General features: G+C 52.8%; 1 protein-coding gene and 1 long non-coding RNA gene across 11 annotated transcripts; one reads left to right on the top strand and one right to left on the bottom strand.

Moving 5' to 3' along the window:
• Nucleotides 1–5,551: 5,551 nt before the first annotated feature.
• On the bottom strand, nucleotides 5,552–165,188 carry CAMK2D (calcium/calmodulin dependent protein kinase II delta). Of its 10 annotated transcripts, none has more exons than XM_080674065.1 (20): nucleotides 164,304–165,188; nucleotides 162,898–162,992; nucleotides 86,122–86,181; nucleotides 64,381–64,435; nucleotides 48,956–49,021; nucleotides 46,291–46,363; nucleotides 41,477–41,579; nucleotides 38,214–38,297; nucleotides 36,397–36,491; nucleotides 34,807–34,929; nucleotides 34,047–34,130; nucleotides 33,626–33,668; nucleotides 31,030–31,067; nucleotides 27,411–27,470; nucleotides 25,754–25,795; nucleotides 23,178–23,226; nucleotides 17,618–17,693; nucleotides 13,783–13,877; nucleotides 11,968–12,196; nucleotides 5,552–6,913 (listed from the first exon to the last, which is right to left on the bottom strand). In XM_080674065.1, exons 1-20 carry the CDS (start codon nucleotides 164,366–164,368, stop codon nucleotides 6,910–6,912), a joined length of 1,539 nt encoding a protein of 512 aa, XP_080530191.1. In that variant the 5' UTR covers nucleotides 164,369–165,188; the 3' UTR covers nucleotides 5,552–6,909. The 10 variants fall into 10 exon arrangements, with proteins under 10 accessions (XP_080530191.1, XP_080530193.1, XP_080530194.1 ...); XM_080674067.1 differs by having other exon boundaries at nucleotides 27,450–27,470; XM_080674068.1 differs by lacking the exon at nucleotides 25,754–25,795.
• Nucleotides 165,189–165,225: 37 nt separating this feature from the next.
• On the top strand, nucleotides 165,226–188,776 carry LOC308251078. Its single transcript, XR_013960900.1, has 3 exons — nucleotides 165,226–165,327; nucleotides 183,523–183,635; nucleotides 188,108–188,776. It is a non-coding gene; the product is annotated as an uncharacterized lncRNA (long non-coding RNA).
• The last annotated feature ends 60,347 nt before the right edge of the window (nucleotides 188,777–249,123 follow it).

Raw genomic sequence — 249,123 nt, 5'->3', positions numbered from 1 at the left:
TGCTCATCCCCCTGGGGCTGTCGCCATCTGCAGTGACGGAGCTCGGGGAGGGGAGGGGAGAGGAAAGCAGGGGAGGGGAGGGGAGGGCGGGAGGCACTCGGGACATTCACTGGCAGCAGAGTCCTCCAGGTGCTTGCATGGCAAAGGGAGGCTGAACCTGTCAGTGGGCTGTCCCCTCCACACCCTCTGTGGACATGCGTCCCGGGGTGCGGGTCCAGCTGGCAGGGCTTCCAGAGGTGCTGGGTGCTGAGGGCAGGTCCCCCCACCCAGGCCTGAGGCCCACCCAGGCCTGAGGCCCAGCCCATGGGACTGCCCTGAAGACACCAGGAAATGCCTGGCTGGTTTGCAAGAACAAAACTGTGAAGAAATGTCAAAGAATTTGAGCTAAAATGGCCATGTTTATACAAAAAGATGCAAATGTTTTATTTTTAAAAATATATATTTTTTTATTGATTTCAGAGAGGAAGGGAGAGGGAGAGAGAGATAGAACCATCCTTGATGAGAATCATGGATCGGCTGCCTCCTGCCCGCCCCCTACTGGCGATCGGGCCCACAACCCAGGCATGTGAACTTGACCAGAATCGAACCTGGGACCCTTCAGTCCACAGGCAGATACTCTACCCACTGAGCCAAACCAGCCAGGGTGCGAATGTTTTATTTTAAAGCACTGTTGAATTCAGACAAAAGAAAAACTAGTTTTCAATTAATGAATGTACTTGCCTTTGAAACGGCCATTTTCATGGCTAGTGACAGCGAAGGTTCTCTGTGCAGTGAGGTGGGAGGGAAGGTCAACACCTTCAGGTGAGTCTGTCTCCCAGGCCAGCCCCGTCTGCTCCATCCAGGATGCGGTGGAGCCCGGCAGGACCCACTGTGAGTCCCCTGAGGGTGGAGACTCCCCATGACCTGCTTGTTGTGAAATGGAGAATCTGGTGGCCCCTCTCCCTCCCTTTCCTGCTGCCTGGGAATGCCTGGGGCCTGTGATGGGAGGGCGGGGGGAGGGGACCGGGAGCCAGCAGGCTGGTGACACTGTCCCCAGGGCCTGTCTGGCATCCGAGGGCCCCTCTGCCCTGGGGGCGCACCCCCCTCATTCCCTGCAGGTGGAGGTTTCTGCCCTCATCCTAAGTCAGCAGACCCACTGGTCTGGATGCAGCGAGGCAGTCAGCCCACAGCCTGAGGCTGGCCCTGCTCTCCGCAAGCCCGCACAGGGAGCACAGGGGGGCGGAGGCTCCAGCGGGCCAGTCAGCCAGGGCTGGGCACTGGGGTCAGGCCTGGCCCAAGGGCAGAGCCACCAGGCAGCCTCGACCTCTTGCGGAGCCTCCAGCTTCCCCTTCTGGCTCCTGGAAAAGCACCTGTTTGCCACTGGTTGGGGAGTGACCTTGGTGTGGCCTCTCTGCAGAGGCTCGGGCTCCCGCTCCGCAGAGGTGGGCTTGGGCTGTTTCTGGGTTTGATTTCCCCCTAAGCACCACGTGCCCACTGATGGACCGACAGGGAGCTGTTCTGCTGCCCTTGGGCTCTGGTCCCCAGAACCTAACTCCTAACAGTGAGTCACTGTTTCCAGGCCCGTCTGCCCTGCGGACTGGGCTGGGGTAGTCTGTGGCCCAGGCGGCGTCTATTTTCCGAAACCGCAGGCTGTGTTGGTTTCTGGTTTCATGGATGGTAAAAGAGAAAGCAGTTTGGGATTATTTGTAGCGAAGCTGTCTTTACACTCGTGTCGGGTGATTTCCTGTGAGTCACAGGGTGAGATGGTAGAGCCTTTTAATGGGCGTGGCCAGAGCTGCGTGAATGTGGTGAACGTGGAGCTGGTGGCAGAGATGTTGCAGCTCAACCCCACCCCCAGGCCATGCGCTCCAAGTTCAGTCTGTGGAGAACAATTTCCCCAAACTTTAAAAAGTCTCTAACAACGGACAAGGATTGTCAACCGATAGACAGATGTTGGGTTGGACCCTATGACATGGCCTTTTTTTGCAGGTCAAAACGGTGGGTCTGGCTTAATGACGTGTGTGAAATGCTAGAAGTTAAATGAAGGTGAGTGTGGAAGGGGGGCGGGTACTTGCGTATTATCATGTTTTAACACTTGCTGGTTCTAATTTTGAAAATGTTCCATCAGTGAACATAACCTCCATGGATACCTTTATGAGGTGGCCCATTATTTAAATTTTTTTTTTTAAATTGACTTCAGAGAGGAAGGGAGAGGGAGAGATAGAAACATCAATGATGAGAAACATCAATGATCAGCTGCCCCTGCACGCCCCACACTGGGGATCAAGCCCACAACCCGGGCGTGTGCCCTACCAGGAATCCAACCCTGACCTCCTGGTTCATAGGTCAATGCTCAACCACTGAGCCACAGCGGCTGGGCCGTTGCCAATTATGTTGGAGTGGAATGTGTCCCGAGACTGAACTGAGAAATGGCACTGTTTTATGAATTCCTCCCTTTTTCATTCCAGTTTTACAGTCACAGGAGGGGTTCTATTTCTTGGGATTTCCTTCTCCTGAGATTGGCTACTGGCGTGGATGCCATCAACATGCTGCTCCTCCCTCTGGGCTTGAACAGGAGACAGATGCTGTTTTTCTCTCTCTCTGTTACTGCCAATACTAGTGTGAGGGCTGTGTGTGGTCGCCTGGCCTGGGCCAGGGACACGTGGATTTTGGCCGGGCATCCCTCTAGCTATATGAGGTGCTTGAGCGTGAGAGTAGCATTGAGTTGGTGGAGTGAGCAGCACAGAGCACCCTCCCCTAATGCTGGTGGGCCTCATCCAATCAGTCAACGATGTGACTAGAACACAGAGCTGCCCCTCCCCGGCAAGAGGAGGGCTCCGTCTGCCGGCTTCCCCAGTCTTCAGCCCTGAACTGAAACCCGGGCTCCCGGGGTCTCCACTTGGCCAACTGCAGGTCTTGGGACTGCTCGGCCTCCACAAGCATGAGCCAAACCTTTATCATAAGTCTCTGTCTGAAATAGATCCACCGGTCTATTTCTCCCGGAAACCCTGACGAACACGCCAATAGAAAACAAGAAACAAGAGGGAGCTGCAAAGGGTCCTGGGTCCTTTTGAGTTCAGCCACTTTGGCAGGCCCCACAGGTCATCCTGCAGAGTCCCACCCAGGCTGTCAGGCTCAGCCCGTGGGGTGACGCCCAGGAGAGCAGGCATGCCAGTGAGGAAGGCAAGACAAAGGGAAGAGCCACCCGACCCCAACGGGAGCCTCAGCGTGGACATCTGGAGAGTGACCACGGACGGCTCTTCAAGGCTAAAGCCATAGCAGCAGGTCCCGGATTGCCCCCCGGTGGTGCCTGCCCTCCCGGGTGGGGACGGAGTCCACACAAACCATCGTCGCCAGGACATGTGGCCCTTGTTGTCCACGGCATACACCTCGGTCACAGGCGAGAGGTGAGACCGAGGCCTCCGAGAGCGACACTAGGGGAGCACATTTCTGAAATGAAATGTATTTTGTGCTGGGAAGGCAGGTGGTGGTGGAAGAGGAGGGAGGGTCAGGCCTCCTGTTCACGGTGTGTGAGATCGGGGACCGGGCACCCCTCCTGCAGACGAGGAAGGAGGCAGTGTCCCCAGCATTCACCCGCTGGTGTGTAACCACCCAGGGTGGGGCTCCTCAGGGTCCTTGTGAGCTTGGGGCCAGCGGTGAGGAGCCAGACACCCTCCGAGTGGGAAGCACAGGCTCCTGAGGCCGCTAGCAAGCAGCTTCTTCCTGTGCTTGGCAGGGGATGGGGAGCACAAAGGTGAGACAAGCCCCAAAGAGAAGCCTGGGGTTCCACGCTGGGCAGAGGCACCTGGAGGGAGGGACCAGTTCTGGCTTCATGGGCCCTCGTGGGGATGGGGTGATATGACAGCTGTCTCGGCCTGAGCTCCAGCCCCACCTGCCTGGGGCGCGTGGGGACCAGCGCAGGGGCCCTGGGGGGGTGGGGGTGGGGCCGGGCTTCCAGCTCTCCTGGCCCGCAGCGAAGTGCAGGCGCTCTGGATGCTCCTGACACAGAGTTGGTTTTGAATTCTTTATGGAAAGAGCACGACCCCCGGTGCGGGCAGGTACCCCACCCTGAGTGCCTGGCCTGAAGGAAAGTGGGGTCTCAGCGAGGTGAGGAGGGGGAGGGGCGTGGGGCGCAGAGGGGAAGCCTGCCTGGCTGCGAGAAGCCAGCGATGGTGGTGGAGCCCCAGGTCTGGCAGGTGAAGGCAGAGAGAAGTGTCCGTGCCCCCCGCGGAGCAGAGCCCACTGCAGTGGAGCCCGACCTCTGCGCGTAGCAGCAGCCAGTGTGGCCTTTCGGTGAGTCCCCTGCATGCCTGCACGCCGGCCGCGACACCTGTGGGAGCGACACCTGTGCAGGTGGAGCGGCCAGGAGCAGTGCAGGCTGACTGTCACCATGGAGATCAGTAACAGCCCTGACAGGTCTTGGCCACTCAGGACTCGCACTGGGGAGAAGTCTCGTGAGGTAGACACGGCCCTGAGCCGCCTTCAACAAGCCAGACGGACCCTCACAATCAGGCTGTGCTTTGCGTTCGTTTCTGTGGCTTTCGATTTTGTCAGAATTTAGTCAAAATGATCCCGGCCCTTTGGAGGGCCCTCAGGGAGCAGCGGCTGAGCCGGGGCCTCTGCCCGTCCGGCCCGGCACCACCTTGCTTGGTCTGCAGAAGCTGAGGGGCGGCGAGACCTCAGGGCTGTGCGCCCAGGTCCCCGAGTGTCATCCAGGCCGCAGGCCGCAGCCCTCGGAGGCCCCACAGACCTTCCCTAGACTCTGGTTTTCTCCCGCTCATGGTCCGTCTGTGGGAGGACCTCCTGGGTCCCTCCTGCTGACGGACCGGCTGCCCTGGTCTCAGCGCAGGGCGGTCACAGCACCCCTTCAACACCTCCCAGAGCACCCGGACCCGCGCCCACGCCCACGCCCAGAGCCTCACGCTCAGACCTGTTCTCTTCTCACTCGTGGGACCCGAGGCAGAGGAGGTGCTGCTCAAGTCAGCGCTGGACGGCCTGGCCTCTTGCAGCTCCAGTTCCCCACGGGAACCACGAGGGTGCGGCCGCCCTCCCCCTCCCCCCTCCACCCCTGCCCCTCTCGGCTGCACTCCCCTCCCCCTCCCCCCTCAGCAGCACTTCTCCCTCCCCCCTCTCGGTCTCTCCCCTTCCCCCAGTTGCCCTCCCTGTGGGCCACATGCAGCTCCAGCCCTGACTCCCCATGCTCCCGGGGAGGGGACACGGAGAACGAGGCTGGTGGAGGGGATGGAGACCCATGAGGACTGTGAGCTCAAGGTGGTGGTGGTGGTGGGGGGGGCCTGGAGTCCACAGGAGGGGAGCCCTGGGCTGAAGGGGAGAATGGTCTGGAACACACAGGTGTGCCCCTCAGTAACCTGCTGGAAGTGGTGCAGCTGCCGCACCGAGGGTTCGGGTCAGGCCTGGTTAAAAGGGAGCCACGGCCCTGAGCGGGGCGGGGTGAACCCTCTGCTCCTAGCACCTTGTGCTCAGGACAAATTCACGCTGCCTGCCCCGCGCGGTGGGAACACAGTACCATGGCGCAAGAGCCCATTCCTAAGAAGGGAGTCGGACACGCCGCCAGCAGAAATCACAGATTTATTAACTCTTAAATATATCAGCCGCCCTCACCGTCACGGCGAGTCAAGTGCAGGGCCTGTGGCAGCTGCGGTGCTTCCCAACAGCACGGAGTGCCACACGTGCTGAGTGTAGCCCACGTGCTCCTGTAAGCACACATGTCCATGTGCAGCCGCGTCACAGGAGGAAGGGAACACAAGGAGAAGGAGCTGCCACTTCACAGGCTCGATGCGTTCACTGTCGTTCACTTTGAATATATACACGGAGTAGGCGTGTGGTAGGGCCGGAGAGCGGTGCCTCCCGCACACCCAGGAGGACACGGCAGGAGTCTGGGCTTAGGAGGAGCGGCTGCTGGTTCTGCTCCTGCTGGGAGGGGTGTGGGCGGTGCAGGGAGCCACACGGGGGCATGCACGCAGGCAGCACAGACACTAGTACAGCGGGACAGCAGGGCGGTACCCACACCAGCCCTGCCCTTGCCCCGGGAGGGAGGCCTCCTCCTCACAAGAGTGTGACTGAGACCCTGAGAAGCGCAGTCACCCCCCCGCCCCCAAGTTCAAAGCGCTGTGAGGACGGAAACCTCTGGGCTCCAACGTCAGGGACGCGGTTGGGCGGCCCTGCCTGGGGCTTCCAGCCACAGACCTGGCCCGGGCCGCCTCCCGGTCCCCACTCCAAGCTAAATCACAACCCTTAACCCCTGACCACACCCTGTGGGCCCTGAAGGTGGTGAAGCTGCAGGCGGGGCCTTGAGGCCTGGGCTCGATTTTCCTTTGTTTACACACATCCCACTTCTCACACACCAGACAGAAAAAGCTAAGAGGAGGATGGGAAAAAGTTAGAAATGGGGAAAATGAGAGAAACCAGAGCAGATCTGAGGGACAAAAAGGTCAGCCCAGCGGTCCCGGCAGGGTCTGCCACCTCCATGATCACACTCGGACCCACGTGGCCTTTCCGTTACATCCGACCCTCAGGAGGGGAGCGCAGGGACTCCGCCCACCCAATGGCACAGTGCCGCACCCTTGGGGCAGCTGCCACTTCACCGGGACCACACGTGGTCTTGCCCTTTTTGTTAAACAAGCAAAACAGAGGACAGCAAAGTTTAAAAATGTACATTTTGCGTGCATGCTGTCCTGGGGACAGCGGGGGCCGCTGCGTCTTGGCAGGAACAGACACGAGGAGCAGGCGGTCCTCGGGGACTGGATGGCGGCCTTCATGTGGTGCAGCTGTCCGTGCGGGGTACACATGGACAGCAGGGGGCGATGACAAAACGCGGCACAGGCACAGGCCACCTTCTCGTCTCACGCAGGCACCAGGGGCCAGGTCCCGTCCAGTGCCTGAGACACGAGGCCGACATGGCACGGGTGCTTAGCTGCCAGGAGGAAGGGGAGAAGTTAGACCACAGCCTCCAACTGCTGTGCGGTGAGCCGAGCTCCGTGAGCTGAACCCCGGGCTGAGGTGCTGTCTAGAGGGGCAGCCGGCCATCGCGAGATCAACACCGTGTTCCCAGAGACCACACTCATGGGAGTCCATCAGTCATCTGTCCGTTTGTCCACACGGTGCTGAGCTGCGAAGTGACGGGCCAGGCTTCAAGCACGTATTAGTCTACACACACAGGAAGCAGCAAGTGAGGAAGGAGCAGGCCACCTGGGGAAACAGACAGCGATGCAGTCCACCTCGGCTCCTGTTACACTCTTACACCCTGGGGGCCACGCCAACAGGGAGGCACACCTGAGCCCTTCCCGTCCGGGTTAAGAGAAGGATCAACAGCAGCAGCTGAGGCATGGATTTAATAGCAGCCGGCTCTCCAGTTCAGGGGGGGCTGAGGCGCGCCCACCCAGCAGGGCATGGGTGGAGCGAGCTCAGTCTCTTGGAGCCAGGAGGGCACGAAGGCCCCAGAGCGGGCGGGAGGCCTGTCTGCATGACTGAGTGACTCCCGCCTGAGGCCCCCGGCGCTAGAAGCCCAGGCAGCCAGGCCTGCAGGAGGCTGTGCTGCTACCGATGCCCAAAGACCGGCTCGCTTCCCACTGCGTGTCATGCGGAGAAAACCTCGGAGCAGCCACGCAGCTCTGGGCGCCCTGGTCCGGCCGAGGCAGGTGCTGCTCACAGTCACGGGGGAGGTGTGAGCCTGAGATGGCTGGCCACCGGGAAGCGCTTCCCGAGGGACAGGAGTGCTGGTGAGAGAGGCCACGCTCAGCCTCCTGGCCATGAGCACAGCGGCTCCCTGGGACACCAGGACTGGGAGCCTTGGCCTGCGCGACGCTGCCCCCTGCACGTGGACGGGCCATCTGTCCTGTCCCTCTTTGGGGTAAAAAACACCCAAAATGGGTTTTTCATGATTGTTACATTCCTCATGCACAGCATGGTCTTTAGAATGAATGTCCGCTTCTCGTTTCTCCCTGTGGACGCACTTTTGACAAGCCCAGCTCCAGCCCCATGCACCTGGCGAGGTCTGGACGGGGCCTGGCCACCTGTGGCTCCGAGCCAAGAGCTCTGGACGAGTCTCTGGGGTGAGGTGAATGTCCGCTGTGTGACCTTCACTCTCCACCTACTTCCTAGACATTAAGGGGTGAACCTGGCAAGAGAACTGGCTAAGATCAGGAGGGGCCACACCTGCACAGAGAGACACCCTCTCGCTTCTCATCAGCCCTGTTCCCACCAGTCCCTCCACTGCAGGGGGAGCTGCACCCCCTCCACCCACAGCCAGTGTCAAAGCATTGCATGGCCTCCTCCGTGTCCCCGAGCTCCGCCCACTGCCTTTTTGCGGACGACATGATGCTGTACAGAGAAAACCGTAAAGACTCCACAAAAAACTAGAAAAAATAAACACAGTCAAGTTGCAGGATACAAAATCAATGTGCAAAACCCATTGCCTTCCTATACACTAATAACAAAACTTCAGAAAAAGAAATGAAACAAAAACAAATCAAAACAATTTCTTTTGCAATTGCAACCAAAAGAATACCTAGGAATAAACTTAATAAAGAACATGAAAGACTTATATAGCGAAAATTACAAAGCATTATTAAAAGAGATTGAAAAAGACACAACACAATGGAAAAATATTCTGTGCTCAAGGGATGAAAGAATCAACTAGGTAAAATGGCCATATTACCCAAAGCAATATGCAGATTTAGTGCATTACCCATCAAAATCCCAATGTCATTTTTTAAAGAAATAGAACAAGAAATCATCAGATTTGTATGGAACCACAAAAGACTCTGAACAGCCAAAGCAACCCTGAGAACAAAAGAAAGGAGCTGGAGGTATCAGCTACCTGACTTCAAATTATACTACAGAGCTGCATAATCAAAACAGCACGGTATTGGCTGAGAAACAGACACATAGACCAATGGAACAGAATAGCTAACCCCAGTATAAAACCATAGGTATATGGGCAGATAATTTTCAACAAAGCAGCCAGAAACACAATGGAGTAAAGATGGTCTCTTCAATAAATGGTGCTGGGAAAACTGGAAAGCCACATGCTAACAAATGAAACTGGATTGCAATTTGTCCCCATGTACAAAAGTTAATTCAAGCCCGGCTAGTCTGGCTCAGGTTGACCCATGAACCAGGAAGTCATGCCTGGTTCAACCCCCAGTCAGGGCACATGCCAGAGTTGCAGGCTCATTCCCTGGTGGGGGGTGTGTGTGAGGCAGCCGATCAATGATTCTCTCTCATCATTGTGGTTTCTATCTCTCTCTCCCTCTCCCTTCTTTTCTCTGAAATAAGTAAAAACATTAAAAAATTAATTCAAAATGGATCAAAGACCTAAGTATAAAACCCGAAACAATAAGTTACACAGACGAAAATATAGGTACCAAATGTATGGACCTTGATTGTAGAGAACATTTTATGAACTTGACCCCAAAGGCCAGGGAAGTAAAGGCAAAAACAAATGAATGGGACTATATCAACCTAAAAAGCTGCACAGAAGAAGTAACTGACGACAAAACAAAGAGGCAGCCAACCAGATGGGAGATGATATTTGCAAACAGTAGTTCCCACAAAGGTTTGATCAAAATATGAAGAACGCATAAAACTCAACACCAAACAAACTACCCAGTCAAAAAGTGGGCAGAGGACCTGAAAACACACCACCCCCAAGAAGACATATGAATATCCAATCCTAATATATAAAAACCCAGGATCCGTAACATAACGACCGAAGGCTCCACCGACCGGAAGTCAGTCCTGTAGTCAGTGCTGGGTTGCTGTGGCGACCCAGCACTGACTGTAGAGGGGGCTGCGGATCAGGCCCGGAGAGAGGCCCGGGGAGAGAAGCAGGGTCTGATCTGTAGCCTCAGTGGCAGCTGTTGATCAGCCCTTGCCTCTCTCTTTCTCTCTGGGCCTCCACAGGGGCTGCTGATCAGCCCTGCCTCTCTGATCAGGCCTGGAGATAGGCCCGGAGACACTGACGGGCATAGAAACCAACCAATCAGAACCAAATCTGGGTGAACTGTGAGGAGCCAATGGCTGCCTAGGAGGCGGAGCTTTCAATGCTGACTGGCATAGAAACTGACCAATCAGAACCAAATCTGGGTGAACTGCAAAGGCAGAACCTAAGGTGGGGGCTGAGGAGGGGTTTTAAGGGCAATAGCTGTTCGGTGTAAGGTGTAAGAAAGTGGTTCAATTTTTTAATGACCGGTTTGGCAGCATAATGCATATGGCTGGCTATTAGTCCAGATATAGGGATTATGTATTTTTGTCTGCCAAGAGCATCTCCTCCTGCTGAAAAAGGCTGCCCCTCCCCACCCCCATTTAAGCAATCCTATATAATCTAGCTATACTAATAAAAGGGTAATATGCTAATTAGACTGGGTCGACTGGACATCTTCCAGACGTCTGACTTCCTTCTGGACAAAGCCATGGTGGTGGGGGCCGAGGCAGAGAGGGCAGTTGGGGGTGAGATCAGGCCGGCAGGGAAGGGCCATTGGGGGCGAGATCAGGTCGGCAGGGGAGGGCAGTTAGGGGCGAGATCAGGCCGGCAGGGGAGGTCAGTTGGGGGTGAGATCAGGCAGGCAGAGGCAGTTGGGGGCGAGATCAGGCTGCAGAGGAGAGTAGTTGGAGGTGAGATCAGGCCGGCAGGGGAGGGCAGTTAGGGGCGATCAGGCAGGCAGGCAGAGGCAGTTAGGGGCGATCAGGCAGGCAGGCAGAGAGGTTAGGGGCGATCAGGCAGGCAGGCAGGCAGAGAGGTTAGGGGCAATCAGGCAGGCAGGCAGAGGCAGTTAGGGGCGATCAGGCAGGCAGGCAGGTGAGCGGTTAGGAGCCAGCGGTCCCAGATTGCAAGAGGGATGTCCGACTGCCGGTTTCGGCCTGTGGGATCGGGCCTAAACCGGCAGTTGGATATCCCCCAAGGGGTCCCCAATGGGAGAGGGTGCAGGCTGGGCTGGGGGAACCCCTCCCCTCCTGTGCACGAATTTTGTGCACCAGGCCACTAGTATATAAAAAGATATTCAACCTCATTGGCAATTAGAGAAACGCAAATCAAAACTACAATGAGATACCACCTCACACCTGTTAGAGTGGCCATTATCAACAAGACAAGCAATGACAAGTGTTGGAGAGGTTGTGGAGAAAAGGGAACCCTCACTCCCTGCTGGTGGGAATGTAGACGGTACAGCCACTATGGAAAGCAGTCTAGCGATTCCTCAGAAAATTAAGAATAGAGCTACCATACCACCCAGCAATCCCTCTCTGGGTATATACCCAAAAAAACTCGAAATCATGTATCACAAAGGTATATGCCCCCGTGTTCCTTGCAGCATTACTCACGTGGCCAAGACATGGAAACAACCAAAGTGTCCCGCGATAGAGGACTGGGTAAAGAAGAGGCTGGGGAGAAGGGGCCCTAATATGAGGTGACAGGAGAAATGTGACTCTGGGTGGTGAGCGCACAGTGCAATGCACCGATCTTGTCACACAGAAACCCACACCTGAAACCTGTATGTTCATGTTGAATGTCACCCCAATCAACTTAATAAAAAAAAAAAGATAATAAAGTAAGAAGTGAGTGAGTGATATCTGTGACCAGCTGGTGGGTGGCTGGTGGGCTGAGGCACCTGAGGGTACACTGACACTTTAGAAAGCCCCAAATATTCCCCCACTGCCCGTTTGTCAGTGCAGTCAGACAGGCCGTCCTCTCACACGGACCCTGATTGGTGCTGACAGCCCAGCCTGAGAGGCGCCCTAGTTCCCACCTGGCCCTACAGGGAGACGCTGCAGCCGGTCAGCCCACACCGGACACATGGGTCCGCCTCCAGAGAACTGGAGACTGTCTTCGGGTTACGCCCATTCCCACGTGTGACGTCGACTCCCACGTGTTATGCCCACTCCCATGTGTGATGCCCTCTAGGAGCAGTGGCTGAGTGACAGCCTGGCGGCCGGGACACTTACTTGGTGGGCACCGCAGGGGACACTTACTTGGTGGGCACCGTGGGGGACCCCGAGCGATGGAAGTGCACATTCTGCCACTTCCCATCCCGGCGGTGCCACACGCGCGTCTCCTCTGACTGCATGGTCCTGGGCCTCCCGCCGCCATCCGTGTACTGGGTGAGCCGGATGTAGGCGATGCAGGCCGCGTCCTCGCCCAGCAGGTGCACGTGCGGGTTCAGGAGGATTGTGTGGACGGGCTTGCTGCTTTTGGAGAGAGCTGCAGAGGAGAGGAAAGAGCACTCAGTTCCCACGTAAAGACACCAAACCAGGACCTTCAGCGGGATCAGCAAGCGAAAGCCACTCATTCCTCCGATTCAGCGGATGCTTCATAGAGAGAAGCAGGGCCAGTACTATTCCTCTTGACCCCCGTCAGGTAGTGCTGCCGGGAAACATGGGTCGGTGGGGAGAACGGAGACGTGTCTGTGACGGGAAGTGGTCACAGACAAAGACACAGGCAGGGCAGGCTCCGTCTTTGCCGTGACGGGACCCAGGGCCTTGTGTGTCCTGGTGGTGCCGTGTGTGGGGCAGGGAGCTGTGGAACAGGCATGGAGGCCGCTGTCTCTGACGAAGAGGCCTGTCCCCCATCCTGAGGCCCTTCGCTCAGCACGCCCACCCATGCCAGGCCAGCTGCCCACCCAGTGAGAAGCCCAGGCCTGAGCTGGCGGTGCAGCCCGCCGGCTGCAGCCTCGGTGCTGACAAGAGGACTAAGGGGTGGAGGTCCATTCAGAGGGCGCAGGTCCTCGTAGGCCCCCGGCAGCTTGAGCCATCTGACTCTTGGGCAAACCTGCTCCCGCACTCGGAGGGGATGCGTGAGCTAGCGCCAGGCCAGCGGTGCCACCATGGAGGTTGGTGGGCATGGAGGGCACTGTGCGGAGCGTGCTGGTCAGGCAGGTGTCGCCGGGCCAGCCCCCGCTCCCTCCCCTGGAGCTGGGGCAGAGGTGAGGCTACCTCGGAAGCTTGGCGAAGACAGTGACCACACAATCATTTTGTCTGCTCGCAAATGTGTTCCCTCCACAGCACTGAAAGCCACCGGGGCTGAGGCCCCTGCGGACGGGCCTGTCCTCCTCACTCACAGCTCCACACAGAGCCTGCCCACGTCCAGGGAGGCGGGGAGGGCACGAGCTCTTCTGCAGGCGTTTCTTCGTTACTTGCTCTGAAACGTGGTCTCCTCGGAGACCATAAAACCTTCACCTGAATGCGGGCCTGCGGCCTCATGGTCACTTGCCTTCGCTCTGACGGGAGCACCGGGTGGGCTGGGCCGCTCTCGGACTGTTGGCTTCTTTGCTTTTTCATATGAACAATGTTTTATGAAAACTTGAAATAATGCATTTTTGGGGAACTCACTTTGCTGCCTATATCACACCTTTACTGGGGCTTGTATGGGTGTATTAAATCAGCATTATACAAAACCTGGTATTTTTCAAAACACACTAACACTTTTAACCCTGTCTATTTTTTAATGTTTTTATTGATTTTGAGAGAGGGGGAGAGAGAGAGAGGGGAAGGGAGAAGGAGAGAGAAACATTGATGAGAGAGAAACATCAATATCCACTGGCTGCCTCCACACTGGGGATTGAGCCTGGAACTCGAGCATGTGCCCTGACCAGGAGTCAAACCATGACTTCTTGGTACATGGGATGACTCTCAATCTGCTGAGCCACACCAGCCGGGCAACCCTGTCAATTTTTTCAATTTGAAATATTGAAAATACTCATTGCATAAAAGAGCCAAAGAATCTGTAAATTGGGGAGAAATTCCACGAGCAGCTGGAAAAGGCATGCCATGGATGTAGGATGACTGTACCATTTTCAAAGTAGAACCGATGGAAGTCCATCCCTTCCACCAAGTTGCCCAGAGCTTCTGGCTCAAAAGCAGTGAGGCCCGGGTCACAGATTTTTCTGTAAGAAAAAAACAATGAAAATAATCAACGAAAGAATTCCTGTATCTTGTTGTTTCACACATATCCATTCTGGTCCACCCAAGTCCATGACGAAGAGTCTAAAAGACACAACTATAACCCCTGCCCAGGCCTTGCCTGGGTAGGTGGGGGAGGGAGAAGGGGAGAGGGAGGGGTAGACCCCATGTGACGGGCAGGCTGGCACCCCAGGTCCAGCAGGCAACAGCTTTTACAAGTTCCTATTGTGTTAGCGTCAGGTGCATTCCCGAGGCCTCCCCAGTTGCTCTAGCTCTCTCTAAGTTTATTGTGTTTAAATGCTGTCCAAGCCCACTCTGGCTCTGAAAGGAACCACGTTTGGGCTACTTTTTATACCTCCATCGCGACACACTTCTATGTTCTGATCGCCGTGAAAGCAGTTGTCATATCCCACACTTCCTGGCAATGTTCACAAGCTTAGTCATCTTCTGCTTAAAGTTTATTTAACTTTCAACATGAAGTTAATGAGCGGTTCAAATGCACACACAGTTTTCTTTTTAATCCTAGAAATCCGATTCAACAAAGCGCTGCACCATTTTAAATATGTCTTCAGAGAAAGCCAATGGGTTTTCTTTTAACACCTAATTATGTGGCAGATATTCTCCGAAACAAGCAATTATAACACAACAATGAACCTGAAAGAGTAGTAAGAAGAGTCTCAATAACCAGGTCACTTGTACACAAGATGGAAAGACTTAGGAGAGGAAGGAGTTGGAGCTGGGCTTTTATGTCTGGGCAGTTTTCTTGGAGTGTGTGTGTTGGGGGGCAGGCGGTGAGCACCCAGCACAGGGCTATGAAACGCAGTGAGTCTGGGGACGATGATGGTCTGACAGGAGCATCACTGGGTGTGCAGAAGTCCCCAGGGGCACACGGGGAGGCAGTTCCCGGATCAGAGTGGGCATCCTAGGGAGTGACATAAACTCTGGGCGTGAAGAATTAGTGGACGTTCACACGGGAGACGGAAGCCGCCACGGGAGGGTTCTGGACTAAGTCGTGTTCTGCTGGGTCGGCACCCAGATTTCATAGGGCAAGTCCCCAGTGGAGAGGGAGGACGTTTTCACTGCCCAACAGAAATACAAGTTTCACGAGGCAAACTCACTATGGTTCTGAAAGCTCCGTTCGTAGGACGCGGGACTGAGTGTAAGAACAGCCATGGACGTAGTTTTAAAATGAAACATCACAGTGGTTGCTCTGCGGTCAGAAAGCCTGGAAGGGGCATGGGAGGGGGTTTGGGCTTTGCCTGAGACTCCAGTGGGCTGGTGTTGTCAAGCTCAACGCCAAACACATACAGCCTCTTTCTAAGGAGCCATGGGAAGCACAGTGTTCCCATGGTAACCACAGGCTTGTGCAGGGCTAGGGCTCCTCCAGAGATGATGTGGCTGTCAGCACCGGGGAACCAAGCTTTTCCTCTCCCACCGGCATGGACTCACTGAGATCACTCGCTATAACAACTCCTCAGCCAGCCATTAAGACTCAATCCATCCGAAAACCTGTTCATCTGTTCTCTCATGCACGTATATACATATGTGTCCCTCCTGTAACCACTTTGCGTTAAAACACGGCTCACGAAGCTGCACATGGCCTGTGGGTGTGTGCTCTGGACAGGGTCTCGGGCAGGCGGCTCGCGAGAGAGGGCATGGGGCTGTCCCTGGGCCTGCCGCGCAGTCAGGCCAACTATAGACAAGGGCACCAGGACCTGAGGGGATTCCAAGGAAGCGCATCGCTTAAAACACCCTTTAAACGGAGAACCAGGGAGCCCTGTTTGCCACTTCTGCCTGGCTATGCCCCAAGAGAGCATACTTCTCCTGTTCCACAGTGGACATGCGTGCACACAGAGCCTGAGCAGGAAGCGGCTCTGTCTGGAGGGTCACCTGGTGTGACAGTCCTACCAGCAGAAGAGAGCGGGCAGGTGTCCGACCAAGCACTGTTTATCCCACGTCTCCCCGTCCCTTCTTCCAAGGTCACTCTGAGGTCACATGCCGGAGCTGATGCCGCAAACTCATATGCGCATGCCTGCACTAGCACACACATGTAATCTGGGGAACAGTCTAAACAAACACACATGTGCATGTCTGCACTAGCACACATGTAACCTGGGGAGTGGTCCATGCAAACACATATGTGCGTTGTCTGCATTGCCACATATGTAACCTGGAGAGCAATCCACGCAAACACATATGTGCGTGTCTACACTAGCACACATAAGTAACCTGGGGAGCAGTCCACACAAACATACGTGCGTGTCTGCACTAGCACACATGTAACCTGGAGAGCAATCCACACAAACACATATGTACATGTCTGCACTAGCACACATGTAACCTGGGGAGCAGTGCTGGCCTTGATTCAGACTCACGCTGTCACTCTCGTCTGTCTACACGTGCCGCCCATTGTAGCCGATGATGAAGGAAATAACTTCTCATCACATCAAATGTGGGAAGAAGTGGGAATCCCCAATTTGTTCTCCCAAAAGCAACATAGTTTTCCTTTTTAAAAACAATCTTGTGTTTTCTCTCCATTATGCTGATGTCGCTGGAATTGTCTGGAAACACACTCACATCCCTCTTGACTTTCAGTGACTGCGTGCGCTGTAAGCGCCACCATCTTTCTGCCATGTCTGCAGCGTCCAGATGCACCACGGACCCTCTTGGCGCCCATAACGTTGGACACAGAGGGTGTTTCCAACATTGCTTCAATACACATCTTGGTTCGTGGTCTTGTCCATGTTTCAGATTCAAAGCCCAGGGCCATGTGACATGTTCGTCGGTAGAATCCTAGGCCTGAAGTGATGGGACTTCCTAACCCTTTCCTCCAACCCACACGCACGCCACGGCCAATGCGCTTCAGCCAATGGCTGCTCTCACTCTCAGCACCGCCAGGGAGCTTCTGACTCGCTATGCCCTCCTGTTGCTGCCTGCCTCAGTTTCCTGTTCAGACAGCCGGGCCATTCATCTCCTCATGGCGGCCACTCCCTCTGCTTTACCAAGGCCGTCCCAACCACAGTCAGACCCTCTCTCCTGCGAGGAACCAGCTGGGGCAGAGGGATCAGCTGGGGCAGAGGGACCAGCTGGGGCAGAGGGACCAGCTGGGGCGGAGGGAGCTGAGACCAATTTTCACCTCACAGTCAAGCGGGGCTGCTGAAGGTGGAGGCTGCCTGATATCACCGACACCCCTCTCCTCACGCCCCTCTGCCCTGCACCCCTCGGTCCCATGCCCCTCTCCCTGCACCCCTCTCCCTGCGCCCCTCTGCCCCGCGCCCTCTCCCTGCACCCCTCTCCCCGCGCCCCTCAGCCCTGTATCCCTCTTCCTGCACCCCTCGGTCCCACGCCCCTCTCCCTGCACCCCTCTCCCTGCGCCCCTCTGCCCCGCGCCCCTCTCCCTGCACCCCTCTCCCCCGCGCCCCTGTGGAACTGCAAGGACATTTTGAACACCCTTGTCCTCTCTCTGTGCTTCCTGCCCTGTTTTGCCTGTAGGGGTGGAGCTTACTGCTTCCGCCCCCCCACAGAGAAACCCCCATTCCTCTCAGAAGTCCTCCTCTCCTGAAATCCTGACACACCTACTGATTCTTGGGCACGGAAGTCCTTTACCCCTTGAAATACTAGGAAGGCTGCTGCTGACACGGGAGCCTGTGTTACATGCACATGAACCCGGCTCTGAGGACGCACTCCCACAGACTGCCCCGGCCACGCAGCTCCCCGCACTCACGTGTACGCCTCGAAGTCCCCGTTGTTGATGGCCTCGATCAGCTGCTCTGTGACCTTGATGATTTCCTGCTTCCGAGCTAAAGGCAAAGGGACAAGTTGGTGAGAACGAGGACCAAGCACCCCTCTCCCACCCCCACGACAAGGCCTTTCCTCCCTCAGGTGCCGTATTGGACAAAGCCTCCGGCAGCCTGCTGTCTCCCCTCCACCCTGCTCAGCAGCGGCCACCGACCTGGCTCCTCCCCACCAGTGGGGCCTTCTCGGCCTCTCAGGACCACAGGTCAGGGCTGCGCTGCTCAGGGCCCCCATGACCCAGGGCGCATCCCCAGGAGGCCACGCCCTGCTGCTTGCTGCACAGCGCCCGAAGGCCTGGGCTCTGTTCTTATTTTTTATTAAAATAAACGTAGTTTAGTACCATGGTTTATTTCAATTTTTAGGCTTAAAAATGCTTTTATTTCAGAGAGAGGAAGGGAAAGAGAGGGACAGAGAGAAATATCAATGATGAGAAACATTGATTGGCTGCCCCCTGCATGCCCCACACTGGGGATGGAGCCCACAACCCGGGCATGTGCCCTGACCGGGGATCGAACCATGACCTCCTGGTTCATAGGTCAATGCTCAGCCCAAGCCACAGCGCTACGACCCGCGTTTAACCTGAGGAACTGCGCTCCCGCTCTGCTCCTGCACGAGGAAGCCACCAGAGCCGCCGTGCACTGAGGGGCCTTCAGGGAACTGACCACAGGGCTCAAGGCTGGGGCCGCTGCTCAGATGGTCGTCAGTGGGCGTCCACGCCGACCCACGCAGGACTTGCTGCCCCAGCCCATGCCTGCACGTTAACAGCTGGCTTGGCTCGAATCCCACCTGGGAGACTCTTTCCTGCTCACACCGCCGCAGGTCCTGTCTGAGGCCGCATGTGCGCTCACTCACATCGCAGCCGGTGCCTCCCGGGACCCTTCTCTGTCCCACGTGACCCGTGCATAGTGACCCTCTGTGGCTGAGTCGGCTCTGGCCCTGACTGTACCCTAAAGGCCGCCGCTCTCTGTTGCCCTGAAACCCTGGACCTCACCGTCTTCACGGCTACAGAACCTTTGCTGGAGCAGGGGCCCCACCCCCTCAAGGCCCCAAGGCCAGGGTCCTCCTCCACGTGGACTCCACCCTTGGGGTCTCCCAGGCTCCATTCCACCCACCTTGTGTCCTGGTTGACACCCCTCACGTCCCTCTCCTGAGCCCTGCAGCTCCCCCTCCCCCATCCTCATAGTCCTCTGGTGACAGACAAGGCCGAGCTGTCCCACACTGACCCCAGCAGCCGCAGGGGAGCAGAAGTCAGCCCACTGCAGCCTCCCTTGGACCCTGGCGGGAGCAGTCACCTCCATGAGATCCTTTGTGATTATCCAGAGGAACCAGCCACCAGGCTCTAGCGCCTCCTGCTCACATCCGACTCTGCAGATGTCACCCACACCATCCAGGGTCAGCACAGCTCTCCTTCCTGCAGACTCTGCACGTCCCAGCACCTCCTTGCTCATCCCCACCCCCCATTTTCCATGGACCCTGGGAGTTCTCCCACAGTAGCTCACAGCTGTCTCTCCAGACCACATGGGAATGTGCCAGCACAGCAGGCCCAGGACGGACCGGCTCCCACCGCCCTGCTGCTGGCGGTCAAGGTGGCGCCCAGGACTGTCCTCTCTGGCCAGCACATGGCGATAAGCCCTTTCATTAGGACGTCGTTGGCCTCCAAGGTCCTGGTTTAACAACAGGTGTTCACAGGTCTGACTGGGACTGGCCCATTTCCTACCTCCCACCCCAGGAAGGAGCACTTGTCCACGTCTGCGCATGAGCAAACAGCCGGCAGAGACCCCCGTCTGTGAACACGGGTACCTCTGAGGACATCACATGCCAGCACACAGTGATGCCATCCCATCTGTGGTCTGGGGATGGCCGGGCCACCCTAGGAGTCACCCGCGGCTGTCGCAGCCTCAGGTCAGCAGGACCACCACGTGCGAGGCCACAGGGTCTCTGCCGCCGGAGGCCCAGTGAGCAGCCGAGGCCCAGCGAGCAGCCAGCACAGGTGCAGTGAGATAAACCATGTGGTGAGTCAGTCCTTTTCCAGGGAGTGGAGGGCAGAGAAAGGACCGGGTGTCACGAGGCTGCAGCGGACTCTGGAGCCACCCGTCTGTGGAGTGAGCTCCTTGCTAGTGCACCTGATGCAGGAGCCAGCTGGTCTGCAATGAACTCGGCCAGGAAGTAAGCCAGCCTCACGCCTGCAGGTGGACTCTCATCCAACGTTAGCAGGTGTCTCACACTGAACACGTGAGCTCTGCCTGAAGGTGTGCCTATTCAGTGGGCAAGCCGCACAGGGCGTTGCCCGCCTGTCTGAGGTGCATCATCGTAGCTAGCAGTTCTGTTTATTCGCTGTCTGCCCACATGGAGCTCTGTTTAAGGCAGCCTCTCCATCTCAGAGCCTGGGTGGGAGCTGCGAGGCGTGGGGCGCCAGAGGCTGGGCCAGGGCAGAGCTTTACGTGGCTTGAGGTGCCTGCCGCTCAGTAGCTCATCAGCTCCTCTCCAGCCCCTGGTGCCCAGCTCAGTATTTTGAAATCGTAAACTTAAATGAAGCACCTAAAATGCCTCTGACCTTGCCAAGCGCGGACTGACACTTAATGACTGGGTCAGGACTGTGACTAATCACTACACAATTCCCAGGAGCAGGTGCCTGTGGCTTCACCGTCTTCCAGGCCACCGTCAGCAAAAGCAAGTACAAATCAGGGCCGTTCTCACGCTTTGGTGCTTTAACAGGAGCCCAGCCTCGCGGGGAGTTCCCACCAACTAGTGGCTGCTTCTTAGTGGCCTGACTCCTCACAAGTCGACCTGTTAGTTAACATGCAGTGTCATTGCCATTATTTTGGCCCCTGGAGGTGGTTTAATAACTGTAACATTCTACTTAACTATAAGGCCTGGAAACCACCACCTTTCTACTCGAGATGCTTTCAGGAAATACCCACAAGTCACCTGCTCAGTGAGCCCTCAAGATAAAAAAGTTAAGTTACTGAAGCCACTTTTTACTTTGCTTGACCAGAGGCTGGGGCAGACTGTCCAGGGGCTGGGCCGGGGCAGGTGGGTCAGGAGGCCTCAGGCCCGTCCTGGGGCTTTGCAGCCACTGCAGACCCAGGGCAGCAATGTCACCTGACCTGGCCTACTCCCGGTGTCTCCCTGACCACTGCCCGTGCACACGCTCCATCCAGGCAGGTGACGTGGCCTGGCCTACTCCCGGTGTCACCCTGACCACTGCCTATGCACACGCTCCGGGCAGGTGATGTAGGAGAGATCGACGGCAGAAATCTCACTTTAGAAATGGAGGGAAGAGATGGCGGTACCTTGGAGCAGACTCCTGCAAGGACGGGTGGGAGCTGTGTATTTTGAAGGAAAAGCAGGAGGATTTGCTGATAGACTGGCTGTAGGTGGAGGCGAAGCTGAGGAGACATGTTGTTCGATGGGGACAGGAGTGTTGAAGACACGAGGCCGTACCCCGTCCTGTTAGACTCACTCGTCTGTGAGGCGCGGGAACACGGATGCAGGAGAGCAGAGACCTGACACTGGGGGCAGTGCAGCTGGACAGACGCCGTGCACAGCACAGACAGGACAGGAGGGGAGGGAACGGAGGCACGTGTCTTGGAGGTGTCAGCATGAACTGGCATTCGGGATGTAAACTACAACCTAAGCAACATGGCATTGTTTTACAGTGAGTTTTTATATTTGTTTTTAAAGAAAACACAACTGAAGTCCGAGAGTGGTCAAACCTCAGCACAGTGTTTATATCTCCTGCTCTGCTCTGAAGGTCACATAGCCACCAGAGGCACCTGCCCTCGAGGACCAGCCACAGGCCAGGGCGCCACCACGCAGTCAGCCTGTTGTACCAAACATGATGTGACTGTCTGTCACGAGGGCAAACCCTGCTCCACAGCCCCGGCCAGGGGAGCTGCCCCCATAACCATCGGAGCAAGGAGAGGAGCCACCTCCTCCACCATCCAGGGCAGACCTTCATTCACGCGCTGCAGGAACTGTCCTGACAGGTGGCACTCCTGGGGAGGGGCCCCCCAGGTGAGCCTCACAGCCTCTACCGGCTGCTCCACACCCAGCACACAGTAGTCTTCTCTACAAATGGAGTGCACCCCAGTATTTCACACAGTGCTGTCTTGTTAGGAATTCCACGTCCTGAGTGCCATGGAAACCTTGTAGAATGGCTCACAGAGGACTGTTTCAATGGACGTGTACATTACTCCTTGTTTTAGAATTATCTGGACACCAGAAACCAAGAAGGTCATTCTCAGCACTGTCTTGTCTCTTCCAGACTTGCTCACGGGCAGGAAGCGTGGCTGCTCTCTGCATGGCGCAGCTGCAGGCCCCAGAGGACATGGGCTGCACGGGATGGACAATGGAGATACTGCTGCTCTGGATGCCAACGGTGAAATCTCTCACTTCTAGGGGCCCCTCTGCTGAGCGCCTTGCCTCAGCCACGCCCCTCTGCTTCCTGCGACACCTTGAGTCTCCAGGACACGGGTCTGGCAGTGAGACCTGTAACCTGGAGAGTGGGCTGACAAGGCACAGGGCTGAGACTTACTTTTACTCCTCTCACCTCAACTGCTCCTGCGCAAATCCAAGGGCTACAGCGGGAGCCTGTCCGCGGGGAAGGCCGCTGCCCTGATGCCTCAGCGATGCCACCTCTGGCATCCCAGCCCCTGGTTCACCATCAGGAAAGCGACCTCTCCGGGAAGGTTAACCAAGTGATGCCCACTCCCCTGGGTTTACACTCTTCCTGTCACACTTCTGCTCGAAAACATCCCTACTGTTACCACGGTGCCTGGGACCCGCTTGCAGACACTGGCCTGTGGAAACTGCAGTTACGTAGACTGAATTACAAAACGAGAACACAAATGCAAACCAGGTTACCCAGGGGAACGCTCTAAGACAGCCACGGACCAGAAAGCAGGCGTGGCAGTGGCTGATTCTGGGGGTGCACACACGTGACATTGTGCATAGGTGTGGTGAAGACACCTGCTCAGCTAAGGGGCCTGGGCAGCTGCCCCTGCAGAGTCAAGACTATGTCGGGAAGGACAGGAAGCCCAGCATGAGAAGGCCACCAGACGCAAATCCCACCGACGCCCACTCAACACCACGACGTCATCGTCAGACCCCTCCTTGCCTCGAAATGGTTTCCTGGGAGGTTTCCTGAGTGCACGCAATACATGCACATTGTGTGTTTCCTTCTGACCGGTCCATTCACAACTTGGTATGACGTTTCTAAACTGTCACTACTAGTTTAACATCACCACAATGTGCTAAAGATCCCACCTGTTGTCTATAGTGTAAAAACACAGAAAAGAATATAGCGTGGGAAAACCTGACAAAATCTGTACATATAATCAAAATTCTAATAGAATACTAATACAGAGGAGATTATTTTTGTGTCTTCGGATAGGGCCCGTTCCTAACAGCATTGGTTATTTGAAACGAACATGTTTTCTGACACACATGGAGCTCGGAGTTGGGCGCCCACTCCTGCTTCCTCATACCTTTCACATCTTCATCCTCGATCGTCGTATTGGAACTCTCTGTGGACTCCTGCGGAGAGGAAAACACACACGTTGCAAACAATGAACAGCCTGGCTTATTTTCTTCCTAGGAAACGGGCGAGTGATGCTCACATCATGCAAACCCCTCAGCAGGCTTGTGCATATCTGACATGCAAATGGACAGACACACCCTATGGCGTTAACAGAAATGAAATGCCAAATGCTGCAAACACTGGGGAAGGGCGCACCTGCGGCCTCACCTCGGAGCAGGACGAGCGGCGCACACAGCCTAAGGCTGTACCTTTCAGGACTGAGGACGGGTCTGGGGCACAGTGCCCCCAGGTGTGCTCTTTCTATGTATCTGTGAGAAACTGGCTCTATTAGCCTAACGAGCCGGAACCTACAACAGAACAATTTGTATTCTCCATCTAGTATCATGAAGCAGCCCTTCTCCGGCTAGGGTGGCCCATAAGCACAGCCGCACAACCTGTCTGTCTGTGGTCTCACCCCTGCAGAGAGCAAGCCTCTCCGGGCCCCATGAGGGGAGGAGGCACTGAGATGCGGACGTGCTTCCAGGAGCGTCCGCGCGGGCAGCACCGTGGATGACAGCGAGTCACTGACTCTCAGGACAGTTAGGTTCTCTCACCTCTGAGGCAGCACTGGCTGTCATGACAATGAAAGACAAGAGCTGCTCTGTGAGCCCCCAGTGCAGCTGAGCTGGGGAGCATACCCGAGGGGCCCATGCCTGCCCGAGGCCACTCCTCACAGTGTCTGATACACTTTCTGTCAAGGCAGTTCCAGCAAAGAAACTTACATTCCTAAGACACAACTTTCTACTTCCAATGACCGAAGGCCAGAAACAAAACAACTGGACACAAACTTCCACTCAGCAGCTGTGTGCTCAGGGACAAAGAACGGCTTTTGCAAACACCAGCCAGCATCCCTTTGGAGATTCAATATTCAAAAAAGTGGTCAATTTATACAATGATCACAGCGAGTATGTAAACCAAAGGGACAGACCAATCAGCTGTGCAGGGTCTCCGTCCACCCAGAGCCAGGGTCCGCCTGGCCTGGAGCACCCTTCAGCTCACGAGGAGGTGCAGGCACCTACCCACAGACATCCACAGAGCCAGGCAGCCATGCAGCAGCCCCACCCGCAGAGCCACCGAGTGGCTCTGGCTGTGCGCCTGGCTGACGACCCTGCAAACCTCGGGCTCACGTGGGACACTCCTCAGTAGCTCCAGGTGTTAGGGACCGAGGGCAGCGATTTCCCACCCACGCACCGCAAAGATGTTGAAAACATACAACGCCTGACTGTTCAGTCAGGGGCACTGACTGCTTTCCCCTTAGACTATGAAACAGAAAATGACAACAGCCAGCACAACAGCCGGTGGTGTGAGTGAATCCAAACATAGTGTGCGCAGATTTAGTAACCAGCATAGGTGCCAAGAGATGGAAAAGGTGGGAAATCGCTGCCTTACCAGGGGTCCTCAAACTTTTTAAACAGGGGGCAGTTCACTGTCCCTCAGGCAGTTGGAGGGCCAGACTATAGTTTAAAAAAAAAACTATGAACAAATTCCTATGCGCACTGCGGGCCCAGGACGAGTCGGCTGCTAAGCAGGACAGGCAGCGGCACCCGGTGGGCCAGATAAATGTCCTCAGCAGGCCACATGTGGCCCGCGGGCCGTAGTTTGAGGACCCCTGCCTTAGACCATTTTAAGTGTCATGACTACAAATATACCTCATAACAGAGAATGAAGCACCTTATGGTATTTACTCTAATGATTTTAATATTGACCCACTCGATGTTAAACCAGAGACAGTGTGTTCTGACTCCAATGTTGCTGCTAACAGTGAGCAGACAGACCAGGCCTCGCCTGTGAAAGTGAGAGGAAGCGTTGCTCCCTCTGCAGAAACACAGCCGTGCGTGAGGATGCTAGCTGGTCCCAGTGCATGCTCAGAAAGTCTCCTTCCCCAGGCGTGCACATAGCCCGCCACGCAGCGAGGACGCTGTGCGGACGGACACGCACAGGCTCCTCTCAGCACAACCAGTCACACGTCTGCTGCTGACATGCATGTATTTCTACAAAAACATGTTTCCCAAGTGAACTCCCTTATTCTCTGCAAATTCATGCCAAACAACAAAAACACCACCAACCGGGAATTCAAAGAAAAACCACTATAACAACAGAATAAATGAACTCAAAGCAATATTAAACCTGAACCCAAGCTCTGAAGACAGAGGAATGACACAGCAAGAAATTCTAACTTCCATGCAGACACATGTCAGTGCAATGAGACAGGCGGGGGTGGCAGAAAGAGTGACGGACTCGCGGAGGACACAGTCGTCTGGACAGAAGGACGCTGCTGACCAACTTTTAGTGACTAATGGCACCCGCGTCTCTCAGAGTGTCATTCTTTGCCTGTTCTGAGAGAGGGTGAAGCATTCGGTCCGTCAGGCCACAGGAAGTGTGGTGGGAGCGGGCGGGCTACCCCCATTCTGGCAGCTAAGTCGCTTTGTGCGGGATGAGGTGTGTGATGGGAGCAAGAGGCTGCCCTGCCCTCTCTCTGCGTACCTTGTTTCCATCAGGGCTGTGGATCACAGTGGTTTGGGGTTCCTGAGTGAGAGCAAAATGGAGAGAGAGCAGTTCGCATGGTAAGTATACTCTGGCGGTGCAGGAGAGCACTGAGCCAGCCCGCAGAACCCCGGGGCAGCGGAAGCGATGGAGCTACCTCAGGGCTGCGGAGGCAGGGCTGAATGGAAGGCCTCCAGGGTCTGGGCCCTGCCTGGCAGCAGCGTGCAAAGGCCTGACTCATTGGCACACAGACGGGCTCTGACGCGGGAGACCTCAGAGGCGGCCACTGTTCCAGCTCGCACCAGGCCCTCTCTGGCACGAGGCCTGCCCACGTCTGCCCCACGCTGGCCAAGGGCGCCGGCCGCCAGGACTCTGAGGACGTACTATTTTCTCTGAAGATACTTTTGAGCTGCAGTGTTTTCAGGATTGATTATGGTGCTGACACTATAATTAATACACAAATACATACCCTTGGAAAGTCTCCATTGGACTACACTTAAAGAAGTACTATCGTAAAGAACGTTTTTCAAATGTCCATGAAAAATTCTAAGGGACACTAAAAAGGTTTATTTAAAGGGTTCTTTCTAGAACCAACCATAAAATCACAGTAATTTGAGACACAAGGCTGTTGAGTCCTGTGTTAATTCATTAACACATTTACTTTTCTGTTTTATGGACTACATATAACATGTGCACAGAAGGCGTGCTTCAATGTAAATCCAGCTTTCTCCATAAGGGAAGTATTATTTTTACTTTCCCTCTTTCAAAATGGTATTGTTTTTCCTATTGCTTCCAACCAGAAAAGGGGAGACACGTTCTCAAGTGGAGACTATGAACGGCACCTGGTCAGCGGGAGTCCCTGCCGTGCACGCCCTCCCAGCCTGGCTGCAGGGAGCCTCAGAGCCCCTGTGGCCGCCCTCTCCCTGTGGGACCTTTGTGTGCACTGAGGTCAGGGAGGGAAGCCGCCATCTCCACATGTCAGTCCTTTAAATGTACTAGTAAGTGGAGTACTTTTGGATTCATTTAAAATAGCACAGAGGACAGTAAAAAATCAGGAACATTTCTGAAAATCATCAATCCAAACACAAAACAGTTCAGGGGATATAGTGTGGAACTCAGAGCATGAACTCCAGTTTCCAAATCACACTGCTGGGAAGTGGAGACTGCGGGGGCAGAAATGGGCAGGCCGGTGCTGTGCTGTGGGCTTCCTTCTCTGGGTTGAAGTGAAAGTGACCTTTCAGTGAAAGTCGACAAAGCGCAGACTGGAAATCCAGCGCCTCTTCATCTGGCAGGGGAGGCCGCCACGCCGCCGTCTGCAGCAAGCGGCCCTGCCCTGCGCTGGGCTCCAGCGCTGCCTCTGAGTCTCCAGCAGCCACGCCGCGAGCAGCGAAGCGCATTCTCCTGCCCCTGTGGGCACATGCAAATGTCACCACGAGACAAAGCGGCCACGCTTAGCCATGGAATGAAGGCGTCATGTTAGCCACACGCTGCCTGACAACCACCTTAACAAAAAGAAAAGGAAACAATGAACGTGCCCGTATCTCAGAAAACAAAACCAAAACCAACACCAAAGCCCAACAAAACGTGTGTATACGTCTGTATACAGGGCACACGAGAGCAATGGCAGAGCAGTGAGCACGCAGGGGAGTCGCTGTACCAGCGCCGGGGCGGGGGCGTTCTCTTTGGGGCTAGTTACCACGTTGGCTCTGTTGTTTATCTGTGGGTCGCAGAAAACAGAGAGAGATGCCTTAGAGCCCTGGTAGCAAAGGCTCTCCCTGCAGCGTCTACGTGGAGATACCGACACGGGAATAAAGGGTGTTGCCTCAGCGTGAAAGACGCTGGTGACCACAGGAGAGGAGCCCAGCCTTGTCCCTGATGGTCCCCGCAGGCTGGGCCCAGACCTGGAGGGCGCCAGGACCCGGCTGCTCTGGCTGTGCCCGCGGCGGACACAAAGCAGGTGCGGGTGAGTGCCCCATCCATGCTCTCCACGCGGCACTGCTGCTGGCTCCGTGGGGATGCCCTGCAGGGATCACGCTCCCGGTTCACTCACTCTGGGGCCAAGCTCGCCACAGACCACCGTCCTGAGCCCCCATCCCTTTGCTCCAATAAAACTCATCTGATGAAACCCAGGCTTTACAACACATTTCTGACAATGAGAAATCTGGGTCTCCTTCATAAACGATGTCTTCATCATAAATGGGCAACTGCACTCTTGCGACTGTAACATCCTTCCCTCTTCACAGGGAGAGGAGAGCCTGCTGCTGTCACTGGGTATAGCAGGCCTGCTCCCTCCACGCCCACCTGCAGAGGCCGCTGTCCCCGCGGGAGGCACTGAGCGCGACCATCAGGGCTGCAGCCCCCAGGGAGGCCTGCAGACCGAGGCCACGTGAGGCTGCAGCTGAGCTTGGACCTAAACGGTCACAGACTAAGGTCGCAATCAGCCGTCATCTAAACTCTTCACCTAAACTCACACCTGACAACTTAGTGTGGTCATCAGCCAACAGAAGCAATGCTCATTTCTTCGCACTACATTCTCTACGCGTTTTCTTTACATGTTATTACCTAAAGGAGCACATCCCACAAGTGCAGTCTAAACGCACACAAGGCGTAAAGACAAGCACACGCTGCAGAAAGATGATGCTGAAGAGCAGCTATAAGCAGTCACAACCAGGTACTGTGTGGGCTTCCTGGGAAGCCTCCTGCTGTTACACCAGAGGTCACGCCACATCCAGCTCCGAGGAAGATGGGGGTTCAGCATGGACCCAGGTCCGTACGTGTCTTCTCTAGCCGCCACACCTGCGTGCCCAGTGGGCAAGTGGGACCTGCTGGGGACACGGGGGAGCGGAGCCGGGCCTCACTGGAGAAGCTTGAGACATCCGTCTGTCTTTGGCAGATAGTTTGTTGGGAACTTTTCTTTTAATAGAAGGGCACAGAATTTAACATGAATGTTGTGCAACATCCCAAAAGAGACCAGAGAAAATGGGGTCCACAGAGGACGGCGCACAGAATGCACAGCAAAGGGGCAGGCACCCCCAGCAGTGCCACTCCTGGGAGCTGTGCCGGCCACGCAGTGCCTCTGCCTTCCCCAGACAGAGGGCTCTGTGCACGTGGGTGCCCAGAACCGGTTCATCTCAGTGACGATGTCCCCCACGCACACCTCTGCACGGCATCTGCACAGACGGGCACGCTGCGCACACAGCACACACTCCACCTCCTCCCCATCTCGCATCCTGGGTCAGGCACAGCCAGTGTGTCGACTGTGTTTAAAAAATCTCTGTCGCGGTAGATCAGCCGATGAGATTTCACTACAGGAAATCTTTGAAGGTAAGTGTGATATTGACTAGTTGAAAAATAAGAGGAGAATTTCTGAATCACGCTGGAGGCCTGCCTTGCGGAGGGTCCAGCACCAGGTGGGGAGCCGCAGTGCCCATGAGCCGATGGGAGCCCTGGTTGTCAGGAAATGCAGCCCTTTTATATGTGGAAGCCCAGTATTTTCCTCTTAAAAGAGCCACATCAAACCAGATATTTAAAGGTTGGACTGAATTATCATCTGAGACACAGCCAAGATACTCCTATTTCTCGGGCGGTCATTTACTCAGCTTCCAGGTTCATAAACGTTTCCTCGGCCAGGACGGCCGCATGGTCCACCCTGCACTGTACGTGATCTGTACCGCAGTCTCCCTATTTTAACATCACAGTCGTCATTTAAAAATAATCCCAGTCTTGCCCTGGCTGGTTTTGCTCAGTGGATAGAGCGTTGGCCTGCGGACTGAAGGGTTCCCTTCGGTTCCCGGTCAGGGCACTTGCCGGAGTTGTGGGCTTGATCCCCAGTAGGGGACTTGCAGGAGGTAGCCGATCAATGATTCTCTCTCATCATTTATGTTTCTCTCTCTCTCCCCCTCTCCCTTCCTCTATGAAATCAATAAAAATATAAAAAAAATAGAAAAGTAACAAGCATGCTAAGAATATTAAGAAAAAACAAACCTGTCTTTTTTACATCAGTAAACAGACAATAGTTGCCTCCCTCCTCCCTTCAGCTTCAGAGGAAGCTGGGCCTTGTCCCGGTGCAGACCCTTCGTAGCGCCTGGAGGAGTAGGGGCTGCTACTTAACCAGCCACCTTCAGAGGTACCTAGCGTGGACCTGCACTCCCCCAACTTAGTGGGCAGGGCTGTGTCCTATCCTCACCACCCTCTGAACACTTGAGCTGGACCTCCTCTGAACTAACTGGCCAGAGAGAAAGGAAAGAGAAACGTGGCTGGCAGAATTTGTAAGTATCGCAGCACGGAGCGCAGCATAACATAGGCCTTAGGAAGAGCTGTAAGTCGACTGAAGAAAAATGCTCTGGAAGCGTCTCTACATGAGGAGCCGTGAGCGCCGAGTCTCTGAACCCTCAGGGAAACGCGGAGAATAAACCACGCAGGAGACGTGCAGCCACCACATTCCACCCATGCTGACAGGAAAGGCCGACGATCACCGTGACCTGGAGCTGAGGCGAGAGCATGGGCCATGAGCAGAGGGAGGCGCTGTCCTCCTGGGCAGGCAGGAGTGTCTGCCACGGCTCAGAGCCCCTGCCACAGACAGTGAGGCAAGGATGGGCACGGGCACACGTGACTGGCCCTTTTCCATGTTACGCTTTCAAATGACTTTGAGTCAAGGTCAAACGGTAGGACAGTAACAAGTTCCCGCGAATGCTGCCGTGCTGGTGAGGCACGCGTGCGTCTGCCGCAGGAAGAGTGAAAGACATCGGGAAACACTGGAAGGATCAACACGGTCACAACAAAGGAGGATCCCGTGAAGCAAATGGAATCAGTGGAGAGTCAGTGGTGGGGTTTTGTTTAGAAACCCGCGAACGTGGCAATGACCTACTCTCTTTCCTAGAAAACGTCTAACATCTGTCCCAAATGTCCCCATGAGCTCCTCTGGGCTGCACGGCAGCACAAGGACCGTGGCCTCCGGGGGAGGACCTGGCAGACGCCTGGGAGGTAGCACTCGGCACCCAGGGCCGCAGGCCGCCCACTCCACAGCCTCCAGGAACCCAGCACAAATACTGGGAAAGGTCTGGTTTCCACGATTTTCAGGTCACCACGACAATTGGAAATGTAGAAACAGAGAGGAATCAAACGCTCTGTTTCCATAGTAGCTCCTATGGCATAAGTGCTCATCACCGTGTGTGTGACAGTATGTTACACAGCAGCCTGCGTTCTGCTCAGGAACCAAACCAACGAGCTGGAGACGCGCGCTGCAGTGGGCACCCCAGTCAGCAGTAGTAACTCACCTTCACTCCATCCGGCTTCTTCAGCAGACTCTTAGCCGCTGCAAAATGAGAGAGACCGTGTTAGCCAGTCCTGCACAGACGGTCGCTGTCTCCCAGCACCACTGAGCCACGCCACACGCCCAGCCGCGAGGCCCGCAAGCCCAGCTCCTGGGATAGACACACGGTCTGGCTCCAAGTTGCTTCAGAGCTTTCTGTGGCCAGTCCTGCCACTGGACCCCTGTCCCTGCCGGCTGGAGGCCCGGAGGCCTCTGTCTGCGGACAGTACCTGTGCAGTGTTCATGTCATGCCAGCCCTGTGCCTGAGTCCTGCTCCACAGGCTCAAACTCACTGGTGAAAATTTTCTCTGGCAAAATAACATCTTTTAAAAATATATATTTTTGAAATCAGATCATTTCACTTTTACAAAAATGTTAAAATAAAACTTAAAATAAAATGGTATATTATTGACCTACTTTAAACCCTTAGCATGTTAAGAAGAGAAATTATGTATTCTTCTCTACTTCAAAGTCAGAATAACAAGACTTCAAAATCAAAAGCCATTTACACCAAAAAATTAAAAATCACAAAACCTGAGGTCAGACATGAAACAAAATAAAACCTTCAACTCAACGAGAGAGCTCCTGAGGACGCGGTTCCACAGCAAGGTTGCCTCTCGCGGGGCGCCAGCGTCCCTTCAGTTGCTGAGCCTCAGCACTGACGATGGGCAGCGGGCCAGGTGCAGAAGACAGGACAGCGGGACAAAGCGTACTGGCATGGGAATGGTCAGTGTGTGGCCGAGAACTTGGTGTCGGGAGTGAACCGCCTGGCTGTACCAGAACTGCATGCACACCCAATTCCCTGACATCTCTTTTCCTTGGGACAGTACTTTGGCAAAATTTTAAACTTATTTAAGACACAAAGCCTGATTTTATGTAGTCCTTAGCAACACGGCTCCGATTTACTAGTAACTGGGAGTGTGAGAAATCCTTGTCTTGGTGACAATACTACTCGCCTGGAGCTAAAGAGCAACACTGAGCAAATCCTGGGCCTCCAGGTGGGAGAGCAGCGTGTGGGTGGAAATGTGCTGCGGGCAGAGGGGGCTGAGTGGGCAGAGGGGCCGAGTGGGCAGAGGGGGCCTGTGGGCAGAGGGGGCCTGTGGGCAGAGGGGACCCAGCGGGCAGAGGGGGCCTGTGGGCAGAGGGGACCCAGCGGGCAGAGGGGTCCTGTGGGCAGAGGAGGCTGCAGGGCGGGTGCATTGTCAAAAGGCCCAATTATGACCTAGAACCGTTTAAGCCTTTAACAAAACACATAGCCTGTTCTGAATGTTTCCTCGAGCGAGTCTGCCATTCACAGCAGACTGCATAGACCTCCCTAACGCAGAGTGACTTGCTCCGTATTGGGCCCCTGTGCGATACGGCATGAATTTATTTGAATACAGTGCACGTTAGATAACCTTTACAAGAGGAACTGAGCTCACCCCTAGATGGGCCAATGACATGAGTCAGTTGTTCACAAAGGAGGGAACTGGCAGAGCGACCCGCAGAGTAGACAGTTCTCACAGCTGACTCCAGGCCTGAGCTCCTGGCTGCTCTCACTGCTGCTGGCTTCCCTGCTGACACACGGTGGGACAGCCCCCTCCCCGCGGTGCCAGGCCATGCGGAGCGGACTAGAGGGCGAGACTCTGATAGTCCTGCTGACACTGCAGACCCTCTCCTGGTCCCGTTTCTGACAATCGTTTGACAGCGGTTCCAAGGGTCAAAGGCCAAACAGAAGATTGACTAAGAGCAGCTTCCTTGCTCTGCCGGCCTCCTGTACTTCAGACTGACCAGCTGGTGCCAAAATTTGACTTGGAAACTAGGTCCTTTGAGATAATCTGTCAAGAAGGGGCCCTAAAATGCAAGCATTTCTGCAGGCAACAGACACTGTACCACTCTGCAGGTGACTCTCGGGACTTTAAAGCACCAGAGGCTCAGCCTCTCACTCACATTCCCTGTGCCCACGGGCTCACTGAGGCCTGCCCCCATCCTGCAGGGATCCCGTGGGCAGCTGCTCTACCAAGCCCACACCCACCAGCGGGCTCCCGCCTGCACCCAGGGACCTACCTACCGAGCTGACACCCACCAGTGGGCTCCCTCCCACCTGCACACAGGGACCTACCTATCGAGCCAACACCCATCAGCGGCTGCCGCCTGCACCCAGAGATACTGTGCTTTCGGGAGGAGGCAGGCCTCAGAGAGCCTTTTAAAAATCTTGCTTATTGGAATTCCCTATGGAATGTGCTACCAACTCCTTCATTGTGAACTTCATGGAACATCAACTGACATATCCGAGGTGCAGGTGCTGAGCCAGGAAGACAGGGACACACGCAGGGTTGGCGGCCGGGGCTTGTGTCCTGCACTGGCTGATGGGTGGTGGGGCGGCTGCACCCTTTGCGGGGGCTCACCTGCCTGAATCCCGACACACCACAGTGTGGGGAGCCTGTGGGCCCGTGAGGTTGAGTCCACGCCACATCACTATCCCCAAATAACAGCGTGTTCCTAATTATTATTATTTTTCAATTCCAAAGAGACAACTGAAGAGGCTAATAGAAGACAAAGACCACATCCTCCCCACGCACCTGAGAAGTTCCTTGTGGCCAGCATGGTGGTCAGGATGGCACCCTGCCAGGGAGAGAAGACAGGTAAATGGCGCTCTGCAACCTCTGACCCAACACACAGGCCCGACAGCCTCCCAGCCCGACTGGTCGGGGCAATGGCCGGTTAGTCCCTGTCGGCTTCCCAGGCAGCAGGCCTCTGGGCTGAGGCCGTGTGTGCGGCATACCAGGCTCCCTGACAGACGCTTCCTTGGCCAGGAGGGGCAGGCACACGCGGTCACAGCCCTAGTGCTCCACCATTGTCCCTTCCTGCGTGCCCCCAGCGCCCCAAAACCTTGAGACAAGTCCCAAGGGAGACCCGTAGCGCTCTGCTCAGGTCAGAGCCGCCCCCCCCACCCCCCGCAACACCCTACCCCCGGCCAGCCCCCAGGAGCGCCCCTCTCACCTTGAGCTTCCTCCGTGCGTTGAACTTCTTCAGGCAGTCCACCGTCTCCTGCCTGTGCATCATGGAGGCCACCGTGGAGCGTTGCTGTGGAAGGGAGGGACGTCACCCAGGGCTCCCACTGAGCACCCCACCACCTGGCCAGGCCACACACCCACTGCATGCACGCCAGCTGTGTGCACGAGCCAGCCCCTCCTGTTAACTCCCTTCAACACAAGGCTCATCAGACCCCCACAGACGGGCCTCTTCTTGACTCAGCAACGCAGTTAGCACCCTGACGTCTGACCCACATCCCTAGGCGTGACAGCAATTCACCCGCAGCGCTCAGGCTGTGTTCTTGGCACGTGTACAGTTCTGCCTGGCCTCCGGCGGCCTCTCTCCTGCGTGGACAACCTCTCAGTTGCCAGACCTGGCGTCCCCTAAAGCTGGCTACCGCAGTCATGGACTTGGGCCCCCTTCTTCCTAGAATGTAGTGAGGCCTGTTGTCATTTCCTAACTCCTGCTCGTGAATATTACTAGTAATGGGGAGGCGGACGCTCGCCCCGTGTGACAGTAGACAATGTGGATTTGGCCATGTATGTAAACCAGATTCTGCTACCCCAAAATGCATTTTTAGCCATGAAATTAACTTCCTTAAATACTTGGAGTCAAAATTCAATCCCTCATATCCTCTTTTCCTGCAAAAAGTACTTTAAGCCCCAGAGAACTAAGGCAGCCCTTTCCTTCCAGCCACTGGGGCGGGCGGGCAGGGGGCCCCACTCACGCAGATCCATGGGTGCTTCAGCGCCTCGGACGCGGTGATGCGCTTGGCGGGGTTGATGGTCAGCATTCGGTTGATGAGGTCTTTGGCTTCGGGAGTCACTGTGTCCCACTCTGGTGATGGAAACTTCAAGGCATAAACTCAGAGTTAGAAGCAGATCCCCTCCGTGGAACAGGCAGCAGCAAATGCAGAATCATTCCCACAGGCAGTGACCTTCCCATCGAGTCATGCTGTCTGAGCAGAATCGTCCAGATATGCTGACCGAGATGGAAGCTGCCCGTGCACCGAGTTACACCCTATCAGAGAAGAGGCGCTGCTGGGGGCAAACACACACTCTCGGCTGCATGTTACATCTGGTCCACACATCCTCAAGCTTAGAAAATTCTGCGAATCTGTTAGTCCTCTCATAGGAGCTTTGCTTTGATCTGAAAATGAAATTCTATGCAATCCTCCTAATTATTTACAAAAATCACTAACGCATAGAGCGGAGAGCTGCCCTAGGTATGGACGCCCTCGTGCCACTGTGCTGTGCCGATCCTGGAGCATCTCCCGACCCGAGCAGGGACAGCAGGGCTGCTGGCACTTGCGGGCTGTGTGGGCCGCAAGCCTCGGCCTGCATGCCAGCCCTTCCGAAGGCTAGTCCCTCGCCAGGAACCTCCCCAGAGCCGGTCCTGGAAGGATTGCCTCCCTGACTTCCCTCAGGAATCTGCTTCACCAGGGACTTCACAGCGAAGCATTTACCCTGTTTCTTTAAGTGAAATTGTTATTGATAGTTATGCAACCTCACTCACATAATTAGCACATTCAGCAGAAATACCCTCAGTGAAGGGTTAAGAGTTTACATCCTGCCCGGCTGGCGTGGCTCAGTGGCTGAGCGTCGACCTACGAACCAGAAGGTCACGGTTCCATTCCCAGTGAGGGCACATGCCCGGGTTGTGGGCTCGATCCCCAGTGCGGAGCATGAAGGAGGCAGCCAATCAATGATTTTCTCTCATCATTGATGTTTCTATCCTACCCTCTCCTTTCCTCTCTGAAATCAATAAAAACATATTTTAAAAAAAAGAAAGGAAAACAGATGTGGCCTTATTCTTCTGATTCGGAACTAATCCATGGGTGTGGGTGCACATACAAACTTCTAATCGTCAACAGCCTTTCAAATGCCTTTCACTGCGCAGCCCCTTCTTCAAATGGAAGGAAGCCTGCCTGGGCCCAGGAGGCATAGAGCCCAGGAGAGGTGCAGGAGAGGGGGCGGTGTGGCCCGTGCCATTGCCGACCGCTGCCATATAGCGGAAGGTGATGACAGGCACTGGGGACTGTATTAAAACCAACAGGTGGAATCCTTTCTAAAGCAAACATGTTTCCATCTTTAGGTGTTAAAATGCACCGAGAGCAAACATTTTGACAAGATGTCCTTCCTCAGAGACTTGGAGCTACTTTCCTCTCGCTCTTAGCAGATGTGGGCTGAGGACACGCAAGATGTGCCGCGTTTCCCTGTGAGGATGACCACAGAGCCTGTGGGTGACCTGCATGCGGTGGAGAGGAGGCGGGCGCTGCCCTCCGAGAGCGCCCCATGAAGCCCCAGCCCCCACGTACGTCGTAAGCTCCGGCCTTGATCTGCTGGTAGAGTCTGTGCTGGTCCTCGTCCCAGAATGGGGGGTACCCCACCAGCAGGATGTAGAGAATGACGCCTGCAGGTACGAGCGGGAACAGCATTAGGTCGCAGCCACGGAGAGCTCCCGTGGCCGGCCCTGGACACAGCCCTCCCCAACCCGCCCTTCACAGGCAGAAGGGACGGGCTGCTGGGTCCCCACAGGCTGGGGGTGTGCTTGGGGGCACTGGGGGAGGGGGATCTCGCGAGCATGGTCCCAGCGTCCAGCACTGGGACTATGGCCATGGCAGAGGCCGGCAGGCCCCTGAGATGAGGTCTCCCGAGCTTCCCGCACTCGCCTCTGCTCGCTCTTGTGCAGTTTCAGTATTTGTGTGTCTGTCTCTTCTAGTCATTTTGCCTCTAGTTAGGCTATGTGTTGAGCGATGGGACCGGGTATAAACTCACACCCTGAACAGCAGGGCCTGGGAGTGTGGACAACCTGCGAGGAGAGGAAGCCCTTGCTCCTGCAGTCTCGGTCTCAATACAGAGTGCCAGTGGCCCACAGAGGCCCAGGTTCCCAGAGAGCATGCGTTACAGGAGGGACATGAGGGAGAGGAGGGGAGGCCTGGCCCCGGGTCCCCGCCCAGTCTGCACCACCGGCCCTCCCGCCAGCGTTTAGGGTTTGAGGGCAGCCACACACCCGCTTCCCCTATAACACCCCTCAGTGCCCGCCTGTTAAATTCAGCAGCAGAAGCAGAGCTGGTGGGGCTGACTTATTGCAAAGCCAGGATCGCCATTAGCACGTAGAAGGGAGCAAGGGTGTTGGACAGTGCCCACCCCAGGGCCCTGGGGGCCAGGCTGAGGAGCCGCTCAGTGAGGGGAAGGCAGGCCGGGGAGCACACCTAGGATCTCACCAAGTCAGTGGACATCCCAACCTTTTAGAGTAACCGCTATTTGCATGTCAGTTGCTTTGCAAACTATAAACTACCTGAATTTAAAGTGCGCCCTACTTGACCTGCACATAATTCCACGAGGGCAATCCCTCCTGTTCACAGTAGGGAAGCCACTCAGAGGCAGGACGGGCAGGGCGGCAGGCGCCCAGCAAAGACTGACCAGCGTGGGACCTCCCAGTGGCCGCCCTGGGCGAGGAGAGCCCAGAGCCGGGCGCTCCCAGGTTAAATGACAGGCACCTAGTGCTGCCGCCAACGAGGCCACAGGAAGTGGAGCATGGGACAGCCCACTTTACAAATCCTTAGGGAAGGGCTTGTTTTTAAGTAAAACCAAGTTACTTTAAGAATCGAAGCTGTGCCAGCCCGTCCAGGCTGAGAGAGGAGTAGCAAAGGCAGTGGGAGCCGTGCGCAGCCCAGAGGGGACTATGTCCATGGTCCCTCAGGACCGGGCCCAAAGTGCCTGTCCCGCCTTCTTTCATCTTCTCCCAGGGCAGTGAGCTCCTGGAGTGACTGCTGCAGACACGGCGCTGCCCAGACCCACAGGACAGCCAGCTCCTTCTCTCCAAGCGGCACCCCTGCCCTCCTTCCCACACATGAGCACTCTATGCAAACCCAGGCTCCGCAAGACTACTGAGGGGACAGAGGCCCAGCAGGCTCGTGGGCCGCCACACCCCTCACCTCAAAGTGCCACTCAGACCAGCATCCTAGGCCTCTCCTGGGAACTGGGAACGGGCTCCTGAGTCAGAGACGGCAAGCAGGGCCTGCCCGCCCTCTCGGTGACCTCGCTCCAGGGTCCCTTGGTGCAGATGGAGAAGGTCCTATTCTAAGCCTATCAGCTCTGCTGCACCCAAACCTGCCGGGAGAGTGCTTACCGCAGGCCCACATGTCCACCGGCTTTCCGTAGGGGTCCTTCCGCAGCACTTCTGGAGACAGGTACCCAGGCGTGCCAGCGAAACCTGCGGGGCAGAGCCAGGGAGTCGGCAGGTGGACAGCAGCAATGGGAGGTGGAGGCGGCGAGGGAACTTTTCTGCTCTCTGTCAGCTGTTTGTCCAGGTGAGCTGGCCTCAGGCAGGAAGACAGTGTCTTTCCCAGGCTGTGCACACTGATCTGCCCCCTGGTGGCTTGGGACCACCCAGCTCGTCCCGACACGAGCCGCCCCGCGGCGCCGGCCGGCTCCTGCAGCACCCGAGCAGCCCCTCCTGTGTGTGGGGCTGATGCTCCCTGTGAGGGGGAGGATGCACCACCCACACGGTGAGGGCCCCGGAGCGTTTCAATGCAGGCAGGACCCCTGACTTGCCCTGGGCACCAACAAGCAGGCCGCCAGTTCCTGTGCATAGGGCCCCCTGCACCAGGAGGAGGGGCACCCATGGCACCAGGAATGCGGAGCGATGCTGAGGAGTCTGTGAAACAAACCCACTAACCACGCCTGTGTTCCCGCATCTTCCGCACCTGTCACTTCCCACGGCTTCCCCCAGCCCAGACCCTTTCTCTTTTCAAGTAAAAATATGCAAAAGCCTGAAACCCTGGCATTATACATGACAGAGAAAGTTCTGTTCTTCTCTCACAAAGGTGAAAAGCCCACCCCACCGACACCACCTTTTACCAGATGACACGGGTCAGATACGTGAGCACTGAAGGCAGACGACACTGAGTAGACACAGGAGCTGTGGGCACTAGCCAGGCCCTGCCTCAAGGGCCCAGGACCCAGGGACCCAGGCGCCCAGCCACCCCGTGCCTCCTCCGCAGGCTGCACGAGAACTCACATGTACCTCAAACTTAGCAACAAGGGGTCCCACACATTAGAAATGCGCACGTTTCTGAAAAGGCACTTCTCTAATGGGCACCTTAGCAAGAGCTGCACATGGGCAGTGCGTGCTGGGGAGACGGGAGCTTCCCGCCCCCCCGCATCCCGGCTGCCGGGGACCAGCTGCTGCCAGCAATGAGTGATTGCAGCTCACAGCGAGACGCACTGACCTTGCCTGTGGACTTGCCTTCTGTGCGCCCAAGTGAGCGAGTGAGTGGTGTCCACCCCAAGGGTGAGGCTCGCTCACAGCTCCGGGCTCAGCATGCTTGCGGCCCTGCCCGGAACGCCACCTCCTCACGCAGACACTGCCTGGGAGTTGGAGCGACTGCCCAGGACACGGCTCCAGGAGTCAGCCAGGGTGAGGCTGGGGTCCTGATTCAGAAGAGCCAGCCCCGCCCACACAGCCCGCCTGCCTCCCCGGCCATGGAGATGACACAGGAGGGTCAGGAGCACAGATGGCCCCTGGCACTCAGGCCAGACGCTGGTGCCAACTTTGCCGTGGCTCTGGCCACGAGGCTCCGTCCATCCTCCTGCTCCCGGTCATCCTCCTCCGATCCTGCCACCCCCTCTCCCCCCCGAGCTCTGGAGGGTCCCGCTCTGTTCTCGACAGAACCCGCCAGGCCCCGGCAAGATTCCTGGAGCTCAGAGCCGTGTGCTACCCGAGGAAGGGAACCTGATTGCGCCCCCTCCCACCCCCATTCACACTGTCCTCACACCGGCATGCCTGCATGACCCAGTGTCCTCCCTGGCAGGCGGCTGTCGGCACCCCCACCCCACTGCCACACTGCCACACTGCCTGGGGCATAGCCTAGCACGCCCCGCTCTACTTGCAACTTCTCATCACATCCCTGAACTTCCATGGCAACAGCAGCCCCTTCACTAGGACAGGCTCCCTCCTGCCTCCACCGACCCGCCGGGCGTTGCACTTCAGCTGCACACTCCTCAGGCCTGAGGCCCTCCGGGGCCAAGCCTGTGCCAGGACACCCTTAGTGCCTTGCCAGCCGGAACAAAGCACCCTCCTTCAGGATGGCTGAGTGTGCCCAGCGCTGAGGCCGCCCCGTCAGCTCCTCTCCTTGCCCTGTGCACAGACAGGGGCCATGGGCACAGGCCTGCCAGCACCTCCAGGCACAGGCCCTGCTGTGTGTGCCCAGCCTCCTGCCAGACCCGCCAGGCTGTGTGCTCTCCATCCCCATCAGCCACGCTCTCAACCAGCACGCAGGCATCAGTCTCACGCTTACAAAACGAGTCCCAGGCTCCACCTTTGTTTGTTCTACAGGTACAAGCACGGCAGGCTGAGGGCATGCCTCATGGTGGGCGGGAGGGACTGCATGGGGAGGCATATGGAATGGGAGTGGGCCACAGATAAGAACCAGTCTGGTCCCACGGACACAGGACAAGGACAAGGACAAGGACAAGGACAGCAGTAGAAAGTGAGGACCCCAATCGCTGGGAGGCCGCCACGCCATCCACCATCACCTGGCAGGCAGGCGAGGGGCGGACAGCAGGCTCTGGGCACGACCAGGAGATGGGCGTGTTTCAGGCACAGGCGTGTCTGTGTGGACAGCGGGGAAGGGAGACCTGCAGGGTGTTCCCGCTGACAGCTGTTCAGAGGAAAAGGATTAGAAGCAAAAGGCATTTGAAATGCTCTCTCATCACAGCCGCTGAGCGTCAGGAAGGGAAGGAGACCGAGGCTGGGGAGAGGCTGCCTCAGGGTGCCCTAGGAAATGGGCGACTCGGGCGCCCAGCAGACGCGGATGTCAGTGCAAAGGAGCTATGCAGGCCGGTCGCCGAGGTGGTCCCCGCTGGCAGAAATGCTGCAGTCTATTCTGGTTTAGCACCATCTCCTCCTTCATTGGAGGTAAACAGAGGCTTCATCGTATAGAAATGTCACAATTATCACAATTTTAGAGAGGAAACTGGCCTTTTAGAGAAAGGATATTTAAGATGGAACTCAATATATATCTATGCACATGTTCTTGTAACTATTTTTTAAAAAATTTCACTTACTAATCACAGATCTGGGAGCACTCTGCAAGATTCCCTGAGTCCTGCTCTTTGCATCGTCTCAGCATCAAGTGAGGCTGCACGTGGCACCCCTTTCCTCACGAGGGAAGCTCAGGAGCTCCAAGTGGTGTCTGTCACACTGTGGGCCCCTCTCCGCACAGCCGAGTCCCTGCTGCTCCCGTCACATCCCCTCCCGTCCCTTCTGACTGATGCCCTGTAGTGCCAGGAGGGCTCAGTGCTGGCAGCCCATGTTTCCAAGCTGGAGCTGGGGGAACCCGTCCCCACAGTCCTCATCAGGAGTGGGGTGGTGACAGGGGGGCTACTCACCGAACCACGCCTGCTGGTCCCCTTGAACTTCGATGGCGAGGCCAAAGTCTGCCAGCTTCACGGCTGCACCCTTGGACTTGCTGGCCAACAGCAAATTCTCCGGCTTGGTTTAGGAAGGAGAAGGAGAAAGAGCGGAGCCCATCGTGAGTGACTGAATTAACGTTTTCTGTGATCGGGGAGCAACCAGCACGCACTGTCCTCTCAAGGCGGCCGTTCCTGACCCAGAGCAATGCTGCTAGAAAGGATGACCTGCCATGGTGTGGGTCAGACAGACGCATGGACGTACAGGACAGACCCTGGGCAGGAGGGAGAGTGCTGCCCGCTCCCAGGGCATGCGTGGTCCAGCCGGGCCACAGACAGTGGCTCAAAGCCTGCAGAGCAGACACTCAGCAGAAGAGAACGTGGCAAATGATACCAAGAGTTGGACCAGTTTACACAGGCGATTTTTGGGGTATCCCAGGCACGTGGCACAGATAATTTTTGGGGTCTCCCATGTACATAGTACACGAGTTTTGTTTTCATTTTCCAGGGAATGGGTGCGTGTGTTTGTATACTCAGCGCAGGGAGCTTCCAGCAGAAGCCCGTGACGACAGCGTGCAATCAGAGGTCTGCTTCCATCAGCACATGCGGGTGAGGCCAGCATTGCTGTTCCCTGACTGCCGTGGCCGTCAGCACATGCTCAGGCAGCCGCCTGCGCCAACACCCAGTGCTGCCCCTGGCCTGGCACACATAGGCACTCAATGGCAAAAAGCAGAGTGACTAAATGAATTATGGGGATTTATCACACACACAGCTTGTTCCTAAAATACCTAGACAAACATAATGCACAAATACGTTCTTTAAAGTTTTATCTACGTGTGGTTCTCAGAAAAATGGAATTGTGATTTTAGATTTGTTCAAAGTGTAGAATTCGTAACTTGATATATGTACTACCATGTGAGCAAGAAATTACTGACTATGTCTCACATTCCCCCCAAAGGATGAATTTCTTTCTTTTCTGCTCATAACTTTAATTTTTTCCCCATGAAATAGTATTTAAAAATCCTCACAAATCTCCAGAATTACTACCTTCATTAACATCTCTTTGTCTCTCTATATCATCTATCAATCCACCCACCCATCCCACCCATCCATCTCACATCCACCCACCATCCACCCATCCATCCATCCACTCACCACCCATCCACCCACCCACCATCCACCCATCCATCCATCCACCCACCATCCACCCATCCATCCATCCACCCACCCACCATCCATCCATCCACTCACCACCCATCCACCCACCATCCACCCATCCACTCACCACCCATCCACCCACCATCCATCCACCCACTATCCACTCATCCATCCATCCACCCACCATCCACCCATCCATCATCCATCCATCCATCCACCCACCATCCACCCATCCATCCACCCACCCACCATCCATCCACCCACCCACCCCACACCCACCATCCATCCACCCACCCATCCGCCCACCCTGCCAGGGCAGTGACGTGTGCCCCTGCTCTAATTCACACCCCCCCACCTGCCCCTCCTGCTCACTGCTGGATGCCTCTGCTCGCCCGGCTGCGCTCAGCATTGTCTGCAGTCCTGGGGCTCTGCACCTGCCCATCGTCTAGCAGCCCCCGTGAGTGTCCTGCAGGTGTGACTGTATCAGAGACACTCGTCTTCTCTATTCAGTACCCAGTGACGTGTGGAACAATCACCTTCGCTTAGCGTTGCTTTTGCTAGGCACCTGCCACACCTTCGTGAGGTGCGCTCAGCTCTGCACCAGGCCCTGCGGCCCCCCAGTCCCCTGAGCGCTCAGCTCTGCAGCCCCCCGAGCCACAGCAGTGCTCCCCGAGGGGCTACAGACAGCACCCCACACACACCCAGCTGGGCCTTTTTGATGATGAACAGCAACACTCGGGCTTCTCTCTAACACACGTCTGCATGGTCCCTGAACTAGCACAGGAACCAGGGCCTGAGAACAGTCAGGGCAACATTCAGTGTAGAGCCAGGTAGGAAGAATCCAGCTGTCCCCTTTCCCATTCTCAGGTGTGGCACATGGCCGCTGCCCCAGGGCTATGGCAAGCCCAGGAACACGGAGGGACCAGGGCTGAGTGGGCCTAAGGGCCTACAGGGGAGCAGTCTGGCAGAAACAGGAGCAAGCTCCCTGAAGCTCACCCAGTCCCCTAATGTCAGAGGAGGACAGAGCAGAAACTTTTCCCCAAAAGAGCCATGTGAGGCGATGCTGCACCTCACCGCTTGGCGGGAAGCGGTACTGCTTGGCAGTGAGCTTTCCCGAAGTCCCTGCCTGAGTTTCTAACTACTGACTTCAGCTCACAGGTCAGAAAGCAGCTTAGCGCACAGCTCACTTGCTGGGCCGGCCGCCAGCGCTGATGCACGCTCCCACCGCAAAAGGCTCAGCTGAGCTTGGACATCGACAAACATCCACGTCACGATCCCAGAAAACGCAGGACAAAGGTCCTGTGAGAGAAGTCACACTTTCCATCCTTGGCTCTTAGGCCCTTGGCTTTCCACACATAAAGTCAGATTCCAAATGACCGGTTTATTACACAGAGCAGCCGACCCCATCACATTAAAACGTGCACGTCCTGTATGTTCGCTTGAAAAAAGGCAGTTCTGAGTTCTGACAAGGAACAAAAAGGGCTCTGTCTGTGCACGGTATGGAAGGAATAAGCTCACCAAAAAAAATGAATTTTCAAAGGAATGTGCTGTTCCCCTTATTCCAATGGGGAGGGGAAACCTGCTAAGGGCTAGTGGAGGTGCAGTCCAAGCATGCCGTCCGAAGGAAACACCACTGACCACGCCTTTGCTTTCGACACTGAATGCTCTCAGATGCAAACTGAGGTCAGAGGAAGATTCTGGAAATGAAGGCAATGTTTTGCTTACAAATCTCATCTTCAAGTAAGGCGCTGTGGATCTTTCAAGACATATTCTTCCAGGACATACAAGGGATTTATAGTCAGTTATAACTAGAGAGGCCTGCCCATGAGAAACCCCAGGGGCCCACCGGACACACAGCCGCTCGAGCCGCTGCCCCAGGTGCAAACGCCTGGCCAGGTCGAGGTTTCAAATGAAGACCCACAACTGAACACACGGCGCTCACACGCACAGATGCTTCTGCCCACGGTTTTCCTTCATTTTCATTTCTTGGCCATCACTCCTCTGAACAGCACAGGTACAGCTGGGATGCTGAGGACTCTCCTCCCGTTCACTTTCCAAATCTACATTTCTCGTCGTCCGTGATATGGGGTGGTATGAGGAGAAGAGTGACATCCTAACGCGTCAGCATGTGCGTATGCTCCATAAACCTTACTGGATCAGAACACGTGCATTACTGTCTTTGCCTCACTGAGAGGCACCAGCGTGCCCCCGGGAGGCACGTAAGGAAGGAACAGGATTCATGGCGCCCTCAGCCTCCATGGGCTGATGTCCAGGGAAGGAGACTCCACGTCCCTCACGTGGGCCACAGCTACTTGTGACTCTGCCTCCAGCTCTGTCACCTGGGAACCGTCTACTCACTAGTGGGGCCCCAGGGCCTGGCTGCAGTGTCTGGCCTGTGTCCGCAGACAAGTCCAGAATGAGGGAGTGCATCGTGCTGCTCGCCGGCCCACTGGAGGCTCTCCTGCTCCAATTCAGGAAGTCATTTCTCTGAGAGACATGGAACTGAAGTCTCAGCTGGCGAGGAACGTGTTTTGTCCCGAGCGGGAATGAGCCCACGGCTCTCCAGTGGATCTACCGCAGACAGGACTGCGGTCAACAGTCTGGGCACCACTAACCTTCATGCCCGGTGGCCCACACCCATCTGAGGCAGGGGGGCGGCCGGGCTGCTGAGTGCAGTGACTGTGTGCCAACAGCAGGGGCAGTGTCAGTCCCCAGCACACTCAGGAGCTGGTCCTGCCTGGCAGATAGCTGGCGGTGTCACACCTTCCCGGAAGCACAGACACATTGCTCCAGCACAGTGACCACTGCTTCGGGACAAGCAGGATCCTGCCAGACGTGTGCCCAATGGTGGGCCCACGTGTTCTAGAAAAATCCACCTTAAAGATGCTTCATTTAATCCAGGAAATAGATTAGGACACAAATAAAATCTTACAGCTGTTGTGCTCCCCCAAGTGGTTCCCCATTCTTTCCATTTCCTGGTACTGCTTGGAGGCTGTCAAAGCACAGGGCACATGGGGTGAAACTCGGACACCAATGCATTCTGAAAAAGCCTGGCTCTGCTTGCCCATGGGATTACCTCCCGCGGAGGGCTGAGGGCCTGGAGGAGCCACGTGCCGCCAGCTTCCCCACCACGGCCTCTGGGTCTCAGGACAGTGGTGGTGTTCAGTCCGAGGATGGCACACATCATAGACCGAGGCCTCCAGGCAAGCGCTGGGTTAGGGAAAGGCACTCCTTCCCACCCATGCTGCCCCGCCCCCTGGTGCTGCCCCGCCCCCCTGGCGCTGCCCCGCCCCCTGGCGCTGCCCTGCCCCCTGGCGCTGCCCCACCCCCTGGTGCTGCCCTGCCCCATGGTACAGCACTGCCCCCTGGTGCTGCCTTGCCCCATGGTGCAGCCCCGCCCCCTGGTGTACCGCCTGAACCGGAGCAGGCATGTCCAGCACCATCCTGCCCTGTCGCTGTGATGCACGTTGAGCCTGCAGACAAGCAGCTGGGAGGCATGGAGCATCATTTCACAGCAGTCAGTTTGGGCAGAAAGCTGGGAGCAACCAGGGAACCATGTTAAGTGCCTGCCCTCGGCTCCTTCCCGGAAACAACACACACTCCTTCAACCAGACGCAGGGACGCCGCACACTGACCTTCAGGTCCCTGTGCACGATGCCGTTGAGGTGGCAGTGGCTCACGCTCTCCAGGATCTGCTGGATGCAGTGGCTGTGGAGACACAAGGCAGAGGGGTGCTGGAGGACCAAGTGCCGATGGCAGGACAGTTCCAGCACACACACACAAAACCACACTCTTTCCCAATTTCCAACTTGACACTGGAATTGAATGATGCTGAATTAAGGTGATTCTGGTCGCAGCACGGACTCTGTGGCATGTTCGGACAAAACCACTTGAGCTGCGTTCTGTGGACCCCCGCCTGCAAACGAGGTCACTGCTACACAGAAGGGAAGGTTTCCTGGGAGAAGAATGTGTCCCCGCTTCCCATTATGTCCTGGGAACCTCTTCAGGGACAACAACGGGTGGGTGTTTCTCACACACCTGAACTGTGCGCACCTGGTCACCATGAGGCACGGGGGGGAAGCAGGAAGGAGCGGCAGGTTAGAGGGTCGGACCTGGGGCACAACTACCATCTGACTCGGCAGCGCTGCTTCGTGCCTGACATTTCGGAGGAAAACTAATGGGGTCCCCAGAAAAGGAGAACCGAAAGTCCGCCCACAACGTGAATCCCCACGGCAGTCAGGCTGCTTCTGGGGAAGGGCTAAGAGCTGAGGCATAAACAATACAACTGAAGCCCTGGAACAGGTTAAACGCGTTTCCATGCCAGTTTGCTGTCACCTGTGGAGATGCACCAGTCGTGCCCTCTCTCTCAGGCCCTTCTTCCTGCTGGCAAACGCTGTTCAGTTAGAAGGACCCCCCACTGCGGCTCTTCATCCCTGTCACCCAACAGTGACATGGGCTACCGCCCGGCAGTGTCCAAGTTCAGGCACACACCACGACCAGAGGAAGCAAGAGCTCAGGGAGGACACGCTCAATCACTAGGGTACAGAGCAGCGCTCCAAGGTGAGCCCTGGGTAGACAGCAACCATGTGGTATATCCCAGGGCAGTGCCAACACGCCGGTCAGGGCTGGGCGCCTGCAGAGACCCCCAAGCCCTCAGGCCGGCTACCTATACCAAGGCTCGTCTGAGTGCTGGCAACTTTTCCTAAATCCTAGGACTTGTTTTCCTTCTATAATAACGTTCACTTCATACTACTTTTTGGGAAATTCACTTTCTCTCCTCAAACTACGGTACAGGTTCCAGGGCCTGAAGAGTCACAGAAAAGAAGGAAGCAAACAGTAACCCACACTGAACGGCCCTCACCGTGTTTCCTGGTGAGCATGGGCGGAACCCTGAGCTTCCTGAGGACCAGCAAACACGCCGCCAATGATTTGCAGAACAAGCTCTTGATGCTTGTGGCTCGGAAGAGAGTGTCTTCTCCTCGACTTTGTGTGGACTCCCCTAAAAATGCCCCTGGGAGCTCCAATGCCACAGGAGCATGCGCACGGGTGACCCGCCCATGGGGCTGCCCATTACCTGGGGCCCTTTGATGGTGACACAACCTTTATTTAATTTCACCAGCATTTTTCAATCGTACATCGGCTGCTCACATAGCACGTGAGCACTCGAGTAAGCCGCCAGCTTGCTGGCCACCCTGAGTACCCACCCTCCCTGGCGCGGGTTCCCCCAGCTGTGCAGGAGCCGCAGGGGCCTCGCAGAGGGTCTGGGTCTGGGTCCAGGAACCACTGGTGAGTCACTCAGCAGAACAGACGTGACAGAGCTTTCCCGTTGACTCTGGCAATGGAAACCCCGTTAAAAAACAGAGCCAGCCATGCCAAGTGAGACCACAGAAAGCCTTGAGCAGCGGCGCTAAGCACAGGGCATTCGCAGGGCCTAGGAGCTGCGCAGCCTGGCTTCTGGAGAGACAGGCCACTGTGGCTGGACCAGCCGGACGGCATCGCAGTGCTGTTCACATGCTCACAGGGAGCCCGTGCTCCTGGCTGGGCTGCTTGCGGGAAGTGCCAGCTGCGGCCACCACTGGCTTAAGCAAGCGGCTGCTGCTCACTGCGTCACCTCTGTGCAGCCTGGCACTTTCAAGTGAGACAAAATGGGAGCCACTTTTAACTTCTGTAAAAATTTGTCAGTGACAAGATCGGAAAGTCCTCTTGAACACTGAAATACCTGGACGAGTATTTTCCAAATGAGGGTTCCCAGGGCTGTAAGGACACTCCCAGCTGACTCTGGGTGACTCTGTGGGCCGCTCCGAGGCCTGGAGGCCGGTGCTCGGACCTGCTGCCAATCGTAGCCCCTGACCCCTGAGATGTGTTCAGTGCGACCCAAGAACTGAGCTTTCAATTTTACTTAATTTTAATGAACTGAAACAGAAATCGAAGGGTCCTATGTAAATAGGCACACTGGGCAGCCGGGACCTGGAGACCAGAGGGTGTCAATCTTCCATCTCTCATATCTGCTAAAAAAGTATATTTCTTTAGCAGAAGCCATTCTAGTGAGGTTTTAAAAAATAAAATGCCTTAGTCAATAAAGAAAATAAAAAAATAAAATGCACACTCTAACTACAGACACTAGATAAAAATAAAGTTTACACCAGATTCATAGGTTTTTTTTCCAGAGAATCATCCTGGAAATCCCGCAGAGAAAAACCACCAATGAGGAGAGCGTCATCACAGGAGTCCAGGTGGAAATGTGAGTCCCGGGCCGCGTGGGCATGTGCGGAGCGGGATGTGCAGGTGGCGGTCACTCACCTGGCATCAGCCTCGCTGTAGTACTCTCTCGCCACAATGTCTTCAAACAGTTCACCACCAGTCACTCTGTGAGAGAGGAAAAATGAGGTGGCTATGGATGTGCACCTCACTCATGTAGAATTTTGTTTTATTTAAAAATTATTATAATAAAGTGTTTTAAAACTGTAAGAACTGCCACTTCCTAGCGGTCAGTCTATATAATCTAAATGTTCCTCTCTTGCCTACACGCCTTTGTGTCACCAGACCCTGAGGACATCACGCCTTCACACCATCACTCATTCAGGACTCATCTACGGAAAGCGGCTGCTGTGACCCTCTCTGATTCAGTTCCTCAAAGAGTGAGTGTGGAGAAGAGTGTAGGGACTTTTTCTCAGCTCGTGGAGGATGGCCTGTCGAGGCCGCAGAGGGATGTGCACCCAGCCTGCCTGAGGGCTCCTCGCAGTCTGGGATGGACACACCTGTGGCCAGAGGCGGCCTTGCAAGCCCAGGGCCGGCTGGGAGTCGGGCTGTGCTGACAGCCGGTTCCCTCAGACCCCAGGTTTACCAGGGATCGAAGACGGCTTTGAGCCATGTCCCGGGAGGCGGTGGTGACCGGCCAGCCAGGAGTGGGCCTGTGCCCCCACAAGGACTCACCCTCCTCCCAGCTGGACTCAGTTCCTCAGAGATCTCACTCACACCCTGGGTTCCGGGCCTCCCAACAGGATGGGTGGTACCCTGGAGGTGCTGCTTCTCCAGGGCCCACAGGCAACTGGTTTGGAGTAGAATCCTCCAAATTCTCTGGCTTAGGTATCTTTCTTTCTCCTAAAATAGCATGGTTTTAAATTTCAAAGTTATAGTGTTGTAGGAAAATTTTAAAACTATGGAAGTGCACCAAGTACTCCTCTCCAACGCCACCCTCTGGAATAAATGTACTTTATGAGCATCCCTTCAACTTGCTAATCTTTAAATATGTATTCTTTCTTCCTTGCAAAGACACAAAGAAAATGCTTTCTCACCAAGTGGGTGGGGCAATAGGTAAGTCATTAGGCCACTGTGACTTGTTCATTCCATAGGAGTCATGGGCACTGCTTCCTGTCGGAAGTAGTTTTCCATTTAAAATAAGTAACGGAAGTCCACGTGTGTGTGTGCATACTTCAGAGTATTTGCAGAATACTCCTTCTTATAAGTAAAACTGCTGGGTTAAGAGTACCCACATTTAAAATTTGGAGGCAAACAAACCTCCCACATTGCCACGGGGCCACATCATCATAATAGTGGTTACGGCACCCAACCAAATGTGGGTCCCCTGGGAAGAAGCCCCTCCCATTCGGGTGAATTCCTGCTGCCAGTGCCGTGGAACCTTGCTCATCACTGAGCAGCCATTCCCTCCGACTGTGACCTGGAGTGAGTCCTGAGCCACGACTGCTGTCACCCTCTGGCCGCCCTTTCCGTGGCGAGGAGACGGAGCTGTGCCGAGCTGCCGTGTGACAGTGCTCTCAGTGCACTCAGCAAGCACCCAGCTCACATCCAGAACGCGAGTGTCCCCTGCTCTTGGCATGACTGACAGGCAGCCAGCAGGAACAGAGATTGGCAATAAAGAGTCCAGGTGTGAACTGAAGGGAATACATTTGCTTTAAGGAAAGATTTCAAATCAATATCATACCTTGTTCTAAATAAAAATACAGAGAACCATACATTTTTAGAGCTTTCATCCAAAATGTAATTCATTCTAAAGGCCTGATTGAGCCAGAGACACCACGGAGGGAAGCAGGGTCACAATCAGCACAGTTAAACCCCACTCACAGACCCCGCGTTGGAGCCGGAGGCTCCGCTTCCTCACCACACGCACAGGTGTGCAGGCTGACTTCCAGCCAAGACGCTGCCCCACAGCCCACATGAAGCAATCACTAGGTGCCCCTCCTGTCCCCTGCCTCCCGCCCCCCGCCCATGGGCCTGCCTGTAAGGACACTGTGCAGCAAAGCATGCTCCCAGTCCCAGAGGTTCTGCTGGGCTGTGGGGGGCAGACTCCCGGGAATGAGTCTTTCTGCTGAGGTCAGAGGAAAACCGCAGGACTATTGGCCCGCCCACTGACCTGATGTCGAACACGCACTCACAAATGCAGAGCACTGTGAGAACACAAATCCAGTCATCCACTCACCAAGATGGATGTGAGAATTCCAGAAGGTTCTTAGCCCCTTCCGCCAGGAAATCCTCCATCAACAGCACATGGCGTGATCCACAGGTGGGACAGGCTGCCATCAATCCTCTTAGACTCACTACTCCAGGTTAGAACAACCAGGTTTCGTACAACAGCACCAACAGCTCCGCAAGCTGCGGGACGTCCTCACTCCCTCCTGCAGGCGCCTCTCTGGGCCGTCTGTCAGTCCTCTCTGGGCCGTCTGTCTGTGTCAGTCCTCTCTGGGCCGTCTGTCTGTCAGTCCTCTCTGGGCCGTCTGTCTGTCAGTCCTCTCTGGGCCGTCTGTCAGTCAGTCCTCTCTGGCCGTCTGTCAGTCAGTCCTCTCTGGGCCGTCTGTCAGTCAGTCCTCTCTGGGCCGTCTGTCTGTCAGTCCTCTCTGGGCCGTCTGTCTGTGTCAGTCCTCTCTGGGCCGTCTGTCAGTCAGTCCTCTCTGGGCCGTCTGTCTGTGTCAGTCCTCTCTGGGCCGTCTGTCTGTCAGTCCTCTCTGGGCCGTCTGTCAGTCAGTCCTCTCTGGGCCGTCTGTCTGTGTCAGTCCTCTCTGGGCCGTCTGTCTGTCAGTCCTCTCTGGGCCGTCTGTCTGTGTCAGTCCTCTCTGGGCCGTCTGTCTGTCAGTCCTCTCTGGGCCGTCTGTCAGTCCTCTCTGGGCCGTCTGTCTGTCAGTCCTCTCTGGGCCGTCTGTCAGTCAGTCCTCTCTGGGCCGTCTGTCTGTGTCAGTCCTCTCTGGGCCGTCTGTCAGTCAGTCCTCTCTGGGCCGTCTGTCTGTGTCAGTCCTCTCTGGGCCGTCTGTCTGTCAGTCCTCTCTGGGCCGTCTGTCTGTCAGTCCTCTCTGGGCCGTCTGTCTGTGTCAGTCCTCTCTGGGCCGTCTGTCTGTGTCAGTCCTCTCTGGGCCGTCTGTCTGTGTCAGTCCTCTCTGGGCCGTCTGTCTGTGTCAGTCCTCTCTGGACCGTCTGTCTGTGTCAGTCCTCTCTGGGCCGTCTGTCTGTGTCAGTCCTCTCTGGGCCGTCTGTCTGTGTCAGTCCTCTCTGGGCCGTCTGTCTGTGTCAGTCCTCTCTGGGCCGTCTGTCTGTGTCAGTCCTCTCTGGGCCGTCTGTCTGTCAGTCCTCTCTGGGCCGTCTGTCTGTGTCAGTCCTCTCTGGGCCGTCTGTCTGTGTCAGTCCTCTCTGGGCCGTCTGTCTGTCAGTCCTCTCTGGGCCGTCTGTCAGTCCTCTCTGGGCCGTCTGTCAGTCCTCTCTGGGCCGTCTGTCTGTCAGTCCTCTCTGGGCCGTCTGTCTGTCAGTCCTCTCTGGGCCGTCTGTCAGTCCTCTCTGGGCCGTCTGTCTGTGTCAGTCCTCTCTGGGCCGTCTGTCAGTCAGTCCTCTCTGGGCCGTCTGTCTGTGTCAGTCCTCTCTGGGCCGTCTGTCTGTCAGTCCTCTCTGGGCCGTCTGTCTGTGTCAGTCCTCTCTGGGCCGTCTGTCTGTCAGTCCTCTCTGGGCCGTCTGTCTGTCAGTCCTCTCTGGGCCGTCTGTCTGTCAGTCCTCTCTGGGCCGTCTGTCAGTCAGTCCTCTCTGGGCCGTCTGTCTGTCAGTCCTCTCTGGGCCGTCTGTCTGTGTCAGTCCTCTCTGGGCCGTCTGTCTGTGTCAGTCCTCTCTGGGCCGTCTGTCAGTCAGTCCTCTCTGGGCCGTCTGTCTGTCAGTCCTCTCTGGGCCGTCTGTCTGTGTCAGTCCTCTCTGGGCCGTCTGTCTGTGTCAGTCCTCTCTGGGCCATCTGTGTAAGTGGTATGCTCTGCCCAGTCCTTACTTGGTTCATGCTAATTTAACAAAATTAAAACCTCGGCTGGCCTTGCCTCGTTCACAGGTCCTGAGGGGTAAGGGGCAGTTGGACTTTATGGTGCAGTTTCCGTGTGAAATCTTACACCAGAAACCTGCATGTTTTTAAAGAAGTAGTTTTTCATGGAGCGAAATGGAGCTGGCGCAGCTGCTTCAACCCCTGCACGTCTCCTCCCTGACCCAGGACCCTGGTGAGAGATACCATCTTATATTCCAAAACAAGGAGTGATTGCCTTTTCATTTGTTCTATTTGAAGACCAGATACCACGACCGAGTCATTCAACAGGTTTTCACTCTTATTTCTTGGTCAGATTTCGCCACTTAAGCAGTGGCAGAGAATGGCGACTCTGACACTTGGTGACCCCCGCGCCTGGGTTTGGTTCTTTAACTCTTGGGAGGGCCAGTCCACCCAGCAGGGAGTCTGAGCAGAAGTGGTCTTCACAGTGTGTCATTCCATCACTAACACGCGCCAACCTGGTGCCCACACCGTCAAGTCGGGCTGCCCTAAGACGACGCATATTTCCTTAACCTGGAGAGAACTGTCTCTCTAGTTAGACAAGAGTCAAAACCCAAGTCAAGTGCAAAAATGGTGATGACACCTTCCTCAGCCCTCACAGGCTGACAGCTGTGCAGCCTCAGAAGCAGGTCTATCTGGGCTCGCGCTCCGGTACGAACGCTCACTACTTGGCGCTGAGGTGACAGCTGTGCGAGGCAAGCATCCGAAAGGTGACGCCCCAGCCTGTTTCTGCTGGGGGGCTGGGTGGAATGGCCGCGGGTACACACGCACGTCCTCAGGTTGACGACAGCTGACTTTAAAGGTATCCCACTCTGCAGGAGGGCTGCCTTCCATCTTCCTTTAGGAAAAGGTGTCCGTTTATCAGCCGCTCAGAGTGCAAGGAGAGGCAACCTGCTTTCCTCACGAGGAGACTTTCTTTAACAGACTCTGGGCACCCACATTGGGCTCTCGTGTCCATGGAGCAGCAGCAGAAAGGCCTTCTTGCTGCCCACGAACACATCCCCTGGGCCAGCATTTCTGGAAAGTGCTGAAGCGTGTTCACATTCCAAAACAGGAGATTCAACAGCACACAGAGGCGTTCTTCCCTCGACACCACGAAGCACGTGGCCACGCACCCACTGCGGGAGCCCAGACGCCCAGGGTCTGAGGAGACGGAGCCGGTCCTCAGCGCCTGGCTCCGGGGAGGCAGACCTGCTCAGCTCACTGCCGAGAAGCAGTGACCCCATGTCCCAGGAGGAAGCCCAGGTGGGCGGTGCATGTAACAGTGGAGGGAAGTCAGAGCTCGGCTCTCGCGCCAGGGACCATGCGTGACCTCACACTTTGTGAAAGGCGTGCCTGACCCCACAGTGTGCTCCGCAGCAGACGTCTGGCTAAACCAGTGGTCGGCAAACTGCAGCTCGCGAGCCACATGCGGCTCTTTGGCCCCTTGAGTTTTTAGCAAAGGCCAGCTTAGGAGTACCCTAATTAAGTTAATAACAATGTACCTACCTATATAGTTTAAGTTTAAAAATTTGGCTCTCAAAAGGAATTTCAATCGTTGTACTGTTGATATTTGGCTCTGTTGACTAATGAGTTTGCCGACCACTGGGCTAAACTAACAAAGCCATGTCGATGCTCTGAGCAGCTAACTAGCATGTAGACAGCCGGATCCTCAAAGAGCCAGCACCGTGGTAGCGCAGGGACCCAGAGGAGCAGACCAAAGACCTAAAACGGTCGCGCCAGTCCCTGCACACCCCTCACAGAGCAACGTGTCTTCCGCAGGTGGCCGAGAGCCTGTAGGTGAGGCAGCTCCAGGCACGGCCTCCATCCAGCGGGCGACAGAATCACCCACATAAATGCAGTGTCATGCATGCGGTCAGGCGGTGATGAGTGTTGAGCAGGAAAGAAACCAGACATGGAGAAGCTGGGAGAGCTGGGGAGCAGGTGGACTTCCAGGCCGGGTGCACAGGGCAGGCGGCCTGGAGGGGTGAGCTGTGAGCCAAGCCAGAAGGGACGGCAGGACAAGGACACCTAGGGCCAGGGGCAGGCGACGAGGACTGCAGTGTGGTTGGAGCTGGGCCGCGGTCTCCCCTCACTGCACTGCTTGTCCCAGACACGGCACTACCCACCAGGATGCAGGGCCCACAGCAGTGGAGGATGCCCTATTCCCTCTCCCTGCAGCCGGGGTTTAGCACAGGAAGGTGTGGGAACCCCTTTCACGTCCCGCGTGGTTCAGAGCATTTAAGGTTGACCAGCCTTCTGGATTCCCTTTCCACATCTCTCTATTAGTGGGACAATGATAGGTTTCCGGCAGGAAGGGGCAGAGGGAGGCGCTGAGGCTGCCCTGCCTCCTCCTCAGGCTCATGGCCTCCCATGCTCCCCTCTCCCTCAAACCCATCGGCCTTCCCCAGGAGGTCCTGGGCCTGGCACTGCCCTCGCCTCAGGGAGCTGCAGGCAGGAGCAGGAACTCCTCCCTGGCACCTTGCCCGCTCCCCTCCCTGCCGCCTGGCTCACAGAGCCCCTCAGTACATGCTGGAAGTGCCCGTGGGCAGCAGGGTGCCTGCTCTGGGTCTCACCTCCAGTATTCAGCGAAGGGCGTGGCATATAGTTAGCCCCAGTCATATGCTAGCCATCGGATGAATGTTCGTAACAACGATTCTATTCACGGAGAAGTTCCAAAGCACAAAGCTTGGGACACTGACACGCAGGTGAGCAGCCTGCCAAGCCCATCTCCAGCCAGAGGGGACATCAGCGGGGCCTGGTCCAGGCGGAGACATGGCCGAGGGCCCGGCGGGATGTCACCACCCAAAGAGCTGCTGCTAAACTTAGCCCCACATCCTCACATGTGAGGCCTGCAGCTTCTCCTTCACAGCAGTGTCACCAAGGGCAGACCCTGCCATCGCCCCAGTGACAAGGTGTCCAGGACAGCACTCCGCCTTCTCCCAGGACCTGCCCACCCAGGGGCTGCAGGCACCTGCTTAGGAAGCAGCTTTCCCAAACTTCGCGATTTCATAGGTAACTTTCTGAGAAAACTGGGCTTTCGAAGTCACCTTGAGCAAAACAGGCAGGAAACTCTCTAATGATTCTGGACACCAGCTCCAGGGCAGCAAGGTCACCAAGGCCCAGCCACTTTCTGAGCAGGTGCCACAGGCACCCGGGTCCTCAGGCCACAGTGGGCCTCACGGGCCCCACCATGCTCATCTGAAAACAGGCCTTAAAATGTACATGTCCAGCCTTGAGTTCTGGCCTTCGGCTAATAAATGACTATGGCTTGTCTTTTTAATTCTAAACTATTTAGGAGCTTTCAATCGAGTTTATAAAATTCAAGATGAGAACAAAGCCCCTCGTGGGACCTCTGGCTTCTGGTCAGCATGCGAGGAGTGTCGCTGTCCTAACAGGAAAAGCTGAACTGAAAAACCCACAGTTCTTCACAGATCTGCCCAATCAGGTCCCAAGCAGACCATCCTCCTTCCCAAGCCCCACACAGGCCCATGCGGAGAATCCCGTGCCCCCTGCAGCCCAGAGGCCGGCAGGCAGTCACAGCCCGGGGGCTGTGACTGATCACCCACTGCAGGGTCAGCGAGGACAAGGCCTGAGACAGACCCGGGCCCACGGCGGGGACCCAGGATGGTCACAGCTCACAGGCAAGGGCCACCGAAGCTTACTCAGGACCACAGAGCGCTTGCCCAGCCCCGTGCCCACGTGACTAACAACCTCTGACCACGTTCTACCCAGCACGTCATGTCCACGCTCAACAAAATTGCAAGACACACTGAAAGGCAAAAGCCCACTTTGAAGAAACTTAACAAGCATCAGAGCCAGAGTCAGATATGGCAGGAAAGTTGGAATTATCAGAACAGAAATTTTTTAAAAACTATGATTAATATGTGAAGGAAATTAACAGAAAGAGTAGACAATGTGCAATAACAGATGGGTAAAGTAAGGGCAGAGACAGAAATTCAAAGGAAGAATAAAGGGGAAACTCCAGAATAAAAAAGAACCCACTGTGACAAATGCGCAGTGACGCCGAAGGGCTCGCCAGCAGATGGGACACCATCACACCCTCCGTCAGAAATGGACTGGTTCAGGAGGCAAGAAACCGTGAGGACACAGGGGCACGTAGGAGCACAAGTCAGCGGAGAGACTGACTCCTGTCGCCCAGGTCACTGCACACGCAAGACGCACATTCCTCTCCAGCTCACCTGGACATGCACCTGACAGAACGCATTCTGGGCCAGAAAACACACCTTCCTTCATCAGAACAGAAACTACATGACGTCTGCTCTCAGACCACATGGAATTAAACTAGGAATCAATAACAAGACAACAGCTAAAAAATCAAAAATACTTGGAGATTAAACAACATGCTTCTACATCACACGTGGGTTACAGATGAAATCGCAACAGAAGTCTAAAAATACTTTGAATTAATATCAGAAAAGATGGAAGATATAAAATCAGTAATCTAAGTTTCCACAAGGAAACAAAAAATGGGGCAAATTCAATACAAAGCAAGAAGGAGAAATAAAAATTAAAACAGAGGTCAACAGAATTGAAAACAGAAAATCAATAGAGAAAATCAACAAAAGCAAAAAAAAAAAAAAAAAAAAAAAGCCAGTTCTTTGAGTAGATCAATAAAATGGATATGCTTATAGACAGGCTAAAGAAAAAAGAAGACACAGCCCGATAGGCCTGGCTCCGTGGTTGAGGGTCGACCTATGAACCAGGAGGTCCCAGTTCCATTCTTGGTCAGGGCACACGCCTGGGTTGTGGGCTCGATCCCCAGGCAGGAGGCAGCTGATCAATGACTCTCTCATCACTGATGTTTCTATTTCTTTCTTCCTCTCCCTTCCTCTCAGAAATCAATACAAAGTAACTTTTTTAAAAAAAGAAGACACAAGTTACTAATATCAGAAATTGAAAAGGAGACATCACTACAGATACCATGGACATTAAAAGGATAAGAAAGAGATATTATGAATAATCAATGCTCACGTTTGATGACCTAAATGAAATGGGCCAATTCCTTGAAAGGCACAATCTGACAAAACTCACTCAAGAGGGAATAGACAATAAGTAGGCCTACCTATTAAAGAACCTGAATCCATAATTAATAACCTTCCAATCAGAAAGCACCACACCCGGATGAATTCACTGATGAGTTACACCAAACACTTGAGGAAGAATTTACTTATTGTTCACAATTTCTTCCAGAAGTAGAAGCAGAGTGAATACACCCCAAAACACTCCACGAGGCAGCAACACTCTAATACTAAAACCAGATAAAACACTACAAGAAAGGAAAATTATAGACCAACATCCTTCATGAATACACACACAAAAATCCTCAACAAGATACCAGCAAATCGAAGTAAACAATGTACACAACCGATATGCACTATGAACAGGAGGGGTTTATTGTAGGTGGGCAAGGCCGGTTCAACATTTGAGTATCAATAAATGTTACCCCTCATTACCAACAGGCAACAATAGGAAAACCACAAGGTCATATCAACTGATGTAGAAAAAACATCTGACAAAATTCAATACACATTCATGATAATAACGCTCAGCAAACTAGAAACAGAAGTGACCCTCCTCAACTCGATTTAAAAAATCTATGAAATACGCTAATATTACATGTCATAGTGAGAAAGTGGATGCTGCCCCACCAAGATCAGAAAAGGCAAGGGTGGGGTGTCCTCTCGCACCCCTGGGAGTCCTAGACAATAAATGAAATAAAGTATACACACTGGCAGGAAAGAATAAAGTGGTCTTTGTGCATAGATGACATGATTCTCTGTGCAGGAAATCCTAAAATATCGACAATAAAACTTCCGGAGCTAAGCAATCATAAGTTACAGGATACCAGGTTAATATCTAAAAGTCTATTGATTTCTTATATACTACAAATAACCAAATGAAATTAAAAACACTTTGCCCATTAACATCCCACTTCCCAGAAATGAGATACTTAGGTATGTCTTTCATAGAAGAGCCACATGAAAAAACTACACAGCGCTGATGAAAGATCTCGAAGAAGAACTACATAAATGGAGAGATTTCCATGTCAATCATTAGGAAGACTTGTTATTGTCCAGATGCCAGTTCTTAACAACTCAATCTATAAATTCAATGCAATTCCAATCAAGATCTCAGCAAGTCACCTGTGGAGACTGACAAACTCACCCTAAAGTTTATATGTAAGGGGCAAAGACCCAGAAGAGCCAGCACAGACCAGAAGGAGAACAGAGTGGAGGACTGACTGCAAAGCTACAGTAATGGAGTGTGGTGTTGGTGAGAGAACGGACACAGAGACCATGGGACAGAACAGAGCCCAGGAACACAGCCAACCGACCTCTGACACAGGAGCGAAGACCATGTGCTCAACCAACGGTGCTGGAGCCACTGGCCATCCACGTGCAAAACATGAAGCTAGACACAGACCTCACACCTGTCACAACAATGAACTCAAAGTGGATCAGAGCCAATGCAAAACCATAAAACTGCTAGACACAGACCTCACACCTGTCACAACAATGAACTCAAAGTGGATCAGAGCCCGAAATGCAAAACTATAAAACTGCTAGAAGACAGCGTAAGAGAATAGAGAGAAGACCCTGGGGTTTGGCAATGACTTTTTATTTTATTTTATTTTATTTTATTTTTTTTTAAAAATATATTTTATTGATTTTTTTTACAGAGAGGAAGGAAGAGGGATAGATAGTCAGAAACATCGATGAGAGAGAAACATCGATCAGCTGCCTCTTGCACACCTCCTACTGGGAATGTGCCCGCAACCAAGTTACATGCCCTTGACCAGAATCGAACCTGGGACCTTTCAGTCCGCAGGCTGACGCTCTATCCACTGAGCCAAACCGGTTTTGGCGGCAATGACTTTTTAGATACAACATCAAAGGCACAATCCATGAAAGAAATCACTGAAAAGCTGGACTTGGTTAAAAGTAAAAACTTTCGCTCTACCAAAGACAATGTCAAGAGAACGAAAAGGGAAGTCATGGACTGGGAGAAAGGATTTGCAGAGATCTCATGAAGTGTGATCCGCAGAGTACAAAGAATGTTTAAAGCTCCACACAAAAAAATAAACAGTCTGATTAAAAAATGGGCAACAGACCTGAAGAGATGCCTCACCAAAGGAGATACACCGGAGGCAAGTGAGCTGCCCATGCTGGCAAATGGAGGCAATGAGCGGCACCATGCCTGTCAGACGCACAGGCTGGAACCAGCCCCCAGTGCAGGGGGTGGGGGGCAGAGTAGCAGGACATACACACGGCGCAGCCCCTGGGAAGATGGTGCGGTGCCTTCTTACAAAACTAAACATACTCATAAGATCCAGCAACCATGCTCCTTAGTATTTACCCAAAGGAGTTGAAAACTTATGTCGACACAAAAAACTGCACACAGATATTTATATGCAGCTTTATTCATAACTGCCAAATTTGAAAGCAACTAAGATTCACTAGGCAGTTTTAAGAGGAATGAAATTTGCTATGAATAGTAGGCAAAGGATACTGAGAAGACCACACTAGCCCTTGACTTGTTACAACCGGGGAGTGTGGTGGAGTATGTGCACCATGAGGCCCAGGAGGCATCACCAGCACAAGAGAAGAGCTGTATTAACCAGCATGGGGTGACCAGCGCCTGGGCACGCCTCGAGGTGCTCGCAGACACATGAGGCCTGTTCCGCCGTGTCTGTGTGTGGTGAGCTTGCTGACTGTGGCTGTGCACCCAGTGCTCCAGCAGGTGGAAGGAAGCAGGCACTTGGCACAGGTGGGCTCCCTTGCTGTCCTCCAGAGAGCTTGCCTGCAGGCTGGACACAGAGTGTGTGCTCTCGGGATGAAGGGACAGCCCCAAGATGTCACTCTGTCTGCCGCAACCACGGGCCCTGACACCCTGGTAACTGTGGTCACGCTTTTCCGCGCAGGTCTGCACCTTGATGTTTTCCAAGCTGCCCTGTACCTTTCTGAATGTGAGATCTTTGAAAAAGGGAAGGTGTCTGACTTCCCTTCAGTCCTGACATCACCAATGCAACTATCAGCTCCCGGCCAAAGGGTGTGGTTTGAAAAAGCATTTTTAGTATTATGACATAATTTCAAAATTTGTGGAAATGAAAAATATACATGGTAAGTACAAAGCATGCCCAGCCTTCCAGCGGCACAACTGCGCTCAGAGGGGCGGGCAGCACGGCCGCGTGCTCTCTCCTGGACCCGTGGCACTGAGACACGTTCAGAACCACGGTGTCCCGAGCGTCAGGCACAGTGCCGTCCGCATGTAGGCACCACTGTGCACTATGAACAGGATTTCTTACCTGGAAAACACGAACATTCAGAACAGAGGGAGAGAGAAGCACTTCATGTACCCGGATGTGCTTTTGCTAGGGGGTAAGGGGGAGAGGGAAGTTCTTTTGAAGATGTAATAACAGCATTTTTCTCTAACAGTTTAAAATCCTGACAGTTTCTAATATTTAAACATGACACCAGGAGCCCCACTAATTCTACCGGAAATCTCCAATTGACGAGAGTGGTCCCGTGGCCCCTGGGACAGGACAGGACAGGATGCGCGAGACAGCTACAGCTTCCACCTGCACCACCGTGCGCTGTGCAGAGAAAGATCAGGCTCAGAGACAAGAGCGAGTTCAATGGTTGGCCCTGGGGTGCGTGTGCCGGAGACGCAAGCCTCGCTCTGGGTCAGCCTCCTCTCCAATGAACCGACCCTAATCGCCCCCTCCATTCCCGTGGAGATGGTCAACGTCGCCCGTTGTCCAGTGCTGTCTCACCAGTGTGAGAGCTCCACGTGGGTGGTCCCTCCCTTGCAGGGGCCACACCTTCTCTGACACATCAGTCAGAGGACTCCTGGCGAGGCCCTGCCCCTGGGACTTCAGGCCTCGCTCCATGGAGCTCAGAGAGCCCAGGCGCTGGCCCTCACAGGCTGTGGTGGAACCCCGCCAGCCCCTGGAGGCTGCTCTGCGCGAATCCCCCTCCTTGCTGGTGGCGAGGACACCTCCGCTCTGCTGCAGGCCTTTCCCCTGTCCCCAGGTCCACCTGCAGAGCGGCTACTAGTGCTGCGTAGCTGGAAATGGTCGAGAGACACCCAATCACACCTGCCAATTAAACAGGCAAGACGCTGTTATTTCCCATAGAGCCCACCACCTCTCGGGCTGCTTTTCAGAAAGGGAAAGGTGTCCACCAGGAAGACTCAGCGCACCTACAAACCAGACCTCCCACTCGGTCCGGAATGGCTGCTGGGCCCGGGAGTGTGGGAGCCCCGGCCAGCCCCCCGAGAGGAGGCCACAGGGCCCTCCTGGAGGGAGGCGAGCCGCTACCTCACCTTGAAACTGACCTGCGAGGTAGCTCCAGCTTTCCCAGAAGAGCATTTCACAGATATGCTGAAGACCATATTTTTCTTACTGACGTTTAAAACATGTTCTCATGAAGTACTTACTCCCCTCTTCACAGGACGCCACTGCCATCCTTAGATGATTTAGAGGAATTACACATTTGTTTTTTATATGTTTTTTTAAAAACTGATTTCAGGGAGGAAGGGAGAGGGAGAGAGAGAGAGAGAGAAAAACATCAATGATCAGAGAGAATCATTGAATGGCTGCCTCTTGCATGCCCGCAACCTGGGCATGGGCCCTGACCAGGAATCGAACTGTGACCTCCTGGTTCATAGGTTGACGCTCAACCATTGAGCCATGCTGGCCGGGCTGAAGCAAGTTCTTAAAAGAGAAAGGACATCGTAAGAGAAGGGACCCTGGAGCAGCAGGAAGGGAGGAAGGATCATGGGAAAAGCAAACAGGAGCTCTGAGAAAGGACCGTGCAGGTGGGATTGGTGCAATGGAGTGACATGGCGCCGGTGCCTGCACACACTGGGGTTTCGGCCTCTGTCTCCTTCACACACACGTGTCACCCACATGCCGGCCGCCCACCCAACAGGCAAGACTCCCCTTCCTTCCCGGTGACAGGCCATGCTGTCGCTCTGAACTGAGCATCGTGTGATGATCAGGGGCCAGCTCCCAGGCCTACAGACCAGCCTCACATTCGGTCAGAGTCCTGGGGTAGGTATCCCTTTGCCAGTCTCGGCTCAGACATGGGCATGGCAAGAAGGGCTAGCCAAGGACTAACACAGCTTCTCAGGACTGGGGAGGAGCGCGGGTAAACACATGCCATGAGCTAACACTCCCATTTCTCCATAAGGGGCGCCTGAGCCAGAGGACATGCCCACCTGCGATAGAGGACAGACAGACAGACAGACCTGGATTCCTCAGTGACAGCACTGAAGGGCTGCATGAACCAAATCTACACCAACTGACCTTTAGACTCATTACATGAAAGTTTTTTCTTTTCTGTTCCCCAAACGTCACGTTAACATGCTGGAGACTACCCATGCTGTGAATTTACTGTAACTGCACAGCTGTTCCTCTGTTGTTAGATTCTCAGGTTGGTTTGCTTTCTTTTCTCTGTGTCTCATTATAAAAGAGGATGCAATGGACATCTCTCAGCATGAAGCTTTGTCTGAACTTAGGACATATTTTCCAAGGAGTGAAATTGTGATGTCAAGTGACAGGAGCATGTCTGATGTGAAGTGTCAAACTGACTTCTATTCTTGTGAAGCCCCTCCCCACCATGTGACGGTCTGTCTCAACACATCCCACCCAGCCAGAGCTGACTGCTCCCAGGCCACTACTTCCCTCAGTTATGGCCACAGAGCCTCGGCCTACAAACCCTGGTCGTCTGTCAACGTTGGCAAACCCCTTCCTCTTGCAGTGACCAATCCTGGCCAATGACAACTGGGGGTTTTCTCGGTAGAAGTGGGGGTTTTCAGCTTTGATTCCATAGAAGAACGCAAGGCAGTGTCCTGCACTGGGCAGCCCCGCGTGTGGGGACAGGGAGGGCAGCCCCGCATGTGGGGAAGGGGAGGGCAGCCCCGCGTGTGGGTGACAGGGGAGGGCAGCCCCGCGTGTGGGTGACAGGGGAGGGCAGCCCCGCGTGTGGGTGACAGGGGAGGGCAGCCCCGCGTGTGGGGACGGGACCTGTGTGTCTGTGAGCACAGCCAGGAGCAGAGCTAGCAGCTGAGTCTGAGGTGCTGTGAAACCCCCACTGAACCAGCCCCAGGGCCCTTCCCTGACGCTCCTTTTTAGACAAAATGACAAGTGTGGGCACTCAGAGCCTTCGATGGCAACTGGCGCTGGTGGCCACTTCGAACCCCGGGAAGCTGACTGGGGATGGTGTCACAGTGCACAAACCCAGCAAACAGCTTGTCACTGAGGGCCACTCTGCTGTAAATACGCCCTGCGGAGCGCCCCCCCCTCCTTCCCAGGGGAGCTGGGCTGACTGCTACTGAAGGACATTTGAAAACCTGAGGGGTCACTGATGGGGAGGGTAACCTGGAACAGTGGCCGTCAGACCGGCGCGGGGAGGGTACTCACAGGTCGAACACCAGGTAGTGGAAGCCCTCCTCCGAGATGCTGTCGTGCAGCCGCACTGGGGAGAGAAAGAAGGCAGTGTTACAGGTGTGGGCAGCCTCCAGCTCCTCACTGACCAGCACCCTGCGCAGCCGCGGGGCTCACACACACCAGGCGGGAGGCTCTGGTTCTTTAGGTGCTGTGTGGTCACAGTCAAACGAACTAACTTGTAATGACATGGTACCTGCCCTGACGGAACGGCTGTGAAGATTAAGGAGTGGAGTGATCCCAGGTTGCTGGTGAGGACCAACTAGTGTGAAGGAGTTATGTCTGCCTATGGATGCAGAGTGCCCACCCCAAGCCACGCTGTCCTCACCAGCCAGGGCCTCCCCCTTCACCTGCATCCCCTTCAGGCCAACAGGACCCCTGTGAGAGCTCTCTGTTTTTAATTCTCCCCCGAAAATATGTTTCTTTTTCATTGATTCTATAGAGGAAAGGAGGGGGAGAGAGAGAAACATCCATCGGCTGCCTCCCATGTGCACCCCGACCAGGGTCACACCCACAACCTGGGTAGGGGCCTCGCCCGGGAACGGGCCCGAGCCCCTTGTGCGCAGGATGATGCTCTGACCACTGAGTGCCAGCCAGGGCTGTGAGAGTCTGGTCGGGGTCTCTGCCTCTGCTGGCCCCTTTTCCTGGGAAATTCCTACATAGCACTCCCTGGCCGACCTGTCAACAGTTTTCATTATGACGTTGCTTCTAAACTCACGTCACTTACCAAGTTAGAAGCCAAAACTGTGCAGCTAGAACTTCTCATAAAATCATCGACTAGTTCCTCACACTAACACTGCTTAAAAGTTTCCAGGGGGCTAGGCTTTTACTGATAACTAGCCGAAGCAAACATTTCTCTTCTGAACTAAAACTCTCGGCATCTACCCTAGCCTCTGAAGTTAACACACGTGCAGAACTCATACACTGCTTGTTCTGTTTATTTCACATAAGCCTCCCCCAACTCGCCACACAGATGATCAACCCCCTGATTATACAACTGCCTGTGTGGTGAGGCCGTCGCTGGAGGCTGCAGGGGGCAGGAGAAGCGGCCACCTTGTGGGACCTGCTTCTGAGCAGTCAGGACCAGACACGATGCACCACGGCCTGTCCTAGCGTGTTCTCCATGCGGTGATGACTGCCACGTGGAAAGGTGGACTCAAGAGAACCGTGAACTGTCACACCAACTACAACCACCGTGAGGGACTTTGCAGCACCATGCCCCTCCCAGGCTCAGACCCAATGCAAGTCCATTCTTTAATTCTTTTTGTTGGTTTGTTTTGTTAATCCTCAAAGAGAATTTTTCCCCATTGCTTTTCAGAGAGTGGGACAGAAGGAAGAGGGTTGGGGTGTAGAGATAGAGAAAAAGAAACATTTATGTGAGGGAAACACATTGACTGGTTGCCTCCTGCACGTGCTCCGACCAGGGGCGCGAGTGAACCTGCAACCCAGGAAGGTGCCCTTGACTGGGAATCAAACCTGCGACCCTTCGGTGTGTGGCTGACACTAACCACTTGCTCACACTGGCCAGGGCCTAAGTCCATTCCTGAAATCCAATGCCAAGCCCTTCGGACGTCATCCTGGCCAGCTACTGAAACCTTTCCGACTCCCTCCCCAGGAATTTCCAAGGCAGAGACCCCCCCCCCCCCCCCCGCTTCCCCCCACCCCCCGCCGTGGCCAGATGATCACTTGGCAAGTGGGCGTTCTGTCCTAGCTGGGGGATGGCTCAGAACGTAGGGGATGGGGTAGCTACGCTGTACCCTCCTTCCCGCCTCAGCGCCACCTGGACATCTAGGCAGCATCGCTTACTTGCACTAACTAACGGCTGAGCTTTCTTCAGTTCCTGGAATTTCTTCTCACCAACAGACCAAACGGGAACCATGTTTCAAAAACCCGTTTTCATGCATTTCCCACCCGGGATGCTCAGCGCTCTTCCAGGTCCAGGGACGTCCCCCACATCTCTGCGCACCTACTACCCACATGGCAGGTACAGCCTCCTGGAGCTGGATGGTGGGGACCCTCTCTCTCATCTGCATGTGAGACGTCTGCTGCCGTCATCTACACCGGGGGTGGGGAACCTGGTTTCTGCCTAGGGCCATCTGGATATTTATAACATCATTTGCGGGCCATACACTTATAAATTTAAACATTAGCCTGCTACACGTGGTCAAACATTTAATTAACTCGCCCCTAATGCCTCAGCAGGGCCAGACCGAATGATTTTGGTAACCTCCCACAGCCTGTGGGCCGACGTTCCCACCCCGGTCTGGTCTGCCTGCTCCCAGGCTCAGCCACGGGGTGAACCAGGTGAGCCGGGCACTGCCTTTCCTGAGAGCCTCTCAGTCCTCAAGGGCGGACGAGTGGCTGGAGCAGTGTCTGTGTTTCAGTGAGCTCAGTGGTGCGGCTACTTAGAGCCCGCAGTTGTTGTGTGAGAGTGAGGTGGACATCTAGGCCAGTGGTCGGCAAACTCCTTAGTCAACAGAGCGGCAAACCGCGGCTCGCGAGCCACATGTGGTTCGCGAGCTGCAGTTTCCCGACCACTGTTCTAGGCTATAAAACCACGAGGAGTAAAAGTCTTACTATGCGCCTGGGGTAGGAGCTGCCAGTGGGTGGCTCCCAGCTGCCAGGCCCAAGGTGCAGAGCGAGCAGGGGCAGCCAGCACCGCTGGGGACTGGGACTCACATCTGCTTGTGTTGGGGACACACGTTCCTTAGTCCAACAACCACTGCCGCCCTAACACTTGGAACAGTCGTCCTTTGGGGGTGAATGATTCTGAACAAGTCAAGTTGCTCAGGTGCAATGCATCCTGATGATCAGACCCTCTGTTTCCAGTTAAAACCAGTCTCAGGAAGGCATCCCACCAGGCAGCGCAGGACAGTAGAGACAAACCATTTGGCCGGGTCCACTGCTCCTGCATCATACAATTCCAGATCGTCCCCATATGCCTGCTGGGCAGGCGAGGCCAATACGAGAAAATGTCAGGGCAGCAGAAACCCAGCAGCATCTTTACGGGAAAATATGTGCACATTTCTCCCTGCGCCTCCTTCCAGAAACTGTGAAGTGTTTCATGTGTTAATCCAACAAGGAAACCCAGTCTCCACACAGGGGCTCCACCATCCAGCTGAAACTCCAGCCAGGCCCTGACCCCCTCAATAGCCTTCCACTGGACGGGCGTGGCCCTGCCCATCCTGAGACCAGGGCTGGGGGCGGGGTCTCTACTGGACAGGCGTGGCCCCGCCCCTCCTGAGACCAGGGCTGGGGGCGGGGTCTGGGCTGGACAGAGCACCAGCAGCACTCCTCACAGTGAGCTTGCAGAGGAAGCGTTAAGCTCTTTCATGGGAATTTGTAAGCACGTTTTAAAGACTGGGCTTCAGTTCTACCCATGAATGGACAGCAAATCGTCACTGGAGACATCCCCATTTCTCTTCAATCACTGCACGGCTGCTCTCGCCCAGGCTAAGACAGTGGAGAACAAGCCCCCCAGGTAATCATGCCAGTAATTCCAAGTAGAAACGTGTTTTCTGTCGCTATAACAACTTTTGGTGGCCTCCCCGTCAGACCTCCCTGTCAGCAGCAGCTCTGTCCATGGAGTTGCAGGGCACTGGGCCATGGACACAGCCAGTGCTCGGGGACAGGCCAGCCCCTGTGGCCTCCACTCGTCCGCCGGCTACAGTCCCTGTCCCACTCTAGTGCCCTGTTCTGGATCCCTGGTCACTGCGTGACGCTGACTCACAGCCCTGCGCTGAAGCACAGCGCAGCGCCAGGACTCACCCGCAGGATGTCTCCACCAGCTCAGCTCACATGCCTGTCCCTGCTGTCTCACAGGCCCCCGCAGCCTCTGTGTGTTTAGAGACAGCATGTCCACATTGTGCTGTGGGGTCACGTTAGCCAGCCGCTCACCACAAAGGCAGAAACGTGGGCTAAACAGATGGTGGGTCTGAGAGCTGGCACGCAAGTGTCACGGCCATAGAGCTCAGCTGGCCGCCCAGGCCGCCAGGGCTGCCCCGAGTCTGATCCCGGACCCCACTTGGAAGTGGCCCGAGGGCTGATGGGCTCACAGACAAACGTGAGAGAACAGCAAACGCCTGGACATGTGTCTGCAAATCCTGAGGACTGTGTGCATCCCTTTCCGCTTCACGGGTCCTGGCTCCAGCTCTCTGTCATCTGGACTCAGTACCATCGCGACGTTATTAACACACACAGTGCTGCAGGGTGAGGAGGCGGGCCTTGTGGGGGCCATCTAGGACATGAAGCTTTCTGATACGCAAGTTTCATCAGGTCAGTCCACCTGAGGCTACGTTTTCTGGAGCCCACACCAGCACACACGGCAGGACTCATGTTGGAGCCCACACCAGCACACAAAGGGCCGGCAACCTTGGTGGGACCATCTGCACCATCGTCAACTGTAAAAACCAAACACGACTCAAAGCAACTGTAAGAATTTAGTTTTACAGGGAAAGACAGATGGCATTAACTGACTAAAAGGTAGTTTTTAGCCTTTTAAACTTTTTAGTAAGAAACGACTCAGTGAAAGCACATTCTGTGTAGCACACACCTGAGCAACGTCCACACATGCAGCGGACAATCACCCAGGCCCACACGTAACCGCCATGCACTCCTCTCCCATCACCCGCCATGTGTCCAGTTCTCTGTACAGTGCCTGCGACTGGCCACGGAGTCCTGTCCACACACACAGCACCAGCCTGTTCTCACCCACAGGGCTGCAGCGCTGGGGCACTTAGTGAGCAAGAGCTTCCCTCCCCCATGCTCCTTCACTGGTAATACATGTCCTATAGGTTCCCTCTTGTCAACATCACATTTGTAATGAAAACAAAGGACTGAAAAGCAAACTCTCTGCCTGCCACTGTCCCCGCCCTTTTAAGCCAGCCTCCTTGCCCCTCATGGGAGGCTGCACGGCTTCGAGGCCTGGACAGGAGAGCACGTGACAGGAGCGCGTGGGAGCCTGGCCGCCAGGGTGCACATGCAGCACGTGACCATCCCTCCCTCATCTCCCCGCCCATCCATCCCACTCAAATCACTGCCCAGAGCATCGCTTGCTGGTAACAAAAATGACGCTTCTTTCCAGGGACCAATGCTCCCATGGAGGGGACGGAGGGGAGAGAAGGGAGTGCAGACAGACCAGCGTCTTGCTCATCAGTGTGTGTCTGCAAGGCTGCTGTCCAGAGCCTCACCAATACATAGCTGTCTCCTGTCCTGGTCTCCTGGGGTCCGTTCCCCCTCACTGCGTCTGTGCAGTGAGTTCCCGGCTGTGGGCACGGGACTGCCAACAGGACGCCGGGCACCGAGCCTACGACATCATGCAGGGCATCATTAGACATTTGCTCAGTCAGGCTCTCAGGGTTAGAACTGGAAGCGCCGAGTCCACGCCACCTGTGCTAAGGCCTTCATCAAACTGGCATGAGGCAGCTCTGGGATTGGCTGGGAAGGCTCATGGTGAAGCTTCCAGGGAAAAATCCCCATACCAGGGTCCAGAACCAGCCTGAGGAGAGAACTGCCCTGTGCCCACACTGTCACACCAACTGGAGAGCCTGGACGAGGGGCCCTGCCCTGTGAGAGAGGACGTGGGTCTGGGTGCCATCCACCAGCTGGACCCTCGGTAGATCAAAGCCTGGACACTGAGCAACACATTTAGGAAAATACAGAAAAGCAGTTGAGCAACGCCAGATCCAAAGTCCTGGGTCCTTCCCAGCTTGATCTGGAAGGCGACAGGCGTGGCAGAGCCAAGGTTCCGCAGAGCCGGCCAAGTCCAGGCTGCGCCTGTCCTGGGTTCAGGAGGGATCCATCCCCAGGCGCGGGCCGGTCGCGGCTCCTGCAGCCTTCTGCGCTAGAGGAAGAACAGCTGCTCTCCCTGCAGAGACCGGTCAGGAAACCCAGCCATACAGCTACAGAGTGGGTGCCACTGAAGAACACACGAGGGAGTGTGCCAGCAAGTCAGTATGAAGATGTTCAACATGGGCATTAAAGGTTCCATTAAGAGAGTGTTCAGAGGCTGCAAAGCTCTGTTTGTAGAAAATACATTTAGAAAGTGACCTGCTTCCTGTTTGTCTGTCTGCCAGTTTCCTGGGCACCAGCCGAGGACATCCCCCCACACAGGTGGGGTGTCTCCACACCAAGGCTGTCACCAGAGTGGCCACAATCACGTAGCTCTTAGGACATGGCCTTTCAAAGGACATGACTGAAACAGCCTGACACGGACACAAGTGGGAGAGAACAGAAGCGTGGATGACAGGCCCAGTGCCCTGGGTGTCACCTGAAGCTGCATTTGTGGGAATCGGATATGCATTCAATTTACCAGACACAACAAGTCGCACTTCCTGTCATTACTGTGGTGGCGTCTCCAACATGGCAGCCATCAAGCTGTAAGCTGTCCCTGAGAGAGGAGCCATGCGAGTCAGCACAGGCAGGAGCGGTGCGGCCCCCTCACTGCGTCTGTGCAGTGAGTTCCCGGCTGTGGGCACGGGACTGCCAACAGGACGCCGCGCACCGAGCCTACGGCATCACGCCTGCACAGAGGACACCCTCCCAACCTTGAGCAGTTGTTGTCATGTTAAGAACCAGGTTAAAGGGGCAGTCACGGAACAGCTGGGAAGAGCAGGGGACCACACTTGTGTCAGAACTATTTCTGGAGTGTGGGGAAGCACGGGACTTGGTTGGAATGTCTGTAAGGAGGATTCTCTGAAAGGTCGGGGGCCTCTGGGGGGCCCTTGCTGAAGGCGGCAGCCCCTTCCTTGACTTTTCCAAACTATTCCGAGCCCCAGTGTGTTCTGCTAGGATCTCTATGTTTAGTCTTTTAGACCCGACCTTGTAGAAGCATGTGCTTTCTCAAGGATGCTTACCTTGCTAATCTATAATAATACTAGTAAAGGTGTAATATGCTAATTAGACCGGAGGTCCTTCTGGACAACTTTCCAGATGAAGCCAGGGCTGAGAGGGAAGCCCGGGTCCCAGGTGTTAGAGGGAAGCAGGTGCCGGCAGTCGGGGGAAGGAAGGCCTACTCTTGCATAAATTTCGTGCATCGGGCCTCTAGTATTTCTATAAATCTAGATATTCTATAGAGTTCTATAAATGACATGGAATCTTGTCCTTTTTGCAAAACACAATATTCCACAATATTATAACACTAGAGGCCCAGTGCACAAAATTCATGCATGGATAGGGTCCCTAGGCCTGGCCAGCGATCAGGGCTGATCAGGGCCTTCTGGCTGCCAGCCAGAGCCTTCCTTCCCTAGCTGCCAGCTGCCAACTAGGGCCTTCCTTCCCTGGCTGCAGCCTTCCTTTGTTCTGCACCACCCCTTGGTGGTCAGCACACGTCATAGCGAGTGATCGAACTCCCGAGGGGACAATTTGCATACTAGGGTTTTATATAGATAGACAACCTATCTATATAAAACCCTAATATGCAAATCAACCCAACAGCGGAATGACCGGCCACTATGACGCACATTGACCACCAGGGAGCAGATGCTCAACGCAGGAACTGCCCCCAGCCCGCAGGCCCCGACCAGTGGTGGTGGCAGGGGACGGGGCTGGTGAGCGGGAGGCGCCAGGCCAGCCAAGGTGCGTGTGAGCAGGGGCCCTGATCACCCCGCCGGTCGCCCTATAAATCAGCCCTGATTGCTGGCCAGGTCTAGGGACCCTACCTATGCACCAATTTCGTGCACTGGGCCTCTAGTTAGTTATAAATGAAAGCATATTAGAATTTATTTAATATGCATATGTAAATAGAATTATTATTCCTTTATTTGATAGAGCTTCCCATATACCTTAAGTATAAATTTTGCCTTCATCAGAAGAGAAAACAAATCTTAAAATCCAAACCCTGGGAAGGTAGACAAATATGTTATTACTTATTATTATTATTAAACAGTATTAAATAATCTATACATTTAAAGTAATCAAATTCCTGACTAACATAACACAATCATTTTATATAATTGTGTTATTATATATTTGCTTCCTAGGCAAACACAAGAAAAAACATTCCCAAGTGGGCTCCAATGACTTCCTGCGCACTTTGATTTTCTTACTCTTAGTTTTCGAGGGTTCCGTCGCGTTTCGTTGCATTCCTGGCTCCTCACACAGGGTACCACTTTGCCGGGGCTGACTGGCAGACCCTGAGCGAAAGGTGAATGGATGACTTTGACACACGTTTCTGTGAAAGAGAGGCTAAGGGACTATTTGGCTATCACCGCCAAGGAGCCCCGTTCACCTGCCTCCTTAGGCTTTTATTGTAACAACAGCTTGAACTAAAATTAACCTCTAGATACAATCAGCAGGTAAGCATCCTTGAGAAAGCACATGCTTCTACAAAGTCGGATCTAAAAGACTAAACATAGAGATTCCAGCAAAACACCCCAGGGGATCGGACTTGTTTGGAAAAGTCAAGGTAGGGGCTGCCGCCTTCAGCAAGCTCCCCCCCCCACACACACACACAGAGGTCCCCCCAGAGGTCCTCGACCTTTCGGAGAATCCTCCTTACAGACTTTCCAACCAAGTCCCATGCTTCCCCACACTGGAGAAAGTCTTTGCTTTTTAAAGACAGAGAGCACAAGCAGAAAGCAGAGAGCGATGTGGGCGGAGTCCTGCAGACCCAGCATCCCGCCCAGGACCCTGCCTCCCACAGAGGACATGGCTTCCCACTGCGGACACAGCCTCTTGCAGCAGACATGGCTTCCCACTGTGGATCGGGCCTCCCACTGTGGACACAGCCTCCCACCCTGGACACGGCCCCCTGCAGCGGACATGGCATCCCATCCTGGACACGGCCTTCCACCGCAGACACGGCCCTTCCACCGCAGACACGGCCCCCTCACAGCGGACACAGCCCCCCGCAGCAGACATGGAATCCCATCCTGGACATGGCCTTCCACTGCAGACACAGCATCCTGCAGCAGACATGGCGTCCCAACCTGGACACAGCCCCCCACAGTGGACACGGCCTCCCACTGCAGACACGGCCTCCCACCGCAGACATGGCCTCCCACCGCAGACACGGCCTCCCACCGCAGACATGGCCTCCCACCACAGACACGGCCTCCCACTGCAGACACGGCCTCCTCCCGCAGTGGACATGGACTCCTGCAGTGGACATGGTGTCCTACCCCGGACACGGCCTCCCGCCGTGGACACAGCCTCCCAGCCGCCTTTGGGAGCTGTGTGTGGAGCAGCGGCCCAGGCGCCCGTCTTCCCTCCCTGTTCTGACCCTCGGCAGTGTCCAGTAGGCTCTGGGCTGTGCCCACTGCCTGTCTAGCTGCCACCAGGCATCTGAGAGGCTGGAGAAGGGATCTGAGGTTCCTCCAGGAGGTGATGGAAGGGCATCCGTGTGGACCAGAAGTGGGTGAGAGGGTGAGTCAACGCATCACTTCAACAGGAGAGGTAAAACCACCACAGTGTCCATGAAAGGACACCCGCCCGACACCAGCAGTGCCCGTCCCAGTCCTGCCACTTGTCAGTCGGTCAACGCTGCCCTCAGAGGCAGCACTGGGAGTCCTGGCTTCCCTGGGACTTTCAGGGGTGCGTCGTTCAAGAGCCCACATGGCCTGTGTCCACAGACTCACTGAACACACTCCGAGCACCAAGGTGTGCCAGGGCACTTTCTAGACCAGCCGTGGGCAAACTACGGCCCGCGGGCCGGATCTGGCCCGTTCGGCTGTTCTATCCGGCCCGCGGAGCCGAAAGAGTGGAGGGTTCTCTTGCTCTCCCCTCCGCTCCTTCACCAGCAGCAGTGTTAATATGGCAACGTCGGGAAACACGGCCGCAGCTCCTTCTTCTGAGTGGGCGTATTTATATCCGCCCATTCAGTAGAAGGAACAACCTCTCAATCTTCCAGAGGCTCCTTGTAATGCCCGCGGACGCGTCCCCTGACATCACCCTGGGAATGCGTAGACACGTTATCGTGGTGATGTAGGGAGACACGCCCCTGGAGAGCACAGTATCAGAGCATTAACTAAAAAGGAGACCAACAACACCGTTCCCACTGAAGTTGATGTTTTAAAGACCAAAAACCTTTCAACCCAGTCTACATTGCCATCTACATCTACGTCCCGGGCATAATTTGGAAGTTGCACTAAAGAAAATGTTTAATTTACTGTTTACACATTTTATTCTTTTCTATTTGTTTTAGTTTTAAATTATTTTATTATATTTAAGTTTAATTTGAAAGGCTTTTGTACCTTTCCTTTGTTAGGCAATTTTATTTTGCCTTTGCCATCTTCAATATAAGGTATGTTATTGTGCTATGATTCCTCCATTTTTTGAAGTTTCAAATTATAATAATTAGTGTTTACATTCTTCTTGTTAAAATGTTTGAAATGAATAAAACTATTGAAATAAAAAAAAAAAGACCGTACGCTTTTATGTAATGATGTTTACTTTGAATTTATATTAGTTCACACAAACACTCCATCCATGCTTTTGTTCCGGCCCTCCGGTACAGTTTAAGAACCCATTGTGGCCCTTGAGTCAAAAAGTTTGCCCACCCTTGTTCTAGACAGTCTGACCCCACTCCCTCCTGTGCCCCGAGCAGAGACATGCTGAGGCCTGGGGTGTAGGGTCCGTCTTCTGGGGTTCAGAGCCCAGACCGTCCTCTTCCTGACACACACTGGGCCCTGTCTTTGCCCTCACATAGGGTGCACAGCATGGGCCCCAGGCCGCAGAGCCACGAGTGGGGTCCTAGTCCTCACAGGCGCCTCAGCAGAGGGCGTCCAGCCCCGCGGTGGCGCTCCAAGCACACGGATACGCCAGGCAGCTTGCGCAGCCCGAAGCGGCACCGCCTGCATCTCCCAGGCCTGAGGTGAGGAAGGGGGTCCAGCCCAGGGCCCCGACACCTCCCTGGCCACGTCGGCCTCTCGCTCCGGAATGCAGCCCAGACCCAAACCCAACGTGTGCGCAAGACTGTCCTGGTGCCGCCTGGACTACGTACTGCTGAGAAGGCGAGCAGGCAGGTCCCTCGAGCGCCAAGAACAGCCACGCGGGAAATGGTGCATTAGGCGCGCAGCTGTGATGGGGCTCCACACAGAGCCCAAGCCCCAGCCATCAGGTGGTCTTGGTGTTTGCTTTACAGACTTCGTTCTCAAGAAGCCAGGTGGCTGCTGGTTGGAGCACTGTCCCGACACTGAAAGGTTGCGGGTTTGGTTGGTCCTGGGTCGGGGCGTGTACCGGAGGCAACCAATCCATGTTTCTTTTTCTCCCTTCCTCTCTCTTCTAAAATCAATTAAGAAAACGATTAAGAAACATTTTTCTAAAGGAAAAGGAACTTTTTCTGCAAAGGTGGGTGGGCTGTGGCCAAGTTGGGCTCCGAGGCAGGCGGTGCTCTCCAAGGCCAGCGCTCACCCTCTTCGGAGCGTGTGCTGAGCCCCCAGCTCGGGTGGCGAAGACAGAAAGCGACGCACCCTCCTCTGCCTTCTCCTTCCTGCCCTCACGTCGTGGGTCCGAGTGTGAGAGTGAGAACCCCAAAGGGGAGGGAAGCCTGCAGCAGGGGCCCATGGGGACAAGGCTCCGCTCCTCCGTCCTGACCACTGGCCTGGCCCACAGGCTGCTCTAGATGCCGAGCCTCTCCCGGCTACGCTGGCAGCTCCCACGGTCTCACCAGACGGCCCACCCAATGTCAGGCTCCTGTCCGACCGCCTTCCTGCTCTCTCCAACGTGGAAGTCTGACTGGCATTTTGAAATCCACGTGCCAAGGGGGAACCCTCGCCTTGTGTCACAATACCAGCCCACCATGCCTGTTTCCCCGCCAGCTCCATCCTTGCAGCTCCTCGGACTTCTCCTGGGCCCTGTGACAGTGGGACCATACACTGGCTCCGCCTGCAAACATCCAACCTGACCACGGCCGCCAGCAGGCCTCCAACACAGCGGCCAGAGGGACCCTCTCAAAGCACAGGCCCCCTGGGCTCCCCGCCCAGAAGGCCTGCAGCCCCCAGCCTATCTGTCTGCGTGGCCACCACAACCACATGACAGACTCGGGCTCACACAGCCACACCCCTCAGTCTGGGGGATGGAGTCCCAGTCCAGGGGTTGGGGCATCAGTTCTGGGGAGGGCTCTCTTCCTGGCTTGAGAGGGCTACCCTCTCACCGCATCCTCGGAGGAAGAGGACCTCAGGTCTCCTCCTCTTACAAGGGCTCAAGCCCACCATGGGCCTCACCCTCATGACCTCAAAAAGGCCCTGCCCCAAAGACCACCCTCGAAGTAGGGTTTCAGTGTGAATGCAGCACCGTCTCCCCAGGAGGGAAGCAAGGCCCTTCCACCATCAACCCCACTCTGCTCTGGTGGCCTCACCCACAGCCTCCAGGCCTGCACGGCACACCTGCCACCCCGCAGGCCTGTGCCCTCACTCCGTGCGGGCGTGGCTCACTTCCAGGTGGGAACCGCAGAGTGCAGGCAGGTCGAGGCCAGGGGAGTGCATCCACTGCTGTGTCTGGAGGGCCCGGCATGGCAGGGACTAACAAGCCTTTGCTAACATGAAGGAATGAGCACGCTATAGCTGAGGCCGCAGTAAGTTTAGCTCTGCCATGATTTCCCTACAACCTTGAAACAGTTCTATATCCAAACTGGAGCAGATCCTCAGTATTGTGCCTTGTTTCTCAAAATAACATAACAAAACCTATCCAGTGGAAAGAAAGCTGAGCGAGAGTGAGCTATAAAAGGGAGTTATTTAAAGTCGGCTGGCAAGTCATAACCCCGCGTGCGCCCTTATCTTCCTCCCTTGGTTTCGCTCGGGTTTGGTTTCAGAACCCTCCCAGGAAGCTCAGTGCGTCCTTTTGTTTTGGTGTGGGCACCAAAGGAAGCCTCCGGGAGGCTCAGGGACAGAGTGCCCGCCAGGGTCAGGCAGGGCTCTAAGCGGATGCCTCCCCCGCCAGGTGGCTCTGACCCAGGCCTCCTGCTCACCTGGGGCCTATGGAGTCCATGGCACAGTGTGTGAGCAGGCATGACTACCAAGCCACCGCCTGTGCTCTATTCCATGACCACTGGGCACTAGTCTTGAAGATAAACTGTGAGGGAGGTCCCCAAGGCTGAGGAGCTCGGCGTAGGGGAGTCTGGGACATAAATGGGTCACGTGGTGCCCTATGCAGAGAGCGAGGCAGCAGCCCTGCAGACAAGCCCCGTGCCCTACATGCTGGGCTGGTGGAACCAGGTAAGAGCAAGGCCCCCTTATCAGAGCGTCACCGCTGCGCAGGGGCTGATCCAGCAAATGCGGCGAATGCAAGGAAGGTGACTGTAAAGCAACAGGTGGGATGCGCATTACCGAGATGCCCGGGCAGATTGGAGAGGGCAGGCGCCCAGGAGGGTGTCTCTGAGATAAAGGAAGAACCCAGGCGCCAGTCACAGCAGCCAGGCAGGTGACTCACACTCTCACCGCAGAGACAGGGGCGAGGCCGAGAGCGAGGTTCCTGTGACCCAAGTCAGCAGGAGGGACTGGTCCTGGACAGGCCAGTATCACTGGGAGCCTAAGGGCGGAGGCGGGGACTGGGAACCGTGCCCCGTCTTGGAGCTCCATGACCTGCGGGGGGAGCGGGAGCTGCTTACAGGCTTACCTAAAAGGTTCAGGGCCTTGACAATGTGGAGAGGACCGCCCACTGTGCCGGAACCGACATGTTTCAGCTCCCAGGATTTGGGGGCAGCACTGTCCCCCCCAAATGTGGTCCTTGAGATAGGTGACTCTGCCCTGTATCTGCAGGAGCACCCACAGGCGGCACGAGCCTCTCCCTGACCCCACTCTGCTGCATAGCCAGGTGCTGGCTTGGAGCGGATGTCCTCACTCCTGCACAAGTGGGCTGGGGCGATGGTGAGATCAGAGCTTCACTTAGACCAGGGCTGGGATCGGAAGGTCTGGCCCTGCCAAGGCCACTGCAGGCGGGACTGACATCCAGGTGTTTCCTTCCTGCGATATACGTTCACATTAGGTGAGTTCTACTGAGCAAACGATGTGATAAACATCCGAGGCCCTGGCGGGACAAAGGCTCCCACCCCAAGGGGCAGCTGCCCGGCGAGCCTGGCTCCCAGCCGGCAGGAAGGGGAGGACAGGGCCCACAGGGACAGACCTGGACTTTGGAATCAAACAAAGGGCTCTGAAACCGGCCCCACCCTCGGTAAACTGTCCCCACCCTGAGCCGCTTCCTGCGTGCAAGGCACAGGGCGGCACAGGGCAGGCTCAGTGCTTATCACACTGACTCCGAAACAGGACATTCATGCCTAGAGTTCCTGGGAAGTAAAGCAGATAACCAGGGCAAATGTGTGGACACATGGTCAGTAGGTTATCACTACCTCAGCCTCCACCTGTCCTTAGTGCGTTCCTGCTCTGGACCTCGCCTGGAAAGGATGAAGGGGACAGGAGGCAGGTGATCGGCCCGAGTGGAATAAAAGGCTTTGCCCAGGTTTATAACATCACCCCGAGCACAAGGCCTCTGTAACCGTGGTCCTTGAAACCTGTATCAGAACCACCTAGGGTGCGTGACTTAATGAATTAATGAACAGCAAAGCAAGAAAACAAACGAACGGGCACCAACTCCTGGAGCCTGTGGCTGCAGTGGCGGCACGTGGGCTGTGCACTTGGTCAGGGAACGCGCACACGAGCGTGTCGGCCGCCCTGGGCTCCAGGACACCCGCGAGACAAGCCCCTGGAGCACTGGTTCCTCGTGGCCACCAGGCTGCACCGCCCCTTTGCTCTGGAAGGTGAGGGATGGCGGGAAGAGCCCAGAACGACAGGAAACTCAAGGCATGTGGCCACTATCTGCCTCCCACGTTCCTCCCACCTGCAAATGCCACCAAGAGGGGACATCTGCACAGCTCAGGCTGATACCCAGTGTCCACGAGAGGGGCTGCGAGAACGCCCAGCTCAGGTGACCCTCATCTGTGCATGCTCACCACGCAGCCTCAAGGCCATGCCGCTGCGAGCACCGGAGACGGTCCCCTCCTCCTTCATAGGCCCACACAGCTGGCCCTCCTGAGCCTGTGAACACGGCTCCACACAGCTGGCAGGCCCCCGCACATGGAGGGAAGACTACACTCGCGGCAGGAGGACTTGTGGCTGACAGGGACTGGGAGATTGGTTTAATAAAATATTACGTATTGGAATCGATACTTTCCACCGCCTGTTTCTTCAGTTCCTCATTCAGAAAGCCACGAAGCCCTTCAGTTGTGAGGGTACCAGGTCCCTCAGGAATTGGCATCTGAGTGTCACGTGATACTCACACACGATCTGAACTGTTTCCACACCTTCTCACGGTGCTTTTTAGGAAGAATGTTCTTTTTAAGAATAAAACATTGTCAGGAGTCTCTAACACGGGCAGAAAGACACTAAGGCGGCAAACCCACAATGGGCAACTTACAGCCATGACAGTTGTGTGGGGCCAGGGTACACATGCGCGGTCAGGAATCCTGCACACAAGGCTGACGTGCACCTGAGGCCGGGGCGCTGCAGAAGAGTCCCAAAGAAGAGGGCCCTGAGCAGCAGCAGCGAGTCAAACACAGATCTGCACCACATTCTTTAACTTCATAATAGTACACAGCAGGAGTTATCTCTGTGCACAGAACTCAAGGATTAGAAATTAACAACCCAAGTTCCAATAAGTGAGCCCACGAGGGTGAGAGGCTGCACCTTCCTTGCAGAGCAGTCGAGTCTGCGTCTGCGTGACACAGCCAGCTGTCTGGCTCTCGGAGGTCCTCAGGGCCTGGTGGGAGGGATCAAGGTCAGCAGCCACTATAGGCCCAGGTCACAGAGCCGCCTGGGCTCAGGAGCACAGATTCCAAGCAGAACACGGGTGGGCCCAGGAAGAGCAGGAAACATGAGCCCTGCAGCAACACTGGGCAGCAGGTTCAGGGTGTGGGGCAGGGCTGGGGCGCAAGAAGACAGGTTGGGGTTAGCGCTATGCCTCCCCAGGGACCCTGACAGCCATGGGAGTGACACTCAGCGTAGCTGCAGCTCGGGGCGCGTCCACACCTGCCTGTACCTCACACCTGCCCACTGGCCCATGCCTCCCCAGGGACATCCCTCTGACACCTGCAGGGCCAGCACAGAGGCTGTGGACCCCTCAGGGGCTCGCCCACAGGGTCTCAGGACACTGGGCAGGGTCAGGAGCCACACGGCTATTCTCAGGACTGGGCAGGGTCAGGACCGGGGGCCTACAGGGAGGATGTTTCCTTGGGAGAGATTAGACACCCACATTCATCCGCCTCGCCACCTGTCATGGTCAAAAAGAAGCTCTCACTCAAGGCCACGCTTCTTGAGCTTCCTGAGCCCACAGACCCGGTCTCGGGTGTTTGGGGAGGACGGGCAAAGAGGAGGCTCGGGAAACAGGCCCCACACAGCAGAACATGCAGAAGAGACCACACCTGGCAGGCCCCTGACTCCGAATACAGCACGCGCTGGCCCAGGAGTTTGGAAGTGAGGAACAGCCAGGGGTCGTGTGTACATTAATTTCAGAGAGGAAGGGAGAGGGAGAGAAAGATAGAAACATCAATGATGAGAGATAATCATGTATTGGCTGCTTCCTGCATGCCCCCTTACTTGGGATCGAGCCCGTAATCCGGGCATGTGCCCCAACCAGCAATCGAACTGTGACCTCCTGGTTCCTAGGTCAACACTCAACCACTGAGCCACACCGCCGAGGTGGATTTAACTTTTAAACAAAAATTATGAAGACTACACCACTGTTACTATCCTATATAATAAAAGTGTGATATGCAAATCAACCAAACAGCGGAATGACTGGCCGCTATGACGTGCACTGACCACCAGGGGGCAGACACTCAATGCAGGAGCTTCCCCCTGGTGGTCAGTGCACTCCCACAGGGAGAGCGCTGCTCAGCCAGAAGCCAGGCTCATGGCTGGCAAGTGCAGTGGCCGTGGTGGGAGCCTCCTGCCTCCGTTGCGGGCAGGCAGTAAGGAGCGAGTGGTCCCCAGATTGCAAGAGGGTGCAGTCTGGGTTGAGGGACACCCGCCCCTCCGTGCACAAATCTCGTGCACCGGGCCTCTAGTATTAAAGAACAAAAGAAGAGAAAGCTGAAGGAGACAATGAGAATTCTTGAAAATACGTATTTGCTGGGAAAACTCTGTGCCGTTTCCCAGATTTGTTGAAAGAGGACAATCAGCTCCGCAGCAGGCAGGGTATTCTGAGCACTGAGGCCTTCACACCAAACAGTCAAGATAAGGAGGTGAGATTTAATCAAACTGCAGGTGAGCTTTTTACCACTGCGCAGTGTTAAATTACCTTATCTGCCCAGTGGCTATAGTTGGGCAGCAATAAGCCTGCCTGTTCTCTCTCGTGTGATTACAGACTGCAAGGCGTCGGCATAACCACCGACAGGAGGTCACAGAGGACAGCGCCGCTCGAGAGATGCTGCTGGGTTTCTCACAGCCGCTGCTCACAGGGAAGTAACGTGCAAGATCATTCCCACGCTCCTCCAGGTTGACATTTTAGGAAATGAAAGTTACATAAACCGCAGATGGCGTGAGCTGTCACTCACAGGTCCGGACCACGTGTGCGGAGAGCGGGGGCTCTGTCTCCAGCCCAGCCAGCAGCTCCCGCAGCCTCATCCCTCCACTGTCCAACCAGGGGCATCTGCAGTGCACCTTCTGCAGCACGCACCCCTCGGGGGAGCGGACAAGGCCACGGCACCTCTGACGCTCTCTCCACAACTAAGTCTTGGGTTTTGTGTTAGAACTGGAAGTTTTTAACTTGATGTCTATCCTGAGGAGGGGAGACTCCAAGTTCTCCTGGGACGGGAGTGGAACAGCCACGTCTGCACCTCGCTGCTGCCACGCAGGCCCCCTGGCCCCCGGCTCACTAGAGCAGCAGTCGCCAACCTTCCGGACCTCATGGACCACCAGTTGGCAACCGCTGCACTAGAGGGTCTCCTGGCCCAGGCTGGCATGTCACGACCAATGGTGACTGTGGAGAAGTCATATAGATTCAAAAATTTTAGTTTCTTCAATTATTAAAGCAAAAAAAAAATTAGTTTGTATAGATATCCTATAGACCCTGTTATGGTACTATTACTTATCACGGACAGCATGCGTGGTACAGAAAGCTCTTGCCACAGGCTTCCCGCCAGGGCATCTGTCCCAGAAGAACCACTAAGCCCTGACAGATGCACCCCAGCTGTCTGTCTCCATCAGACGTCTTCCCGGAGAGTGAGCTAATCCCCTGGGGTAATTCTCAGGGAGTAAGTGGTAAATTTGTGTCTGCAGAAAAGAGCGCAAGTAAGAGTGCCTGGGCAGATGGGAGGCCTCGAGCTCAGACAGAGCCATCAGCAGGGAACACGGTCTGCTGAGGCGGGCGCTCCTTTCCATTCATTTCCACCACCCTGACCAGGCGCACGGGCGCGTGCCTGTCTGGGGTAGCGGGCGGGGAGTGGGGGGCAACTGCAAGGAAGGAGGTTGTCGTGAGATGTGATGATGTGGCCCACAGGTCACCGCACTGCACGGGCCGCAGCACTGACCAGGCAGGGTGAAAAGGACCTTGAGGCCTATCAGTGAGCTGCCGTCCAGGGCTGGGGTGGATACTGAGATGTAAATGCTTCTTCAAACTTTCAAGACTAGGTATTGCCTTTCTAAAGTCTACAGTGTCAATTAAGGTCTCTAGAGATTGGGATAGCCCACAGCAAACCCATCCTGCCTCCAGCAGCGAGGTCGCCTGCATCCTGTCCTCGCACATCAGGCCCGGTGTCCGCTCCACATGGGACCCGCAAGTTGCTGGTTCCCTCTTCCTCCCGGGCCCACCCTTTTCACACCAGGTGGGGGAGACGACTATTCTGCCTGCCTTCCTCATTTCTCCCAACTGTCTGAGCTATTTGGGCTTCACCACAGGTTTCAATACATTTCTCAACAGTGATGCTTCCCAGAGATCAAGCACAAAATCAATGGAAACACGGAGTAATTGAAAACAATGTGGCTACTGCCTCAAATGTGTTAACCCATTACCTTAAAGGTATTCTTTCCCTGAGGTAGGGCATATGTTGATGTAGCTCAACAATTTGGTTTAACAAACATCAAGAAAAAACAAGTTATTTTGTGAAAATAAAGGATACATAATGATAAAAAGGGAGCGAACCAGAGAAGCACGCGTGAGGTACGAGTTCCCTCCAACTGTTTGGCCCCTTTGTGCTGAGGCTGAGTCACCATCACCTCCCCAGCGGGACGCAGACACTGTTGCTCACTGCGCAGCCTGACTGCAAGGGGCTGCCCACCCTGTCCCGTCTGCAGGGCCTCAGGGAGCTGGGAGGATACCGCAGAGAGCCCGGCTGCAGCACCGACATCTCCCGGAGCAAAGGGAGGCCTGGGGTGCGCACACTGGGTCGTGAGGACACAGCACTTTCACGCGCAGCGGTGGCACCCTCTTGCTGAGCTAAGGCCTGCCCTGGCTTCCCACCGGCTGAGCAGCCCCCCACCCCAGCCATCCCAGCCACCCCCTTCCATAGGGAAGGTCCCGCCAGGCCCCTCTCCCCCTAAGGAGGGAAGCCCAGCCCGCGGACTGTAACCTTCTCCTGCGCTTTTTCCTGACTGACCTTCCTGTCACCTGGAGGTCACAGAGACATGACTCCTCAGACACATCTCTCTGCGCGCGACAGACTCTCCGCAACCACACTGCACGCAGGCTCCCTGAGCCCTTTCCCGGGCCTTGTCCTGTAGGGCCCTGTCCCCACCCTGCAAGACGTCTGAGCCGAGAATCCTGCTGGGTCATCCCCTCTCTGACATGTGACCTCACCCACCCGTGGGGTCTCAGTCCTTGGCCTACCTCTAACAGAATCGTTCCCAGTCAGTTTAGTAAGACCCACCCCCAACCCCCATATCTCCTCGTGGTCATTTCCACCACTCATACCGCATGCTGCTCCCTGCTCCCCAGGGCCCCAGTCTCAGGGGCTCCCAATCCCCAGGGCTCCCCGTTCTAGGGGGGCCATGTCCCAGGGGGGTTCCCAGTTCCAGGGTCTCCCAATTCTAGGGGGAGCCATGACCCAGAGGGATTCCCAGTTCCAGGGGCTCCCAGTTCTAGGGGGAGCCATGTCCCAGGGGGATTCCCAGTTCCAGGGGCTCCCAGTTCTAGGGGGAGCCATGTCCCAGAGGGGTTCCCAGTCCCAGGGGTTCCCAGTCCTGGGGGCTCTGTTGCACTGAGCCTGAGCTAGCTCCCCTGCGCCCAGGACACTGAATGACACCTCTGGCTTTAGCTCAGGCACGACTGCTTCTTTGACAGCAGCCACACAGTCTACCGGCACCAAATTGCCTGTCTAGTCCTCTCATGAAAGCGATCCCTGCAATGCCATGGGGGAAGGGGGGCGGGAAAGCAGGGATGCTGTCTCCCTTGACCGCTGCTTCATCATCACAGCGACACGTTCATTTTGTTGATTTCGAGACAATTAAAAATTACATTTCCATGGTTTATCTAAAGGGCTATGAAAATGCTCACAAGAAATTCTGGAAGTTAACGTACATAAGATGTGTTATAAAAAGGCAGAAATAAATACAAGTATTAAAAGTTGTTCCCTCTGGTTTCTTCATGCATGATTGTTTCCCGCACTTTCCACTAAGTGTGTGCATTATTGTGAAAATCAGACAAACATCAAAACAGCCCTTGTGAAACAGTGCTCCAGTGAGCCCCCCCTCTCAGTGAGCCCCCCTTTCAAATGTTTCTCCTCTGGGAGAAACCGTCTCCAGGCCGCAAGTTCTCAGATTATGGATCCTGTGCCGAGAGAAAGGCACACAGAAATAAAAATGAACAAATTTCCAGGGGAAACCTGTCCAGTGCAGCATCACCTGCCTGTAAGCTCTAAAGCCTGGCAGACGGAAGGAAACTGAGCATGTAATAAAGTGGAGGAAGGCGAGGAGGGGGAAGAAAAGGACCAGAGTCCCCAGCCTCTCAGCCATCGCATTGTCTGTTCCAGGGAGAAGAGCCAGGCTGTTCCCTGTGTGACTCTCAGGAACGCAGCACACGTGCACAGGACCTGCTTGCTGGTCGATGCTTCAGGTTACTATGTAGAGCCTGCTCATTCATGTCAGAACCTAAGAAACACCCACGAAGTGGGGGATCATGGAACTCCCAGGCAGGAACAGACACTGTGAGGGCCTCTACGTCACAAGAGAACTACAGGCTCCTCCGTGAGTGACTGCAAGTCCTGCTGCCCAGCCTCTGGCTTCCACAGCAGAAGGCTCTGCGGACAGTGACACTGCAGAGCTGGGCCCAACATTCCCCAAAGGAGACCGACTCCTCGCAGAATCTAGCAGTAGAGTTGTTCTTCCTTTTCTTTCTCTGTGTCTTATGTTCATCGATGTTTCATTTTGAACATTACTGTGCTGTTGTAAAATTCATGAGAGATGCTATTCTACACTAGTTTCACTTGTTTCTGGAACAGGATCAGGGATGGTAAAGACGACTTTCTACAGGGCTGGGGAAAGCAATTAGGTGCTGAGCTCACGACACAAACATCCTCCGCCTTCATCAGCTGCCGCTGCATAACCCTTGGAGACATACAAAGGCATTTCCAACTAATAATACCTTACATTGGTTTTTAAATGTTAGTATATATAGAACTGCTATTTCGGGGAAAACTTAAAAAACTTAAAAGAATCAAATGTAACCAAGACTAAAAGTTAGGAGCCTATTTGTTAATAGTTACAAATACTAGATTAAAAAAACATTTTATTGTGGTAAGCATACACACCATAACACTTTAAATTAGTACTTAAATGCACTGGGCACATTCCTTACCAATGTTGGGGTGCTTGAGAAGACGGCAGATTCTGGCTTCCCTTTCCAGTTTCTGATGATCTGTAAAAAAAAAAAAAAAAAACACAAAAAATACCCCACAAAAGTAAATCACAACTTTAGCAAAAAAGATTAAAGGATAAACAGTGTACCCAAACAACAGAAAGCCTGTACGTTTACTTATCCTTTGATGTCTTTTAAAAAACAGATCATTTGGCCCGGCCAGTGTGACTCAGTGGTTAAGAATCAGCCTTAAGAACCAGGAGGGCCGAAACCAGTTTGGCTCAGTGGATAGAGCGTCGGCCTGCGGACTGAAGGGTCCCAGGTTCGATTCTGGTCAAGGGCATGTACCTTGGTTGCGGGCACATCCCCAGTGGGGGGTGTGCAGGAGGCAGCTGATCGATGTTTCTAACTCTCTATCCCTTCTCCCTTCCTCTCTGTAAAAAATCAATAAAATATATTTAAAAAAAAAAAAAAAAAAAAAGAACCAGGAGGTCCTGGTTTGATTCCCGGTCAGGGCACATGCCTAGGTTGTGGGCTTGATCCTCAGTAGGGGGCATGCAGGAGGCAGCCCAACAATGATTCTCTCTCATCATTGATGTTTCTATCTCTATCCCTCTACCTTCCTCTCTCTTTCTAAAATCAATAAAAAGATATATATTTTTAAGAACTGATCACTTGAATTTGGAGCTACGTGACACAACAGTGTTTACCAGCCTAACTGCCTTCCCTGTCACTGGCTTCATGCTGGAAAACAGGGACATGGCAGGCAGTGGTGTCCTCCTCTCTAAGTATGTGTTGCTGCAACAACTTAAATAGCAACAGGCACCCATGGAAGAGAGGGGCACATATGGAACCCCGATGCCCCGGAGCCAGGTGAGGGGGCTCCTGCAGCCTGTCCCGGCACGGTTCCTGTCTCTTCACACAGCTGTCCTCTCCGCCTTCCTAGGTGGCCAGGCTCTCCCTTGCAGCACGGACGCCCCAAAGCCCCCACTGCTCGCTCTTCACGCTTCCCTGACCCAGCCATCTGTGAAGGGGCAGGAACACTGCAAACCTGCACTTTACGAACCACCTGATGCCCTTCTTTGGTGTCTCTGTCACGGTCATGTGCATCCTATCTAATAAAGAGGGAATATGCTAATTGACCATCACTCCGTCACAAAGATGGCTGCACCAACAGCTAAGGCCAAGTTCCCTTAAGGAGCCTTAACGAGCAATCAGCAGGGACCTGAGGCTACGCCCTCCCCTGCCCCCCCATGCGGCTTGACAGGGGACCTCAGGCTGCACCCCCCAACTGGCAGGGCTTGACAGGGGACCTCAGGCCGTGCCTCCCACCCTGGCGTCAGGCTGGGGACCCTCAGGCCGCGCCTCCTGCCTTGGCACCAGGCCGGGGGACCTCAGGCCTCGCCCCCTGCTCCGGCGCCATGCTGGGGGACCTCAGGCCTGGATCCCTGCCCTGGCGCCAGGCCAGGGGACCTGAGGCCATGCCCCCTGCCCAGCAGGGCTTGACGGGGGAGCTCAAGGTGCACTTCCCGTCCTGGTGCTGGGCTAGGGACCTCAGGCTGCTCCCCCTGCCCGAGTGCAAGGCCAGGGGGCCTGAGGCCATGTCCCCCACCAGGTGGGGCTTGACAGGGGACCTCAGGCTGCACGCCCCCCCCCCCCAAGCAGTGGGCCAGGGTACCTGAGGCTGCACCCCCCTGCCTGGCAGGGATTGACAGGGGACCTCAAGGTGTACCCCCAGTGCTGGGTTGGGGGAACTCAGGCTGTGCCCCCCACAAAGCGGGGCTTGATGGGGGACCTGAGGCTGCGCCCCCATCCCAGTGCCGGGCCAGGGGACCTGAGGCTGCGCCCCCCCCCCCCTCCTGGCGGGGCTTGACAGGGGACCTCAGGCCATGACCCCACCCAGCGGGGGCTTGACAGGGGATCTAAGGCCGTGTCCCCCACCTGGCGGGGCTTGACGGGGGACCTCAAGGCACACCCCCCGCCCCATCTGGGGGACCTCAGGCCACGCCCCCCGTTCTGGCACCGGGCCTGGGAAACTGAGGCTACGCTCCCTGCCTGGCGGTGCTTGACAAGGGTGGGACTGGCTGGGTCTGGATCTAGCCCAATTGGGGGGGCGGCGCCCGATTTTGGGTCTCACATGATTTTGAGGTGCATGTGGGTGGGCAGGGAATTGACACTGGGTCCCGCTTTTAATATGCATGAATTTCGTGCACCAGGCCACTAGTATGATTATAACAAAATCACCAGCCAAAACACACAGCAAATGCAGACAGAGGCACGAGCACAGTGGACACCCACATGCCACAGCAGCCCGTGGAGGCCAGTATGAGGGCTTTCCCGAGTGAGGGCACCCGACTCGCCCTCACAGCCTGAGACAGAATGTGCCTACCCCTCGCTTACCGATGTGACCCCAGCACAAAGAGGCTGTTTCCTGGGCTCACAGAACCAGCAAGGGGCACCTACCAGGCAGCTCTGAGCTAAAGGCATAACCCGCCAAAGAGAATGTGGGACACCACCCAGACCCCAGAGAGCCTCGCACAGGGCCTCAGCACCGTGCTCTCAGGCCTCATGCTCCTAAAAGCATTGAGAACCCACAGAGCTTTGTTTATGTGGCTTAGATCTGTTAATATCCACTCTATTACAATACAACTGAGGAAACCATAAATAAATACTTAATTCATTTAAAAACAATAATGAACCCATTACATATTAACATAAGTGCCTGCATTTAAATTTTAAACTTTTACTTGGAAATAATTAAAACACAAGAAATTTGGAGAATAAGAATAGTATAAAAACACATGTGTACAATTTATCCAGATACAGCTCTTAACACTTCACCCATTTTTAACCATTTACCTCTCTCTGGCATGTACACCTGTGTGTGTGTACACATACATTTACCTAATTGACACCTATGTATAACTATACAAACATATAAAGATACTAGAGGCCCGGTGCACAAAAATCTCTCAGCCTGGCCTGCCCCCTCTCACTGTCCGGGAGCCCTCAGGGGATGTCCTACTGACGGCTTAGGCCCACTCCCCACGGCTGATCAGGGGAAGGCACCACCCCCATCACCCCCTCACTGCTGCTGCCTCTGGCCTCCCTCTGCAAGAGGTGACCTGGCAATCAGGGGAAGGTGACTCCCCCATCATGCCTCTGCTGCTGCCACTGCCAGCCGCGCAGCTGCCTGAGCCTCAGCCCTTGCAGCCACCGCTGTTTGCCTGAGCCTCGGGCCCTGGGCAGCAGCAGCCGCCATCCACGGCTTGCCTGTGCCTCGGGAAGCTGCTGTGCTTTGTCCAGAAGGACACAACATCAAGTCCCTGCCCACCTGTGTGCACCTCGCCGAGCACGCAGCCCTGCCCTGCTGCGCGTGCAGCTTGCTGATCGGTCATTACAGCTTGATGGCGTGACGACTGTTAGCATGTTAGCTCTTTATTATATAGGATATTTACACCTAAAGTAACTTTCTCTGATCCTCCTGCAGGTAAGTAATTTAGGAAATGACTTTATATGTCTGTACTGCTGTGAACAGCCCACAGAGAAGTGTTCAAAGGAGCCGGTGCAGCGCGGGGCGGTCTGGCAGTGCACCCACCACCTCCAAATTACCAAATGCAAAGGCTGACATGCTCTGGCCACACCACTCTCTAACACTACCTATCCTTCTTCAACCCCCCATCTCCTTCTGAAGACAAGCTACTTCTAGAATATTCTTACTTAGAAATAGACAACTAAACACAAAACTCAGGTTCTGAAAGTGTGCCTAACCATCAGTGCCGTAAAGGGTCACCCGCGAGCCCATGACAAAATGTGCTCACAGGAACTATAATTCTGTTATGGATGGAGATATGCAAATACATATGCAAAACCATGAGGAACAGGATAGAACCATTCACATAGATGGATATACACAGTAACCATCCGACTCATGTACAACTGAAAAACAAGGTATGAAGACCTTTATGGTAAAAGTGTGCAGAGTCTCAGCTGTGGGGAGGGCATCAGCCTGGCCGGTCCCTCGGCCACAGTCCCAGGGAAACCTGCACTCATGTCCTAACCCTCCTCATGATGGCCCTGTATTTGGGGGGCGGGGTTTTAAAGGGGCAGGTAAGTTAGAACAAGATCACGAGGGTAGCCCTACTCCAATGTGGCCGGAGGCCTTAGAAGAGAAGATGAGGAAAGGGATGGCAGAGGGGCCCTGAGGACACAGGCAGGAGGAGGCCCCCTGCCGGCCAGGGAAGAGGCCTCTGGAGGAAGTCCTGCTGGGATCACCTGGCCCTGCTGGCATGACAGCGCCAGCTACCCAACGCATCCGCCTGGGCATCAGCTTCCTGCTGTCAGAGATGAGCTCACGCATGCAGATGCCTAGAACAGTGTCTGTGGTTGGACCTGGGCACTGTTTAAGGGTGCCCTTTGGGGGTCTCAGGCTGCAGGAGGGCATCCCCAGGACTCAGGGTTCAGGTGTCTCTGGTCTACACTGGAAGGATGTGCTCTGGGCCCAGAGCAATGGAGGCGTCCTTGGTCCTTGGAGACGCTGAGCGGAGGTCTTGGTCCCCACCGGGTGCTGGGGGCTGCCGGGGTCCCCAGATGCTTCCTTCCACTCACCAGGGAGTCTGCCTTCCCACCCGGCGCAGCACCGGTGACACCACCACCACAGTCAGTCAGTGGCCGGAAGTCACCAGACGGCCCACACTTGGGGCAGGATGACACAAGGACAGGAACACCAGGAGGCCAGAGCCGCGGGGCCACCTCCGAGGCTCCCAGGGCTGTGTCTCCAGGAACCTTTCCTCCGACAGGAGCTCTGACCTGCGCCATCCCGCACGGCCCCCCAAGCCCGGCCCTCCCGTGGCCACGACAGTCTACCAGGCGATAGCCTTGGGCAGTGGTGCAGTGCTCCTGACCCACAGGGGCTCCAGCTCTGCTCAGGGGTGGAGCTGTGGCTGCCTGCCACCACCGTGCATTTCTGCAGCCACCCTGACAAGGAGCTGTGTGTCTCCCTTCGTATGGCTCCCTGTGCCCTCCTGCAGCCTCCTGCCTCCCACCTCCCTCCTCCCTCCCGCTCTCCCTGCTACCTGGGAGGAGCAGGTGGTCACACTGGAGCCGCCTGGGAAGGTCCTGCCCTCTCCACATCCTGAAGCTCGTAGACCGCTTTACCATCAGCTCACTTACTATGGGACCCAAACTGCGCCCGCTCATTGGCTCTTGCTCTAGCGCAAGCCCATCTCAGGCCCCTGGTGGCCCAGGAGGAGGCCTGCAGGGAACAGTGTCTAGGGAACAGCGTCCCAGCACGCAGAGCTCTGGACCTTAACATGGTTCCTGGGAATTTTGAGAAATATGCTTAGTCCCAGCTTTAAGATACCTCTTTTTAACATGAAAAGATTTTATTTCAAATGAGGAGAAAAACAGGAACTCAGACCTAATGAGCTAAATCCCTCACTTCTGTTGCAAATCCAAGTTCAGTCTTGGATTATGTCCCTCAGAGCAGGGGGTGTCACCGAAGCTCCAGGCAGGACAACCACACCTGCTGGGTGGGGACGAGCTTGCATCAGCAGGGAAGCCCCAGCAGACAACCCCTCGATGCCTGGGCCCCAGAGGGCTGCAGGGAACTGCACAGTGCCTCTTGGAGTGGCTCAAGGGAACCTTCACCGCAGCCATCCCCACGGTTTTGACCAGGGAGGCCTGGAGGCCAGAGGGTGTCCCCACCTGCTCCCTGACCGCCCCACGGAGTAGCCTTGTCAGCACAGCCAGTGCCAGGAAGGTTTGGGCAGAGCGGGGCTTGCCTCCTGCCGTGACTGGTCAGGCAGTGCCCCGGACACACACAGGAGCACAAGTACAGCCTAAGGAGGACCCGATGCCTCCCCATGGGCAGATCCCTACCCTGGGAGCCATGCAGCAGCTGGGAGGAGGCAAAGTCCCTGTCCCCCGGCCCGCCCCCCGCCCCCCGCCCCCCGCCCTGAGGCCCAGCCCCGTGCTGGGCTCAGATCAGCCCTCAGATCCCCCGGTTTCGAGGGCGGCTCACCCTGCTCCTCTGGCTGCAGAACAACCAGCCCAACTTGATCCTCAACTTGTTCATATTTGCTCAGTTTCTGAGAAACTCAAGTCCAAGTGAGAGACCTCCCTGCCCAGGACCTCACCCAGCTGGCCCCCACCCTCAGCAGAGGAGACGAGGTGCAGCTGAGGCCACCCCTGTGCACCGCACCTTCTCCCCACATGCATGCCAGCGCTTCTCCAGGAGGGGAGGGGACATATGCACACTGATACCTGGGCGCCAAGTGGTAAGTGGATAAGGGCTGCCTTCCTTCCACCGCATGGCTGTGAACAGCACGAGGGACCCAAAACCATGAACACCACCCCCCGTCCCTGCCACACACACACACTGGTGGGAGGACCTGCCAGGTGTCTCCCCTGCAGGCCGGAGCATGGCCCTGGCTACTCGAGGCCTCTGCCTGGGCTGTGGGGACCTGCCTTCTATACAGTGTCTTGTTGGAGAATGACTCCCAGCCTAGGGGGGCGGTCCTTGGGGGACACAGGTAGTCCTCGGGGGGGACACGCTGTCTGGCTCAGCAGGTCACATTTAAAACTTTGCTGTCCATTAGGCACGATGGAAAGTTACTTTGTTATAGTCAAAGCATGATGTAGACGGGTTTAAAGCCGTCATCTTTAAATTCATAATTAAACTAGAGGCCTAGTGCACAAAATCGTGCATGGTAGGATCCCTAGGCCTAGCCTGTGATCAGGAACATCTTCTGCCCGCTTGCCAGTCTCCAGTCCCGCCCCGCCGCCGACACCCACCCCGGTTCCCCGTTTGCCATCTGGTGATCTATCGGAGCCTGTGGGCTGGGGGCAGGGACCAAGAAGTCTGCTTTCTGCCCTCTCGCCAGTCCCCAGTCCCGCCCCGCCACTGACACTCATCCAGGTTCCCCGTGGTTCCTACTGGCCATCCAGCGATCGGAGCCTGTGGGCTGGGGGGAGGGACTGAGAGGTGGTCAATGCACCTCATAGAGACTGGTCGATGGGTCGTTCTGGTCGTGATGCCGTTATGGTCGCTGGCCTTTTATTATATAGGATACTGTACTTCCATTTTATACTTTTATTCTAAACTTGCAGCTCTGTCCTGGGGCCGCAACACCCCCAGTGAGGGTGACAAGAGGACCGCACCCCACCCCCCGGGTTGACCCAACACAGGCCTGACCTGGAGGGAGAGTGTCAGGTGCTATTGCACTGTCCAGGGCTGGTCAGCTCTGATGCGAGGCTGTGCTTGCGGCTCAAAGAGGTAGCAAGGCTGAGACTGGCGGGCTTGCGGGTGCAGCAAGGACGTGAGTGAGGGTCTGCAGTGCTGAGGATGCCTGTCCCGTCCAGGACCTGGGCTTACTGCTCACTGCCATTTCCTTCCCATCTGACCCTCACTTGCGAGTCCCTGGTCAATCCCTCCAGAAGCAGAGTCCAGAGGCCCAGGCCGCTGCTGGGAGCCTGGGAAAGGCTGTGAGCTGCCCCATCCCATGTCCTCTGATACTCCTGCAGGGGCACCTCTACCCCTGCTCCTGGCCCTGTGGGGCCTCAGGCCACAGCGGGAACCCCTGCACAGGCTTCTTGTGACATGCATGCTCTCCCTCGCCCCCTCTGCACAGCCGGGCACTGGGGGCTTCACACCTGGGCCCACTCCACGACCACGGCTGCCACCCCGCCCAGACCAGCGCCCACATATCCAGTGCCACCACACTGACTGGTGCCTCCTAGACTTGAGGAGGACGACGCTTGCCTCTAAGTGGCAACTTTAAGGTTGCCAAGCACTCTGTCCTGGGCACCATGACATCGCCACCACTCCCCTATGAAATCCACCTCCAGTGTCGGTCTGCAGCACGGCCTGAAAATACCTTCTGATCTGTGTTAGTCCACAGGTACGTTCAGATTCACAACTGGCTCCCTGACAGCTGGAGGGCAAGGAAGTCCTGGGTTCCTGGTTTTTGTGTCACAGTAAAGCCAGTGGCTGCCTCTCCTCGGGGAATAGAACACCGGCACTGGGAGAAACCCATCCATTTGCTCCTGAAAAACTCGAGACTTGGAACTCTGCCAAGTGACCTGGAGACGGGGACTGTGACAGACCCTGTGACGAGCATCCCGCCATCCAATCAAACATGTGCCCAGTGCACGGCGCCCTCCCCCACAACTGTCCCAGCACCGGCACAAGTCCATGCCCCTTCACACAGCCATTCTTGACAGAGTCCCCATCCTCGCTTTACCTTTTCTTTTCACCCCAATAATACTTTTATTTTTTAAAAAACTTATTGCAAAATGATAGTTTTCAATTGGAAAATACATGTGACATTTTTCAAGTGAATGCTTGGTACAGAGGCGGCCGGACCAATGAATGGTAAGAGCTTGCACACCTGACGGGCTGAGAGAACCTCCCAGCAGATATGCCCCATCACAGCAGAGACCCCTGCAGTGTTCGTCCAAAGCATGGAATTGACAGTGCCTCCCGCACTCCCACACATGGGATGGGAGGAGAAATTGATTATTCTGATTAAAAGTTCACTTTTGGAAGGGAACACATGAGACTACTGTGTAAACAATGCCATGCTGCCGAAACCGGTTTGGCTCAGTGGATAGAGCCTCGGCCTGCGGACTGAAGGGTCCCGGGTTCGATTCCGGTCAAGGGCATGTACCTTGGTTGCGGGCACATCCCCAGTGGGGGGTGTGCAGGAGGCAGCTGATCGATGTTTCTCTCTCATCGATGTTTCTGGCTCTCTATCCCTCTCCCTTCCTCTCTGTAAAATATCAATAAAATATATTTAAAAAAAAAAACAAACAAACAATGCCATGCAAATGTGACTGTGGTCCCAGGTGAGCAGCCATGTGCCATTGATGCAACGCAGGCTCCATGCTGCTCGCTCCACACCCGTGGTCGTTGAGCTTTACTAGCCTTGCCGCCTGGGCCTGGGCATGGACTCAGGCTCTGGAGACCCCGTCGCTCTGATTCCCTCTATGTGATAATGCAGAGACAGAATAAAATATGGACGAAACAGCATTAAAAATCCAGGCTATGGCTGTCCTACAAACCACTCCACCTCAGGAAACGCTTCCTGAGCTGGAGTGAACATGCCCCATCCCAGGACTCTAACCCACTCTGTCAGCCTTGCTTCCCCTGCTGCCAACTGGGTGCCCAGCAGTCCCTGGCCTCCTCTCCCAGTGACCTTCACGCCACTCCCCAAAGTCCCCGCCCTCACAGCCACTCCCTGGAGCTTGTTGTCCTCCAGAATCAGAGGGTTCAAATCCCCACCTTCAAGCACCAATGGCTCACTTTCCACAGTGTGTTCATGGTCTCCTAGGTAATTACCTTCCTCCAAACTATCAGGATCAGCAGCCACAGGCTCCTTTGCCGCCCGGCCCAGGGTCCCTTCACTCTCCACGTTCCTCCACGTCCCACACCCTCTCCCCTCCAGCCACATGGCCTCCCTTAACTCCCTAAAGGTGTGAGCCCTCCAACCTCAGAGCCCTGTGCACACAGCCCCTGCAGATAGCCCCTCTGTCTGACCATCTCTCTGATGCTAGACCTGCTTCCAGGATTCTCCAAGATCTGGGGGAGGCAACATGCACCAGCCCCAGGGCATGTTCCCAGCCTGATGTCCTGAAAGCACGAGGCAGAGACACACAGACACCTGCACAAGCCACCGCACACTGTAAAGTGATCCTCCCCCACATGCATGCTCTGTGACCAGAACCCAGAGGCCCCTTGCTCCAGCCTGGCCTCCCACACCACAGCAACACTTTCCTGTGGCTTCTAGCTCTGCTTTGTGTGAAAGGAATCGCTCAGCAGGCGCTGTACCTTGGTTCTATGTTGTCCCTGGATGCGCTCCAACCACATAGCACTGCTCTAGGGTCTGGTGTGGCACCAGTGCTAACAGCTGAAAATGAGCGAAGATGCGTAATGGACAGACAAAAAAACAAAGTATAGGAAGTTGTTAATTATGAGAAGGGACCCTAGGCCAGGTGGCAGAGGAGCCTGTGGCTGCTGGTCCTCATTAAACCTACACTGTCTTCCTGCCCAGGACTGACCATGTTGGCTCCACACCATCAGCTGGCCCTCGCCTCTGCTCACATGTGCCCTTGTGTTGAGATGTGAGCTCCTCCCAAGTCCTTCCTTTCCTCTAATGCTGCTTAGATGCCTGCCCTCAGGCTAGTCCAGGGGTGGGCAAACTTTTTGACTCGAGGGCCACAATGGGTTCTTAAACTGGACCGGAGAGCCGGAACAAAAGCATGGATGGAGTATTTGTGTGAACTAATATAAATTCAAAGTAAAGGAGTGGAGGGGAGAGCAAGAGAACCAGATAGAACAGCCGGATCCGGCCCACGGGCCGTAGTTTGCCCACGGCTGGGCTAGTCATATGTTCCTGTCTCTGCTCCTCTGACCTTGGCTAAGAAATGAATAATAGCCCTAGCCGGTTTGGCTCAGTGGATAGAGCGTGGGCCTGCGGACCAAAGGGTCCCGGGTTCGATTCTAGTCAAGGGCACATACAATGGTTGTAGGCTCCTCCCTGGCCCGGGCCCTAGTCAATGTGTGTTTCTCTCACATTGATGTTTCTCTCTGTCTTTCCCTCTCTCTTCCACTCTCTCTAAAGTCAACGGAAAAATATCCTCAGGTGAGAATTAAAAAAAAAAAAAAGAAGAACAGTAACATCCCTTTACCATGGATAGGGAGAAATCAAAGTTTTAAAAAGTTACCTAATTCAGTTTTGACCACTCTCATTTCAAAATATTAGAAAAATGTAAGCTACGTCTCTAAATGAAAATGGGAAATTAAGGCAGAACAAGGGAACAGTAGGCCATCTATATATATAAAAGGCTAAGTGAATGACCATCTGTCCGTCTGACTGGCCAGTACATATGACGTGCACTGGCAATCTATATATATATAAAAAGCCAGCGACCAGAACGCTGGGGAATGACCGGAATGACCGGTCGCTATGACACCCACTGTGGCCAGCCAACTGGCCTAATCAGGGCTAGGGCCGGCTGGCCAACCGCCTGCAGCCCCTCCCCCCAGTAGGTCCTGCCCCCGATCCACCCTCACACCCCGATTGGGGGCGGGGTCGGCCAGCCAACCTCCTGCGTTGCCTCCCCCCTGCCGACCCAGCTCCCATCGGCCCCCATCATGGCGGGCTGGCCAGGCCCCACCCTTGCACAAATTCATGCACTGGACCTCTAGTCCTATATAATAAAAAGCTAATATGCAAATCAACTGAACAATGGAATGACCGGTCACTATGGCACGCATTGACCATCAGGGGGCAGACACGCAAGAGCTGCCCCATGGTGGTCAGTGCACTCCCACAGGAGAAGTGCCACTCAGCCAGAAGCCCTAAGCCGGGCTCACAGCTGGCGAGCATAGTGGTGGTGGCAGGAGCCTCTCCCACCTCCGTGGCAGTCAGACATCCCCCAAGGGCTCCCGGACTGCAAGAAGGTGCAGACCGGGCTGAGGGACCTGCCCCCACCACCCGCAATGCACAAATTTCATGCACTGGGTCTCTAGTCTATATATATATATATAAAAGCCTAAGTGACCATTATGACTTAATGACCGGAACAACCAGACAACCCGCCAGTAGCTATGACACGCACTGACCCAGACCTTGCTGCTAGGGCCCTGACAACCCTGAATCTGGTTCACCCGCACCCCAGACCCAGACGGGAGGGAGGAGGAAGCCTGATTCCTCATGGAATCGGCTGTTGGTTAGCTTGCTGCTGGGGCCAACCTCCCGTGGTCCCTCCCCCTGGCTGGCCAACCTCCTGGGGTCCCTCCCCCTGGCCGGCCAACCTCCTGCGGTTCCTCCCCTCAGGGGGTTGATTCCTCCTATTGGCTCCGATCGCCAGCCAGGCCAAGAGACTCCATCTGTGCACGAATTCGTGCACCAGGCCTCTAGTCTATATGTTCTATAATAATAAAGTGTAATATACTAATTAGACCGGACGTCCTTCCAAATGAAGGTGGGGCTGTGAGGGAAGCCTGGGTTCCGGGTGCCTGCCAGTAGCAGGAGGGAAGCCTGGGTCCCAGGTGCCTGCCAGCAGCAGGAGGGAAGCCTGGGTCCCAGGTGCCTGCTGGTGACCGGACAGAAGCCTGGGTCCCGGATGCCAGAGGGAAACCAGTGCCGGCAGCTGGGGGAAGGCAGGCCTACTCTTGCATGAAGTTCGTGCATCGGGCCTCTGGTATATATATAAAAGGCTAATATGCTAAGTGTCTTTCCCTCCGTCTGGGTAATGACGTCACGTAGCAACACCCGGCTTCCTCTCCCTAGCAACTAGCGTCGTTGGAGTTTCTTCAGCCCAGGAACATGACTTGCTTTATAGCCAGGTGGAAACATTTTACACTGCAACCAAATGTCTGTGAAGTGTTTTCCCGTGCCTCATCTCATTTGATCCTCACAGAAGTCCTGCAGTAGGTAGATAGGAGACTTGGTGGAACCCTATTTTCATTAGCCAGAAAACGGAGATTTAGACAGTTTAGCAACTTGATCCAACTGAAAAGAAGTAAGAAATGTTGGACCTTGAAAATGACTTCAAGTTTTCTCACTGCGCAGAATATAGTCAAACACTGATACAGTCAAAATATTTTACCCTTTGTTCTCCCTGCGTGATCTACAGTAATAATCTGATGGCAAAGATGACCAAGTGCAGACCATTGAGGAAAATAAAGGAGAGAGAGGGCGAAGAGGAGTCCTCGCTGGGACACAACCCCATGCACTCAGGACAGAGCACCCCCTTAGGGCGTGGCTCAGGTGCAGCCCCGGGACTAAAGAAAGCCACTAAGCAAAAACGCGGAGAAATGTTGTTCAGGAATGAAGAATGGAGATTAAACACAATCACAAACTTATACAAACCACAGTAAGCAGAACTGACACTTTCCCTGCCAAAGGCTCCTTCCAGTGGAAAAGTCTGACACAACGACCCATACAAAACTCCTCCCGCAGTCCTGCCCAGGGCTGAGAGGTCCCTTCTGGGTGTGCTCTGTTTTACTAGGGACTACTGCTGCCTGCTCTCTGGAGGCAACCACCCCCTCTCCCGGGTCCTGGCTTCCCTGGTTCAGCTCTTGCCACTGTCCAGGCCCGTGGAGGCAGACGCTGACAGAACGTGACAAGACCAACACCTGGAAAAAAGGAAGAGGGGTGATTGGGCCACGTGAGAGACAACTGTGACACTCACTCCCCCTCCCACTGCTGCTGAGTCTGCCTTGCTCCCTCTTCCCCCCAGCAGCAGGGCCCCCCTGGGCACAGGGTCAGTCCAGTGCACGAGGCTCAAGACACCAGGTGGCACAAGGGCAGCAAGGTTAGGGCTCCTCCAGGGTCACGGAGGTGGCCCCTGACTGGTCACACAGAACTAGAGGAAAACTGCTCTGGGTGCCATGTAAAACCTGTCTTTGGCCTGAGCACAGTGACCGTGGGACATGGAGTGATGGCGCTGTCCTGTGGGGCCTGGGACAAGCCAGGCCCGAGGACAGTCTGACTGATAGGCAACCTTCTCTTGGGCAGCGCGGGCCCCTGGCCAGCAGGGCATAACTGACCTGCACTATCTCCCTGAGACCGGCAGGTCACAGAGGGCATCACCTGAAACTGAGCACCAGAGAGAACAAAGCACGAAAGGAACCTGTGTGGCTTTCCTACAATCATTCATAAGTCAGGGCGGAGCCGGCAGAAGCCAGCTGCAGCACCCGGGACTGTGTTTGCTGAGGCAAATACTGGACGTTACTGCCAGCTATGTTTAACCTCGGGACTAGCTCTTTCCTTTCCGCCCTCTGTCCTCCTGGGTGGTCCTCCTATGCTAATAAAACGACACTCACTGTGTGCTCTTTATCTCAGGGCGAAGAGTGAGCGACATGGCCCGAGTCACAGAGAACTCCAACTATCAGAGGAACATTTCAAATTTTATCCTGAGTTCATGTCAAGCTACAGATACACATGATCATATACTGAGGGGCACAAATCACAGATAAACACCCAGTTAGCCCACCCTTAAACCGGACCCGCTATTGAGATTTAACTGACAAATGAAATATGGGTAAATCTTTTATTCAGATAACTTCTGCTTAAAATATGCCAAATAATATGCCCGGCATAAAAACCAGCCCTCTTCAGCATCAACATGTGGTCTGGTTAGTTCTGCGATTCCAGTCTGACTGTCCTAGCTTGGGGTCACCAAGACCACCCCGCTGCTCTCCCAGCGCTGAGGCCGGAGTCTGGGAGCAAGGTCACAGGGAGTCGAAGTGGGCACACGTGCTCCCCGTGGAGGCACGGGCACCTTCTCTCGTCCATACCTGTCCATGACCATGCAAGGTTACAAGTGGTCAACATAATCCTCATCCCTACAGACACCCTGGGGCATCGCATGGATGAGTGTGTCTAGGATGAGAACTTGGAAAGCAACCACTGACACGAATAGCGTCTTGTCTGTGTCAGGCACGCTGCAAAACATGGGGCAAGGAGGGGAACCTCACAACCCTGCAGCCAGCGCGACTCAGGACAGGAGAAACCCTCCCACCCCTTCAGCCCGGAGTCCTGTTTACTGGAAAAGCTGCAGAAATCTTTATCAAAAATCCATTTAAAATTCTCTCTCTCAGAAAAACAGTATTACTCTTCAGTCCAGAAATAACATCTGGGCCTCAGAGAGCTAAACTGTCATTACTCCTAAAAATAAACAGATCAAGTCTTGAGGTTAGTTCCAAACGCTGTGCGGAGCAGCGGTGCGGGCGGCTCCCCGCGGTGGCCAGGCTCCCCGCAATGCCAGGCACGGAGTGGCTCCCACCCCCCAGATGGCCGCCCAGGCGGACATGGCCCAGCAAGGCCTGGCCCTGGTGGCTGCCCGCAGGGGCTCCAGGAAAGCAGGCCCAGGAAGGGAGATTCCCCCAGACCAGCCTGGCAGCCCTTCACAGGGGCAGTTCAGCGCCCCCAAACCCTGCGGACTTCCTGGGCGGAGCCCCTGACGTCACCTCAGCATCTGTCATCACAGTCCAGACTTCAGAGAGGAAGCCAGGAAAGTACACAGAAAGCACAGTGTCTGTGAATGTGAAACAAGCAGAAGTTGGTGATACTATAGAAAGTGTTGAATCGGGACAGGCTAATTTGATGTCAATAAAGTCATGAAAATTGTCCGTTTTTTAGACTAAATAACAGATATCTTTGGGAACCAAGAGGTAAACATTTAAGTAATATATCCCCATTATTTTCTTCGAAAATTACAATTTAAAAAGATGTATCAATAAAGAATGAAAGAAAGCCAGTCCTCAAAATGCACTTGATGCTGAACAATGTCTTTGACACTAAAATTTAAATTCATTTTCACCTTGAAGGCAACAGCAAATATTCATCAAACTCTTTCCAAGTGACCAAGTCCAAATAACAGATACCCATCTGCCTACAAAGCCCCCAGCAGACCTCTGCGATGCCAGGTGCCAGCTCCCTGGGGAACACCCACAGGAATGCTTCTAAAGAGAGCATGCGACTTCTCCCTTTTGTGCGAACCACTGAGCAGTCACACCTGCGGCTGCTTTTCTACCTGCCATCAGCGACCCAACGTTCCCCTGGGGTCTCTATCTTCTCAGAAGAGGGTTCTATACCGAGGGAGCATCCCTCTTTAAAGCAAGAAGGAGTGTGAAGCTCACATCTGGAATCACTTCCTGGAGTAGGTAAGACTTTTGGAAATGAAACCTACAGGAAGTCTGAGCCACACTCCAAGACTCTTGAGTCTGGGAGGCTCTGGTACATGTTAAAAGACCACTGAGAACGGAGCCTTGGCCTGACTCTGCCTGAGAAGAGAACCTTTCTCATCCACGCTGCTGAGCGTCAGACTTTTTGCCACATGAAATGCAACATATTAAGCCCCTTTCTTGTTTTCATGCATACGTGTGTACACCCACACCCTGAATTGCTCAAATAGTGATTATGCCGTACACGAAAGGCACCTTAAAAATCACAAGTGGAAGAATAAGAGAGTCTCGCACCACCACATTGCAAGGTTGAGGGAGACGCTCTGAGAAGAAATACCGATTCTGTGTATATCGCGACGCGTGCGGAAGTTCCTGGGAGCAAGCAGGAACACCCAGGAACCTGGGTCCTCTTCCGATCCACTGGCCTCTCCTCCCTGCGCACAGGGAACAGACCCCCCTCCCGGCTTCCCTCGCTGAGAGAGTCCCTACCTGGTCCCCAGGCTGCACCCAGCCACGTGTCACACAGCGATGCTGGCAGCTGGATGTTTCCTGACTGAATCACCATCGATGGTCATTTCATGTGGCCTGTGGTCACAAATTATCTTTTATTTTTTTAAGGTTTTTATTTTTATTTTTATTGCTTTTTAGAGAGATAGGAAGGGAGAGAGAGAGAGAGAGAGAGAGAGAGAGAGAGAGAGAGAGAGAGAGAAACATTGACGGGCTGCCTCCTGAACAGCTCCCACCAGGGAATGAGCTTACAACCTGGGCATGTGCCCTGATGGGGAGTGGAACCAGTGGCCTCAGTGCACGGATCAACACTCAACCACTGAGCCACGCCAGCCTGGCACAAACCACCTTCTTAGGGGCAAGCCAGGTCATCCACCCAGTCCAGCTCAAATGGCTCAGCACCCCAGGGGGAGGCAGGGCAGCCGCAGGTCGCCAGCCCTCCCCAGGAGCACCGAGACCACAGACCGGGATGCTGTGTCCAGCTCAGAATGCACAACCCAGCAGACTGCGGGGCTGAGCCAGCGCCACGCCAGCAGTGCCCTATCCAGGGCGAACGCGAAATCTGCGCTCTCTAAGGCTTGTTAGCTGGATGCGCTTTGTAAGAAACAAGTGCCTCGAGAACCCTTGGACACACCACCAGCTGAAATGGGTAGCTCCTGCCTGCTCCTTTAGTAACATAACAGTGGCCGAGGTAAGTGGAATGTCTGCGCCCACCGTGACCCTGACCCTGAGCTGCGCACCATCAGCGCTCTCCAGAGCTGCTCCCGCAACCCTGCCGGTCCAGGCAGCACAGACGCTCACAGGTGCAGTGTTTCTGTGTTCAAATGGGTACAGGTAAATCACCTGTTCAGATGATTCTGTTACAAATGATATACAAAGTAACACTCCACTGGGGAGGTCCAGGATGCTGAAGGAGGTGCCTTGTGAATCAAGGGAACAGGCTCCCAGGGGAGGACGGTCCCTAAGCAGACATGTGCCTATGCTGACCTCTAATTGAGGTCTCCACAGTGTGACCTGAGAAGCGTTACTGTGATCGCCATCTATAACCCAAGCTGTGTTTCTCAAACTGTACACTGAACGATTCCCAGTGTTGGGCATTCCCTGCTGCCTGTCCAGCATCGTCTGAGGGTGACAAAGCTCTCCCCAACTTTACAACAGCCCTGAACTGGCCTCAATTCATTCACAACACGTTCACTGGCTCCCTTATGCGCTGGGTACTGTGCCAGACCTCAAGCCACCGGGAAACCGAGAGTCAAGCACGCGGTCTGCGCGTGACGAGTTCCCCAGTCTCGGGAATACTTCCCTGTCTCTAATACTTCCCTCTGGAAGCTGTGCCAGGGAGTGCTGCGAATGCCCTGAGACCCCAAAACCCTAGACATAACCAAAGTCGTTACTGCAGCCCCACAGTTCTTAGCGCCAGCAGGGCATTCACGGAGGCTCCTACTATACTGGGACGTACAGCAGACTCATCTTCACAGGGAGCTGCTCTGCAGCCACAGCAGCAGCTCATTCCCAGAAAGAGGCCTCTGAAGACTGTCCCTCCCCAGAGTGGAGACACACAGGTTACCATCACGGCACTTTCCAGGACCGAACACTGAAACCCCGCCTGCGGCCTGCCTGCCTCCTAGATGAGGACCCTCCGCGCTGCCCACAGCTCACAACAGGAGACACGCTTCACTGAAGACCACAGCCGCCCATGCCTCCTCACTGGGCAGCGGGGCAGAGGCACAGTGTGGCACGGGACGAAGGCAACGCCGTCGGGCGGGCAGGCCTTCCTGGGCCAGTCCCTCTCAGGCTGCATCTGTGTCTAAGCAGGTGAATAACTGACCCTCAGGGCTGGGGACCCCGTCACACAGGCGCACGGCTGAAAGGGGAGGCGGGGCACTGGCCCCTCTGTGAAGCGTGCCAATAACAGAGCCTGTTCTGTGCTTTAACGACATGTTCTTCCTACTCCTGAGAAAAAGACAGAGAAAGCAGATGCGGGAGAAGAATAAAGCCAACCATGAAGCAATCACATCGGCAAGGCCTCAGACGCCGCCGAGAAAAGCCTCTGAGTCCTTGCCAAGTGTCAGCCTTCCGCCTCGTCTCTGAGTTCTTGGTGAGTTCCAAGCCACGCCTCTGCCTGGGGTCCCCACTGCCCACACTGTTCCCCTTCCTAAACCAGGCGCACTCAGCCCCTCTGAACAGGCGAGAGTGTCCTCAGTCCCCAGACAAAATATACTGAAAAGAAGTGAAATCAACTTGGTATTCTCACTCATAAATAAAAACATGTCCATAACCTTCAGTCTATGAAATTTTTTTGAGAAATATTAAATTTGGATGCTTTGTATTTACAGTGTTAATTCCGGTTGCACTAAATATTTATAGAGACCGTGCATGCACAGAATGTCTGTGCATATGCTAACATTCTCCATGAATACAAGCATGTGTAAGAAATGTGCACTGCACGCAGCAATACTCTCTACTGCACCTTCTGGAAGGACCCTTGTTGTAAGTTGCACTGACACCGTCTGCAGCTGCCCAGGGCTTCATCAAGTCACAGGCCATGAGAACTGCCACCTCCTTGTCAGGTAGGAACCACAGGCACCCGTCCGCAGGCCTTTGACCATGGTGGCGCCTCTGACCACGGTGGCACCTCTGACCACAGTGGCAGTGAGCCGCTCTGAGCTGACCTTCCTGACAATAGTCTACCAAGCAGGATGGGCCAGGAGGAATTCTAAGGAAGGATCAGATGAGTAAACCCGCCCCACACCATGTCCCAGGTGGCAGGCCTACCCCAGCGGTTTCGTTATGTTGTCAGAAGCAACATGCTTATGGGGCCCACAGCTCCATAAAAACTCCGAGGCGACCAGCCTGATGCCAAGAAAGCCAAAGGGAGACTTAGCGAGTCTGGGTAAGTTCCAGAATGTTAATGGCTGTTATTGGTGTACAGCATTTGGCGACGACCCAGCAGCTCCTGCCTTTTCTTGCAGCTTCAGTCAGACCCTTGTGAAGAGCACCTGCTGTGGCCCCAGCTCCTCAGGCCCCAGCGCACAGAGCAACTGGAGCGCCAGCCAAGGGCGCCCGGCCCAGGAGGAAGAACGAGCGGCCATCTCCCTCCCCCTCGGCTCTCCGTTGCACATGCCCCGTGCACTCCACCTGGGATGGAAATGTTTGGTTCTGAAAGGTTAAGGGGCTCTAGTGGAAACTTCTGCTCAGGACCTAAGAATCTGAAAGTGTGTTCTGTGACTTGTGAGGTCAGATATGGCTAGAACCAAATATAAACACAGAAATAAAACATTACCTATTATCAATAAAAATGTTTTCACTTGTCTAGATTAAAGCTATTTGGGGATTATCCAAAGGAAATGTTTTAGACATTCTTACACTATCCACATAATGTTTTCTAATTTTAAGATCCACTACAGCGATTTCCAACTAGTGTGATGCAGAACATCTAAAACATGCCATCCTGGCTAGATGGAGTCAGGGGTACTGACCTCTCTCCCCTTAGATTGTCAGATTAAAAAAAAAATGACAACAGCCAGCACATCAATAGCTGTTGGTGTGAATGAATCAGAACGATACCTATATTTTTGTAAGATCAGCACAAAGCATTTTTTGGTGTGTCGTAGAGTTTTAGTAATTAGTTTGTGTGGATGAGATGAAAAAGGTTGAAAATCGCTGATCTACTAAAATGAACCCAGTTCGGAAGACATTACCTGCTACAGAGCCATTCCACTCACACGCCAAGGCTCATGGGTGTTTTCCCAGTCACTTTCTCTCACTCACTGCTGGTAGAGTAGGATTTCTGAGCCAAAGCCAGAGCTCTGCCTCTACAGACAAACCTCTCCTATTTGTTAGTCTTGGGCCCCTATGTGAGGGTACAGGTGCACTCACGACCCACGCCAGCTAGCTCGCCATTAGGCACAGGTGGGTGAGTCCAGAGAATGGAAACACCACCTGATACTGTCTGACCTCAAACTTCAGTGGTTCCTGACCCTAGAGCATGGAGACGCACTGAGTCTTCAGGAAAAGAAGATCCCGTTTCTGGGCTGCTCTCATTATTCATGAAGCACTGACACAGCTTTCTTCGTGCTCTCGGCTCTGCAAGGAAGGCCCGGTGCTTCTATGTGGAGAGCTAATAGTGAAGAACCAGAGGCAGCCTGCAGTCCACTAAAAAGTGTTCATTTTCCAAGAAATAGGCGTTTCACCTGGCCAGTGGCTCAGCTGGTGCGAGTGTTGTCCGGGGCACCAAAAGGTTTCGGGTTCAATTCCTGGTCAGGGCACATACTCCAGCTGCCGGTTCGATCCCCGGCTGGAGGTGTACAGAAGACAACTAATCAATGTTTCTTCCTCATATTGATGTGTTTTTTTCTCTCTCTCTAAAAAAAAAAAAAAAAAAAAAAAAAATCAATAAAAACATATCCTTGAGGGAGGATAAAAAAAGAAGAGCAGGTGTTTCTACAAATGAGGCTCTTCCTTTGAGAGGTGGGTCCTCCTTCATCAACCTCAGTGAGAAGGAGCAAGCAGCTCTGACCTGAATGCCTGTCACTGTGTCACCAAGGCCAGTGGGCAGTGGACAGATGGAGAGCACTGCCCAAGGCAGTCAAAGGTTAATGTCCATCCGCTTTTCCTCATGCTGCTCTCCTACACAGCCCACGGCACACGGAACAGCGCCTGGCTCCGGCTCTCAGGGCTCCTGTCCCGCAGCCGCCTGGCTTGGGCTCTCCTTGAGGCCTGCACTCTGTGCAGCATCTCTGTCCCCCACGTGTGCACAGACTGAGCCCTGGATGGGCAGACCTGCACCGCACACATTGACACACAGATAAACACCACCAACAAGGGCGAGGACAGGTTTCCCACACTCTGCCTGGAGCTGAGCGGGCCACCCGGCAAAGGCCGGGAGAAGATGCTTCGTCTCGCTGAGCAGTTGTCTGGTTCTGGTCAAACAAGGACAGCAAAGCAGGAAGCTGATGACCCTGTCAGCACCAGGGCCACGTGGCTTTGCGGGGTGGGAAGGGGTGGGGAGGAGCGAGGGAAATAAAGGAGTGAGATGCAGGAGGTCCCGACTTGCTCACCTCCCATTCCGCCACCTCCTCACTCACTGTCAGGAAGCGACTTGCTCACCTCCCATTCCGCCACCTCCTCACTCACTGTCAGGAAGCGGGGCTGATGGCCTCCCCGAGGGCGGGGGTGGCCAGGACCTGGTGAGTGGCTGGGAACTCCCTCTAGTTCTGAGTGGTCTCCTGACTCACTAGACAAACGGCAAATGGCCCTGCTTGCCAGCAGGTGCCAGGCACCAGTCTAGGTCCCGGCGGCACAGCAGGGCCCAATTCAAGAAGATGGCTGCCTTCCTGGAGCTGACATTTCAGTCGTAAGGAAATGTAGTGGTTACTGAGATGACAATAGGGCTGGGAGAGAGGACACCGGGGAAGGGGTGTGTGAGTGTGTGTGCACCTGGGGAGGGGTGTGTGTGTGTGTGTGCGCCTGGGGAGGGGTGTGTGTGTGTGTGTGCGTGCGCCTGGGGAGGGGTGTGTGAGTGTGTGTGCGCCTGGGGAGGGGTGTGTGTGTGCGTGTGCCTGGGGAGGGGTGTGAGTGTGTGTGCATGTGCCTGGAGAGGGATGTGTGAGTGTGTGTGCGCGCTTAGGGAGGGGTGTGTGAGTGTGTGTGTGTGTGTGTGCCTGGGGAGGGGTGTGTGTGTGTGTGTGTGTGTGTGCGCGCGCGCCTAGGGAGGGATGTGTGAATGTGTGTATATGTGTGTGCACGCGTGTGCCTGGGGAGGGGTGTGTGTGTGTGTGTGTGTGTGTGCGCGCCAAGGGAGGGATGTGTGAATGTGTGTATATGTGTGTGCACGCGTGTGCCTGGGGAGGGGTGTGTGTGTGTGTGTGTGTGCGCGCCTAGGGAGGGACGTGTGAATGTGTGTGTGTGTGTGTGTGTGCGCGTGCACATGCGTGCCTGGGGAGGGTGTGAGTGTGTGTGTGTGCCTGGGGAGGTGTGTGTGTGTGTGTGTGTGTGTGTGCGCACGCACGCGTGAGCATGAGCCTGGGGAGGGGTGTGGGCTGCAATTGTGAAGGTGGTGGTGAGGAAGGCCTTGCTTCAGGGCACACCCGGTGGGGTGGTCCTGGGAGGAGGGGAAAGGCTGCAGGCACCTGTGAGGAGCTTTCGGGCTGAGGTTCAGGAGGTGCCTAGGCCCTTGGGGGAGTACACCTGGCCTGAGCAGGGGACACAAGGGGCTCACACAGTGGAGCAGAGTGAGGCTGAGAGAGAAACAGTGGGTGGGGGCGGCCGGGTCCCACAGGACAGCAGCCACAGCAGGACTGGGCGTCTCGGAATGGTGTGGGCAGGTGCTGATGCCTGACTGGATGTGATGGGGCGCGCAGACGAGAGGCGGAGGCGCGGGAGGCACGGGGAGGCTGCTGAGATATCCAGGTGCGCCCATGTGGGCCTGGGACAGGGGCTGCCTGGAGGTGGTGACAAGTTCTAGACACTGGTTCCATGTTGAAAGCAGAGCCATTAGAACTGCTGAGACAGGGTAGGAGGGAAAGAGGTGTGGGAGGGTAAGGGAAACAGAGGGACCACGCGTGTGGCTGGCGGACAGGAGCTAAGCCAGAGCCTCAAGGACACTCAGAGACGGAGGGCTGAGCCTGGGCACTGCCTGACGTTCAGGAGAGTCAGGGTTGGACACGCACACCTGAGCTTGTAAATGCACACGTCTGTTCACGCCAGGGCCCCGGAGCACCTGCCTGCCCACCTTCGTGGCAGGTGAGACCGCGCACAGATGCGGCCCAGGCACACAGTCTGCCTTCTGGGAGCTCACAGTACACCTGGCTCCACAGACCACCCGCACCCACAGCCCTGAGGGGGCAGGTTCCCTCATTTCTCCCTTTCTAAAACAAGGCACTGAGCTTCAGAGACTTGCAGAGATTTCAGCTCAGGCAGAACGCACGAAATCGGGATGTGAGTTCAGGCCGCTGTCGAGGGCCACGTTCTTCACTCCAGCATCCCTGAGAGACGGTCCCTCGGGGGTCAGAGCAGGGGGTGTGCAGGTGCCAGAATGTCTGAGGTCGTTGGAAAACAGCCTGTTGAGTGAGGCTAGACCTGGTGCAGGAGGCAGGAGGCAGGGACACTGACCCAGGGTCTCTCCAGAAGTTCACGGACTCCAGTCAAAAGTTCTGAGAAGGTCAAGGAGAAAAGGAAGGCAAAAACCCACATATGGAAACACGCACGTGCAGGCACGTGGAGACATGTGAGTACATTCACTCACCACCTGTTTCGCACCTGCGCGCCAGGCCCGGACCCTGGAACCAACAGCCTCCTGTGCTGGGAGCTCGCCTGCCCACAAAGGCGGTTACGGGGCAAGGCAGAGCCGTGCAGACCAGGTGCGCAGCCAGCTCCTGAACCACAGCCTGGAGGAGCGCAGAGAAAGGGCCGCCATGTAGGGCTTTGAGGGGAGGAGCAGGCAACGTTGGTGGGAGAGGTGTACAGGTGTAGGTTTCTGGGCTAAACAAGGAATGCTGTGGAGTGAGAATCACTGTTCTAAGTGCCTGGAAGCTGTTTTTCTCCCTCCTAGCCATGGGACTACTGCAGGAGAGGAAATCGGAGGTGAGCATCGCTCAGTCCTGTGATAATCCTGGAAAATGTGAGAAGGATCGTCTACTGCCCTGGGCCAGTCTTGAGAGAATGACTCATGCAATGCCTCTCTGATTTGAAATTCCTACAGAAAATTCCAAAGCAGAGCTGATTTTTCCCCCTGGAAAGGACTCCCTCAAATACAAGTCCTTAGAATTCCTCAAAGAACCATGTTCTCCTTGAATTAAACTCCTAAGAACTACTGGGGGTCACAGGGTCAAAGGCCCCGGGCACCTGCCCTGTGCTTCCTGCTCACAGCACAGAGAGCCATGGCGCAGAGTCCCGGTTCCATGGAGGCCACACACACGTGGCAGTGTGCTCAGCACCGGCCCGGGCTTTCCAGGGCTCCCCTCACAGGACTGGGACACAGCCACAGTTTCTGTACCTCCACGCCACACTGACAAAACTGGGACCTCCAGAGCCTGGTCTGGCGGGGTGTCTGTGGCAGCTCGGTGTGCAGGTGCCCAGCCCATCCAGCATGCAACAAACCTCGGCTCTCCCCGCTGGGACTGCCGCATGCCTTTAGCTTCCTGCCAGCGCTGTATGTGCGCATTCACCATATGTTACACATATTAGGTGTACCGGTTAATAATGCTGATTTTTTTCAATAGATGGAGTTACACATATGTTGATATATATGCGATTTGATATGTATGCTATTTTGTTGTATTGACAACAAGCTTCAAAACTTCATATGTCAAATTTGCTGAAGGTGTTAACATCATAGATATTTTTACACTTAAAAATGTCGAATTTCATGCCAAAAAAAGAGCATTTGCGGGAAGTTATAATTCATTACTTTATTTTGAAGAAAAGTGCTGCTGAATACTTCGGGAAGCTTATGGTGAACATGCTCCATCTCAAGATACTTGTGAACGCTGGTTTAAACCCTTTAAAAGTGATGATTTCTATGTGAAAGACAAAGAACACCAGGTCAACCAAAAAAGTTTGAAGACCAACAATTACACGCATTACTAGATAAAGATGCATGTCAAACTCAAAAACATCTTGCAGAAAGATTAAACGTTGCTCAGCAAACAATTTCCGATCGTTTACAAGCAATGGGAAAGATTTTAAAGGAAGGAAAATGGGTGCCACATCAACTGAACGAAAGACAAATGGAAAACCGAAAAGTCATCAGTAAAATGTTGCTTCAACGGCATGAAAGAAAGTCTTTTTTGCATCGAATTGTGACTGGAGATGAAAAATGGATTTATTTTGAGAATCCCAAATGCACAAAATCATGGATTGATCCAGGTCAACCACCAACATCGACTGCAAGGCCGAATAGCTTCTGAAAGAAGACAATGCTCTGCGTTTGGTGGGATCAGGAAGGTGTGGTGTATTATGAGCTTCTAAAACCAGGTGAAACCGTTAATACTGATCGCTACTGACAACAAATAATCAATGTGAAACATGCTTTGATCGTGAAATGACCAGAATGTTCCAGAAGACACGGCAAAGTAATTTTGCTTCATGATGACACACTGTCACACACTTCAAAACCAGTTAAAGACACGTTAAAAGATCTTGCCTGGGAACTATTATCCCACCCGCCGTATTCACCAGACATTGCTCCTTCAGATGACCACTTGTTGCGATCGATGGCACACGCACTTTCTGAGCAGCACTTCAAAACGTACGAAGAAGTGGAAAATTGGGTCTCTGAATGGTTTGCCTCAAAACAAGAAAAGTTCTATTGGGACGGTATCCACAAATTACCTAAAGATGGGGGAAATGTGTAGCTAGTGATGGACATTACTTTGAATAAAGCATTTTTGATGTTTTTCTTGAAATTATCGTGTTTCCTTAGATTACAAGATCTGCTATTATTAACCGGTACACTTAGTACACTCACTGTAAACCCAACCCCACAGTCCAGAGAGAGGAACCCGAGTTCCTCTTCGTCCCCTTCGCCCCACGCTCAGCCTTCCGCAGACGTGCGCAGCCTGTGTGTCCTCCCAGACACACCCCGAGAAAGGACACCCAGGACACCACTACCCCAGACAGTCTCTTTCCTATTCACAGAAAGGCGTCCTCACTAACTAACTGCTGTGCATTCTGCCCTCCTTCCCTGAGATGCCGCACAGCTTCCAGGCGTGTTTCCATGTCTCCCGCCGGCAGCCGTGCTGGCACTGCCGGTGCGCCCGCGCTTAGTCTCCCGCTAGTGGGCGTGGAGGGTGCGGACAACAGTGCTTCAGGGAGCGTCTGCTAGAAAGGTGCCCACACGACCAATGGCTGTGTATACACGCACCTCAGGGAGACCGAGACCACCAAACTGCTCCAGGCAATGGCGCACACCAGCGAGACCGAGACCGAGACTGCCAAACTGCTCCAGGGAATGGGCACCTCAGCGGCATGTTTTAAGTCCTGATGGTCACACTAACCTAGTGAGACAGACATGCAGGGACCCCACACTGAGAACCATGGGGTCTGGCCGTGTGCTCACTGGGTGCAGGTGGGCGCAGGAGGCTGTGCAGGGAACCGCTGCACAGAGCTCCCTCTCCTGCTCCGCGAAGTGCGAGTGAAGACCCGTGAACCCCCTTCTCTTTTGCTCACCTGACACCTCTCCTCCACGTCAGCCACTCCACCACACACATGCGCTCTACTGAGCTGTACTTTCCAGATGTCACATTCGGAAAACACTGACGCCCAAGCCTTGGGGCCCCTGTCCATGGCCTATGCTTTATCAGGGGGTGAACACCGCCTGCCTCCGTCTGCTCCTCCAGAGAACGGTGACGCCACTGCACTCGGCCGGCTTGGTCCCTCCAGTGCCTCCATGCTTGCTCCAATACCAACAAAGAGAGTAAGATTAATGGGAAATAAGAAACTAGCCCTATATATAGAAGGAAACACACTCCAGGAACTCCGATGTAGTTATAGAGAGAGTACACACAAAATATTTTGCATGTAGAGACCAAATCGTTGTGACAAAAACTTAAGAAACTCACTTCTATGAAGCTGTGCTCACTAAATGTGTCCATGACTCACTTTGTGTTTTGATAAACCAAAGGCAGTAACTTTTAGGAACAGCCATTCTTGTAAGAAAACTCCCAGACACTGCGAAGCAAATGCTGCTGGGAATCAGGAGTCAGGGCGAGAAGCTCCTTCTGTGTGTTTCATGGCGCAGCCCACATCCCGCCTGTCCTCATCTCCATCTGGTCCTGGCGTTCACAGAGCCATTCCCATGGAAGCACAAGCAGGCGATCTCGGCAGCTGAGGTGGGAGCCACTCGAGAGAGGCTGACCCAGGCAGGCAGATGGCCTCGTTTTCATAAAACACACGATGAAACTGCAGCACTGCCTGCCCAAGGGTTATTTTTAATAAGCTCATAATTATAGGTGCCATCATTGCTTTTGTCAGTGAAATTTAAGTAAAGTGCATTCCACGAATTCATAGCGAGGCCCAGCAGGGTCAGTCCTGCCAGGCAGGGTCACGGACTACAGCGCTCTGTGGGCAGGTCCAGGAGGGAGCAGGCTCGCCAGCCCCGCAGGCCCGCCTGCCCGGTGTGCCCCCTCCTCCCAAAGCCCAGCCCTGCACACAGCCCCTGGGCTTGGGGACAAAGGCCTCCCCGTTTCAGCTGAGAGCCATGCCAGCTACCAGCTCCTTCTGATCCAGAAACAGCAGCAAAACTCGCAGCACCTCCCTCCACACCAGACAGATCCGTGGAGGATTCCGGAGGAAACACAGGGCCAGGCTACCCTGCTGTCTGCCACCTCCCCAGAAAGACCATTGTCCAGGCTTTTCCCGATCTCTCCGGAGTGGCCACTCTCTTTTTCTGGCAGAGGAGGAGGAAGCGGTCCCATGGTCACCCTTCAAGCGGAGGCTCAGCTGGGCGCTGGTGGAGAATGGAGTGGGGATGCTGCAGCCTCTAGCCACACCCAGCCCCCCAGGGGCGCTCTTCCTCCCCTCAGGACAGACGGAAGGCAGGGCCTGACCAGCCTTCAGCGAAGGGGGAGCACAGAAGCAGGTCAAGTCCTCAAATCTCAACCAAACCATCGCTAACCATCACCCAGGACGGGTTAAGTTTTGTCCCACAATTAATTCACTTTGCCTCCCAGAAGGACTGTCCTTAGGGCCCATCCCTGCTCAGACCTGTTCCCTCCAGGGAGTTTGCCTGTCATTGCACACACACTGTAGTGTCCAGGCCATGCATGTCCCTGCACCCAGCCAAGCGTCCATTTACTTCTGCCTCTGCCCCTTCCTGTCCACAGCTCCCACAGGAGAAGACCTCCCTTCTCCTGCCAGGTGCGATGGGGTCTCTGGAGACCAACCAAGGGAAAGGACAGGGAGGAGGCACAGTGGCTACAGAGACAGCTGGGCTCTGAAGAGGATCAAGCCCAGCCCAGCCTGTCTTCAGTCAGCTCGGCAGGGCCTCTCCACTAGCCCTGCTTATCACAGAGTGCTGGCTGCCCTGGGAGGGTGTGACCTGGGAGGGGTGTGACCTGGGCCAGGTGACACAAGTGCCAGGGCAGAGGGTAAGACCTGTTTTGAAGGGGGAGGTGAGCAGCAGGTCACATGCCCAGCAGTCTTCACAGTCACTGCCCTAGTCCACCTCGGTCAAGCACTGAGCACTCCTAACCATCACTTAATGAAGCATAATGCGCTGCAGAACCACGCAGGACTGGTTCCCACTGCAGGAGACGCTGCTGCAGGCTAGGGGCAGGACTCAGCCCTCAGAACCCGTTAGAACAGGGACAGGCTATCATTTTATAATGAGGCCAGATGGAAAAATTCTAAGCTCTGATGACCACAGGCAGTCTCAGTTGCCTATTTCCCCCCACTAACAATCCTTTAAAAAAGGTAACCATTCTTATCTTATCGGCCTTGAAACCAGGGCTGACAGGCCATGGCCATCACCTGCCAGCTTCTGCTTGGAGCAGCCCTGTCCCGTGGGAATGCTACTCGGCCCTAGTGCAACCACATGTGTAAGTCTGAGCTGTCTCGCAGCCATGTCAGAAAGCAAAAGGAACCGTGCGGCTCAACCTGAAATGCAATCAGAAACCCAGAAATTGCTCTCTCATGAGACATGAATAAGCCGCTTTACAATCTGCGTGTCTGAAGGCTGTGTGCATGTATGTCTACATTCAATCTCACCTGGGACCTGGCCAGTTCCAGGCTCATTAGCCACCCGCAGCCGCTGCCAGCACCGAGCGCCGCTGAAGGATGCAGGCGGGGCACCGCTTCCACAGACGCACCATCCATTAAACAGCGTTTACTGAGGGCCAGCTCAACACGAGGTGGTGGCCTAACAGGGCTCAGCGTTTCTCACACTGTAGTGGGGGCACTGACAGGTGACAATGAGGTGCCTGGGTGTCTGGAGAAAGGGTGAAGGACAAGAACAGGAGGGAGTTCTTAGCTGATCACCTTGTTGGTGAGAGCGTCCATGCGCTATGGGGCCTTCAAACGTTCTTACCACTGTTCCTCTACTGCCACCCTCTGCGCGAGAGGCACTGCGGTGTGGGACGTGGCGATGACACCCTACAGCTGGCAAGGGCATGCCCTCCTGGCGAAGCGCCTCCCTATTTATAGAAGGCACACAGCCTAGTACAGAAGGACGGCTACTTCCTCCAGACAGAGTTCACCTCCTGCCACAGGTGCAGCTTCCCATCTCTTACAGAAGAGCCAGGAGCTCCCTGTGACAAATGATGCTTTCTGAAACCTCAAGTGGTCGATAAGTTTTTTCTTGCTTTTGTGCAATCAAATTATATGATTCCCAGAAAATGTAATTGACATAAAACAGTCTCAGAAACACAGTAGTATTGTGAGAGAAGACAACCCAGCGCTGACTGCAGGACTGACTTCCGGTTCGTCGAGCCTCGGTCGTTACTGGTTATTATGACCCAGGGTTTTTATATATTAGGATAGGATGTGTGTTCTAACACGTAGGAACAGAGAACTGACACCCTTGGCTGTGAACAGCGCCTCGCCCCTGGCATTCGCTGTGCCTCCCCCGGGGGCGGGGGCTACAGTTGGGGCTGCCAGCAGCCCTGCCTGTGGAGTTCTAGCTCAGAACCACATGGTGGGTATGAGGACAGTCTAATAGCTTTGCAACTCTCATAAATGCAGAATTATTTCAAGATAAACAGTTCCAACAAAGGTGCGTTTTGAAACTATTCAGTGATAGTTTTTGTTTTTTCTATAAACCTGCCCAGACTGGAGACTGAATTTTCTTTAAAACTGATGGGGAAGAGAACCTAAGGGAAGAACTAGTGCATCTGTCTTGCTAGGAAGTGGGAATTCTGCATGCAGCACTCAAAGAGGAGGCCCTCAGAGTGCAGGGCCCTGCGCAGGTGCCGGACCTCGCACACCTGACGGGGTGGTGCCAGGGTGGCCACTCACCTCACAGCAAGTCTCCATAAAGGACAGGCTAAAGAGAGAACTCTGCTATTTTTGAAAACTGTTCAACAGTCATTCATAGTAAGGAAGGTGCTAATCGACTGGTAAGAAGAGATTTTGAAATGATTTTCCAGTAACTCGCTGAGTCACACATTTTCTATATAGAATGCTGACTTCAGGGATCCATTCTAGAGAGAGAAGCGATCGATCTCATATCAGGGATTGATCCAGTGATGAACAGTTATGAGCATCCTCTCAAGTACTTCAAGTGGCACTTACCGAGTGACCATTAAGCTTTAATTAAACGGGAAAAGCGTGTGTGAAGAACTCCAATTCTAAATGTGCAAATGTGTAAGACTGTGACAGAATGAAAACTCAGGTTCAGTAACCAACTACCCGACTCAGGCTGGATGAAAACAAGGTATTCCTTGCCTAAATAAAAGTGGTAACTACGACCTCTTCCCTATAACAAAGAGGGTAGTTTTGGCATGAAATCAATTAATAAAATAAGCAAATCTGAAACTGAAAAGAAATGACAACAATGACACCTTCCAGGAAACTGCTTTTGTGAACTACAATGGTTCTGGAATGGGAGGAGAGCGCGCTGGGAGCTTGGCTGAGAATGCGCAGTGGAGTACAGGACGGGCGGCAGAACATGCATGGTGCCCAGCACTTCAGTGGCAGCTGATGTAACAGAGAGAGCTCCTGGACTGTGCTAACGAAGCTGGGTAGGTCTGAACAGCACCGCAGCAGGCTGGTGTGTGAGAAAACCCACATGACTAAGGAATTAAACGATGAGGCAAAGTCGCACTGTGGCCTGACGCTTGGTGCAGATGAAGTGACTCCACGAGGAGCAGAGCGTTTTTAACGATCATTGTGTGTACAGTAAAATCTTTTAGAAGCTCTTCCCCCATCAAGATATTCTTCATACTTAGAGCAGGTCTTCTCTGTCATTTGGCAGAATCATGTGTTTAGGGATATGAGTGGCAGCGCACGTGGGGAGGCTGCCGCGGGAAACACAAGACAAGCCTTGTACCGGCAGGCCTGTGAGTGAAACAGGAGACAGCCACACTCGTGTGCTCTAAGCAAGCGTCACCGGTTATAAATAGAGATTAGTCTGGAAGCTGAGGTCAGCCTTCTTCTTTACTCATACTGCGCGACTGATCCTGGACACCCACACCCAGCTATGCTGGCCACATCCGAGGGTGCAGCGCAGCGAGGAGGAAGGCAGCCCCAGGTGATGAAAGGAGGAAGATAAAAGGATGGGAGTGTTCCAGCGGCGACCACACGTCTGATGTTCCTGCGATCTACTGGCGTGTGGCACTGAGAATGGTCACCAGCTGTCCTCTCCATTTAGGACAAACCAGGGAGAAGGGCTTGAATCAAAGCAGTGACACATTTAGGTGACTAAGGAAAATGTGGGGTCTTTTCCAGTTATGTAAAACTAGATACTGAATTTCCACATCCTTCATCAAGACAGGTATAAAATGCAGAAAGAACCATTGGACATTTTTTAAAGCAGTTTTTAAATTTTTTTTTTCTTGACTTTGAGAGAGAGAGAGGACGGGAGAGAGAGCGAGACATTGATGTGTTGTTCACCTACTCACGCATTCATTGGTTGCTTCTTGTATGTGCCCTCACGGGGGGTCGGACATGCAACCTTGGTGTATAGGGACGATGCTCTAACCAACTGAGCTCCCGGCCAGGATCCCGTTAGACATTATTGAACATATCAATTACTCAGAGGCAATGGAAGGCAGATGGTTCTGGGTGAAACTACCATTGGACACATGGGAAAGACTGTCAACCTCAGGATGCTCCAGCCCCCAGCCCCGAGGGCACCTTCATCTCCGCGGGCACCAGGACAGAATTCACCCAAGGCTGAGGAGGTGACCTGAGATGCTTCATGTCTGCGCAGGAGCTGACCCAGCTCCTCAGATGCATTAGCTGCAGGCTGAGGAGCCCGCCCGCCCGCCCGCGCCACGGATGCAGCACGCCATGCTTCCCAGCTGCAGGAGCAGGTACAACACCAGGAAGCCGCCCCGAACCTCTGCTCCCATCATTCACAGAACTGAGAGCAGAAAAGCAGAAGCACCAGCCACCAAGAAAGACCTCGGGTCCCGGGTCCCGGCCCCAGTCCCGCCCTCCCCCTGGCGCTCACAGGCCTGGGCCTGACTTTGAATATCACCAGGTTCCTGCCTCACAGACAAATTATAGAGGAAAGGACTCCGCGCGCTGATGCCTGGTCCTCGCAGGTCACTAGTTGAGAGGGCCAATGTCAACGCTGCATTTGAAGCTTCCGAAGTGCTTCCACAGAATGTGGGGGGACACAGAATGTGGGGGACGGGTGCTCCAGCGGAACACGCTCCATCAGCAGCCTCTGGGAAGGGGGCTGGCTCAGAGCTCTACTGCGGAGGCAAGAGCACCCAGCCCTGTGTCCAGGCTCACCCCCAGCGGCTGTGCTGCTGGCACAGGGCTCCCTCTGCCCAGGACCACCTCACAGGCACCACATCGCCAGTCACCTTCACAGGCAGATGGGAAAGCTTCTGTCACAGCTCTAGAGATGATCTTTTGAAAAAGCGAACCCTTTCTGACAGTCTGTAACCTATCCATAAGAAGTGTTATCAAATTGAGCCTGTTTTATTCCCTTCAAAATAAAAGGGTTTCTGGTTTTTGTGTTGTTTCTAATGGAACTGAACAATGTAAAATTTTAAGTACAGAAAAATATTGATACAGCAAGCTGATCCAGCTACAAGAACAGGAAATTATTTTCATGTTTATTGTTTAAGAATAAATCACCCCATCATCTCTAAAACAAATTACATTCTCTTAACATCATCTTGTTTCTCTAGGCCAGTGGTCGGCAAACTCATTAGTCAACAGAGCCAACTATCAACAGTACAACGATTGAAATTTCTTTTGAGAGCCAAATTTTTTAAACTTAAACTTCTTCTAACGCCACTTCTTCAAAACAGACTCACCCAGGCCATGGTATTTTGTGGAAGAGCCATACTCAAGGGGCCAAAGAACCGCATGTGGCTCGCGAGCCGCAGTTTGCCGACCACGGCTCTAGGCAGCTATATTTTAACCCAGTGGTCGCCAACTGGTGGTCCGTGAAGTCCAAAAGGTTGGCGACTGCTGTTATAACCTAATCTTTCTTTCAGAGAAATGTTAATGTAATTAAAATAGTTTTTTTAAAATCCAGAGAAATAAAGATAAGTGATCATCTGCTATTAAGATTACATATTTTTAATTTCAATACATGAACAGTCACTGAATTATACCAGGTTCAGAACTGAAGGAAGTCCTGGACTTTCTAAACAAATTAGGACATGGGACAGGCAGCCAACTTGCAGAGAGGATGTCTATAAATACTGCAATGCGCCTGCAAGTGAAAGGTGGAGGGGGAGGGGAAGCACTGACATCTGGGGAGCGGGTACCTGCACCCAGCCAGTGTCCTGGAGTCACTCTGGGCTGACAGTTCTCCAGAGGCCATGGGGCCTGGACCCAGTGCCCCACAGCACCGACACCGCAAGACACGGGCAAATCTAAGAGCGCTTTCAGAACCGAAAACCAATGTCCAGAAAACAAATGGTACTGCCCGGGCAGAGAGGGCTGCTGGTTCCTCAATCTCCTCCCTGTGCAGACCCAGCCTCTGGCTCCATGGCTCTCCTTTCGCTCGAATGCCATGTTGGGGGGCGGGGGGGGGGGGGGGGCCGCTAAATGCACTAGTATCTGTGCCTATTTCCACAGTCTGGTGCTGATCTGGGAAGTGGAATATAGAAAGAGCTTGGGATATTTGGAAGGCAACAGCATAAAACTCCAACCATGCTGACTACACCAGACCCCATAACTGCAGATGGTCAGACACTCAGATTTCAGGGCATTTGCAAACTAGGACTTTGACAAGACTTATGCACATAGTTGTGAGTACATTCCTGCATTTCTAACAAGTCAGAGGTAGTGATGGCATCTGTAGATGACAGCAGGAGGACAGCCGTTTACTTACGAGGCCCCAGGACATAGCTGAGACCAGCCCTGGGCAGCCCAATGCAGGAGGCAGCTCTGGGACTAGAGACGGAGACCGCACCAGACCTGTGGCACAACCCAGCACATGCAGGTGGCCCTTCAAGCTGCAGGGCTCATGCAGTAAACAGACTTCTGAGCTCCCAGCCACCTGAGGCCACGTGTCTGCCCCAGAAGACAATAAACACCTTGCTCTTTGGTATCCATCAATTATGCCTTTGCCTCAGTTATTCAGGAAAGGTGAACACAGAGGGATGCTAATGGAGGGATAAACATTCCCACTGACCCAGCAAAGCAGGCCTGGTGGGCTGTGCCTGCATTACTCAAGCCTCACATCCCCACCCCAGCTCGGCCACAGCTCAGCCCGGGACCTTTCCACCGACAAGGCCACTGTCTCAGCTGCGGCCACTATGACCAGTGCAGTGAGGGAGGCCAGGCCAGCCTGGAACACACAGGGTTACAGACTGCTGCCTGAAGGGGCACTGGATTCACACCGAGAAGTGGGAAACTGCCTTAGTAAGCTCTCGGGCACCGACCGAGGGCCCTCTCACAGCACGGGCCCACGTATCCCTGACATGCGCCTCCCCCGAGATCTCTGCAGCGTGTCCACAAAATCAACACTATTTAGCTCACACTCTCTGAGACCTGAGTCTTGCGGAATCGTCAGAAAGTTTTGTTTAGAGTAGTTTTAGCTTCTAATACCTATTTGGAATTTTAGACTTTAATGAGTTTATTCAAAAATATAATTTCTCTCTTATTTAACATAAACATGTAATATATAGGTACTGCTACTAGTATATCTAAACGTACTTATAAACAAAAACATTATATACACATCTATTATTATTATCAATTTTGTCATATATGTTCAAAGTTGAATATATGTGTAAGTATATATTAGGATTTCCCAACTTATCCTTTGTAATAAATACTAAAATTACTAACACAGCCATGGATAATGCCATTAAATCTCTCATTTTTTACACAAACTGTCTCAAGGGAAACTGTAGCAAGCTTAAAAGAGAAAATATTTAATACTGAGAAATTAAAAATCTATACTGAAGCTAAAATATCTACTTGTGAAGCTGTGAACATATTTCCACTTACGGGTTTGTGCCTATTTGGACTAAAATAAAAATGTAAATGAGCTCATGAAGTTTGACACCGAGGCTACTGCATAACTCAATTGAAATAATAATATTGATTCACAATGAAATGGTTATTCCCTAGAGATTTGTATCGCAAGGAACTAGCCTTTACTCCGACCTAGGAAAACAAACGCCCTGGAAATTCACTTACAGCAGCCCTCGTAGTGAAGAGGACCCGCCCTGGCCACAGCTAACTCCATCATCAGCTCCTAGTTCATGCTATGTACTAGCATATCAAGAACACCTGAATATTAAATATTTTTCAGGGTGAAAGGCTGTGCGATTCCTAATCTGTCTCCAATTTGCAATTTTAAAAAATACAGCTATCATTTCCACTGAATATACTTTTTCCTCATTCCAGTTAGTGTTCACTTGCCTCCCAGGTATAGCATGTGCTCTCCAGGCGACAGATTTCATAGTCACATGAAGGTCACTGTCCAACATCATCCCCCAGTCCACTGGAGGAACCCTAACTTCCACTTTCAGAAAGTCACTATTTTGGTGTAAGTCTCTGAACTTCCTTAAAATGCAAGTAGCATTTGGAAATGAAACTCATCATTCATCCTCAGACACGCACACTTGACTGCGTGTGAATTTCTCGCTCCAGCGTGGATCTCTGCAGGAGAGAACAGGGCCACCAGCTGAGGGATGGAGGGGAGCTGAGGGAGCTGGGCCAGCCCCCACTGAGCTCTGCCCTACCTGACAGTGTCCAGGAAGGACCCAGTGAAGGATGGCTGGTTGTATGATTTAAATTACCCATCACTTGCAGAGTTAGGTTCAAGTTAGGTAATTGAGAATGTGGGAAAGCGCGCCTCCCACCTGGGTGCTGACCTGGACCCGCACACACGTCCTCCTGCACGTACCCCTCCTAGAGCACTTACGTGTGAGCACCAGCAGTGACGTGCCTGACCGCTCTCACCGCAAATCAGACACCTGAGAGTTTCTGGGTGCATCGACCATCAAGGCACTAGTGGCTTCACTGTACCTCCTCTGCGTTTCTCTACTTCTAAGACTGCAAAAAACGTAACTCACTGAGTACTTTTTAATTTGTAATTCTGTGATAGCTTCATTTTATAGGAAACCATGTAACAAAAACTTTTACCCATCACATTTAAACCAAAATTAACACTTCACCGTATCTCCCCAGTCTCTTTCCTCCCAAGAAAAGAGGCTGTGTTTCAGGAACATTCTCCGCTCGTCTCCAGGGAGCTCCCTCACCTCCTGGGGCCACAGGTGGTCCCCACGCCCAGAGAACACTGAGTGCCACACACTGCAGCAGTGACTACGCTGGTGGCCCTTCACTGTCATGGTTGTCCTTGAGCTTCCATTTGCTTTTTTCAAAACAGCCTCCATATAATTAAAGTTGTTAGGGGCATAACTTGGAGAGGACTTTAAAAAGGCCAGTGAAGACTTAAAGTAATGGATAACAAATTAAGATGTGCTAACCTTTATTCTCAAGTACAAATGGTGTGATCAAGTTACACAGGACGAACACACTAAGGGGCAATCACAGCGACTGACCAGCCTCCTGGCCTGTCCTCCTGGGACCCCCAGCACCCCTACCCCACCCACCGGCCCCCAACACCCCTACCCCACCCACTGGTCCCCCAGCACCCCTACCCCACCCACCGGTCCCCAGCACCCCTACCCACCCACCACTCCCCAGCACCCCTACCCCACCCACCAGCCCCCAGCACCCCTACCCACCCACCAGCCTCCAGCACTGCTGTGCTACAGAGGAGAGAGGGTCACGCCCTGGCTGAATCAGCAGCACAGCCCACCATACCTGGGCCGAGGGAAGAGCAGGAAGGCCCTGTTCTCTCGGCATCTAGTCCAGCTCCTGATCCAGGCAGCACCACGCCAGCTCTTCTGCAACAACTCTGGTCAATACCCCTGTTCTAAATTCCACTGGTTTCAAAACTTACTGTTTATTTTTACCAATGCCATTTGCTTTTCAGACTTTGACTTGCTAAACCTGTGTTTCCACTCATTTTATTTGCATTTAAAGACTAGGTTTTCCTCCTCAGGGTTTCTAACCTCCTCAAGATCCATTTCTGAGAAAATGTAACAGTAGGAATGAATTAAAATCCTCTTTAATAAGCTTAAGATGTGGGTTAAGAAATACTAACTGAAAATAAGCCAAGCCATAATTTTGAAGATAGAGAACGGGAGCAGACTGAGTAGCCTCAAGACACTGTGCTCCGTTGGGAAGCACAGCTGCAGCAGGCCGGGCAGCGCCTCCTGGGAAGATGCGGGCACCAGGAGCACACAGTGATGGCTGGAGCCAGGCGGAAGCGAGGCTGGACGAAGGGCTGTTTTCACTCAGTAACTCCAGCCTCCTGACCTTTCTTTGTAAAGATGAATCCCTCTTAAGGACATAAAATACGTTTCAATGTGGATATGCCAACCTTTTGCTGGGCATCAGATCTACTGGGAAGGAACGAGTCCTTTCTAAGCCACGGGTGGGAAGTAAAGCTCTGCCCCAAATAGCTCGAAAGTAGCTGCCAGCAGCTAGGAACAGGTTTAATCTGCTTAGAACTAATCACTTTAAAGTATTCTCAACAAACCTTTCTGGAGTGGCTAAGGACACATTGGGAACAGTGTTTTGGCCCTTGTGTAGCCAATAACTTAATTCTTTTATAATGGCCCTAAAAACTCTTAAATAACTAAGGATGATCTCCTTACATCCTACAACACTTATTCACACTGATGTTTCCTAACTCTAGAGAAGACAATTTAGAATAATATCCTATCTAATAAAAGAGTAATATGCAGATTGACCATCACTCCAACACACAAGATGGCTGCCCCCAGGTGGTCAAAGATCCTGCCCCCATGTGGACACAAGATGGCCACCACAAGATGGCCAGCAGGGGAGGGCAGTTGGGAGGGACCAGGCCTGCAAGGGAGGGCAGTTGGGGGCGATCAAGCCTGCAGGGGAGGGCAGTTAGGGGTGACCAAACCGGCAGAGGAGGGAAGTTGAGGGTGACCAGGCCTGCAGGGGAGGGCAGTTAGGGGCAAAGAGGCTGGCAGGGAAGCAGTTAGGCATCAATCAGGCTAGCAGGGGAGTGGTTAGGGGGTGATCAGGCTGGCAGGCAGAAGCGGTTAGGGGCAATCAGGAAGGCAGGCAGGCAAGCAGTTGGGAGCCAGCAGTCCTGGATTGTGATAGGGATGTCCGACTGCCCATTTAGGCCTGATCCCCGGGCAGTCGGACATCCCTCGAGGGGTCCCAGATTGGAGAGGGTGCAGGCTGGGCTGAGGGACAACCCCTCCCCCCCGTGCACAAATTTCGTGCACCGGGCCTCTAGTGATATGATAATAATGGTCCAGTAATTCCTCCATCCTTGGTTTTACTTTCCACAGTTTCAGTTAATCATGGTCAACAGTGGCCTGAAAATAATATATGGAAAATTCCAGAAAGAAACAATTCACAGGTTTTCAACTGCACACCGTTCCAAGTGGCATGAAGCACTCTCGAGCCGTGGTGCTCAGTCCCACCCGGGACAGAAATCACCTTTGTCCCGGTACCCAGGCCGCAAACCCTACCCTCCTGCCCGCCAGCCATTTGGCAGGCACCTCAGTCAGATGTCAGTGCTCATGTGCAGGCGGCCCACCTCACTTCATCGTGTTCTCACGGCCATTCACTTAACTTTAATTGCAGTACATTGCCGTAATTGGGCCATTTCATCACTCGTTATTGGGACTGTGCCTGATTTATAAATTAAATGTTATCACAGGCATGTATGCATAGGGAAATAGGGCATATGTGTAGTGTGGTACCACCCAGGGTTTCAGACATCCACTGTGGGTCTCCATGGATAAGGGGGACCACTGTACAGTTAAAAATTCAACTGGTTGGAGAAGCATGAACTCCTCTCTTTCCCTAAGATTCCCACGGCTTCTGTCTTCAAAATATATCAAAATTCTTCAAAATGTATCAAAATCCAACTGTTTCTCTCTATTGAATGACTGCCCTAATATAAAACCATTATATTTTGGATTTTTTATAGCCGCCTAACTGTGCTCTTGGTTATGTCCTTGCTCAGCAGAGTAGTGAGAGAGATCTTTTAAAGATCAGTCATTTCAACTCGGACAATTTCCACAAGTAATGTGGGGCATGGGGCAGCATGTAACTGACATGTAATCCACGGAATCTACAAAAAAAAAGCAAGGGCACAGGATGCACTACCAACACACAAAATAAGTCATACCTCCTATGCTAGCCATGAAGATGTGGAAACAGACATTAAAACACAATACCATTCACAGTTGCTAAAAAAGATAGATTACTTAATATAAATGTAACTAACATGCACAGATCTGTGCGCCGAAATTATAAGCATTAATGAAAGAAATCACAAATCTAAACAAAAGGAAAACTCTACACATTTAATACAGTTTCTATCAAAATCCCAGGGAGTTTTTTGTAGATATGGACACAAATATTCTAAAACTTACATGCAAATGCAATGTAACTAGAATAGTGACAAAGGACTGTGAGGAAGGAGGAAGAGACTCACTGTGTGGTGTTATCAAGACCTACAGCGTTCAGCAATCCAGGCGCCGCAGCCCTGGGGAAGGTGGATTCAGAGTGGCTGGACAGGACGGAGAACAGAAGCACACACACAACCTGCTCTCGGTGGGAGGACAGAAGGCCTCGTCAGCAAGTGGTGCTGGGTGTGAGGTGCACACGGCCCCAGTGAGCCACCACCTGAACCTTACTTTATACAAAAAAGTTAACTCAAAGCAAAAACTTCTTTAAAAATGAGAAAAATTTCAGGATCTAGGGCTACACACAGAGTTTAGCCTTGACACCAAAAGCACAGCATGTGAAGGGAAAACTGATACACTGAGCCTCCTCAGCATTAGAAACGGTTACTCTAAAATCCCTGCTAAGAGGAGGCACAGCTACAGCGGGGAGAACAGATCTGCACACCATGTACCAAAGGAAGACTAGGGGCTGCAAGCTAGAAATAACGCCCACCCTCAGGAGGAACCCAACGAGCACATTAGGAAAGGGGCAGGAAGACAGAGCAGAATTCCGCTGAAGAGGAACTAGCACAGGAAAATTGACACTGCTAGCCGTTAAGGAGGCAAAGATGAGATCACAGTGGGCACCACTGCACACTCCTCAGAATGGCTAAACGAAAGTGGCACACCTGGTACCGAGGGGAACATCACTCATGCCCGGCTGGGATTTAAATGGTTCCGTCCCTCGGAACAGGCTGGCAGTTTCTTAAAAACTGAACATGCAACTGCCGTGCCCCCAGCAATTACTCTCCGGGGCACTGACCCTGGAGGAGTGAAAACATATGCCCACACACAACCTACAGTGTTCACAGCAGCTGTACATTCATAGCCAAACCTGGGGACAGGGATGCCCTTCGACAGAGAGTGATTAAAGAAACTGGCTAAAGAAAAAAAAGGAACACATACTGATATATGCAACAAACTGGATGAGTCGGAAGGGAATTATGCTGAGTTTTAAAAACCCAATTCAAAGGTCACATACTGTATGATTCCATTTACATAACATTCTTCAAAAGACAAAATTACAGAGATGGAAAGTCAGGTGGTTGCCAGAGGTAGGCCTGGGCCTTGGGCAGTGGGAACTCAATGCGGGGTGGGGGAGTGTTATAAAAGAACAATAGGAGACCTTTGCTGTTCAGTGCTGGCGGTGGGGCTGGACATGGGACCCACACAAGTGATCTGCTGCAGAGACACACACACACACCAGTGAGTGTAAAGCTGCCAAAATAAGATGATCGATCCTATTAGTGTTAATTTCTTGGTTGTGATATTATTATTCTAAAGTTTTGCTAGATGCTACCCTGGAAGAAACTGGGTAAAAGGTACGTGGGATCTTTCAATATTAATTCTTACCACTGCATGTGAATCTATAATTTTCTCAAAAGAAACAATAATTGTTAAAAGTATGTGGGTTCAAGTAACTCACTGTTAAGAGAGAAACTGATGTCTTTAAATGCTAATATTAAAAAAGCTTTAAAAACAACAATCTAAGCTTTGCCTAAAGAAGTTAGAAAGATATGATCATATCAATCCTAAAACAAGTAAAAAGAAGGAACAGTGATGAACAAAAGTCAATGAAATAGGAAAATGAAAAGAACTAAGAAAAACCAATGAAACTAAAAACTGGTTCTTTGATAGATTAAGAAAACTGATAAATCTGCTTGCTAGACTAAGTAAGAAAAAAAACAACAGGAGACAAAATACTAATATCAGGACTTAAAAATGACATTATAATATATCACAAAGGTACTTAAAATATAATAAGAAAATATTAACAACTTTATTCCAACAAATTCAATGATACAAACAAAACAGATATATTTCTTGAAAGAAGAATCATAAAAAGTGACACAAAAAAGAGCAGAAAGTATAAATAGCCCCTCATCTATTGAGAAATTTAACTCGAAATCAAAATCCTCATGTATCACAGACTCCAGGCCAGATGGCTTCACTGGTGAAATATAGCAAATATTGACAGAAAAACACACACAATCCCCATGGAGAAGAGGAGGAGGGGAGGGAGGGGGAGCGGAACAGGAGCTCCAGAAAACTGGGGACAGAGGGGATTTCTCAATCTGATAAAGGACACTTACGAAAAACTAGAGTGGACATCAGAGTCCATGGGAAAAGGCTGAGTGCTTCTCCTTTAACCAAGAAACAAGCCAAAGATGTCCACTCTTCATTCCTACCACTTTTATTCTCTACTAGAGGCCCGGTGCACGAAATTCGTGCATGAGGGGGTGTGTCACTCAGCCCAGCCTGCACCCTCTCCAATCTGGGACCCCTCGAGGGATGTCTGACTGCCTGTTTAGGCCCGATCCCAACACAATCCAGGACTGCTGGCTCCCAACTGCTCGCCTACCTGCCTGCCTGATTGCCCCTAACCACTTCTGCCTGCCAGCCTGATCACCCCCTAACCACTCCCCTGCCAGCCTGATTGATGCCTAACTGCTCCCCTGCCAACCTGATTGCCCCTAACTGTCCTCCCCTGCAGGCCTGGTCACCCCCAACTGCTCTCCCCTGCAGGCCTGGTCCCCCCACCTGCTCTCCCCTACAGGCCTGGTCACCCCTAACTGTCCTCCCCTGCAGGCCTGGTCACCCCCAACTTCCCTCCTCTGCCAGCCTGGTCACCCCTAACTGCCCTCCCCTGCAGGCTTGATCCCTCCCAACTGCCCTCCCCTTCTGGCCATCTTGTGGCGGCCATCTTGTGTCCACATGGGGCGGCCATCTTTGACCACATGGGGGCAGCCATCTAGTGTGTGAGTGATGGTCAATTTGCATATTACTCTTTTATTAGATAGGATAGAGGCCTGGTGCATGGGTGAGGGCCAGCTGGTTTGCCCTGAAGGGTGTCCTGGATCAGGGTAGGGGTTCCCTTGGGGCGTGGGGAGGCCTGGGCGAGGGGCCTGCGGTGGTTAGCAGGCCGGCCATGCCCCCCAGCAACCTAAGCATAGGTCCTGGGATCTGGGATTTATTTATCTTCTATAATTGAAACTTTGTAGCCTTGAGCGGAGGCCAGGGCCAGCCAGGAAGTTTGGCTTCCTCCATCGCCGGGGAAACCCAAGCCTCCTGTTTGCTCCGTGGCCGCAGCCATTTTTGTTGGATTTATTTATCTTCTATAACTGAAACTTTGTAGCCTTGAGCAGAAGCCTGGGCCAGCCAGGGTGTGCAGGAAGCTTGGCTTCCTCCATTGCCGGGGAAACCCAAGCCTCCTGCTTGCTCCGTGGCCGCAGCCATCGTGGCTGGGTTAATTTGCATACTCGCTCCTGATTGGCTGGTGGGCATGGCTTGTGGGTGTAGCGGAGGTACAGTCAATTTGAATATTACTCTTTTATTAGATAGGATTGAACTGGAGGCCCTAGCCAGTGCAATACAGCAAGAAAAAGAAATAAAAGGCATAATGTTGGGAAAGGAAGAAGTAAAAAAAGATTTTTATTCATAGACAACTTTATTGAGATATAGAAAACATTATAATATCTACAGAAATGGTGTAACTGAATTTAGCAAGTTTACAAGATAAAAAAGCAGCATACAAAACTCAAATAAGTTTCTATTTTATATATTAAAAATGAACATCTACACTAATAAAAGAGAAAGATGCTAATTGATCGTACCTCCGCTACGCCCACAGCCAATCAGGAGTGATATGCAAATTAACCCAACGAAGATGGCGGGTAAATTTGCACACGCAGGCGGCGCAGGCTGGTTCCAAGCTGCGATTGGGTACCCTGGCAGGTGGCGGGGGCAGCGCCCAATCGCTGTGGCTTGGACCCGGGCAGGCAGTGATCACGGCTTGGACCCGGGCAGGCAGCGATTGTGGCTTGGACCTGGGCAGGTGGTGATCGCGGCTTGGATCCTGGCAGGCGGCGATCGCGGCTTGGACCCGGGCCGGCGGCATCCGGGTCCAAGCCTCAGTGACCCGGGCAGCCCCTGCCAAGGCCCGCCTGTGGGGTCCAGCAGAGCAAGAAAGATGGCGGCTTAGAGGGCATCGCTCCCTCTGGAGCCCCAGCTTCCTCATCCCAGCTGTGGAAACTGACAACAGGTAGGAGGAAGTCCCACCCCCACAGAATCAGCCGTTGGTCACACAGCTCTCAAAGGCCTGACAGCCAGGACTCTCATTCACCTGTATCTCAGACCGTGGCAGTAGAGAGGTGGGACTATGTCCAAAGAAAAACTGTTGATACAACGTAGCTCTGCAGCAGAAAGATGCCAACGCTATCGACAGAAAATGTCTGAAGAGCAACGTGCGTCTGATCTTGAAAGAAGGCGACGCCTGCGACAGAATGTACCTGAAGAGCAGCTATTGGAAAAACGTCGCTCTGAAGCCAAAAAACACCGGCATCATCGACAGAAAAATGTCTAAAGACCAACGTGCCTTTGAAGTTGAAAGAAGGCGGTGGCGAAGACAGAATATGTCTAGAGTACAGTCGTCAACATGTACTAGCAATACTGGTAGGAACTGCCTTCTCAGCGAAAATGGAGTACATGAGGATGCAATTCTCGAACATAGTTGTGGTGGAATGACTGTTAGATGTGAATTTTGCCTATCACTAAATTTCTCTGATGAAAAACCATCCGATGGGAAATTTACTTGATGTTGTAGCAAAGGGAAAGTCTGTCTAAATGATACACATTTTCCAGATTACCCGGCATATTTAAAAAGATTAATGACAAAGGAAGATTCTGACAGTAAAAATTTCATGTAAAATATTCGATCCATAATTAGTTCTTTTGCTTTTGCTTCCATGGGTGCAAATATTGCCTCACCATCAGGGTATGGGCCATACTGTTTTAGAATACATGGACAAGTTTATGACAGTACTGGAACTTTACAGCCTTTGGATGGTGTTTCTCAGAGTTTGCTCAACTCAATATTTTGGATACAGCCAAAGCTACAAGTAAAAAATTAGCAATGCCAGAAAACCAGGGCTGCTCAGAAAGACTCATGATCAACATCCACAACCTCATGCATGAAATAAATGAATTAACAAAATCGTACAAGATGTTACATGGGGTAGAAAATGAAGCCCAATCTGAAGCAGCAGCAAAAGGTATAGCTCCCACGGAAGTAACTATGGCAATTAAATATGATCGTAACAGTGACCCAGGTAGATATAATTTTCCCCGTGTAACCGAGGTTGCTGTCATATTCAGAAATGAAGATGGAGAACCTTCTTTTGAAAGGGACTTGCTCATTCATTGTAAACCAGATCCCAATAATCCAAGTGCCACTAAAATGAAACAAATCAGTATCCTGTTTCCTACATTAGATGCAATGACATATCCTATTCTTTTTCCACATGGTGAAAAAGGCTGGGGAACAGATATTGCATTAAGACTCAGAGACAACAGTGTACTCAACAATAATACTAGACAAAATGTAAGGAGATGAGTCACACAAATGCAGTATTATGGATTTCATCTCTCTGTGAGGGACACGTTCAATCCTATTTTAAATGCAGGAAAATTAACTCAACAGTTTATTGTGGATTCATATTCAAAAATGGAGGCCAATCGGATAAATTTCATTAAAGCAAACCAATCTAAGTTGAGAGTTGAAAAATATAGTGGTTTCATGGATTATCTCAAATCTAGATCTGAAAATGACAATGTGCCCATTGGTAAAATGGTAATACTTCCATCATCTTTTGAGGGTAGTCCCAGAAATATGCAGCAGCGATATCAGGATGCTATGGCAATTGTAACGAAGTATGGCAAGACCGATTTATTTATAACCATGACATGCAACCCCAAATGGGCAGATATTACAAACAATTTACAATGCTGACAAAAAGTTGAAAACAGACCTGACTTGGTAGCCAGAGTTTTTAATATTAAGCTGAACGCTCTTTTAAATGATGTATGTAAATTCCATTTATTTGGCAAATAATAGCTAAGATTCATGTCACTAAATTTCAGAAACGCAGACTGCCTCACGCTCACTTATTATTGATTATTAGATAGTGAATCCAAATTACGTTCAGAAGATGACATTGACTGTATAGTTAAGGCAGAAATTCCATATGAGGACCAGTATCCTTGACTTTTTCAAATTGTAAAATCAAATATGGTACATGGACCATGTAGAATACAAAATCCAAATAGTCCATGTATGGAAAATGGAAAATGTTCAAAGGGATATCCAAAAGAATTTCAAAATGTGGCCATTGGAAATATTGATGGATATCCCAAATACAAACGAAGATCTGGTAGTACCATTTTTATTGGAAATAAAATTGTCGATAATACTTGGATTGTCCCTTATAACCCATATTTGGGCCTCAAATATAACTGTCATATAAATGTTGAAGTCTGTGCATCAATTAGAAGTGTCAAATATCTATTAAATACATCTATAAAGGGCATGATTGTGCAAATATTCAAATTTCTGAAAAAAATATCAATCATGACAAAGTACAGGACTTCATTGACTCCAGGTATGTGAGCGCTCCTGAGGCTGTTTGGAGACTTTTTGGAACACGAATGCATGACCAATCTCATGCAATCATAAGATTAGCAATTCATTTGCCAAATGATCAGAATTTGTATTTTCATGCCGATGATTTTGCTGAAGTTTTAGATAGGGCTAAAAGATATAAGTCAACTTTGATGGCTTGGTTCTTATTGAATAGAGAAGACTCTGATGCACGTAATTATTATTATTGGGAGATTCCACAGCATTATGTGTTTAATAATTCTTTGTGGACAAAACGCTGAAAGGGTGGGAATAAAGTATTAGGTAGACTGTTCACTGTGAGCTTTAGAGAACCAGAACAATATTACCTTAGACTTTTGCTCCTGCATGTAAAAGGTGCGATAAGTTTTGAGGATCTGCGAACTGTAGGAGGTGTAACTTATGATACATTTCATGAAGCTGCTAAACACCGAGGATTGTTACTTGACAACATTATCTGGAAAGATACGATTGACGATGCAATCATCCTTAATATGTCCAAACAACTACGGCAACTTTTTGCATACATGTGTGTGTTTGGATGTCCTTCTGCTGCAGACAAATCATGGGATGAGAATAAATCTCATTTTATTGAAGATTTCTGTTGGAAATTGCACCGAAGAGAAGGTGCCTGTGTGAACTGTGAAATCCATGCCCTTAAACGAAATTCAGGAGGTATTCACATTGCATGGAATGAAATGTTCACATTTCAAACTTCCAGACTATCCTTTATTAATGAATGCAAATACATGTGATGAATTGTACGAGCAACAACAGGCAGAGGTTTTGATCAATTCTCTGAATGATGAACAGTTGGCAGCCTTTCAGACTATAACTTCAGCCATCGAAGATCAAACTGTACACCCCAAATGCTTTTTCTTGGATGGTCCAGGTGGTAGTGGAAAAACATATCTGTATAAAGCTTTAATACATTATATTATAGGTTGTGGTGGTACTGTTTTACCCACAGCATCTAATTGCTGCTAATTTACTTGTTGGTGGAAGAAGCTTTCATTCCCAATATAAATTACCAATTCCATTAAATGAAACTTCAATTTCTAGACTGGATATAAAGAGCGAAGTTGCTAAAACCATTAAAAAGGCCCAACTTCTTATTATTGATGAAGGCACCATGGCATGCAGTCATGCTATAAACACCATAGACAGATTACTAAGAGAAATTATGAATTTGAATGTTGCATTTGGTGGGAAAGTTCTCCTTCTCGGAGGGGATTTTCGACAATGTCTCAGTATTGTGCCGCATGCTGTGCGATTGGCCATAGTACAAACGAGTTTAAAATACTGTAATGTTTGGGGATGTTTCAGAAAGTTGTCTCTTAAATATGAGATCAGAGGATTCTGCTTATAGTGAATGGTTAGTGAAACTTGGAGATGCCAAAATTGATAGCAGTTTTCATTTAGGAATGGGTATTATTGAAATCCCCCATGAAATGATTTGTAATGGATCTATTATTGAAGCCACCTTTGGAAATAGTATATCTATAGATAATATTAAAAATATATCTAAACATGCAATTCTTTGTCCAAAAATAAGCATGTTCAAAAATTAAATGAAGAAATTTTGGATATACTTGATGGAGATTTTCACACCTATTTGAGTGATGATTCCATTGACTCAACAGATGATACTGAAAAGGAAAATTTGCCCATCGAATTTCTTAATAGTATTACTCCTTCGGGAATGCCATGTCATAAATTAAAATTGAAAGTGGGTGCAATCATCATGCTATTGAGAAATCTTAATAGTAAATGGGGTCTTTGTAATGGTACCAGATTTATTATCAAAAGATTATGACCTAACATTATCGAAAGGTGAAGTATTAACAGGATCTGCAGAGGGAGAGGTTGTTCTGATTCCAAGAATTGATTTGTCCCCATCTGACACTGGCCTCCCATTTAAATTAATTCGACGACAGTTTCCCATGATGCCAGCATTTGCATTAATTAATAAATTACAAGGACAAACTCTAGACAGAGTAGGAATATTCCTACCTGAACCCGTTTTCGCACATGGTCAGTTATATGTTGCTTTCTCTTGAGTTTGAAGAGCATGTGACGTTAAAGTTAAAGTTGTAAATACTTTATCCCAAGGGAAATTAGTCAAGCACTTGAAAGTGTTTTCACTCTTAATGTGGTATACAGGGAGATATTAGAATAAGTTTAATCACTTTATCAGTCATTATTTGCATCAATGTTGTTTTTATATCATGAGTTTGTTATTGCTGTTATATCATTTTGCTATTGTTTATTTATTAATAAAATTATGTATTATTTTCATATACATTGTACTCATTTCCTTTTATCTCTCACACTTTTATTATAGAGAAAGGGCAAATAGCAATATTAAAATATTTCCTCTAATTAATTCCCTTTCAATGTGCACGGATTTCGTGCACCAGGCCACTAGTTTAGAAAATAAAATTTAAAACACAATATCATTTACATAAAAGTAAAATACCTTGAAATGTACCAATGAAAATTAGCAAAACTTCTATAATGAAAACGAATAAGACACTGCTCAGATAAATTAAAGAAGACCTGAAAAAAATCATGTCATGTTCATGGATTAGAAAACAGAATATTCTTAAGAGGTTACTTTCTGCCATTTTAATATAGATTAACTGCTATGCCAAATAAATTCCTAGCAAACTTTGTTGTGCAAACTTACTGGTACAAGCAAATTCTGACATGTACAATGAAATACAAAGGACCCAGACAAGCTTAAGCAACCTTGAATAGGAAGAACAAACTCGGAAGACTGTGACTTAAAGACTTGCCAGGTAGCTACAGTTACAGACAGTATGGAGTTAGCATAGGACAGACAGACAGTTTACAAATGACATGTCGGAGTCCTGTGATCATCCCATATGTGTGACTGATTCATTTCAACAAAGAAGTAATTCAATGACGAAAAAGCATTTCCAAAACCAGTGGCAGTCACTGAAAACATGCCCATGGTATGAACTGCCCCCGAACTTTACTTCACACCACAAACACTGCTGATAAACCTAAACGCAAGAGCTAAATCTATAAACTTTCTAGAGGAAAACAGGAGAAAACCTTTGTGCTACTGAAGTAAGCAAACACTTCGCAGGACACAGAAAGTACTGACAATGAGAGAAAACTCACTGGATTAAATTTTACCAAAGTTGACGCTTCTGCTCATCAAAACACAAAAGTGAACAAGTAATGCACAGACTAGGAGAAAATATTCACATGTACCTGATCAAGAACTTGCATCCAGGATATATAGAGCATTCCTACATGTCAAGAGCAAAAGTGGAACAACCCAGAAACTGACCCACACCCACATATTCCTCAGTTGACTTGACAAAGGCACCGCAACAATTCAATAGGGAGAGGAAGTATTCTCAAAAAAGGTGTTGGAACAACAAAATAAACGTGAAAAATGAACTTTGCCCTTTCCCTGATACCATATACAAAAATAAAGTTTAAATACATCAAAGACTGAATTCTAAAACTGAAATAAATCTTTCAAAAGAAAACACAAGAGAAAGACTTTGTGACGGTGAAGCAGGCAGGCTGCCCAGGACACTGACAATAACAGTGGAGACAAAGCTGGGAAGCGTGACTCCATCCATATTAAACACTAGAGGCCTGATGCACGAAATTCATGAAAGGGGCTCGGTCCTCACAGCCCCCAGCCCTGGCTGCCACCTCGGCCCTCACAGCCGCCCCGAGGCCCCGCCCGCTGGTCATCCAGGAAGGTCATTCTGCCATCTGGTCTAATTAGCAGACTAACTCTTCCTATATAATTAAGAGGTAATATGCAAATTGACCATCACGCCAACACACAAGATGGCTGCCCCCATGTGGTCAAAGATGGCCGCCACAAGATGGCTGGCAGGGGAAGGCAGTTGTGGGCAATCAGGCCAGCAGGGGAGGGCAGTTGGGAGGGCCCAGGCCTACAAGGGAGGGCAGTTGGAGGCGATCAGGCCTGCAGGGGAGGGCAGTTGGGGGGACCCAGGCCTGCAGAGGAGGGCACTTGGGGGTGACCAGGCCTGCAGAGGAGGGCTGTTGAGGGGGACCAGACCTGCAGGGGAGGGCAGTTGGGGGCAACCAGGCCCGTAGGGCAGGGCAGTTAGGGGCGACCAGGCTCGCAAGGGAGGGCAGTTAGGGGTGACCAGGCCTGCAGAGGAGGGAGGTTGGGGGCAACCAGGCCCGTAGGGGAGGGCAGTTAGGGGCGACCAGGCTCGCAAGGGAGGGCAGCTAGGGGTGACCAGGCCTGCAGGGGAGGGCAGTTAGGGGTGACCAGGCCAGCAGGGGAGGGCAGTTAGGGATAATTGGGCCAGCAGCGGAGGGCAGTTAGGCGTCGATCAGGCTGGCAAGGGAGTGGTTAGGGGGTGATCAGGCTGGCAGGCAGAAGTGGTTAGGGGCAATCAGACAGGCAGGCAGGCGAGCGGTTGGGAACCAGGAGTCCTGGATTGTGAGAGGGATGTCCCAGATTAGAGAGGGTGCAGGCTGGGCTAAGGGACACCCCCCCCCCCACCGTGCACTAATTTCATTCTCCGGGCCTCTAGTTATAAGACTAGAGGCCTGGTGCATGAAAATTCATGCACTGGAAGGGGTGTTCCTCAGCCCAGCCTGCCCCCTCTCACAGTCCAAGAGCCCTCAGGGGTGGGAGGTGACCCAGCGATCAGGGGAAGGCAACACCCCCATCACACCTCTGCTGCTGCCACTGCCGGCAGCGCAAGCCTCAGCCGGCCCTGGTTACCTGAGCCTCGAGTGGCCCTGGGTGGCTGGGAAGCCACCATCTGAGGCTTGCCTGTGCCTCTGGCCGGCCCTGGGTGGCTGGGAGGCTGAAGGGACTGGGGGACTCCAGAGGCGGGCAGGCCCAACCTTGCTGCACACCTGCCACCCCAGCGGGGCTGAGGGGACTGGGTGCCACTATCTTGTGGCTGTGGGCGCCACCATCTTTGAGGGCGTGGCAGTCAATTAGCATATTCCCTCCTTATTGGCTGTGGGTGCCACCATCTTTGGAGGTGAGGCAGTCAATTAGCATATTCCCTCCTTATTGGCTGTGGATGCCGCTATCTTTGCGACGGTGTGAGGGTCAATTAGCATATTCCCTCTTTATTAGGTAGTATTATTAGATAGGATAGGATTCCGCTCCCAAAGGACACTGGGAAGGAACAGGCAACGTACAGTTGGGGAGAACATTTCCACAAGATATATATCTGACAAAGATATGTGCACCTTAGAAACCTGCAATAAAAGTACAAGTAATCCAAAATTTTGTAAAGGATAGAAGACTTAAACACTCATAAAAGATGACATACAAATGGCCAATAAACACATTAGAAGCTGCTCGACACTGTTAGTCATTAAGGAAATGCAAATTAAAACTACAATGAGATACTGCTTCACACCCACCTCAATGGCTAAGTAAAAACTCGGATAATACCAAATGCTGGCATGGATGGCACACCACTCTACAGTGTGTGTGGCAGCCTTTTAGAAGTCAGGAGACATCTTGCCTGTAGTCCAGCAATGTACCCTGCACAAATGCTCCCAGAAGTTTTATTCATAAAGTAGCAAAGAACTGGAAACCATCTGAATGTCCCTAAACAGTAAGTGGGTTGATAAGTTATGATATATTCATATATGGGAATAAGAATGAATGAGCAATAATCCACAACACAGATGAGTCTCCAAAATGTTGTGTTGGGTGAAGGAAGCCAGACACAAAAGAATATACAGTGTTTGTTTCCACTCCACTAAAGTCTGGGGGTGGGAGGAGTGGAGCGGGAGGGGGGGGGGCGAGGGGAATCTGACTGGCGTGACAAAGGAACACTGTGCAGTGAAAGAAATACCCCTGTTTTGTTTGGGGAGGTGGCCACGTGGGTGGATACATCTGCAAAATTCATCAAATGACACTTTAGATCTGTGCATGTTATGACCTGTAAATTACCTCAATAAAAGATATGTTGTTTTTTTTTTTTTTTAAAAAAGGAAGTGTTTTAGGTGGTGTATCAGAAAGAACCAGGTCAAATTCTTCTCTGTCTGTGCGACCTTGGGAAATGTCCTTCACTTCTTAGCCCCAGGTTTTCTTATTTTCCAAATGGAGATACCAAAAGCGCCCACCTCACAGGATTATTGTGGAGATTAAGTGAGATAATAGATTAGAAAGCCCTGCAGTGCATGAAATAAGAGTCGGCTCAAATACCTCCACTATTATTAATTCCTTCTAATCAACGCTTCCTAAGAACATGTCTAATACAATCGCAGGCAAGGGTATACGCAATTCTCCACCAAAAACTAATTTCTCGCCACAGTGGGTTACAACAAAAAGGCTCTTATGGTATTGTATTTATGATAAAAAAAAAAAAACATGATTATTATAAAATTGCTTTACAGTGGACAATGGGAAACACAGGATTAAATCTGCAGCCATGAAAACTGTAGATTATGGGGGAAAACAAAACCAAATCCTCCACCCTGCATGGAGCCCCCGCCCCTCCCTGCAGGAGTCATTGGTCTGCAGACTCCCCTCACAGCTCAGCTCCTGCACTTTTCTCAATCTAAACCAGACTGTTTCTGAACCCAATCCAGGGCCCTGCTGGAGTCAGCTCACTGCGAACACCGTCTCAAGGTAAAGTCCACATGCCCACCTGCCCAGGAGACAGACCCCTGCCACAGCTGCCCCTGTGCACCTGGCTGGGTGCCCTCACTCCCTCCCTGCGCCCCACCTGCTCTGCATGGACTTGCCTGTGCCCACGTGCTCGGCCTCTCCTCCCCCTCGGCCTCCCTCAGGTCTGCCTTCAGGGAACCCTCGGCTGGCTGCCTGCCTTGCGCTGGCTCTCAGTGACGTCGCCTTGGGCACCTGTCAACCCTGCACCCGCTGTCCAGCTCCAGCCCGAGACGAGCCTCAGGAGGACGGATGTCTCCCGTTCGCTCAGCTGCAAGGCCTGAGAGTCAGTGAGCGCAGAGCTGTCATTCACCGCCGAATAGCTGGTGCCCACAGCACTCCTTCCAGCCACGTCCACTGCGCACTTCTGCCTCTGAGCCCATCATTTCACTGACTCTCACATCTTTTGTTTGGGCAGCGGTTTCTTCTCAGTGACGCAGTGGGTCTCAGGGATAGGGCGGCAGTGAGAGTCTCCGTAGAAGAGAGAATTCCGTAGAAATGGCAGAAAGTCCTTCCAGTGTCTGGAGCTATTTTGTGGAGGTGCTCCTGGGAGCACTGACCACACACTGTTATTCCATTGGCTGCAAAGACCTCTGTGCTGAGCACGCAGAGGAGCAGGGCCTGAACGGCCTCCCAGGACCACTACAGACGGGACGACAGCCTCGCCCTGCGCACATCTCCTCACTCCAGCCCAGGGACTCTGTTCCTTCGCTTTTCAATCACTAGTCCCCTGGCCCCGCTCCCTGGGGGACCCCTGCAGACAGACGCAGCACTGAGCCCTCCCTCCGGGTTCACCGCTGCTCACTGCACACAGCAAGCAAGGCGATCACGCCTTCCCTGCCATCTGCACCGCTGTCAGATGCCCCACTGAACCTGGGAAGTCCGACACCGTCATCGCACACAGGAAGGCACTTGTTAGCAGGTGCTGGGGCATCAAATATTTCAATCGCAGACTTAAAAAATGCAACACATATAACCCTTAGATTCTAAGTCTTCAATTTCAATATAGTCACTGGCTGTCTCTTTTCAAGAATTGCTAGTGAAAAGCCAACTGACTTCCTAGCGTTCCAACCTCTCTCCCATCAACCTGCCTCTCTCTAAGGAACAAAGAAAAGCGAAGTTAAAACATAGGCAATGGGCCTGGCCAGTGTGGCTCAGTGACTGAGCATGGACCCAGGAACCAGGAGGTCAAAGTTCAACTGCTGGTCAGGACACATGCCTGGGTTGCGGGCTTGATCCACAGTGGGGGTTCGAGTAAGAGGCAGCAGATCGATGACCTCTCTCATCGATGTTTCTCTCTCTCTCTCCCTCTCCCTTCTTCTCTCTCTAAAAACCAATAAAAACATATTTTAAAAAACACACATATAGGTAATGGGCATAAAGTAGAGTGAAGGCTGAGACCTGGATCTCACGGCCCCTGGCCACGCAGGGGCCTCTCTGTGATCAATGCTCTCGGTGAAACCAGGGTCACTGACCCTCCCTACTTATTCTCGGACTTTATAAAGCAATAAAATTGTAACTGCAAGAATGGCTCCACAAAGTCTGAGGACTATCAAAATAATGAGTCTGCTATTACCAAGTTTCCAAGGAGTCAGAGGTTCACAGTGCAACAGATAAAACCATTTCATAAGCACATAAAACACGACCTTCACCTATCAAGTTACTCCTTGCCTCAGAGTCCCTCACGGTGAATCGCGAGCCCTGAAAATACTAAGGCAGGCCTGCTGCTCTCTGCGACCATTGCATCCCATTTCCGGTCCACAGCTCCACAGAGAAGTGACCCCACAGTGGAGCCGGGCTCTGCACTGCCCTCTCCGGGTGGGGTCAGATGGGTCACTCCGCGGCCTTGAGCCCAGTTTCCTCCTCTTTAAAGTCAGGCAGCTGGACTCAGCAGGGAGGCCAAGACTCTCGGGGCATCAGCACCCTCTCAATGTCTAAGCACTCAGTAGTGGTGTTTCTAGTACTATTGTCTGAGCTTTCATGAATTCAGTAAAACTTTTACATGAACCGCCTTCCATCAAAACGGCCTTAATTCATAGTGGTGTCAGTTACATGTTGCCCACGTGTCCCACGTTAACCAGTGCACATGACATGGGCCTCATCACTGGAGAAGCTGTGGAACGCCCCATCCTGCCCTGCGCCTGGGACAGCGACACAGACCCGTCCGGAACCAGGGACACAGCTAAAGGCAGCAATGTCAGTCTTCACAGCACGTGCAGCAGCCCCGGGGTGCTGGCTCTCTGGAGCTGCTGGGAAGCACACCCTTCTGAGAGACTGACATTTTTCTTTCTAGAGCCACCTTTCTTCGGCCATCTTTGAAATGAGACTTTCACGCATTCATCAGAAGGAGTGTGATCTGAGTTTCCATCAGCAGCTCTGACCCCTGGAAAAGACTGTGTCCTCCATGTGGAACCTGGAGGCGTCATCTCTGGGGAGCAGCACACCAGAGTGCATGCTGGGAGTCACGCCTGCACAGAGATGCATGTGAGGTCACTTCACAGCCTCCAGGGAACTTTCAATGAACATAGGGCAACATTAATTTCCAGCCGTAATGGATGTAAAAGAAGAGACCACGCGGGAAAGAGGCACTGAGTGGCCACCCACTGAAGACGCTGGTCAAGGTTTGCGGGAAGAGTGAGGCGGTGCTACAGGCCAACAGCCGGGCACAGAGGCAGACAAGTGTGAGCAACGCGTGGCTGCTGCCACTCAGTACCCAGCACCCAGATGGCCACTCTGGCAGGTCCCAGCCGCTGGGAGGAGCTCCCGGTATGCTTAGGGAGGAGTGCCCTCCTCCTCACTCAGGCAGGGGTGGAGGTGTGAGCCCGCAAGTGCAGGGTCAGGCACAAGGCCTGCTCTGCTAGCCTGCTGTTAGCAGTGCTAACCTCTAACTGCTAAGATAACGCCTGTTCTAGTCCTGCTTTTTTTTTCAGCCACTCTTGTTTTAAATGAGTTAAAAATCCCCACATAAAGAGAAGAAAATGCAAGTGATCAGGCTCAGGCATAAATTCAGGTAAAACGCCAATAATGTTGAAATTCTCAAAGATGGACCTGCCGCTCTACTGAAGGCTTGGCCACCATCCTGGCAGCAGAGCTCCGGGGAAGAGCTGCCGCCCAGTTCACATCAAGGGAAGGGCCACTTCCCTTTCCACATCCAGAAGGACAGGCTGCTCGCACAGGTGGTGTCACGGTGGGAACCCTCAGAGTGGCATTCTCCTGGGGAGCGAGTGGGAGGCACACGGCACCATAATGGGCCTCTTCATCAGGTGATGCTTGACATCGGACTTTGAAAATAAACACGCAAGTAACTGTTTATGACTCACCCACTGGCGAGCCAAACGGAGGCCAAATATGTGCAAATGAGAGCAAGTTTCCACTCCGCCTTTGACAGAATGGACAGGAAAATGGCTCTTAAGGAAAAATAACACCCATGCTAACTGTCAGAAAGGCTCTCACCTGACTTCTGTGGGAGAAGGAAGGAGCAGGAACTTTGTTTTAATAAGGGTATTGTGTTTTAGGTTTCAGCTGTGGGTATAAAAATCAAATCTTTGCTAACAAAATCTCCAAGAAACACAGAAGATTGAGAGTAATGCAAACACCTTATTCCAGATGTTGGTTACAAGAGAGTAGTTCAGTAGTTTGAACTTCCTTTAGTTGTTTCTTAGCTCTTTCTAAAATATGGTATGTTGTGGGCACAGAGGGCGCTGGGGTGGTTTCCATGCGACCGACCTAACTCAGAGCTGGTGACCGGGAGGGAAGTCACAGACCCACTCCCTGAGTCTGACTAACACATTTACAGAATGATGCCACTCTATTCTAGTGTGGAAGCGTTTAGGTGGTTCTTTCTCATTGCTGTAGTAATCTCTTGGATTTAACCTTTCAAAAATAATTTTCCAAACAGATGGCATCTATCCAAACCACAAATGAGCATGCAAACCAAACAGGGCAAATAGCTCAGTATCACCCCGGACAGAAGAGTGGGAGGTCTGAGCATCAACACCAAAGCAGCCTGGCCATCGTGAGAACAACTGACAGCCTAGAAAGACTGGTTATGAAAATGACAAGGCTTTCATAATCGACAAGACACAACCAATCAGAAAAGCTGATGGGGAAACACACTTGCCTGTGAACATGTTTCTATTTCTCTAAATGCCCTATATGCGTGCACGCTAGCATAAAGGGTGCACTGAAGGAAAATAAGAATAAAATGTGATACTCCACTCAATTTTTTTAAATGCCACAAAAAATTTAACCAATTTTACTCCTAACAGCTTTAGGAAAATTAAAAAAGAGTCAGAAAAAAATCAAATGAAATGAGTCAGGATTTTTAAATTGTTTTAAATGATAAACTTCTTAGGCTTTAATGTATAATCACCAAATTAATACTGCAGATTCAAAAAGGATCCAAGACACACGAGAATGAAAACAGTGACAAAACAAAACACAAAGAAACTGCCCATAAGAGAAACGGGAATGCCCACAGCAGACAGGAGCCGGACAGAGCGCCCTCGGGAGCCTGGCCTATAAATCCAGCCTAAAGAGAAAGAATAGGGCGAACACTCCATCCTAACAATGAAGAAGTGAAGCTGTGACAGCTGAAAGGAGACTTGCATTAACTTCATATACAGCAATTTCCTAAGAAGCAACAAGGTAGCTGAGATGTTTTGTATTTAACATAAAACAATTAGAAAGGAAAAACAAAAAGGAGACTCAAGTAGAGATAAAAGCCAAATAACAGTAGAGAAGGTGTATATATATAAATATGTCAGCACCATAGCCTCTGCAAATGGCAGCAGAAAATGATCTCCCATAATTTTCCAAGAAAGCTAATATTTTGAACATCAGAAAAAATAAAAATGAAAAATGTCCTTTTATCATCTTTGTTAGAACATCAGAAAGACTTAAAAGGGCCCCATCCCTTTATGTGACTAGGCAGCGAGGACACACAGAGGATTACTTCGGAAGAAGGGTCTCCTGGCACAGCCCTACTAGTCAGAAGCCTCCAAGTCATGACAAGGGTGAAGAGGACCTGCCACCACCAGCCGGCAATCCTTGTGCATGAGCCTATGTGCGGCACCACCACCTCTGAATAACAGCCTATCACTTAGAGGCAGCGGGAGCTACCATCTAATTAGCTGATCAAATAAATCCTTAAAAAATACAAGAACAAAAATTAACAAACAAAACGCAGACCTCAAGAAGTGGGCTTTTCAAAAAGGCTTTCTTTCCCACTCCTAACTATACTTTCACTTTGACATATTCACATGCGATCAGATCTTGCAAGTCCAACTATTCCCAAGGCTGTTAGATGCTCTTCCTCAGCGCGGCTCTGTCGTGTAGCTCTGCTGCACACACGCGTCTTAGCCACTAAGTGTGCATGGGAGCACATCAGCCCTAAGAAACCTAGTGAACCCTCTTCACCTAGATGGACCCCGAAGTCAGACGTGTGCACACCACCTTCATACTTTTAAACGAAACTGACTTCTAAAGGCAACTCACTGCTAACATTTCTCAACTGGATTCCATTCAAGTTCATACCAGTTGTTGCACTTGCTTGCTCTGAAGCAGATGAAACGGAGGAGCAGGTGCACCCTCCCTCCTGGTTCTTCCTGCGTCAGCACCTGCAGAGGCTGAGGGCGTCTGGGGCCCGGGCCACACACAGGCCCTGCAAGGAGGTTCTCAACAAGCCAACACACCTTCAACACCGCCCAAGGGATTTAGATTTGAAAACATAAACAATGACCCTTCATTCAGATTAAAATTAATATGATCACACTAGTCAAATGGAAAGTCACTAGGAAAGCCAGACCCAGGACAAAAGAAAAACACACACTGCTAAGCTGAGGATTTTAAAAAGGTCCAAACACCCCTCTTGCTCCTCTTGACTTATTAAATCACATTACAATGCACTAAAGAAGCCAGATGCCAAGGACAGTTTGGGGCAGACCCCAAAATAATAAAAGTATCTTGGGGTAAATGCCACCACAAGTTTATGTACAGCAGAGAAGTCAAAATTATAAAATATATTATTTTCCTTCCTCCCTTCCTTCCCTCCTTGCTTTATTTCCACCCATTAGAAAGTTCAATGTAACGACCATAAAGAACTTTTAGATAAAACACTTAAACCCCTATGATTCACAATAGCCAGAAGGTGAAAGCAACCCAAGTGTACATCAATGGGATGATGGAGACACAACAGGTGGTCCACACACACAATGGAACATTGTTCAGCCTTAAACAGGAAGGAACACAATGCAAATACACAGATGATATATCAGAGAACTGTACACCTGAAACCTAAATAATTTTATTAACCAATGTTACCCCAATACGTTTATTTTTTTTTTCAAGGAAGGAAATTTTGACACAGGCTACAAGATGGATGAGCTTTGAGGATGTTATGCTCAGTGAAATAAGTCAGTCTCAAAAGACAAACACTGTGTGACTGCATTTCCATGAAGTTACCAAGAGTAGTCACAGCTATAGTGATAGCATGCATGATGGTGGGCGCCAGGGGCTGAGGAGCGGAGAGTAGGAGGCTTGGGGTTTGATGAGTACGGAGTTTCAGTTTGGGAAGAGGGAAGTTCTAGGTTTGGGTGGTGGTGATGGCCACACAACAATGTAACTGCATCTACTGCCCCACAGGTGCACACATGAACATGGTGACATGGTGGGTATTAGGACCACATGCCTTGCAGGTTCCCAAAGTTCTCACAACTCTAAATTAACCTCCAAATAACAAAACATCAACCAAGTTGCCTAAAGTCATCCCTCGATGTTAGAAACCAAAGTTTCCAACTCATATAAAAGAATTGCTAAATCACAGCTTTTATATTTTGCAGAACAAGAATGAATAAAGAATCAAACTATGTCTTTGAAAAACAAATTAAATTCCTGCTTATGAAAGTATCCTCCTTTGCTCCCTGACAGTCGTCCCTCCAGTGGTCCGAACATTACCCAGGATGGTCTGTGCACGTTCACGCTCCCTCCAGTCCAGGCCCAGAGGTTCCCAAGGCTGAGCCGACAGACCCACAGAACCACCGGGGAGGGATGTGTGGGAAAGTTAGCCAGTTCCAGATTTCCAGCTCACCAACCTGATTTTTAAAACTGAAAATAGGATACTGCATAATCAGTACAATATTTTTAATGTGTTGTCATCCTGTTTGGACTTTGGCAGAACATAAATGGTACTTTTCATAATTCCTATGTCTTCTTAGGAACTCTGTCTGTGCGTGTGTGTGTTCACAGAAGACAACATAATGTACCATTTCATATATTTAATTGAATTATATTTTCATGTATTCTATTTGGAATGAAAATATAATAAAATAACATATTCACTATTTCAAATATTAAGGCAAACTTTTCCAATATGGATTTCTCCTTGTTACCAAAAGTCAGCCAACTCTGAAAGGCTTAAAAGACTATTAATCCAACCTAGTCGTTAAAGCTAATTGCTATATTTTATGCTAGATGTAATGAGGAAACAATACTTAATTCGCCTAGAAATATAAATATACATCAAAGTGTACATACATTTGACAACACAGAACCCATCCAGAACAGGTCTGCAAAGTAGGGTTTCAATGCTGGATGAGTAAACAATGAGGTGCTTGGACAGCCCTTCAGCAAAGCAGCCCCTCCCCTCCCCTCCCCAGCGTTCTGGGCAGGAGAGCACAGGACCAGCGGCCACACGGCTGGGCTCATCCTAAGCATGTCCACGTGGCAGAGAGAGCGAGTCCACCCTGAGCTCACGGGAAGGAAGGAGGGAGTTGCACACAGGCCTCAGGGAATCTCATGTTCACTCTTCTCTTTAGAAGAGGAAGAGGGAAGCTTCTCACTAGTTATCAAGCTAATCCAGGGTTTGAGTGAAAGACACTCCCGCCTGCTTCCTCCTCAGACCCTCTCCATCACTCCCAAAGCAGCTCTGCACCCAAAAGCCAGGAGCTAGCAAACTCTACCACAGTGTGGACAGACTGCTGGCTGCTTACGGCCACGCAGGATAGGCCTGGCTCCAGTGGGGGACAGGAGGGTGGGCCTCACACGAGAGCATGACCACACCTGCCATCAAACACAAAAATCCCCATGGCACCAATATTCTAACAAAATCCTGGTGCAAACAAAGACCCCCATGCCAAAGTCCTTCTAGAACAGTCCACATGAGTGAGGAGGTTGCAGCGGAGAGAGGCAGGTTGGATTGATGGTTCTTTGGCTTGGAACGGATAGATGTTCAACTGTGGACACAGCTAATTTAAACCATGACTAAATCAAGACTTCCCTACTGGGTGTGTATCTCTCTTCCCTGTTCACAAAGGGAAAATGGCCATAATTCACTTTCTTGCGTTGAAACTCTACTTCCATTTCTCTTATAGCCACCAGCATCTCTAAGTCCCAATGCTTTCTGAGCTACTGGTTACACGCACATGTGCTATGATGCACTTAACCAGGTCAGTAACCAATACTTCCTACACTCCACTACATGGCACTGTCTCCACGGTAAACTCTGTACTTTGTATCTTCAATGTGTGTGTGTATGTGTGAATAATATTTCCTCTCCCTTAAGTATATATACAAAAGAAATAAAAACATAGGTCTAGACAAAAATCTTGGACACAAATGTTCATAGCAGCATTACCTATGATACCAAAAAGTGGGTACACCCAAATGCCCATCAGCCAACGAAAGGATGAACAAAATGTGACCCAGCCACACAATGGAACTTTATTGACCTACAGCACGTGATTTAGCAGGGCCGAGCCTGGAAAATATGCAAAATGAGAGAAGCCACACCAATACCACATGATACTCAATGTCCAGAATAAACACAGCCATCCGAGCAAGTAGACCAGGGGTTTCCTGGCGCCAGGAGAGCAGGGGTGGGGAGTAGCTGTTCATAAGCAGGCAGGCAGTTCCTTTCGGGATGATGCCTTTATAGTTAACAGGTCACAACCTGAACTCCTGACCCCCCCACAGTCCCATCCCAGGTCCCAGGTAACGTCACCACCACGAGAGAGTGCCTTTGGCCATAAACGAGGAGCTACGCCTCTGGCCCCCTGCACACCTGGCCTCCTCCTTCCTGTCCGCAAGGTCTATGCTTCTTCCTTCTGAGACACAGTCTCCCCTCCGCTGCCATCTTCGCCTCTCCCGGAGACCTGCGTTCCCAGAGCAGCCTGACGGCATGGCTCCCCTACATGCCCTCACAAGGGTGCACCCCTCCTTTGAAAACCGCCCCGAGGCTCGGTGTCCTCTGCCCCTGCCAGGATCACGTGCTTCTCTCCTCCTTGCCCATCACACCCGAGCTACGAGGATGTTCTTTCTACTCCTGTGCAATCTGGAGTCCCTGTGCCTCTGGCCTGAATTTTCTTCCCCTGGTTTGCTGTTCCTCATCACCCACTGGCGAGCACTACTTCAGAGCCCTTCTCCCTTGCTTCACGCACCGCGTAGCACTGATCCATCAATGACCCGTCCAGCCGCTCCCACACCACCTTTCTCTTTACTGCATCCCCAGAACCAAGAACTGGGCCTGCACATAGTAGCTGCTCAATAAATACTTGTTGAAGGAGAGCTGATGGTGAGATAAGGGAAAGATAAGACATGGACCACTTGGCAACTGGAGAAGCAAAGTCCACAGCCACAAAACTTCAGCATCAATACATCAAATACATCCACGCACTAAAGACAAAAGTTCCTCACTGGGGAAGGCGGGAAGAAGGTGGCTCCTTTTCTGGAGCTGAGAAGTCTGAACTCAAGACACAATCTTGGTTGTGCAACTGGACTGGAGGAGGGAAAGCAGGAGTAGTCAGATGTCGGACACGGACACCAGCAGTAATAATGCGCAGGGAGGGAGCGAGTGGGAGGTGAGCACGGAGCAGAAACAGTGACGTGAGGGGACACAAAGCTCCCTCTGTTCACAGCAGCCTCGGCAGCAGCCTTCGGCTTCACGCTTTTTTCAGGGAGCAAAGTAACCCTTAGCAGCTAAGAAAAGCAAACTGAAAAATGACACAGATTCAAGAAAACTATGAATACCAGTGCTTTCGGGAAAATTAACCAACCACAAGACCTAATCATTAGCCAACGAACCAGAGGTGCGGAGAGAGGAATCAAGGCACATGGAATAGAGCGTTCGTGACGCTAACCCTACTAAGGTGTGGGAGGAAACACCCGGGATCGGTGTGCTCACGTCTTCACAGTATTTACTTCACATTCCTGAGCTGCAGTCATTGCTCCCCATCAGCTTTCCTACTGAGGAGGTTCCTGCAGCTCCGAACCAGTGCAGCTGCCAGCAGAGCCTCTGTTTATGCAGAGAAATGGAATGAGGGTCCACAGAAACAGGGAAACAGCCCGTCCAGACTGTGAGCGCAGACCCTAGGCTTCCCGTCTGGGTGGGCGGAAAAGGAATCCACCACCAGCATTCCCAAGTGCTAGCACTCTGGCTGTCCTTCTGTGCTCCCAGGCCCCCTGGGCCCTCCACTGGGGACTTGCCTGCACCCCAGGAAAAGCGCCTACAAGGACAGGGCAGGGCTCTGCTGGTACCTGGGGCGCTCTGTTCAGGTCCCAGCTGCTCTGTTCTGACTGGCTGCACAATCTAGGGAAAATAAATGTAAACAAACCAAACAATTAGAGCCATTCTCCGTAAACATTTACAAAGTGGCAGAGTCCCTGCGGTCTCACCTGGTCCAGGCCAGGTCCTGGCCTCCTGGCAAGGCAGGCCCTCTGGGGCTAGAGTCTCACCAAGTCCCTGCTTGCTCATGACCCCTGCGGTGCCCACTCCTCTCTGCAGCCCTAAGACCAGAGCACCCCTGCCCGCCCCCCCCCCCCCGCCCATCCCCACCCCCTCCCAGGCTGGTCTCCCCCCACCCCCAGGCTGGTCTCTCCTCTCTCACCCCCAGACTGGCCTCCCGCTCCCAGTGGACCTGGAACTGGATTCTCACCCAGATGTCTGGGCACCTGGGCCGCTTGTCTCCTCACTGCCCTGCAGCCCGGGGAGGAGAAATGTCTTCCCCATACTGATCTCTGGTTCTCTCACACCAAGTCCAGGGCTCTGCCCCATAACCGTGCCCGCTTACCTTCCTGCTCCTACCGACTCTTTTCTCCTCCATATAAGCTGCGGTTTTATCTATCACCCACCTGGCGGATCCCTGAAATTAGTCCTGAGTGTGTCTCTATTTTTCTATTTTGTTAAAAAAGCAAGATTTTACATAGTGTCTCCATTTATTCTTTAATTCTAAGAAACAGTTGTTTTTCTTCACTCACTCAGCAAACATTCATTAAGTAGCAGCTAGACTTCACGTCATCTACTTGCTCGGGTTGGGATGAGCCTGCCTCCCGCCAGCCCTCCCCCTCCCTCCTGCAATCTAGGTGTGGGGGCCAGGCCCTCCCTGTTAGGGTCCTGCGCACAGTGCCACGCCCCTCTGCGACCCCGCAGGGAGCACTCACCTGCTCGGGGCTGGCCCCTTCCTGAAGGAGTCCCACTCCCCCACCCAAGGCTCTCCGCTTTCTACATTATCCCCCTCGTGCTCTCGCCATCCCTCGTGGGGACTAGTCACCAATATGCTAGATTGACTGCCCGCCTCACAGGGGAGGAGGGGCAGGCTTGCAGCGGTCAGGGAGTCGGCGAGGCCCCGAGGACGAGCAAGCAGTGTGGACAGGTCTTGAACCCAGGCCACTGGGTTTCAGGGCCCACACTGCACTGTCTCTGGGTCCCTTTCTCAAGAACCACACCCAGTTTTCAATGGCTTTGTAGATCCTTCTGTCTGAATATACTGCTTACACCCTATCAAGCACTTCAATGCGTCATCTCCCCCATCAAAGCAGTTCTTGATTCTGACCTCTCAATTTGTTACATGAGAATTACCATCTCCCCTCACTGACCCTGGAAGCCCCCTCATCTGCCATCCCCTCAAGGGTCAGATCACTCAGTATGTCCACTCTGTGCCCGCCCACCGCCTCCTCAGGCTGCGCCCTTCCTAATGTGTCCCTGCCACGGGGCAGACCTTTACATGGCTGTAAGCTTTCCTTTCTGATTTTCCACAGCTTCTCTATCTTTTGCCCAAACAGGGATCTTGGTTCTTCCCCGACTGTGCCCTGTCCTCCTTCCTTCTATCCACGTCTCCTTCCTCTGCCGCACACTGCTTCACGCACCTCCACACCAGATGTCAGGACTCGGTGCCTGAGCACCCCCCTGGTCCCTCCGCGCCTCTCCTTCACCACTGGGCAATGCTGAGTCTCCTACCCTCCAGTCCAGGCCCTAAGTCTTGTTGTTGGAACTGACCACATTTTACTTTATTTTATTTACTTAATCCTCACCTCAGGATATGTCTTTATTGATTTTTAGAGACAGAGAAAGAGAGAGAAACATCAATGTGAGAAACATTGATTAGGTGCCTCCTGCATGCACCAGAGCTAGGCATCAAACCCACAACTCAGATATGCGCCCCGACTGGGAATGAACCAAAACTTCTGGGTGTACAGGATGCCATTCCACACCTGAGCCGCGGGGCCTGAGCGTCCTTTCTGCTGCGTGCCCTGCAGCCTGCTGGGGCGGGAGTGCTACATGGCTCCCTCCTGGAGCTCTTCCTGGCAGCTCTCGCAGCACCTGCCAGGCTGCTGCGCCCTCGCCCTACCTGAGGCAGCCATCATGCAAGTCCCGCTGCTGGACACCAAGCTGCAAAGGTACAGCTCACACAGGTGAACAGGGAGATGGAGTGCATGTCCATGGGGATAAAGCAGCAGATAAAATGGTTGAAAGACCATTCAGGAATAGGATTACTAACCCAGAGACCTAGCCCAATCCCACCCAGGCAATCTGCTCCGTGCTCCGAAACCCCCAGCCCCCCACCCCCGCTCCCCCAATGCTGCCTCGCCCACTGCCAGGCCCTGGGGGAATGTCAGGGCACCACTGCAAAGGGCACCCTGCCCACACCCACCGTGGGACTCAGACAGGTGTCTCAGATCCTGCAAGAAAGGCTAAGGAAGCACCTATGCGGCCTCACAGACGCTCTATGACACTCACACTCCCTCCCTATCCCCCAGCGGCTGCAGAGGCCTGAGGACACAGGGGCGCGGGGTGGAAAGGGTTACCCTCTCAAAGCCACAAACTATTTTTAACCTGACCCTGTGCACCTTCACTGCATATTTCCAACACTGGTATCTCTCAATTTGGGCTTTTTGTTTGCTTCAGATCTTTCCAAAATGTATTTCTACCTTAAAGTCTCCTACCTAAAATAATTTCTTAAAGTTTATAAACAAGTAACAAATATTTAGTGAAATAAAGTAGTATTATTCTAAAGGATAAACACTCAGCCATCCTTTACCATTCCTGCTTGTGTCTTAGGGACTTCTCTTTGCTAAGTCATTGGCAGAATACCAACATCAGCAGGAAAAGGAAGATACGGGGCTATAGGTAACTCAGGAATAGGTTCTGTTAACATAAAACATGCTACGTATATATTTTTCTTTCAAACAGACTTAAGGTTAACAATTCAATGGTGTTTTCCCTTTTCCTGATCATAAAGATGCATAAGACACAGGGGGAAAAGTCAATCAAAAGAATGTTTTTTCCCAAAAATAATTTCCAAAGCACGTAAATGTTAGAGAGAAGTAGGCCTCAATCCCATTTACGGGAGACAAATAGTTCTCTTTGACAGTGTTTTCTTCTCGGTTCTGCTAGAACTGCCCTGACATCAGGAGATGTACACTCAGAACAGCAGTGGCCCTGGACTCTGAAGTTTGCTCAATATCTGGAAGAGCGTTCCCCCCAGCCGGCTTCCCACAGAAGGTACTACCCGAGTCACCGCTTCTAAAGCAGCAGAAGGCTTCTGCTCCGCAGACGCAACTCCCACCTCAGCTCAAGAACACGCCGCTGTAAATACAGGCACACTGAGTATCTCCCCTTTAAAACCACAGGCACCCAGTCCTTCATATCAATAAAACTAGGAAGGAGCTTGCAAATTAGCTTTTTATAGCTGCTAAGATCTTTTTAAAAATAGGGGATATTGCATGGCAGAGCCGACTGGGGAGGTCATACACTACTTACATGGAAGAACCTTCTAAGTGAACGATATTTTTTTCATTATTTAATAAATGATTATTTCCAACCACCAGCTCGTGCTAAATTATAAATTATATCACACAATTCATCTATTAAATTTTGAGCTTTTCTTAAAAAATATTTTTAAGGCAAAAACTGGGAAGAGTATACAAATCTTACTGCTAAAAGCTCTAGGTCCTCCATGTGCTCATGTAGCATCATAACATGAAGTCTGGGAGTAATTTATTCATTCACTTATTCAATAAAAATCTGTGAAGGGTGCCAGGCAGTATTCCAGACACTGGGAATCCAGGAACTCCCGTGAGCGAGGTTGAAAGCATTTTTAGATTTCCTTCTTACCTGGGGTTTGAACAGAGCCCTATGTCCTCTGCAAGTCATTATCCAACAGGGCGCTGAGGGACTGCCCAGCTCGCTGGTCATCCACAAACACGTTCCCTCGAGCACTGGACTGTTGGTTGATTTGAAAAAATCTCTGATTATCCCCCTCCTTTATCTTCCACTTAGTCACTCGATTCTTGTTTAGACTGCCCCAGAGCTAAATGAAACAACACATGGGGACGATAAGAAGTTGCTCTCCCTCCCTTATCGGCTGTTTATCCCAGTGAGTCAGGCTGTACCCACAGCCCATCTACCGCCTCTCTCCAGTGGGCCTGGCTGCGCAGGACTCACCAGGGAAAAGTGTGCATGCTCTCCTGAACCTCTCTGCTCAGGGCTGAGTATCTCCATCAATCTGGTCTGGATTGGCACTTTTTACTTCCTTGTTTCTCACATTTTTTATAATGCCCTCTTAATTTGTGTCTTTTCTACGAGCTTTAAATTCAAAACTGGCTATTTTCAACCTCCATTCAGACAACTCCCCCAGAAGTCTTCCTCACCCCTCAGCAACCTGTGCTTCGCCCACACCTCCAGGCAAGCACTTCCACTCTGACCCACCCCCCATGCGCCATCCAGGGCCCCATGGCTCCTCCCCATGTGAGGAAGGACCACATCTTGGGGCCCTTATTTGTCATGCACCAGGTCTGCAAGCAGGTCTGCAAGCAAGGTGAGGACATGGGGCATTTTGTTTGTTTTTAAATTGAAATTGAAATTCAGAATCACTGCCCCCCCCAAATGGTTTCACTGATTACATAAATGTCACGGGTGGAAATGGACACAACTTTCAGGATGAAACCTGGCAACATTTATCAAGAATTCTAGAAACTCAACCCTCTAAACTATTAACTCTCTTTACGAGTATTTCCTAAGAATCAGAAATCTGAAGAAAAATTTTACTATTATGTCATTTATCATAGCAAAGAACAATTTAAAAAAAAACAGTAATACTAATGTTTTACTCACTGATGTATAATTCGTAAAAAATTCAAAGAAGAGAAATTTTACATTATTAAGCAGTACACAAAATTGTATATTTTAGTCCAGTATTCTGAGAATTATTTTTAAAAAGAAAGAAGACAAAACATTAAGAGTGACTGGGGAAATTAAACTATAAATATGTCTTCTATTTTCCTATATTTCCCCAGATTCTATATCTTTATGATATAATTTTTAATGTTTTTATACAAATTAGTAACGAATAATTAAGAACATATTTCAGAGGTGTGTCCAGATTGTATAATTCTCTCTGTACCTAACCAATATTTATGTACAATCTTTAATATAAAAAAGCATATACAATTTGCTTAATTAAAATAAAACATTCATAATGGCTAAAGTTTCTACTAAATGGCCAAAATGTTCAGCTGAGCTAATTTTCACATACCACTTCTGCCACTATGACTACAACCTTAAGTTGCCTTTTAAAAATATGAATGGCATTTTGGAATATGAAAAGAATAGCTTATTTTCTAAAAATATGTGTGTGTGTCTGTGTCCACTGAAAGCTGTAGAATCACAAAACGCCTGATTTCCGGTAACACATCCCACAAGGAAAGTCTGCGGGTGTTGGGGGGGCACTACACGGCAGGCGCTGCAGATGTGCCATCGACCCAGGGCCTCCAGCTCGGAGGCAGCCGTCCCAGGCCTCCTACCGGCTCTGGGATGACAGACACAGCAGCTGTGACAGTGGCCACACCTGCCTTTATTAAACCATCAAATCATCTCCATAAGCAAATAATAGCCATCCACTGTGTATCAAAACTCCATAAAGTATCACCAAAACCCTTTTTAAAACGAGCTTCTTTGAAACGTAAGTGTCAAAGCAAGCACCTGGAGAGCGGATCACACAGGGAAGGAAAGTGAGCTGACGCTTCATGGCTAGCAAACACCGGGTCCAGCGATTAATTTCTAATTCCCAAATTATTTCATTCTTCCCTGATGATCGATGAATCTTTGTTGCAACTCAGAGCCTCAGGTTCCTCTATTTAAAAATGGAGAAAGCACTGTCTACCCAGAGGGCACGGTGTGGATTAAATAAGACAAAGTGTTTTTAAGTATATACCTGTTGCTTAGAAGGTTCTCTTTAAATAATGACTAGTAACACTTATATTTTATTATTATTATTACTATTACGATTATTATTATTGATTTGGTAGTAATAAAGTCCCAAGAAGTTAGAAGGAGACTGTAGTGTCAGAAAAGAGCTAATAAACTAAAAGAATCAGAAATGTTGTTGCTCTGTGTATAACTAACAATGATACTTAAGATAGTAAGAATCAAAAGCAAACAAACAACAAATAAAGCTGACTTTTCTCCCCCTCAAACCTCCCAGTTTCCCCATCCTGGAGAGAGACAGGTTCTGGCAGACGAAAGGTCTATGAATTCACCTTAAGAAGTATTGTTATATCTACCTTAATGGAATCATAGAATTCTGTCACCTAAAAATGTTCAACTTCATTTAAAATTATTTAATTCTAAAAATAACTTCATATTGATAGTTGCAATAAATTTACCATATGAATAAAATAACATTTTCATTACAAGCAGATATTAAAGCTATTTTGAACAATCTCTCCAAATTGTTTATTTGCATTTGGGTACTTGAACAACAGCTGTGTTGTGGTTTAAATTTGTATTTCAGTCCATATGAGATGAGAGCCTTCCTCCGTCTCTCTGGGCAGAAAGAATCTCACCTCCTTTGAAAACCCACAGCACCTGATTCAGGCCAGACTCTAGCACCGTTAAGTCTTCCATAACATCTATTTGGTAGGTAAGCCTTGTTTTTCCTAACACTTTGCCCTTGTAACCATTCAATATCTATATATATACTAGAGGCCCGGTGCACAAAATTCGTGCACGGGGCAGGTGGGGTCTCCCTCAGCCCAGCCTGCACCCTCTCCAATCTGGGACCCCTCGAGGAATGTCCGACTGCCCGTTTAGGCAGTCGGACACCCCTCTCACAATCCAGGACTGCTGGCTCCCAACTGCTTGCCTGCCTGATTGCCCTAACTGCTTCTGCCTGCCAGCCTGATCACCCCCTAACCACTCCCCTGCCAGCCTGACCGACACCTAACTGCTGCCCTGCCAGCCCAATTTCCCTCAACTGCCTTCCCCTGCTGGCCCAGTCACCCCTAACTGCCCTCCCTTGCCAGCCTGGTTGCCCCTAACTGCCCTCCCCTGCTGGCCTGGTCTCCCCCAACAGCCCTCCCCTGCAGGCCTGGGTCCCAACTGTCCTCCCCTGCCGGCCCAGTCACCCCTAACTGTCCTCCCCTGCTGGCCATCTTGTGGCGGCCATCTTGTGTCCACATGGGGGCAACCATCTTTGACCACATGGGGGCAGCCATCTTGTGTGTTGGAGTGATGGTCAATTTGCATATTACTCTTTTATTTGATAGGATAAAGAGGTAATATGCTAATTGGTCCTAACAGTGTCCCAGTCAAGACCGGTCAATCAGCAAAGCAGGAGCTGGTGCACGGGGACTTCCACCCCCAGCGCAGGCCTGCCCAGCGCTAATGTCACGCTAACTCGGAGGCGGAGACCGCTCCCGACACAGGCACGCGCAGGCAGGAGCTGCTGGGCGGGGACAGGGGCAAGGACTTGCACCACCAGGACATGAGGCTGCCGCCGGGGGCGGCCTTCCTGGTGGAGACGCGCGCAGGCCCATGGCGCCGCCCGGCCCAGAGGGTGGTGTCAGGACAGGTCATGGCGGCCCCCCACCCCCCTGGCAGAAGCGCGCTCAGGCCCACGGCACTGCCCGGCCGGGAGGGGGGCATCAGGACAGGGGCAGGGCCTCGGCAGAGAGCTCTCAGCACTCCTGTGCCAGGCTCTGAAGGTGCGGAGAGTAAGGGAGAGCACATAGGCAGTTAGGGGGTTTAGGCCAGGAGAGGAGAGCAGTTAGGGCCATCAGGCAGGCAGAAGAGCAGTTAGGGGCATCAGGGAGGCAGGCAGGTAAGTGCTTAGGAGCCAGTGGTTCTGGATTGCGAGAGAGATCCCAGATTGGAGATGGTGCAGGCCAGGCTGAGGAACCCCTCCCACCCCCCGTGCATGAATTTCGTGCACCTGGCCACTAGTTTATTAAATAAAAACACTTAAAGTAAGGTCACATATGTGAATGTGATTAGTAATCTATAAAGTAGTATGAAATATATGTTACTATTAAAAAGGTATTACATTTTAGACTAAAAATATTGCTGGATACTCCATTTAATGTATCAGTTAAGTGAAACTATCTTAAAAATTTTAACATACCTCTTATGTAAACAATCAATTCATTGCCAATAATTTTTTTAAAACCTTGTACATATTATACTCTAATAAATGGAGAGAGAAAGATGTTTTAAAAAAATACCAACCCAGTCCTAGAGACACTAGCAGGGTGGCTGCCTCAATATCAGCCAAGGAAGACTGTCAAAAATTAATTAAAATTCCATTTAACAAAAGAAATTAAATGCCCAAGAAAATACTACTATGTGTTTCATAGCAACTCACAGTTAACATTAAAAGAACTATAAAAAGTAATTACTAAATTTTACATTTTACATTGGGTTGATTCCGTGTGTCAAAGGGAACGACAAGTACTGATCTCACTGTGTAACAATGAGGTTCCCAGGGCGCTCAACTCTCACCACAGAATCTGCCAGACAGAAGCTGACCCTGGTTATTAGGGTCACAGCCAGGTACCTGACAACCACAGCTTTGTTAAGTTTGCCTTATTTAATTGATGCTGGAACACAGAAAGGATTTTTATTATTTCCTAGAAATGTAGATACACACTTTCATTTTTATTTCCTAACTGGTTTTGAATATCAATAATATTCTCATTCACCAAAAGAGGAAAATAAATGTCTAATGTCAGGGCCTATGTGAGAATGGAAATACAATTAAACATAAATAAAGAACACAACATGATAAGGATGATACATGCCATTTTGGGGACCAATAATTGAAGAGTTGTAGAGATTCTATGGACAAAAATAAAAATGATTTACTAATTTTTCTTAAAACACTGTTGGAGCCAAGAAACTTTAAAAATATTAATTTGTTTAATGAGTTCTAAATAATCAAATCAATAACTTATATTCAGAACAAGTTGACTCATCTATCATCTCATCTATTTGTACTTCAAGACAAGTAACCACGGGCTGAGAAATTACATAATTTCTGGACTATCTATATGCCAAAATAAGGAAAAAGTAATAGGAGTTAGTTATTGACATACCTATTATAGCATAACAAAGAAACTTCAGAACATATAGTCAACCTTCAGATTTCATAACTGAGACCTAATTTTGTGTACATGGTCAAGTAGTTTTATAAAGGCATCAATATGTAGGAATTAACAAAAGTAGCAACATCAAAGACTACCAACATGATTTAATTGCATTAGGTCTGAAGATTATAGAAAAATAAAATTTGAAACCCTTTTCTAACTTCCATAGCAGAGTAAAGGTAACTACTCTTATCATAGCATAATTATTTTAAGCTTCCATTAGAATTCATTATATTTAACAAAAACAGGGATTTCTGCACATCACACTCTGTCATAAGTGGTTTCTAATGATAAAAAAACACAACGGGAGACGCACATCAAGTCACCAAGACCATAAAAACCTTTCAGCCCGGGAGACTTTACAGTGCAAACCCACTCCTTGTCTCGTTTCTAAAGACACCCGTCATCAGGGCCACCAGCCACCGGCTCTGACCTCAGCACTGCCCTGCGGGATCTTCCAGAGCCTGACAGCACCTCACAGTAACAATCATGTCAAAACAGACAAAAAATCAAGATGGCAAGCCACATTAGCACTACCTAAGTACTAACCTAATTGTTTGGGATCAACTGATCAAATGATCTAATTTCTAATTCTCATGGTAAAAATATGAGATAAAATCCAAGTACCACTACCTAGCATTTACCAAGCATGCTTTCTATTCCTATCTAACACAAAAGTTCTTAGAATACAGAAATTACATATAAAATATCAGATGCTTGAGACGTTTCTACATTATTTATTTTTATTTTTTTTAAGATATTTTTATTGATTTCAGAGAAGGGAGAGGGAAAGGGAGAAACATCAATAATGAGAGAGAATCATGGATCAGCTGCCTCCCCACACTGGGGATCGAGCCCACCACCTGGGCATGTGCCCTGATAGGGAATCGAACCGTGACCTCCTGGTTCAAAGGTCGACACTCAACCACTGAGCCACACCAGCCGGGCTACATTATTTATTTTTAAAGCAAGCCAAATTATATTAGTGTACTTAGCTATCTGATCAGAATTGCATGAGGAAGCCCTGTGCTCTGGTGTTAACGCAAAAGAAATGAAATTCTTCAAGACTCTTGAGTCTCCCAAATATGGTGTGTGTGACCAGCAGCTGAGAGGAAGCGTAGCTGAGGTCTGCTGGAAACCCACCAAGACCCACGGAAGAATGCCGGGGTGACGGGGGCTGGGTGTGCAAATCTGTGCAGGAATGCAGCCACATTTTTGGAAATTCCCTTATGGTCTTGGATGACAATCACTGACAATGGCCTTCTTCTTCAGTTGTAATGTTATATTTAAAGAACATTATTTTGGTTGAAGGACCTGTCTGGTTGGTCTTTAAAACTAATAGGTTTAAAACTCGGATTTACAAAGGTATGTGGCATTTCAAATAAAACATAAATTTTTACCAAAAAAAATTATGTTCCACAAAAAAACACCATATGCACCCCCCCAAAAAACAAAAAATTTAGCATGCTATTTTGCGTTTCATCCTACATTTCCCTTTACATAAAATTTTTGTAATAGTAGTGTTTTAGGATCATTATATTCTGGGAATGGAGTGTTTTTAAAGGAGAACTCATCTTTTAAAGCATATGCTCTGATACACTCTTTACAGACGACTTCACACCCCGATGTGCTTGTTCTGAATAAACAAGGTACCTCCCTCCTTTCCACTCGATTTAAGAGCCATGTCTGATCCTGGTTACTCTACTAAGCCATCCTGTGTCTTCCAGGCTGTGGCATGTTACACTATAAAACAAAAGCATGGTATTTCTCCTCCCAACATTTATAATTTAATATGGGTATAGATTAAACAAATGTATACATTCAAAGGCACAAGTAATTTATAACCAGTTCAATTGTTTTGACAATATAAAATAAATTAAACTTCTTGAAGGAAAAGTACTGTAATATTTTCAGGTGAGCAATAATAATAGATAAAGTTGACACAGCACTTTGCAATTTAAGAAGTGACTCTCATACAATTCAATGAATCCTCACAACAACCCATGATACTGTCTGGGCATCCTCCTCTCCAATTTTATTGATGAAGAACCTGCAATCAAAATAATATAGAAACTGACGCAATTTTACCTATTAAGTAGTAGAGCCTAGAAGCAAATTGGGTTCCCACAGTCAATCAGGGCTGCCACTGCCTCTCTGATTGACCTTCCTCCAGATAAGTCACCTCACTTGCTGCTTACCACAACCCACAGAGATAACAGCAGCTAACCGCCACTCCCAGCATGGAGCAGTCAGGGTAACTCGTCACTCCTCACATGCCCCACAACAGCAAGTGTTCTAGTCTTACCCTGTTTTCAAGGTGAGGAAACTGAGGCTCACTGGAAGTAAGTAAGTGCCAAAGAGCAGCTAGCAGGCAGGGGAGTGAGAATTTACAAATGCAGCGGGTTAAGGCCAAGCAAGTGAGGAGCTGTCCGCAGTCCAAGGAGGGGGGAGGAGAGCAGGAGGCTGGTCTTCCCATCCTGCACCCACCACCTCTCCGGAATGAAGAATGAACGTAACTGGGATAGTGGGGAGCGTGCCTCCAGGAGAGCAAGGTGGCTTGGGGTGCAGACTGCTCTTTAAACAGAGAATGGGCAGGAAGGGGGCAGGAGCTGGGGAGGAGGAAGTGGGAGAGGCAGAGGAGAGTGCAGTCAGTGCATATGAGTGGACATGGCACCTGCCTCTCAGCATGGGTCAGGTGGATGAAGAGGGACGGCTCCAATTCAAGAAACAGTTAAGTGAAGCACAGTGTGTCTGCTCTGAGAGAAAAGTCAGCCACTGGAACTCTGGGAGGGGTTGAGGTGCCTGGGAAAGAAGTGCATTCCACTGGTGCCCAGGCGCCTGGCACCCGCGCAGGAGGAGATGGCACCAGCACTGAGAGGTTGGGACCCTCCACATTTTTTAACAACTAAAATGTCATTTACAGTTTAGCAGCTCCCCCTCCCTGTAGAAAACCTTCCTGTGGGAGAAGCAGCATAAAGGGAGCATCACTGAGCCACGTGCTCCCCCACCCTCCGCTGCCTCTGCCCTGTGGCCTGGGCCTGCTTAGCACAGAGGCTCCTCAGAATCACAACAAACCCCATCCGAACCAATACCCTGAAATGCCAGCCTACACCTACAGTCCACGTTAATGTGGGATTTGCAACAAATAAAGAAAATCTTGACAGAGACCAAACACAATGATACCAGAGGCAGCAGCACTTTTTTGAAGACAGATTAAACCCTAATGGAATTTCTTTTCTTATTACTTAAAATAAAATAAACCAGGTCACTGAAATGGGCTTACACTATGGCATTTTGTTCATTTTCATTTCATGTTTCTTTCGTTAAGCCATAAATTCCCATGGCAATACCTTAGCCACATTCTCACAATAACTAGGGTGCCTCACATTTCAGTAGAAGTACTTTCATATGAGTTCAAATAAGTAACACGAGTGCAGGGAGGGCGCTCCAAGTTTCTTGCTTATGTCAACAGCTATTCACGAGCATGAATTATCTCTGTGGCTACTAAGCATGTGCAAAATACATTCCGGGTCTGTGAGCAATCTCAGTGTGAAGGCCAAGGGAAGGTCTGAACTGCACATGGAAATGTCAAAACCGGCTGAACTTCCTAGAATACAGCAGTCAAATTTTTTCCTCCCAAAGCAATGAGTGTTAAATATACCTTGATGAATTAAGTTCAACTGTAACTACAATTGAAATATATGAACAACTGAGCTCTGACCTATTTTTCCTCTCAAAAGCAAAAGGAAACAATGATAGTTGTGAGACTTACATTTTTCCATTCCAGCAGTTTTTGAAAGTTATTTCACAGTAGAGCTAAAGGCAAAATACACTTCATGACATTTATTTGCTTTTAAATATAGTTATTTGTGTTATTGCTCATAGGACAGTAGAATTTTTATAAAAACTTGTTAAAATATATTTGTTCATTTATTTTTAAACTATATAGACCAAGAGGCATTCAGAAAAGAACTAATCTCAGTACATGACACACTACCTAAGTCTATAATTCAGCTGCAAGGATGTGATGTACTTGCAAGAGAACCCACACTGGGCACGAGAAACACAAAGGTAACAGACACGCACAGTGGAAAACACCTACCCCTGGCAGATAGCTTCTTGGTGTTGATGATTTTGGCAGCATATTCTTGACCAGTAGGGATTTTCATACATCTTCTCACCACTGAGAAAGCCCCCCTGAAAATAAAAAAATTACCAGGTCATCTCTATAATCAGCTCTGAGAGTTACTTAAAAATTACAACATTTTGTTGAATGTAGTGAATTTTCAAATATCAGTGCACTACGGTAATATCCAGAAAATGACCCACTCTTCCAGGAAACCCAGACCAGTCTTGATGCTGAGAACAAAGTAAATCTCATTTAACTAGGAGCACACATTATTAATCAACAAAATGACAGGGACTGCCAATTACAAGGCTCCTGTCCGCACATGAAATAGGAAAACCTTTTATAGTTCACACTCACGCCCCACCAAATGCTCCAGAAAAAAAACCTGCAGAGAGCAGAGCTGAGGAAGAGCAGCAAAAATCTGCTGCCTATTTATCCTGGTAAGAAAAAAAATAATGTGGCTCCAAGTGAGCAAAGATGGCGATGGTTTTCATTAAAATATAAATCTTGGGAACATTTGTGTGGTTTAAAACACCCTGATATGGTGATTTCTCTGTGCCTGTTTTGGGTTGGGGGAGGGAAGAGATTTGAATTAAGCTGCTCTTCCGACACATTCTCCATGTTTTAACAACAAACAATGCATAAACATATAAGGATAGAAAGTTCATTCAATTTAAAAGATATTTCCATTTCCTTTAATTCAGCTGCACGAACATCATCATACACCGCACCCTTTCATCGGTAATAGTGACAACAGAGGCAGAGGATTGGGTTTGGGTCAGATGTTGCATAAATCATAAATCAGCATCCGTGTCGCCCCTGGGTCCCTGCGCACAACCCGGCCCTCAGCAAATCCCGTGCCTCCCTGCACACCTCCAACCCCTGGGTCCCCGCGCACGGGCCTGGGCAGGTCCCTGTTCTCTCCCTGCACATCTCCAGCGGTCCCGCAGGTCCACGCACCGCTAGGCCACCCTGGGGACACCACGACGTCCAAAGGGCTCTCCGGCCGCGTGTAAGTCCTCTGAGGAAGGCGGGGATGCGCGCGAGCCTGGGAGGGGGCGGTGAGGGTCACCGGGGACAAGGGTGACAGTGGCGCGGGGCAGGGTCTGCCTTACCCGAGCCCCTCTCTGGACGTGGAACTCCGGGCGTCAGTAACAGGGTACTGCGGGGACAGCGCGTCCCCGTTCGCGCGTGGTCGCCCCACGGGCTCCGGAGGCATCTCCGCTTACAGAGAACGGTCTACGACTACGGGTTCTACGACTGCGGGGACCGCCGGCTCCGGTGCGGACGGGAGGGCGGGGGCGTAGGGAGGGCAGGGCGCCTGGTCCAACCCGTCCCCACGGAGAGCACCCTCCCGGCCTCCCCGGCACCGCGCTTACTTTCCGAGCTCTTCGAAGAGCTGGTACTCGTCCGTGAACCGGGTGCAGGTGGTGGTGGAGGCCATCGTGGGGCCGGGCTGTCCCCGGGCCCGCTCGCTGCCCGCGTCCGAGAGTGGCTGCCCGCCGGATCACGCGGGGCGGGGGCGACCTCAACGGGCTCCTACTCCTCCGCACGGTCCTGCGGCCCCTCAGTACGCCGCACCGCCCTTTTCCCGCCGCCTTCCCCGCCTCAGAGGCACAGTGTTCAGTAACCGGGGCCGGGAAATGGAAAACAGCCGGCGCGGGGCGAGACGCTAGCAGCCAGCAGCTGCGAATGATCCTGCGCCCGCAGGCGGGGCGGAGGCGCGCGGCCCGGGGAGGAGCCTGGGCAGGGTTCCATCGCGGGAGGGGAGGGGCCATGGGCGGGATCCAGCGGTAAGGGGCGGGGCCAATGCAGAGGTTCGGGCTGTGGGCGGGGCACGACACAGGGCGGGGGGAGGCAGGAGGGGCACGTGCGGGGCGGGACGGCGCCCCTGGAACGACTGCCTCCCGCCTCGCGGTCCCAAAGGCCCTCGGCGACCCCAGCCCGCCCTTTCTGCTGTCAGTCGCGCCCGCGTGGGGAGAGGCGGGGATGGGCCGACAGGCCTCAGGAATGGGCGGCACGTGACCGCGGGGGCGGGGCTCCTCCGCGAGTGAGACCTCGTCGGACTGGGCCTCCCTTCCAGGACTGCCCCGGCTTCCACCTTCCCGCCTCCGCCAGGTCGGGGTGCTCACACTCGGGCAGCCCCCAGAGAGGTCGCCTTCGGCCATCACGGTAGCGGAATGAAGGCAAAAACACCGCCCCAGGCCACACCTTCGCTTCTAAAAGGGACGCTCCATCAGTTCCCAGAGGAAGGCGGTTCTCGCGAGATTTTCGCGCTACTGGAGGGGCGGGGCCTCTGGGGGGAGCGGTTACGCAGCCTGTAGGCTGGCGTCATCCGCACACGTGAGCTCGCCTCTCCCGCCTCCCTGCTAAGAAGCAGAGGGGAGGTCGCGGGCCTCCCAGGTACGTTCCGGGCTCTGTCGGGTGGTACACGCGTGTCCTGCGTGAATGCTGATCGTGAGCTCCCAGCAGTTCAACCCCCGGCTACTCCTTAGCATGCGTGTCATTGTTTACAGTAAAAGGCGAGAAAAATAATCGTGCGCTACGTGGAAAACAGTGGATAAGTTAGGACTGCGAAAGCACCCCTCGGCCTTCCCTCAAGCCCTGTGCCCTTAATAAGCTATAACGTTGAAAGGTTGTCCAGACATGGAGCAAAAGCTACAGCGTTAGGAGCGGTGGTCTATTCCTTTTGTTTTACTGCCTTTTGCTTTGCAGCACCCACAGGGAAACCTTGTGACTCCATCGCTCATTTGTTCACCCTTAGCATTACATCATGGACTCAGAATTTCACAGCTGGGAGAGGAAAGGTAACTGAGAGGGAGAATCTAGGATTGAAAGGCAGTGTGGCTTGCACCCAGGGACTGCTATTGTCCATGTCACACCTAATTCCGTTATGCCCCCATCTTGGACATGTTAGACTGCCAATAACTTGAGTTCTCAAAATGTTCGCAATTTTTAACGCTTACTGTAACAAAATTGAACTTTATGCATATTTTGATTACCAGCCTTAAAAAGTAAATATTACACTGGTATGAAAGAGGTTGATACCAAAAACTATGTAAAGGGAAGAGACAGGGTGTCTAAGCATTAATAGTGGGGCTATAACGTGGGAGAAACCCCTACCAATTCCGTCTAGATTAAAGATGTTTAATATATGGCGTAAATATTTAGCAAGATGGTTCCAAGTTACAATGCAATGATTTCATATTCTCTGAATCTAAAAATGAAACAAAAAGTAAAATTAAAACAATAAATCAAGTTATAACATTTTACAACTCTGGGGAAGAAAATTGTTTTTTAAATATATAATGAGGTCTACATAATTACAGTATTTATCTCAGTTCCTTAAATTACTGGTAATTGTAAATGGTTACGACAATAAAGGAAACAACTGAGTTTTAATAGTGATGTATTAGTAGACAACAAATGTGTACTTTTTTAAAGCAAGCACTGTCTACTCAGTCTGTGTTTGCTCTGGTCCTTGATCTACTGTATAGACTCTATATTAGTACATATAGAGCAAGAGCGGAGGGGACTTTCGGAACAACTCAATCCGAAAATCAATCAATCAATATGGAGTCACTGTCAGCCATGACTGCTTATGCCAAGTGCTATGTCAAGACTGAGGCAACGGGGTGTAAAGGGGATGTCCTTAGGAGGGGCCAGGAATGCCCCAAACCATAAGTCTGAATGCTTGGATAGGGAATCCATCTGGACACTGATATAGGTAGGGGCAGAAAAGGAATGTGGGGACCAGCGATAATTGTAAGAAATATTAATTATGCTCTGTTAGCCGTGACTGTGTTGTTCTGGTTAAAGAAGGCACATTCTAACCTGGCTGGGAGTTGCCTATTATCATGAAAAGATCAACAACCTTATTGCAGAAACCATAGCCACCAGCCCTTTGAAGAACCCCAGCCTTTGCATACCCACAGGCCTTTGCAAATCTCCAGCCCCCATTACCTGTAAACTGCTCCTTTGGTGTACCCTTTTGCCTACTTCCCCAAGTAATCTTTGTCCTACCCCATATAAGCAGCCGGCTTATGGTGGGGGGCAGAGCAGATGTCTGTGGATGACCTGCTGCTCCCCCATGCTGCCGGCAATATTGGAATAAGCGCTCACATAGGATTCAACCCTGTCTCTGCTGAATTGGCTCAAGTAGTGGCAGGCAGCCGGGACTGCTTGGTTGTCTGGTTACACCATGGGTGGGATTCCAGCCCTGGTGGCTGTAAGAACTCAGCTCCAAGACTCCACACTAGACGCTCGCTCTGCTCGCTTCTGTGGCATACCCTTCCCTCTCTGTGTGTGACCTATGTGTGACTGTCAGCTTCTTGGGAAGGGCTCCCCTCAGAAGCCTGGCATTGGGGAAAGACACGAATGTGTGTGAGTGACTCTCTTTGGGGATGCTCCCTGGTTCATGACATCTATGTCTTGAACTAATTAAAACATTTCTCTTATTTAAACAAATATTGACAATTCTTGCTGAAGTTGGACTCCTCAAGACAGAGGTCCTAAAGTTACTAAGAAGTTATTCCATTTGGATCATAGCCCTGGCCTCCTCGCTGACCTTCTGCTCTGCCCTTGCCCCCTTCCCTCGAGTCGCAGCCCAACAGCCAGAAATAGCCCCTTAAAAACTCAGAACAAGGATCTCTTTGCTCAAAACCTTCCGAAGGCTTTCCATCTCAGTTAGACTAAAACCCCAAATCCTAAAATGGCTCCCAGGGCCCAGGGCATCTGCCCACCACCCAGACTCCTTTAGACTTCCTCACTCAGGCTGGGCCTGGCTCCTTTGCACTGGCCACACTGGCCGCTGCTGGCCCCGGCATGACTGGCACTCCAAGCTAGAGGCTTTGTATGTGCCTTCCCTCCTCCCAAGAATGGTCCCCTGTTGGTTATCCTCCTATCTCCTCTCTTCACCTCCTCTCAGCATATTCTCAGCTATCACTCATAGGCACGGCCTTCCCTGGAGACTTAGCAATTACTGCTTCTCTTTCTATCCCTGCTCCTGCTTCCTTTCCCCTGAATACCTATTGCCCGCTACTCTAGCGTACATTTTACTTGTTCCTTGTAAATCATTTACACTTCACAGCGAGAAAACAGGCTCCCACCCGCATGTGTTATTGTCTGTTTTGTTTGCTGCTCTATTTCCAGCGACTAGAATGGTGCTGGGCACATCACAGCGGCTCAATGGTGTTGAACAGGCAGATTAATTATTGGGGGCTTAGACAATCTAATCTCAATTTTCATATTACAGTTGGCAGCAGATAACGTACCAATAAGACTTGTTACTATAAAGTGTGATCATTTTTAATTAGGACGGTAATGGTAGCCCATTACTAAAAGTACTTATGCAGAAAAATGGATTTTTAAAATACACTAATAATTGGCATCAGGGGAAAAGGATCTAGTACTAATTTTCTTGCCATTGAAGTCTTTAAAGAAACAAGAAATTTCTGGTTTTGAGATATATGGGCCTTACTAAATTTTCCATTGTAATGCAAGATACCAAGGTTTCAACGAGGTCTCGTTGTGGAAACACAAGTCAGTGTAAGGAAGTGAAAAATGTGGTTGTGTGTTTCCAATCGTTGGGGCTGAAGCCATCTTTTGGTTTTTCGTTTTTTAAATTAAATGTATTGGAGTAACATTGGTTAGTAACATATAAAGCTCAGGTGTATAGTTTTAAACATGACGCCTATGTGTTCTTGGGTTCAGGTATGCAGTCCCTCCTGGGTGCCTCTCCTGGGGTAGGCACCGCCCTTGGTCACCATGCATCCTCAGGGGAAAGCCCACACAGCCAGGTACCTCCTGGTCTGGCCCTTTTAGTGCCAGACTCATCTCCTTGTCCCCCCACCCATACCGTGACCCCTAGATGTCTAGGATCATCTGTCCCCTTATCATCACTGCCTTTCAGACCAAACTTGTCTTCTCTCAGCCAGTCTGTGGGAACACTGCATGGCTTGCACCCGTCTTCCGCCTCCCACAGATCCTTTCTGCATTTGAGAAAGCCCTGCGTGCTCCGTGGCTGTCTCTTATATCTGGTTTAAGAGCCTTTTCTAATCCTCAAGTTATTTTCTCCTTATATTGTTATTCTTAGATGATTAGTGTTTTAAGCCATCTGCAATGGATAGTGAGCCTGGTCCTTGAGCGTCGACCTATGAACCAGAAGGTCAGGGTTAGATTCCCAGTCAGAGCACATGCCCTGGTTGGGGGCTCGATCCGTAGTAGAGGGCATGTAGGAGGCGGCTGATCAATGATTCTCTCTCATCATGGATGTTTCTCTCTCTCTCTCTCTCTGTCTCCCTTCCTCTCTGAAATCAATACAAATGTATTTTAAAAAAATAAAATGGCTGGTGAACAGCATGAGTCAGGGTCTACTTTCATTTTCTCCCTGAAACAGGTGGCTAGTTTTGCCAATGAATTAACTGTATAGTTCATATTTTCCCACTTATTTAAAAGACCTTTTTTTTAAAATATCATATCCATTTACATGTGGGTTGGCCTGTTCCTGTGACAATTCTTTTCTCTTAATTCATGGAATTTTAATGCTCTTCTCTTTCATTTCTCATACCTGGGGGGTGGGGGGGCACGGGCTTCAATGAGTCGCATATTTATGAGCAACACTTCTTTTTCACAACTACTTGGTTGATTTAACAAAGAATGTGTGCCCTCCAATTAAGAGTGAAAAGTTGTTTCTGAAGGTGAAAGCAATTAAACCGGGTGGATTATCAACATGGGCAGAAAAAAAAACAGAGAACCCCTGTGGCTTAAACGTGGAGAATCGTGCAATTAATTTTGCAATATTTATTCTGTAAATTGCATTTCTGTATGAGGCCAGGCACTCTGAGGATGCACAGTAGAACAACATGATAGTGTCCCCACTTTCATATGTTCGAGTGGGAGAGACAGACATGAAATCAGTTATCCCTAAAAATGTCAGTGCGACAAAGGCAGACTGTAGGGAGCTATGACAACATATTCTCTTTGTCTTGGTGGAGTAGGCAAAGGTTTCTCCTGAGAAAAGAGGAGCAAACTGAGCTCTGAAGGACAAGTGGGAGTTAACGAGATATGAGAGAGGCCAGGGAACAGCATTCTAGGGGATGAGAGGTGGCCATTCAAGGAACCAAGAGGCCCACTGTGGCAGGTGCAGGGAGCAACACCAGGCTGTCACCTGGGGACTTGAAGGCTTAAGTATGGGTGTGACATTTGGGCCGCACAGGCCAGGAGGCTGCCTCCTAGAAAGTGGAGGTTAGCCATCTAGACTGTCAGCTCACAGGCAAGGTGAGGAAAGGGATGGTGTGAAAACAGATAAAGGCAGAGTTAAAATATATTTGGGGAAATTAATATCAAAATAATGAAACATTGACAATTGAGGCCATCTGTGTTAATATGAATTAGATAAAACTGTAGACTGTCTATGACTTAGATTAGCGTGACTTAGATTCCATTTTTTAATTTTGTTTTTAAGCAAAACAGTAGTATTCAACAAGTTTCTTTTTTAAAATATATTTTTATTGCTTTCAGAGAGGAAGGGAGAGGGAAAGAGAGAGAGAGAAACATGAATAAGGAGAGAGAATCATTGATCGGCTGCCTCCTGCACGCCCCACACCCAGGCATGTGCCCTTGTCCTGAATTGAACCCAAGACCCTTCAGTCCGCAGGCTGACGCTCAACCACTGAGCCAAACTGGCCAGGGCAACTAGTTTGTACATGTAGCAAATTATTCAGCTTCCACTGTGGCAGCTGTGCAGGGGACATGGGAATGGAGCTGTCATCTTTCGTTGGAAATACTTTGATGGGTTGCAGTAATGTTTCATTGCTGAAGAGTCCTGTGGGCCCTGGAAACTGGGCAGCGTGGCGTTGACCACTAGGGGGCTAGAAGCTGGCCATCCCTGTAGTCCTGTGGTCATCTCCTTCAGGGCCCCTGGTAAATTTTGAAGAGGGATGTGTACACATGGACTCCGTGGCTCTCCTCTGACTGGCACACGCTCTAAGGAAAATCCTTTTTAGTATGTGTTGGCATCTTCATTTCTGAGCAGTCGTACCATGTGGGTGGTTACTTTACTATTATCAGCCGATGACTCTTCCCGGGAAGGAAGCAGAATGAATCTGGAGTGTGATGCAAGTGACGTACTGGGATTAACAACAGGGAGAGGCGCTTAGAAAGTCTATGGGGAGAAGCAGCCAACAGGAGCCTGGATGAGATCCCAGGAGAGAAGAGAAGGGAGGATGGCAAAGGACAGAGAACACCCCCCCCCCCCACCCCAATGGAGTATTGCTGCCTTGGAGTGATTGGCACGCTTGACAACATGAAGTCAGGGCTGAGAGACTGGCTGGAAGTCAGGGACCAGGGGCCTGCATGGCTGGGTTCTGAGGGGCCCCTTCCAGGTGCACAGGGGAAGAGCAGAGAGAGGGACAGTCCTTCGTGCTGTCTCCTTTCAGGGCTCTCATCCGTTGTGAGGGCTCCCCCGTCACGGCCCCATCACCCCAGGAGCCTGCCTCGGGATGATCACAGTAGAAATGAGGACTTTATGGGCAAACCCTGGGGAGACACGTTTCATTCCCAGCGGAGGATGCTGTTGTCATCGCACAGACAAGAAAGCTGGAACTCAGCCTCGAAGGCTGCACAGTCGGGAGGGTGGAAACCAGGCACCGGCCCAGTTTACCTGACACTAAGGCAGGGGTGGGCAAACTTTTTGACTCGAGGGCCACAATGGGTTCTTAAACTGGACCAGAGGGCCGGAACAAAAGCATGGATGGAGTGTTTGTGTGAACTAATATAAATTCAAAGTAAAGGAGCCGAGGGGAGAGCAAGAGAACCGGATAGAACAGCCGGATCCGGCCCGCGGGCCGTAGTTTGCCCAAGGCTGCACTAAGGCCTTTCAATTCTATCATATTGTCTCCTGACCCTACGATATAGGAGTTTAATTATTGCCAGTGCAGAGTTAATGCTGCAGTGATGAAAATAGAGCAAAGGAAAGTCATTAATTTTATTGTGAGATTTATTATTTACAAATGTGACTCTAGGAAAAAAAACAACAACCCTAAATATCTTTCTGGAGAGTAAATTGATGCAAAAAAAATGGTTTAAAATGGCTAAAAAAAAGGAAAAACTGGCTTATATAATTCAGACTTGATCAAAACTTGCTTTAGTTTACAGGACAAACTCTGCAAATCATGTTGCTTGAGAGTCGGTTCGTCTAGGAGTAAATGCAGACTCTCACGCATGCATTCCACCCAGACGGGAAGAAACACAGAATGGCCCGGAGTCTCCAGATGTCCACAGGAATTCTGACATCGTACTGAAACAGGAAGCGCTCTTTTGCACTTAAAGCATTTAAATTACAGCACACTTTTCAGACCTGAGCAGCCCAGTAGCCTCCCACGCCTTCACCTCTGAGCACTGCCCTTCCCTGAGCCCAATGCTGTGCAGTATCCGGGCCGGGCCGGGCTCTTCCAGCCAGAGTCCCAGGACCCATCCTTGGTTCTAAGCTGCACCAGGGAATCAGAGTAACCGCCTCCGCTGGTCAAAACGTGGGTGTGTGAGGCCAGAGCGGGGCTTCCCTGCTGACAGGAACATGTGAGCACCCACAGGCCATGGTGGAATTCTATCCCTTCATTCTTATCTTCTGGGCATTCGTGGGCGCAACATGGTCAGTCGGGACAAACGAAAGGGTTCCCCAGTGGCTCCGGGGTTGAAATATACGGTTGGTGCTGTGCTCGAGGCAGGAACTATGCTGTACCTGGGAGACCAGGAGAGGCAGCATCAGCCTGTAAGGGCCATTGACTCTGAATTACCCTCTGTATTGGTTAGCTGTTGCTTAATAACAAAACAACCTCCAAATTCCATGGTGTGAGCCAGCGACATTTATCATCTGCTCCTTTCTGTGGGCCAGGCATCCTGGGTGGCTTAGCTGGGTGCTTCTGCCACAAAGTCTCTAACATGACTGTGAGTACAGTGGAGCTGTGGCTGTGATCACATCTGCAGGGCTGACCAGGGAGTATGCAACTTCAAGTTCACTGGTGTGTGGTTGGCAAGTTTCTGTCCTCATCGGTGTCACACTGAGGTCTCAGTTTCTCACTGGCTGGTGGCAGGGGCCTCCCCCAGTTCGTTGCCACATGAGCCTGTCCACAGGGCAGCTCGCAGCCCAGTGGTGCTTCCATCAGATGAGTGAGCAGGTGAGCACGACAGGGCGTTGAGATGGAAGCCAGTCTCCTGTCATGGAACCTTGAACACACCACTGGCACCATTGTTTTTGCCATATTCTATGCATTAGAGGTGAGTCTCAGGCCCAGCCCATACTCGAAGGTGGACCCTCGCCAGTTTTTCTCAGTGGCTAGAGCATCAGCCCACGGACTGAAGGGCTGTGGTCTTGATACCTCAGTTGCAGGCTCGATCCCCGGCCCCAGTTGGAGCACGTGTGGGAGCAACCAATCAATTTATCTCCCACATCGATGTTTCTCTCTGTCGCTGTCCCTCTCTTCCACTCTCTCTAAAATCAAGGAAAAAATATTCTCAGGTGAAAACTAAGAAAACGCACACAAACCAAGGCGGGAGTTTATAGGAGAGCTTTGGGGCCATCTAGAGGTGCCTTACCACGTGCCCTTCATGGCTGAGGAACCACTCGGAGTTTAGGGACATTTTCGAGCAAAACAGACCATAAATTTAGGAGCTAGAATCCAAACTGAGGTCTGACGTGGGGCAGCACTGGGATGAGTCAAAGCATCAATATTAATAATTTTCAAAGGAGCGAGGCTATGAGGGAAAGTGGTCAGCTGAGGGAAAGTGGGCTATTTTTATCTGCAGAAGATAAGGAAACCAAGTGGACCATGATGGCATGGCTGTGCATATAAATATTTCAAGTGAACCCTAGGGACAAGTATTAGAGTTTATTTTGAAAGTTTGTTCAGAAGTTTAAAAAAACAAATGAATTTTCATTCCCAGCAATTAAATGTTAATAAAATAAAATAAAAATGCAGTACTACTGACAGAGGCAAAGAAATCAAACATCTAGAGAGTTAATGAAACATACAAGACTTACACTCTGGAAAATACCAAATTGTTGAAATTCCCGAGGACCGACATAATTGGAGTGATAAGACATGCTCATGGTTCAGAAGCAGCTGTTATCCATGTTGTAAAGAAGTTAATTCTTGCCCGGCTGGCATGGCTCAGTGGTTGAGCATTAACCTATGAATCAGGAGGTCAACAGTTCCATTCCCAGTCAGGGTACATGCCTGTGTTGTGGGCTTGATCCCCAGTGGGGGTCGTGCAGGAGGCAGCCAATCAGTGATTCTCTCTCATCATTGATTTTTCTATCTATCTCTCCCTTTCCCTTCCTCTCTGAAATCAATAAAAAAATATTTAAAAAAAAAAGAAGTGAATTCTTCCCAAATTGATGTGTAGATTAAATGCATTCCAAGTCATACCTCCAATGCTGTGTGAATGGTGAGTGTGTGCACACTGACCAACCCTTGTAAAACTTACATGGAAAGACAAAGGGCCAAAAATGATCTTGACCACCTGCAGGAAAGAGAATCTTCTGGGGGATTTACTCTTGAGATGAAGCTCGTAAAACTCTGGTGGCACTGGTCCAAGATCAGACAAGGGGATACACATGTCTGACCACAGACTGCAAACTGCAGCGCTGACTGCGTGTTTCCAGACTCAGACACAAATCATTTCCCGCTCTGCTCTTCCTCGGCTGGCCCACACCTGCCGGTAGTGAGCGTGCTTTCTCATTTAGCTCAGTTCATTGTGGAAGAAACTGAGTTAATCTCAGTCTTTAAAATCGTGTTTTTTCTATAGGACTTATAATTTTGAAAAAGTGTAAAGCACTTGGAAATAAAAAAAGACACCACTAAAATGAAGGTAAATTAAACATCCTATATACTAAAAGCCTAGGTGGCACAATGCCCTCGTGTAACATCATCACAAGATGGCTGCCACAAGATGGCCACCCTCACATCGTCAAAAGATGGCCACCACAAGATGGCTGTCACAAGATGGTTGGCAGGGGAGGGCAGTTGTGGGTGATCAGGCCAGTAGGGGAGGGCAGTTGGGGGCGATCAGGCTGGCAGGGGAGCAGTTAAGCATCAATCAGCTGGCAGGAGAGCGGTTAGGGGGCAATCAGGCTGGCAGGCAGAAGTGGTTAGGGGCAATCAGGCAGGTAGGCAGGCAAGCGGTTAGGAGCCAGCAGTCCTGGATTGTGAGAGGAATGTCTGACTGTCAGTTTAAACTGGCAGTCGGTAAAAAAAAAAAAAAAATAATAATAATAATAATAATAATAAACTGGCAGTCGGACATCCCTCGAGAGGTCCCATATTGGAGAGGGTGCAGGCCGGGCTGAGGGACAACCCCCCTGTGAACGAATTACATGCACCGGGCCTCTATAATAAAAGCCTAATATGCTAAGTGTCCAGTCTCCATTCAACCAATCGAAGCATAATATGCTAATGACTAGAGGCCCAGTGTATGAAAATTCATGCACTGGAGGGGGGGTTCTTCAGCCCAGCCTGCCCCCTCTCACAGTCCGGAAGCCCTCAGGGGTGGGAGGCGACCCAGCGATCAGGGGAAGGCGATGTCCCCATCACACGTCTGCTGCTGCCACTGCCAGCAGTGCAAACCTTGGCTGGACCTGGTTACCTGAGCCTCGGGTGGCCCTGGGTGGCTGGGCAGCTGCCATCTGAGGCTTGCCTGTGCCTTGGGCTGGCCCTGGGCAGCTAGGGGGCTGAGGGGACTGGGGAACTCCAGAGGCAGGTACACCGGTGGGTCTGAAGGGACTGGGTGCTGCCATCTTGTGGCTGTGGGCACCACCATCTTTGAGGGCATGGCAGTCAATTAGCATATTCCCTCTTTATTACCTGTGTTTTCCCGAAAATAAGACAGTATCTTATATTAATTGTTGCCCTCAAAGACACGCTAGGTCTTATTTTCAGGGGATGTCTTATTTTTCCATGAAGAATACGGTACACATTTATTGTTAAATGAAAATAAAGGAAATTTATTACCTGTATACGGTACGGTAGTACGGTAGCTGTCAACACAAACCAGACAAACTGTGAATCCTACAGTATCAAGAATTTACTCATTTATTCAATGACAATCATGTCATCATCTTCTGGAACAGCATCATAACAATCCAATTCCTGAATTTCCTGGTGAATTTCTTGTGACTCCATTTCTTTCAGAATCAGTGGACCAAATCTCTCATGTTTAGCAACAGCACTGTCTTTAAATGAGTACTTCTTGTCAAGGTAGTCTGCTCACAGTGCATTTGCAATGCAACTGTCAGTGATTTTCTCCCATGAATTCTTCACCCAAGTCACAACTTCTTGCAGTTTAGGTTTCACAAAGTTTCCATGCTGATTTCTCTCCATTCTATTTTCAACGTAGTCATTAATTTCCATGCGCAAATTGTCTTTGAATGGCTTGTTTATTGCAATATCAAGAGTCTGGAGATAGGCCGTCATTCCTCGGGAATCATTATCTGATCTATTTTTCTTTCGTGAAGGAATGTCTTCATGTCTTTAGCGTGGTGAGTGCTGGCTGCATCCCAGACTAGCAGACCTCTTTGGCTCCCTCGCATAACAAGCGGCAGCATTAAATCGACCCACTTCCTTATAACTGCTTGTGTGGCCCAGGCTTTTTCAGTTTCAAGAATAAAAACGCCCAAAACACGTTCAATCTTTTCCTTCTTGCCCTTAGAAATGATTAAAGGTGGGATTTTAGTGCCATCCAGACGAATTGCCAAAATACAGGAAACACGTGCACTTTCGTAAGCAGTGGAGGGAATGTACGCTAAGGAGGCACCCCGCTGTTCAATTGTTGTTTGAGATGATTGGCCCATAAACACTGCAGTTTCATCCATAGCAATCATGTTGGAAAGACTGTATTTAGAGAAGTCAGCATCATCAATAAAGGACTTGAATGCAAGTGCTCGCTTAATAACTTGAGTATCTTCCAACCTAAACAATGTTGTAGATCTTCTTAAAGACAGTTCACTTCGCTGAAGGAAATTATCCAGCCAGTGTTGTGATGCTTTGAAGTCTTCGGGGGCTATGTCAAACTGTGGTGCCATTGCAAGGGCAAATTCTTGAATCTGAGCCCTATTCACAACCAAAGGCTTTGCTCTCCTGTCAACAACCCATTCACAGATCAGGTCTTCCAGCTCGGAAAACAATGGTTGCCGACCTGATCCACACTTGCGCTTTGTAGCATTTCCCTTGTCCACTTGTTCAATGAGGTTACCATACTCTGCTCGCCATTTTCGGACCAATCGGATACTCAACATCTCTTTGCAGAAAGCAGTAAGATTTTGGCCCCAAGAGTCTTCCACGATTCCTTTCTTGTACTCCACGGAGTAGCTTTTTCTTTTTGTGCTCATTTCTAGGGTTAAAAAAAAAGGAATTGGGGTATCAAGGTGGGGGGAGGGGGATCACTCAAAATGACACAGGGGGGATCAAAATGGCACAGGAGAATCAGAGGGGGGATTACCATTTTAGTAACCCCTTTTGATCCTCCTGTGTCATTTTGATTGTCCCCTCTGATCCTCCTGTGTCATTTTGATTGCCCCCTCTGATCCTCCTGTGTCATTTTAAGTGATCCCCCTCCCCCCACCCCTGTGCCACTGAACACCTTCACCAGACATCCCCCCTACCCCTTTATCAGCCATTTACCCCCTGCGGCCTGCCTGGGGACTGTCACTGGGCTTGCTGGGGCCTGGATCTGGGCTGGAGCAGGGTTTGCCACTGACTGAGAACCTTCAGTCATCATGAAGGCGGCCACGAGCATCAGGTAGTATCACCAGAGACAGACCAGCACTCACCACCTTCGCCGTGTCCAGTCCGCTCTAATCCTCCTGTTCTACACGCATCTGCAAAAGTCTCCTCCTCTCTCCCGCCCCGCGCTCACCGCTCACTCCGACCTCCGCTCCGCCTCCACACAGCAGTGACGTCAGGACTCGGCGTAACGTCACTGGTTGCTAGACGCCAGTTGGGGCGGCCCTAGCGACCAGTTTACGGTAAATTAATTTTCATTCTGAGACAGAGCCTGGGCCTTATTTTCGGGGGATGCCTTATATTTCACTTTGAAGGAAACCTGTAAGTAGGTCTTATTTTCAGAGGATGTTTTATTTTTGGGGAACACGGTAGATAAGATATGGTAAAACCACTCAACTGCTCACTATGATGTGCACTGACCACCAGGGGGCAGACGCTCTGACTGGTAGGTTAGCTTGCTGTTGGGGTCTGGCCAATCAGGACTGAGTGAGATGGGCCGGACACATCCTGGATCCTGGAGCCCTCCTGCTGTCCCTCCCCAGCTGGCCAACCTCCTGCATCCCTCCCAGGTCCCGATCCTGCACCGGTGGGGTCCCTCAGCCTGGCCTGCACCCTCTCGCAATCCGGGACCCCTCAGGGGATGTTGGAGAGCTGGTTTCGGCCCCACCCTGCAGGCCAGGCCGAGGGACTCCACTGGTGCATGAGTTCATGCACCAGGCCTCTAGTATCTAATGATTTCTAAACCGAAGCCCGGTTGCTGAGGTGGCCTAGGGAAGGTGTTAATGCTGTGGTAACTTGGCTGGTGTTCCTAGATGTGCTATTAGGGCACCTGCTTGATTTTGAAACCTGGGGAATGAAAGGAAAGAGACTTTGCGCTGGAGGCTGCATAACAATGAACCACAGGTGGTATCTCCTGAATGCTGGCTGCCTTGATATGGATTTAGAACTGACCTAAATATATCCAATTTTAAAAAGGGGAAAGATTCTTTGCTCATAGCTCTCCGCTGCCAACCATGGCAATGTTCCCTTGCTGCTGCCTTTTAACAGAGAAGCAGAGAAAGCCTGGGAGTGGAGGCAGGAGGGATGCTGAGGGCAGGCAGGAAGAGTTCTGAGGACAGGCAGGAGGGGTACTGAGGGCAGGCAGGGGGGATGCTGAGGGCAGGGAGGGAGGTGTTGAGGGCAGGCAGGAGGGTGCTGAGGGCAGGCAGGGAGGTGTTGAGGGCAGGCAGGAGGGGTGCTGAGGGCAGGCAGGGAGGTGATGAGGGCAGACAGGAGGGATGCTGAGGGCAGGCAGGGAGGTGATGAAGGCAGGCAGGAGGGATGCTGAGGGCACGCAGGGAGGTGTTGAGGGCAGGCAGGGAGGAGCTGAGGGTAGGCAGGAGGGGTGCTGAGGGCAGGCAGGAGGGGTGCTGAGGGCAGGCAGGAGGGGTGCTGAGGGCAGGCAGGGAGAAGCTGAGGGCAGGAGGGGTGCTGAGGACAGGTAGGGAGGTGTTGAGGGCAGGATGGAGGGGTGCTGAAGGCAGGCAGGGGGGTTTTGAGGGCAGGCTGGAGGGTGCAGTGGGCAGGCAGGGAGGTGTTGAGAGCAGGTAGGAGGGGTGCTGAGGTCAGGCAGGGAGGAGCTGAAGGCAGGCAGGAGGGGTGCTGAGGGCAGGCAGGGAGGTATTGAGGGCAGTATGGAGGGGTGCTGAAGGCAGGCAGGGAGGTTTTGAGGGCAGGATGGAGGGTGCAGTGGGCAGGCAGGGAGGTGTTGAGAGCAGGTAGGAGGGGTGCTGAGGTCAGGCAGGGAGGTGTTGAGGGCAGGATGGAGGGGTGCTGAAGGCAGGCAGGGGGGTTTTGAGGGCAGGCTGGAGGGTGCAGTGGGCAGGCAGGGAGGTGTTGAGAGCAGGTAGGAGGGGTGCTGAGGGCAGGCAGGGAGGAACTGAGGGCAGGCAGGGAGGAGCTGAGGGCAGGCAGGGATGTGCTGAGGGCAGGCAGGAGGGGCGCTGAGGGCAGGCAGGGAGGTGCTGAGGGCAGGCAGAAGGGGTGCTGAGGGCAGGCAGGGAGGTGTTGAGAGCAGGTAGGAGGGGTGCTGAGGGCAGGCAGGGAGGAACTGAGGGCAGGCAGGGAGGAGCTGAGGGCAGGCAGGGAGAAGCTGAGGGCAGGAGGGGTGCTGAGGACAGGCAGGGAGGAGCTGATGGCAGGCAGGAGGGGTGCTGAGGGCAGGCAGGGAGGTGTTGAGGGCAGGATGGAGGGGTGCTGAAGGCAGGCAGGGGGGTTTTGAGGGCAGGCTGGAGGGTGCAGTGGGCAGGCAGGGAGGTGTTGAGAGCAGGTAGGAGGGGTGCTGAGGTCAGGCAGGGAGGAGCTGAAGGCAGGCAGGAGGGGTGCTGAGGGCAGGCAGGGAGGTGTTGAGGGCAGGATGGAGGGGTGCTGAAGGCAGGCAAGGGGGTTTTGAGGGCAGGCTGGAGGGTGCAGTGGGCAGGCAGGGAGGTGTTGAGGGCAGGCAGGAGGAGTGATGAGGGCAGGCAGGAGGGTGCTGAGGGTAGGTGGGTGCTTAGGGCATCAAGGGGAGGTGCTGAGGGCAGGAGGGGTGCTGAGGGCAGGCAGGTGGGGTTCTGAGGGAAGGCAGGGAGATGCTGAGGGCAGGAGGGGTGCTGAGGGCAGGCAGGCGGGGTTCTGAGGGCAGGCTGGGAGGTGCTGGGGCAGGCAGGGAGGTGCTTAGGGCATGCAGGAGTGGTGCTGAGGGCCAGCAGGAGGTGCTGAGGGCAGGCAGGGAGGTGCTGAGGGCATGCAGGGTGGGTGTAGTTCTGACCTTGGGCAGTCCTCCTGAATCCCCGCCCCAAAGTCACGCTCCCAAGCAGGGCCACTGGAAGATGCCACAATGGGAGGGACGTGGACAGTGCTTGTCTCCCTCCAGAGCCTGGGTCAGTCCCTATGTTGGTGTCATCCTGCGGGGTGTCCCTGTGCGTGGACCGTCCCACCCACCACACCAGCTCTTGTTGCAGCCCTCGTCCCTCTATCCCTCCATGCGCCTTTAAATGAGGAGAGTAGCATGGAACATCGCCAATAGGCACGTGCTCAGGGCTGAAATATTTTTTTCACTCATGTCCTTTAAAAAAAGTCTTGTGGTCGATGAATTTAGAGAAAAAAGTTCTGTTCATTAGAATAAATTGTTATATGAACCAGAGTTTACCAGTATTGTGTCTGGATTCCTACTGATTTTTATTGCTATAGATATAAAGTTTTAAAATAAACTCCAATATATTCCTTTTTTGGTTGTTTCATTTTGATAGAATTCTTAATGCCCAATTTTTTTTACTGTGTTTATGAACTCACAACTCTAACCCTACTTTTGCCCCACTCTGTAAATATAAACATATATAAATATATATGCACTTAGTTTATTTGTTTTCCAACATTATGGTACCTAATTGGAAAGCTTCACAGAACTAATTGACTTAAAAACTTCCTCAGCATAAAAGAGGCTAGTTATCAATCATTAAAACACATCATCAGAGACAAGAAAACAACAAATTTAATCCTGATTTTTACAAAACAAAAATATGCTAATGGCTGTGTATTACCCAGAGAAGGATTTACTTTTTTAAAAATTTTTATTGTTTAAAGTATTACAAATAGTAGTACATATGTCTCCTTTTTTTCCCCATTGACCTTCCTCCGGTATTCCCTACCCCCCGACACATGCCCTCTCCCCTCCCCCACAGCATCTTGCATCCATTGGTGTTGCTTATATGAATGCATACAAGTCCTTTGGTTGATCTCTTACCCACCACTCCAATCCTCCCCAGCCTTCCCGCTGTAGTTTGACAGTCTGTTTGATGCTTCTTTGCCTCTGTATCTACTTTTGTTCATCAGTTTATGTTGTTCACTATATTCCACAAATGAGTGAGATCATACGATATTTATCTTTTTCTGACTGGCTTATTTCACTTAGCATAATGCTCTCCAGGTCCATCCATGCTGCTGCAAATGGTAAGAATTCCTTCTTTTTTATGGCAGCATAGTATTCCATTGTGTAGATGTACCACAGTTTTCTAATCCACTTATCTGCTAATGGGCACTTAGGCTGTTTCCAAATCTTAGCTATGGTGAATTGTGCTGCTATGAACATAGGGGTGCACATATCCTTTCTGATTGGTGTTTCTGTTTTCTTGGGGTATATTCCTAGAAGTGGGATCACTGGGTCAAATGGCAGTTCCATTTTTAATTTTTTGGGGAAATGCCATACTGTTTTCCACAGTGGCTGCACCAGTCTGCATTCCCACCAGCAATGCAGGAGGGTTCCCTTTTCTCCGCATCTCGCATCTCGCCAGCACTTGTCATTTGTTGATTTGTTGATAGTAGCCATTCTGAGAGGTGTGAGGTGGGACCTCATTGTTGTTTTGATTTGCATCTCTCAGATGATTAGGGATTTTGAGCATGTTTTCATATGTCTCTTGGCTTTCTGAATGTCCTCTTTTGAAAAGTGTCTATTTAGGTCCTTTGCCCATTTTTTGATTAATGCCCATTTTTTTAGAAAGTGAAAGAAGCCCTGTTTTGCCCTTAGAGCTAGCAGAAGCCTTCCCATGCTTTTGGGAGGTGGCGAGTGTGGCATTCAAATGACAGCGGTGATCCTTGTGCTAGCCCCCGTCCGGCCTCCTTAGCAGTGCTTGTCTGGATGCGAACAGGAGGTTCTGGCCATGACGTGCAGCGCCGGGGGGGGGGTTGCGGGGGAGGGGGGTCGCCGCCAGCTCTCCTCACCAGGTGTGGGGGGCGGGCCCAGGGAGGGCAGGAGGCCGGGCGATGCACAGTTCATGGACGGCCAGGCTTCTGATTTCAGGAACCACACCGCTCTTGTTCCTTCTGGAACTGTTCTGTGTGCTGTATATAGCTGTGTGTGTGTGTGTGTGTGTGTGTGTGTGTGTGTGTGTGCGCGCGCGCGTGCGCTTGCGCGTGCCTGCATGTGTGGCTCTGTGTGCGTGTATGTGTGTGCATGCATGTACGTGTGTGTGTGCATGTGCGTGTGTTCATCATGTATTTCCCTGTGCTGAGCTATTATTTACTGAATCCAATGTCATGCGGAAGACATTGCAGCCTTAGGAGAAGCACAGGCTTGGGTGGTGAGTGAGCACATGCTATCCATGGTCCGTGGTGTTAATGAAGACGCTTTCCGATCTGAAAATTTAAGTTATAAAATACTCAGCCCTGGCTGGTTTGGCTCAGTGGGTAAAGTGTCGGCCTACAGGCTGAAGGGTCCCGGGTTCGATTCTGGTCAGGGCACATGCCTGGGTTGCGGGCTCAATCCCCAGTAGGGGGCGTGCAGGAGGCAGCTGCTCAATGTCTCTCATCACTGTTGTTTCCATCTCTCCCTCTCCCTTCCTCTCTGAAATCAATAAAAATATATTTTAAAAAAATAAAATACTAAGAGGCAGCATTGTTTTTCCTATCCGCTATTGCTTTTTTTTTTTTTTTTTTTTTTTTTTTAAGAAAACTGCGGGAAGCCACCCATTGTCTTCACTAGCAGAGAGGTGTGGACAAGAAACCCAGAAGGCTGGTGACCCTTGAGCTCTGGTAAAGGTCAGGGCTGTATACCCACTGTTTAGTCGAGACAATGGTAGCTGAAGCAACTTCCCTACCAGATGGTCATGTAAATCCTTACTGATAAGATAGTCTGCCTGTTACTGGAAATTGCCTGCCTAAGGGCTATAGGTGTATCCCAAATTGAATAAAAGGATGGCAAGGCCGGAGTCCAAGCAGAGTCCTTCCTCTTGAGCTGGGCTCCCACCTGGTCCCCCAATATTTCCAAATTATTGTTTCTTGTCTCGTCTCTTTCATTTGCGTGCAGCCCCTCTTCCAGAGCTGGAACCCTGAACCACGTGGGACGTGGGTCCTACACATTTGGTGCCTCAAGGACAGAAATCTAGAAGAGAAGACTTTGCCAAAGATTTCACCGGATAGGTGGGGAAAAAGATTTAACCATATAGGTAGGGAATTTCACCGCATGCAAAGCCCAGGGTCAGCTGCAGAAATTGCCATCTGGAAGTAGGGTGGGAACGCATCTTTTCTTTAACCAGCTAATGGGGCAGAATTCGGTTAAAAAGTAAGAAACTTTATTATAGACTTTTGGTTTGCATGCTTAAGGAATTAAAGTTTCAGAAGGTATTCTCACAGTTTTTGCTTGATGTTATAGAACATAACCCTTGGTTTCCTGAAGAAGGTACATTAGATCTTGAATGGTTGGCAAAGAGTGGGTCAAAATTTGAAAAAAGCTCAGCAGCAGGGAAAAAAAACTTGCCTCCAAACTGTTTCTCCTTGTGGACCATGGTATTGCATTTGCTAGAGCCTTTTAGAGAGGCTGAGGAAGAGTCTCCTCCCCTTGCACCCTCCACTCCTAAAGAGGAGCAAAAAGAAAAAAATTGGAAGAATGGCCTTCATGGCCCCCCTCCACCTCCATGTCCTAATCCTGAAATGTTTAATTTGTCATTAATAGAATCACCTGTGCAAAGAGCTATCTGAGAAGGATTACAGGAGAATTTATGAATAATATTTCTGAAGCATTCTTAGCTCCTTATGATTGGTATTCTCTGGCTTGTGCAACTCTGGATGGAGGAGATTATTTACTATGGAAGGGAGAATTTTTGGAGAAATGTCAGGAGCAAGCCCAAGCAAACCGTGGGCTGAATGCTCAAATAACTTATGATATGCTGGCAGGACTGGGACAGTATATTGATGTGCAAAATCAGCTAAATTATATGCAACAGGCATATGAGCAAATTAGACTTTGTGGAAGGAAAGCTTGGTGGGCTTTACCAGCAAGAGGGGACCCTGAGGGAGACATTTTAATTCAGCAATTAGCTGATGAAAATGCCAATGCTGACTGTAAGAAATGCCTGACGCCTCTGAGAAAAAATAGTGCCATCACAGAAATGATTTGAGCATGTCAGAATGTGGGGTCAGGCACTTTTCAAGCAAATTTACTCGCTGCCACTGTAACAGTGGGGTATAAAAGGTGTTATAATTGTGGAAAAACAGGACATCAAAAAAAAAATTACTAGGTCTTTTGGCGATCCTGTAGAATGGATGCCCACTCGAGAATGTTAAGTCTCATCTTTTCCATGTTTTTATTTCGCAATCTGTCATTTAAAATTTAGACAAATGAAACATTTCCCAGAATTTAGGGATGCATCTGGGATTTCTGTACCCGTGAATAGAAAAGCAAGCTTAAGAAAATGCGCACTCTCCGCCCGAATTTGGGTGACTTCTTGAGCCCCAATCTTTTCACGGATGCTACAAAATAAACCAGACTGTTTCTTCTTTAAAAAGATGGCAAAAATTACACAAGGAAAATATATAGGCTGTATTTAGGCAATAGGATTAATGCTTCCATAATAATGATAATTCTTGAATCATAATGTATCGCATTACAAGGTTGCCTCCCAAATCTTGGAGGCACTCCTGTTTTTATAAAATAAAATAATACTTTAGCATTGAAGCCACTAAAAGTCAATAAGTTAGCTCTGTTACAAAATTTACCAAAAGAAAATGCTTTGGACAGTAATTAGCTTTGAAATCTTAAAGCTGTTAGAACACAAATAATAAAAATAACTAAAATAAAGTATTTGTGGTAAAGCTTTTCAGTAATAATATATCAATGATAAAGGGCCAATCGCTCTTCTCCATTTAAAAGCGGAGAAGGCGCCGGCGGCAACTTGTTATCGCTTAGGAAAAATTTGGTGCTTTTAAAATTCCCCTCCCCCTGCCTTTTTGCCAGAAACATAGTTTTCCAAAGCCTTTAGTAACTTAAGACTTTAGAACATTGCTAAATTAAATAATAAAAATTATTGGACATCTGGGTATTTAAAATAACAAGATACTAAAATATTAATCTAAATTTGCCTCATATGAAAAATCTAGAGGATAGAATTTAATCTATTCATTGAATATGCCTTGTATTTTATTTGAAATATATCCTTAAAAATGTAAAAGTATTATTAATTTGAGAAATGCTAAGTATTTAACTTGCTACCTGAAATTAGAAGCTTCTAAGGAAAAGCATAGAAAATAAATTTCTTCCAATAAGATGGAAATTAATAAAACATTTTAGAGACTGTCTCAGAACTATTCTGAAATTAATAAATGTCTACACCCCGTTTTTCCCCGTAGGAAGCATGCCTCTGATTTATCTTCATAGAAGATTCCCCCAGACAAAGGGAGGTAGAGGCAACTAGAAAAGACCCCAACCCATTTTATTTTTATTTTTAAATAGTCCATTGGGAATATACTGAAATTCTAGAGAGGGACAAAAGACACTGCTTTGGTAATTTTTAATGCTGGAAATTCTCTGGTGTAAACTTTTAGTGTGTTCTGCCCTCCTGTATAAGAGTATTGATGTTTTTGTGTCTCTTTGTTGTTGTTTAATTTATTTAAATAAGAGGCAAGTCCCGCTTTGGGGAAGCCTAGTTGTGTGTGGTGGGGTTGAAAGCGTGAGAGAGATTGCAAGAACGTCCCAGCAGCTGCTGAGAAGTCTTAATCTTGGGGGCTCTTCTTGCTCTCCCTCTCAGGGTTCAGCCACCAGAAACAGCTAGTGAGATTTCTGTTTGTCTGCAATATAATTTTGACTGTCTATCTTTTAGGGATTTTGGTTTGCTCTTCCCTTGTTTATTGTGAGAATAAACAAATCAGCTTTTCTGTCAAAGAACAGTTTAGACAGCCGCCATTTTGGACTGCCTGCCTTGGCAGCCGCCATGTTGGCCACATGGTTTGCAGCTCCCCTGGGGGCCGCCATCTTGAAACAGCAAAGGCCAACCCCTCCCTTTGAATTAGCCAATCGGGAAAGACCGTGTACCTGAGCTCCAATCAAGAGCAAAGGACAGTTTATGTGCATTGTTAAGGCACTCTGCTTCAGAAAGGAACTAGGAAAAATTGAGAGCCAAGTTCAAACAGGAAACTTTCAGGGGGGTAGCATGTGTCCAGTCAGGGACACCAGGCAAGCCAAGCGTCATGATTCCCTGTGGGGGCGTCTGCCAGTGATACTCTGGGTATTTGCGTTTCACATATTGGGAATTTATGAATTATTTTCAATGCTCAATACACTGCTTGCAATAAGCCATGTGCCTCATTTTAAAATCTTACATATTATTTATTCTTTATATGCTGAAATTATAACTGAATCCAAGTAAAGTCTAGGAAAATTACTGAAACCTCCCATAACCCCTCTGTGTATGCAAATAAGCCAAAGGGGATACTCTTTTTTTTTTTTTTTTTTAAATATATTTTATTGATATTTTACAGAGAGGAAGGGAGAGGGATAGAGAGCTAGAAACATCGATGAGAGAGAAACATCGATCAGCTGCCTCCTGCACACCTCCCACCGGGGATGTGCCCGCAACCAAGGTACATGCCCTTGACCGGAATCGAACCCGGGACCCTTCAGTCCGCAAGCCGACGCTCTATCCACTGAGCCAAACCGGTTTCGGCCAAAGGGGATACTCTTTAAAAATATAATTCTAAGCTTTATAAAAAGGAGAATTTTGAAAGTTTTGAAATCTCTTCTGCTAATATTTACAGGGTAAACTAAAGATTGTTGTTAAAATATTTAATCTGACAATAATTACAGTCACCATAAATGAAAAATCACTTGAAATATATGGCTTTGCGGCAGTATTTGTTAAAATCTCAAAAAGCAACCATGTTTGTTACATTTGTTGCTTGGTGTAAAAAAGAAAGAAAAGTGTCTGGGAGGAAATAAAAAGAGGTTTCCTTCAGATATCTAACTGTAATTAAAGATCAATATATTGGGCCTCATAAGCTAAAGTAAGTAATTTGTGTTTTTGCCTCCCTAAACAAAGTTTATGTAAAGTTACCCAAAGACTAATAGCAGAAATTTAATTAATATCATTTACTATCCATAACTTAGGACAAGTAAAGTTAAAAAATAAATCTTATTTCAAATTCATTTAAATTGGCTAATTAAAATAAATAAATATTCATGAAACCTTGTTGTATTGGGCAGGAAACTGTTCCTGAAGCATTAACTAATTTTTCATTAATAGTTCATCTCATAGTAAACATGCTTAACATGCAATAAATCCAAAGCAGTCATATTTCTGTACAGAAAATTAAAATTAAAAAATTATCAAGACTGCATTGCAAAATTTCCAAAAGCCTCTTAATATTATTTAAATAAAAAAAAAGAAGGGGGATAGTGGAATAATCCCCTGTGAGTAAATTACATCAAGAAAAGTTTTTACTTTAAAAACTATTTTTCACTTGTAATGCTGAAGATAAGACACCCATGAAAACACACATGGTGTCAAAATAAGCCAAAGGAAAATGGTTTGGGCACAATGAAAAGAAAGGATCCCAAGTCTAGTTTATAAAAAAGATTCCTTTATTAACCTTTGGTTGAGAATATGTTTGTATATTTCCAGAAAACTTCTCCAAGCCTGTGTGGATTCCTGCAACAACGGAACCCAGAGAGAAACTGACCAGATTGCTCCAGCCACGAAGACAAGAGGAGAAACAGTGCAGAGATGGAAGACGCTGAAGACGCCTTGCTATGCTAGCACTCAGCAGCTGTGCGTCGCTGCAGGTTGCCCAGGACCAAGCCAGAGAAGGTTGGACCTGCATTACCACCGTTTGCCCACCATCCATAACTAGCATATCATTGCTGGAATGTACACATAAGGAACTGTTGGACATTGAAATTGGGACTCAAAAAACTTTTGGCTTGGAAAGAAACTTACTACAGACTGATTCATTTGCCTCTCAGCATAACCACTGTTGCTTGTCTCATTTTTGTGCTCATATGTTTATTTCTAGTCTGCAGATGTGGAATGAAGAGTCTTAAAAGGACTCGAACCCTTCAGGCGGCGTTCACTTTTCAAGATTTTTTTTAAGGAAAAGAAATAGCCAAAACCGGTTTGGCTCAGTGGATAGAGCGTCAGCCTGTGGACTGAGGGGTCCCGGGTTCGATTCCGGTCAAGGGCACATAACTTGGTTGCGGGCACATCCCCAGTAGGAGGTGTGCAGGAGGCAGCTGATCGATGTTTCTCTCTCATCGATGTTTCTAACTCTCTATCCCTCTTCCTTCCTCTCTGTAAAAAAAAAAAAATCAATAAAATATATTTTAAAAAAGAACAACAACAAAAAAAAAGAACCGAGTCTTAGAGGGATGTTCCAGGAAGGAGCCACGTCTGCCTGCAGGCCCCGCCAGGTGGGCAGAGAAATGCGGTACCGGGCTGCGTGCAGCAACCAGGAGGGAATGCTGGTGCCGGTTCAGGAACATGAGCAAATGTCCGACTCCTGTCGGGCCCTGTTGGCAAAGCCACGAGGCTGCAGAGACAGAGCTGCTCACAAGGACAAAGCTTGTGCAGCCCCCGCCAGCCGCGGCGGACCCGGGGACTGGCTGTGGGTCCCAGTCCACCCCTGCAGGAGGCACACTGCACCCTCGGGAGTGCGAGGCTACAGCATCTGCCACTGCTCTGCTGGGGCAGCTGCCCTGGAACCCCAGTGCTCAGGAAGTACCCCGTCTCTTCGGAGAGCAGGTTTTACTCAGGCCTGGGCCTTCTTGTCTATCTTCAGTGCTGATATATCTTGTTAATGAAAAATGAGCAAGCAGCCTGGCTGGCATGGCTCAGTGATTGAGTGTCGACCTATGAACCAGGAGGTCACGTTTCGACTCCAGTCAAGGGCACATACCTGGGTTGAGGGCTGGGTCCCCAGTGTGGGGTGTGCAGGAGGCAGCCGGTCCATGATTTTCTCTCATCACTGATGTTTCTCTCTCTCTCTCTCTCTCTCTCTCTCTCCCTTCCTCTCTGAAATCAATAAATAAATAAAATAAGTCAGTTAAAAGGGTCTACTAAGCAAATGAGCAGTGAAACTCTTTTGGAAGAAAATAAAAAGGACAAGGACTCCCATGAGCACGCAAGCGTGGGAACACGCGCGGCAGCTCTGTGGGGCAAGGAGACAGAGAACGCATACCTCTCCCAGAGCAGCAGGCGAGGCAGCTCCCGCGCAGGGATCGGTGGGCAGGAGCTGTGGTGAGATGTGCTCTGCACTGTCGGTTTTCTCTCATGGTCTCTAGTCCTCCGCTAGTCTCTTTGTGTTCTTCTGGAAACACTTACACAAACATTGAAAGCTCTCCAAGCCCTGGAAGGGGGTCAGCCCCCAGCATCGGCCAGCGCAGGTGCACTGAACCGCTCTCCATCACAGACTGGAGCGAGGGCCGCCCCCAGAGGCAGCAGCCTCATTTTGATTATCGGACGTCTTGAGGTTCTGAGATGCACGGGGTGAGTTAGGACATCAGAGAAAGTCAGTTCCCAGCCCACAGGCCTCTACACGGAGCCTCTTAGGGTGCTCAATATGCTGCTGCCATTGAACACTCATTCACTGTTTTGCAAATCGGAGCATTTGGAAAGAGAAATGAAACTGGACATGGCCTTGTTTCCTGCCTCACCAGACAAGTGCTTGTCCAGGAAGGGGAAGCTGAGATGTCACTCAAAATGCACCCAATCCAGACACTGCAGCACGTGCTAAGGGACCTCTGTCACCACAGACCGTGGGGAGACGCCCTAGTGGTACTTAGGGCTGTGAGCTTTGTACGGAGCGTGGGCAGATAAGAAGCGCTAAATAAGAACTAGTTGCTGTACTGTCTGCCACATCAGAGTGAATTCAGGACACACAGAGTCTGCTGTGTGGTGAGTTCTCCTCCCTCCCGCCCCTGCCTGTCCACGCGCCCTCCCCCCTCCACCCCCCGAGCCACAGCGACACTCTCACAGGGACAATAAACAGCGACACTGCTTGCTGTCCTGGGGCACTTGCTTTCCTGGATAAAGCCATTCTGACCTATTATCCTTTCCCTCCTCCTGGGAAGAAAACCAGCCACAAGGACACTAACTTCTCTGCTGCCTGTCACCCAGGGTCCTCACCATGGTGGCCGGGCTCCCCTGCTCCCCTGCCGGCAGCTCTGACCCCCGCTTCACGCCCCCTCATCCCTGCATCTCCCACCATGTGAGGGAGAAGTGCCCGGGGAAACCAGTCTGGTGCTGAAGGGAGACAGAGGGAGAAGGCAGTTCCAACAGGGATTGTAAGAAAGGCTTTTGGGGAGACTGCTCTGAGCAAAACTGGATGAAGAACAGAGAAGAAAGTGGACGTGGCCGGAGCAGGGAGCGGCCAGCATGCGCTGCACAGTTCCCGTGGGAGTCCTCCTGCAATCCTTAGGCAAGGCTATGGTGGCGGAGGGCTGCGGCGCTTCAGAAATGTTTGGAATTGTACAATGTAGGGCTAACTCTTGGCAAACTGAAATAGGAATAGCTCTTACTATTGATTTAATTAAGTAATTGTTACTCTGCTATTAATAGCTACACTATAAATAATTGTTCTACTTTCCAATCACACGATTGCATGTAACTTCTTATTTGAACTCAATGCCATGGGAAGTTAGGTAGCTAAGCATCATTTTTTGTTGTGATTGTTGTTAATCTTCAGCTGAGGATATTTTTCCATTCATTTTTAGAGAGAGTGAGAGGGAGCGAGGGAGGGGGAGACAGACAGGGGAGAGGGGGACAAGAGAAACATTGATTTGAGGGAGACACATTGATTGGTTGTTTCCCTGGGCCAGGGATCAAACCTGCAACCCAGGTATGGGCCCCTGACCGACCTGAGACCCTTCAGGGCATGGGCGGATACTCTATCCACGGAGCACCATGGTCCAGGGCCAGTGAAGCATCATTTTGCCATCCTATTTAATAAAAGAGCAACATGCAAATTGACCGTACCTCCACCACACCACAAAGCCACGCCCACCAGCCAATCAGGAGGGAGCATGCAAATTAACCCAACCAAGATGGCTGCAGCCACGGAGAGAGCAGGAGGCTTGGGTTTCCCTGGCAATGGAGGAAGCCAAGCTTCCCACACACCTTGGCGGGCCCAGGCCTCTGCTCAAGGCTACAAAGTTTCAATTTATAGAAGATAAATAAATCCCAACAAAAATGGCTGCGGCCATGGAGCAAGCAGGAGGCTTGGCTCCACTCAAGGCTACAAAGTTTCAATTATAGAAGATAAATAAGTCCCAGATACCAGGGCGTCCACTTGGGTCACCCCACACCCCAAGGGAACCCCCACTCTGATTTGGGACACCCTTCAGGGCAAACCAGCTGGCCCCCACCCATGCACCAGGCCTCTATCCTATCTAATAAAAGAGTAATATGCAAATTGACTGTCACTCCAACACACAAGATGGCTGCCCCCATGTGGTCAAAGATGGCCGCTACAAGATGGCCAGCAGGGGAGGGCAGTTGGGAAGGACCAGGTCTGCAAGGGAGGGCAATTGGGGGTGATCAGGCCTGCAGGCGACAGCAATTAGGGGTGACCAGGATGGCAGAGGAGAGAAGTTGGGTGCAACTGGGCCTGCAGGGAGGGGCAGTTAGGGGGGGGACCCAGGCCTGCAGGGGAGGGCAGTTAGGGGTGACCAGGCCTGCAGGGGAGGGAAGTTAGGGGCAAATAGGCTGGCAGGGGAGCAGTTAGGCATCAATCAGGCTGGCAGGGGAGTGGTTAGGGGGTGATCAGGCTGGCAGGCAGAAGCAGTTAGGAGCAATCAGGCAGGCAGGTAGGCGAGCAGTTGGGAGCCAGCAGTCCTGCATTGTAAGATGGATGTCCGACTGCCCGTTTAGGTCCGATCCCAGTAGGATCGGGCCTAAACGGGCAGTCAGACATCCCTCGAGGGGTCCCAGATTGGAGAGGGTGCAGGCTGGGCTGAGGGACACCTCCCTCCATGCACAAATTTTATGCACTGGCCCTCCAGTGTTTTATAACAAGGAAGCAGAGACTACTGATTTTAGAACACACCTGGCTTTAAGTGGCAGATCTAGGATGTAAATTCAGGCGCTGTGATTCTATCCTCTGCGCTAAGCTGGGCATGGACAGTCTCGGGAGAGCCTGGGCCAGAGCAGATTGATTCAGAAGTGTGTGCGGCACCTCTAACAGTTCCAATGTTGTATCATAAATCAGCGAGCTAGATACAAAATGCCTTAACAAGCCAATTAATTAGGAGTCTTTATTACCCGCAGGCTCAGAGCAGAATATCTCTGTCAAATTCTGAGCAACAAACATGGAGGAAGCTTTTTTTATTTATATGCTTCCAGTTCTTTGTCTCCCAAATATGGTTTTTCTGGACCTTCTGTAGACTTTACAAAGAGCTTTGTGTAAGTTATTTTTGCAGACCACTTGTAACCTTGGATACATAATGAATAAACACTTGGCATGAGAATATGGGAATATTATCAGTATTAGTCTATTACATTAGATGGCTAGCTTGCAAGGTCCGACAGTTAAGTTTATCTTCTCTATTATTTGAGCTAAAAAACAAAGTTATTTTGTAGAATAAGGGACTGTCCAAAAATGACAGTTTACAACGACAGAGTTTACAGAACAAGGGACTATATAACAATAGCGGAGAGTTTCAAACAGCAGTTTCTATACAAGATGGAGGTTACTATGCTTCACCAACACTGCACTGGCCCTGGAGTGGACGGTGCCCACGACAGAGGGGTCCCTGCTGGCCTGCAGCTATGGACCGGTGGGGAGAGCAGATGCCAGGAGCAAATGAAGGCCTGGGACAGCTGTAGGTGCTGAGTGCCTTGTGCAGGACATGCACAGCGGGGTGAGAGCACTGGAGAGGCCATCCACGAGGATGGGCAGTGACCTGACCACCCTTCACAGCTGCCGACGGATGATGCTGTCACTGCAGAGGCCAGTGGAGCTGCACGCAGGCCACTCTGACCCTGGTGGGCTTGGGGATAAGAAGAGACGTTATTAGGGACCAGATGGTAGGAGGCTAGGCCACCTCCTGGCTGGGAGGCTGCAGAACTCTACAACCACGTGGGCTGCCACCGCGGGTCACTCCGCCCACACTCTGACAAGCACCCGTGCTGCCCGCACGGCATGCACACAAGATCCTGACTGCTAAGGGTCAGGGGTGAAGCCCACGCCCCAGGGCCGTGTTCCCTTCATCTCGGCGCCTTTCCCACTTCACACGTGACACTCACCAGGAAATTTGATGCTTCACGTCCGTCTTTTAAGCACAAGGTCTGTTTGAGAACCATTGGGGTTTCAGTTACCCCACATTTTTATCACATAATTAACTGCCTATAACAAGCATGTCAAACTTGCGGCTGACGGACCGCATGCCTCGTTTATGCAGCCCGCCGGCCGGTCGCAAGTTTGACATGCTTGGCCTACAGCATGTAAAGGTGAACTTGAGCACACAGAGAGGAGAAAGGACAGCTACCTGGGAGCCAGGAACTGGGTTTGTGTACATCTCTTTCTCCAGACGCCAATAACTGTCACCTTGCACAGACTGCTAACCTCTCCGGGTTCCGTGTCTCCTCTGTAACCAGGATAATGGTCCTGTCACTTCCCTACTTCTAGGGATGTTGTCAGAATTGATGAGCCACCAGGGAGCAAAGCTTCCCTCTCCACCCTGAGAACGCTGGGATGTAAATAAAAGTGAGGTCTATGCTTTGTATACACGCTTCCTTTGGCTATTCCTTCCACCTCTGAACACCGCAGAGGAAAGCTGTGAAGCAGCTGCGCGCACTGTGGATGTTGCATGTAATAACGGAGCTGCCTCTCAGGAGAAACACAGGCAGCACGGAACCTGAGTCAGAGCCGTCAGCCTCCCAGCTAATGGGAGCCGTGGGAGGCGGGGGCGACTGCAAGTAAAATATTACTGTTCAGAGAGCAGTTGAGAGTAGGAGGAGAGACCAATTAAGTCTCCATCCTGAAAGCAGAGAGGAGAGGCTGCCGGCTGCCATGTTCTTCGCATCCTGGAGAGGGAAGACAGGGATCGGGGCGTGCTTTAGGGTCCAACCCCTCGAAGCCACAAGAACTGCACAGCTCGTTATGTGCAACTGGAAGTGAAACTTTAGTAAGAGAACAATGCTCTCAGCAATGCCTATAAAATTAAGCAATGAAGTGTCTGTCAACACAGGCAGCATGTGCCGTATGGAGTATCACTTCCATAGGACGCAATCCCCTGGTTTTGATTGATGTTATGATGTCAAAAACACAATCCTAAAAAGACTTACTCTTTTCCATTTATAGATGACGGATTTCTAAACAAAGCAATTCCTGGGGGCAGAAAGCAGCCACGCTCTCCGGTGACAATGGACTGCCCCATCTGTAGAAACACTGCTTTCTTCATTTAGGCCCTTCTCTTATGTCCCTAAGCAAGTGCCACACGAATCTACACACTTCCCTGGATGGTGCTTCACACTGCTTCCAGGAGTCACTGAGCATGATTCCGCGGGGTTTTGGAGCTGTTCCCTTAGCTTAATTTTTCCCAGGCTTGAGCATGGGAAATACACACTCCTCCAAATATCAATTCTGTTTTACAATGTTAATTTGAGAGAAAGTGTTTCATTCATGATTTAAAAATCAAGTCCATTAGGAAGAAGCAAATGAAAATTAGATGCCTGGTCTCTAATCGCAGCATGGAAGGAAGGTTCTGAGGTGGGCAGAGGGTCGGTGACTGAACTTGCCCTCAAAAGGCAGTGGGACCACGGAGGTGAGCAGAGTCCCAGAGCTCGCTTCTGCCCCTTCCTGCTGAGCAGTCGCCTGCCTCTCCCAGTAAGACTTCCTGTTTCTCCTTCATCTCCTCTTTCTCCTTCCAAATGGCACAGATGCTTCAGGTGGTTGAATGTGGATAAAGTTGGAATCACAGATGGCACAGGGACTGCGGCGGTGGACGGCAAGTGCCCATTTTAGGTTATTTCTTCCTCCCGCTCAAGCTAAGCAGAAAAACAAAAACAAAAATAAAACCCTTTAATTTTTGAAGAGGTTATGGAGCCCTAGTCGGTTTGGCTCAGTGGATAGAGTGTCAGCCTATGGACTGAAGGGTCCTGGGTTCAATTCTGGTCAAGGGCACGTACCTGGGTTGCAGGCTCAATCTCTGGCCCTGGCATGTGCAGAGGCAGCCAATTGATGTATCTCTCTCATATTGATGGTTTTCTCTCTGTCTCTCCCCCTGACTCCACTTTCTCTAAAAAAAAAAATCAATGGAAAGTATCTTCTCGTGAGGATTAACAACAACAACAACAACAGAACAATAAAGGAGAACCAACACTTAAAAAGCAAAAAGAAGCCAAAACCGGTTTGGCTCAGTGGATAGAGCGTCGACCTGCGGACTGAAGGTTTCCGGTTCGATTCCGGTCAAGGGCATGTAACTTGGTTGCAGGCACATCCCCAGTGGGAGGTGTGCAGGAGGCAGCTGATCGATGTTTCTCTCTCATCGATGTTTCTAGCTCTCTATCCCTCTCCCTTCCTCTCTGTAAAATATCAATAAAATATATTTAAAAAAAATAAAATAAAAAGCAAAAAGAAGAAGAGGTTGTCTCTCCCAAAGCATTGGGAGAGACAATACGCAGGACATACACACATTATTGCTGTGAGGTGCAATCCTGCACAGAGTAAAGCAGACAGGTAGATATCTGGCATAGAAGGACAGGTGGTGGGTGGTGGAAGATGCCTGCACTAAGCAGTAACGATGGTACGGACAGCTGCTTGGTAAGAGCAAAGTAAGTGTTTTTAAGTCCTTTCTTCTCGGACATGGATCCTGAGACTCAAGGGATGTAGCCAAGCGCTGAGCCTTTTGTCAGTGGAGAAGGAAGCAGTGTGGTAGCGAGGCTTGTGGAGAGAGGAGGAATGCCTGGCTCCCACCCAGAAGACCGCATGCTAAACACTCCTTTGTTCAAAGACATACTCACACATAATGGCCTGATTGTGCTTCAAAGGATAAAAACTGGAATGGAGTCAGCTTCACTGGTATTTTCAGTGCCCTATTACTTCAGATATTCAAACTGGATGCAAATATATCAACAAATAATAAAAATCCCGTGAGGTGTCCAAAAGTGAGCATTGGAGCAGAAGCTAGACCTGCCGGGGAGTAAGCACACGGCTTCCCCAGCTGGTCAGCTGACTGTGGAACTTGGCCTGTGCAAGCCTGGAAGCTGAGGTCACACACCACGTGCCCAGGTCCCTGCCAGGATGCCAGGGGGCAGCAGTCGCTAGTCAGGCTTGCATTGGTGGCCTCCAGGGGCTGAGTGTGTCTGCCTAGTCAAATGTGTCAGTTTACAGCACCTAAGTTCGTTATCTCATGAAGGGTTACGAAAGACAGCAACCCAGTAACTAGTGAGGAAAACCCAAATGCTTGGGAGACGGTATGCGCGTTCTAATAGTTAATTTCAGCACACACACAGCTAATTACCTGTTCTTGACTAACCTATCATCTCTCCACGTTGCCATCATTTGCTTCTCATACCTTGTCACTCAACACATATCTGTTGGATATGAAGGTAAGTGCAACCAGACAGGGCCCAGTCACCAGGGAACTATATCCTGAGTGCGGGGAGGCACAACTAATCAAATAGTTATAAAAGTGAAAATGACAATTCTTCAAAGAATGCAAAGTCAGCTCCTGGTGGCCTTCGCAGGGCACTGCTGGTGGCTCCAAATGTTCTTATGACTGCAGCCAGGCAGTACACTGCCCCGCCTGAGATTCTCCTTCTGCCTGTTCCTGACCCACTTCACCCTCAGCACCCCTCACTGACTGCCGGGCTCTGCAGGCCCGGCTCTCACCACCCCTAACTTACTCTCTGGTCTGAGTTGCCTCCCCACCTTCCCCTTCCATGGCCTCTGAATCACCTTATTTCCAGGAGCAGAGAAACATCAGCCTTCAAACTGTTTTCCAAATCTTTCTGTCTCAAACAGTGGTCAATGGCTTAATTCTTTCGGTCTTTGGCTTGTGGGGCCATGGGCTAGGAGAAATGCCCTCAGAGTACTATGTGCAAAGCATTGGGAGAGACAATACGCAGGACATACACACATTATTGCTGTGAGGTGCAATCCTGCACAGAGTAAAGCAGACAGGTAGATATCTGGCATAGAAGGACAGGTGGTGGGTGGTGGTGAGGCACAAGACATGATGAAGTTCAAAGCAACAACTCAGAAATGAGCCCGACTCTGGGAGTGATGGGTCAGGATAGCAGCAAGATGTGTCCATAATCGCATCAATGAAACTGGGTGAGTATATGAAGTTCCACTCTGCCCTCTGGGCATGCGCGGGGGTTCCTGTGCCAGGAACACATCCTATTAGACTTCCCAGACAGACCGGGCAGGGTGGGTGTTGCCAGTACATGGCAGAGGTGGGAGAGGGAGGAGATTCAGCAGAAACTCCTAAAGATTTTTCATAAGCATACGGTCCCAAATCTTCTCTAAGACTTTTGAAATGATTACATCTTTTGATGCTGGGCTAAAAGGAAGCTGTATCTTTGCCTGGAGGAGGGAAGACGTGATAGCTGTCTTCAAATAATTAAAGGATGGCAGGAGTAAGAAGCATCAGGCCTGCTGGTCAGGATTCCCAGGGCAGAGGCAGGCGCTCTCCAATGTCGAATGTCCTCACCATGGACTGGGGGACCGTGGGAGGCAGAGTTTTCGGAGGTTGCATGGCCTTTTCTCACAAATGGATGGACATCCCGGCATCAACCAGAGGCTTGAAACAAACTTTAAGTCCCTCCTGCTCCAGTTTCTAGATGAACATTTCCAATCCGAAAATCTCAAGAGCACAGTGGTTTTACAACATTTTTTTGTGTGAAAGAAAACATTTTTATAAACACAACCAAAAAACATTTAAGAAATAATAATACAACTTAAAATGGCAGGTGATGCTTTTGTTTCGATTTTTAAGTTGCTACAGGGGATTTTCCTGGCTTGACATTGAACATGCTGGTGAGCCTTCAGAAAGGATGTGGGGGCTGAATAAAAAAGCAGAGAATCTTTATTTTTAACATCTGCTGTTCCCAATAATGTTTTGATTTGCTGAAATTTGAAGTCTAGTTCTTAACTCCATTATAGCCATAAATTCAATTTACCATTTCACACAGGACTTTTTTTTTTTGGCATGAAGCATGATTATAGCAGGGAGTGGAGAGACCCAGCACATCCTATCTAATGAAAGAGTAATATGCAAATTAACCGTCACTCCATGACAAAAATGGCGGCCCCCATAGCCACAAGATGGCAGTGACCAGTCCTCTATGACCTGCCCGAGTCCCGGCAGAGTAAGCGGCCTGGCAGAATGCTGCCCAGAGGCCCTCCTGACCCTTTATAAAAAACAAATTCACTTCCCACAGAGCGATCCCGTCCCAGCCCCAGCCTGGGATCTCAGCCTGGGAGGGGTGTGCGCCCCAAGGAGCGATCCAGTCCCAGACCCAGCCTGGGGTCTCAGCCTGGGAGGGGCCCGCGTCCCCACGGAGCAATCTCCTCCCAGTCCAAGCCTGGGGTCTCAGCCACTAAGTCACAACAGCCAGGCAGATATGGAGGAATCTTAAATGTTTCTTTTTTTATATATATTTGATTGATGTTTTACAGAGAGGAAGGGAAAGGGAAAGAGAGCTAGAAACATCTATGAGAGAGAAATATCGATCAGCTGCCTTCTGCACACTCCCCACTGGGTATGTGCCCCCAACCAAGGTACATGGCCTTGACTGGAATCAAACCTGGGACCCTTGAGTCTACAGGCCATCGCTCCATCCACTGAGCCAAACCAGTTAGGGCTGTCCAATATGTTAAAGAAAAAACCCTATCTAATAAAGAGGGAATATGCAGGGGAGGGCATTTGGGGGTGACCGGGCTGTCAGGGGAGGGCAGTTGGGGATGATCAGGCCGGCAGGGGAGTGGTTAGGGGGTGATCACACTGTCAGGCAGAAGCGGTTAGGGAAAATCAGGCAGGCAGACGAGCAGTTGGGAGCCAGGAGTCCCGGATTGTGAAAAGGATGTCCGACTGCCTGTTTAGGCCCGGCAGTCGGACATCCCCCGAGGGGTCCCAGATTGGAGAGGGTGCAGGTTGGGCTGAGGGACACACACCCCCGTGCACGAATTTCGTGCACTGGGCCTCTAGTACTCTTTCATAAAGACGGGCTCTCCAGAACAAGACAGGCTCTGCGGCTTCGGGCAGATAAATACCTGAACACGGTCCCTGGGACCAAGGTGCAGCCCCCCTCCTCTCGAGGCGGAGGGTGTGGCTGGGAAAGGCGCTGCTGGGGACTTGGTCCCTGTGTGCAGAGTGCAGACACGCCGGGAGGGTGCCGCCCACGGCTGCAATGTCCGGGCTGCATTTCCACAGTGGAGCCACCGCACGGCCCTGCGAGGGCTTTCCCTTTTGCCATGCAGGAACTGACTTCAGCTTCCACGGCCCACGACGCCCTTCTGATGGGGTCTGGGATACACACTGGGTCGGACGCAAGCAGAGGCAGGGCTGGGCCGCCTCCCTGCCAGCCCTGGTTGTAGATGTGGATTGAATTTAGCACCGGCCGTGGGGGCTCCTGGTTCCGTTCCCGGACGTGACATCCCCCCTGATACGTTATAAATTCACGCAAAGAGTGAGCTGGAACCGAGGCCCTGCCCCACACATGCCGCCCAGGTTCAGCGCCTAGGCTCCCCGACTCCTGTGCCACGCGCTCTGCTTTCTTCCACGTGGGCCAGCCTGTTGCCAAAGCGCGTGTGTTGGTTGGTGAGAACCACGGCTTCGGGTCACCAGTCACACTGGCTCAACGGGCTGCCAGGGAACACAGCGCCCAGGCCCTTGTGGCCCATGGCAGCATCACTGTGGATAGATGGGACTGCTGGGCGCGGGGGCATTGCGACCGTACCGCCCACGAAGGCCGCTGACGTTGCTAGGCTCCAGCACTGGGCTCCATTACAGTCTGTTAAGATCACCGTCTTCACATGGTTCTTCATGGGAGACTCCATGGCGAGCACCATAGGCCCTTAGGCTGGGCCATGCAAAACAGTCCTGCTCCGTGCTGCGGTGTCAGATCGTCACCAAGTATGTCATGACGTCACGATGTCCCAGGTGATGGACTGCTCGAGCTAAACTGCCAGCTCCTGGGGGTCAGAGGGGAACATGGCCAGGGCTGGCGGGCAGGTCCTGTGGAGGGAACCTGAAGGCAGTCACCATGTTGAGGCGTCACTACATCACGGCATCATACGTCATGATTTCACGACGTCCCAAGTGATAGATCGCTTCAGGGAGCCTGAGGGGAACACAGCCAGGGCGGGTCCCAAAGGCAGTCACCGTGGCCATGTAAGTGGCGTGCTCTCTACCACGAGTGTGACGTGTGTCTGAGGACAGGCTCCAGATGTGCGTCCTGTCCCTGGTGTGACACGATGCCAGCCCTGAGCAGGCCCAGGTGTGTGCAGGGCTGGGCCCGGATGCAGGCCCTGAGGACATGGGCGCCGGGCTGCAGGCAGGCCGGGTGGTGGTGTGGAGAGCAGTGGCGTTTGGGACTCAGGGATGCCCTCAAGAAGACCCATGCTCCGCCACTGCGGGGAACACGCCACGAGGAATTCACCGCAGAGTTTAGTGGGCGGAGGGGAAGGGAGACCACAGGTTTGCAGAGATTCCAAGGGCTCAAGTTTGCAGGATGAGCAGGGTGTTCCCAGTTGGACAGGACGCAGGGCTGCTGGCGGGGCATTGATTTCGAGGCCTTGATTCAGAGATGCTGAGAGTGGGTCCACGAGGAAAAACTCCAGGCACAGGCATGGGCATGGGCCCAGGCACGGGCACAGCCACAGACCCAGGCCCTGTCCCTGAGACGAGACACACCTGGGCTGATGCTGCTCCACACAGATGCTTGGCCACTACTCCCTGGGCTCCCCTTTGCCCATCTGCAGAATGCGGTAACTTCTGCAGCCAGCCCTGGCTTAAGGAGAGAATCCTGTGAAACCCTCCACAGTGTGTGATGGAATGGAGCTCAGCAGCCACGACCTACTCTGTTCCTAACCGTGTCCTCAGTGTGTGGGAGGAAGTAGGTAGACGCTGTGGAAGTACCATCCTGAGTGCCATCGCTGAAGCAGGGCTGCTCGGAGCCATCCTAAGGGATGAAAGCTGATCACCAGCCCATGGGGAAGTGTCCACAGTTAGAAGATGGCAGAGAAGAGGGTTCGTAAAAAATATCGGAGAAACACAGGAGACACTGGAGGGAAAAGTCTTAAAAGTCATGCCCTAACCAGTTTGGCTCAGTGGATAGAGCGTAGGCCTGCAGACTGAAGGGTCCCACATTAGATTCTGGTCAAGGGCATGTACCTTGGTTGTGGCACATACCCAGTAGGGGGTGTGCAAGAGGCAGCTGATTGATGTTTGTAACTCTCTATCCCTCTCCCTTCCTCTCTGTAAAATATCAATAAAATATATTTGGAAAAAAATGTACTTTAAGTCTTCAAAAAAAAAAAAGTCATGCAATTACAAACAGTTGCAGGGCCAGATTTCGCTAAACTCATATATGTCTATATATATAAAAGACTAAGCGACCATCACATCCGAAACAACCAAACGGATGACTGAACGGGCTGTGTGGGGTTACCAGGCTGGCAGGGGGGACAGTTAGGGGCAATCAGGCAGGCAGGCAGGTGAGCAGTTAGGAGCCAGTGGTCCCAGATTGTGAGAGCGATGTCTGACTGCCGGTTTAGGCCCAATTGCAGATCAGGCCTAAACTGACAGTCGGACATCAACCGAGGGGTCCCAGATTGGAGAGGGTGCAGGCTGGGCTGAGGGAACCCCCCCCCCCCCCCGTGCACAAATTTCATGTACTGGGCCTCTAGTTTATATATATAAAAGCCAAGCGACCAGACCAATGGAATGACCAGAATGACTGGAACGACCTGTCGCTATGACACGCACTACTGTGGACAACTGGCCTGATCAGGCTCCGATCGGCACCCCCCAACCTCCTGCGGCCCCTCCCCTGGCCAGCCTGACCCCTGATCAGGGGCGGGCTGGCTGGCCAACCTCCTGTGTCCCCCTCTCCCTTCTGCTGGCTGGCCCTGATCGGCCTCCATCAAGGTGGGTCAGTTGGACCCTGCCTGTGCACAAATTCATGCACCGGGCCTCTAGTATATTACAGTAGCAGTCACCACCCGGTGGTCTGCGGACCACTGGTGGTCCGTGAGGTCCAAAAGGTTGACGACCACTGGTTTAAGGAAACCTTTGGAGCAGTGGTCACCAACCAGTGGTCCAAGGACCACTGGTGGTCCATGAGGTCCGAAAGGTTGGCGACCACTGTATTAGAGGCCCAGTGCATGAATTCATGCACCAGTAGGGTCCCTTGGACTAGCCTGTGGGATCAGGCTGAAATTGGCTCTCCAACATCCCCCGAGGGGTCCCAGATTGAGAGAGGGTGCAGGCCAGGCCGTGGGACCCCACTGGTGCACTATCTGGGCCAGGGAGGGATGCAGGAGTTTGGCCAGCTAGGGAGGGGCTGCGGGAGGGCTCCAGGGCGTGTCTGGCCTGTCTTGCTCAGTCCTGATCGGCTGGACCCCAGCAGCCAGCTTACCTACTGGTTGGAGGATCTGCCGCCTGGTGGTCAGTGCACGTCATAGCAAGCAGTTGAGCGGCCTTAGCATATCATTAGCATATTACACTTTGATTGGTTGAATGGCCGACCAGTTGACTGGACACTTAGCATATTAGGCTTTTATTATATAGGATATATACACTGAGTGGCCAGATTATTATGATCTCTGAACGCATAATAATCTGGCCACTCAGTAATATATATATTAGAGGCTCAATGCATGAATTCGTGCATGGGTGGGGTCCAGCCAGCCTGGCCAGGGGGAAGGGACATGGGCGGTTGGCCAGCCTGCCTGCTGGTCAAACTCCTGGTCGAGGGGACAATTTGCATATTAGCCTTTTATTATATAGGATATACACTGAGTGGCCAGATTATTATGCGTTCAGAGATCATAATAATCTGGCCACTCAGTGTATATACATCATTGATTTCAGAGAGGAAGGGAGAGGGAGAGCAAGACACATCAATGATGACAGAGAATAATTGATTGGCTGCCTCCTGCACACCCCCCACTGGAAATGAGATCACAACCCTGGGCTTGTGCCCTGAGCAGGAATTGAACCCTAAACTCCTGGTTTGGAGGCCTGGCAGATTTCTCTAAACTCTTAAGAAGGCTGTGGGTGGATGGAAGGCTATGGGATTGTTTAGGTCATCAGTCCCATTCAGAGGCATTTACCTGAGGAGTACTTTTCTGGGTTTTGGCTTTGGCTTCCTCCAAACTGTATGTAATTGGTGGCCTCCATTGCACAGCATCAATTATGCTGGTCACTCACCACCCTGTGCTTGCAAGTCTGAACATTGCGTTGAGCCATATTATGGGTTGAGTTTGCAAAGCCTCCTGCAAACCTTCCACCAGAGATGCTGTCATAGTAACCAACACCCTTTTGTCGGTTTGAAATGCATGTGATGCTAATACTTTGGAGCTGAATGACATTTTCTACTTTTCTCTTAGGTTTTTTTTTTTTTTTTTTTAGCATTTTCTACTTTTAATCCATATTTACTTAGACTAGTGAATTTTATCCTTACAACTACCTTGCTACTTAGGTAGGAGAAGTATTATATTCCCCCATTTTATATGTAAGGGTTCTGAACTTTCAAAAGGTTGAAAAGTAAATAAGCAAAGAGTTGGGGCTTGAATTTAATCACCAGTGAAGAATTTGCACCAGAACACACACTGGTCCGTTCCCTGCCTTATCCACCCTCTTTCCTTTGAAATCTTCCCCTGTGTTCCATTTAACAAAATCCTTTCTTCTTAAAGCATCTAAAAATTTTCCCATCCCTCTTTGTATTCTTCATAACTGTCTTTACTTGATAACTCACGTGAGGGATCATTACAGGGCACAGATGTGAGTTCTGGCTGCAGTTTTTTCTTTGAGGTGAAAGAGGAATGATGAACTCTGTCTGATTTTTGGCTCTGATAAAGAAAAGACAGAAAGAGAAAGAAAAAAAACATATACCCTGTGATTAGAGGTTTAGCAAAAGCACTAGATAGTTTTGGTTGTCATGGAAACCACCACTGGCAGCTGCTCTATATGCAGATAATGTGTAGGAAGGGTGGGCAGGACAACTAGTGGTAGATGTGGTTCCAGTGGTGGAATGGCCGTGCTGAAGAGGCTCCTGGCCTTGTGGGTGGGGAGCCTGAACAGGTCCCGGAAAGAGAGAATCAGCGTCGAGGCCCTTGGCATGGCAGGCGGAGTCGGAAAGCTTGCAGATAGTCATCGGTGCTGCTTTCCCAGTATCTCAAGCTCTCCTCCTCAAAGAACAGACAGGACTAGCAGGCTGCACCTGTGTCGGTGGGCGGAGCCAGGTGACTAGTCTGGCCAGTGAGCTGGAAACAGAAGTGACTGTGTCATTCTAGGCCTCACATTTAACCTCTGGTACAAGGCCCTCCAGAGCTGTGGCTGCCTCCCAGCCCAGAGAACGGCAATGACCATCAGCCCAAGGACCTAGAAGAGGGGCTCCCTGCTCCTAGGCAGCTCACAGTGTAAGGACTGAGCCTTTGTTGTTCAAAACCATTGAAATGATTGAGCTGTTTTTACTTCCGTGTCACCTGGCCTGCCCTGGCGCATCAGCTAAGGGGTGGTCAGGGTAAAATCATATTTTATGAGAGAAACCAAGATGGCAGCATAGGTAAGCACCTAAACTGCTGCCTCACACAACAATTTCAAAACTACAACTAAAAGACAGAACAGACACCACCCAGAACCACAGGAAAGCTGGCTGAGTGAAAATTCTACAACTAGAAGGAAAGAGAAAAGCTCACAGAGAATTGGAGGTACGGCAAAGGATCTTTGTGCGTGCAGAGAGGAAGGGCGGCTGAGAGCCTGGCTGACTTTCTCTGGCGGAAGGGGGAAGGAAGCCCCCGACCGCACTGAACCCCAGTTCTGACTGCACTGAACCCCAGTCCCGGGCGAAACCCCATGGACCCAGGCTCATACAGGGGGAGTCTGTACTGTCAGGTAGAGAGAAAGGCACCCGGAGACTCGGAGACCCGGGGGAGACCCAGGGGAGCCCTGGCCAGCAGGGGTCTGGAGGCACATGCGCCAGTGTGCACAAAGGCTGCGGAGACTGCCACAGGCTTTCCCTAGCAGAAGGGAGTTGGAAGCTCCTGACTGCACTGAACCCCAGTTCTGACTGCACTGAACCCCAGTTCCAGGCGAGCCCCTGGGGACCCACGCTCTTAAGGGGGGAATCTGGAATCTTGGGCGGAGACTCGGGAGCCAGGGAAGGCAGAGGTGTGGAGGCGCGCGCACGTGCAAGGGCAAGGCTGACTGGAAGCCAAGACTGTCTGCTCCGCCCTGAGACTCCACCCCATCCAAGCTGAGCACAGAGGCTATTGCAATTTGGCAAGTCTAATCCTATAAGGCTGTCTCCAGCACCGAACTTCTCCCAGTGTAGACACAGCTGATCCTTACAGCCAACTGGCCTGGAGGTCAATTTCTCCCAGTGATACCAACAACAATCAAGACTTAACTACAACAAGGCTGTACACACAGTCCACAAAGGGGTGCACCAAGAGTATCCACCTCAGGTTAACTGGGGAGGCCGACCCACTGGGCCATATAGGAAACCTAACACACAAATCTACCCTACCAACTCAGGGAAGCAGTGAAAATGCGGCGTCAAAGAAACAGATCACAAACGAAAGAAATGGAGGAAAACAAATGACTGGATATAGAACTCAAAACCACGGTTATAAGGCTTTTCAAGAATATCTTAGAAAAGACCGATAAATATAATGAGACCCTCGAAGATATGAAAAAGGACCAACTAGAAATTAAACATACACTGACTGAAATAAAAAATATTATACAGAGACCCAACAACAGACTAGAGGAACACAAGAATCGAGTCAAAGAATTGAAATACAAAGAAGCAAAAAACAACCGAAAAAGCAAAAAGCAAAAAAAATCCAAAAAGTTGAAGATAGTGTAAGAAGACTCTGGGACAACTTCAAGCATACCAACATCAGAATTATGGGGGTGCCAGAAGAAGAGAGAGAGCAAGATACTGAAAACCTATTTGAAGAAATAATGACTGAAAACTTCCCCCACCTGGTGAAAGAAATAGACTTACAAGTCCAGGAAGTGCACAGAACCCCAAACAAAAGGAATCCAAAGAGGACCACACCAAGACACATCATAATTAAAATGCCAAAAGCAAAAGACAAAGAGAGAATCTTAAAAGCAGCAGAGAAAAACAGTTAATTACCTACAAGGGAGCACCCATACGATTGTCAGCTGATTTCTCAACAGAAACTATGCAGGCCAGATGGGAGTGGCAAGAAATTTTCAATGTGATGAATAGCAAGAACCTACAACCAAGATTACTCTACCCAGCAAAGCTATCATTCAGAATTGAAGGGCAGATAAAGAGCTTCACAGATAAGAAAAAGCTAAAGGAGTTAATCACCACCAAACCGGTATTATATGAAATGCTGAAAGGTATTCTTAAAGAAGAGGAAGAAGAAAAAGGTAAAGATAAAAATTATGAACAACAAATACATATCTATCAACAAGTGAACCTAAAAATCAAGTGAATTAAAAACCTGAGGAACAGAATAATCTGGTGAATATAATAGAATCAGGGGCATAGAAAGGGAGTGGACTGATAATTCTCAGGGGGAAATGGGTATGGGGGGTTTCAGGAAGAGACTGGACAAAAATCATACACCTATGGATGAGGACAGTGGGGGGAGGTAAGGGCAGAAGGTGGGGTGGGAACCGGGTGGAGGGGAGCTATGGGAGGAAAAAGGAGAAACAATTGTAATAATCTGAATAAAGATTTATTTAAAAAAATATTTAAAAAATCATATTTTATGTGAGAGAGGTTTTTCAGTTATTTATTGCTGTGTAATGACCCAGTGCCATAAAACAGGACTTAGTGCCATAAAACAACGAGTGTTTAATTGTGCTTATGGATTCTGTGGGCCAGGAATTCAGAAAGGCAGCGTGGGGCTGGCTGTCTCTACTCCACGGTAGCTGCGGTAATGGGGACGCGGGGCCTACAGTTGTCTGGTGCTTCCTCCCTCACACGCCAGGCACGTGGGCCGGGGTTGCTGGAGGCCCTGCGAGGCTGGGTCTATCCACAGGGGCATGTGCAGGTGACCTCTCCACGTGGTGTTGGCCCTCAGCCTGTGAGCAGAGATGAGAGAGAGCGCCTGGGAATGACATTCCCGAGCCCAGTGGGCGCTCCATGCCCTGGTAGTCACACGGTGTCCCCTCCATGCATTCCATTAGTTGTGGCCGAGTCACAAGGACAACCAGGGACCCAGTGGGGGCGTGGAGAGCTAGACTTTTCCTCTCCATGGGAGGGTGTCTGAGGACATGCAGCCTTTGGAATGTTATCACTGACAAGTGAGAAAAGGGCCCATAGTCTTGGCAGGAAACTGATGTGCAGTGTGGTCAAGTCGCAGTTTGTTCGTAGAGACCAGGTCGCGCCTCTGGCTAAGCTCTGCTGCTCATGCACCGCCACAGCCCGCCTCCTGCAGACAGGCCACGGGAGCAGGGCTGTTATTTCTATCCCTAGAATACAAAAGAGGGGGAGATTCTGAGAGGACCCGGACTAACCAAACACTGCACCCCACAGTAGACAGACACGTCTACCTCCTGAGGTTTCAGACCACCCCACCCACCTCACTCTGAATGAAGTGATATTGATGCTCAGTGATGAGGCCCCCGGCGGCACGCGGGTCCATCGGAGGATGGAGGATGAGTGAGCGCCTCTATGAGCTTGGGCACACACAACACAGGCTGCCACCGAGAGCCAGAGCCATGCTGTCCAGGAGGGCACCTTGTTCAGACCATGGCACAGTGTGTAAGTCCGGCCTTAGAGAAGGAGAGCTATGCAGGAAGGTGGCAGGGGGGTGGCCAACCTCCTGTGTGAGCAAAGGCACAACCCGTGAACATGTGTTCAGAGTCTGTTCCAGAAGCAATGTGGTTGCAGTGCAGGGCGAAAGGAGCCGCAAGGGCTCCTGGCATGGTGCCTGTCAGTCCGCCTCACACCGTCTCAAGTCCAGCTCGGACGCAGCAGCTTGCTCATGGACGATCATTTCATCTCTGGAGGTGACTCCTGGTCACTCACCTCTCCCTGGCCTCAGGAGGTTCTCCTTCTCCAACACCCTGCTGCACAAGGGCCTCGCTCTCAGGCGAGGCTGACCTGCGTACAGACCGCCTTTCCTTCTAGAAGAATCTTTCTTAGTCATTGACCTAATTTAGGTGGTCTTAAAAGTATCCAAAAAAACCTTATTAAAGAAATGAGATAATTATTATTGTGACAGGTAGAGAATTAGTCACTGATTTTATAGAGTCTTGCCATGTTCTACCTCTAAAATAACATTCAAGCAATCAAGCAGCTTCTTTCTAGGCAGGTTTTCAAAAGGATCTTTTCCAATTCAATTGGGAACACCCTCCTCTAGGCAGCTCCCCTCTGCACCCCCATCCCAGCGTCCTTCTCCTCTCCACTCTCAAATTACTCAGAATGCATTACCTACTTGTCTGTTTCCTGTCACCCACGGTTAAATGCCCTTCTGATGACAACAACAGGGACTAAAAGCTTTGCAATACCAGAAAATATTATCTGACCAGGATTTTGCTATGTAACTTTTCATGAGCACCAGGAGAGAGTGAGCCTGAAATGATTACATAGAAATGACTGCACTGCTGTTGCCAGGAGTGTTTAATTGAAAGTATAATGGCCATGAGCATCTGGGTCTAATTTCACTTTACGCTCTAAACAGGAAATTACTCTCGCGCTAAAGGCACTTAAACCCTTGTGAGGTTCCAAAGTGTGGAGGACGCGGGCCTGCAGAGAGGACCCGGCAATTTAGGCGGAAGACCTGATCTGGCCCCAGAGAGCAGGTGTCCCTGCACATGGCCAGCATGTCAGAGCATGTGACAGGTGCAAACCCTTGTGCAGAAATCAGCGCTTCCGAGGAATCAGCAGGCACAGGCCTGTCATGTGCCAGCAGGTAGATAAATATCTGTTAGGAGAGAAGAAGACCAGCATTAGAAGACTCCATTTTGGACAAGTATGTAAGCATAATTAAAACTCATTTATAAGAGCCTGAAAGAAACAAACCCCAGACCAGTTTAGTATGACAGCAAATTAACGGGGATATATAGAGAAACAGAATACAGTCGGCAACGAGAATTAAGGGAAATCATCCAGTATTTAAGAATATGAACTACTGCTTGGCCGGTGTGGCTCAGTGGTTAAGCATCGACCTATGAACCAGGAGGTCATGGTTCAATTCTTGGTCAGGACACATGCCTGAGTTGCAGGCTTGATCCCCAGTGTGGGGAGTGCAAGAGGCAGCTAATCCATGATTCTCTCTCATCAATGATGTTTCTATCTCTCTCCTCTCCCTTCTTCTCTGAAATCAATAAAAATATATTTACAAAAAGAATATGAACTACTGTATTTTGTATTCATAATGTATTCAGGCTGCAGGGAAAGCGTGGTGTATTTCTCGTGGAGTGTGAGTTCAATTACATAACTGTCTTTGCTCTTCACAATGAGATAGCTTATTAATACAGATGCCTAAGTGTGGAGGCCCGGGGCCTGGCTATTGCAGATAAGTCTCTGTGCTTTGGTGGGTGAAGCCAGAAGCGAGGAAAGTCACAGAGTGAGATCTTTATGAATCTCTGCAGGCACCATGGAGCTCTGTGACCTCGGAGAGTAGCTGGAGGAGTAGCGGGCGCAGTGTCCTGACCAGTGTCACCACACGCGTGGTAAGAGAAGAACCAGTCTCCAGGCCTAGTTCCACAACACGGCTGTTTCCACCACTCGCTGTGGATTCTAGGCTCAGGACACAAGCCCTGGACCCCTGAGCCTGGCCCATGTGGGAGGCAGCCCAGCAGGGACTGTCCTCCGGGCAGAACCAGATTCCTGTGTCTACTCGTGATAACCTGGACTCTGCACATGAGCCCCATCTTACCTTTAATTGTCATGTAAATAACCCACTGTTTGTTTATACACTAATGATGAGCTACAGGAGTTTACAAAGAAAGTTGCTGAAAACAACAAATCTTCCCTTTGTGCCAAACTAGTATCTATCAGCCTCTTTCCTGCCTGGTCAAGTTTAAAGTCTTTTGCTGAATGTATGACTGAAAAGAACATTCAGTGAGTAGATTAAACATGGTGGTCAATGTCATGAATGCTACTGGGAAAAGTAATTTTGGTTCAGAGGAGAGCATCTTAGTTTATGATCCCATAACTGCCCGCATGGACCTGCAGGAACAAGCGGGCGACTATTGCTCCATCTGAGGATTATGACTTGAGCAAAACCCGATGCTCAGGGCCTCCCAGGATCCAAGGGAAATAGCTCCTTGGAGCTGCAGATGTTAATGATGCCCAGTGGAAAAGGTCTTCCTACAGCTAGCACTCTGAGAGTTGACATCAACTTCAGTGTTTTCAAGCTGTTCACATAGAAGAAAATGCATTTCAGAAGCTCAAAGCAATGCTTTCTCTTTAACAAGGGCTGGTGTGCGTTGGGGAGATAACTAGACTGAAATTAAGTACGCAGAGATAACCCACAGGTCACCTGAGGCCAGGCTGCTCTCTCCACTCTGTCAGCACCTGGTTTCCTGTGGACACCTTTAGTAGTATGCCAGCCACTCCCTCTTCCCCACAGATGTACTGAAAACTACAGGGTAAGGAGTTTTTAAAGGCACTTTTTGATCTCTTGAGCCACATTCTCCACAAACTGCCCTTATCACAGTCCCAAGAGCAACGTGAAGTGTCTGCTGTCTCCAAGGGCAGCCGGCCGATCCGTGGTAGCGCTGACATGAACAATCAGAGCATCTGTAAGTCAGCCCTGAGAAAGATGGGCACAACTGGTTGCCTTACTTACAGATAAAATATCCCTTCTGCCCTGGCCGGTGTGGCTCAGCAGATAAGAGCTTAGGACTGTGGACCGAAGGATCCCGGGTTCGATTCTGGTCAAGGGCACATACCTCGGTTGCAGGCTCCTCCTTGGCCAGGCCCTGGTTGGGGCACATGCTGGAGGCAACCAATCGATGTGCCTCTCTCACATGGATGTTTCTCTCTCTTTCCCTCTCCCACTCTCCCTAAAAATCAATGGAAAAATATCCTCGGGTGAGAGTTAACAAAAAACAAAACAAAAAAACATCCCTCTTGTTAAGCAATGCAGCTGGGCACTCATTTGACTTAAGAAGAGCAGCTGACTGACCTGGCCAGTGTGGCTCAGAGGTTGAGCATGGACCTATGAACTAGGAGGTCAGGGCACATGCCCAGGTTGCGGGCTCAATCCCCAATAGGGGGTGTGCAAGAAGCAGCCAATCAATGATTCTCATCATTAATGTTTCTCTCTCCCTCCCTCTCCCTCTTTCTGAAATCAATAAATACATATTTAAAACAAAAAAAAAAGAAGAGCATTGTTCAAGAGCAGCTGACGGGCCCAGCCAGTGTGGCTCAGTGGTTGAGCATCTTCCCATGAATCAAGATGTCACCGTTTGATTCCCGTCAGGGCACATGCCCAGTTGGGGGCTTGATCCCCAGCAGGGGGCATGCAGGAACCAGCCAATTATGTTGATGTTTCTCTCTCATGGATGCCTCTCTTATTTTCTCTCTAAAAATCAATAGAAACTTTTTTTTTAAAAGAGCAACTGGTCCGGCTGGCATGGCTCAGTGGTTGAGTGTCAACCTATGAACTAGGAGGTTATGGTTCAACTAGTGACCCAGTGCATGAAATTCGTGCACATTAAAAGGGGATTAATTAGAGGAAATAATTTAATATTGCTATTTGCCCTTTCTCTATAATAGAAGTGTCAGAGATGAAAGAAAATTAGTAAAATGTATATGAAAACCTTCCTCCTGTCAGAGTCTGGGGCTCACCACGGGACCCAGAGTCAAGTCCCCGCCCACCCACATGCACCTCAAAATCGCATGAGAACCAGACCTAGCCGGCCCCCTGCCCCCATTGGGCTAGATCCAGACCCGGCCAGTCCCACCCTTGTCAAGCCTTGTCAAGAGAGGCAGTGGGCATAGCCTCAGGTCCCCTGGCCTGGTGCCAGGATGGGGGGTGTGGCCTGAGGTCCCCCAGCCCAGACCGGTCCCCCGGTCTGGGGGCGTGCCTTTAGGTCCTCCGATCAAGCCCTGCCAGGTGGGGGACACAGCCTGAGATCCCCTGTCAAGCCCTGCTGGGTGGGGGGGCATGGCCGGAGGTCCCCTGTCAAGCCCCGCCAGGCAGGGGGGCGCAGCCTCAGGTCCCCCAGCCCAGCACTGGGAGGGGGGTGCAGCCTCAGGTCCCCTGTCAAGCCCCACTGGCAGGGGGGCACAGCCTCAGGTCCCCTGTCAAGCCCTGCTGGGTGGGGGCGTGGCCTGAGTTCCCCCAACCCAGCACTGGGGGTGCACCTTGAGGTCCCCTGTCAAACCCCGCTGGGTGGGGGGTGTGGTCTGAGGTCCCCCAGCCTGGTGCTGGGGTGGGGGGCATGGCCTGAAGTCCTCTGTCAAGACCCACCTGGTGGGGGGTGCGGCCTGAGGTCCCCTGGCCTGGTGCTGGGGCAGGGGAGCAGCCTGAGGTCCCCTAGCCCAGCACCAGGACGGGAAGTGCACCTTGAGGTCCCCTGTCAAGCCCTGCTGGGCGGGGGGCACCACCTGAGGTCCCCTGTCAAGCCCCATGGGGGTGGGGGAGGGCATAGCCTCATGTCCCTGCTAATTGCTTGTTAAGGCTCCTTATGGGAACTTGGCCTCAGCTGTGGGTGCAGCCATCTTTGTGATGGAGTGATGGTCAATGAGCATATTCCCTCTTTATTAGATAGGACTCCTGGTTAGGGTACATGCCCAGGTTGTGGGCTCAATCACCAGTGTGGGGCATGCAGGAGGCAGCCAATTGATGATTCTCTCTCATTGTTGATATTTCTATGTCTTTCTCCCTTCCTCTCTGAAATCAATAAAAGTATATTAACAAAATAAAATAAAAAAGAGCAGCTGACTGGGAATGCGGTAAGACCCTGATGAAGATTAACAAGACATTCTAAGACCAAATGTGTTGCATCACTAAACACATCACTAAATATATTTTGGTTAAAGTCTTTAAGTGACTTTATTTATTGAAATCTATAAAATGAAATACAATTTATACTAGAGGCCTGGTGCACGAAATTCATGCATGGGGAGGTGTCCCTTAGTCCCTTAGCCTGCACCCTTTCCAATCTGGGATCCCTCGAGGGATGTCTGACTGCCCACCGGGATTGGGCCAAAATGGACAGTCGGACATCCCTCTCACAATCCAGGACTGCTGGCTCCCAACTGCTCGCCTGTCTGCCTGCCTGATTGCCCCTAACCATACCCCATGCCAGCCTTATCAACTCCTAACTGCTCCCCTGCCAGCCCGATTGTCCCTAGCTGCCCTCCTCTGCTAGCCTGGTCACCCCTAACTGCTCTCCCCTGCTGGCCTGTTGCCCCTAACTGCCCTCCCCTGCCTGCCCAATTGCGCCTAACTGCCCTCCCCTTCATGCCTGGTCACCCCTAACTGCCATCCCCTGCAGGCCTGGTTTCCCACAACTACTCTCCCCTGCAGGCCTGGTTCCCCCCAACTACTCTCTCCTGCAGGCCTAGTCACCCCCACTGCCCTCCCCTGCAGGTCTGGTCACCCCTAACTGTTCTCCCCTGTAGGCCATCTTGTGGTGGCCATCTTGTGTCCACTTGGGGGCAGCCATCTTTGACCACATGAGAGCGGCCATCTTGTGTGTTGGAGTGATGGTCAATTTGCATATTACCTCTTTATTAGATAGGACACCTTAATGTATATATACACAGGAATAATTTAAAATAAAAGTGCTGATATATCGCATCCAATTGAGCTATTTAATTTAATTTTTTTTTAATCCTCACCCAAGGATATTTTTCCATTGACTTTTAGGGAGAGTAGAAGAGAGAGGGAAAGACAGAGAGGAACATCGATATGGGAGAAATACATCAATTGGTTGCCTCCTGCAGGAATCTTGACAAGGGCCCAGGCCAGGGAGGAGCCTGAAACCAAGGTACGTGCCCTTGACCAGTTGAACGCAGGACCCTTTGGTCCATAGGTGGATGCTCTACCCACTGAGCCAAACTGGGCTCCCATTGAGCTATTTTACATTGAGCCTATGGGTGACTGTGGAGATTTGAAAAATGTGGAGTGGAGGGATCCAGGTCTCAGGGCTCCAGGCCAATGGGAAGAGGAGATGAACCTGGCCCCGAGCCCGGTGCCCAGCAGAGCAGTGGTCAGCTTCCAACATGTGGTGTCTAAAGGTGGTGAACATGGCTAGAGACCCTGCTTAGTGGAGCAAGGCAGGAAGGGCTCGCGAGGAGTGGTGCGGGCCAAGTAGGTGGGACCTCCAGATGGTCTCTCCCTAAGCCAGGAAGACCGCGGGCAGGGGCAGTCCTGGAGCAGAGCCAGCCCCAGTCCTAGTGGCAGCAGGGGACAGTGCCGCTGAGGCCGGCCACGCAGGGCCCTCTGCATGGCCTGGCTGGCGTCCACAGGGCTGGGTAGTGACTCTGGCTCTCTCCATGCTCACTTGTTGGTGCTGTGATTCAGAGTTGAATCTAGTGGTTAGGAGTGTGGGCACTGAGAACAGGAGGATGCTGGGCCCCGAGTCCTTGCTGGCCTGTGACGGGTATCTGCTCATTCTCCATCTGGGTCTCTCATTTCTACCAAAGAAATGTGAAGGCTCCTATTTCTTAGGGCTTGTGTTAGCACAGTGCCTGGTATGTCCCAGTAATCAATGAAGTGAATTATGACCATAACATCACAGGGCAAAGAGAACATGTATTGTTGCCGTTATTCTTGTTGACAGGCGAGGCACACAGACAGCTGACCCTGTGGGTGCACGGGAGGAGGCAGGAGTAGCGAGGGCCCAGTTGCCTGGGCTGCTGTAGGTTAAACCCACAGCCGTGTGGGTGGAGTCTGTGTGTCCATGTGCCATTTGCTGTCATCAAGAGCGACTCAGCGTCTGAGCAGGGCGGGCCGGGCCTGAGCCAGGGGGGAACTGAGGCACAGGCGCTGATATGTTTAAGAAGAAAACCACGTGTATCTGCTGAGAATGTTATCTTTCTCAGAATTGCCGCCTCCTTTCTGGCTCGTTCTGTTGTGCTCAGAAGCCCCTGATGATGTGTCAGAGTGGGCCCTTCCTCGCGGGACCGTCACTGTAACTGCATTTCCCCCATTTCCACTGAGGAACATTCTAGACTGTTTCTCCATGTTCTTGCTTCTGGGCTATACAATGGAGGGATGGATGCAACATTCTGTCACAGCCTTTCAATTCACAAACTATGTGGCTCTGCAACACCTCCTATTGGCTGTCCCTAGAGGCCATCCTCAGAGACAGGACGTTCGAGAGAGCAGCCGCCTTCCAGCCAGTCCTGGGGATCCTCATGGAACTGGACCCCACATTCTGTGCTACAGTGCCTCCATTCTGTGGAGTTTGGGTTTATAACACGTGTGCATTAGGTAAAGTGATTCATCATGAGTGGAAGCCAGAGGGAGGCACCCTGACTGCTTTCCAGATGCTCTGTCTTACCGTCTTATATTAGGGGCAGAGTTGCCTGGAAAGGACGTGACCTTGACAGAAGGCACCAGGGGTTCCTGCTGGCAGCCTCTCCATCCGCCCTCCCTCAGCCCCATCGCTGCTCTGAGCTCTGCCTGGCAAACTCAAGCACTCTCGGCTTTGTAGACATCACATGTCTCAAGAACCATTAGTACTTCTTCAAAAGCACTTTGCTTTTTCTCCAATGACATGTTATGTCACGGTGTTGGAGAGTAGAAATTTTTGAGTATGCTTCCTCCTAGTCGACTTAGCCTTGAATCCCAGCTGCACCTCACAAAATAGCCTTGCAAGATAGAACACTGTCAGCTTTCTGAAGAACAAGATGACCCTGCAAATAACATAGTCATCAATAACATGACCCTGACATTAAAAACGGTTTTGTCTTAAATTGCTTGCTCTGCAAAAAAAAGATGTGGTAAATGTGCTTAAAAGTGGTCCTGCACAAAGGGTCGGGGCTGCTCTCTGGACTCCCTGTGTGGAGAAAGGCAGAGAAGTCGCCGGCCGGCTAATAAAGGCTCCCTAAATTTTAATTTGGTCTGGACTCCAGTGGTCGTTCACTCCCGTTCGCTCCACAACAATGGTCACACTGACTAACATCTGGGCACATAGCGTGTGCCCATGTCTGTGCTCAGGGTGTTGGGTGCATTTAAGTTTAATCTCCCAGGACCCCTGCAGGGCAGTGGGCCACTGTACCCATTTTATGAATGAGCAAAGTGAGGCTTAGAAAGGGCGAGTGTCCTGCTGAAGTCACACTCAGCTTTCTAGATAAGCATGAGGGATTGGTGGCCCTGAGGACAGCAGAGCCCTGGATTTCGACCTGTGACCTTCACTAACAACCCCTTGAGGTGGGTGGGTGGCTGCACTGGAGCCCACAGTTGTTCTGTGGGACCCGGAGGCTTTCTCGTGGCAGGTGCTTTGCTTTCTCTAAGTCTGCTCACTGTATTTTTCTCAGATGGAGCTTAAATCTATTTTTATCAAAACTCACAATTCCCACAGGCTTTCAGAAAGTTCGGGGATTATTTCTATTTGGAAGTAGCTTGTACCACTTCCCAGGAGGATCTTTGCCTTTAAGGCTCTTGAAAAATAAGTGATTTTGAGTTTCCTCTGTCCTCGAAGAGCTATTATTACCAACCAAATTCTAAGCATCACAAAGAGGCCAAAAGGTAAGAGGCTGTTATTGCTACTGCTCCTTAAAATATTCATCACCAGGGATTGAAGACGAGCTGCCTGTTGCGTGGATCAACTATACTGTGTGCCTGCCCTACGGGCTTTTTCCAAGTCCTTTTCCAGTGCAGGTCTGAGGCCTGTGAGTGGGGCTGGGAAGCCTGGTCAGGTGGAGGTGGTGGATGGGAGAGGAACGTGCAGCAGCTCCCCCTGCGGTACCATCAGTGCCTGGTCCAGGCGGGAAGCCCGGCTCCAGAGGAGCAGTGCGCAAGCACCTCCGACTGTCTGCCGGGGACAGAAGAGCCACGCTTCGTCCTGGGTCCCACTCTTGGGGATGGGGGGTTGGGGATCAGGACGTGCCTCAGGCCCTTTGGGGAATCTGGGTTTGCCTCTATGCTGGACCGGCTGCACTTCCTCCCAGCAAACCAGGTGTTGACAGACTCTGGGCAAAAGGCAGGAAACTGCTCAGTGGAGGGAGGGCTGTCAGGGGCACCGCCAGCCTCCTGTTGCCAAGGCAACAGCTGGAGCGCAATGTGGCCCCAGAGGAGGCGCTATGACCTCTGGGAGTCGTCTCCAAGTGCAGGGTGTGCATGCGCCCCGTGTTTAACCGAACAGTCAGTCAAATAGTTACTGTGCTGTTTCCAGTTTTACTTTTTGCTGCCACAGTGCTGCACTGAGCATCAAATGCACACAGTCTTATTAGCTGGGGTGCAGGTCTGTGAGGTGGTCCCAAGGCGGAACTGCTAGTCAAAGCACTTCATCTGCTAACCCTCAGTGCCCCGAGCGCCGTTATTACTTTCCTCATTGTCACAGGAGGCATCCGGCGTTGGCGTCTAGGAATGGCGGCTGTTGGAAGTTTTTAAAAAATATATATTTTTATTGATTTCAGGGAGAAAGGGAGAGTGAGATAGAAACATCAATGATGAGAGAGGATCACGGATAGGCTGCCTCTTGCACGCCCCACACTAGGGATAAAGCCCCAAACCGGGCATTTCCCCTGATGGGGAATCAATGGTGACATCCTGGTTCATAGGTTGATGCTCAACCACTGAGCCCCGCCCACTGCCTGTCTCGTTTTCGATGTCAGCATTCCCAGCAGTGAACGTAGCTGCAGTGAGCGGGTCCGGAGCTGCTCTGTGCTTGTGCCCTGGGCATGTGCTGTTCCTTTACTCAGCAGCCCGCCCCACGCTCCCACACGCCTCCACTCCGAAGCATTATAATAGGGGGACCCCCGTGCTCCATGCTGCTCTGCTTGTGCAGGCTCTGTGGTTGCATGTACTGTGCTGTATTCAACAGCATTGTTTGTGTCCCACTGTCCTGCAAGTCCTAAGGGCACCTGGAACCCGTGCCTTTCCATCTTCGTGATCACTGCACTCAGCAGGCTGCTGGGTTTGTAGTCAGAGACATTGAAAAAAATGGGTGTTGCTCAGCCAGTGTGGCTCAGTGGTTGAGTGTCGACCTATAAACCAGGAGGTCACAGTTCGATTCCCAGTCAGGGCACATGCCCAGGTTGCAGGCTCGATCCCTGTAAGGGGTGTGCAGGAGGCAACTGATCAATGATTCTCTCTCATCACTGATGTTTCTATCTCTCTCTTCCTCTCCCTTCCTCTCTGAAATCAATAAAAATATATTTTTAAAAGAAGGAAAAATGGGTAATGACATGAGTTCATCTTAAAGGCACAGAGTCCCCAAGGTCAGTGTTAAGTCAGTAACTGGTATTAGATAACGGTTTCTGCAGGATAATTCTGGCAGCTGTGCCCGATGGATGGGTGGGCGAGGGGAGAGAGGTGGCAGAGAATCTGTTTGGGAGGTTTAGTGACTGTGGAAATGAAGAAGAAAGAATGAATTTGAGAGACCGTTGCGGGCAGGATTTCGGGACCTGCTGAGTGCCTGCCAGTGGAGGTGAGGGGGGAGGAGCACAGGCCGGTGCCTCTGGGCGTGGCCACCAGGTGAGATGGATGAGTGAGGAAGCTTAGAGGAAGGCTGTGTGCGTGGGGAGGAGACAAGGCTTTTTCTGAACACGTGGAGGGAGACGTGCTGAGCAGACACATCTATGAAGGCAGTTGGAGACAGAGGTCATGTGTGTATTTTGTATGTTTTATGTATGTGTGTATTATTTATGTATTTTGGGTGTATTATATATGTGTTATGTATATTATCCATGTATTTGTATGTTTTCTATATTTGCATGTTTTATGTATGTGTGTATGATGTATTGTGTTTATGTATATATGTATATATTGTATGTAGGTTGTTATGCCCAGATTTTGTGATCCCCAAAGACCACCAGGGAGCCGAGTCCGATGCAAAAGCAAAGAGCCTTTATTCGAGCTAGCTCGAGCTCAGTCCCCCCCCCCCCCCACACACACACTGGCGCAGCGGCGAGGTGGAGAGAGAGAGAGAGAGAGCTTCAACAGGACAAAGGTTTTATAGGGGTCTGGGGCAGGGGGAGGGTCCCCTGAGTTGGCTGACCCCGATTGGTCAGTTCCAGGTCACCTGAAGAAACTAGCAAGGCTGTCCCCTACCCATACAGTTTTCCCAGGCTTGTTTGGATGGCGGTTATCAGTAGAATGAGAGCAACCTTTCATAGCTTACCAAGAAGTCTGTAACTATTTACTGAGATTTGCTGTACTGAGAATTTGTCCTTCTGCTCTGTCTCTCCCTTAGAGATTAAGAGGAACAAAGAATACATTCCTCTTGACAGACCTCCTATTCAGTGTTTTGTGCACAAAAGGCATTACGCAGTTAATAAACTTGCTGCAGTTTCTGTAGTCCTCCCGATCCCGCTCTCCTGTCTTTCTTTCTTTTCTCAATTCCCACCTCCCTACCTCAGCCCAGTTCAACCTGTCAGGCTGGCCCTGGCACCTGATGGGTGAAGGAGCATGCTACAGTATTAGCCCAATTTGGGCCTAGCTGCTTTCTTGTAGTTTTTCTCGGAAGGGAGATTATTCTGGGGACAGGATGAAGGGCCTAGCACAAAAATGGAGTCTCTGCCTTTCATAGGTATTGTGTACATTGTGTATATTTTGTACATCTTTAAGCATTTGTCTAAATATGTATGTTGATGTCAAGAGTGTTTAAACAAATCGATGGAGAACTCGTTTATTTCTACAATAGAAGCCTTTATCTCCTTCTCTGCTGTGCAGGCACTGTGCACTCCATGCCGCGGCTCAGAATGACGAACAGAAACACTCAGCTGACCAGGCATTGGCCCCTCCTCGCCCCTCCTCATCTGACGTCCTGGGAGGAGGGCACACCCGTGGTCTCCAGGGGCTCAGCAGGCACACCGGCAGGATCGGCTCAGGCTCAGGGCCTGTGGGAAACAAAGGGAACTCTCCATTTTCTTACTCCACGAATGTTTGTCTCAAGATAGCATTCGACATGTAGTCTGGCTTTCTCAGGTGACGCTGAAGGACCCATCCCCTCCCTCCCTCCCAGGATCTAACAGTGACGGGCCTGGAGGGGCTGGCTCTCTGGTGGTGCTTTGGGCTTGGGCTTTTGAAACCTGTGGCGTTAGTGGCATTAGTCCTTTAGTGCCCCTGGTGCTTGTGCCTGCAGACGAGGCATTTGGGGCCCTTGTCCCCTGTGAGGTGACCCTTCCACTGAGGATGCTCAGTGTCTCCGAATGCGGACATAACGGCACTATGACCCCTGTTCATACTCACCAGGACGTGCGGACCAGCACCAGCTCCCTCACTGGTGAGGCATCTACTCACCCCTCGCTCCTGGCTATGTAGAAACTGTACACAGCACGTCTCTCCTGACATTCATGCGGTTTCTTCTCCAAATGCAGGAAATGCAGCCTCCCGCAAGAGAGTCCAAACTCTCCCCAGGAGATTTCTCCTCAAGCTCCTTGTGCCCAAATGCAATTGGTTTCAAGTGCTCTTGAGTTTCTTAGGACTTTAATGAGTCTCATGAGTGTGTGGCTATCATTGTCCACATCAGGGTTGTCTATTCTGAAGAGCTATGAGCTTTAGGGTCTGCCAGACCTGCTCCCGCCCTGGCTGACAGGTGGACACCAGGTATTTAAAAAATTGGTTTGAGCCGGTTTGGCTCAGTGGATAGAGCATCCGCCTGCAGACTGAAGGGTCCCAGGTTTGATTCGGGTCAAGGGCACATGCCAGGTTGCAGGCTCCATCCCCAGTGGGGGGCGTGCAGGAGGCAGCCCATCAATGACTCCAGACACTCGATCACAAAGCAAAGGCAGCTCTGCAGTGACCTTGGGGGACATTTTTTTTTTTCAAAATATATTTTATTGATTTTTTACAGAGAGGAAGGGAGAGGGATAAAGAGTTAGAAACATCAATCAGCTGCCTCCTGCACACCTTCCCCTGGGGATGTGCCCGCAACCAGGGTACATGCCCTTGACCGGAATCGAACCTGGGACCTTTCAGTCCGCAGGCTGACGCTCTATCCACTGAGCCAAACCGGTTAGGGCATTGGGGGACATTTTGTTTCCACCTGGCTATGAAGAGTCATTGCTGCCATGGCAACGGTGTCCCTGGATACCCGGCAGTTGACAACAACATTCTTTACGTGCTGATTTTATGCTCAGAAACGTAGGTGGGCTAGTGGGAGAAACAAAACAACAAGCTGGAGGATAAAATTGTTGTAAGACACTGTTGTAAGCCCTTTATTTCACAACTTATAGCCTGTCCATCATCCATCACCAGATCCCATCCTCCCCCTAACTCCCACCTGGTCCCAGCCCCCAGCGCCTCTCCCCAGGATTCCTGCAGGGCCTGCCCCTCCTCCCTTTGCTGGTCTATTTCCTTCCTTGTACTCTCTAAGGGCTGTCAGCGTGGGCCTTTTATAATCTGACTAGTGGCTCAGTGCACAAAATTCGTGCACATTAAAAGGGGATTAATTAGAGGAAATAATTTAATATTGCTATTTGCCCTTTCTCTATAATAGAAGTGTCAGAGATGAAAGAAAATTAGTAAAATGTATATGAAAACCTTCCTTCTGTCAGAGTCTGGGTTGCACCACGGGACCCAGTGTCAAGTCCCTGCCCACCCACATGTGCTTCAAAATTGCACGAGACCCAGACCCGGCCGCGCCCCCCCCCTCATTAGGATAGATCCAGACCTGGCTAGTCCCACCCGTGTCAAGCCCCGCTGGGCAGGGAATGTAGCCTCAGTTCCCCTGGCCCAGAGCCAGGACAGGGGGGCATGGTCTGAGGTCCCCCGTCAAGCCCCGCCAGGTGTGGGAGATGGCCTGAGGTCCCCCGTCAAGCCCCGCCAGGTGTGGGGAGGGCGCAGCCTCAGGACCCCTGTCAAGCCCCATCGGCAGGGGGGCACAGCCTCAGGTCCCCTGGCTCAGTGCTGGGATGGGGGTCCCCTAGCCCAGCAGCAGGACGGGAAGCACACCTTGAGGTCCCCTGTCAAGCCCTGCTGGGTGGGGGACACAGCCTGAGGTCCCCTGTCAAGCCCTGCCAGGTGGAGGGCGCGGCCTGAAGTCCCCTGTCAAGCCCCATGGGGCAGGGGAGGTCGTAGCCTCAGGACCCTGCTGATTGCTCGTTAAGGCTCCTTATGGGAACTTGGCCTTAGCTGTGGGTGCAGCCATCTTTGTGATGGAGTGATGGTCAATTAGCATATTCCCTCTTTATTAGATAGGACTAGGGGCCCAGTGCACGAATCCCTGAACCTTGAAAGGAACTGTGGGCTGCGAGGCTGCAGCGGGCACAGGGGTGGGTCTCGGCCCATCCTCCTGTTACATTGTAAATCAGAGAGCTGAACATAGGACGCCTTAACAAGCCAATTAATTAGGATTCTTTATTAACTCCAGCGGGCCCAGTGAGAGATGTCCCCCAAATTTCTGAACAAAAACATGGAGGAAGTTTTCCCTATTTATTATCTTTCTAGCTCTTTGTCTATAAACTTTACAAAGAGCTCTGTGTAAGTTATTTTTGCAGACAGCTTGTAACCTTGGGCACATAACTAACAAATACCTGGCATGAGAATATGGGAATATTATCAGTATCATCCCTTTATGTTAGATTGCTGGCCTGCAAGGTCAGACAGCAAGTTTTATCTTCTCTATTATTTAAGTAAAAAACCAAAGTTATTTTACAGAATAAGGGACCATCTAAAAATAAGGGTTAGACTTACAGAACAAAGGACTATCTAAAAATAGCAGATAATTTCAAATAGTAGTTTCAAACAGCAGTTTTTCCAAAAGAGGGCTTATTATGCTTCACTCCATGCCCCCGCTCGGCCCCTCCTCCCACGGCCCCCAGTCCCCTGTCTGCTGGCAGCCCAGCTCCCCTACAAGCTGACAGCACCCACTGACAGCGTGGAGTGATTGGGGCCGGCGCCAGCAGTGGGTGCGAGCAGGGCCAGCACTGTAAGCAGGTGTGAGTGGCAACTGCTGTACTGATCGCCCCTCAGGAGCTGGGGGAGGTAGAGAAGCCCTCAGGGGAGATCAGGCCAGCAGTTGCTGCTCAAACCCACTGATGGCACTGAGCGATTGGGACCAGCACTGGGCACCAGTAGCAGGTGTGAGTGCTGGGCAGGACCATGGCACGTGGGAGCAAAGAATTTTCAGTAACCACCAGAGGCTCACCCCGATGACAGCGACCAGTGCCCCGCCTTGGTCTGGTGCCCTCACCTGGTCCACCATCCCGCCATGCTGATGCCTGCCATGTTCCACACATGCCCCCTGGTGGTTAGCGCACATCATAGCGACTGGTTGTTTGGTTGTTCCGCCATTTGGTCTATTTGCATATTAGGGTTTTATATATAGACTAGAGGCCCAGTGCATTAAATTCATGCATGGGGGCAGGAGGGGGTTCCCTCAGCTCAGACTGCACCCTCTCCAATCTGGGACCCCTTGGGGGATGTCTGACCTGGGGATCAGGTCTAAACCAGAAGTCGGACATCCCTCTCACAATCTGGGACCACTGGCTCCTAACTGCTCACCTGTCTGCCTGCCTGATTGCCCCTAACTGCGCCCCCCACTGCTGGCCTGGTTGTCCCTAACTGCCCCCCGCTGACCTGGTCGCCCCTTACTGCCCCCCTGACAATCTGGTTGCCCCCAACTTCCTCCCCCGCCAGCCTGGTCGCCCCTCACTGACCCCACCCCCCACCGGCCTGGTCACCCCAGGCAGCCTGCTGCTCAGTCATTTGGTTGCCCCTCACTAATTGCCCTGCCGGCCTGGTCGCCCCTCACTGCCCCCCCCTGCCGGTCTGGTTGCCCCACGCAACATGCTGCTCAGTTGTTTGGTTGTCCCTCACTAAACCCACTGCTGGCCTAGTCGCCCCATGCAGCCTGTTTGTTCGTCCGTTTGGTTGCGATGGTCGCTTAGGCTTTTATTATTATAGATTCTAATTGCTCCTTTGATGTAGAGCTGCGATGGAAATTCATGGGCTCTCACTTCATTAGGTGCCTTGGTGTTTACAATGCCCAGCATTCCTGTCTGCTGCCCAGGTCACCTGGGTGGCTGTGTTGCAGGCTCACGGCAGGCGGTGCTGTCTTACCAGTCTTACCCTGGGCCCTGGCAGAAGGGGCAGTGCCCGCTGTGGCCGGCTCTCAGATGGCACCCAGGGCAGCCCCAGGAGCCAGACCTCTGTGTGGGGATGTTCAGGACTCGGCCTGTGTCATTGTCACTAAAGCCTGTCCTGGTCGCTAAGAGCCCATGACCAAGGCCAGTTGCAGGTGTCCCTGGTGTGAGGGGTACACTCTCCCCTGGGGGAGGGGACTGCAAGGATGAGGCCAGGGGTGTGGAAACTGGGACCAATGATCAGATCTCCCTCCAACGGCTGCCCTGCCACTTGGATGAAGCCCAGCTCAGCCTCCTGCAGCTCACAGGCTCTGTGCCAGCTTCCGGGGGAATCCCACACTCTCCTCATCCTCTCCCTACAATGTGCTGGTCCTTTTCTGTTCCTTGAACCCTGCCAGGAGCTCCTGCCCCCCCCCCCCCCCCACAGCCCCTTCCCAGCTTCCTCTCTGTCCTCATCAGGCCTCTGGCCAAGAGTCCCTTCCTGAGAAAGCCTGGGGGCAGTACCGTCCCCCCGGCCAGGGCTCTCAGGTGGGTTCTGTGCACGCGACCTGCCTCCCCCGCGGCCGCATAGAGATGATGTCGCTCTGTCCGGGAGGGAGTGAGCTCCGAGGGCGGGAGTCAGAACAGGCTTGCGGCAGGAACAAGCGAGCAGATGGCGGGCTTCCCGGGGCCCCTGACCTGGCACACACCTTTGGAGCAGCGGCCTTGGCCTGGCATAGGGTCCCTCTCAGAGGGGAATGCTGACCTGCATGGCCAGGGGTTGGAGATGAGGCCTGAGGGTTTTGCTGTGCGCTCCGCCCATCATGCCTGTCAGTGGTGTGTTAGCATCTGTCAGGGGTGGCAGGCCTCCAGCGCTGGGTGCCCACTGCCAACCTCGCCTTCTCCTGGACCTTTTTCTGTCTGTCCGAGTAAGGCGTATGTAGACTGAGGGCACAGCTGCCATTCCGCCGCCTCCCGGGCTGCCCTGGGAGTGAGGAACCCACTGAGGCACTGAGGACGGCATTTTCGGAAACAGGGTCTCTCCAAAGAGGCACAGGGGCACCGGGGTGGGCGAAGGTCGGTCTCTCTGGGGCACGTCCAACAGTGGAGTGGGCGCCTGGGTGGTCAGCCGTCACCTGAGCACAGCTGCACCTGCTTGGAGGGCCAGACCTGCCCAGGCCAGCGGCAAGTGGGAGGCCGCAGAGGGACCGGGGTCAGTGTGTGATCTGAGACGACCTTGGGCAGGGGAGCTGGGATCAGAGGGTGGGGACAGCAGCCAAGGCCTGGGACTGGGACGACAGCCAATCAGGGCCTCCGCTGAGCAGCAAGGGGACAGGACAGTGAAGGTCAGCCAATAAAATACACTGAGAAATGACTCACAGTCCTGGTCAGCATTGAAATATGTGGCAGTCATCTTCCACTGAAGTAAAAGGAAATGACTCTCTATGATGGTAGACAATTCACTACTTATTAACCCACTGATAAGTCATCTCATAGTTAAGTAGTTTTAAGGCCATCCCTTCAACATCATTTATTAATTCATTTACTTGCCAAGTATTTATTAAATACCCTTTAGTTCTTTATAAAAGTACTCAGTTTTATGCTGACCACCACGGTAAAAGTACTAGTAGCTGGAGATTGGCAGTATCTGCAGGACTGTACTCAGAAGTTAGGGCTTTTTGTATCACAAGAATGTCCTTGTTTACAAATCAAGCAAATTCCTTTAACAAAATACACTGCTCCAAACTATCTCAAACAAAGGAGAGTGCGGGTTCTTGACCTTGCGAAGTTCCAAGGGAAAGAAGTTACTGGGCACAGAGACCCAGATCTAAACGGGAGAAGCCAAGAGAGCAGTGATTATTGCCAGTAATTATAATAAAGATTTATTCTGGACAGAGGCTCGGGGGTGCACACACAGTGCAATGTCAGACGATGTGCTGTGGGACTGTGTACCTGAAGCCTGTGTAATTTTGTTAACCAGTGTCACCCCAATACATTCAATAAGAAGTAAAAAGTCAAATATTTATTCTGTGTGCAAACCATTTTACAGCGTTCTGCAGGTTATAGGCAGAAGGAAAGAGTTTTTTTTTTTTTTTTTAATATATTTGTATTGATTTCAGAGAGGAAAGGAGAGGGAAAGAGAGAGAGAAACATCCATGATGTGAGAGAATCATTGGTCAGCTGCCTCCTGCATTCCCCACACTGGGGATTGAGCTCATAACCCAGGCATGTGCCCTGACCAGGAATCGAAGCGTGACCTCCTGCTTCCTAGGTCGATGCTCAACCACTGAGCCACGCCAGGCAGCGGTAGAGATATGCGCAGGAAATGCTTGCGTCCACGGGTAAGGTGCCCACAGTGTGTCCTACAGGGACTGAGATGGGAGTGGGGGATTGAGACACTGAAGGGCAGGGGTTTGTAAGGAAATGGAGAGGGCATACAGTCTGGGAGGAGGTGTTGAAGGGATGGAGATTGTCCCGTGGAGAGAACTGCTGAGGACACCACGGGGCTGCAGTTCCGTGAGGGCGGGAAGGAGCGTGTGTAGCGCCTCGGCTGCCTGGACAGACAGGACGCGTTTTCTTAGAAGCAATGACACACTGCAGTGTCCAGAATTCTCACGGCCACTGAGAGAGGCCGGGCACACGTGTCACCACCCAGGCAGAAGGGTGGGCATGGGCGGGGCCCTGGCCCAGCACGTGTGTGTGTGTGTGTGTGTGTGTGTGTGTGTGTGTGTGTGTGTGGTAACTGCCTACTCAAAGGTCCCCTCCTATTTAGATACAAGTGGGGCCCCCCACCGCTCACCCCCGTGTTCTCCATGCGAAGGGAGGAGAGTTGGGATGTGACTGTCCCGGCTGAACCCTGCCCACCACCTACTGCATGTGTGATTTGGGGCAGTTCCTCGGTTTTCACTTGACTAAAGTGGGGGTGACAATGGCATTATTACCCAGGGTGTTGGGAGAAGTAGTGGACACATGGAAAGTGCCTAAAATGGAGCCTGGCACACAGTGTCCTGTGCCTGTGAGCTACACAGGTGGTTACATGCAGATGGGTGAGCGTTTACATACTTAAACATATGGAATAACTACACCAGCATATACATGACAATTCCTTTAAAAATTTTAAAATATTTTTTATTGTTGATAGTATTACAAATGTCTCCCGTTCCACCCTCCTCCCTAAACCCCCTCCTCCCAGCTCCTACCCCCGCCCCAGGTCTTCCCCACCCTATGGCCCATGTCCATGGGCTGTGCCTATCCTATATAACAAAAGCCTAGGTAACATCACCCTGGCAGAACGTTGTCATAAGATGGCTGCCACAAGATGGCTGCCACAAGATGGCCACCACAAGATGGCCACCACAAGATGGCCACACGCACAGCCGAGTTGGGGCCCGGTGGCCGCTCTGCATGGTGAGGCCTGGGAGTCCTGCGGCTCTGCGCAGCACGGAGGAGGCCGGTCCCGGCATCTTCGCTGCCTCACATGGAGGAGGTGGGTCGCGGCAGGGGAGGGCAGTTGTGGGCGATCGGGCCAGCAGGGGAGGGCAGTTGTGGGCAATCAGGCTGGCAGGGTAGCAGTTAGGCATCAATTAGGCCAACAGGGGAGTAGTTAGGGGGCGATCAGGCTGGCAGGCAGGTGAGCAGTTAGGAGCCAGCAGTCCCGGATTGTGAGAGGGATGTCCAACTAAACCAGCAGTCAAACATCCCACAAGGGGTCCCAGGTGGGAGAGAGTGCAGGCCGGGTTGAAGGACACTCCCTCCCCTCCCCTCCTCTGTGCATGAACTTCATGCACTGGGCCTTTAGTAAGTATATAAGATCTTTGGTTTATCTCTTCTTGTCCCTCAGCCCCATATCCAGGTATGTCAGTCTGGTCCGTGCCTCCCTGCTTCGGGTCTTATTTCGTTGGTCAATTCATTCTATTCATTAGATTCCACATATGAGTGAGATCATGTGATATTTGTCTTTCACTGACTGACTTATTTCACTCAGCGTGATACTCTCCAGGTCCCTCCATGCTGTCCCAAAGGGTAAGAGATCCTTCTTTTTTACAGCTGCATAGTATTCCATGGTGTAACTGTACCACAGCGTCTTTATCCACTCGTCTGCTGATGGGCACTTGGGCTATTTCCAGATCTCAGCTATGGTAAATTGTGCTGCTATGAACATAGGGGAGCATATATTCTTTCTGGTTGGTGTTTCACGTTTTTTAGGATATATTCCTGGAAGTGGGATCACTGGGTCAAATGGCAGTTCCATTTTTAGTTTTTGAGGAAACTCCATACTGTTTTCCCATAGTGGCTGCACCAAACTACTTTTTTATATCTCTATATATCACAAACTCTTGTATATATATGCATATATACATGTTGCAAAAGCGTTGACAATGTGTATAGACATCGAAAGGTGCTGGCAATGGGAATGATCGTGTTTAGTGATTGAGGACCCCTGAGGAAGATGTATCAACATTTACTGAGTGGAAGAGGCGATGATGGGAACTGCTGCATTGAGACAGGGTGTGCGGACAAGGCAGCGTCGGAATCTGCTCAGAACACAGCACCGCCGTGAGCCACTGTGCACCCTCCTCCTCACTGCGGGCTCCTGACAGGCAGTGCTACATCCTCCGCGTGGAGCCAGCCTTGTTCATCCAGATGTTTTCAGGTTTCCTCTGTTTGGGTGACGTTTGCCATCTTTCAGCAATGACTTCTCTCCTGGTCACAGCTGCCTCGATGACCTGCAGCCACGACGGTTAACTCAGGTGCTGTTTTATCTGGTTTGCATGCGCCGTGCAAAGCGAAACATCACTCAAACAGGCATGGTGTGTGCGTTTGCCTACTAACGTGGGAGCGAAGGTTTTGAGTCACGTTTTATTCAGCGTTTGTTGTGATGAAAGGCCCGATTCAAAATAGGAGCCCAGCCGCCCTGCGCAGGCATAAGCTCAATGTCCCTGACAGTTGTGTCTGAAGGCGGCGGCTGCATTTAGGGAGCGTCCTTCTTCAGGCCCGGGGGCCGGGGAGAGAGCCGGTTAGTTCCGTAGTTGGCCTCAGTTACCGAGGTTCTCTCTGTGTGCCTCTGGTAGATGGTGTCACATAGAAAGTTCTGCATTTACGTCCCCTTTGTCTGCCAGGCCTTACACATCTAACCTGACAGCAGCACGCTGAGTGAGTGAGGACTCTGCCCGGGAGGGGCGTGCTCCGCTCCGCTGCCATTCAGGGTCCAGGGGGTCCAGGGCTGTGTCTATATGGAACCTCCTCCCCGCCTTCCCCCCCCCCCCGCCCCCGCCACCAAAGCTCAGTGAGTGAGAGCAGTTAGCCGCCTGCCAATTACCCATAATTAAAGAAATAACAAAGAGGCCCTTATGCTCATGAGACCATGGACATGCTGTGGACATGCCTTCTTCATGAATACTCAGGGTCAGATTGTTCTGTTTGAAAGGTAAAGTAATTGAGTTAACGTGACTTTATGCCGTTACTTCTGAGTATGTGAGGAGCACCTCGGGGGTTAAACCCTTCGTTTACTCGCACTAGTCCAGGAGGGCACATTAGCCAAGGAGGGGCACACTAGCCAGGGAGGGGCGCGCTAGTCCAGGAGGGGCGCACTAGTCCAGGAGGGGAGCGCTAGCCAGGGAGGGCACACTAGCCCGGGAGGGGCGCTCGGGCTTTTCGGGGCGACACCCTCTCTTGTATCTGCTGCTGTTGAGGTGCCTTTCACTCACTCGAAACCCCCAGGGCGGATGTTGGGGTTCCGTGCTCTGACCCTATGTGCGGCAGTGAAGTCTGGAGATGAATGGAGGGTGTGAGTGCTTGTAACACCCCATCTGCTTAGTGCTACCGAGGTCAGTTATTCCATCAGGAAACCCGAAAGCAGGCACGTCTGTGGGATGTGGAGAGAGAGAGAGCGGGGTCTCCGAGCCTCGGGGAGTTCTGTTGCTGGCGACGTGGATCGTGCGGTCCCGGGTACTGGTCGGGCGACAGACCAGTTCTTGCTCATAGACGTTCAGATTTACAGCGTCGGGGACAGTGTTCCTCAGCCGTGCCCTGGCTCCAGAGAGATCGTAATTGTCATACTGAAAGTGGTGTCGGGATTTCAATTCTGAAAGATAGGCTGTACTGTCACCTGATTGGTGAGCTCACCGCGGTCCACTTCCAGGTCCCGCTGGGAACGACCCTGCAGAGTGAGCACAGGACACGCCACGGGGCCTATGGCTTCCTCGCTGCTTCCCATGTGTCACAGCTGGTTTACCCACCATCGCATAAGCCAGCGGATGGACAGCATTGGAGGGCTGTGCCTGTCTGAGGGGAAGGAATCTTGAATCATAGACGTGCATGGAAAGGCAGGGACACAGTCAGGTCGCCTGACTCCCACGGCCCCATGGTGTCCTGCCCCGCAGCTGCCCCACAGTGAGGGCCTCCCCCTGGGCGAGGATGGGCTCCACAGAGAGCACGGCTAGGCAGATGCTTCTCGCTTTTTTGAATGGATCTACTGTTATTTATTGATTGATTTTAGAGAGGAAAGGAGAGGGAGCGCAAGAGAGAAACATCAATGATGTGCGAGAATCGTGGATCAGCTGCCTCCGCACGCCCCACACTGGGGATCGAGCCTACAACCCGGGCATGTGCCCTGACTGGGAATTGAACTGTGACCTCCTGGTTCCTAGGGAGACGCTCACCCTCTGAGCCACACGGCTGGTGGAATAGATCACTTTTCTAAAGGAGGAGATGCAGTACATATGCAGGCAGAACGTGAACTGTATCGGAGGCTGATGAGGACCATGGAGAGGGACCAAGCCAGGAGAGGGAGCAGGTCAGGTGATTTACAGCTATCTTCCTGGAGCATGCGACTCCCTGAAGGGGGACCTGGTCCCATGTCGCTGTCACCACAGCCATCCGGGTCATCCGCGTGGCACATACACATATTGTGAACTGATAGACTTGGTGCCGTCTCCTCCCCACGCCTCTGGGCGTGGGTGTGACTCACTCACTGGTTATGTGCATCCATGCTGCCTGACGGCGCGAGGTCACCCGCACAGGGTGAGAACCGCCTCTGTTTTGTTCCCTGATGTGTCTCAAGCAGACAGTAGTCTTTAAAGAACTACTGCCAGACCGGTGTGGCTCCGTGGTTGAGCATCAACCTATGAACCATGAGGTCACGGTTCGATTCCCGGTCAGGGCACATGCCTGGGTTGCAGGCTTGATCCCCAGTGTGGGGCATGCAGGAGGCAGCCGATCCATGATTCTCTCTCGTCATTGATGGTTCTCTCTCTCTCTCCCTTCCTCCCTGAAATCAATAAAAATATATTTTAAAAATATTTGTTGACTGGATTACCAAGTTATTCACAATGAGGAAACAAGTTGTGAATTTATGATGGATGGGTTTGGTTGCTGATCCTGGCAAGTGGAATTGTTCCTGCCATCAACACACATGCTGATTGCTCCCAACAAACCTGCTCCATGCCCAGGAGCCTGTGGGTGAGTGCTGAGGGTGGGCCCTCCTGCCAGGCATGCACCTGGGTGCCGGTGTAGGGGCATCGGCTGGGCGCTTGTTCCATTGCCAGTGCAACCGCAAGTCTTCTATTCTGGAGATTATTAAAAAGGGCACAGCCAGTGAAGCTGGCACAGTCCCTCCATGTGTGGATAGCGAGGACAGGGTGTGGGAGCAGGTGGATGGCAGTGAGGAGAGGGCGTGGGAGCAGGTGGATGGCAGTGAGGGGAGGGCGTGGGAGCAGGTGGATGGCAGTGAGGGGAGGGTGTGGGAGCAGGTGGATGGCAGTGAGGAGAGGGCGTGGGAGCAGGTGGATGGCAGTGAGGGGAGGGCATGGGAGCTGGTGGATGGCAGTGAGGGGAGGGCGTGGGAGCGGGTGGATGGCAGTGAGGAGAGGGCGTGGGAGCTGGTGGATGGCAGTGAGGGGAGAGCGTGGGAGCGGGTGGATGGCAGTGAGGAGAGGGCGTGGGAGCAGGTGGATGGCAGTGAGGGGAGGGCGTGGGAGCAGGTGGATGGGGGCTGGCAGTGAGGGGAGGGCGTGGGAGCGGGTGGATGGCAGTGAGGAGAGGGCGTGGGAGCAGGTGGATGGCAGTGAGGGGAGGGCATGGGAGCAGGTGGATGGGGGCTGGCAGTGAGGGGAGGGCATGGGAGCGGGTGGATGGCAGTGAGGAGAGGGCGTGGGAGCGGGTGGATGGCAGTGAGGGGAGGGCGTGGGAGCGGGTGGATGGCAGTGAGGAGAGGGCGTGGGAGCGGGTGGATGGCAGTGAGGGGAGGGCGTGGGAGCGGGTGGATGGCAGTGAGAGGAGGGCGTGGGAGCGGGTGGATGGCAGTGAGGGGAGGGCGTGGGAGCGGGTGGATGGCAGTGAGGAGAGGGCGTGGGAGCAGGTGGATGGCAGTGAGGAGAGGGCGGGGGAGCAGGAGGATTGCAGTGAGGAGAGGGCGTGGGAGCGGGTGGATGGCAGTGAGGGGAGGGCGTGGGAGCGGGTGGATGGCAGTGAGAGGAGGGCGTGGGAGCGGGTGGATGGGGGCTGGCATGAGGGGAGGGCTTGGGAGCGGGTGGATGGCAGTGAGGGGAGGGCGTGGGAGCAGGTGGATGGGGGCTGGCAGTGAGGGGAGGGCGTGGGAGCGGGTGGATGGCAGTGAGGGGAGGGCGTGGGAGCAGGTGGATGGGGGCTGGCAGTGAGGGGAGGGCGTGGGAGCAGGTGGATGGCAGTGAGGGGAGGGCATGGGAGTAGGTGGTTGGCAGTGAGGAGAGGGCGTGAGAGCGGGTGGATGGCAGTGAGGAGAGGGCGTGGAAACGGTGGATGGGGGCTGGCAGTGAGGGGAGGGCGTGGGAGCGGGTGGATGGCAGTGAGGAGAGGGCGTGGGAGCGGGTGGATGGCAGTGAGGAGAGGGCGTGGGAGCGGGTGGATGGCAGTGAGGAGAGGGCTAGGGAGCGGGTGGATGGCAGTGAGGAGAGGGCGTGGGAGCGGGTGGATGGCAGTGAGGGGAGGGCGTGGGAGCGGGTGGATGGCAGTGAGGGGAGGGCGTGGGAGCGGGTGGATGGCAGTGAGGAGAGGGCGTGGGAGCGGGTGGATGGCAGTGAGGGGAGGGCGTGGGAGCGGGTGGATGGCAGTGAGGAGTGGGCGTGGGAGCGGGTGGATGGCAGTGAGGAGAGGGCGTGGGAGCGGGTGGATGGCTTAGAGGAGAGGGCGTGGGAGCAGGAGGATGGCAGTGAGGAGAGGGCGTGGGAGCGGGTGGATGGCAGTGAGGAGAGGGCGTGGAAACGGTGGATGGGGGCTGGCAGTGAGGGGAGGGCGTGGGAGCGGGTGGATGGCAGTGAGGAGAGGGCGTGGGAGCGGGTGGATGGCAGTGAGGAGAGGGCGTGGGAGCGGGTGGATGGCAGTGAGGAGAGGGCATGGGAGCGGGTGGATGGCAGTGAGGAGAGGGCGTGGGAGCGGGTGGATGGCAGTGAGGGGAGGGCGTGGGAGCAGGTGGATGGCAGTGAGGTGAGGGCGTGGGAGCGGGTGGATGGCAGTGAGGAGAGGGCGTGGGAGCGGGTGGATGGCAGTGAGGAGAGGGCGTGGGAGCGGGTGGATGGCAGTGAGGAGAGGGCGTGGGAGCGGGTGGATGGCAGTGAAGAGAGGACGGGGGAGCGGGTGGATGGCAGTGAGGAGAGGGCGTGGGAGCGGGTGGATGGCAGTGAGGAGAGGGCATGGGAGCGGGTGGATGGCAGTGAGGGGAGGGCGTGGGAGCGGGTGGATGGCAGTGAGGAGAGGGCGTGGGAGCAGGTGGATGGCAGTGAGGGGAGGGCGTGGGAGCAGGTGGATGGGGGCAGGCAGTGAGGGGAGGGCGTGGGAGCGGGTGGATGGCAGTGAGGAGAGGGCGTGGGAGCGGGTGGATGGCAGTGAGGGGAGGGCGTGGGAGCGGGTGGATGGCAGTGAGGAGAGGGCGTGGGAGCGGGTGGATGGCAGTGAGGAGAGGGCGTGGGAGCGGGTGGATGGCTTAGAGGAGAGGGCGTGGGAGCAGGAGGATGGCAGTGAGGAGAGGGCGTGGGAGCGGGTGGATGGCAGTGAGGGGAGGGCGTGGGAGCGGGTGGATGGCAGTGAGGGGAGGGCGTAGGAGCGGGTGGATGGCAGTGAGGGGAGGGCGTGGGAGCGGGTGGATGGCAGTGAGTGGAGGGCGTGGGAGCGGGTGGATGGCAGTGAGGGGAGGGCGTGGGAGCGGGAGGATGGCAGTGAGGAGAGGGCGTGGGAGCGGGTGGATGGCTTAGAGGAGAGGGCGTGGGAGCAGGAGGATGGCAGTGAGGAGAGGGCGTGGGAGCGGGTGGATGGCAGTGAGGGGAGGGCGTGGGAGCGGGTGGATGGCAGTGAGGGGAGGGCGTGGGAGCGGGTGGATGGCAGTGAGGGGAGGGCGTGGGAGCGGGTGGATGGCAGTGAGTGGAGGGCGTGGGAGCGGGTGGATGGCAGTGAGGGGAGGGCGTGGAGCGGGAGGATGGCAGTGAGGGGAGGGCGTGGGAGCGGGTGGATGGCAGTGAGGGGAGGGCGTGGGAGCGGGTGGATGGCAGTGAGGGGAGGGCGTGGGAGCGGGTGGATGGGGGCTGGCAGTGAGGGGAGGGCGTGGGAGCAGGTGGATGGGGGCTGGCAGTGAGGGGAGGGCGTGGGAGCGGGTGGATGGGTGCTGGCAGTGAGGGGAGGGCGTGGGAGTGGGTGGATGGCATGAGGAGAGGGCGTGGAGGCGGTGGATGGGTGCTGGCAGTGAGGGGAGGGTGTGGGAGCGGGAGGATGGCAGTGAGGAGAGGGCGTGGGAGCAGGTGGATGGCAGTGAGGAGAGGGCGGGGGAGCAGGAGGATTGCAGTGAGGAGAGGGCGTGGGAGCGGGTGGATGGCAGTGAGGGGAGGGCGTGGGAGCGGGTGGATGGCAGTGAGAGGAGGGCGTGGGAGCGGGTGGATGGGGGCTGGCATGAGGGGAGGGCTTGGGAGCGGGTGGATGGCAGTGAGGGGAGGGCGTGGGAGCAGGTGGATGGGGGCTGGCAGTGAGGGGAGGGCGTGGGAGCGGGTGGATGGCAGTGAGGGGAGGGCGTGGGAGCAGGTGGATGGGGGCTGGCAGTGAGGGGAGGGCGTGGGAGCAGGTGGATGGCAGTGAGGGGAGGGCATGGGAGTAGGTGGTTGGCAGTGAGGAGAGGGCGTGAGAGCGGGTGGATGGCAGTGAGGAGAGGGCGTGGAAACGGTGGATGGGGGCTGGCAGTGAGGGGAGGGCGTGGGAGCGGGTGGATGGCAGTGAGGAGAGGGCGTGGGAGCGGGTGGATGGCAGTGAGGAGAGGGCGTGGGAGCGGGTGGATGGCAGTGAGGAGAGGGCTAGGGAGCGGGTGGATGGCAGTGAGGAGAGGGCGTGGGAGCGGGTGGATGGCAGTGAGGGGAGGGCGTGGGAGCGGGTGGATGGCAGTGAGGGGAGGGCGTGGGAGCGGGTGGATGGCAGTGAGGAGAGGGCGTGGGAGCGGGTGGATGGCAGTGAGGGGAGGGCGTGGGAGCGGGTGGATGGCAGTGAGGAGTGGGCGTGGGAGCGGGTGGATGGCAGTGAGGAGAGGGCGTGGGAGCGGGTGGATGGCTTAGAGGAGAGGGCGTGGGAGCAGGAGGATGGCAGTGAGGAGAGGGCGTGGGAGCGGGTGGATGGCAGTGAGGGGAGGGCGTGGGATTGGGTGGATGGCAGTGAGGGGAGGGCGTGGGAGCGGGTGGATGGCAGTGAGGGGAGGGCGTGGGAGCGGGTGGATGGCAGTGAGTGGAGGGCGTGGGAGCGGGTGGATGGCAGTGAGGGGAGGGCGTGGGAGCGGGAGGATGGCAGTGAGGGGAGGGCGTGGGAGCGGGTGGATGGCAGTGAGGGGAGGGCGTGGGAGCGGGTGGATGGCAGTGAGGGGAGGGCGTGGGAGCGGGTGGATGGGGGCTGGCAGTGAGGGGAGGGCTTGGGAGCGGGTGGATGGCAGTGAGGGGAGGGCGTGGGAGCGGGTGGATGACAGTGAGGGGAGGGCGTGGGAGCGGGTGGATGGCAGTGAGGAGAGGGCGTGGGAGCGGGTGGATGTCAGTGAGGAGAGGGCGTGGGAGCGGTGGATGGGGGCTGGCAGTGAGGAGAGGGCGTGGGAGCGGTGGATGGGGGCTGGCAGTGAGGAGAGGGCGTGGGAGCGGGTGGATGGCAGTGAGGAGAGGGCGTGGAAACGGTGGATGGGGGCTGGCAGTGAGGGGAGGGCGTGGGAGCGGTGGATGGCAGTGAGGAGAGGGCGTGGGAGCGGTGGATGGTGGCTGGCAGTGAGGGCAGGGCGTGGGAGTGGGTGGATGGCAGTGAGGAGAGGGCGTGGGAGCGGGTGGATGGCAGTGAGGAGAGGGCGTGGGAGCGGTGGATGGGGGCTGGCAGTGAGGAGAGGGCGTGGGAGCGGGTGGATGGCATTGAGGAGAGGCGTGGGAGCAGTGGATGGTGGCTGGCAGTGAGGAGAGGGTGTGGGAGCGGGTGGATGGCAGTGAGGAGAGGGCGTGGGAGCGGTGGATGGGGGCTGGCAGTGAGGGGAGGGCGTGGGAGTGGTGGATGGCAGTGAGCAGAGGGCGTGGTAGCGGGTTGATGGCAGTGAGGGGAGGGCGTTGGAGCGGGTGGATGGCAGTGAGGGGAAGGCGTGGGAGCAGGTGGATGCCAGTGAGGAGAGGGCGTGAGAGCGGGTGGATGGCAGTGTGGAGAGGGCGTGGGAGCGGGTGGATGGCAGTGAGAGGAGGGCGTGGGAGCGGGTGGATGGGGCCTGGCAGTGAGGGGAGGGCTTGGGAGCGGGTGGATGGCAGTGAGGGGAGGGCGTGGAAGCAGGTGGATGGGGGCTGGCAGTGAGGGGAGGGCGTGGGAGCGGGTGGATGGCAGTGAGGGGAGGGCGTGGGAGCAGGTGGATGGGGGCTGGCAGTGAGGGGAGGGCGTGGGAGCAGGTGGATGGCAGTGAGGGGAGGGCATGGGAGTAGGTGGATGGCAGTGAGGAGAGGGCGTGGGAGCGGGTGGATGGCAGTGAGGAGAGGGCGTGGGAGCGGTAGATGGGGGCTGGCAGTGAGGGGAGGGCGTGGGAGCGGTGGATGGCAGTGAGGAGAGGGCGTGGGAGCTGGTGGATGGCAGTGAGGAGAGGGCGTGGGAGCAGGTGGATGGCAGTGAGGGGAGGGCGTGGGAGCAGGTGGATGGCAGTGAGGAGAGGGCGTGGGAGCATTTGGTTGGGGGCTGGCAGTGAGGGGAGGGCGTGGGAGCGGGTGGATGGCAGTGAGGGGAGGGTGTGGGAGCAGGTGGATGGCAGTGCAGAGAGGGCGTGGGAGCTGGTGGATGGCAGTGAGGAGAGGGCGTGGGAGCGGTGGATGGGGGCTGGCAGTGAGGGGAGGGCGTGGGAGCGGGTGGATGGCAGTGAGGAGAGGGCGTGGGAGCGGTGGATGGGGGCTGGCAGTGAGGAGAGGGCGTGGGAGCCGGTGAATGGCAGTGAGGAGAGGGCGTGGGAATGGTGGATGGGGGCTGGCAGTGAGGGGAGGGCGTGGGAGCGGGTGGATGGCAGTGAGGGGAGGGTGTGGGAGCGGGTGGAAGGCAGTGAGGAGAGGGCGTGGGAGCGGGTGGATGGCAGTGAGGAGAGATCGTGGGAGCGGGTGGATGGCAGTTAGGGGAGGGCGTGGGAGCAGGTGGATGGCAGTGAGGAGAGGGCGTGGGAGCGGGTGGATGGCAGTGAGGAGAGGGCGTGGGAGCGGGTGGATGGCAGTGAGGAGAGGGCGTGGGAGCGGGTGGATGGCTGTGAGGAGAGGGCGTGGGAGCAGGTGGATGGCAGTGAGGAGAGGGCGTGGGAGCGGGTGGATGGCAGTGAGGAGAGGGCGTGGGAGCGGGTGGATGGCAGTGAGGGGAGGGCGTGGGAGTGGGTGGATGGCAGTGAGGGGAGGGCGTAGGAGCGGGTGGATGGCAGTGAGGGGAGGGCGTGGGAGCAGGTGGATGGCAGTGAGGAGAGGGCGTGGGAGCGGGTGGATGGCAGTGAGGAGAGGGCGTGGGAGCGGTGGATGGGGGCTGGCAGTGAGGGGAGGGCGTTGGAGCGGTGGATGGCAGTGAGGAGAGGGCGTGGGAGCAGGTGGATGGCAGTGAGGAGAGGGCGTGGGATCGGGTGGATGGCATTGAGGAGAGGGCGTGGGAGCGGTGGATGGGGGCTGGCAGTGAGGAGAGGGCGTGGGAGTGGGTGGATGGCAGTGAGGAGAGGGCGTGGGAGCGGTGTATGGGGGCTGGCAGTGAGGAGAGGGCGTGGGAGCCGGTTGAGGGCAGTGAGGAGAGGGCGTGGGAACGGTGGATGGGGGCTGGCAGTGAGGGGAGGGCGTGGGAGCGGGTGGATGGCAGTGAGGGGAGGGCGTGGGAGCGGGTGGATGGCAGTGAGGGGAGGGCGTGGGAGCAGGTGGATGGCAGTGAGGAGAGGGCGTGGGATCGGGTGGATGGCATTGAGGAGAGGGCGTGGGAGCGGTGGATGGGGGCTGGCAGTGAGGAGAGGGCGTGGGAGTGGGTGGATGGCAGTGAGGAGAGGGCGTGGGAGCGGTGGATGGGGGCTGGCAGTGAGGAGAGGGCGTGGGAGCCGGTTGATGGCAGTGAGGAGAGGGCGTGGGAACGGTGGATGGGGGCTGGCAGTGAGGGGAGGGCGTGGGAGCGGGTGGATGGCAGTGAGGGGAGGGTGTGGGAGCGGGTGGAAGGCAGTGAGGAGAGGGCGTGGGAGCGGGTGGATGGCAGTGAGGAGAGGTCGTGGGAGCGGGTGGATGGCAGTGAGGGGAGGGCGTGGGAGCAGGTGGATGGCAGTGAGGAGAGGGCGTGGGAGCGGGTGGATGGCAGTGAGGAGAGGGCGTGGGAGCGGGTGGATGGCAGTGAGGAGAGGGCGTGGGAGCAGGTGGATGGCAGTGAGGAGAGGGCGTGGGAGTGGGTGGATGGCAGTGAGGAGAGGGCGTGGGAGCGGTGGATGGGGGCTGGCAGTGAGGGGAGGGCGTGGGAGCGGTGGATGGCAGTGAGGAGGGGGCGTTGGAGCTGGTGGATGGCAGTGAGGAGAGGGCGTGGGAGCAGGTGGATGGCAGTGAGGGGAGGGCGTGGGAGCAGGTGGATGGCAGTGAGGAGAGGGCGTGGGAGCATTTGGTTGGGGGCTGGCAGTGAGGGGAGGGCGTGGGAGCGGGTGGATGGCAGTGAGGGGAGGGTGTGGGAGCAGGTGGATGGCAGTGCGGAGAGGGCGTGGGAGCTGGTGGATGGCAGTGAGGAGAGGGCGTGGGAGCGGGTGGATGGCAGTGAGGAGAGGGCGTGGGAACGGTGGATGGGGGCTGGCAGCGAGGGGAGGGCGTGGGAGCGGGTGGATGGCAGTGAGGAGAGGGCGTGGGAGCGGTGGATGGGGGCTGGCAGTGAGGAGAGGGCGTGGGAGCCGGTGGATGGCAGTGAGGAGAGGGCGTGGGAACGGTGGATGGGGGCTGGCAGTGAGGGGAGGGCGTGGGAGCGGGTGGATGGCATTGAGTGGAGGGTGTGGGAGCGGGTGGAAAGCAGTGTGGAGAGGGCGTGGGAGCGGGTGGATGGCAGTGAGGAGAGGTCGTGGGAGCGGGTGGATGGCAGTTAGGGGAGGGCGTGGGAGCAGGTGGATGGCAGTGAGGAGAGGGTGTGGGAGCGGGTGGATGGCAGTGAGGACAGGGAGTGGGAGCGGGTGGATGGCAGTGAGGAGAGGGCGTGGGAGCAGGTGGATGGCTGTGAGGAGAGGGCTTGGGAGCAGGTGGATGGCAGTGAGGAGAGGGCGTGGGAGCGGGTGGATGGCAGTGAGGAGAGGGCGTGGGAGCGGGTGGATGGCAGTGAGGGGAGGGCGTGGGAGCAGGTGGATGGCAGTGAGGGTAGGGCGTTGGAGCGGGTGGATGGCAGTGAGGAGAGGGCGGGGGAGCAGGAGGATTGCAGTGAGGAGAGGGCGTGGGAGCGGGTGGATGGCAGTGAGGGGAGGGCGTGGGAGCGGGTGGATGGCAGTGAGAGGAGGGCGTGGGAGCAGGTGGATGGGGGCTGGCAGTGAGGGGAGGGCGTTGGAGCTGTGGATGGCAGTGAGGAGAGGGCGTGGGAGCAGGTGGATGGCAGTGAGGGGAGGGCGTGGGAGCAGGTGGATGGCAGTGAGGAGAGGGCGTGGGAGCGGGTGGATGGCAGTGAGGAGAGGGCGTGGGAGCGGTGGATGGGGGCTGGCAGTGAGGGGAGGGCGTTGGAGCTGTGGATGGCAGTGAGGAGAGGGCGTGGGAGCTGGTGGATGGCAGTGAGGGGAGGGCGTGGGAGCAGGTGGATGGCAGTGAGGAGAGGGCGTGGGAGCATTTGGTTGGGGGCTGGCAGTGAGGGGAGGGCGTGGGAGCCGGTTGATGGCAGTGAGGAGAGGGCGTGGGAACGGTGGATGGGGGCTGGCAGTGAGGGGAGGGCGTGGGAGCGGGTGGATGGCAGTGAGGGGAGGGTGTGGGAGCGGGTGGAAGGCAGTGAGGAGAGGGCGTGGGAGCGGGTGGATGGCAGTGAGGAGAGGTCGTGGGAGCGGGTGGATGGCAGTGAGGGGAGGGCGTGGGAGCAGGAGGATGGCAGTGAGGGGAGGGCGTGGGAGCGGGTGGATGGCAGTGAGGGGAGGGCGTGGGAGCGGGTGGATGGCAGTGAGGGGAGGGCGTGGGAGCGGGTGGATGGCAGTGAGGGGAGGGCGTGGGAGCGGGTGGATGGCAGTGAGTGGAGGGCGTGGGAGCGGGTGGATGGCAGTGAGGGGAGGGCGTGGAGCGGGAGGATGGCAGTGAGGGGAGGGCGTGGGAGCGGGTGGATGGCAGTGAGGGGAGGGCGTGGGAGCGGGTGGATGGCAGTGAGGGGAGGGCGTGGGAGCGGGTGGATGGGGGCTGGCAGTGAGGGGAGGGCTTGGGAGCGGGTGGATGGCAGTGAGGGGAGGGCGTGGGAGCAGGTGGATGGGGGCTGGCAGTGAGGGGAGGGCGTGGGAGCGGGTGGATGGGTGCTGGCAGTGAGGGGAGGGCGTGGGAGTGGGTGGATGGCATGAGGAGAGGGCGTGGAGGCGGTGGATGGGTGCTGGCAGTGAGGGGAGGGTGTGGGAGCGCGAGGATGGCAGTGAGGAGAGGGCGTGGGAGCAGGTGGATGGCAGTGAGGAGAGGGCGGGGGAGCAGGAGGATTGCAGTGAGGAGAGGGCGTGGGAGCGGGTGGATGGCAGTGAGGGGAGGGCGTGGGAGCGGGTGGATGGCAGTGAGAGGAGGGCGTGGGAGCGGGTGGATGGGGGCTGGCATGAGGGGAGGGCTTGGGAGCGGGTGGATGGCAGTGAGGGGAGGGCGTGGGAGCAGGTGGATGGGGGCTGGCAGTGAGGGGAGGGCGTGGGAGCGGGTGGATGGCAGTGAGGGGAGGGCGTGGGAGCAGGTGGATGGGGGCTGGCAGTGAGGGGAGGGCGTGGGAGCAGGTGGATGGCAGTGAGGGGAGGGCATGGGAGTAGGTGGTTGGCAGTGAGGAGAGGGCGTGAGAGCGGGTGGATGGCAGTGAGGAGAGGGCGTGGAAACGGTGGATGGGGGCTGGCAGTGAGGGGAGGGCGTGGGAGCGGGTGGATGGCAGTGAGGAGAGGGCGTGGGAGCGGGTGGATGGCAGTGAGGAGAGGGCGTGGGAGCGGGTGGATGGCAGTGAGGGGAGGGCGTGGGAGCAGGTGGATGGCAGTGAGGGGAGGGCGTTGGAGCGGGTGGATGGCAGTGAGGGGAGGGCGTGGGAGCAGGTTGATGGCAGTGAGGAGAGGGCGTGGGAGCGGGTGGATGGCAGTGAGGAGAGGGCGTGGGAGCGGTGGATGGGGGCTGGCAGTGAGGGGAGGGCGTTGGAGCTGTGGATGGCAGTGAGGAGAGGGCGTGGGAGCTGGTGGATGGCAGTGAGGGGAGGGCGTGGGAGCAGGTGGATGGCAGTGAGGAGAGGGCGTGGGAGCATTTGGTTGGGGGCTGGGAGTGAGGGGAGGGCGTGGGAGCGGGTGGATGGCAGTGAGGCGAGGGCGTGGGAGCAGGTGGATGGCAGTGCGGAGAGGGCGTGGGAGCAGGTGGATGGCAGTGAGGAGAGGGCGTGGGAGCGGTGGATGGGGGCTGGCAGTGAGGAGAGGGCGTGGGAGCGGGTGGATGGCAGTGAGGAGAGGGCGTGGGAACGGTGGATGGGGCTGGCAGTGAGGGGAGGGCGAGGGAGCGGGTGGATGGCAGTGAGGAGAGGGCGTAGGAGCGGTGGATGGGGGCTGGCAGTGAGGAGAGGGCGTGGGAGTGGGTGGATGGCAATGAGGAGAGGGCGTGGGAGCGGGTGGATGGCAGTGAGCGGAGGGCGTGGGAGCAGGTGGATGGCAGTGAGGAGAGGGCGTGGGATCGGGTGGATGGCATTGAGGAGAGGGCGTGGGAGCGGTGGATGGGGGCTGGCAGTGAGGAGAGGGCGTGGGAGTGGGTGGATGGCAGTGAGGAGAGTGCGTGGGAGCGGTGGATGGGGGCTGGCAGTGAGGAGAGGGCGTGGGAGCCGGTTGATGGCAGTGAGGAGAGGGCGTGGGAGCGGTGGATGGGGGCTGGCAGTGAGGAGAGGGCGTGGGATCGGGTGGATGGCATTGAGGAGAGGGCGTGGGAGCGGTGGATGGGGGCTGGCAGTGAGGAGAGGGCGTGGGAGTGGGTGGATGGCAGTGAGGAGAGTGCGTGGGAGCGGTGGATGGGGGCTGGCAGTGAGGAGAGGGCGTGGGAGCGGGTGGATGGCAGTGAGGGGAGGGTGTGGGAGCGTGTGGAAGGCAGTGAGGAGAGGGCGTGGGAGCGGGTGGATGGCAGTGAGGAGAGGTCGTGGGAGCGGGTGGATGGCAGTGCGGGGAGGGCGTGGGAGCAGGCGGATGGCAGTGAGGAGAGGGCGTGGGAGCAGGTGGATGGCTGTGAGGAGAGGGCGTGGGAGCAGGTGGATGGCAGTGAGGAGAGGGCGTGGGAGCGGGTGGATGGCAGTGAGGAGAGGGCGTGGGAGCAGGTGGATGGCTGTGAGGAGAGGGCGTGGGAGCAGGTGGATGGCAGTGAGGAGAGGGCGTGGGAGCAGGTGGATGGCAGTGCGGAGAGGGCGTGGGAGCGGGTGGATGGCAGTGAGGGGAGGGTGTGGGAGCGGGTGGAAGGCAGTGAGGAGAGGGCGTGGGAGCGGGTGGATGGCAGTGAGGAGAGGTCGTGGGAGCGGGTGGATGGCAGTGAGGGGAGGGCGTGGGAGCAGGTGGATGGCAGTGAGGAGAGGGCATGGGAGTGGGTGGATGGCAGTGAGGAGAGGGCGTGGGAACGTGTGGATGGCAGTGAGGAGAGGGCGTGGGAGCAGGTGGATGGCAGTGAGGAGAGGGCGTGGGAGCGGTGGATGGGGGCTGGCAGTGAGGGGAGGGCGTGGGAGCGGTGGATGGCAGTGAGGAGGGGGCGTGGGAGCTGGTGGATGGCAGTGAGGAGAGGGCGTGGGAGCAGGTGGATGGCAGTGAGGGGAGGGCGTGGGAGCAGGTGGATGGCAGTGAGGAGAGGGCGTGGGAGCATTTGGTTGGGGGCTGGCAGTGAGGGGAGGGCGTGGGAGCGGGTGGATGGCAGTGAGGGGAGGGTGTGGGAGCAGGTGGATGGCAGTGCGGAGAGGGCGTGGGAGCTGGTGGATGGCAGTGAGGAGAGGGCGTGGGAGCGGTGGATGGGGGCTGGCAGTGAGGAGAGGGCGTGGGAGCAGGTGGATGGCAGTGAGGAGAGGGCGTGGGAACGGTGGATGGGGGCTGGCAGCGAGGGGAGGGCGTGGGAGCGGGTGGATGGCAGTGATGAGAGGGCGTGGGAGCGGTGGATGGGGGCTGGCAGTGAGGAGAGGGCGTGGGAGCCGGTGGATGGCAGTGAGGAGAGGGCGTGGGAACGGTGGATGGGGGCTGGCAGTGAGGGGAGGGCGTGGGAGCGGGTGGATGGCATAGAGTGGAGGGTGTGGGAGCGGGTGGAAAGCAGTGAGGAGAGGGCGTGGGAGCGGGTGGATGGCAGTGAGGAGAGGTCGTGGGAGCGGGTGGATGGCAGTTAGGGGAGGGCTTGGGAGCAGGTGGATGGCAGTGAGGAGAGGGCGTGGGAGCGGGTGGATGGCAGTGAGGAGAGGGCGTGGGAGCGGGTGGATGGCAGTGAGGAGAGGGCGTGGGAGCAGGTGGATGACTGTGAGGAGAGGGCGTGGGAGCAGGTGGATGGCAGTGAGGAGAGGGCGTGGGAGCGGGTGGATGGCAGTGAGGAGAGGGCGTGGGAGCGGGTGGATGGCAGTGAGGGGAGGGCGTGGGAGCAGGTGGATGGCAGTGAGGGGAGGGCGTTGGAGCGGGTGGATGGCAGTGAGGGGAGGGCGTGGGAGCAGGTTGATGGCAGTGAGGAGAGGGCGTGGGAGCGGGTGGATGGCAGTGAGGAGAGGGCGTGGGAGCCGGTTGATGGCAGTGAGGAGAGGGCGTGGGAGCGGTGGATGGGGGCTGGCAGTGAGGAGAGGGCGTGGGATCGGGTGGATGGCATTGAGGAGAGGGCGTGGGAGCGGTGGATGGGGGCTGGCAGTGAGGAGAGGGCGTGGGAGTGGGTGGATGGCAGTGAGGAGAGTGCGTGGGAGCGGTGGATGGGGGCTGGCAGTGAGGAGAGGGCGTGGGAGCGGGTGGATGGCAGTGAGGGGAGGGTGTGGGAGCGTGTGGAAGGCAGTGAGGAGAGGGCGTGGGAGCGGGTGGATGGCAGTGAGGAGAGGTCGTGGGAGCGGGTGGATGGCAGTGCGGGGAGGGCGTGGGAGCAGGCGGATGGCAGTGAGGAGAGGGCGTGGGAGCGGGTGGATGGCAGTGAGGAGAGGGCGTGGGAGCAGGTGGATGGCTGTGAGGAGAGGGCGTGGGAGCAGGTGGATGGCAGTGAGGAGAGGGCGTGGGAGCGGGTGGATGGCAGTGAGGAGAGGGCGTGGGAGCAGGTGGATGGCTGTGAGGAGAGGGCGTGGGAGCAGGTGGATGGCAGTGAGGAGAGGGCGTGGGAGCAGGTGGATGGCAGTGCGGAGAGGGCGTGGGAGCGGGTGGATGGCAGTGAGGGGAGGGTGTGGGAGCGGGTGGAAGGCAGTGAGGAGAGGGCGTGGGAGCGGGTGGATGGCAGTGAGGAGAGGTCGTGGGAGCGGGTGGATGGCAGTGAGGGGAGGGCGTGGGAGCAGGTGGATGGCAGTGAGGAGAGGGCATGGGAGTGGGTGGATGGCAGTGAGGAGAGGGCGTGGGAACGTGTGGATGGCAGTGAGGAGAGGGCGTGGGAGCAGGTGGATGGCAGTGAGGAGAGGGCGTGGGAGCGGTGGATGGGGGCTGGCAGTGAGGGGAGGGCGTGGGAGCGGTGGATGGCAGTGAGGAGGGGGCGTGGGAGCTGGTGGATGGCAGTGAGGAGAGGGCGTGGGAGCAGGTGGATGGCAGTGAGGGGAGGGCGTGGGAGCAGGTGGATGGCAGTGAGGAGAGGGCGTGGGAGCATTTGGTTGGGGGCTGGCAGTGAGGGGAGGGCGTGGGAGCGGGTGGATGGCAGTGAGGGGAGGGTGTGGGAGCAGGTGGATGGCAGTGCGGAGAGGGCGTGGGAGCTGGTGGATGGCAGTGAGGAGAGGGCGTGGGAGCGGTGGATGGGGGCTGGCAGTGAGGAGAGGGCGTGGGAGCAGGTGGATGGCAGTGAGGAGAGGGCGTGGGAACGGTGGATGGGGGCTGGCAGCGAGGGGAGGGCGTGGGAGCGGGTGGATGGCAGTGATGAGAGGGCGTGGGAGCGGTGGATGGGGGCTGGCAGTGAGGAGAGGGCGTGGGAGCCGGTGGATGGCAGTGAGGAGAGGGCGTGGGAACGGTGGATGGGGGCTGGCAGTGAGGGGAGGGCGTGGGAGCGGGTGGATGGCATAGAGTGGAGGGTGTGGGAGCGGGTGGAAAGCAGTGAGGAGAGGGCGTGGGAGCGGGTGGATGGCAGTGAGGAGAGGTCGTGGGAGCGGGTGGATGGCAGTTAGGGGAGGGCGTGGGAGCAGGTGGATGGCAGTGAGGAGAGGGCGTGGGAGCGGGTGGATGGCAGTGAGGAGAGGGCGTGGGAGCGGGTGGATGGCAGTGAGGAGAGGGCGTGGGAGCAGGTGGATGACTGTGAGGAGAGGGCGTGGGAGCAGGTGGATGGCAGTGAGGAGAGGGCGTGGGAGCGGGTGGATGGCAGTGAGGAGAGGGCGTGGGAGCGGGTGGATGGCAGTGAGGGGAGGGCGTGGGAGCAGGTGGATGGCAGTGAGGGGAGGGCGTTGGAGCGGGTGGATGGCAGTGAGGGGAGGGCGTGGGAGCAGGTTGATGGCAGTGAGGAGAGGGCGTGGGAGCGGGTGGATGGCAGTGAGGAGAGGGCGTGGGAGCGGTGGATGGGGGCTGGCAGTGAGGGGAGGGCGTGGGAGCGGTGGATGGCAGTGAGGAGGGGGCGTGGGAGCTGGTGGATGGCAGTGAGGAGAGGGCGTGGGAGCAGGTGGATGGCAGTGAGGGGAGGGCGTGGGAGCAGGTGGATGGCAGTGAGGAGAGGGCGTGGGAGCATTTGGTTGGGGGCTGGCAGTGAGGGGAGGGCGTGGGAGCGGGTGGATGGCAGTGAGGGGAGGGTGTGGGAGCAGGTGGATGGCAGTGCGGAGAGGGCGTGGGAGCTGGTGGATGGCAGTGAGGAGAGGGCGTGGGAGCGGTGGATGGGGGCTGGCAGTGAGGAGAGGGCGTGGGAGCAGGTGGATGGCAGTGAGGAGAGGGCGTGGGAACGGTGGATGGGGGCTGGCAGCGAGGGGAGGGCGTGGGAGCGGGTGGATGGCAGTGATGAGAGGGCGTGGGAGCGGTGGATGGGGGTTGGCAGTGAGGAGAGGGCGTGGGAGCCGGTGGATGGCAGTGAGGAGAGGGCGTGGGAACGGTGGATGGGGGCTGGCAGTGAGGGGAGGGCGTGGGAGCGGGTGGATGGCATAGAGTGGAGGGTGTGGGAGCGGGTGGAAAGCAGTGAGGAGAGGGTGTGGGAGCGGGTGGATGGCAGTGAGGAGAGGTCGTGGGAGCGGGTGGATGGCAGTTAGGGGAGGGCGTGGGAGCAGGTGGATGGCAGTGAGGAGAGGGCGTGGGAGCGGGTGGATGGCAGTGAGGAGAGGGCGTGGGAGCGGGTGGATGGCAGTGAGGAGAGGGCGTGGGAGCAGGTGGATGACTGTGAGGAGAGGGCGTGGGAGCAGGTGGATGGCAGTGAGGAGAGGGCGTGGGAGCGGGTGGATGGCAGTGAGGAGAGGGCGTGGGAGCGGGTGGATGGCAGTGAGGGGAGGGCGTGGGAGCAGGTGGATGGCAGTGAGGGGAGGGCGTTGGAGCGGGTGGATGGCAGTGAGGGGAGGGCGTGGGAGCAGGTTGATGGCAGTGAGGAGAGGGCGTGGGAGCGGGTGGATGGCAGTGAGGAGAGGGCGTGGGAGCGGTGGATGGGGGCTGGCAGTGAGGGGAGGGCGTTGGAGCTGTGGATGGCAGTGAGGAGAGGGCGTGGGAGCTGGTGGATGGCAGTGAGGGGACGGCGTGGGAGCAGGTGGATGGCAGTGAGGAGAGGGCGTGGGAGCATTTGGTTGGGGGCTGGCAGTGAGGGGAGGGCGTGGGAGCGGGTGGATGGCAGTGAGGCGAGGGCGTGGGAGCAGGTGGATGGCAGTGCGGAGAGGGCGTGGGAGCAGGTGGATGGCAGTGAGGAGAGGGCGTGGGAGCGGTGGATGGGGGCTGGCAGTGAGGAGAGGGCGTGGGAGCGGGTGGATGGCAGTGAGGAGAGGGCGTGGGAAAGGTGGATGGGGCTGGCAGTGAGGGGAGGGCGAGGGAGCGGGTGGATGGCAGTGAGGAGAGGGCGTGGGAGCGGTGGATGGGGGCTGGCAGTGAGGAGAGGGCGTGGGAGTGGGTGGATGGCAATGAGGAGAGGGCGTGGGAGCGGGTGGATGGCAGTGAGCGGAGGGCGTGGGAGCAGGTGGATGGCAGTGAGGAGAGGGCGTGGGATCGGGTGGATGGCATTGAGGAGAGGGCGTGGGAGCGGTGGATGGCAGTGAGGAGAGGGCGTGGGAGCGGTGGATGGGGGCTGGCAGTGAGGAGAGGGCGTGGGAGTGGGTGGATGACAGTGAGGAGAGTGCGTGGGAGCGGTGGATGGGGGCTGGCAGTGAGGAGAGGGCGTGGGAGCGGGTGGATGGCAGTGAGGGGAGGGTGTGGGAGCGTGTGGAAGGCAGTGAGGAGAGGGCGTGGGAGCGGGTGGATGGCAGTGAGGAGAGTGCGTGGGAGCGGTGGATGGGGGCTGGCAGTGAGGAGAGGGCGTGGGAGCCGGTTGATGGCAGTGAGGAGAGGGCGTGGGAGCGGTGGATGGGGGCTGGCAGTGAGGAGAGGGCGTGGGATCGGGTGGATGGCATTGAGGAGAGGGCGTGGGAGCGGT

This window comes from Plecotus auritus (genome assembly GCF_963455305.1).
Source record: "Plecotus auritus genome assembly, chromosome: 6".
Lineage (NCBI taxonomy): Eukaryota > Metazoa > Chordata > Mammalia > Chiroptera > Vespertilionidae > Plecotus > Plecotus auritus.
The sequence above is the reverse complement of the archived record's forward strand: the minus strand, read 5'-3'. Positions and strand labels throughout refer to the sequence as shown.

What these genes read in the sequence shown, in the direction of transcription:
- CAMK2D (XM_080674065.1), bottom strand. Translation starts at nt 164,368, where the DNA reads ATGGCCTCCACCACCACCTGCACCCGGTTCACGGACGAGTACCAGCTC. An exon ending in CAAGAAGCTATCTGCCAGGG is followed by an intron (nt 86,182 to 162,897) that starts GTAGGTGTTTTC and finishes TTTTTTTTACAG; the next exon opens with ATCATCAGAAACTGGAAAGG. An exon ending in ACAGCCCTGATGGAAACAAG is followed by an intron (nt 23,227 to 25,753) that starts GTACGCAGAGAG and finishes TCCTCTCCGCAG; the next exon opens with GAGTCCACAGAGAGTTCCAA.